Raw genomic sequence first — 202,799 nt, forward strand, 5'->3', positions numbered from 1 at the left:
ACCTGAGGTCCTAGATAGGTAGTCGTCACATCGTTAGGAGGTGATTCTGATTGAGGACCAAGGGTAGTAGTCGTCACACCAGTGAACATGACGGCCAAAGAAAGTTGTCTGTTTGATGTCTTTAGATATCTTTAAATATAAGCATTAGGTATGTTACATTCATGTATGATACGACGCGCGGCAGTTGTGACTCCGTTTATTTTCCAAAATCAGAAAACAGAAATATCACGAAAGTAATAGTATTATAATGGATCATCCAGTGTTGCACCTTGTCTCTCAGTAAGTCGGCTAGTTGCAATTCTGTGATGCGTGACAACATATGTGTGAACAGGTGTGGCTTCAGAGGCAGAGAATATCCGCGATTTCCGATACTCAGTTGTATATCTGCGTAACACCATATGCATATTAAAGATTGATGCCTTTGGACTTATTGTAATGTAACGATGTATGAGTATTCAGGTTGAGTCATATGTACACTTACGAAATGTGTTTTGAATTGTTGGTTGGTTGGGCTGTTCTTTATCACCGCACTCGCCAATATTCCAGTTATATGGCGGCGGTCAGAACCAAACAAACCAGTGATCAACAGCATGGGCATCCATCTTCGTAATTAGAATACCGATGACATGTGTCAACCAATAAAGCAATGCTGACCACCCGATCCACCGATAGTCGCCTCTTACGACAAGCATAGTCGCCTTTTGTGGCAAGCATGGGTTCCGGGAGACCAATATTCTAACCTGGATCTTAACGGATCATATAATAACTTGAAACGTGACATGAACTACAAAAAATGGATACGAGAGATACCGTCTCACATTTGGGTCTCTAGTCAAGACACCCTCCAAAATACTGACAAGAGATGTAACTTCAGTTTTAAAATAGTCAGCGTCCTTGCCATATTATTCCAGCAATTCACGATGCTGATGTCCTATGTTTCGAGATTTCTTTAACAAGCCCCTTTTAACATAGAATACAGAAAGCACCATATGACTCAGAATGTGTTCGGTCAAGACTACAACATTCAATTTCAAGGCTTCGGTAATGCTTTCAGGAAGTTTTATGGTGGACATATGGTAGACATCAGTGACAGGAATGATGCCCAAAACAATTGTCTAATTTCAATTGTACCATAACAGGAGTTGACTAGCCTTTGCATGCGTTTGTAACGAGAGTCACTTGTGGGGCAGGATACCGTCATCTTGCGCTATAACCTGTTGTCGTCACTATTTGATCTGATACAGGAACCTTTTATCACCACTGTTTGATCTGACAGAGGAACACATGTTTGTGCTATATTCCGAATAGCACGATCGATTCTGGTTGTAGGACAGATTCCACAGGGTTGTGTTTACTGTAAATGTGTAAAGCAAGGCAAGTTGTGAAAGGAGTGCATCATGCATTTTACAAATTTACTGAATATTGGGCAGAATATTTTAGACATTGGGTGAAACATTTTAGCAGATCAAAAAGGATATTTCAAGGCAGCAGGGAGATTGAAAATAAAGATGTCAGAAGTTTGATGCTTTAAGTGATTTGGGGAGAGACGATCGAAGTTCAATGTAATTATTAAACCTGACTTCAGAAGAATGAAACCAACTGTAATATTTTTGATGTTGGCATATAAATATCATTCCCAGTTGAACTCTCAGTTTGAAGGCGAGATGGCTGACGCAATGGACGTTACCTTTATCATTGAGACTAAGGCAACCTGTCATCAAATCTGTATTGATGACAAAACGAGCATTTGCCTTTTTGGCTGAAGTAAAGGTTTCACCTGAAGATGAAAGTAGGTCAATGACAATAGGAAGCTCATTCGTAAGAGGTGTACAGGTGATGAAAAGTTTGTCGACTGCACACATGTGGAGGTGATGTTAACATAAAGTCTGAGTATGTTTCAACGGGTCATCGTGACATGCAATGACATAAACACTCAGTGTGCTTATATTACTCATAACTTCATTATCTCTCTAAATCTGGCGATTATGTTCCCGTTTCCACGGTATTAAGACGCTAAACTGTGTTGTGTCAGTGAAACAGTCACATCTAGACTTGCACAAGTCTCTAAGGTAAAAGTGATAATTACTATAGGACGTAAGTATTCCTCAGTACTGCTCGCTTATCAACTCTTGCCTCTTCTTCGGATAGAATTTCTATACATCCATGGGCTCAGCTTTCAGTAGAGCCTTGGAGCAAAGCTAGGTCACACCCTGTCGTATGAGTAGCACTATGTATAATATTGATGTAGGTTATAGAGCACAATGGACCGTCACTGCAGATTTACGACATCAGAATTATACAGTCGACTTTGAAGGTAATTAGTATTTCCCTGCGTTCCTTTTCAAGTTGTTTTCCGATTATACATAAGGCTATTGAAATGCTGCAAGTATGGCTGGCTTGACGGGTTGTTCATGATCAATGTATATGATTATGTGACACAACACCCGACCCCACCAGACGAGGATGCATCAGTGTCTGCCTGAGAGGTTCGGGCTCAGTGTGACAGCCTATTGCCTTCTTTACTTTGTCTGCTGTCGGATAATTTACACAACAACAGTTATTTTTAGTGATATGACGTTTTGCCCTTTTCGTAGTGTTTAGGTGTGTTGAGAAGATTGATGGCAGGATAGGTTCGCGAAGTCGATGAGCAGATGTTGTGGATTTGGATGACGGAAGGGAGGTCGATGTGGATGTGGTGATGTTGGGGATACAGATTGGTTGATAGATAGGAGGACGGTGTGGATGTGCTGATTTCGGGGAAATATGGACAGTGGCTAGATCGTGGAGGTCGATGTGGATGTGCAGATATTGGGGAAATATGAACAGGTGGATAGAAAGGAGGGCGATGTGGATGCACAGATGTTGGGAGATGTATGGATGGGTGGATAGATAGGAAGTCGATGTGTATGTACCGGTTTGGGGGGAAATATGGTTGTGTGGATAGATAGGAGGTCGTTGTGGACGTGTGATTGTTGGGAAAACATGGTTGGGTGGATAGATAGGAGATCCACGAGAGTGTGCCAGTGTTGGGGCTATAGAATGATGGATGCTGGACAGGTGGTTGGTGTGGATGTGCAGATATTGATAATGTGATAGTTGAATGAATGATGGATTTATGGATAGAGGAATGGATACATATAGGAGCATATTGGTGAATAGATTGGGATATGGTTTTTTAAAGCATGGGTGACTGGATAGATATGGACGTTGATCTGTAAATAACTAGCGGTATGCATGGGTGGATAGATGTAGATGGATAGGGATATGGATGAGTGGGCAGATGTGGACTTGGGTGAGTGGATAGATGAATAGGCGGCTGTGGTGGAAGTGAATATACATGTAGATGTATGGATTGGCATTGTTTGGATAGGTATGTTGAAGTAACTGCAGGGGTGGGGATGGAATGGAGTGGTGGATAAGTGAATAGATAGATAGATGCGTAGATTCAGGACAGGTGGTCATAGTTGAGGATATGGAGGGTTTGGTACATGTGTTGATAATAGATACTAGAGTTGCGATGATATATCGTAGTATCGATAATCGTGATACTTTATCAGACGTGAATATATAGAGATACTTTTTTTGTATCGTGATAAGTATGGTTGACCTTAAAATTGTTAACCTCCATTACAAATTGACGGTTATGTGAAACTTTACACAATTACTTGATATAAAAATATACGTTTTTTAAAAACTATAACTAAAATAACATATCGAGAAGTGCATCGAATCGAATCGTATCGTGGCAAGATATCGCGATACGTATCGTATTGTAAATTTTCTGTATCGTCACACCTCTAACAGATACTAGGAGGACATGGATGTGACTATGGGTGTTACTGTAGATGGTGAGATAATAGATGCTTGGATGAGGGTATTGATGTTTAGATAGATGGATAGATAATAGGTAATTTGAGGATAACAATGGATAGCTGAATAGTTAGTAGATTTTTTTAGAATACCAGTGTGGGACTACAAGAATAGTTAGTACATATATTGAGGAAAAGGGTGAGTGGATAGATGGATAATTAATAGATACTTTGAGGATATTAACTGATGATGGATAGTTTAAGTACATACTTGTAGGAAACCGATGTGTACATACATGGATAGGTAATACTTATTTGGAGGATAAAGAGTGGATGGGTGAATAGTTAACTGATACCTGAAATATATCGATGCAGGATAGATGGATGATTAGTAAGTGATTGGAGGATATGCTGAGTGGATAGTGAAATGTAGAAAGCTGTGCTCTTGGTTGTTGAAAGGTGTTGCAGACAGAGATCTGTGGTTGGAAGTGGGTGAATAGAGGGCCATGGAGTCGAACCAAGAAGAAGGAATATTGGTGTTCATTAAGATGCATTTAATTTAGCTTATCATTCCCACCCTCACACTCACACCCGCACCCACACCCACACCCACACCCACACCCACACCCACATACCACACCCACACCCACATACCACATACCACATACCACATACCACATACCACACCCACACCCACACCCACACCCACACCCACACCCACACCCACACCAATAACCACAACCACAACCACAACCACACCCACATCCTCTACCATAGCTTCCTCCCCTCAACCTTACCCACACCCTCACCCTCACCCTCAATTTAACAGTACTCCTTCCCTCACCTCTCACCTTCACTCACACCCTTAACCCCACCCTCAACCTCGACGTCACCCTCACTCTCACCCTCACCCTCATTCCTTCTTCCTTTCACCCTATCACGAATGTTGCCACTCCTGATTGAATCATACGTCTATAGCACTGTGAACAATAATGGTGTTAATAAATGGACTGTCACGTGTATACAGTAACAATGGCACCACTTGCATACGTTTGGATCATGGGGTTGTGTGGGGTCCACTATGTAAAGCCTGTCCTCCATAATAATTCACAGTGATTCCGAGGCCCACGAGGGTGAAGGTAGCAGAGGACCGGTGATACGAGTATAGTTAAACCCGACTAATCTAAGACATGCTATCAAGACAAACCCCTTGTACTATGTCTATGTAATGGTGATCCTCTTTGAAATCCGATAAATTTTATTATCCAGACAATTTCAAATCGGAACAACTGAGCCCTGCCGAAAGTTTTGTTTTGATTATGCATATTACAGACAAATAACTGATTGACAATTTCAACTACGAGAAGTCAATTTGCTTTTATGGTATGCATCTCGGCATGTCATTGAACTTTTCCCTGTCCATATTATCAGTTTAAAGACATGTATAAAATACCGAAAACCAGCTAGTTACTGAAAACAAGTTCTCTGCAGTTGTCACGTATTACACTTATGTGCGTGTTCTTGTAATTATTTAGTACCGTTTGAGGAAAATGAGAAAACATTAACATTTTTTCGGCAAAAGAATTCACAAACCACAATATATGATATGTGTGTGTATAATTCTCTCTCTCTATCTCTCTCTCTCTCTCCCTCTCTCTCTCTCTCTCTCTCTCTCTCTCTCTCATATTCCCTACAACATCTCACGATCAATGATCACACACCAAGGTGACAAAGGAGTGATTTATACACCATCGAAGTCTTTAACGAACGGACAGTTGTATCCAAATGAATTGAGATGATATAGCCTGATGACAAATATTGGATATTCATTCTTTACCATCTCTTGATGGGAAGCGTTAATGATCTACTCATAAATGAGTGTAATTTAAGCCTCGGGGTTGAAATGACAAAGCGTTGTTATCTATCTCAGTATTTAAGTCATAAAACTAACATAGGGGGTAGGCCATGTACTGCCCAAATGTATGGTTAATAGCGACCAAAATATATCCACTTTACACAATGTCTCCATATGCCATGAGAGCATGCATATCAGTATTAAAGGACACCTCCAAGACCAAAATGTTTTATATTCCCTGTATATTTCAGCCTGTTGTTTACCAAGGAATGCAAGATAATTGTGTGTCCGATCAGTATCAAAGCAGTATTAATAACTCTGCCGTAGCCTTTCAATTGAAGCAAATCCATCAATAACGTTCCTATTATTTCCTGTAACAGACTACAGTGCCCGGTCGCTTGTAAATCAGTGGACAAATCTATTCAGATTCATATATGGCTCAGCGAGATTAGCAGATATCTGATTTCATAGATACCAATCTGCTGTTTGTGAATGAACAATATCAGAAAAGACGCCACACGAGGCTCAGTCGTATGTGACATGTATTTTAATAACTTGTCTAAATTTAGATGAAAAGAATTTAGACTGTCAAACGAACTCTGGATGTGAGTGTGAGTTTTCGAGCATTCAGTATTTGAATATTTCATAACGTTGCTGTTGTGGACGGCTTTGGCCTCAAATTTAGAGTTTTCCTTGAGAAAACCCGCTATACACATGAATCAAGTTCGATGTCTTGAGAATGATCATGAGTGAGTTTAGGTTTACACCGACTCAGCCATAATCCAGCTATATGGCGGCGGTCTGTAAATAATCGAGTCTGGACCAACAGCATGAGCATCGATCTGTGCAATCGGGAACAGATAACGTGTGTCAACTAAGTCAACGAACCTGACCACCCGACCCCGTTAGTCGCCTCTTACGACAAGCATAGTCGCCTTTTATGGCAAACATTGGTTGATGTCTGACGTGGAAGGTGGGGTAACCTAGTGGTTAAAGTGTTCGCTCGTCACGCCGAAGACCCAGGTTCGATTCCCCACATGGGTACATTGTGTGAAGCCCATTTTCTGGTGTCCCCCGCCATGATATTGCTGGAATATTGCTAAAAAGCGGCGTAAAACTAAACTCACTCAACTCAGAACCAGGACCAGGACCAGGACTCAATTCTCCACATTGGTACAATATGTGAAGCCTATTTCTTGTATCTCCTGCCGTGATATTGCTGGAATATCGCTAAAACAGGCGTAAAACCATACTCACAACATGTATCACAGTACTCCATTCTGCCAAATGCACTTATTTCATTTCAGTATTTGGCTTGTATAGCTATATGGGTGGCTACTTCATGATGATTGAAAACGTTTATGCAATCTTAATACGTCGGCGATTATGTGTGTGATGCTGAAGATAAAGGACCCTGCGTCATAAAACTAAACTCACTCGAAATCTCAGAGTAATTTGTGACTAAATGAACAGGTTTTCAATTATTATTAAATTTTTTCTTGTGTTGTTGCTCACCTACATCTTAGTCCTCTCAGTCTAGTGATGAATATAAGCATCAAGGAATGTGTATCTTGATATGCACCTCGAACCTACATTATACCTACATCGACTTACCACATCATGTTAAAGACTTACCTACTTTCAGTTGACTCTTACACACACATGCTTCTACATATTTGTATACATCAATTTTGCACTCCTTTGAGTGGATGCATGAACCGTGGTTATTTCATTGATCTTCACGCTGGTCTGTATGCAGGGAACGTTTATTGCCTTCAACTCTTCCTCCTGTATCTGAGACCAGGTTCTATACCATTTGTACATTAAAGAATGCTACTTTTGACCGTCACATTGAGGACATAAATATACAAGCAAAAATATGGTATTTTAGTGTCCATCGTGGGCTGTGTATCTACTTCCTTGTTGGAGGCTGGTGACATGTCAGTAACCATTTAAATGCTTCTAAAATTACGACATGAATACGATCTATTGCTTTCTACATGTGCATCAATAACAGGGCTTTGAAGTGAGACGCAAAAATCTCCTGAAGCGCTGGGTTACACTGATCAGGGAAGTAAATATGTGTTGGTGGGATTAGGTGAATTAAAGAGTGTGGACTGAATATCACAGGGTCTAAATGCGCATCTATCTGACTCTGAAAGTAAACGTTGTATCACGTTTGGTTTGGTTTAAGCTACTATCGTTGTCATGGTTGATTTTTAAAGAATGAATCTTACTTTTTATGACTGTTGACTAGTGAGTGAACCGGTTGTTCGGCTGTTGAGTGAGTGAGTGACTAGACCAGCGTGAGTGAGTGTGTCGGTTGTTTATTGAGTTACTAGAACGGTGCCATAGCCCAGTGGACCTGAGCTTGAGTGAGTGAATGAGTGAGTTAGAGGATTGGAATGCTACCTGACTGGACCTGGTGTGACAACCCAGTGGACCAGAGAGTAAGTGAACCGGTTGTTGACTGCGTGAGTGAGTGTGTGAGACGGTAACTGGTTTGGTTGTTAAGTGAGGGAGTAACCACCCGGTGTGACAGCCCACTGGACCCTAGAGAGTGTGAGTGAATGGACCAGTTGTCGAATGAGTGGGTGACTGGACCTGTGCCACATCCCAGTAGCGAAGAGTATGCTTGAGTGAGTGAACCGTGATGGTAAATGAGTGAATAAGGGGTTGTGTGAGTGGACCGATGGTTGAGTGAGTGAGTTATAACGAGAGAAGACCTGCCATGTGTATTAACAACTTATATATGATGTTATACTGGAGACACGAAAACAGTCTAATGAATTGCAACCTAGAACAATGATGCTACGAAATTATCATGTTTACCGCGAAACGAAGCTCAGAAGTCGTGTCAAGACATAAAGATATTATTGTAACATTATGACATGTCCACGTGCATGTTCACGACACACAGGGCACTGTGACATGGTCACAGCCTACATGCCATTGTGTCACGCGCATTCATAACTACAGTCAATACATTTACAATATCATTACAATCAGGTTATCGTCCTTGCACATGTTCCTGAACCTATTTACATCTGGCACATCAGGCAAGTTATTGTGATCCGTTCACAGTTCGTATGACTTCGTAAACAAGTTTATGACAGTCGGTCTCCCTGACAAAGGAGCATAAATTTAAATCAACACATGAGTCAAGTTAGAAAATGATCGACGCAATTCTACGCTCTATCCCTTTACATATATCTCTAACTTGTGGAGAAATATTTTTAAATAAGGAACTTTTATTTCGGGAACCATATGTAAGAGTGTGTGAGTATTGATTTCACCGCTTTTAGCATTACTCCAGCAATATAACAGCGATGGACACCAGAAATGGGCAGATGTTACGGCATGTTGACGGTACACACGCCATTACTGCATGTTTGTATCCCACGCTAAAATGCGTTCACAGCATTGATGTATAAAGATATATACGTTATGACTATCAACCTGTGTGTCACCGAGTGCAGTATAATTGCTGCCCGCATTCGATTGTGATGCGCCCAGAAACTATTACATTGAGGTCGACAAGCTAGTGTCCCGACAACGATATTTCCCTCATTGTCTCAACACTAGCCAGTCATGGGAAAAAACACAGTGTGTGCACTGTGTACGAGCTGGTCTGTAGCCAGTCAATCCTTCGGGTCAATCGCGGGTACCCCTTTCGCCACACTGCCCAGTTTCTCATAGAGTGCTTACTGACACATGGGTCTCCCTTACTAGAAGTTATCTTCCCACATGAGTGCATCCACGGCGTCTTTCCCGCGAATCTGTTGGAATGTAATTTCCCATCAATGGGTGATAGCTTCATTCACTGCAATATTCAACACATACGCATGCCCTAGCTGTCTCCGCGGTGAACTAAATGACCCCTATAAGGTCCCCTCGTAGCTGTAACCATCACGGACACTCAGTATATGCTGTGTATACCCCAGACAACTGACACGTCCCGCGCAGACGATATATCTGTTGCAGCAGACGACAACTGCTCTGTGAAGCGCGCGGCACATGAGGACTGACTGAGGATATGGGTACAGACTTCACTAAGGCTCAGCGCATGTGACAGTCGTCTTCCCTTCCTCGTGGTGTGTTTGTGGGTCAATTCATGTTCTCGATTTCGGGATCAGCGTGGCTTAGCGTCGGATTATACTAGTTTCTTAAAATCAAGTAAGTTTTAATTTCGTTATTTGCATCATTACACATGACATACATCGTTAACCCCAATCCTTCCACTGCGGGCGATCGACAAGTGGTACTTATGTTCAGTCGTTTTGAGAAGGGTTTGAATGTAGGCTGTGTAAAACGTGTAATATTCAAATATGACAACATCAACAAAGGCATGAAAATATTATGATTCAAAGTCATAAATCATTCTCGTTGTAACGATGTCACTAATATCTAGGGTGTCACAGTGACTTAAGAGGTTATCCATAAACCTATCATGTCCACAGAAAACCATCACATCATTCACCACCAATCGTATATATCATCTTAAAATACAAATGCAAGGTCAGTTAGCTGTGAGCTACACTACTGTAATACAATACCGGGGTACAACCGAGGATGGGAGTTCGCCACGTTGACATATCTTCTATTGCCTAAACTCAACATATATTACTCTATCGAGGTCCTTAAAAACGAAGACATTGTCTATCCGTCTCTGACAACGATGCACAGCTGTCATCTTTCAGAGGTTATGATAACAATAATATCAAACAATGGTATTGCGGAGGACATGGATGGGTGATGTCTGCTTTGACATAGTATTGGGGGAAGCGTATGTGGGTTGTGGGGGTAGAGGGGGCGGGATGCTGGGATTGAGGGGTGATGTTTACTGTTCTAATCGAGGCTAAATTGAAACTACATGCTAGCAGTTATTTGCAACATCCTTGTATCGCTGTACGCTGTGACACAGTTTATGAGCAGTGTCGTTGCGGTCGAAGAAATAAGTTACTTTGAAACGCAGTAGGACAGTATATATGGGAAACACGCTTTTCAGTATCTCTGACTGACGTATAAGGCATGTCGATGATTAAAATACAATGTAATTGCAATTAACATATAATGTTTTATCATGCAATTGTTTTGAGTATTAGAAATATGTAGATATTGTTGATATGAATTATAATAACAATTGCAGTGTTTACGCTCACAAGTTTCCTTTGAAGCGTTAGATGGTTAATAGTATACATGCCTTATCCCATCGGGTACCCGTTTTCTGCTGGGTGAACAGAGGCAAGTTTGAACAAACGTATTTGCCTAAGGTGTTTGATAAATATGTGATTGTGAAAAACATAGCAGGGATGATATTTTTGGATTGTACCTTTTCCATTCACTCATTCACTCACTTACCCACTCATACCATTAATTAGCTATCTCTGAACACGATTATTCTCTCTTGAACAGAACCTACAATGTTTTTGATAAACAATTAGCTTTGGTTGAAAATGTAACAATCATATAAAAATGCGTTTCACTATATTGAACTATTGTGTAGGGCGGTTTAGAGGGGTACGGACATAAAAAGGAATACACATCAGTGCTGTATAAATAGGTATTTACTGTTATCTGTATCAAACCTGACAAAGAAATAGTTTGTATTTCCCAAAACATTACGATGAAAGTAACACTTTATCGAACGTATTGCCATATTTCACTGTGAAACCACTTTCAATCATGAAAGGTGCTGGCTAATAAAAACAAAATAAATCATTTTATTTTTGTCACATCTGGTCAGTGGTACACTGAACCGAGAAATTAAAGTGGCTTAGTCACTCAGTGACGAAAAAGATCGAGAAACCTACCTAAGCCTCGCAGACATTGATACAATACAGCACCCACCTCGACATTTAGAGAGCATTGCTGTTATTAATAATGCATAGCGGAAACGAACTACTTACCAAATTCAATTCCAACGGTACTGTTACAAAATAACGATTCAGTGATAAGTGACCTCTTACAGTACTCAAATCAGGATAAGAAACAACCCCATTTTCATAACAAGAGTTAAGCTGTTTGCGACATTTTCTACTCGAAAGAAGTGACGGAAAACATGTAGTTTACACCATATGTGAGTGAATTTATTTTACGCCGCATTTGTCAATATTCAGCAATACTGTCGACTGTCTGTAAATTATCGAGTCTGGACTAGACAATCCAGCGATGAACAGATATTAACACCGTAGTTGTGAGTGAATTTATTTTACGCCGCATTTATCAATACTCCGGTTATATTGTCGACTGTCTGTAAATTGTCGAGTCTGGATCAGACAGTTCTGCTCTGAACCGATATTTTATATGCTAGAGGTTCAGAAATGTTAAGAAGTGTTAAGGTGATATGCAGTCGATAGTTTTAGTTATCAGAGGAGGAAAATGTTACTTGAGTTCTTTCAAACTTACCAGTGCAGCAAATTGGCCCAAGCATTTTCCTTATTAGCCAAAACATTGTACACGACTGGTGGTGTGTATTAATTTATCAAATGAACTCTTGCTTCATTAAGTTAGTTGTATTCATATTGTATTCGTTGTAAATGCTGTATTGTACACTCGTGGAACTTGTCTGTTGAAGATGCTTTAATGAAAGACCAAGCGTACAGCAGCTGCATAAAGAACGATGTCAGTCTAGTGTGTTTGTTTTCACCAATTTTGCAACGATATATTGAGGAAGTGATATCTCGAAAGCTTAGTGTATTATTATTCCTAACGTCCATTATCTTGACACAAATGCTCTCTCATTCCAAACCCCTTTCAACAGAAAATACCAGGTAACATGTTTCTGAATAATGTATTGATAACCGCACCGATCCAGAATAGAGCTTTGTATATTGTCAATGGTATCTTTAAATACCCCTCTAAATATTCCATCAATAGACGCTTTTGTATGTTTCATTTGATTTCCGTGTTGGTGTTGTTGTGATTCGGGTGCACTCGACTCATTTCGTTAAGTACATAAGGCTAATATAAAAAAAACGTTATAGAATATATATATTTATTACCTTAATCATTACACTGTATCGTTTTGTATCGTAACCTCTTTTGCGGCGTTGTCTGCAACTCGAACTTCGAACGCTAAGACATGCATTCACGACTTTCATGGCCAACTCGTGTTATCACGGGACAAGTCGAATATCATCATGTTACGGAAAAAGGCAAGTGATGACGGATAGGATCCAAGGCTGCAGGAATCACGACAAGCTTCAGCTTCGAACCCTTTACACTTAAATCACGCATGTGAAAAAATGGAATCCACTGAAAAAAACGAGCTGATGTTCTTTTAAAAAATACCTATACTATATAGTGCATAATTAAATAGCCAGTCTGAGTTTAATTAAGCAATTGAGGGTGAGAGAGTGCTTGCCATAAAATCTAATATCACGTCGGCAATATTTCAAACATTTTGTGACGATCAAGTTTATACTACTTTTCAACATATATTAATTTTTAATAAGTATAATACCGAAGATGAAAATGGGGAGGTATTTTTATTGATGTATGTGTGAAGTGCCAAACGACTGATCCATCATCACGTATTCCCAAATATGACGCTCGATACTGAGTAGAAACTGCAGTATAATGTGATATCGACCAATGTGCTTATGCGGTAACGGCTTTGACTTGCTGCAGAGTGTGTCGTCAAATGTCATAGTGACGTGAGTTAGTGACTCCTCTGCCGAAATGGATTTCTCCCGGCGAGATGACACATGGTGTGCCGAATGACTTCTCCGTAAGACATTATGTTAGGGTTTACACAAATGGTCTAACCTGAACCATCTTCAGTGCCAAACTGCCGGTCTAACATAGTATGCCTCGGAGAACTTGCCAGTTTGAAACACGTGTGGGTTGAAAAGTTGCATGCGGTTGCTGTATTTCTGAGATGGGACAAGTGCTTGGCGACATGATAACGCATAACCCTGTACACACTGCGTAAACATCGTTTTGTGGAATAAAGAAGGCGAGAGCGGTTCAGTCGTGTAAAACGCAGAAATGGTTGACAAACTCTGAATGGCCTTTCTGCCCAATAAATCGATTGGAAAGGTTGGCCCAGTACATGTATATGTTATAAACTGTTCCCTTCTTGGAAATGTCATTTCTCATAATAATCATGCATTGTCCGTTTCATTTAGGATCTGACAAAGGGGCGGTAGGGTAGATTAGTTCCTAAAGCATTCGCTCGTCATTTGAGACCTGGGTTCGACTCGCCACTTGAGAACAATATGTGAAACCCATTTCTGGTATCCCCCGCTGTGCTATTGCTGGAATATTGCTAAAAGCGGTGTAAAACTATACTCACTAGTTACAATTTGACTTAGACTAATCCAAGGTCTGGGGGGCAGTGGGGTAGCCTAGTGGTTAAATCGTTCGCGAAGACCCAGGTTCGATTTCCCACGTGAGTGCTATGTGTGAAGGTTACATCGGGTGTCGCCGCCATTAAGTTACTGGAATATTAATTAAATAAGCATCACAGTGTACCACACTGTTTATGATGGGGCCCCACGCGTCCACGTACTTTAATTCAGTTCATTTTTTGGCGCGTATGTCTGTTATGGATGGTATATTCCTCGTGATTCAGATCTCTTACACAGATGCGTATACAACTTGTATTTTATATGAGATCATTTGTGTGGTGCTTTAAGATAAAGGACGAGCGTGGATCCGGTCGAAGGAGCAGGGGATCAAAGTACCAACAGGTCCAACACTGTAAAAGACTAAGTCTTTTAACCATGACTATACTCACTTCAGTACAAATAACTTTAACCAAAGATATATATTCTGAACAGCTAAAGAAATGTAATTTTCGAAAAAAGTTAAATCTCATGAAAATATGTGGTGATGTTTATGTCTTCTATTTAAAAACTTGACAAAAAGCCAGTTGCGTTTCTCTTACTGTCAGTATGTGTTTGACTCAACTTCTTGTGATTCTTCAAAGGCATTTAGAAGTTGGCGTAGTAATACAGGACAAATTTTATATATTATGAGCAGAGTTAACAGTTAAGCCTTACTGTTCAGTTCAGCTCAACCTGATGAGGGGGCTAGGATAAGCCCCGAAATGTCGTGAAAATAAACTCAAGAAGTTGCTATCCATAAAATTTGTCCAGCATCTTCTTGTTATTGCAATCATGATGAAAATTAACCTCCATGAGGGATCAAGCAGTAAATACACTGCTCTTCAAAAGCAAACGTCAAAACTCGCTCTGTGACTTCTTTCGAGGCAAGGTGTTTGGAGAGAAGATTGATATTATAATCATCAGTTGTGAGAAGGTACGAGGCGGGTGATGTCGAAATCCAGCCACGATAGCGTCAATATATCAATTAATACACCTTATTAAAAGTTGGTAAATCACCAGTGGAAAACATGTCATTGAATACATCTCAGGGTCCCAGACGAAACTTTCTTTTCACACATCTGGCAACTCAACAAAATGAAAAAGAGCAGAAGTATTTTCACTATTAACATAATAATAATAAATAATGGATTTATATACCGCCTGGTGTCCAAGCCAGACCTGCTCAACGGCGGTTAGTAGGAGTTTTTGAGTTTTTGTAAAGAGATAGGTTTCAGCTGCAGCAGTCTCGGGAAGGATGCTGCATAAGCAGCTGCTTGAATTTGAGACTGTTTTGCTCTCTCCTGCCGAGTGTAGAAGAAGAAAAAGAAGAAAGGAAAACAATCTTTGTAATTATTCTTAAATGACAGGATAAAATGTTATGGAAAGTTTATTGTTGATGACTTACGCACTGAATGTTAGAGTAAAGGTTAATATATCAATAAATGTTTTCTGCTCTAGAAACGTAAAGAACACCTTAGATTTTACAAATCTTTATTGGCTAAAGCAGTGACAGAATATCTGTTTAGAACCTGATGTTTTGAGACATCTTTACAAGATTCTTGAGACACATGACATTAGGGCCACTTGAGAAATCAAAATACCTTTTTTTCTATATGTTTCAGACATGAAGTGTTAAAACAACAAATATATAAACTTAAATTATCCTTGGGGTCAAGTTTTGATAATTTTTAAAATCCATCCCAGAAATAAAAAAATGAAGTATTACCTTAACTGAGGACCCCTAGAGGGCCTCAGTTGAATAATGAAAAGAATAAGGTAAGTAATATTGGGCACAATGTTGAGTAACATATGTTTAGACACAGATACAGGCAGTTTTATTCATGTATTCAAAGCCATGGCCTGTATTACAGTATTCATTTACAAGTGTGGTGATGCTGGTCTTACAATAAAGGCACTGTATCAGTATTGTCACATGGTAAATCTACGAGGTTCTTGTAAAATTACAATTGAGATATTACACCGAATTATCAGCATTTCAGCTCATATGCTGATCATAAATTGAATTATTTCCTATCTCAAGACCTTTTCATAAAAACTCGACATGATTCTATTAAATGAAAACATTCTATTCTTACATCTTCATAGCGTTGACAAATCATCAAGACATATATTCTACAAGGAGTGTATTTTTTACTCTGACAATGAAAACAAAGCTACGCTCTAGCAATTCCATTACAATGCCTTCCTGTTTCATTTGCTAAAGTAAATTGTTATGCCTGAATTTATAAAAGTTCCAAGATACAAAAGAATGTCGGCTGAAAGTGAAGATTCAACAAGTAACATGGTTTTTAGTTGACAATAAGTTTGATACTTGCTCACCTAAGTAATCAAATAATCGTTTTCAAAAACGTTTTCAGATGTATCATGATTTATATAGAGAGTATATTAAAGAGTCCCAATAACATCGGTTGTACTGCAGCAACTGAGCAGCGACTGAGCAGCAGCTGAATACATTTATGATATTTTATCATACAGTGGGTAGTTTTCTCGGTAGGATAAAGCAAATGGATATTTTCGGTATACGTTGGGGTCATATACCCGAGTTCATATGCAAATTGTGACGTCATAGGTATGCGGGCATGCCTCAGGAAGTTTAGTTTCACCACCTGTGGCAAATGAAATCACATTTTTTTTATAAAATTTAAAGTAAGAATAGCAAGGCTCGCTAAATACAATGTTTATCCCCAATGCAGGACATTATTCATCCCAAAACACACCCGCGTGATAACCAATATTTATCATCCAAAACTGTGTTCCACAGGAGATTTGTGAGATCAGTCGATATCTCCTAGAAGATATCGTTTTGGCAGCAGACTTTGTACAATGCTATTACGTCATGAAGGTGGTGACGTCACAATGTTATGACATCGCTACACTGCAGATCTAATGGCAGTACTGTGTTCAGAGATGTACATTTTCCACTGAAAACTAATGAAAAATGATTTTTGGATGATAAACAGAATCTCACCCTCATGTCTCTGATATCAATTGATAAAGGTAAACATATGTTACTTTATCAGCTCGTGTTGATATATTTGATATCAGTAGACACTTGGGTGAGATTCTCTATATATCCAATGACATCTTTAGACGACTGAATAAGTCAGTCAATGTATAGGTTTACGTGGAGTTGGATCAACACAACGGTGCAAACACACTGGTATCAGCTAAAGTATGATCAGCAGGGCATAGAATCTATACCAAACGTTTGGATCAGCTTGACAGCGACATACAGTTGGTCGATGGCGCTCCGTCAGACAACGGGAAGACATGTTTTATCCTGATTGTACAAAACGTCATCACTTGATGAGTGCAATTACAATAAAACAAACTAGGCTCCCGGACACCTGTGTCGTAAAGGTCTCTGCGAAGACCATGTGTAATTGTCTTCGTGAGGACAGCCTCAGGTCGCTGAGTGCATGTTTACGCATTCGAATGACCCAGTATTTTGCACATATACCCAAGTGAACGTAGAATAGAATTTCAGGATGTCAGGATAGCCCAGCATGACCGCAACGAAAATGGCTCAACCACGGTTTGGGAGGTATCCAAGACCTGGAGGAACCGATCTCCATGTAGTAAATTAAAGGACGCTGTAAGGGATGCCATTCAAAATGAGACAACGTGACCGCTTTTGGCAATATTCCAACAATATCACAGCGGTGGACACCATAACTGGACATCAAACACTGCACCCATGTCGGAATCGAACGCGGACGCTTTAACCACTATAGCTAGGCTACATAGGCTTTCCCACCGCCCCTTGTGTTTTTCGATCTCTTGGAGCTATACTCATATCCTGGGGTTTCACCAAAGTTCTGAATGTATCTCCCACATTAAGCTGAACCGCTGTTCTATAATTATAGAAATTATTACAAGCGGTTTTAAACCCAACGTACTCACTCACCTTTTATATGGATGACAAGTCAAGGTAGAAATTGTTTTACTCTTAGAGTTTGTCTGAAACGTTAAACGCCGACAGTTACACTGTGCTCGGGGAGACTGTCATGTTGACATGTGATAGACGCTATGTGATATAAATACCACCCCGCGAATCCCATCAAGGAAGCAAGGACGCTTGCATTTCATATAAACAACTCGTCACATACTCCGAAAATACATGGTCACCTCACATTGAAAGGGTTTGCTTTCACAGATCCATGACCTTTCAGAAAGTCTATGTAATGTTTAAACAAATTTTGTATTTTCAGTATGCTTAGCTATTTGTGTATTTAGATAGTGTTACGCAAACACTCTTGGTTTCGCTGTATAAATGTTGAATGGCACGGTTTGATGAATACTACACTGATTTTAATTTAAAAAACGGCGACAGAGCTATGTTGCTTTTAAATAACATGTGTAGGGTTATCCCGAGTATGTCTAATGTCGCAGCATTCATATGGCATTGGGTTAAAATAAAGTATGGGAAAAGTGCTATCATATAACATGGTTTTATAGAAATCATAACGCAGAGGAAACGGTCATTCGTTTACTCTGATGCTGAGGCTTTCTTTCACAGGCATTCCATTCTTGTCAGGCAGTGAATTCGATGTGCAGAGTTCTCTCCCTTGGGTGTGACGGAAAAGCTCCCAATTGCCCTCGTTATGATTGTAGTTTGTCTGTAAAATGGTAAAATGTTGAGTTTTTTTGTGAGATCCATTTAGGCAGCCGTCGATGACTTGGTTAACGTCTGGCATCCATCAAATGTGTGATACAATTGAAATGAGGTTCAAAGCTGATTTAAAGCTAAATAACTTATGATTACACTACTTGGGCCTTCGGTCTAGGAAATGAATCCGAAATTACGGTTACTGTGATAGGTACATCGTAGTATTTTACCAGTCCAAATCGCTTCATGGAGATGAAGCCGTCCCCACAAACACTGAGTGAGTGGGTTTTGTTTTACGCCGCACTCAGCAATATTCCAGCTAAATGGCGCCGGTACTTACGACAAGCATAGTCGCCTATTGCGGTAAGCCGAGGCTGCTGAAGGCTTATTTTATCCGGGACCTTCACGGGTCAAATAATGAACCTGTTCCAATGATCCAATGTTTTATTACACGATAGACACTGCATGCTATCAAGGGACGGACAGCCGGGTTAATGTACGTATTCTCAGCCACGCCAAGTCGTGGTCATCCCCTGTGATACGTATGACAATTAAACTACTTCTGTATGTACTCGGAGTATGGAATTGTCGGTCAGGTGTGCCTAACAGTTACTTAATGAGCGATAGCCATTATTTATGTACAAGAAGTTTCGTGTTCTTGAATATTCACTTACGATGATGTGTTAGAATACCAGGGACACCGGCTTGTCTCATTCCCCGCGGTTATCCTGATATATGGCTCAATCTGTTATCTTTTATGGATAGCCTTTGTTATAAGTTAAAGCCCGGTAGTCTGGCCACCGTGAATACCGGACGCATTCTGCTTATACGCTTCCGTACTGTCCAGCTGTAGATCTCCAAGTTTGAAGGAGCGGAAGACTCACTCACAGTAATCCGGACATTTGTTAATCCGGAAGATGAGGTTGAATAGTAACAGATTTTGGTGCAGAATAGCGAAAATAAGTATACGCTTACTTGGACCACCATTACCCGTTACGAATTCAGTAATGCACAAAGGCAGTATTGAGTAATCCAGTTTACCAAGACAGCCGTGGGATTGATAGCTCAAGATTATCCCAGGATCCTAAGGGTATCGGCGCGCTAGTGTTTGATGGACGTGTAGAGGTTAACCACTTTGGTGAAAGCCAGGAACACGGGTACAGTGCCGTAAAAAAAGAAATCGCAGTCAGAGCAGATTCGAACCTAGGCATAGCAAGCCTAACGTGATCCTCCCAGATATCCACAGTAAATTCCAGCTCCTGAGAAAACTTGGCACAATGTCTCCCGATAGTAAATATCGATCGGCAAGGTGTTTCCTTGATGATGAATGTTGCGTCAATTACGCCATGCTACCTTCCTAAGATTGATTGTTTCGTCTTAAGCTTTTCAAATTAGAAAAACAAAACAAAAAACACAACAACAACAACAAGAGATCGTTAACAAGGGGATATATGTAAACCGAAGAGCAGTGCAGCTGTACCTCTCAAGTTGATGCTACTTGTTCATACACAGTGTATCATAAATTGGTGGTGGGGTAGACTAGCGAGCAGTTTGTTTTCTCGTCACGCCGAAGACCCAGGTTCGATTTCCTACTTGGGTGAAACCCATTTCTGGTGTCCCCGCCGTGATATTGTTGGAGCATTGCTAAAAGCGGCTTTAAACCACACCCTCTTCGAGATAATACAGTCTATAAAATTAAGTATAAAAGTTTTACACATCTGCTTATTGGTGCATTGAACATTTTAACTTTGAAAATATATAACCATCATTTTTTTCGGCAGACATTTCCACCATCTGAAACGCCGTAATGTGTATTTGTAGCAAACGCATTTTCCCGTCTTCGTTAAACTGGTTTACTTTTATAAACAATTACCCAACCATTTCCAAAACTGCTGCCTGATTGGGTAATAACATAGGCATAATTCAAAAAGAGTTCATTCAATTTCAATCGACATAAAAATAAAATAAAAAAAACTAAGAAAAACCGGTATACTCATTTTTGTCCCTTGCCATAATTATTCCAGTGGTATTGTAAACAACAATTCTCAACTATTCATCGAAGCGCCAAATTAGATTTATTTGCGTCCAAGAAAGATTTTCAATGTAAGTAAATGAAGCTACTTACCGCAAACTGCTAAACGCTGTACACATGCAGTAGCAGGTCGATTACGGCTTGAACACTTCTCTCTACCAAAATGCATCTCAGCTGTGGCAGACATGATGAATCACTAGAGTCTAACACGCGTACGCGGGTAGGAGTTGGGAGTTGGTGGGGGGTGCGGGGTGGGGGGTGGGGGTGTTAATTATTGAGGAATTGCATTGTTGAAGGCGATAGCAATGCTTCACGTGAGTCTATGTTCGATGTGTGTACTTCAGAATAACATGATTCTAAACAGACAACAAATCGAGCCCAAGAGGATGCAGTTTTAAGAACTCAAACCACATCCGTTTGGGATGAAATGTACTTAGTCTAACACATGACTGATGCCGTAAGTAGTGGTAGCTTATAACTGTCAGTTCGATTGAGTGAGTGAGTTTAGTTTGACCCCGGTTTTACAAATATTCAAGCAATACACGACGGGGGACACCAAAACTGTGCGTCACGCATTGTACCTGTTCCGGGAATCGAACCCGGTTCTCTCGGTGATGAGCGAATGCTTTAACATCTAGGCTACCCCGCCGCCCCAGGTCGTTTCAACACGTGTTCGTTATAAACAAAATTTATACTGCATTCGAACTGTGTTGATATTTTGCCACATACCGAATATCAATTTGACAATATTATATTTTGTTTATTATACCACATTAGAGTAACCAGCTAAAGCGAATTCAGTCGTGTGTCAGTTTCTGTGTGACAAAGACCATGACCATATGAAACTAATGATTTCTACGGCGTTTCATATTCATCTATCGAAAACGAATAACTTAATTACTTCACAGTGCGCTTTCCTTCAAGATCCAAATAACATGAAGCTCTTTGAATACGCGATGTCATTTCGAATGTAGTTAACACATCTAGAGCTAATATTTGGAATTACAATTTCTCAGAAAAGCACAGATAATAGTAAAATTGTTGAGTCCCATTCGGTACTCGAAAAAGACACTCTAGAAGTCTGGACCGTAATGAGGAAGTCACATTGGCTGAGTGGTTTACTGGACATAACACCAGTGCTACAATCTTTACTTAAGTGAGGAAGTATAATCCCAAATATAACGTGTTTCGTCATTCTATTTGTATCTTTGTTTTCAACATAATGAAAGTCTCTGAAACCGTCACACGAGAATCACAAATGATGGGAGCTTTTAAAGTTCCAGATTTAATTTTAATTTTAATTTTAATTTTAATTTTAAATTTTCAGTACATAGATTAGTTCATCAAAACACAAATAAACGGAAGTTCCCCTTAGTAGTTGAATGTACCTTTAATTTATATATAACTCGATCGCCTGTATGTATAAGTAAAGGGAGATTCTCTAATTTCATAAGAAGGATAATTTTTATCATAAGTGGACTCCAGGCAAATTCAAGGCGGAGTTCTTTACTTTCTGAATATAGATGAAGTTCGTTCCTTTCACGATAGCGCTATCTCCTTCGCGTAAAGAAACCGAAAATCGGGGTTTCTTTCTATTTTTTTTATCTTGATTACAAGATCTTGACACGGGTGCGTGAGGAACTCCTGCAACACAAAGAAGGTCAATGTGACTTAATGGTTTCGTGTTTTTAAGTGCAGCATATCAAAGAATCTTTAATTTGGCGATAACCTCAGCTCAATTAACTTCTACCTGTGGGGGATCTCTTCACAATTTGAAAAAATCTTAAAACACCGATTGCGTGTTACACAACTGTATGAAGTTCATTTAACACATTCAGCCTCGGGGAAAATATTTTACTCGAAACGAAATAGCTGAAATGCCAGTCTTCAATGCGACCTTTGACCCCTTTGTTGTTTTAACTTCGCACCCGGCGATATTGCAGTGATTGACGTCATGGGCATTTATTTTGGAGTCTTTGGAACTGATGATATGCTGAAAAACATTGTCGGCTACCTGACCAGTCGATCCTGACCTACGACAAATCTATGTAGATTGTTGGAAGTATACCAGTGAGGAAGGTTAGAATTGTTCTTCAGTAACCCACGCTTGTCGTAAAAGACGACTAACGGGATCGGGTGGTCAGAATCGCTGCCATGACTGACACGTCATTGTATCCCAGTGGCTAGATCGATGCTCATGTCTTTGATCACTAGAATTTCTGGTCCAGGCTCAATTATTTACGGTCACCGCAATATAGCTGTAACATTGCTGATTGCGACTTATACCTAAACTCACTCACTCACTCACTTACTCTGCGGCATTAAACAACAACAAGCAAAGCAAACCCTTCCTACGATAAATATAGGTTGTTGGGGACACCTGCTAACCCGGATATTTACAAGGGGTTGAATCTGTGTCCAGGGCCTGACTGTTCTCGACCTACAGTTGCTAAAATCGCATGTCATGCATGCAGCGTTAAGCAATATTCATTCAATTGAAAATCGTCCAAACAATTATAATCGGCATTAAATAAAACTTTAGGAAAGCAGTAAGAGAAACACGTAACTCCACAAAACAGCTAGGATAGCTGTGTCAAAAACATGATCATCGAAAAACGGTATCTCTCTTTTCTCAATGCTGTCTCAAGCATGGCTGTATAGTAGTTCTCTTGTCCGGCAGTTTGGGGACCGGTCATTTTGTGCAAGTGTGGATAGATGGTAGGTTTCATATACCTTTTACAAATGCACTCTCATTTTTAAAGATCGCCCAAATACGGACATTCTTTGTTTGTGAACCCAAGAGTGTCTCAAATAAATTTATGTTGGTCACCGTCCTCTACTCCCCCACTGAGCCACACCCTTTAAACAACACGACCGTTGCCTCACCTCGACTCAGTCCCACAACCTGAGGCATTTCCTGCCCACGTGTCCAGCACGTGGGTATTATTTTTAATTGCCCTTGACTATTAAATTTGAACCTCTAGACTTAATGAATAGCCAAATAAATAATACTCTTTGCATCACTCCGATATTTTCCTTGCGGCCCGAAAACCAACTCTCCCCAACCTCAAGTATTTTCCCATACAATTCTAGCACAATCAATGTATCATGTTGCTTCCGCAGATGTTCAAAAGCAATTCAAATGTATTAATAGCACCAACATAAATGTGCGTCGGCAGTATGTGCAATGTAATGATCCTACAAAGAGCATAGACAGACAATTGGAACTGAAATACACATAAATACGTCTATGTTTATTTTATTTCCAAATCCGTTTTGCCCCTCTGAAGGACTGGGCAAAGGTTATGCAATTTTACACCTTATTAATGTTAAAATGTCGGGCTGCATGATAAATGGTAAGAGAGAGGAGAACGTGTTTTATACGTAGATAACCTTTCACTGGCTAGTGACAAATGCCACATGGTCACCGAGTGCCAGTGGGTGTGAATTCGGCTACTTATGTAAAATGCATTTGGACTGAGGGAGGGCAGAACCTTACCCTTATGCTTCACAAATGAATAGGAAATAACACGGTGGTGGGAGGCTGTACCCTCGGGACGTACCGCGTCACCCCCGGGGTGTCCTTGACCAGGAATAAACTGCACATGACATGGTATATGACACAGCATGTCAAGATACGGTGTTACTTTGTGGATCCGTGGGTTTGTTTTGGCAGGAATTGTTAAGCCGACAGGCACCTTTGCACACATATACACGTAAACATGCACGCACGCACTCACGCACGTACGTCGTAAATTCGTATTTGCATGATTGGATAATTCAAATCGGCAGGGACAAACCGTTGAAACAAACAAGCGCTTTAAGCACATACACACACGCACGCACGCACGCACGCACGCACGCACGCGCATGTACACACCCACACATGCGTGTACTCCGGCATACGCGCGCACTCACACATAAACTCACTCACGCGTATTATAACTATCATTCCTCATTTCAAAATGGCCGTCACGAAAGACATATTACAAATGAAAGTGTGTCACCATTACTGAACCAGTGCTTGAGTAATATTTGGAAGCAATTTTTTCTCAACATTCAGTTTGAGGCCGTTAAAATAGTTTCCTATCTTTGCGTCAACCCACATTCAAATATAACACTGTAAACTATCAGTGAAGACATGAAACATGTTAACCGAATAACCTTGTGATGAAGCTGGAAAAGATACGTGACCGAATCCATGCACATGTAATATTAATAACACCCGCGTTTGATCTAATGTTTGAAGTTGAACGATCCGCTGGCAATAAAGCTTTCTTTCTCTTCTTTCTAAACGAGCATCTCAATGTCTCCATTTATTGCAATTTTTAAATATGAAAGACTTTAATATTAAATCGATGCATACTTCTCGTCAGAGAAGGTGTAGCTCACCTACATCACTGACATTTATTTATGATTATCTAGGACTGCACGGTATTACCGGTAAATATGCTTTTTTAAACGTATTGCAAGGTACGAAATTTTAACGATATAGCAACCGTCGACTTCTACATTCGTGATACATTATTTAGCATATGTTAGACACATTTCCCTGCAATGAGGGTTAGACTTCATCTTCAGCAACCCAAGCTTGCCGTAAGAAGCAACTACTAGGATCGGGTAGGCCGGCTCGATGATGTGGTTGACAAATGTTATCGTATCCAATTGCGTAGATAGATGCTGATGCTGTTGACCACTGGATTGTCTGGTCCAGACTCGATTATTTACGGACTTCCGTCATATAGATGGAATATTGCTGAGTTTGGCGTTAAACACCAAACCAACCCACATGGACATATATAAAGTGTGAAAGCGAACTTTGCGGAATGCAACAAAAATATAAAAAATATGACTCACTCAATTAAACGATGTGTCGATAAAGAACTGAAAGTCTAACTGATGAAATACCGACATTGTAGTTGCTGTTGCTGTTGCTCTCTCACCTAAAATTGGAGCCAAATGAAGGCCAAAGGTGATGTCGACCATTCATTCTTATGTCATCATGATCCCCCAAAACCTAACAAGGTATCAATGACCCGGTTTACCCTTCTCCGTCGAGACTACTCAATAAGACACAGTCGCCATACGAGTCAAAATATTATCGTCATACGCACCCAGCTGTGCCTGTTGCCATGATAAATTCTTTTCCATAATAACCACATGTTACCGACATATAATATCACTATGCTTAAAGCGACCTCTGACCTTAACCGAATTGAAGACCATCTGATTTGTCGCTGTATAATCCCCACCACATAATCCGACAGCAGGGTGCCGATTTGATGTGGCTTCCTACGTTCGACCTTTGCACGAAATTTGATGTTCATGGTGGAATACTGAGTAATACCAAAAGCCGATAAGTCCCAGGCTGACCGATAGATGGCGCTGCTTACGTCACGTGACCACGTCAGGAGCACGTTTGGTGTCGTGTACACTTTGCACCTGACTGATAAAAGGTATGTTTTATGGATTGAATTATGTCATATTTGACAGATGGCATCTGTAGCTTGTCAATATCACTTTCCGTTTCATATGATTGATTAGTTAACTTAAACCCTTTACCTTAAACCCTTTAACTAACTGGCAACATGACAATGAACAAGTAAATCACTGCGATGAAGGACTGAGCTGTTTACATGTATAACAAGTCTTAAAGTAGACAGATTTGACAAACGAGCATCTTATGAGGTCTGAATAATAACATCGTTTAGCGCTGGATTACAAAGCCATGAGTTCCGACCGGCTGCATGTCTGATACTATGATCCGTTGACGGGATCGGTTTCATAAACTGATCTTAGCGCAAAGACTGTCGCAAATGTGTGTTTCATTAGAGCTACGATCGTCTTTAAGAACGCTGGATGTTGGCCTACCCCTTGTCTGGTATACCAATGTACTAGTACCGCAACGACTATCCAAACTATCGATGGATTGTAATATTCCTATTGTTGAGTCTCCGATAGCAATATATCGATGGTAGATGCGAAGAATTATCGACGAATCGGTAGTCTGTGTGAATGTCGATAGTTTAGTAATTCACTTCTGTCGATAATGCGCAGCGCAAAACAAGAAGTACCATATTCGTTCACTTTGATTTAGGGTTATTCACCCCTGTTACGTCATACAATGTGAATAACAATATAATAAATGTATGTTTTGACTGTTTCCCTGATCACGTATCTTCAAATATATATCTTCTGAGTTCTTAAAAGAGACCGAAACTACAAATTCTTCAACATGTTGATATTTCAACTCCATAGTCATTTGGGCAATGACTGCAAATGAGACAACAGAGGGAGAGAAAAAACTATTGTAAAAACTATGGACTAGAATCGATTATTTACAGACCGATGACATATCTGAGTTCGACCTTTAACAAACATAAAGAAGAAAATCATAAACCTACAAACATACTTGAAGGTACTGCAAAGTGAACGCGCATTTCAACACACGAGGAACGTCAGACCGTGCAATACAATACTGAAATATGAATAGATGTAAGATAGCGTCAAAGACCCGGAGCGGACAGATAAGCATTTGCATTGGCCTGTTATAAACAAGACACGTACTACACTGAACCATGCCATAAGCTCTCACTTCTCTGATGCTTGCCGACCTCCGACCGCTCACCTACCGAAATCCCACTTCTTGGAATCGATAGCACATCTCATTCACCGAAGCGAAACTAAACTGAGATCTTGACCCGAAACAGAATTAAGCTTATGTTTGCACGAACGCACCGCAATAAAATCCAAGATTCATTGTATACGAAATGTACTTCAACAGTCGTGGCTTTTGTACCAGTTCTGTAAATCCTAATGAGTTGAAGTGGAGGATATGATAGTATTCATTGCGGTATGGCTGCCCGAGAGCAAACGTCGCTCCACTTTACACAGATAATGGAAGATTTGATCGACTTTACACAGCGAAGAAAGTTATCGGATTATATCCAAACATAAATTTGATTTTCAGCATTTATTGTCATTCGGAAGCATTGAAGTGCATTCATACAGAATACCAATAACATTAGTTTTATTGGAAGTATGATTTATGACGGGGAAACAGATACTGGCTGGTACGAGAAAATGGACTCTTCCTCAGCACGCCAAGCATGTTATGCACGCGCAGTCCGTGCGTTCGTAACGCGTTTAAAGCCAGCAGCCATTTGGGTACATGGACATAGTTTGGGGAATGTTGAGGAATGTGGAATGACTGCAGCTCTATAGCGAGCTCACTAATTGGAAATGCTAGCGCTTTTCAAAACTAATAATGGTTCGTTTGAAATGCTTTCATGTAGTTCTATGATTTATAAGATGTACTCGTGTATTTCTGTGTTTGTGGATTCATGGTTAATCGATTGGGGAAGTGTGGTATTTGTTTGTTTTTTTTACGATTGATGTCTAACAATGTAATTTTGTGATAATTATGTTAGTGTTATACGTTTTTCATCCATGTATGTTGTTGTCGAATATATGACGTCCTTTTCTACCCCACTATCATTAAAACAGATCTTCAATATATTTGTTCTAATAAATTGTCTCTTTTTCCTTTTTACTACCAATAGAACGATCTTTGATAAACGAACATCCAGAAACAAACGGATGAGTAGTTTTATTGAGCATATGATTTCTGGAAACATTCCTAGCAATAACTTGGCCTCAAATCGTGCATGCTTACATATTAAACCAAATCGGTGATGTCAAATACACATAACGGATCATGTTTTTTGTGACATTTTCGCATGGCAAGTGAATGAACATGACATGACAATACATCTGCGATGTATTCAACTGAACTCAGATTAACGCAAGCATAACATCAATAGTCTCCCTGGTTTAAGTGTTAGAGGTAAGAACGATGCATTCCCGGTTCCTGTTTCCGAGACTGGTCACGCGGGATCTACGCGATGCCGGTAACGTAGGCGCTCAGGTAGATGTTGATGTTTTTACAAACCAGCTGGGACGTTAATGATTAATACAGCATAGGAAACAATTGAGGCTTTGGCACGGAGGGTCAGTCCGCACATATTGAGAGACGAGAGGAAACGGGCAACTGTCAGGGGACCTGAGAAACGGGAAAAACAGGAAATCGAAGAGGGAAATTAAAAGTAAATGTTAACAAGCTTGATTTATTGATTGAACCGTCCATAAGGTATAATCATTGTCATGTTTAAAAATATTTAATATTTTTATTGGTATTTTTTCTGTTTTGAACAGCAATATTAGAGATATAGATTTTGAGTCTCTTTTTATGGAGACGATTGTCCATAAATAAATAGCCCATGAGTGAGTCTTAATCTTTTCCAGACACATAGATTCTTCTTTTTTGTAAGACATAGCTCGCCTCGCTGGCCGAAGCAAGTGTCTTAGCATGTTATCGACCGCTAATATCGGTGGAGATGGTCCCTGAGAAATATCAACCTTTTCCATTACCATCACAAGCAAGACTTAAACCTTTGCTTACAAGCCCTTGTGCCCATAAATGCGTCCTGATTGGATGTCCGTCTGAATACAATGTAATTGATTGGCTATATTTTCTCTGTTTTAGCGCTAGTGGTCAACGCTCGTGAAGGAGAAGTGCTCTCGCTGTCGGCCACGTGACCATACTACGTTGCCGTGCGCTGCCACCAATTAGAGCGGGATACTGCTCGCTCTCAGTAGTCGCGCATTCGTCACGTAATCGAAAGTAGAGTCACAAGTCTCTGGTGCCAAGTTCCAGGTGTGTTGGCCCGCTTGGCAGTGTGGCTCGTCGGCGTGATGCATTGTGGGCCCGGCTTAGACAGGGGCCCCGAGGATGTGTTATTTCGCGACTGCATGTTTGGGAATAGTGCTGTTCACCTGTGTCTTCAAAGTACCGTCGGTAGCAGCGCTGACGAACATTACAATTGGATACCTTACAACTTCCAAAGCGGACACATTTATCCGTAATATGCAGGGTCGGCTTATATCTGGTGCCATTACGTATGCCATCAAAAAGATCAATGAGGAAGAGCTGGTGCCTGGGTACCGGTTCAAACTCGTATGGAACGATACCCATGCTGATACCCTGGTATCCCTGCACAGCCTGGCCGAGCAGTGGCGGGCTGGAGCGGTTGCCTTCTTTGGACCAGAGGATAGTTGTACAGTGGAGGCCCGACTCGCCGCCGCCTTCAATCTCCCCATCATATCTTATGTGAGTATTTCAATATTTCTCACAAATTTCGCTTATTTTTATTCCAGTTTTGATATATCACTTTTGTACGTAACATGGAGACATTCAATGAATATCAAAAGAAAAGTATATGAATTAAGGTTCAAGCATTTGTTAAAGTATATCAAATGCGTACACGATTCGTGCAAATGTGGCACATCATAGTCCAAATGTATATCTAAGTTATATTTCAAACACCTCAACCAAACCTTTGATTTGGTCGAACTGTCATGACAATAATACTAATCATACAATCATACCACAGACATATAACTGAATCATGCGGTTAACATGTCAGTCGTGCCACAGACTTGATGTGTTATTCACAGGTGAATCATGTCACGGACTTGTAAATGAATTATGTTATGTACATGTAAACTATGCCACAAGTAAATCCAATATCTTGTGTAGTAATGATTGTCATACCACGGACGTGCAACTAAAATATGTCATAATAAGTCATTTTGTCATACCTCAGACATATACGTTATGTTATTCAAATTTACATTATACCATAGATATACAAATGAATTGCGTTGTTAACATTTGAATCATACTACGGACGTGTAACTGAATTATTTTATTAAAATGTGAGGTGTAAATTATTTTTTTCATTAACATGAATCGTACCACAGAACATGTGAATTATGATAATACCACGTGAAACATGCCACACGTAGCGGCGAATTATGTTAGAGACAGAGAGGTTATTTATATTATTTACACGTGAATCATATACCACAGGCGTAGAACTGGAATATGTTATCAACATGTGAAGCATATCACAGACGTAGAGCTGAATTATGGTATTAATATGTGAATCATACCACAGGCGTAGAACTGGATTATGTTATTAACATGTGAATCATACCACAGGCGTAGAACTGGATTATGTTATTAACATGTGAATCATACCACAGGCGTAGAACTGGATTATGTTATTAACATGTGAATCATACCACAGGCGTAGAACTGGATTATGTTATTAACATGTGAATCATACCACAGGCGTAGAACTGGATTATGTTATTAACATGTGAATCATACCACAGGCGTAGAACTGGATTATGTTATTAACATGTGAATCATACCACAGGCGTAGAACTGGATTATGTTATTAACATGTGAATCATACCACAGGCGTAGAACTGGATTATGTTATCAACATGTGAATCATACCACAGACACACAGAGTAAGAACGTACCTTACCAAGACCGAATAATTCCTTGATTCTTTTACCATGAAAACTAAAATTGTCCATATGGCTGCACATGAACGTTCAACATATATATATATATCTTGCAGCATGTGTATATCAACGCACCTATCTACTTTTTTCAGCGCGTTTTAAGCACAGAATACGATATATGCTTATATTATATTTCTGAATTGGCTATATCAGGAGGTAACGTCGCTCAGTGCATTCTGCTGGAAGGTTGTGTCGCATCATAACATTGTGGGTCAGATATGCAAGAGAGACTATACATAACTCTCCTATCTCCATCCGTCTCAGCAGTATGCGACTGATTAAAGACATATGGGCCCTATTGGGCCATATTTTAACATGAGTTTTTCATCGTCGTTGAACTGAGGTCGCTCGTCGAACGGGATCCTGGTATAGAAAATATTCATTTGCTGACCCAACTTATAATGAATAAATACACTACTATTCAAAACAAACTCCCATCGATCGCCACAGCCGCGCGAGTAATTCGCGTCCAGGTTCTGATCGATGAGACATTTGTGTCCTGTTGTCTCCCCCTCATCAAATAGTGAATGAGATTAGAGTCATCCGGAAAGTATTATGCATGCGTACTTACAAATCGAATCGAATTACCTGCTTACTATGAAAACAATAACTAATTAACATGCTGCTGTTCAAAACCAGTCCCATCGATCTCGACCGAGACTCGAGTACTTCGCGTTGCCGTTGTAATCAATCATACCTTTGTATCTTGTCTTCATCCCACTCTTGAAAAAGTGACTAAGATTAGAAGCATCTAGCAAATATTTACATGTATGTTTACGAATCGAATTACCGCAATGCTATAAAAAATAATACCTAATAAAACATACCGTTTTCAGAACAAGTCTCAAGAGTCGAGACCGAAAATCGAGTACTTCGCGTTCGGGGTGTGACCAATGATATCTTTGTATGTTGTCTCCATGCTTCTTCTCAAACAGTGACTAAGTTTAGATGCATCTAGCAGATACAATACACGCGTGTTTACAATCGAATTATCGGAATGCTATGAAAATAATAACTATTACACATACCGTTCAAAACAAATTTCCATCGATCGAGAACGAGAAGCGAATATCTCGCCCAGTAGCGATCGATGAGACATAGCCTGTGATCCTCCTCCTGGCTACATAGTGAACAGGTTTAGAGACATCTATGAAATATTATATACACGAACTGACGAATCGAATGGAATTACTAGAGTGCTATCAAAAGAAATGCAACTACTATATGCGCCACTGTTCAAAACAATTCGCGTTCGAGTCGCAATATTTTGTGCACAGTTTTGGCAATACGTTAATTTACCAGCTGACCATCGGGGCATACTGCCGTCTACAGGCTCTACTGCCGTCTGAAGGCCCGGAATGAAATCTGCAGGCCCATTTTGTTGAAGTCAAAACCAATAAGAACAGTACACCGTACACAGTTTCACTCACTTTCTACAAAATCAGTTAGCAAACCTTATGGCGCAGACGTTTCTATTTGTTAAAGAGTGTTGTTGATATTAATACACGCAAAGCGCTGTAATAAATAATAAATAACGTTAATAAAGGGAAAAACAAGGGAAAGATTCGAGTTGTGAAAAAGACAGATAATTTACTGAAGGTCATAAGGGCCCGCAGATATTTGAAATTGCTAGTCCAATGCAGTAACAACAAGCATGTCACATTAAAACTCCACTTGACATAAAGGTTGCAAACGTTATCAAAACGTTAGCAGGCTGGAAAAACTCATCGAAACGGGGCATTCTTTAGGCCCATAATACAGCCATTATGCTCCCATGATATCGTGCGATGTCACTAAACTAAACACCCGGAAATGTATTTGTGTTAACTGCCTGAATATATTAACTAGGGTCAATCTTGGTACTACCGCTGCCATAGTCATGAAGACTAACGATTCGTCTTTAAGCCGTTATTTTTACAGACGACTACGTTATGTTACAGCTATTGAGTTGATATTTATTATGACACTCTTCGTGGATGTAATAAGACGTAGAAATGCGATATGCCAAGTTGTGCCCCTTATATGTTTCAGGATACTGATCGTGCTCCCAATAATCGTATTGATAATGAGCCTCATTTGTCAATATTTCAGAAGGTTTACGTCCGTGGCTTGTGGTATTTGGAGTTACTCCTTATCTTACTAGTTATCCATCGTTTATCCAAAGCAAAAGTGGCGCTGCTCTTACACGTTTTCCGTTTACACGAGAATTGGGATTGGAACCCGCACCCTACAGCAATGGGAGACCCATGCCCCAAAGTACCCGCAGACGTCTGAACTATTTCATGATCAGAGTAGTGGTGGTGGTGGTGTGTGTCCGGAGCATAAAACTCTGACCACAAATCAGTTGACGTTGAGCAACGTTGGGCGCGGGGAGTCCTTGGGTGGGTTGTGGTCCTACCCCCACAACGAAGCACATGGGTACCCGATGGGATAGGTCATGTAACTGTAATCTTTCAGCGTCTCACAGACAGCTTGGGTTATCCAGGGTAATAATGAACTGTCTGCCCTATGAACATGCTGTCGATGTGGATATAGTGCAATATAAATGGACTAGTTACATAAGTTAGAGAGCGAGACTGTGCGTAAACAGCACTTATACCTCGAAAAACTTATACTGAAAAACAAAAGAAACGCAAGTTTCGAAAAAATGAAATCTCATAAAAGTAAGCTTTTGTTATGTTTATGTCTATGTCGTCTATTAAAAAACGTGACAAAAAGCCAGGGTTGGGTTTGTTTTGCTGTTAAGTATATTTTCCGTTAGTTCTGTTGAAGTGCTTTTAATGGGTACTGTACTGCCCTGACTTGCAAGTGAACTCTTCTCCAATTACACACACGCGTGTCTATGCTCTATACGCGTTGTTGTAATACGATATCGACGTCAGTATTTTGGTGATATTTTAATAAAAATGTCTGTCACTATTATGACATCTGGACCACAATGTTTTTTCGAAAGACGACATGTACATTATATATATAAATATATAGAGAGACACACACATTTGTTGTGATATTCAAGCATACAATATCAACTCTAAAAATAGTTTACGTAAACTGTCGTGTCTCGTCGTTGTTGAAAATATATTAGATGCAACATATGGCTCACAGAGATTTTGGTGGGTTTTTTTTGTTTTTTTTAGTACGAAAGTTCATGAATATTGATATTGTAACGGAACGGCCAAAGACTAGTCAAAATACTAGTAGACAAACTACACAAATATAATGGATGCTGCCACCAGTCACAAAATGTGACAAAATAAATACCAGAGTTCGGAGACGAAGTTCAGTGAAAATATATCACAAGGACCTAAGATGAAAAGAATGAAGAAACTGGCGATATGCAGAAGGATCACACAACAAGTAGATAAAGTTCCAATAACGATTTTATTTAATGAGCACTAAACTGAAAATACACGATCTCGAAACTGTCACCTTGTCAGTCGTCAGGACTGGATATCTTGCTTGTCAACCCGTGTCTTCGTGGTTGCAGAAATCTTGCCTTGCTGTATGGCAGTCTTGACTGAGACTCTTGGCTGTTAAATGAATTAAACTGTATAATAAACTTTGAAACTGGAAAGTGAATGAACTTGCGGCAACCGGAACTGGATCCAGATAATGTAAACAACGTATTCCGGAAGTCACGTGATCCGGAATGAATGACAAGGAGGCCACACCTCCAACAGCTGTCAAAATGTGATACGAGTATGAATAAGGCTAAATCCCACTTATAACTTGCATTAAAAAAAACCCGTATGTCTCGGCTGTAGACGATTCCAATAATCCCCTGTGTAAGAAACCCTTAGCAGAGACTGTAACTTGATAAGGTCAACATAGCATGTCGGAATGACCTTGGACCCCCCGCATCGCGACGACAATCAGCGACTGTCAACACTAAATTAAACTGTAATATTTCCTACAGGCGATAAACCATGCTTGACTTGCAATAGGTAACTGTGACTGTGACTGTGAGTGTATCTGTATCTGTAATCTGTACACTTGATTCCCATAAGCCAAGGATAATCCGTCGGAATGAATCCGTCGGAATGAATCCGTCGGAATGGATCTGCCGGAATGATTCCGGATCTCCACAAGGTTGAAAAGAAAACCACAATAATCACCTAACTACAAGTAGATACTTAGAGAGCAGACCAAGTGTTAACAATATCCTAGTTAATTAAAAGTTGTACAATAAAGATGTCCCATAATGCGAAAATGAGAATTAAGCTGTGACGTAACCCTGGAACCCTACCTTGCTTGAGAAGTCAAATTTGCCGCCCCGACTTTAACCTTGACAGCTCTATTTATAGGTGACATAAGGTCACATGACACGCAAACGTGACGTCAGGGAATTCAAGATGGCGACTGTAAACATGACTGACGTTACTTGTGCCGTAATTTACTGTTATACCTGATACTGTAGCTTGGAAGCTGACTGCACAAAAGGTAGGTCATCTTAATTAGATACAGCATAAGGCTGATATCTTGGCTGGAATCACTGTGATGGCTGAGAAATTGATTATCTCGGTACTTGAAGCCATGAATAGACATGAATTTTTGTTACACTGCCCCCTCCCTAGCCTTAATCCTCCTGGTAAGGCAAAAATACAAATGTACAAAAATATAAGTCTAGAAAATTATTCCAGTTCTAGATAATTTATTAACACTAATAATAAGTTTCCTCCCGATGTATGCTCAGCAGCCGCCCATCTCGGTGGAAGGTCTTGGTGATGACTATGGTTTTAATAGGCCCATGGGACACCTCTTCATCACTTATATCCTCCACCTCTTGTAGTCTTATAGCCTTTCCTCTAGGCTGGGGTGGCTGTGCTTCCTCATCGCTGGAGGAGGAGGAGGAACACATGGCTGTGGGCATGTATGTCCCCTTCTCCATCTTCTCCGCGTCCGCTATTCCTTCTAGGAGGATGTCTTCTACATCTTCCCAGTCACTGTCATGCTGTGTTTCCGGTAAGGCTGCCGCTCCGACTGCTGTGTCTGGGGAGGGAACTAAAGGTGGAGACTGGCTAGCAGTATGTACAGCGACTGGAACTTGGGCTGAAACTTGAGCCTGTGTCTTGGCTGGAGCTTGGACTGTAACTTGGGCTTCGACTTGGGCTTGGGCAGGAACTTGTGCTTGGACCTCGGCTGCTGCTTGGACCTGACTGGTGGGTACCAGCTGGTAGATGTACCCTGGTGGTATAACAATAGGAGCTTTTACTGGGGAACTCGACCTGTGACGATGACGCAACCTTCGATGATTCAGCATGTCTTCCTTTCTGCCGTAATCCCTGTTACAGTCCGGGCAACTATATCGCTCTCTCTTCCTGTGTTTCTCTCTAACATGTCGAGAAAGGTTGCTGGAAGAGCTAAAAATCTGTCGACACTGGTGACACGTATAAGGACGAGGCATCTGAAAGGATAATAATCACATAACTACCCCTAGCTAACTATACCAAACACTGTATACTCTGTTAAGCTTTGGACATACTTGGTCTGCTCTCGTATATCTTTATACTTTCAGGTGTGGAAATGGTGGTCATCCCTACAGTAACTACTCTGCAGAGTCAAGATATGGTTTGAGCAAGTCAAAATGAACAACGCGAGGTTTGCCCTTGGACCCTAACTGTATTCTGTAAATAACATCAGAGATTTTTCCAACAATGGAAAATGGCCCTGACCACTTCATCTGTAACTTGGGAGAAAGTCCTTTGGAGCGTCTGTTACAGAGGCACCACACTTTGTCCCCTACTTTAAAGGATTTGCTGTGTAAATTTCTGTCATAATTCTTCTTTTGTCTGTGACCAGCATCTTTCAAGATGATCCTAGCCTTATCCCATACGTCTGAAAGGTATTCTTTCACTCTCATGGGATAGTCTTCAACTTGAACTTTGTCCACAGACGGATTCTGTATCATCACATCAACAGGCATAGACAACTCTCTCCCGAACATCATCTTGTTTGGGGTCTGTTTTGTAGATTCCTGGGCGGCGCTGCGGTAAGCCATTAGTGCAAATGGTAGTTTCTGGTCCCAGTCTTTCTGTTGACATAGGGGATCCAGATACTTGGCTAAGATGTCCACCACTGTCTTGTTAAATCTTTCGACCATGCCATCAGACTTTGGGTTGAATGGGGTGGTTCTTGTCTTGTGGATGTCAAAAATCCGGCAAATCTCAGAAAAGAGCTCTGATTCAAAATTTCGCCCTTGATCTGTATGAATTTCCTGTGGTACTCCAAATCTGCAAATAAATTGTTCAACTAATGCACGAGCAACTGTCTTTGCCTCTTGGTTAGGAAGTGCATAAGCTTCCACCCATTTTGTGTAGTAGTCACCAACCACACATATGACTCTATTTCCACTTTCTGTTACAGGAAATGGTCCTAAGATGTCCATTGCCAATCTCTCCAGGGGTGCTCCGACACTGTACTGCTGTAAAGGTGCTTTAGATTTTCTAGTAGGCTTGCGTCGAGCTGCGCAAGTCTTACAGGTAGAGCAAAGAGACCTTACCTGATCAGACATGCCATGCCAGTAAAATCTCTTTCTAACCTTGGACAGAGTTTTCATATAGGCAAAGTGTCCACCTGCCTTTCCTGAATGAGCCTCATACAAGATCTGTTTCTGTAAGGAGCGTGGAACTACTGTCAATAAGGACTTCTGATTACCAAATGAATCTGCCCACTTGCGGCAAAGTACCCCTTGAACAATCTCCAAAGAATCCCATAGACCCCAGTAGACTTTGGTTGTAGCTGACTCCCTGGACAATTCTTCCCACTTAGGTTTGGCAGCATGGGACTCTACCAAGATGAAAATGGGCTTCAAATCTGGGTCTGACATCTGTTCTGTACGGATTTCAGATAAAGACCACTGTGGCTCTATAATGAGTTGTGCTAACATTCCTGTTGCTGTGTCTTCCATTCCACACTGTTTGCAGGGCTTCCTTGACATACCGTCAGCATTGCCGTGCTTCTTGCCAGGGCGATGCTCAATCCTAAAATCATACTCACTCAAAACCCCCAGCCATCTTGCCAACTGTCCTTCTGGATCCTTGAAATTTAGGAGCCAGCGTAGGGAGACATGATCTGTGCGGATCAAAAATTCCCGCCCATAGAGATAATGGCGAAAATACTTGATGAAAGTGACAACAGCAAGCAACTCTCGTCTTGTGACGCAGTAGTTTCTTTCTTGTTTAGAAAGGGTCTTGCTAGCGTACGCAATAACTTTTTCACTGCCATCTTGGACCTGAGATAATACCGCACCCATGGCAAAGTTGCTTGCATCTGTGTCTAAAATAAACAGCTCTGTGTGACTTGGATAGGCAAGAATAGGGGCTGAAATCAACTCTTCCTTCAGCAGGATGAAAGCCTCATCACACACTGTATTCCACATGAAGTTAGAATTCTTCTCTGTCAGACTATGGAGGGGTCTGGCAATATTGGCAAAATCTTTAATGAAGCGTCTGTAGTATGACGCAAGTCCCAAAAAGCTTCGAACCTCACTCACATTCTTGGGTATGGGCCAATCTCTCACACTGTCTACCTTTTGAGGATCTGTACTCACTCCTTCCGCTGATACAGTGTGCCCAAGATAAGACACCTGTCTCTTAAAGAAATGACACTTGGAGGGTTTCAACTTCAGGCCGGCCTCTCGAAATCTGTCAAACACTGTTCTCAGTCTTGACAGCACCTGTTTGAAGTCCTTGCCAAAAACAATAACATCATCCAAATATACCAACAACATCTCCCAGTGCAAACCTTTCAGCACTTGTTCCATTAAGCGGGAGAAGGTAGATGGGGCGTTGCAAAGTCCAAATGGCATTACCCGCCACTGAAACAGACCACTCCTTGTACAAAATGCAGATTTTTGCTTCGCCTCCTCGTCTAGCTCTACTTGCCAAAATCCGCTAGCAATGTCCATAGTTGCATAAAACTGAGAACCATGCAGCGCATCCAGCGTATCATCTATTCTCGGAATCGGATGGGCGTCTTTAATGGTCCGATCATTCAAACGGCGATAATCACAGCAGAACCTCCATTCGTCTGAGCCCTTCCTTGCTAAAACAATTGGTGAAGCCCAGGGACTAGATGATGGCTCGATAACTTGTCGCTCCAACATGTCTTGAATCATAGAATCTGCAGCTTCTTGCTGTACTATTGGCAAGCGGCGATAATGCTGTCTTACTGGTGAGGCATCCCCTGTGTTGATACTGTGTCTTACAATATTTGTCTTTCCAAGTTCCTTGGAGTCAGCTGCAAAGACATCTCTGTACTGTTTGAGAAGAACTGCCACATCCTTGCTCTGTGATTCTGTCAGTTCAGTACAACTTCTCCTCCACAAGTCTCTCAAAGATTCAGGAACCCTTGCATCACTCTCAAAACTGTGCTCAGAGTTGAGTGTCTGTGCTTGTGACTTATCTAAAATCCTAATAATGCCTGTTGTAAATCCCCCTTTCATCACAACAGGATCTGGATGAGGATTGAAAACTCTGATTGGTACAATCTGTTTCTTTATGTCAACAATCGCCCTTGCGATCATTAACCCTTTGTTCAGTAATCCTAACTGCAAGTCAGGTTCAATTAACCCTTCTCCTGCAGTTGCGTGTCCAGCCCGTGGTTTCACTGCACACGGTATGAACGCTTCTCCACAACTGGGAATAGTAACCTCTTGTTGTGTTGATAGTCTCCAACACAACTTCTCGCTACTCTGGGAGGAGGGGCCCCTCTCCATCCCCAGACGTAGTTCTTGACGTTCCAAGTCTAGCTTTGCTTGGCAACGTCCAAGGAAGTCTAGTCCCAATATAGCTGACCCTCTGATGTCTGCTACTAGGAAATCAACTTGTTTTCTGACAGTCTTGACCTGAATCGTCACCCTGATCCTGCCATACAACTTGAGACTACTTCCATTTGCCTGCTTTACTTCGTCGGAAGTTGGCAATAACTTGGGACACCTCTGACCCTCTGTAAGTGTAAGATACTGTTCATGAGACATCACATTCTCTGTAGAACCAGTATCCAACAACAGTTCGACAGATTTCCCTTCAATGTTAACAGCTATATACAAACCATTCCCTGACTTCTTGAGAGGAATTACCTCCCCTTGGTCAAGGGAACTGGCTGGATTTGAGTGTTGATTCAAGGGATGGCGGCTGGTCCCTTGATCTCTTCTCTCTCTCTGGGTCTTTTGTTTATAAGATGTCTGCTCACGACCCTTTGAACAGACAAATTCTAGTTTTCCTGGTGATTTCGCTTGTTTGGATTTTGTTGAGGATATCTGGGTGGATACCGACAATCTCTGTAACAATGTGATGGATCACCACAATTGTAGCATACCTTCCTTGATCCTGACTGTGCAACTCTGTCCTCTGACACTGGCAGAGATTCAAGCTTCTTTTCAAACTTGTTTATTGTCTCCATGAGCCTTGACAATTGTTCAACTTGATCATTTTGTCGTTCTGGTTTCGCTGCTAAAATACGGAGTTGCCTTGATCTGGCCTTGTCCGCTGGACGCAACCTTTCGCATTCCAGGTAAGTCTCCATTTCAAATGCTGCTTGAATGGCCTCTTCCAAGGTACGGGGGCGAGACTGGACAACACTTAATCGTACTTGACGATCACGAATTGCCTCAGTGAAGTGACTGCGTGCCAACCGATCTTTACAATCTTGGGTTGCATCAGGATATGCAAGGTTAGTTAGGCGTTGTATGGCTTGCCCAAGATCCTGTATCGACTCACCCTCTTTCTGTTGCCGGTTCCGAATTTCAATCATGTAGAGCTCGACTTTATCATTTCCGCCAAAGTGACGTCCCAGTAATCTTGTGATATCTGGGTATGTCATTGGGCCATGCTGTTCTCCATAAATCTGTAGAGCTCTTCCCCGTAAACTAGCTGCTAGATAATTTGCCTTTTGACTCTCATTCCAACCATTCACAGTGGCACATGATCCAAAATGAGCCATATAATTCTGCCAAGGCATGCTCCCATCAAAAGTCTCCGGTGTCAGCAAAATTCCCCTTCTGTAAGGATAAGCTTGTTCAGAGAAAAGGGGGTGCTGCTGTCCAACAAGTGAGTGTTGTTGAACCTCAGCGGGAAATCTTGATCTCGGTGAGTCGACAATGCAATTCTGCATAGGAGCATTACTCCATACTGGAATCCTAGGTTGTCTCTCGTGTGTGACATAATCTTGAGTTCTCGGCTCAACTGCTGGCATATCCTTGTAACGAATAATAGGCACTTGGACTCTAGTGACATTGGGGAAATCTCCACCTGCCTTTTCTGTGTTTTCCTTGCTGGAAGGTCTGTGCTGTTCCTGCTCATCATCTGAAGTGATCTTGTCTGCAACCATGTTAGGTGGCCTCACTTCAAGAGAATTCCTAACATGTGAAAAAGGAGATTCCATACTGTGAACACCTTCCTGATCCCGGTGAGAAGTAGACAAGGCAGAATTATATTCTGCAGGTACAAATTCTTGTTGACTGTGGGGGGAACTGTGTCTTGGGTGAAAGGTAATCAGTCCACTATTATCTGTGTCTTCCTGCACCCTTGATATGGTGACTAGGTCAGATTCCACTAATGACATGGTTATAAAAGAAATAATAACAAATGATAGCTATTGTGGGAGAGAGAGAGAGAAAGATTAACAACTGCACTCTGACCTCGGTACGACTCCGTATAAGTTCCCGTCAGTCCTATGGAAGAATGTATAACGGTTTACTTGATTACTGTAAAAGTTGAATAGCTAGGGCTGTAAAGACTCTAACTGGTCATCATGTCTGTAAGAACACTTGGCTCTCAGGTTGAAGTCATACTTGAACACAGATGTACTTGATCAGGGTAAATCTGGAACAATGACAATGCTACTGGCTTTAATAAATAACAAAAGTCTCTGAACTGTTTGCTTGAACTGGATCTCAAAATGTAAACATCACCAGCTCGCCTGTTTTCTGTATCTTTTGTGCTTGAATAATCTTTGTCTCTGTAATACAAAGTAATTTGAACACAACTCTAAGACTTGTCCATGGTTATCATCCAAGAGTTCTGTCAATACGGCTTGCAGTTAATGAGATCAGCTACCCTTGACCTGTGCAGATAAAATCAAGAGCTTTTATTATAGATCCTTGGGTCGTCACCACAAGTATCTCTGAAGGTAATGAATCCTGAGCTGCAACGGTCGTTCTTCAGGATTCTGAATTTAGAAGAACTGGTGAAGGCTAGGGCTCCAAGGCACTGTCACAGCAAACTGAAAATTCACATTGCTACCTTAAATATTTCTATAAAATTTACAAATTCATCTTCCTACAGCATCGCCAGTCTCCAACACACAAAATATCCAATAATCCAAATAATCCCACCGCTGCCACCAAATGTAACGGAACGGCCAAAGACTAGTCAAAATACTAGTAGACAAACTACACAAATATAATGGATGCTGCCACCAGTCACAAAATGTGACAAAATAAATACCAGAGTTCGGAGACGAAGTTCAGTGAAAATATATCACAAGGACCTAAGATGAAAAGAATGAAGAAACTGGCGATATGCAGAAGGATCACACAACAAGTAGATAAAGTTCCAATAACGATTTTATTTAATGAGCACTAAACTGAAAATACACGATCTCGAAACTGTCACCTTGTCAGTCGTCAGGACTGGATATCTTGCTTGTCAACCCGTGTCTTCGTGGTTGCAGAAATCTTGCCTTGCTGTATGGCAGTCTTGACTGAGACTCTTGGCTGTTAAATGAATTAAACTGTATAATAAACTTTGAAACTGGAAAGTGAATGAACTTGCGGCAACCGGAACTGGATCCAGATAATGTAAACAACGTATTCCGGAAGTCACGTGATCCGGAATGAATGACAAGGAGGCCACACCTCCAACAGCTGTCAAAATGTGATACGAGTATGAATAAGGCTAAATCCCACTTATAACTTGCATTAAAAAAAACCCGTATGTCTCGGCTGTAGACGATTCCAATAATCCCCTGTGTAAGAAACCCTTAGCAGAGACTGTAACTTGATAAGGTCAACATAGCATGTCGGAATGACCTTGGACCCCCCGCATCGCGACGACAATCAGCGACTGTCAACACTAAATTAAACTGTAATATTTCCTACAGGCGATAAACCATGCTTGACTTGCAATAGGTAACTGTGACTGTGACTGTGAGTGTATCTGTATCTGTAATCTGTACACTTGATTCCCATAAGCCAAGGATAATCCGTCGGAATGAATCCGTCGGAATGAATCCGTCGGAATGGATCTGCCGGAATGATTCCGGATCTCCACAAGGTTGAAAAGAAAACCACAATAATCACCTAACTACAAGTAGATACTTAGAGAGCAGACCAAGTGTTAACAATATCCTAGTTAATTAAAAGTTGTACAATAAAGATGTCCCATAATGCGAAAATGAGAATTAAGCTGTGACGTAACCCTGGAACCCTACCTTGCTTGAGAAGTCAAATTTGCCGCCCCGACTTTAACCTTGACAGCTCTATTTATAGGTGACATAAGGTCACATGACACGCAAACGTGACGTCAGGGAATTCAAGATGGCGACTGTAAACATGACTGACGTTACTTGTGCCGTAATTTACTGTTATACCTGATACTGTAGCTTGGAAGCTGACTGCACAAAAGGTAGGTCATCTTAATTAGATACAGCATAAGGCTGATATCTTGGCTGGAATCACTGTGATGGCTGAGAAATTGATTATCTCGGTACTTGAAGCCATGAATAGACATGAATTTTTGTTACAATATTAATATTCCGCACGATCAATATCCTCTAAAGAGTCAGCAACACTCTGAGAACAAGATTATTCGTAAATCGAATTCCAGCAAGATATCACGGCGGAACACTAGAAATAGACCTCACTCATGTGGGGAAGGCCAGAACGTTTCATTGGTTTTTCTGTACCAAACCGTGTTGATGCTATTCACCAAAGAGCTAAAGGCCAGATCTGCTGTCACTTCTTCCACAAAATGTAAGTGAAGTGGGCTTAGCGCTGCTTGTAACGGCTTCAGCTTCGTCTCAGACCATTACGGGCGCTGGGGTAGCCTAGTAGTAAAAGCGTTTGGTCGTTCCGCCGAAAACTCCGGTTCTATTTTCCACCTGGGTACTATGTGTGAAGCCCATTTCCCATTTCTGGTGTCCCCCGGCGCGATATTGATGGAATATTGCTGAAAGCGGCGTAAAAAGTGTCTCACTCACTCACTCAAACCATTGGATCATTGGATTTAAGCTGTCATCTCGTCACATAACTGAAATACTTTAAGCTATTCACGCAGGACGCAACACAACTGCATCACTCGCCACCTCGAATTTGTATGAGTGTGTGATTTTCATTTTACACCACTTTTAGCAATATTCCAGAAATAGCACGACAGGGGACACCAGAAATGGACTTCACACGTTGTACCCATGTGGGGAATCGAACCGGAGTCTTCGGCGGGACCACCGAACACTTGAACCTGGTCCTAACAATTGTGTAAGGAAAATACGTGCGTACTCTTACCCTATCACAATGCGCATGAATTTATTTAGCGGCTGGAAAAAACAGGAAAGGGTTTTATTTTGTGCACGTACTGGTTCGTATTCTAAGATATATCAGTCTGTCCACTCGCAGTTAACCACTTGGTGATTCTAGTATTGAACTGGATCATCACAAACAACCTTGCTGGTCGCATGAGGTGACCAACTGGATGGTGTGTCAGACTGAGACTTGCGGGACCGCGTGTGAAGGTATACCGACATGTATATATTACTCAGCATCCGAAAGCCATGGGATGCTAAATGTGTCATACCATTGCATGCGTAGGCCTACCTATGCATATCACTGAGAAATAGTTTTCTGTATTATTGAGTACGTTTGATGGCTCAGTGGAAAAGGTACTGGTTCGTGACACCACAACAAACTGTCTGTGTTCTACATCCCTTCACGTATTTATTTTCTCTGTGTGTGTATGTATGTGTATGTGTGTGTGAGAGAGAGGCAGACAGACAGACGCACTGGGGTATTCGTACGGTCAAGTAGAGAGTTCAGCCGTTAGTGGAGGACAAAAGATTTGAGAGTATCATTTTGTGCTGCTTCTCGCAGTTTCACCAGAAATAGACTTCTCACATCGTACCATGTGGGGATTCGAACCCGAGTTTTCGATTGACGGACGAACACCCCCTCCCGTTGTTATAGTCCAGTCGAGGTATTAAAGAAAATTATACCCGTTCTGCAAAGCTGTAGTAGCGTTCACGTGATCGTAGCTCCCATACCTTAAACATAAGCTTACGACAATCGTTTTTTGGGAACGTGGACTTGTACAATAGTACAAGAACTAAGAACATATGATTTCATGATTCCACATGAAATACCAATTGGCATTTATGAAAAAAATGGATAATCCATTTTGTGGCGAAACGTGTATGTTTTTGTTCACCGATCGACATATGTACTCTGACATACCACACCATCGATTAATTAATTACATATTAAGTGGCTATCTCTGTGACCGACGACTCTGGTTCATTGCACCACGTGGTGCAACAAAGCATATAAGTCCTCTTATCCTATTTTTGTCTGCAGGAGTATCTTAGGCATTTATCACAGTGAGGTCCTAATCATAGGTAAATATTTTGAAAGGTCACAATATTAACAAATACCGTAGCAACCTTCATTTACATTCACAGTGACGATCCGCAGTAGGATTGAGCCTCAGTAATCCACGCTTGCCGTAAAAGGCGACGAAAGCCCAGGCTCGCTGACTTTGTCATCGCATCCTGTTTTCGTAGATCGATGTTTACGCTGTTGATCACTGGATTGTGATTACTCCAGACTCGTTTATTTACAGACCGCCCCCATACAGATGGAATATTGTTGAGTGCGGCGTAAAACAAACTAATTTTCAAAACCCTATTCCAATTGGGTAATATACGTTTGAGTCATCACAGTGTGTTTTGAACAATCTCCCCTTCATCTCGAAATGGAATGGTGTATGTATGGGTTGTATAAACACGATCTGTACTTATTGTCTGGACAGACATCGGTTTTGTGTTGAGTTCGTAATTTTCCTTAATACCACCTGTAACCACGGCTCCTTCAGGCCGCCACTGTCTGTCTGGCCGCTAAATATGAAACAGGTTCTGTTTTGTTGGCTTCGCTGGATAACAGACAACCGCCTCCTATTGTGATCGTCTCAAGTTGACTGTGAACTGAGTCGGTGACACAGACTACAGATTATCAAAACATGGCTATATATGTTTCTATTCACATTGATAAACCATAAGTTAAATAAACATGGTCCTAGGTGACTTCATTGCCATATTGGTCAATGTTAACGTATCGATTGAGTTGCTATATAGTGTGGTGAATTGATGTTTCAGCACAAATGGAGAATAATGATTATGCTCTAAGGATGAATTCACGAGATCAAAGTAGTTCATCATCAGTACCCACAAAGACGCCTCTCGTCGATAAGTATTCGGTTGGGTGTACATATGGATGTGAGGTTATAGTTAATGTTTTCCATCGGAGTATCTGGCGTGAAGAAACATGTTGTTAGCTTTTGACAGCCCAAGATTATAATAATTCATCCGAAGTGTTAAAGTATTTATGTTTGAAATCATGTACGTATTTTGAGATATAGCAACAATAACATAACGTAAATAGATGTAATATTTATGATTAATGATGACAGAAACCGAACAATTATTTAAGCCAGCTTCGGGAAAACAGGTGATTATTATGCTTTGATATCACTTTGTGATTGGATGTATATGTTTGTTCCCAACGATTAACAAGTCACACTCATGGGAATTATTGGTGAATTATGGACCCCCAGCAACCTAATCTTGTAATGAATTCAGAGGTCAAACTTGGTAACAAAGTTGTGTGGCAACGTGTATAGATGTTCTTGATGTTAACCATTGGTTTATCGGGTCCAGACCTAGTTAGCTACAAAAACACCGTCATATATAATGTAGTTACTGAGGCCCTAAACAGCAAATATACAAACATTCACGACCCAACCAAAACACTGGCGGGTTTTGTACTGATCTGTTTACACGTTCTGACCGAGCAGTTTACACCACACTATCAACCAAGCTATCAAAACTTTAAAACAATCTATTTACATGTTCTTACCAAACAATTTGCACTCCATTCTGAAGTTTATAGTTTAATACGAATCCCATTTTGAATGTTCATACCAAACTACTTGCATGCCATACAAAGCTATTCATGTGGATTCACAGTATTTACATGGATTTATCAAACATTTACATGGACTCATCACACTATTTACATGGACTTGTCAAACATTTACATGGACTCACCAAACATTTACATGGACTCATCACACTATTTACATGGACTTGTCAAACATTTACATGGACTCATCAAACATTTACACGGACTCATCACACTATTTACATGGACTTGTCAAACATTTACATGGACTTATCACAGTATTCACATGCTCTTGCGAAACCATTTACACAGACTTCTCAAACATTTACATGGACTCATCAAACATTTACACGGACTCATCACACTATTTACATGGACTTATCAAACATTTACATGGACTTATCACAGTATTCACATGCACTTGCTAAACTATTGGCATGGACTTATCAAACATTTACATGGACTCATCACAGTATTTTCACTTGCCAACACTATTTACGTGGACTCACAAAGTTATTTACATGGAGTTGCCAAACTATTTATAAGGACTTACCAAACAATTTACACTCCATTCCAACGTTTGTACATTCGATAAAAAAAGGTTTACATGTTCATTCCAAACCATGTGCACGCTACATCAATGTATTTGTGGTCTTACCAAACGATTTACACTGTAAAGCGGTAAAGCTATTTACACGACCTAAACAAAATACTTACACTCCATACTAAACCATATACGGGTTCTTGCTCAGCTACAGAGTCCCCAGAACAAACTTTATGCGTGACCTTGTTCAGCTATTTAAACCACACTGTTATGTAATCGGTGAATCCAAATTATATGATTTTGCTCTATATTTTCAGCAAATAGATCGTTTCATGTATAGAGTATTGTCCCTTTGTATTGCTGTGGTGTTGAAGCCAATTATCTTCAGCCCTAAACAAGTATGACTCTGACAGTAATCTTCTGTAACGTACCCACCGACTACTGGATCCTCTAGACGTGTGTAGTGGCCAGATACAGCTCTCTGTTTAATGTTCCAGACTAGTAAACCACCGATAAACGCCACAACAGAGAGTCATCAGCTCGGATAACCACATTAGTGATGCAAGTATTTCGCATTGGTACTTTAGTCTCGTTATAAAAAGCCCCCACATACTCTACGTGGGATCAGACTGACAACTCTCACAGTCTTTGAAAGGAGTTTTCCTGTCCGTTTTGGCCTTTACGTGCTTATTATATTCGGAGCGCTGACACTAACGTCCTTGTGGCTCGCCTGTTTGGCAGCAACGACAAAGTAAGGAACAATCGCTGACAAAATGTGTTCCAGAATATTCTGCAGTAAACTGTTTTGGTTTTTTAGGTTTACCAAAGAAAAACCTCTCGCGTTGGGTAACGTAGGTTGTGCAGAGAAACATGGTCTGATGCATGAGTACCTTACACTTGTCATGCTAGAAAACATTCCATCTCCTAACTAAATGAATAGAATCTAAACCTAAACACGTTTTGTTTGTTTGAGCAAGACTATCCACACATGGCATGTGACATTTTGTACCTACCGATAAGGAATAGTCCTTTAATTAATTTTCATACACATTTGTACATGTGCATGCCGTTGGATGTATGACTCCACGATATCAAGGATAAGGCGATACACAGTTGCCATGATCGCGATGCACTATCATCCTATCACTGACCACGGCCCATCTTCTCTCAGACTGCCCGTATCATTATGCTTCAAGATTCCATGCAATGCCCCTGCCTGTCTTTGAGGTCATATAGTTCCGGTTAAAATAATATGTCCCTCTGTGCTTTCGGAACGGATCAATCTGCTAGATAGCAGTTTTTATGACGAGGTGTGTTGAAGAGCCACTGCAAGATTCGATAAAATATTCCTGACTGTCTTTGGGGTCGTAAAGTACCAGTTAAACTATGTCCCTCTGTGCTTTCAGTATGGACCAATCTGCTAGACAGCAGTTATTATGGCGGTATGTCCTGAAGAACCATCGTAAGATTCCATAGAATATTCCTGACTGTCTTTGAAGTTGTTTTGTTCCGGTTTCAGTAGGTGTCTCTTTGTGTTCGGAACGGGCCGATCTGCCAGACAGTGGTTATTATGTGTAAAATACATTTGAAAATAGTTCCTAGACATTTCGGCTACGAGTCATTCGCTTTTCTCCCCCTATGAATCTCCTGGAGCGCTCCGAACTTTTAGCATCTGATATCATAATAGGCATTACTGTTGTCTTTCTGTCTGTGCTGATCTTTACAAACATACTGCATCTGATGAATGAGTTCTTTTTTTTCAGTATGTCCACGTAGGTGTGGGTTGTGTTTGCAAATATTGCTGTTGGTTCCTCTGTCACAAATGATTGGTGATATATCTTTAACCCCTACAATCATCACCTTGTACACACGTGTGAAAACCTAATCATGAGCTGTTTGTATACGCTTTTGCTCGTTATTTGCAGGTCTGTGTATGGATGTTTCCAGTGTAGGTTTCCGTAATTGCTTCTTTGATCTTGTCGACGTGGTTTGACTGCGATGTACGTCACTGACTGACTTGCGGCTGGTGTGCGCAACAGATGTTCATGTCAGCATTCCTCTAATACTACCTTGCACATGACTCATCGTATGCCATGTTGTCTTATCATTCCCATACTATATGGGTTGTTCTTCTTCAACGCATGGTATCTTTTTGGTACGATTTATCATGAATGATATCCTCGTTCCACGTGTACATATAACATGCATGGTATCGTGTGTTTAATATAAAGAAGGCACGTGTTCCAGCCATCCTCGTGATTCGTGAATTATTACCCTGACTTACCGATGCACATATATCATGAATACCTTTCCTCTGTATCAAAGGTGCATGTACCATGTAGGATATGCCGTATTAGCTTGCAGGAAACGTGGACCACCCAGATTATCCAGATTTTCCCCATAGACCACCTACGTTATCCAGCTTTTCCCCGTGGACCATGGCCACCCACATTTCCCAGCTTTTCCAATAGACACGTTATCCAGCTTTTCACATGGGCGACCCACTTTATTCAGTTCTTCCCATGGCCCATGGATATTTCCCATCATTTCCTTGTTTTCCCTATGTACCGCACATGTGGTCCCTCTTTTCCCATAAACCATGCGAATTATCCGGAGTTTCCCGTTAATCATGTGATTGTTGTGCCATGTAATTTCATTTTCCATCACTCTTTATCCCGTCTTCTTCATGATGTAAATTATTGTATTAGGTGAGATTAGATCGGTTTATATTCAGTTCAGTCCTCAATTTCGTGAACCCCACACTCGTCTCTGTAATGAAACTTTATAATGTCCATACACAGTATGCGGTCCATGTGATTAATGTACATGTAATTAGCTTCGGATTCAGAGGTCGTATGTCTTCAATGGCTGCCGGGAGTGGAGAGTTATTTGATGTGCTTTGAGCAAACTAACATCAAGGACAAGATCATCTCAGGTTCATAGACTTTGTATATTGGTTATTATTTTAACCCAATGTTAGGAGATGTTCTTCACAATACCACCAACAGGCGTGGTCACTGTGGGCTGGTTGGTTGGTTTGTTGTTTAACGCCGCAGTCGGCAATGTTAATAATCGAATCTAGACCAGACAATCCATTGAGTACATGAATACCTATATCCGATTACGTGTGTCAACCAAGTCAGGGAGTGTGAGCACTTGATTACGTTAGTCGACGCTTACGGCAAACATAGGTTGGTGAAGACCAGTTTTAACCAAGACCTTCACAGTGTTGGCAGCAACATTATTCGCTGGTTAAACCATTCACTGGGCAAGCTGAAGACACTGATTTGGTTCTTCATATGGGAAGCCCTTTAACTTAAGCTTGCGTCGCAACGCTAAGATCCCTTAAGGACCCGGGCCCATGGCCGAAGCTCTACATAAAACCCCAAGCTCACCTTGCTGTTAGATCTGGGAACCCATTCACAAATATAGCTTACCCTTTAGCGATGATCTCAATTACCGAAGTAAGGCAGTCGTCTTAAACATCTATTGTGGTCGTTACTGTCGTCATCGTTTCTACGCCCACTTTCCTCTCCACTTAAGGGACAACTGTCATTTCCCGGTGTGCCGAGTGGTGTTTAGGAGACACGTACAAACGAAATGACGACTTCAATAAGCATGCTTGCCAGCGACACATTTTTGAGTGTCTTTAGACTGAGTGGGTGATCATGCTTCAGTGAAAAAGCATTGCAGGTGAAATAGAGGTCTCTGATACAAGAACATTCGTCTTCATCCTTTGTAATGGTTAACTCGAAGTGAATACGTCTGAACTTTACGTACGCTGTTGTAACCTTCACATTGATGGAGTTGCAATCTCGAATAAAACAACTCTTAGAGGTTATCTCGAAGTGATAATAATTTCGACTAATGGTTATCACAAAGTACTGGTTATCTCGAAGTTATGTTTATCTGAAAGTGGTGGTTACCCCGAAAACATGGTTATCTGGTGATAAACATTATCCATCGTGTTTGTCATCTTGAGTTGAGCTCTTGAGATGTGAAGGCCTTGGTTATGCCAGAGTAAATCCATTACTCACACTGCTGCTGTGTTAAGATAATCCATGATCTCATTCTTTGGTTTAGATACACCAGGAGTCCATTACGATATTAGCATTGAAAATCTAAGTCTTCACAAGTCGAGAAATCCGATCAACACTTATTGTTTGGCGTTGGAACAAATGATCGGTATTTTATTGTGTAACATGTACATGTACTAATTTTGCACCGCCATTAACCCCCTTGTATCCGAGTACCAGTATATATACTAATCAAAATTGAAGTTCAAATGTCTTTAAGTGATAAATGTCAATCTTTGTCTGCATGTAGATCTGGAGAAATCCACAACAGTTGCAACTGAATATAAACATAACAAGACAAGTAATATGTAAAACCAGGCCTTGCCATTTAGAGATGGTAATCGTTGACACCCTAACGTTGCTCTTGACCTTCTGTGTGGATACAGCGTTCAAGTAGGAAGCAACGAATTACATCAGGTCACAGCAGCTCAAGTGCGATTCGTGACCAACGACTACGTCCTTGGTCGCCGTTGCGATCGTTGTTGGAGTCGATGGAGTGTCTCTGACAAGAGGCTCTTCATTCGACACCGCTCACGTCTCATTACCGTCGCAAGTACTGTCATATGTGTCAGAAAAAGGAGGTCGACAGACCCCAAACCATCGACCAACACCTCGTTTGATCTCCGAACATATCCAGCAACCTGCCAGGTGTAATAAAGCAAGGGGGTTCCTTCTGACATGAGCCCTCTTTGGCGTCGGAATAATAAACTCCCGACCTTGGATTCTGGTTAAAGGGCTGATTCATTGTAGTTATGATTCAACAGGAAATAGACAAGAAGTTACCCGTTGACGCTGGTTTCCTGCCATTTTTTTCTTGAAGGCACCAGGAGTCTAATTGAGCTTTCTGCCAGAGGAACATTTTGGCTTCATGGCCAATGGGTCTGATTATAGGAATGTCTACAACTGCTGTGCAAATGATATATGAGTTGATGATGTAACATATGACCCCTTGATCTTGATTTGAGGGGATGCAAGTGTGCTTACCTGAAGGAAACAATTATACGTGGATGGTATCATTATGTGTACGTGTGTGTCCCTATTATAGGGAACGAGTTGTATGTGAAGTGTCTACTTGTCAGGTATTATACGAATGGCCACAATGTCAATGCAGCGTTGCCACAACGTTAGTGAACCATTCACGGTGTCTTCTCGTTGTATTTGGACCGTGTTTATTTGTAATGTGCATATGTAACTCAGGAAGGGTTTACCAATATGAAGTCTTTACGTCATCTTCGGTGGCATGTCAAAATATTGAGCATCAAGAATTATACGATTTAAAATAGAAATCTGCAACTGCAGTGAGTATTTTACACAGAAGTCATTACTTGCCTACTCAATAATTCCTGAATACGTTAATATGTATACGCTTCAGCACTTTTATTGCATTCTCATTCGATGAAAAACATCAGTCCGTATTGTGCATGCTTCCAAATGCGATATTTATGTGTAGCAAGAAACAAATTCATAAAGTAAAACCTCAAGATTCCACACTTCGGCCATCATCAATCTGAATGTGAAATTGGAATTGAATTATTTCAGACGGTCTGTTGGGTGATGTTGAATGCATGCTCCGGATGTCTATTTCAGTTATTTCAGGTAGTCACGAGGGTGGTGGGGTGGTCTTGTGGTTCAAACTTTCGCTCATCACTCTGGAGACTAGCTATTCTAAAAACGTTCGTAACCCTACGAACTTCTTAAGGCCATTCTTAACACATAGACTACGATCAAAGTTAAGAATTCTTAGGGCTACGAACGTTTCGAGAATAAGGGCACTGGTTTTGATTCCCCACATAGGTACAATGAATGAAGCCATTTCTTTCGTCGCCTTTTACAACTTGCTGAAAACCAATTCTAGTCCGGGTGTAACGTCCCCGCGATTAACATGCAAGATATATCTGGCTCGTTTGCGTACTTTGTACGAAGGGAATATCGTATTATCGATCATAAACTTGTCATATAGTTACTGTATTCCCAATACAGTGGTTTACGTTGGGAGGCTTTCGGGGGAATGTAAAGTAAATTATCTCAGAAGCTTTGCAATGACCTAAAGACCCTTTTCAATGATGTATAGGTCGTATAACTGAAAGGACATCTTCTTTTCGAAATATTTCCGGGGCGGTGGGGTAGCCAAATGGTTAAAGCGTTCGTTCGTCACGTCGAAGACACAGGTTCGATTCCCCCCCCCCCCATGAGAACTATGTGTGAAGCAAAATTTCTGGTGTCCCCCGCCGTGATATTGCTAGAATATTGCTAACAGCGGCGTAAAACTAAACTCGCTCATTCGCAACACTTCCAGGCCAAGCTATTTTTATCCCGGTATAAATCCACTATTCCTCAATACGGTTGTAATTAAACTGGACATTTGCATCGAGAACAGGGTTTTACTTTTTGATGAGAGTTAGACGATGTGTCAACGCAAGTAAAACAACGTTAACGTTGTGACTGTAATCACGGAATGTGATAACAATTGAAATAAATAATAAATAACAAAATTACAAACAATTATCAGACCCTAGCTGAGTAAGCCAACCTCCTATCTACTACTAGTCAATAAAGGCTGACTGAGTCTCGATGGCCTAGAATTCTGTTAACCTTAGTATGTATTTCATATCAAATGGCACCCAAGATATTTGGATTTCTATATCTCCTAAACATTCTGCAAGCGAAAAAGTTACACGTCTTGATACAATAACTGTTCAATAACGCCAAAAGGAACCCCTTTAACTGAAAAGAGAGAGACCTATACATCGCACGTAACCGTAGGTTTAAGCGGACCGTTAAACCAATGAGCTGTTATTGGTAGCTCTTCCTCTTTCACCACAGAATATCAAGTCCCTATACCCTTGAGATTTATAACAATATTTTTATCTAGAACAGCTACAGTTTCATGTGATAACATTTAACAAGTGTAAATTCCACAAGAGAAAACATCCTTTGCACGTTTTGGAAATCTTATCGGGTTGTTTTTCCCACCGATGAAGCCATGGAATCAGGATATTTGTGAGCTTGAGGATCAGTTTATTCAAGAAAAGTGATTATTGGGGCAACTGACATGGCATACATCCATTGGTCAAAGAAAGACAAATCCACCTTCTGGCGTTACCCATCGGTGTCCATTCATTTCAGAGGAGTGTGGCACTCTTATTGATTGCCTCAGACACCTCCCTGTAAATTACGGGAAACTGCGAGCCGAAGTGGGTGGAAAAAATACTTGTTAACAGATTTTGCTTAGCCCAATGATACTCAGTTGTCATTTTGCCCAAAACGGTTTGTACAAAAATGCTTCAGACCAAAAAACATGCCTTTTACTTCATCGGATCAGAAAATCATTTACCAAGTTGATTGCGTTATATTTAGGCGTCGCTGGCTACTCTAGACTGATTTTTCATGAGACATTTTAAATATTGGGTTTTATTTTTTAACATGTCTTGTTGATTCTTTGATCAGGTGTGTTGTAACGAATTAATTACGTAGTACTTAAACAAAAACACTCGCGGACATGCTTGACACATGTCATCGTATCCCAAATGCGTAGATCGATCCTTATGGCATCGATCATTGGATTGTTGGGTCCACGCTCGCTCATTTACAGAGTGATTGAATATAGCTTGCATATTGCTGTGTGCATCGTTGAACAAAAGACAAAGAAAAATAAATCTGAGCCATGTAGATTCGGACTAGACCTGCTGTACACCACCCCATGCTTGTCGGGATCAGGGTCTCCGACTCGATCGCATCCAATCTGAACAATCACTAGATTGTTTGGCCAAGGCTATAATGTTTATATACCGCCGTCATATCGCCGGAATATTGTGTGGCGTTATACAATAAACAAAGCACCGATTGTAATGTGATTTACAATCTTCGCGTTATTCACAAACTGTTTACATACTGGACTCGAACTCAATTTATGTCAAGACGAGTCAGTCTGATTTCAACATTTTGTGATATCAAACGAGGACAAAGTAGAAACATGGACGAGGAAGTGTAAAAAGAGTTGTAAATCTCGGATGGATAGAATCTAACAATCTTCCCCAAGGCCACCCGGTCTCCCCTCCATTACACCACAGACTCCAGCAACGGCGACTGTTGCATCGCATAACTCATCTTCACCGACATGAACGTCGCCGCATGCTAATCCATGCTAAAGAATATCGATTATCTGCCATGATTTTAATTCCTCCAGGCAAATTGTTAGACTTTGGTTTTAATGTAACGTGACAGATTGCTTATAAAGACGACCGCTAGTTAGGCCAATTACAGCATAGATATAAAATCTATCCCGACTTGATGTAAGGGTGACTGTTCTACTTGAACAGCTTTCTTGCACAAGTTTGCGAAACCTTTCCTTGAATCTTAAACAGCAAATTACGGACTCTTCCCACGGGAGATCGACAATGAGGTATCTCTTGTGGATGCTCTGCCTGCCGAAGACACGTTAGTATTCATTCATTCATTCAGTATTAAACGTAGCGGAATCGGTGATAGTAGTAGTAGTAGTAGTAGTAGTAGTAGTAGTAGTAGTAGTAGTAGTAGTAGTAGTAGTAGTAGTAGTAGCAGTAGCATGAAACCTAGTCTGCCTCATTCCCCGAACCACACTGTTTCCCTACTGCCAATTCCTCCCTTCAATGCTAAAGCCCTAAAAGAAGCAAGTCCAGATTTCCTCAGAATCTCCAAACACACCCGGGCATGTTTTTGTGTAATGGGTTTATTCGTTACTATCAAAATTACATATATATTCAGGGCCTAAGCGATAGTCTACATAAAGGCATCCTCCCATCGACTGCTTCTTTAGGCCGGCTCTAGTAGCTTGAGTTGCTTGGCTCGAGACTTCGGTTCATCATGTGTCATTCTATCCTCACGGCGTCCGGCGTCGGCCTGTCACTTCTATTACCGAGACTCGATTTCTTCTCATTGATATGACTGGGATATTGCTGCCTGCGGCGTAAAACATCAATGAAACAAATCAATACTCGCGATCATATATCAAACGCCGGGTCAAACCAAATCTGAAGAAAGTTTGAATACGCACTCCGGTGCAAGCTGAATTAAGTGGGAATACGTGTATAGTAGTCTGTTTCCGTCTTCACAACAGAACGGGGTTGTGTACGTTTCATTGTGAGGGATGAACTCGGTAGATGTTATTAAGCCGTATTTACGATTCTGTAGTTACAGTTCAGATGTAGTCTATGTGTAGGTTATCCTAGCTTTAAAGCTCCCTGATATACTCACCGACCCGTGAAAAGATAGGCCAGGTTTGTAATAAGTCATTGAAATTTCCATAACTGCAAGCGTCCATGAGAGTACGTACATCGCATAATAATTGCAAAAATCTACATGGTGAATGCTATGAAAATAGAAAAAAAAATGTTTTCAATCAAAACGTTTTATACATGCTCACAATTCTAAAGTCAATTGGAAAAACGACTCGATGGTGGCCGTGTTACATGAACGTCTTAGATATGTATAGATCTGTGGATGATTAATAACTGCTTATTAAGAATCACTTCCGCATTCATGTTCCACTGTCGTAACGTTGCTGGAATCTTGCTAAAAGAGGCATTGAACCAAAATTAAATGGGCATCGTGCTAAAACGTGGATCTGTGATTCATCAAGACTTGCTCAATAGTTGGTATTCTGCTCGACGTCTGAAGCACTTGTCAGAATTCCCGAATTGGAACAAATTTATTGTCAAGGTATGTAATTACAGACTGCGTGATAGCTAGTTGTAGTTTTTATTTGTGAGGTGTTGGGTGTTGTGGAGAGGTGACTTGCACTTTAATGAAGGCAGGCCCAATAAACAACATGAGGCTTAAGGCATTATTGGATTCAGTGATATACTGAAAGTTCAATTTCGAACACAATTATGTCCACCAAGGACATTAAGTTTGGAGTCTAATATAATGCATCTGTCTGAAGCATCTTGTAACAATTTCCGAAACAACCGGGTGTAGTGAAAGACCTTGATCAGGTTTACGCCTAAATGGGCAGGGTTTAAAACTGGTACACGAGCAGTATCGGTGACACCTCAAAACTGTCACACCCTTAACCCAGTGTTATCTATGACACCAGATGGTCTCGACACACTCATTATCCTGTCCGTGCGCTGATTTTTTATCCTTAGCCTGTGTAGTATCGAAGTTAAGTACTTTCCATTAAAGCACTAAGCGTCTGAATCATGCTTCACTGTTTTACGTCTGCGTCCAGCGTCAACGGTCTACTTACGCCCTGTTTCATTTGGTAACGTTTACGCCATAGATCACTGCGTTACGCCCCACCCTGTGTAGCTGCATGACTGTGTCTCTTCCTGCGTCACGTCTATGCCACGGGTCGTTATATCACGTCCACGCCCTACATCACTGCGTTACGCCCATGCCCTATGCGCACATACACTCATAGGACGCTCTCTCGCGCACGTGCGCACCTACGCACGCACGCACATTTTCTCGCACCTACGCTCTCACACATTCTCATGGGACGCTGTCTCTCATGCACGCACACTTGAATACTCTCTTACGCACCTACGCACACATACACACACAAACACACACACTCACGCGCATACGTGCACATACATAGTCACAGGCGTGCGCGCACACACACGAACAAAGTTAACAAATATTGATGACCTTAAGGACCTGAAATCCTCAACTAGATGTTCTCTGAGAGAGACAGAGAGAGAGAGGCAGAGGCAAAGGCAAAGGCAGAGAGAGAGGCAGAGAGAGAGACAGAGAGAGGGAGACTAACTTCTATACGTCTCACGCCAGCGTTGCCAGAGTCTTCCGCGCTGTCTTCTAATGATCAGTCTATATATGGTGGCATTGTGTGTAAGTGATTTTATTGAACTGCCCCAGGCATCCGATGCGTTCGAACTAAATAATGAATCATTTCCTCTGAACGATATTTGCCAAAATAAATTGAAATAATATCGAACTGATTTCCTTCAGGCGTCTGTTGAGACCAGCAATGAAAAATATTCAAAGATAAGAATTAGAGAGCTCCAAATAGTTAAATGTCCATTTTACTGTGTGTTTGTTATGCGTTCAGTTATTGTTTTAATGCAATGTGAATATAACATGTTGGTGATGCCCCAATACTTACTGATTTGATAAGTAACATGGACAGAATGCAACTGGATTAAATCTCGGGTAAGGACTCTATGGATGAACTTCTTTATTCAAATGAAGCGACGTTTCGCTACAGATTCTTCTGTCGTTGTCAAACAATGCTCCTGCGATACTCATCCTTGGTTGATAACGATACAAGAATCTGTATCTTCACCTGGATAGAGAAGCTGATCATCCATCAAGTTTGTATACATCTGATTCACCAACTTCTAATCATGCCACACAAAGAAGTGAATTGCACCTACGAAACGAAACTATGTCGATGACTATCCCAGGGATATGTCCAAATTAGAATGGGAATAATATACCCTTGATAATCGAGGGTGATGTAAAAACATTGTTGTTATTTTTCAGAATCTGCCGAATGGTCACTATATTCAAGTGTTTGTGATAAGAGCAAAACTGCAGAATGGTCACCATATTCAAGTGTTTGTGATAAGAGCAAAACTGCAGAATGGTCACCATATTCAAGTGTTTGTGATAAGAGTAAAACTGCCGAATGGTCACCATATTCAAGTGTTTGTGATAAGAGCAAAACTGCCGAATGGTCACTATATTCAAGTGTTTGTGATAAGAGCAAAACTGCTATTTAATGCACTAGTGCCTACGTCTAAATGCCGCACTCATAGCAATGATAAAGTTGACTCTCAATTGAACTTGGTATTCCTTACCGTCGTACTAGGAACTGTCATTTTTCTATATGAAATAATCTGATTTATTATACTGATGTCAAATGAATTAGCATAGCCAGTGCTTTAGTTTTTAGCCCAGACACTAATAACCGTATATATAAGACTCATTTGTGTTATTTAACGTTGCAGAACAAGTCCTTCACGATTTAAGGCATTCCAGCAGAACACTCATCAGTTTTGTACTCTTTCTATCTCATCTTAACTTGCCAAGACAAACTAATATAGATTTCATCTTCCCATCGATGCACACGTATATATGTTGAGGGCAAACTGATGCAAACATTATTCCCGTTGTCAAGCTCGCGACCACTTTCAAGAAGTTTGATCACGAAGACCAAAGGACAATGATTAGTTCTTTGGTTGTGGGAAGACATTGTCTCCTTGAGGACCAGCCACTTAGGCGCTGTAATACTCTGTACTCTGCTAGATCCTTGTGTCAGAACCCAATAGATCGTGGGTTCCAATGCTGGTCAGTGATGATATATTATTATGCTTGTCATCACGACGTGCTCGTTGGCTCTAACAAAGAGGTTCCAAGTGGTGTGGTCTTGTGCATAGAACTCAGGTCACAACTCAGAGCCCTTGGCACTTTGACTCCGGCGACTTGCAAGGACTTCGGTCATGCCCCACAGCGAAGCACATGTCATACATGTGGTCTCACCTGAAAGTTGGCTCAAAATTGCCTCTGTTCACCCAGCAGAAATTGGTACCTGGTGGGAAAAGTTATGTGTATACAACTTTCACAGGCAGCTTGGTTTATCCGGGATAATAAAGTGATGTGCAAGCCGTTGGAACAGACACTTTGTGTCTGGAGTATTTAGCTCATTAGTACACTCATTATCATTGAATTTTATTTTATTATTATTACGGCTTGTGTTACTTCGGACCTCCTCACACGCGCAACTGACAATGTTTCTATAACTGAAATAAGTAGTCAGAGCAAATACTAGAGTCTGCTGATTATGAAATGGACAAACAGTCAAACATTTCGCAAATTCTTCGAGTTATTCGAGGTTCGACACAGCTAGAAACCTATGAGCATTGGAACCAAACCTTTACTTTGAGACAAAATAAAGGTCACCTCAACAAAGCCTGACAAAAGTGTTTAACTGTAATAGTTTTATACGCATCTCAGAACGATATGACGATGTCTGGATCTTCTAGCTGGAGGTGCATCACTGATTTAAAAAAAAAAAAAATGGTGAAACCATCAACTCCTCAAAACGCCATCATCTCTTAAGGCGTCCCTTCCAAAGCCACGGCTGCAGAGAGAACTATGAGCCACTGTCCTGAGACTTCGTTAATCAGTCTCCGACAATATTTGTTCTCGATGCTTTCAGCCAGTACCGGTATTAATCCGAAGCTATAAGTCTTCATCAGTTGGTAAGCACATACGTTGCAGCGTGGATATGATGTGTCACGGGTGATGAATAGTGGAATATTGTGACAAGATATGGCGATGGAGTTGACTGGAGTTCAATTAAGCCGTACACAATGCAATATGTCAACATAGGGGTCCGCGTATTCTTCAGATGATCAGCCTTGCTTGCAAAGTAGTTAGAGCGTCGACCTTTCTGATGACATGTTTGTTAGTCGTTCTGTGGGAATTCTGGACAATGTGGGCCCCCTTAACATGTTTGTTGAGAGTCGACTGAAGTAAGGAGTAGCATACAGCCATGTGCAACATGACTGGCTGTGTTAGTGAACCACTGTACCGTTTAAGAATACCTTATCTGTAATGTGTCATTGTATCGATGAGAGAGAGAGAGAGCGAGAGAGAGAGAGAATGAATACCATGCCTGTGAGAAGCCTCCTGGACATAGATAGGTCCATGTCTGTGAGAAGCCTCCTGGACATAGATAGGTCCATGTCTGTGAGAAGCCTCCTGGACATAGATAGGTCCATGTCTGTGAGAAGCCTCCTGGACATATATAGATAGGTCCATGTCTGTGAGAAGCCTCCTGGACATATATAGATAGGTCCATGTCTGTGAGAAGCCTCCTGGACATAGATAGGTCCTATACTATTCGCAGTGTAGAGATTAAAGTTTAACGCTGCAGGTCACAATATTCCATCTATACCAACACTGCCTGTAATTTATCGAGTTTGGATCTTTTACCCCAAGATTTTTTACTGTATCTCTTATCAAGGTATTATTAAAAAAGCAAAAAGCTGCTCTGTGATGGCAAATATAACTGTAACACAGTATTTTAATGAAATTCGCTATAGATATTTTGGATAAGGGTATTAGTTCCGCTACAGTGGGTTCACCAGATGTTACATTTGGGATTACACTGAGCTGTAATGTATGCTATTTTTGACAACATTCTAAATTGTTTTGTGTGTTCATGCATTGAGTTTGTATTGTATTGTGTTAGATATGTCTAACCCAATCAAAAACCATGCTGTATTTAGGTCTTGGTATATTTTGCAAGTTTTATTCCTACAGACGTTTACATCAACGTTTAGTAGTCCGTTGTACCGTACTTACTTCTGCAAAACTGCGCGTCGCCCATTAGTCATCCATTTTCCAATCCTAGTTTCGTCGCCTGTAAACCAGTCAGTTCTAAGTCCACTTTTGACAAAATTAGAGTTAATATGCTCGGGGTAGGTTTTAGAGGTTTTAGGAACATTTTCAGCGTTTTCTTGCTTTGAAAGTGTTTTTTCAAGCGCAAACTTTGTTCAGTCTCCATGCAAAATGACGTAGTCAGTCTGCGAGTGTTCTAAGCTGTCAACTGACCAATGAGCAAGCACCATTTGATCACGTGACCTTGACCTTGGATCACGTCACCTTTTCGTTCAAACCTTTACATCACCTTTTACTAGTGTGTTGTACTGTCCTTATTCCTGCAAACCGTATCATCAAACAGTAATGCTTCGCGATCCCGTAGTTATTTCTGCAAACCTTTACATCACCATTTAGTATTTTCATTATCCAATCCTTATTCCTACAAACCTTCATATGGTGCTGTAATGGTTTCTCTAGCTTCTTTATTTCTCTGAACCTTTTCATCTTACTTTAGTGATTCGTAGTGACGTCTTTATTCCTACAATCCTTTGCATCAAAGGTTCGTTTCTTTGAAAGACAAAGGAAAACCAAATTCTACGGATGGTCAACTTTTTTATAGCAACGAGTGAGACATTTCGGTGTAGGTACTAACACCATTATCAAAAGAAAGTGATCGCACTCGTTGACTATCCATAGAGCTAAGTTTTTCGTTTGCTAAGTTTGTCCATTTCGCAAGTGAACTGGGATCACGCCTTATGAAATAACGATTTCCCGAACTATCAGGTTGTCGCGATACTGTATAACGATGCACAACGGAAACGTCTGTAGCTTCTTAAATGATCTTGAGTTATATCGACATGTCAGTGATCCCGTAGGATTAACTACTGATAAGCTTATTCAACAATAAGAAGTCCCACTTAACTGTGTATACACCAATTATTCAGCTGATCAAAGCCGTTGATTTGGCATAAAAACGGACATTGCAACCAAGGAATTGGAAATGTGTACAGAAAAAGACTTTGCGGTGGTGTAATAGCGAGATATCCAGGGAAATGGGTTGAAATCATTTCTAAAAAAATATTTACGCTCTTTTGTCCAAGAGTGCTCAAACAACGGTGATAAATAAGTTGCTGTCGCATATGTTGTGCATCTATTTCAGCTTGGCTGCCATTAATTTCATTGGAGTATTAAAATGTTTGCTATAAAGACAGGACTCGTGTTTTCATGTCGACTTGCACAAGTGTCTGAGGTAATGATTAATAGTTTAAATCATAATTTCTAAAACTACATAAATAACAGACTGGGGTCCAGTTATCTAGACTTGCATCTTTAAAGTATAGGATTACTGTACGCGAATGGGCTAAGCACTCAGTAAGCCTTGAAGCAGCTCTAGTTTCATGCATCAAAATATGAAACGAATAGAATCTTGGTGTCGAGATGTATCGAACTGTAAAGCACAGACCCACGAGGGTCAAAAGGTCATCCGGGCCTGTAAAGTCGTTAAATCCAATCTACCTAATGCGTCTTCCAATGTCTATTTATATCCCCTATATTGATTGTTCAATACTAGTGAATACAATCTATATGCATAAATATCTTCCAATCTATTTCCGTCGGTATAACAGCAGGTGTGACACAATGGCTTGAGTTGGATACTGTCTATGTATATAGCCTTTGTTCCTGAACGTAAACACATTCGGTTAAATGATAATGGGCAGTGTTGCGGGAATGGTGGTTTGTTTAAAATACCATCATCACCGTTGATGGTTTATAGAAGCTTTGACACTACCGGCTTTGTTTTAGTGGTTAAAGCGTCTGCTAGTTACACCACATACGCGAGATTGATTCCCCACATGGGTAGGTTGCGTTAAACCCTTGTCTGGTTTCCCTTGTCGTGATATCAATGGAATATTGGTATATACAGCGGAATAAGAGTGTAACCACCCACTCACTCTTACCTGTAGTCCACCATTGAAATCCAAAAGATAAACAGCTGTTGATTTGATATTATAACCTCCTTTGATCATTTTGAAATTAAGTGTCTATTTCCTTTGCAAGTGCTGATCGCGTTAGTCTCCATAAATACACAGGGATGGGGATGAATTCAAGGCAAACACGTTGTGAAGTTACGGAACGATGAGACACGTTTTTGTTCTTTGCCTGTGATTCGGGACAAACATTAAACAGGAAACAATGGGTGGAATAAATCGCATCATGAGATATTCATGTTCAGTGATTTTAACAACACAATTTCGCCAATATGAATTATAATGAAATCGCCCAGGTATCTGGACCAGTTTGTTCTGAGATCGTTTTATTTGATAATGTGATATATAGCAGCATTCACTGATATAATCATACATTTGTAGAGCGCCTAATATACATCTCAAAGATGCTCGGTAGTGCTGCCTTCCGTGATCAGCTTTGCTTACCTTGAACTGAATTGTCACCTTGACTCTATGTACAAAACTGCACACCATCACGAAGGGCAATACAGCAGTGAACAGTATGAATGGATAACTGAAAATCAGTTAGGACACCAGGTGTTCGCGAAAAAATGAAACTCCGGAGTCCTGGCTACTTATTCTCGGAACGTTCGTATTCCGTAAACTTCTTAAGGCCATTCCCAACACATGAAAGTTACAATTTGTTAGGGCTACGAACATGTTGCGGACAAGGGCTCTTATCCACAAAGCGTTCGTAGAGCTACGACATGCGACATTCGTAGGCTTATGATAAACTGTAGTGTTACGACAGGTTGTAACGTTACGAACGCTTTCAGCTTCGGGGTCCTGCAACTTTCGGTGAGTGAGTTTAGTTTTACGCCGTTTGTAGCAATATTCCAGCAAAATCACGGCCGGGGGAACCAAAATGGACATCGTACGTTGTACCCACGTAGGGTGGGTATCGAACGAGCGAACGATTTAACCTCTAAGCTACCCCATCGCCCCTGTACCTGTGATAACACCCGCCTTTCACACAATTTACATACAGGAACGGTGGGGTAGCCAAGTGGTTAAAGCGTTGGCTTGTCACGCCGAAGATCCAGGTTCGATTGCTCACATGGGTACACTGTATGTGGCCCATTTCTGGTGTGTGAAGCCTTGATATTGCTGGAATATCGCTAAGTGCGGCTTAGAACTGTACTCTTTCACTTGTATAAAATGTTTGTTGCCTAAAAATGTACCGGGTGGCTTTCATTGTGTAATGATCATGAACCCATGAAACTTATTCGCACTTGCGGAACCTTGGCAATTCACTTTTTGCTGAGACGTATTTCTTTACGAAATGGATATGCATTTTCGGATAACAAGACCCGGGCGCGGTTTGTATTCATGACAGCGGCCCGTTGACCTGCCAGCTGTAATATCTATTTCTCCGGCAAGATGCTCTGCGTCTTGTACTTCTTATGAATATCCCACTCGTGTCCTTGGTAGACAGACATGGCGTCGTTGACAGAACTGCCACGCGATGGTACCGATCTCTGCTCTACTAGGTTAATGCTTTGTCCAGCCGACACGCAAACATTCTCCATGCATAATGCATGATAATGCAGTCACACAACTAGCCTTTAGTCTGCCGGGTAGAGCATTCCGGCAGTGATCTTGTTCGTGGATTCTTCATTTGCAATGTGTCTGTCTAATGCCAAATGCCTCGTGGGTCTCGGGGTTGGAATAAGTTCCCAGCAACATATGCCTGTCACATGAAGCGAAGTAATGGATCCGATTTTTAGACTCGGGGGCTGGTTTGACGGCAGTTGCCGGGGTAGCCTAATGGTAAAAGCGTTTGCTCCTTGTGCCGAAGACCCGGTTCCATTCCCCACATTGGTGCAATTTGTGAAACTCATTTCTGGTGTCCCCCGCCGTGATATTGCTGGAACATTGCTCAGTGCGGTGAGAAAGCCAACTCACTCAATCACTCACTTGCTTAACAACATGTCAGCATACTTCTATGAGTGGTGAGTAAGTAGGATTTTACACCGCCTATAGCGATATTTAATTGTCAGCACTATAACGAACAGAAAAGAGCCTCACACATTGTATCCATGCGGGGAATCGAATCCGGACCTTTTCCGTGACTCGGGAACGCAGTAACCTCTGGGCTAACCACCCGCTCCAAACGCTGTGAATCATATCTCATGATACCCCTGATTTTTCTGGGCCAAACGTGATCATTTTCCACTCCCACTTGAAAGCGCCGCCACAAACAACACTCAGTAAATCAGACATAATACGACTCAAGGGCCAGGGTGTCGAGGTTGTTTCAGTTGTCAAACATTTTCAAGGCGACTCGGTGTCAGTGTCACAAAACGCAATTGTCAAAAATCCTTTTAGCTTGTGATTTTCTCATGCTGGCACCATGCAGAGATTAATCTGTTCCTCATGTCCCCCTGTAATGGCTGTTACATATTCCGTGTAACGAGACCTAGCTAGGACGTGCCTTCAACAGGACATAGTCTTCAACATTTAACGCTAAGAAAAATATTATGTTTATGTTATTCCTTGGTTTGAGGATTGAAAACAAGCTTTTAGCTGTTCCACTAAGGGAAAAAGGGTGGGCAAATCGTCCAAGGAGACGAATTTCACTCAGCAAACTTGCGTCCCTTGGGACTGTAAGGAACCTATGACGATTGCCCATGTTTGTGGGATTTTTTCATCATAAACCAATGGCGATGGTGTCAAAGACATATATGCCTTTGGACTTTCCTACTGACATTAAGGTCACGCGCACTGAAATAGAACAAAACTTGTTCAAATTGTCGTTTAGGTCAAAACACATTGAGAAAGATCCGCCAGAAAGGCCTTGGGCATTTACAGATTGATATATAATTGTTATTGCTTGGACGGAGAAGGTTACGGATCAGACATGCTCTTTACTGAGAACATGGGCGTATTTATTTCTAGTAGATTGGGATGCGGTGTAAGTGTTGGCCTGCAACTGCCACGGATTAGACAGCTCTGTGTTGTTCCAGACAACGGAACACAGAACGTTTCATTTCAATAATTGTTACTGCTTGCCCTTGGAAGAATAGAAACGTTCTGCTTATTACTATAGCAGGGACTTCTGACATAAGAAGGTGTGACTAAGCATTGTGTCGCCTTTGAGTTGGAAATAAAACTCGCTATTGTTGCTGTGCGTGAACTGCTTACATAATTGCCATTGGAGGAGCAGGAAAGTATTACTTGGTACTATTGTAGCGTCTTCCGCCATGCGTTAAGTGGGTGATTCATTATTGTCATCGCTTGGCCTCGGAAGAGCATCAATAATCGAATGCAAATTCCCCAGGTCAAACAATACTGATGCCAATTCGCAGAATATATGGAGGAAAAACGAAGTATGTAAACAAGTATGTAAACAAGTGTAAACAAGTGTAAACAAGTAAACTGTTCTACCCGTTGCGTTCATATGATATTGCAGTGGAGACAGGCGTGTTCCTGAATGCATGATTTTCAGCATTTAAACGCCATGCTACATCACCTTTATTTCCCGGCAGTGACCGTCGTGGGTTAAGTACGGTTTTCTGCACATGATAACAAAGCTGAATTATTAATGTTAATATTCTGTCATGATGTACTACAAATCGAACATGACGTTTTGATTGGTTTTGCCACAAAAACGTGCACTTCCTATTCTAGTTGAGAAGCATGGCTGTATATCATAACACCTCAATTGGTAAGATGCGCATTGTGATAAGGATACTGGGAACTAGATAAATGAAGTCAAGATAAATACAGCATCTATTAACAAATACCAATCATCCAATCAATCAGGCAAGATGGACACTGCTTCTGTTGCTATACACGCACCCGTTCGGTACTTCAGTTAGCGTTCAAACTCTTTGTCTTAACTAAGGGGCTTAAACTGGTTAAAGTGGTTGGTTAAAGTGTTCGCTCGGCATGCCGAAATCTCGGTAGGATTACCATTTTAGACGCATCGGCTAGAACCTATTTCTGTTCCATTGACATAGCTGAAAACGGCGTATAGCCAAACGTGCTTTCTTCAACGTGTGAAGATTTAAATCGTTTGGCCTTGCCAGGATCCGGTCGTCACAAGTTGGAATCCCTCCGAATGTTACCCATGGTCTTTCAGCATCTGATATTTGGTTTCACCAAAGAGGCAAATTCTGCGAAGCTGCCTATATTCAGTGTTTCTCGCACAGTAATGTATTGTAGAACTGGTATACTGCTGAAAGAGACATTAAATGCCAATCACGTATTCCGTCTGATACCAAATGCAAGAGAACGGGAATTTCCACCCTCCCTACACCGTCGTATTCATGCCGTTTAACTATACAATTACTGGTTATGGTCAGTCGGCACAGACAAGCCGCCTCAATTACCTGTATAGGCATAGACAAGATAGAAACCTGTGATCATCTCCGAATCCCAGTCCGCCCCGATTATCGCTCTGTGCATGTTAGCACCATGCCAGACTTCGTGTCACGTGTAGTGTCCCGGTTCAGCTCCATGGCATTACAAATACATCAACTCTGCAAAACCAAAGTTACAAGAGAGATTAACAAGTCGGTTGGAATGTTGTTTAACGCCGCACTCGGCGGTCTGTAAATAGTAGACTCTGGAGCAGAAAATCCTTTTTATCAACAGCATGAGCATCAGTCTAGGCTGTTTGGGTGCGATGGCATGTGTCAAGCAAGCCAGCGACCATGCCGGATCTTCACGTATGGTTTTTAGATGCATGCTTTATGTATGCTATAAATGCTCAGCAGATTGTAGAAATTGTTTAAATTTGACTAAATCATTATGACTGCCCGAGGTTCAGATAGCAATCATGACAGAATCGAATGTGAAGGTAAAGGTTATTTCCTATATGGTCCCTATGAGAGTATACAGTCACATAAAAAATAACCCCACCTGTATTCAAGTTGTTTGTTCCAGTGCCTTGCAACCAAACTGCATTGTGTGTGATCACGTGTTAACTGGTTTCCAATAGCATTTAGTTTTATCATCTGCATCAGTATGGATGAATATGCGATGTATTTCTCGCGATTACTGAACTTGATGACAATAATCCACTAGAAAGGTGCAAGCCTTCATACGCAATGTGTCTCGAAGCACTGCAATGTTATTTTTCCAGTCAGATCATTTTCAACTCCCTTGGGGACATACACACCTCGCTTCCCGTGACGCTATAGAATGATAACAGACACTTTACCATCTCATCCTACCTGGTACCCACCCACTGCCGGGTCAACATAAGCAAATTCCGATAAAAGTCCCTTACACGAAGAGAAGGCTGTACATTGGTTTTATGTAGGAAGGATTGAAGCCGTGGGCTCTGGAGGCCCCTATGCACCAAACTGTCCAACACGGTCACCCAAACAAATTCAAATTCGCATCTGATCGATATTATTGTTATAGACGGCAGTAAAACTTCAAAACAGCCTATCCAATTGTAGTTAATTGGCACTCAGTGCTGTGAAAAAAAGCCGCACAAAACGTATCCAACTGAAGTATTCCTTTCGCCTGTTGTGCGGACCGGATGAGCGCACATCATTTTCCGATTTGATGAGTTAAGACGACATATTTTGCAGTCGCATGTGCTTATCATCATTTTCCTCCTCCTAATTTGAAACAATTTGTAACCCTATCTAACAAGATTATCGTCAATATGTCAACATCGTTTTTCCCATTTTCTCAGAGTGATTATGATTTATGAGTGCTACTTGTTTTTAAATCTCTTTCCTCATTTGTTTTTACACCTTTTTCGCAATGTGTTCAAAAGCATTCTGCTCCTTTCTTTTGGCGAAGTGAACATCGTTTGGTTAATAATGTTTAAAATCATTTTCATCTGTGTATTTTACACCATTTCGACGATTAAGCGTAGGACGTATTAACACTATAATACTGGATTGTTTAACCGTCATTTTCGTGAACGTGTGTAAACACTGTTCTGTTCAATAAACGTGAGGTCGGACAGGTACATCCTGGGCCTTGGCTCATGCAGCCCATGCAAGTGTTGCAGAGGCAGGTCATATGACTGCTCTCTATAAAAGCTACATGTGTCAGGGGTCCAGCACACACCATGTCAGGCAGCAACTATAGCATATTGTTGTGGTCCACAGGTATGTTGTGAATTTTGAATGATTGTGGCAATTATGCAAAAGGTATTTATGTTTCTTGTATGACTTTTATTCAACATAATATCAAACCATGTTTGGGAGAATTGCAAATGTTAATTTTAATTGTATAAAGTACAATTAATCCCACCAAATTATTTTGAATATTTGACAGTTATTTAACCTTAATACTGTCTATGACCCGTGAAGGTCCCGGGGTAGAATAGGCCTTCAGCAACCCATGCTTGCCATAAAAGGTGACTAGGCTTGTCGTAAGAGGCGACTAACGGGATCGGGTGGTCAGACTAGCTGACTTGGTTGACACATGTCATCGGTTCCCCATTGCGCAGATCGATGCTCATGTTGTTGATCACTGGATTGTCTGGTTCAGACTCGATTATTTACAGACCGTCGCCATATAGCTGGAATATTGCTAAGTGCGACGTAAAACTAAACTCACTCACTCACTCACTAATACTGTCTATGGACACTCCATGTCAGAAAACAAGTATAGCATGTTGTTGTGGGCCACAGGTTAATCATTCTTCAAATAAAACCCATCAGCCAGAATCGACTGTCTGTAGTTCTGCGACACATTTTTGCGTTTCATAATTTTCTGCGCACAGTATGTAACGTTTTCCTTGGAGACTTTAACATGCTTGGCATGACATGCATTAACTCAATTCCTCAACGGGAGTAAACGTCTTAACTCCAAACTGTTGACATCACGTCTGGACATGTTGCTAATCAAAGAACCAAACAATGGCGACAATCAGAAACAGTATCCCACAGGAACCGATATCTTATGTGGCTCTTAATCCAACACTTGATATAAAATGTTCATCAAATGCTAACCGTCGATTGTCAAACACTAACGTTACCACCTTAGAAGCATGTTAATGCTTCAGCACGAATTTCATAATAACAAGTCAATGATAAACGACCTGGTCGTAAAATACAGTGTCACTTGAGCTAATCACAAACTGCAGAAACCTCTTCTCCTCCAGCTGGAGTGAAGTGCTTTCCTACAACTGCTAATAACAGCCATAGCTCCTAAACGGTGCCATATTCCACGCGACTGCTTTTACTAGTTCTTAAAGTAGTTGGTCGAGAAGCGTTAGAAAGAGAAAAACAAGTATTTGAGGAATAACTTGTTTGAATCCTGATCTGTCATATTCAGTGTTTGGGCTATAAATACCCCATAACGTTATTTCGTATCGATCTCTCTTGTACGGTTTTATCGGCAAGACCGGAAATGAAGGTAATTGGAGAGATGGCACGCCCACAAACATTGGGTTTACTTCAGCAGGCTTTGTTGGCGTTCTGTAATCACACAATTTTCGTCATGGCAACGAGCTCAGACTTTTCAGCATGCCGATATATTTATGTATGTGCAGTTAATGCGTCAGTGACTTCATTTCTTAATGTTTTGATTTGAACATTGTACTATGAGATATTGATGGATCGGTCTGGTGACACAAGATATATCAGAGTGACACAAGAACGCCCTCAAGCTGTGCGGTCGAAAGACGTGCTAAGTCTGCGACTCCAGGAGCCTTGGAGGTGGATGAGTAGCCTAGTGGTTAAAGCCTTCGTTCGTCACACCGAATGCCCGGGTTCGATTTCCCTCATAGGTACAAATTTCTGGTGTCCCCCACCATGATTTTGTAGGATAATTGCTAAACGTGGTGTGAAACCAAACTCGCCCACTCAGGAGCCTGTAGTTGGAGCGGCATTAAAACAATTGAAATTTAATGCTAATGTCAACGCAACTTCCTAGGAAAACTTCGTTGAAATATCTCATTAATTCTTATTATTCAAAATGGAGAAATAGCAGGATGACATAATTGAATCTTCATGTGAAAACCTTGCACAATAAGTACAAATAATGTATTTAAACGATGTTTTTACTGATTTTGTTTAAACAGTGAATCATATAATACTTTATTTTAACTGTTCCTTAAAACTAGGATGTACCAGACTGGAAATATGAAACAAGCTATTTAACGCTCAGTAAAGTCAAAGTTAAAACTTTTTTTAATTACCATAGCAACTGTCATGATTATAATAAACCTTATTTATGAAACGATAATAATTGATTCATTTCTGACACATAGTGTCTTCACAAAGACCTGTTTAGAAATATTGTTGACTTGTGTCCTTTTCTCTGTGATAAATTGCTTCTGTCTTAACTGCACACATACTGTTTGGTTGAAAACAGTACAACAGACCTGGTTGCCATGTTTATAGCCACCACTACCGTCAACTTTTGTTTACTGTGGGGGAGTTGATGTCGCCTAGTGGTTGAAACATCCAAGCAATGATATAAAATAACTCTCAAGAATCTGATTCCTTTTTGTAGTTCTGTCGCCAATGACCGACATAGAGTACGTTCATGTGGCAATAGTATCGTAAAGACTCCTGAATAAGCAAAGTTGTTTTTTTTGTTGTTGTTGTTTTTTTGTTTGTTTGTTTGTTTGGGTTTTTTGTTCGTTTTCTGTTGTTCAAGATAAACAAATTTCAGTATATAGGAACTACGTTTTTTCGTGGATACATATTTGTGTTCTTGGCTCAGTAAATAAATGTAAAACGTGTTGAATCAAAACTTCCGTCATATGGTCTTGTATATTGCTCCACAACGACTATAGTAAGTCTAAGTAAGGTATGGGAGTTACGACACCTTAACTATGGTGCGCTACTAGACGTTGATGGTTTTAATAACGCAGTCTATTCAGGCTTATTGTATGATAGATGAGGTTCTTGAAGATCGCGATCTTCAGTCGTTAACCTTGTCGTTCAGATACTGATCTTTTGGTACTTTGAAACATCCACTAATTGGAATGGCGGTGCCTGGGGGAATTAATACGCGGATCTGTGTCAGAGGAAAAGAAACTAATCAATCCAGGGCACTGGAAGAAATGTTCTAATTATGACTAAAATGAGGTCTCCGCGACATGAATGCTTTCGATGGAAGTCATTCTGTGACGATGGCACCTTTGATGAGAGAACGTGACGACACAGTTCATCGTGAGATGATATGTTGAATGTTGCAGTTGCTATAGCAGACTGTAGTAGCAGTAGATGGTATGTTTGTAGAGTTTTCTCCCTTTAGAGGTCAAGGATTGGTCTCGGATTCAAATTTCTAAATTTCCCCGCTTCGCTCTGTCACCACTGTCTTAGAAAGTCGAAGGTATGACGAAGGTATGAGTCTAGTTCATATAATGACACAATACTTATTTATACCACGTTTCTTCACCTGCGTAAGATGTACACATTGACAGCTTCTCTTTAAACGTTTTATTGAACTATTTCAAAAGGAATGGGGAATGTAGATTTGCTTTCCCGAGATGATGTTGAAGGACCTACAACTTACTTAACTAAAGACAATCAACCACAGATCCTGGACGATGCTGTATATTGGCCTATAAAATGACATCTAACACAATCAAGCTTCAACACTCTTGAGACTTGTACGTCTGAAAGCTGTCAGCGTGGACATCATGGCTTATCAGAATCGCCTGGCTATAGAAACGGACACAGCACTGTCCATCATCACAAACGCACACGACATATCAATCTCAGAACACAGGAAAGATTTTGCCAAAGTGATCTCTTTCTTATTGAAATTAAGCCGGCTTTGACAATTGTAGATCCCCAATCGTGGCATTAACACAGTTCCTCTGGAAGGAAGTGACATTTTGTCATCTGAATCCGGTTTGCCATCAAGGTGCGGTCTTCAATAAACCCGTGTGGCAGTGCCAAACTAATAATGGTTCATGTCCCGCTCAAAATTATCACCCATCCTTTAAGGAATATACATCCCTGGGCTTCAATCACAAGATGCTTGGTTCTACTGTTGACGGTCTTGGAAACGTCACTTTAGAGGTAGTCGTCAATGGTACAACGCCATCTCGCACGACTTTATAAGGCTTTGATCTCTTGCGACTCTGCTCAAAGTGACATTTTTCTATGCAACCGACTCTTTCATGTCACCAACAAGCAAATACAATTACTTGAAAACTTCATTTACAAAATTCAAAAACTCTAGACGTGTAAAATCTGACAGCTCTTGTCTGACTTCAATCCGATGAAAACTGTAAGAAAGAAGCGTTAATGACTTGGTTGAATAAAACAAAAAGAATATTCGTCTGATCTATATTTAATTGCATTAACAAAACCAAACTATTCTTTTCATCCTTTGGACGAAATGGCATCATTCGGATTTAAGTGTCAATAGGAACGTTTAGGAAGACAGAGACACCATGTTACTCTCCATCGGGACAATTTTGATGGCTAGTTCTCAGGCAGTAGAGCACCAACACAGGGATTTAGGGGCATGTATGTCCAAAATCACAAGGAACAGATGATACGTGTCCCTTAGCTACTGACGTCAACTGATCAGGGTAGAATTTCTCTACTTATCATCTACTGCGTTTTTGGTAGAATCACGTCTTTACACCAATACTTTATCATAAATAGTATGACAGATCGGTCTATAGGTACATCATTACCTTAATTACACCGAGAAAATGGTTCAATTACAACGTCTAGACTTCGACTAGAAATAGGTACTGGAGAGTGTGACATATTCTCCCTCACAGCATGCTGGCTCGCCTTGACATAAGTAAACTGCTCTTTAACATTGCGTTGAAGATATCAAATTGATTCTTATCCATTTGCCTTTGTATGAACTATGTTTTGCCACGCCGGATCTCATAATGCTTCTGCTACCTGGATATTCAGCGGCTAAAGAGGGAAGAGCTGTGTAATGGTGGCAGATGATGTATAGAAGAATAGGTCTGAAGTACGCTACAGCCTCGGCGGAATCGCCAAGTTCCCAAAGCGAACATTTTGACGCGATTGTTAACATCGGGCGCGAACGTAACTCGAAGACCACGCGAGGCTTCTTTACGTTGTATCAACACCATCGTGCGATCAAAGGGCTTAGGTCAAGAGGAGCTTTGATCTCGAACTGGAAACGTCAAAGCTTTATTATTTCATAGAATCATATCTCATCCAAAAAAGATCATTTTCGAATGAGTTCAATGAAACCATTTTACAGGTATTTGTGTATTGTTATTTAAACCTTTCCGATATTCAGAAACAATAGAAAATAACGATACCCCGATAAAGTTGGCGTCAGACCGAAAATGTTCATCGAACGATATTGCTTTTATCTTTTCCAGAAATGTTCCGATTACGAGGTATCCGAGAAGGCACTATACCCGACATTCGCCAGAACATTTCCTCCAGCGACTCAGGTGACGAAATCCATAATCTCCCTCCTGCTTCACTTCAACTGGCACCGCTACACGCTTGTCGTAGGATCGTCGCACCAGGATCAAACAATTGCCGAAAAACTGTCGGAGTTGTCGAAACTTTATAACATCACCATCAACAAGCGGATGAAGTATAAAGAACCCCACATCCCAGTCCTCACGGGAAACCCTTTCCCTGGCATCGTGGATGAAACCTTTGTCGGAACTAGAGGTAGGACTGCATCTCACAATGTTGTGTTGTTTTCTGGAGTTATGACCTTCGAGAAATTCTCATCTGATTCAATGTGTGAAAAATCCAGTCGGGCTAGTTAATCTCTGCTGTTACTGACCCGACTGGCAAATGAATTTCCTATAATTGTATTTCTATGAACTGAACAGACGGCTTCTATCGTGACGACGTCTTCAGAGCCGTTGTATGTTAATTTCGCCTATAGAATTAATATTTATTTACATTATTTGTGCTTATACCACGGACGAAACTGCCGTGGGTTTGCCCACAATCTTTACAACCTACTTCGGCACTGTTACTGAAGGTAGTCCTTCCGTGTGTATGTGGTATAAAAGATGAGTCCAGATATTTCTTCTTGCCATAAGTCCTTCATACATGTATCACACAAGACCTTTCAACGGCTCCTTAGGTGTACAGTGAAAACTAAATGTCGTCATAGGCGACGCATAACGGTAATAGCTGACGTTACAGTTAGTTATTGTGACGTAGGTTTGGAGAAGTTTGCAGCAGTTACTGGATATTGGTAATAGCTAAATAGTAATGTTTACAACATATCCTGTATCAACTACCTGATAAACAAATTAGTTATTGTGCACTTGGGAACATACACATACCGCAATGCACAAAAAAGGCGATCCAAATCGATCAGCTAATGGCAGCATCGTAACGGTTTCCTAACAACAACTGACAATCCTTTTAATTGCATCCTATGTCTGTTTACGTATTTGATGTGACCCAGTGCATGCCACCATGTCATGTATTAGTAGAAGTATATCCCCTGGTTTCGATTGTATCATTGTCTCTGGGTGCATCAACATTCATGATCATCATCTGCCAACAGTTACAAATAGCAGTGGAAGTGCAGGATATATGTAAACAAAATTTAAAAGCGATGCTTGACTCATTCCGATGGAAGTCCATTAGGATTGTTTGTTTTAAAAAGACACTCTCGATACTAATAACGTGTAGAAATTTCATTATGGTGTATTCTTGAATTAAAATATGTTTCAATGTAGAATTTTAAGATACAATATAGAATTCCAATGTACTGTCGAATTCAGTACTAGTATATTGTGTTGACTTTTAAGGTACAGTGTTGAAAGTTCTTGACTAAACTAAATTGACATATATATGAATGTTAATGCATATAATTATATTACCTTGGATTTTACATCTGAAAAGTATTCACGTAGTATCCTTAAGTTGCAACATGGTATCTTGAGCGACCAAGAAAGAAAACAAATATTTGATCCTGATCTGTTCCCCTATCGTGTATCTGTATTCACTAAAGAGAAAACCCAAAGTCACCTTTTTACTTTCAGGCGCATTTACTAGATACTTTAGCGGATCTCGTACACGACATAAGTTGTCCACTGGTCACGAGGGGGGCATGGGTTGAAGTACCTTCGATGTTTGTTTATGAACATAACCATTGAACATAAACAAACGCCGAGAGTACATCAACCATGGTCCCCGTGGGACCAGTGAACACCGTATATATCTTACCGAAAACCTCAATGTTAATTTTGAACTGTTGGAAGCAATCGGATCGTGCAATTCAGTCAGCCTGTGTAAAACGAATCAAATCTTGCATCGTACTGTTCGTGGACTGGAGGTATTGTCTTGGTAAATTCGCCTTCTTAATATTGTCAGGGACTACATTTGAACGTTTTGTCAAAATTTATTTATTGCGAGGCAAATATTCTCGTAACCATCGCTAGAATTTGCAGACGACACAAGAAAATAGTTTGTGTTATCTCCCTTCCATCGATTTGCATTCGGTAATCTCCGATGGCTTACAAATGAAAAAATGAAGTGTGACTTTGATACATCTGAAATGGCCCTTCTACCGACCAACTGAGCCCATTAGAATTGGTCATCAGCAATCCATGCTTGATGTAAGGTGGTCAGGTTCGCTGACTTGGTCGACACATGTCATCATATGATAGATCGATGCTCAGGTTGTTGATCACTGGAATGTGTGGTCGGCTTTAAACAACATACAACAAACAAATGAAATTGAACAATTGCTAAAGGGACATTATAGTTTCAAGAACACAGGTCGGCAAGTCCCACACCCAACTATAACATGGGACCATATTCTGTATAACCCCCAAGTTGTTGAAAGGTTTCTATTACAGTCTATCAATAAATTTGCATAGCGAAGTGAAACCATGTTTAAAATTTCCCTGTAGTCAGCAAAGCTGCTACGTTTTTGCCTCGATTTACAAACATGATCCTCGTAAGTGTCTTTAAGGTTTGCACAAACCACTCCAATCTACATTTTATTATGGATTAAAACGTAATAACGACAAGCGTTATGATCTTTAATATAATGACATCATATATCAAACGGCATTTTTGCAAGAGCACTTTCAATGAGAAAGGTTTTAATTTGATTCAAACATCTTTGATTTTCCTTAGTTCTATTTTTGTGAAAGGGCCTGTAGAAAATGCTGCCAAAGCCTCATCTGCATATATATTAGCTTTTTAAAAATAGGCAGTTTCCAGACATTCTTTGATTGCGTTGTCTTAGTAACGTTCCCAAAATATATGGGTCAAAGATCCATTGACAAGACAGGCATTATGTTTCAAGAACCACATTTATCTCAATCAGCTACGCCTTAGGAATGAATGAGAAATTAAAGGAACTGGTGTCATCGTTGTACAATTTGTTGGATACCTTAATAGTCACTTTGCATTGATCATTTACTTAGATTAAGATTGGAATCTCTTTGACTGTGAGAGGGAAGGCATGACATGACCCCGAAATAATGAAGTCATACCACTACATCATGAGTGTAGGGCGGTGGGGTAGCCTAGTGGTTAAAACGATCGACCGTCACGTTCGAAGACACACACACACCCACACACCCACGTCCTTACAGGGTGTGCATAGAAAATATACCATCCATCTAGTAGCTTTTCATGTGGAAACGTCCTTACAGAGCGTCCATAGAAAATATACAATCGATCTAATAGCCTTACATATGGACTCATCCTTACAGGGTGTGCATAGAAAATATACCATCCATCTATTAGCCTTGCGAGGTGTCCATGGAAAAGATACCACCCATCTAATAGCCTTACAGGGTGTCCATAGAAAATATACCATCCATCTCACAGCGGTACATGTGGAAACATCCTGACAAGGGTTTCCATAGAAAATGTACCATCCATCTAATATCCTTACATGTGGAAACGTCCTTACAGGGTGTCCATAGACCATATCGATCTAATAGCCTTACATGTGGACTCGTCCTTACAGGGGGTAAGTAGAAATAATACTATCCATTTAATAGCCTTACCTGTGGAAATGTCCTTACAGCATGTGCAGAGAAAATTCGCTTGATTCGATTGGCGTGTGCAACAAAGCCATATGGGTGTAATTACTAAATATATAATCAAGTAACTCCCAACCTCCGAGTTTTGAGACAGTCTACTGTTTCCGGCGTCTTAAAGACAGCGTAGTCATTGTCACAAGAAAACAGAGTCCAAATGTTTCCATTGATTTGGAAGGTTGTTGCCCTTCCTTTCAGGGACCATTGGGACTGCACAAAGAAATAACAAGACTATACTGTGTGTCCTTGAAAGAAATTAACGGAACCCAGCAGCTTTTGCTGATTGATGGGTCTACAGTAGTTCGTGATATTGTTTTGAAACGTTCGGGCGAAACAGAAACAGACTTCACTAAATCAGAAAAGAACCACACGTTCCTGATTTCGAAATTTAGAAGCGAGGGAATTGATTCTGTAAACTTAAGAAACAATTTCAGGCAAAGACATGTTTCCCTGAAATTCAAACAGGCAGCACTATTTTATTTTTCTACACAGGAACCAATTCATTTTATGTGAGCAGTTATAGGAACGTGAAACAGAATTAGCGTCTCATGATGTAATTTCGACTGCTTAGGTTTCAGTTATCATTCGGCTTCTGACACAAAGGTCATGTAATCACGTATGGCATCTTTTCTAATGACGATAATCAGCTTCGTCAGTTATTAAAATATGGCACAATATGTCGACTGCAGCGTAGGATCACCACTTTGACATCATTACGGATGCTGTGCAGGCGCATGCCTGAACGTGGGCCAGTAGAAGAGAGGGTGAACCGATGGAATAAAAGTCTTTCAGTATGGGTTTTCTCAGCAGACGATAGGAAAACAGAAGTGGAACTCAACCACACTGCCCTAACCTAAGCCTGCTATCCTCCAATGTCTGACAGTCAACCAAGTTGGTGAGCTTACGGAACTGGGTGGCCAGGTTCGCTGACATATAATCTTGAACAACTACAGTCTAAGTAAACTTAGTCTCAGTGTATTTCGTTACACTCCACCACCGAGTCTAACAAAACCTAGTAGAAGGTCGCGTCAGGAAACCTTTGAGCGACCCATGACGGTCCAAACAAACGCGAGACGCTTAAATAGATGTAACCAATCAGACAACGGCAACTATTTAGGGATCGGAGGGACTTTCAAAATATTTAGGTCACTGACACAGATCTCTCCACAAACAAAACGCTGCATATTACTCAATCATTTAACCTGCAGTATATACGCTTTGGGGTTTCTGTTGACATGGTTTTCCATTAGCTAATATTTCCGCAAGATGACATCCTTGAATATTGCCAAAAACACCATTTTCAGCAACTGTTTACTCACCGTTGTCATGGTTGTGCGTACGCCGTGTGCATCACCCGTAAGCGAGCTTGCGCTAAATAGCATTCGGAATCGTTATTATAGGAACCTTTTCGGGATAAAAAGTTCAAGAGGTATGTGCGAATGTCCACTTTCGCGATTTGGTAAGCTGTGTTCTGATTGGTCAGTCTCAAAGGTTACCTGACGCGACCTCCCATAAGGTTTTCTTAGACTCAGTGGTGGAGTGTAACGAAAAGTACTGAGCATAAGTTTACTTAGACTGGAACAACTAGAACCGTTAAGGTAAGGATTATAGTTGGTCTTCAGTAACCCATGCTACTCGCTCGCTGACTTGGTTGACACGTATTAATTGTCCCAATTACGGCAGCCACACGATAAGGGGATGTGGAGTAGCCTAGTAGTCCGTGTGAAGCCCATTTCTGATATCCCCAGCCGCGTGCTTAACCCGGCGTAAAACCTTACTCACTCAATCGTCGGACGCGGATTGTTTGTTCAAACCATAGGCCTTTATCAGGTTTGAATCCTGAGATTCGAGCTTTATTCCAACGATGCTCATGCTGTTGATCACCCGATTGTCGATATTTAGAAACCACCGCTAAGATAGCTGAAATATTGGAATGCGGCGTTAACCAGAAGCAGCTATGCTCATCAGGTACTTCAAAAGACCAGTCCTGTTGGACACACAAGGCAAACCCAGAAACACCACATGAATGCCTTTACGATCCAGAATTGCCAGAGCCAATTCATCCTGGAAATTCGACACTCGACGTCACTCAGTTTATGCAATAGGTCGAAGTGTCGATTAAATACTTTTTGTTTATTGTCAGCAAGGCGCGGTTAGGGTTAAAAGGGTGGAGAAGGCTGTCATTAACATCCCCGATTTTACATGAGATTCATTTAATTAATCATACGACTGTGATTTGAGTGTCTGTTATTTCTCTGCCTCTCCTTTGGCATTTAAAATCAACGCATTTACATTGAAATCACATTCCAAACAGGGAATTGGAATCAGAATTGGATTAGATTCCTATTTTATGTTGCTTGTAATTATTAATCGAACGTAAACCTGAAACAAAAATATTTCGTTTTTTAATATATCTTTTTAAAAAAATCTCCGTTGGAGCAAAGTCTGATATTAGAACGTGAGGGAACCTTCATTCATGTGTGTTTCTCAAGTAGTCGCCAGAAACATATAACGAGATACAGAGAAGCACAGGATACAGATAAAGCTGGGTCACCTTACCATTTAACATTTATGAAACGTGTTTCTCAAGTAGTCGCCAGAAACATGTAACGAGATACAGAGAAGCACAGGATACAGGTGAAGCTGTGGTCAATTTGCCAAGTAGCATTTACGAAACGTGGCACAAGACACTGTGTTTCATGTAGTTCAGAACGAGTGTCCTTTTGAAACAAGGGCAAAGAGCTTTCCGTCAGAGATGAATTTATTTCCAGTAGCGAGATAGTCATATTGGTGTTCATTGTTTTATACATACTGCTAACAAAATCGGTCAATTCTGTTCTTCCATATGTCTCTAGTCAACCTAAGCCTACATGTATCTCTAGTTGATCATTCAACCTAATCCTACATATATCTGTAGTTGGTCAGTCAACCCATTCTTTCATATTATTTCAATTGTTCTGTGAAACAGTTCTTTGAAATTACAGCAGTTGATCAGTGAAACCGTTCTTCATATTACGAATTTGATCAATGAAACCATTCTTCATATTACTATACCTAATCTGTCATGATATGGCAGTTTTCCTGTAATTATTTTGAAAAAAAACCTAGATGGTGCACAATCAGTTTTAAAGTAGCAAAGTATGTAGATTGTTTGATTAAAAGCAGCTGCATTCGACAATAGCAAGGCATGGTATTTTCGTGTGTTCTGTTATGGAAATCACGATGAGATAATGGTACTATCAGTGGTTCCTGTATGTCTAATTAAATTATCATTTCTGGAATCGATTAAACAGGTGTTACTATAATTATTTATCAAGGATAAGACAATTGCGACAGGCGGCCTCCATGCGCCTTACATTGATTAAAAGCTATCGAACCATTCAAGACGTTTAGCGCACATAAAACTGTTTCAATGTGTTGTCGCACACTATTTATGTGTGTGCATAAAACGATGTGATGCAAAAACTTCAAAATATGACCATGTATGTCGCGCATGTGTGGATTTATCATATTTGTAATTGTGAACACAAATTCCATTTTCTTTACAAGAAAACCTCATTGCCAACGCGAGCCATTTCTGTGTTGAAATGGACCATTTTTTTATCCGAGGAGAATTTACTCAATTTGAGTCACAGATGAAAGGCTGAATAATATACATTCAGGTTATGAGAGTTTAGAACATAGAGTTCGAAAATCCGATTAGACCTGATCTTCAGCAACCCATGCTTGTCATAACACGTGGCTAAAAGGGTCGGGAGGTCAGATGTCCCAATGGCGTAGATCGATGTGCATATTGTTGATCACTGCATTGTCTAGGTCAGGCTATATTAGTTACAGATCGTCACCATATAACCGAAATATTGCTGAATGCGGCGTAAAACTAAACTCGCTCACTCATAGGAAAATACAGTTAAGCGTCTCATTTGGGAAATGTTGTACAGGGACAGCTGTCTTGAACCTCGGTCATGAATGCTGTCTCAGCGACTTGACAACCGTAAGTCTATGACAAAGTAGAGGAATTATGATCAACTTTGCGCCTGGATCGCTTTCTGTACAGTCATCTTATTACTTCCTGGTCAGTTATGTTTTGTCCTTGCCGCTCATAAATCATCATCATTTTTCTCGAATAACACATGATTTATGTGAAGAAATTGTTTGAAAACCCGCACAAATAAAATCATTAGACATTGTATCGAGTTGGTTTACCATTTGGGACAATATCAATTGTTAGCAATGAATATAACTATTTAAACTCCCATTGAATTTGACCACGCATGTCAACCATTTTCCAGCAGATGCTGATTTCAAGATGTTTGTTACTGAAAAGGCTGAACTAGATCCCACGTGATTTCGGGTAACTCGAAACTTAGTGACGTCATTGTTCTTTTTAATCCGATATATACAGTCGGTCCTGTTCCTGGTAAATGCACTCGGAGTGGGTACCAAGATTTGGTGATGTCGACTTAGTCTGTCTCACGGTCCTTGAACCACAGATTGCCTACTGCCAAACCATCCCTGCAATGCTAAAGCCCTAAATGAAGCAAGTCTAGATTGCCCCGGGTTCAGGATCTCTGTTCTCCCTGGGGCTCCTTTTCAATTGTATATTACTATAAAAATTATAAAAACGTACATATTCAGAGACTAGGCATTAGTCTAATGTCTGCTTTGTAAGCTATATGGGACCCCCACCGTCACCGCTTTTCAGTTATGTAACCGCGGTCTGTAAAAAATACAGTCTGGACCAAACAACAGGCTGATCAGCATGATGATATTGTTGGACTTTACGTACAACCGCTAACATACATTTCTAACCGAGTCTGTCTCTTTACAGACTTACACATTTTCACTCGTATTTGCGAAAAAATAAAGGTCTCATATTTCAGGATCACTACTATCTCCATTGATTTCATAAACGCCACAACGTTATCAGTGTTTGTACAAAATGTTTTCAAGGACCTTGAAAGGTCATTACAATTAGCAAATTGAAATTGTCAGAAATATTTGTGTAAAAACAGCAAAATCGATGTAATCGATAAACAGTCGATGTATTTCATTTGTAGACGACATGTCACATTAGGATGTTCGTGTCTGGTGTTGACATTTGCTTCCGTTGAGGGATATATTACTCTGCAGTCGCTCGACTGGATGCTTTGATGGTTGAAGCGACATGCTGTGGTATATCATTGTGTCACGGGTCACTGATTACCATTTCCGGTCAAAGTCTGACCCACGCCCTATAGGAAGGCGACGGTCGCCGTCAATAGGCGCCGATTCGGTGATATTTTTAAATACCTAATGATAAACCGAAATCCGAATTGTTCTTTCTTGAAACTCTGCCACCTGTGCTTTTGGAAGAATGGTAATGAGTTTTTTATTCTTTCTGAAGACCGTATTTAGACGCTGCTGTGCGATCTCCTGGGTGCATTTGTCATAAGGTGAAACACAGTAATACGCATATTATGGTATTGTTGGATCAAGGGTTATGGGGTGATGTTGCCCGTCAGAAATGTTCTATGGTAGGGTGTCATACTTTTGTTGGCTGTTTATCTACTCTCTGGCACACAAACATGGTGTCCTCTATTCTGTGACACTCACAACCACGATGTCCTCAATTCTGACACATTCAAATGCGGTGTCCTCTATCCTGTGACACACTCAAATGCATTGTTCTGTAATCTGTGACACACGCAACCATGGTGTCCTCTATTCTGTGACATACACAACCATGGTGTCCTCTATTTGAACGGCGAGTGGAACGTCAATATTCATCCCATAAAAGTTTCTAATTACAGACACCCACTCACCTTCTCCAATTATCTGATCTGGACCAGTTATTATCAGCACATGCATGCGATTCGTTAATTTCGAAACCATAATGGCTAAAATCTGTAATTCATAAGGAGGGACATAGTTCTTACAATACTTGCATGAGTATTATCGACTAGATTAATAGCTCCACAAATGATGTGTTCCTGACGACTAATTGCCCGGAAAAATGAGTCCTTCTGTTGAAACTTCTTAATGGTCATCGGAGGAAGTAGTTTCCACCGAACTTTCTGCTGGTGAGAGCATGTGAACATTGAAGTGTGTATTGACTCCAAAGTTGAGATGACATTTGGCTGTATTCAAGGATGGTGTGGGAAACGCGAGTGAAAATATAAATAGGCAATTAGCATTATGTTATTGTTGGATGACATACTTCTTACCTGGACAGGATTCGTTGTACACGTTCAAAAGTTTTGAAATTGAACAACAATTTTTGTTTAGTCCTTCAAATAACAGGTGTGAATCCTTTTGATACTTCTCAAATATTGCTACCTAAAATTGACTATGTCGCTTGTTGATATGCTTTCACATTTTGTTTCAGACCTCACTTCATGCAAATCCACAGCACCTACACATTGACTTCACCTTAACACTCACTTCACCCACAGAATGACTTGACCAACAAGGCGACGTCAGCTAACTTCACCCACACTCTCACCCCACCTTCACACTCACTTCACCTTCACTCACTTCACCCACACCCACACTTCACCTTCACTCACTTCACCCACACCACGCTTCACCTTCACACTCACTTCACCCACATGATACTTCATGATATAACCTGTGTTTTTGTAAAATTCATATCTGAAAAATGATCGAAGATAAAACGTGAATGAATCGAATTCGGACAAATATGTTTCTTTTTCAAAAAGAGTAATACATCCGGCTCAGGAAACGACTTGACAGCCCGCAACATTAACTACAACTTTGTAACGTCACGGGTTGTTGACGTGAACACGTCACACGCAATGCCATCCTAGCAATATAACGCCCGTCCAATGCTTGTTACCATGAAACGTCTGTACCTCCTGATTTCCATCTTACAACTCGGATACATCAAAGCAACCTTGCCGCTTCATCGAATAAAATTAACGCTATGCGTGCGAACCTGTCATAAATCGAAAACTGTGAAACAGCACCTCGTGAAATATAAAACGAGTCATCTTGGATGTGACGTCAAATGGCATAAATTCCAATTCGGGCTTAGATGTTAATCTGATATGAGAGAGCAAGGCATTAAATTCCTGTCACAAACTCGCGTTGATTTTTTTTTCAGTGATTACTTAATGTAAAACGCGATCTCTCCACCTGTTGGCTGAAAGAACATGCTCGCCGAGATACCACGTGGTGCTTTGTAGCCGAACCGGCGCTGAGAGATGAATCCGCACAACTAATACGCTCTTGGAACAATGGCGAATAATCTGCCTACTTCCATTGCTAAGCGATCGCTTTGATTACGGTGTTTAACCGCTTGTAGTTAAAGCTGTAATTGTTTGCTAAAGTAGTCCGTCAATATCAGAGGAGTTTTTCAGGCGCAAAGGAAATACTGATCGCATTAACAGTCGGATCCTTTCAAGAACGTCTTTGATTAGTTCATTTCCGTGATTGAATTCCGATCGACTACATCTTGTCCAGCAATTTCCAAACTCGGGAATGAAAAACGAAGTCTGCTTAAAATGCCGACATTTTATCTGCCGTACCAAGATCCTCCGATGGTGAATTCGAATTCCATATACGACCATTTGGTAATTCTTCGTTTCTCAGCATTTAACGTCATTTTCAGACTTTGGTACTATTAATTCGAATTCATATACGATCATTTGGTAATTCTAAGCGTCACTTTCGGCCTGTAGCTTCGATTAGTCCATGGCATTACCGGTGTTCGCAGTAAACAACACAGTAACATGTGAGGGTTCGAAAATAATACGTCATCATTCTACACTGGCCTTGACTGGCCTTGACCTTTGAGCGCTACACCCAATGAGTGAACATTTCGTTCACGTTGTGATGTCTGAGGTGACAAAACACCGTAATACAGACATTTACCACGTTTTGCTGTGTTGCTGTATCAAGCTATTGGCAATGCGATGCATTTTTTATAGTCTAGTAAGATCATTTCACAAAACATCAGCAGACACATCTCTGCAGGAACCTATGACTTTAAAAAAACTCTTCAAGACATTGATGACAATCGCATTTGGAACCAGAATTGTATTCGTCTTTGACACTGGGCAACAGTGTTATAACGAAACAAAGGGAATGGTCTTTATTTCACACCACAGCATAGATGGTATCTTTATAGTGTTTGTTTGTAGTGTGTAAGGGGAGCATATACCAACATGAACACCTGCGTTCACAATGTTTGTACACATGTAAATCTAAGATCTAAGGATTGGAAAACATCTTGACGTGTGTCAACAAAGTCAGCGAGCCTGACCACCCGATCCCGTTGGTCGCTTATTACGACAAGCATGGTTTACTGAAGACCATTTTTCCCTGATCTTTACGGTATTCAAGGTTGTAATGAATGGTGAGCTCATGGTAATTCTGTGTATGGTGATTCTATCCTTTAAACGGGCAAGTCTAGAGAAGCGGACAGTAATGACGCTAGTCTGGTAGCGGGATATTTAGATTTTTTAGAAACTATCATTTAAACTATTAACAACCATAGACAACCTGAGAAGTAAAGATGTCATCCTATCCCACATTGGCAACCAAACAAAAAACATAATTGCACAATCATTGTTTGTTCGCAACCAGTTCAAAAACTACACCAAATTTAATTCCATCTGCATTGTTCTTGTATCCCAGTAATACATCCATGCTGATAAATGCAGTATCACAACGCTATCCTCCCAATCATATGTCAAAACCAATTCACTTCCGTCAACGCTAAGGTATCTCTGCCCAAGATGCCTAGGGCAAAGTTGAAATAGGAAATATTACAACAGCATACCGATTCCATAACGATTTGCCCCGGATTCCGTGCCACAAAGAAGTGTGGTTAAGGATCGGGAAATGTTTTCAATTCGGAAAGATAGAAATGATTTTCATCTTCCGCCGTGTCCCCTGGCCATCAAGGCACGTCGCATAACCCAAGGAGACAGTTTTCGATCGAGGCGACACCAGATCAGGTCTCTCGATCCACGTGGCAGCTTGTCTCTCTAACGACCTGAAATTAAGCTCAGGGTTAGGCTATATAATCCGTCTGCGATTTGTGCCAGATTCTAGAGAACGTGCTACCACAGAAGCCCGAGAACGAGAGCGCGTAGTGTAAGATCCTTGAGGCATTCCGAAAATACCGCTGTCAATTTTGAGAAAGTAGGTGGCAATCATAGCTTCAATGGAGAACCCTTCACTCCACGGAGACACCAACTGTCCTAGATCATTGCAACCATATTTTATTTGGGGAATTTACTCCAACACCTACCATAGAGTCTTCCTTCTTAAAGTACATTGCAGTTTAATCGGCTAGACTCTACATTAATTTCTTAGATCCCCGAACTCGGACCAAAAACTCATGTCGACACAGTTGGACCTCATATATCATCTCAGGTTGAAGTACTATTTTCTTGTTAACGTTTACATAAGGAAATCAAGTGTGGGTGGTAACAAAATTTTGTTTATAATTTATTTTAAAGGAGATGTTTGCATGTTGATGGGTAGACTGGAACGAGGGTTTCTGGTTTGTTAGGTTGAACGTTTTCTGATTAGCTGCGTTTAAGACTGTTCACTGTTCGCGGCGACATTCACATGTTGACCTTGGCTAAGACTGGGACGGGTAACCAGGACAACCGGGACGTAATTAGTTGCCCCGGGTACCCGTCTCAATACCCGGACCCGTTCTAATCATGCGACAAATTGATTAAATAAAGCAGTATGTTATTCTTTCATGATTAATAGATTGTATTGTCTTGGACGACTTAGACATAATTGTGCAGTCGCTGTTTTGATTATATTGCAAGCGTCCTAGCTCTACTATAATGCTCATAAATCAGAAAGTTGATACATGTTTATAGAATGCATTTTGGGGGTAAATATGGAGTCTTTCCATCCCACTGGCATTCATACGGCTGTGATGTCTTACGACAATTCCATGATACACAGATCACAGCACATGATCCATAGTCAACTGCACCGTCAGTTTCTCGGAGCATAAATGACTATATATGCGTGCATGCGTGTGTGCGAGTTGTTAAATAACATCAGTATGAAGTATCACTGCCAACGAAGTAAGTTCAGGTCCTCAGGCCGACAGGGTGTCACTGTAACCCACTGTAACTGGCGGTGTTGGCAGATGTGACTGGTTTTCCCAAAGTTGATGAGGTTACGATGGCGTCGTCCATTATGCAGAAGATTATTCCTGACTGAAGATGAAGTTATGATGGTAAAATGAGCGGTACGAAGGATTTTGTTTGTTTAGTTTATTAACGCCGCACCTATTAATACACCAGTCTTACGAGCCGCGATCTTTACGATGGCCTGCATCAATCCAGTTAGTCGCCACCTACGACAAGCATGGGTTTTGGAAAGACTAAGTTTTACCCGTACCTTCTCGTGTACCGTGAATGTGGTAATCGCTAGCTATAGACCGGACTAATTATTACCACACCAGATGTTCGCGAAGGTAAGTACACTTTATAATGAAATTCTGGTGTTGACCCCAGGTGTGTCAGGCATTAAGATCTTTATCATCACCAATTATTGAGTAACGCTGGCATCTCTTTCTATTGTCTCTCATCATGGCGCCCGTGCTCTCTGATCAAGACGCTGATCATGCACGTCATGGCTGCCTCGCATCTGAAGCTGTTCAGCTGTTTTTGCCTATATGCCATCTGATACAACCAACGACATGATTGGCGGTTTTCGCGTGGGAAGTATCGATTATCTGGGTTGTTTTTCTTAAATCAAAAGCCATTGTGACAATAATCCCCCGTTTCAGGTCAATTTGGTATTCGTGGATCGATTCTATCTATAAACACAACATGGAGTCGGGGTGAAAACAAATCAGAAACAAGAATTGACGAGAAACGTTGCATTGAAGTAGGTTACTAGAAAAAGAAATCTTTTGTGGAACCATAAAAAACATGGTATTTTCTGTTACTTGTCGAAACTCCTTTCCAATATTCGACATACCTATATCAATATATATTTACACGCACGCACGCACGCACGCACGCACCCTTTTCTCTCACGCACACACACACACACACACACACACATACATACACACATACATACACACACACACATACACACACACACACACACACACACACACACACACACACATACATACAATTCAGTTATTTGAATCTGCACGTTAATGATTCTTGTAAATGTTGCCATTCCAGGAAGTCACTTAAACGTTCTCCTTGTAAGTTCTTTAAGAAGCCTTGTGCAAATTAGCTGATAACTGACAGTTTTTTCAATTGATTCCCACATTTTATCGTACTAAACGCTGGATCGTTTGTTGTTCAAAGCCGTACACAATTATATATACCAGCTCTATGGCGGTGATCTGTATATACTCCAGTCTGGACCAGACAGTCCAGTGATCAACAGCATGAGCACCGAACTAAACGAGATCGGTAGCTTATAACACAAGGGCGGAAAGGATTTCCGTATCTGTCCTAGCATAATGCAAGTGGAATATGTTCATTGTGGTCATTACTAAAATACAAAAAAGTTCTTTTTGTGTCTTCGATCTCGGCATAAACACTGACTCCATTTCCTATAAGCTTTTCCGTGACCTGTTCCCATTTAGGTCGTGATCAAGATAATGACTAGACTAGATTGTGAGATTGTCATAAAATAGACAAATGATTTGCCATTGTGTGTGTCAGTGACCAGTTGAAAAGAATGTTCTTGTCAACACCTGACATTGTCACTAACTGATCATGATTTATACACACTGGCTTTTGTTAATCTATCAAAGATGGACGGAGATGGCTGGTTCATTCCTCAGAATGGTCCTTAACTATCGGGGAGCAGTGAGGTAGCCAAGTGGTTAAAGTTTTCGCTCGTCACACCGAAAACGTTCGATTCTCCACATGGGCACAATGTGTAAAGTCCATTTTCTGGTGTCACCCGCCATGATATTGCTGGAATATTGCTAAAAGCTGCGTAAAAATAAACTCAGTCAGTCAGTCTTAAGTATCTGATAAGAGATGTCCACTGTATCTGTAGTGTCAATGGTGATATATAATCAGATCATTTTTAATCAACATTATTTTCTGTTGTGTTTTTCTGATCTTGCATTAGCTTAGTGGTTTCATCCGGGCCCGGTTTCTCAAAACAAACTTTTTTACTCAAATTTCAAACTGAGTTTCACAATTTGAAACAGCTGAAATATTAACTCAAATTAAAATAAAAATGCCCATACAACTTTAGCAATATATTCACAAACGCAAACTATCTACTATTTTAAAGTTTAATATCAATTTGAGCACTTTCTGGGAAATGCTTTTTCTCAAATTTGAGTTAAATCTCTAACTTAAGTCAAAACTAAGACTTAGGTTTGTTGAAAAATTGGGGCCGTTCGTCCCATCGGGTTCAGTTCCCCACATCGGTATATGTTTTGTGAAGCTGCTTCCTTGTATCACACGGTATAATAACTATGAACTATTAAAGTCTCACTCGTCCGCGCACTCACTCTCTCAGTGAGTCGCAGCTCTTAAGAGTGTTAACTTAAGGTCACATGCAACACAAAACTCAAACATAATCAAAACACAATTACCACTTATTCGTAATACATAAAAATACATGATGCACTGCTGATTAAGAAAAAACAAATAAAAAATTATAAGAGTATAATCGCAAATCAAAAGTGCAATATTTTGTACTTGGGATTACGTCCCTCGAAACGAAGCAGCCGCGATACCGAACCCAGTCAGAGATGTGGGGTGTGCACTTAAGTGTAACGAAGCCTCTTCATTGCCCACTGGTTCATTTGCCGGCTCTATGTTTATGGTTTTATGGCTTATAATGTCAAATTGCTCGTGGTCAGTGATAGTTGTGCATTGCATATTATCATTAGAAGACAGGCAGAGAGACATATAGGTGTCAACAAACCAGGCATTGCACATTATCATTAGAAGACAGGCAGACAGACGTGTAAACATAGGAGGCATTGAGTTTTCTCCGGCTTATCATAATCAACATGTTCTTTATGTAACGAGTAGATTATTTACTTGTCTGTGTACACAAGCAAGATTAGACTACTGCTCACCACATACTCAGGGCAGGCATAGTTTCATGCTCCGTGAACCTACTCACTGCGCATGCGTTATGAGCGCAACGCAGCATAGCTGTTGAAACCACTTTTTCCCAGCGCTGGAGGAAAATTAGTGAATCGTTTGAACTACGATTTCTCGTTTTATTATTCATCATTGTTTTTTTTCAACTTTATAGGTTGAATTGTCATTTTTTATTATTTGCATACCGAAAGGTATCAGAATCTGCAAAGTTGTGTTTTACGTTCCATGTGGCCTTTAAAGGAGACTTCCCCCTTGAGTGGACACCATCTTCGTATGCAAGAGTCCTGTCAGTTCGCAGCACATGTCCAATTACTTCCTTTTCCATCAACAGAGACAACCTAGTCTCCCGATGTCATTCCAATTATAATGGTTGGTTGTGTATCTGCTTCCATCGGAGCGTGTGTGATACAGCCATGTCTTAATGCCGGATATTCCTCCCACACAATAACACTGCAACAATGACAATGTTAAAAGCGGCTGTCATAGCGACTAATTCAGAACAGCCATTGTCCGAATAATTCCAAAGACTAAGAACAATGTCACCATGAAGTGTTTAGCTAAACTGCAATTATTTATATGACACTGTTCTCCTTATGAATCTTCATCACCGCTGCGTTGTAGATTATTTTGCCATCCAATCCGACCACAGCTGTAATTTAGATTATCACATTTATAAGATTAATCGTTTATCCCCCGACCTTGTCCGTGATCATACCAACAAGTTCAAGGCAACGACACTGTCTCGACGTCCATTCACTGTTTCAACTATATATGTGTGTACGTCTCTACTGTTAGGCATTACCGTTGCGCAAAGACAAGTAGACGGATAATTATTTCAGCTTCACCTCATATATGTACTTGTGAAAGGACCCGAGAAGATCCGGGCTAAGATTCATGAAGATCAGTATGTTTCACAGCTACTCATGCTTGGCGTAACAGGCGACTAACAGGATCGGGTGTTTAGGCTAGATTTCTTGCTTCACAATCGCCATATCCCAGTTGCGACGATCGATGCTCATGCTATTGATGACTGGATTGTCTGGTCCAGACTCCATGATTATCCCAGAGCCGCAGTTGCAGTATATTTTCTAGATACAGTAGGAGAATATCGCACCATAGCCAATCCTTTTGGAATACACAAGTCCAGTGTCCGCTGCATTGTGCATGGGGTGTTTAATGCCTTTTACACATACATATTTCCGGCTGTGGTCAAGTTTCCTGAAGGCGAAGACCTTAAAAGGGTTATTTCAGGATTCCAAAAGAAATGGAACTTTCCAAATTGTGGAGGTGCCATTGATGCAACGAACATTCCAATTGTGACCCCTCAGCAACTCTACTCTGATTATGTGAATAGAAAAGGGTTCTACTCAATCATGCAATCTGTTTGTGATGATAAGTACGGGTTCACTGATGTCTGCATGGGGTGGCCAGGTCGAGTTCACGATGCAAGAGTGTTCTCAAACTCTAAGCCGAGGGCTTTGGTAGATGGTAGTGAGATATTACCGCAGACAGCAGAGATGCTGGTCAGTGTAGGTCCTACTGATCAGAAAGTGGATATGCAGGGGTGTTACATTTTTGTCATTTGCCCCCTGTAAAACTATATGAAACACGTTTGCCCCCGAGGCAAATTTTGCCTCAATAACCCCCCATCTAGTGAAAGGACATTAAAAAAGGTTTAGCAGTCCGTCGGATCAGCTCATACTCCGATCATTGCTGTAGTTTAAATTTGTGAAATTGTATAACCAGCCAAACGTATTCTTTGTTTCAAGTCTAAGCTAGTTTCTCTATCGCCGTATATAGCACTGGTGTACAGCCAGTCCTAAATAACGTGAGGTGCGAGCTTGTTGCGTTAATTCACATTTTCAGTTTCTCTTAAGGCTGACATTGAATAGCAACCGGATCGTCCTAAAATAACATATATATGACGGTGGATTAAATCGGCTCACGTATAAAGCCTTGTTCCATTGGACGTGGTTGTTGGTGTGCTGTCGTGATGTTGCTAAAACCACCCCAATTCACATTCACGGCATGTCCATTCTAATGAATCCTGATCCATACAACAGGAATCACCAATAATCAACTCCGGTGTCATTTGCAGACAGCTGACGTCTTGTACTCTTGCACCTTTGACCGTGCTGATTCCTTCACAGCCTTTACAATCTCAGCTTCAGATCGCATGCTTCATAATACAAATCACAGTGATCATTATCTTGAAGAATGAATGAGTGAATATTTCTTAACCACGTACCAGGAATTGTGCAGCTGTGCGTGTCTAAATTATCCTCAGGTGCTTTAGATGTCAAACATCAGCAAGAATACTGAATGACATTTCGTTATATTGCTTCCAGAACGTATCTGTCTGGACCTATTTTATGGTCTCTGATCGGATGAGATGTTAATTATTATTCTTTAACGCAGCTTTAGTTATTTTCCCTCTCCATGTAGTGACCTACACGTTTATCGTACACGTTGATGGAGAAATTCATATTCCATTTATTGGCAAGGGAAAGAGAAATTAAATTTGAAATTTTAATTTAATCTACCAGTTTTAAAGTGCCCAATGGGGACGAATAAACATGTTCGGCGTGTTCCTAATATCGAGAGAAAAAGTGAAGAAAATTGTGTGCAAATATCTCCTGTGGTTTCTATCACCAGAAATCACGATGACCTCGTTCTGACAGGAAATGAATTGGGAGCATTGGAGGGAGAAAAACCACTCTTAATTTGTTTCTAATTCTGTTATGTCCTGTTGTGTTTTGCATGTTAGCAAATGGGAATCACTAGTAGAGACACGGTTTAATCATTTATGAAGTTCCATGCGATCGAGTAGGGTTTTATTTAAATGATCTTTTTCTAATTATGTTAAAGATCGGAAGCCAGAAACTAAAATCAAACTTTAAAAATCTGGGTTGTTGGAATTGCTTGAACAATAACACATTATTTTAGAAAAATCAGTAAATGCGTTATCGTGCCACTGTGTTGTCTGGTCCACTGATCACTTGATTATCAGGTTTGTTATTAATCTTACGCACTGCAAGAGTACCTTTATGCGTCGTCAGACAACAAACCCTGGGCTTGCTTATCAATGCAACATTTTAGTCAGGCCGAACACCCGCTGTCAGATTTTCACGGGGTCCTCTGTACGAGGACACATACGAGAAGGGGTGATCAGGCCCGTTGACTTAGTTCACACGTGTCGTCATATTCCTGTTGAACTTCTGTTCATGGTGAAAATCCCTGGATTGTCTGTCCGAGACACGGATATTGCCAGACCATCGTGTAGAATATTGCTGAATGAGCATGCTGAACAACAAGCAATCGCTATCAAATTGCCGTTGCAATTTTGCAATGGAATCTCTTTTGGTGGATAATCCAAACTGGTTAATCTCGGACGTTGACATCATATATTTTTCCGTTCAACTCCCATTCTCACCGTCATATTCATTGGTTTCCCCAATGTGGATCACGTCCACAACAAGTGGTCATTGACGACTCCACCGCAGTGTTCCTACATGCAGATACGTCACAATGACCTTCCAGTTCTTTAAAAGACAAGTGTTAAAACCGTACTAGAATCAGCTGTAGAGTAAATCGCACCCTGGTCTGTGGACTAATCAGCGTGTAATGGTTTAATGACTTCATTTAAATTCCTTATCATTGACGACATCACAAATTCTAGGAACGTATTTGCCTTGTGTTGGGAGTAAGAGGGTTGTGGGATAGCCAAGTGGTCGAAGCGCTTGCTCGTCACGACGAAGACTCGGGTTTGATTCCCACATAGGTACAATGTGTGAGGCCAGTCTGGTGTCCTCCATCGTGTTATTGCTTATATATTGCTAAAATCGGAGTAAACCTGTCAGCGCATCCTTGTCAATAGAGTGCAGGCTGTGAGTGTTCGTGGACTACCTATAAACCCTAAATGTTATCGACCCGCTGGAATATTGCTGACTGCGGCGTAAAACTAAACTCACTCATGTTATCTAGTCGTTCAATTCACTATTTGCTATGAATATTGTCTTAACTTCAACCTTGCTTCATGGAACCTTACATTTCTGTACACGTTATTATATTGAGAAAAACCAAGGAGATACGTTTCGAAGAATATGAGCATTCGATCTGTTCTGAAATATCAGACTGGACAGGTATTTTCGGAATCAAAAATGTTCGTAACTTCGTGGTAGAATATTCAATACATAAATGCATACCTATTATGAATGAGTTAAATTTTACGCCACACACAGCAATATTCCAAGTATATGGCGGCGGTCTGTAAATATTCGAGTCTGGACCAGACAATCCAGTTATCAAGAACATGAGCATCGATCTGCGCTATTGGGAACCGAAGACATGTCAATCAAGTCAGCGAGCCTGTCACAGATTGTACCCACGAGGGGAATCGAACCCGGGTCTTCAGCGTGACGATCGAACACTATAACTCGGCTACTCCACCGCCCCCTTGTTTCCCTATATATCAGCGTATTCACTAGCTCAACAAATTACAAGGCTATAATGTGAAACTGGTTGTGTTTTTCAGTATACGTATTCCTTGGCGAGGTGAATGGAGTGGTGGATCTGATGACCAACTTGTATGACCGTGGGCTGCTGGACACTGGCGACTACATCGTCATCTACGTCGACCACAACACCTTCGACAGCAAGAACCCCCTCAAATACTTCAGGCGTAAGTCGATCAGTATTGACACCTTATATCGTCCCTTTCTGCAAACAATGGCACGTTGATTAAACGGGTCATCGATTTTCACCCCCCGACAAACACGGTCTGGAGCATAGATTTACAGTAGCGGATTCAGTGTACTAGTACTCATATTTCAGGCAGTATGTCAAATGTATGGAATAATAGAACGGACGTTTTCTCATCGTTGTGCTGTCCCACAATATATTTATATACATATACATACATGTGAACGCATGATGAAGGTGACGCCAATCTGTATTCGTCTTGCGTCGGTTTTGTCTGCCCCCATCAACAGGCCATATTGTAACTGGTATGCTATATGAAGCGGAAATAAACCAGTTCACCCACCTTATTATTGTGATTATAACTTAAGTAATTTTTCAGAAAATAGCCATTTTCTACCTCCACCAACCCCAAGCTACAAACACGGAACCGTGAAGATACGGGATAGAATTGGTTCTCAGCTACCAATGCATGTTCTAAGATGCGACTAACGGGATCAGGTGGTTTGGCTTACTGGCTGTTGGGGCATGTCAACGTATCCCAGTGTTCATGATGTCAGTCACGGGATTGTCAGGTCCAGACTCAATTATTTAGAGATCGTTATAAGAAATCTAGAATATTTTGAGTGTGCAATTGAAAAACAAGCAAATATACTATGAAATCCAAGATGCTCTGTTTCTAAGAGAATTCTTCACCACACGCTACCACGTGAACTGTATGTCATGGCGTGAATCTTGTGTTTGAGAGGCTACGGGTTCTGCTACGCTGTGACCTGCCCCGCGAACCAGCTGACATGTGAATAATACAATAACTCCCTATAAATAATCATTATCCCCATCCTGAAAATTACCAGACCGTACATAATATCTATTTTGAGCTGACTGTTTTCAGTAATCTGATAATCTTCATCAAGCGCACAGACTGACTATATTTTGTCCATTAAGCACATCAAGCAACAGGGTCAGACAAGGATAGTCACCTGGCACGTAGATCTGAATTTATATCAAGACTACTCCGCCTCTCGTTGTGTTACTGTAAAACACTCGTGATGATGTATTTTCTGTAGATATTGATTTGATTTCTTAACAACATTACGAAAGGATGTTTAGTGTGTTATTTTTGTCTAACATTGGAAGCCGTGGTGTATCTGTGAAATATTGATTAATTTTTTTATTTTATAACAACTTTGAGTACTTTTTACAGGCTATTTTGTCGAACGTTAGGAAGCAATTGATATTTTTATTTCTTGTTTCTAAGCGTCAAAATATGTTTTCAACATTCTTTTTCATGAAACGGCGAATTATAGAGCGTACGAGACCGGGGCCATATATGACAATGCATTCGTCCATAAACATTTAAAGACTGCAATAGATGCTCATGAAGTTTTTATTGGGAGGCTTATGTCCACTTTCGTAATTTAGTTTGGGTTAGGAAGCGAACCAGGGTCTTCACCATCGGAATATTAAAAAGTAGTGCTGAAAATACGAACCATACAAACATCTATTTCAATATACCAATATACCTTGACAGGTCACCGTTAATCTTTATTTAGTGAACTAATCCTTTTCCAGGAAAATGTAAATAAACATGTATCGAGGTTACACGCTTTTCGCATCTAATTACCAGAAATCTGAAATGGTGAAATCTTCTGGATATCTTAAGAATGGAACCCTCTTAAAACCATTGCCAGACGGATCCATTTAGAACGAAGAACCATTAAGGACCAAGGCCGTCAGCCTTTCGAGAAAGACAAAGTCTACATTTTTAAGTGTCATGTATGCATTCCTCCTAAAACCCAAACGAACCCTATGGTACATTTGCGTCATATAAGTCGTTGCCATCGCATGTCCTGCCTCCATTCTTCCTACCTAAAAGTAGTTAATCTGCTAATGGGGAACCCACGGAAAGCTTGTCAAACGTTGATGGTACTAACCGCAGGCTGAAAGGGGATTATCCCTTGGATTTCGTCTAGTTATATGCCACTACTTCATGTTTCGTGCAGTCTCACACCAGCTGATGTCGTGTTGGTATCGGTCTAGCTCCTGGCCAGAACATCAGTATACGTTGTCCACCATGAGATGAAGATGTTTGTTGTTTAACATAATCAGCAATATTCCAACTATATGGCGGCGGTCTTTACATAATTCAGCCTTAACCAAACCAATGATCAACAAGATAAACATCCATCCACGTAATTATTATGACACCTGTTAAAAAGGTCAGCGACCCTGACCACCAGATGCTGTTATTCTTCTCTTACGACAACCATGGGCCGTTGAAGACCAGATGGGCAAGAGGTGCACTCAAGTCTCCTCCGTCAACAGCGTCTTTAAACTACTGGCATGTGCTTTCTTTATACTACATATTTTCATGAACTTTAAGTCAGCCTCCAGACACAATCTGCATCGTGTTTTCTCTTTCATTTTTCTGATTTCGTTTCATTAAAAAAATGTCGCTATTACAGTGTTCATACAAAATACATATTTTCATTACATCTTTGATGTTGGGAACCTTATTGAAGCACAGAAGTTATTACGTGGTCCTGGCGTAAAACAGCGTTGCTAATATTGATGTGAAGGTAAACACACGCGTACCAGGTTTTCTTCAACCCCAGTTTAATAGCGAGAAGAGTGAGTGAGTACGTTGGGTTTTAACGCCTCATTGAAAAGGTTCCCAGGTATAACTGCATGTCAGTTTTTGCACGCGGAAAGAACACATGGTGCATGTCTCAGATGCCTTCAGTTCCTATTCTAGTATGGCGCTGACAAACAGTGAGTGAGTTTAGTTTTACGCCGCTTTTAGCATTATTTAAGCAATATTACGGTAGAGGACACCAAAATGGGTTTCCCACATTATATCTCTACAGTATTGCATTGAAATATCGCTAAAAGAAAGTATTCAGAGATCCGTGAAGATCATATCCTGGATATCTCCAGGATATACGTTCCGATAAATCTCCGCTATACCCTGGATACATCTACGGCTTATTACCTCCCTTGACTGGCTCTTCGTCCATTCAGGTGTCTACGCTGGAAGGTTGAGCGTACCAATCACAATTCACATTCACTCATCTAACCCATTAAACTTGGCGACATAAATGATACACAGGTACTCTGAAAAGGGTAGAAGGTGTTCGAGCATATTTTGTTTCGGACCTGTCAGTTTGCCTGTATGATTCCCCGAAAATCGGAGTCGCACTGCGAACAAACCGCTATCTTCGTTGACACTGGCAAGTTCGGTTGTAAACGGTGGCTTAGCTGATTGGGTGCTGTGGTAATGCGGAGCCAGGCAAGGGAGGTAATAAAATTATCGGGCCGAGCCGAAGATCCATCCCGTGTATACTCTGGATAGTGGAGATTTATCGGAACGTATACCCTGGAGATATCGAGGATGTGAAGTCGCAAGATGGAACGAACATGATCGGGTCGTCAGGCTCGCTGACGTAGTTGACTCACCTCATCGTACCCCAATTACGTCGATCGATGCTCATGCTGTTTATCACTGGATTCTCTGGTCAAAACTTGTGTATTTACAGACCGTATAGCCGGAATATTGCTGACTTTGGTGTTAAACAACAAAACACCAACCAACAGGTAGTATCAAGACACTTTGACATACTGAGAATTAAACACTGTATTAACCAGTATGTATGATCTAAGGCATGTTTATTCTAACACGAATAATACAGTGATAAATGTTTGTAAAGTGACAGAAACATATCAGCATGGATAACTGATTAAAAACATAAATAAAGTCCTCTCCCTTTCTAAATGCCCCATCTACACTCAGCACTTGCGTTTTGAGACACGGCGGTCTAACGTCCTTTAACGCTCGAGTCAACTTGTTGGTGTCTGTATTAAACCATATTTAGCAGTAACGGCTGATTTCGTGAACAGAAATCGTTCGAACAGGGGCCAGTATGATCAGCGGTTAACTCATGTTAGTGTCCGTGTTAATAATTATAGGTCTGTTCCGGATACTGTCCGTTGCACGCATTGTAGCTGACAGGCCATAGGATTGTACATTACACAGGGGTCACTGACATGTGGACCTCCTATTGACGTATTGACGTATTCTGACATTCCGGCTCTCCGTTGGAATAAATACTGCCTGCATATTCCATTCACTTAAGTGAGGTGTTTTATTGATCCTATTTAATCAAGCACAATTTGTCGCGAGCGTGAGTGTGTTTCTTTGGTGGTGTTTGTCTTTCTTTTTCTTTTTTTTTTCTTGTTTTAATAATTATTTCATATGTATTTCGCTTCTATATTTATTTTACCTTTGGGGAGGCTGAGTGGAGGATGGTGTTGACGAGAGAGGGGAGAGAATCAACTTTAACAAAAGGTTTTGATAATTCTTCTCAATTTGTGTCTTTTAGTTTATTTAATTATGTCATATTGTTTTGAGAATGTTATGAAATAAAATCTGTTCCGTCTTAAAGGTTTCCTACATATAAACGGATATTAGTTTTAAGAGACGTGGTTCAGCGATATCTCGTTAATCCCTTTGAAATCATCCACATTAGTATACATGTCGAAATTAACAATAATTAATAATTCGCTGGAACAGATTAAATGAACAGTACATTGGAACAGAGTAATGACTCGTGCGTTTAAATAGACGTTCCCGACTATATCTATCCGAAACGGGAGTTTTCTGGATACACATGTGCCTTCACTGTTCATGCATAAGAGCATGTTTGAAATTTGTGAAAGTTCTCAATAATCAAGATTTACATATGATAGTAAAACATGTTTTAATAATTCATAATCAGTACACAGTTTTACATTCACATGGCCAAACCTACGAAGAACTCGTCAGAACTGGTGTTCAGAAATCCATTGTCGTATAAGACTGGATTTGACTTATGCATGTCATCGTACCCTAATTCCGTGCATCGATGCTCATGATGTCAGCCATCTGGTTGCCTAGTCTGGACTCGAGTATTTCATATAGCTGAAATATTGCCGAGTCCGAGGTTAAACCTGAAACAAAGAAAGAAACATCACTTCACCAAATCATTACCTTGCCAACGTCATCCCTCTCCATCTCTACAGCAACGTCTTCGACTTCTGTCGGTCATGGCAAGTCATGGCAAATATGCCTCGTTATGGTATAAGCCGAGTGACATTTAAAAAGATAACGAGTATCGATTACCAGATTTTCCAACATGATATTGAAACCATAACGTTTTCAATTTTTTTCATATTTCAAAGACGAGCAACAGTTTAATATGGCTGTGCATTACAAGAAACACAACATGGAGACATAGGCAGGGTTTGACGCTTGAAGGCCAGGATAGGACGTAGATGTTATTAGATGTTATCATTTAGAGAGGATTCTGGTCAAACATGCCATAAAATGTTATTCGTACGTATATCAGATAATGTGAATCGGCAGAGACATAATAATGAATATCTCCAATCTTGTCATTTTCAGTTACATTATATGGATTACTTGTATCGATGGAAAACATTAAATATGAAGCTAAGTGCACACATTGTCCTTGTATTAATATACAATGTTGTGTGTGGAAGATATATCGCAAAATATTTGTACGTAATTTGGACAAGTGCCAGTACAAGGAACCGCTTTAGCATACATGTGCTACATGAGGCCAGTAAGTGCCATTTATGATCATTGATAGCTATTTCACACATTGAGTATAGCTAATGAAAGGTGCATTGAGCATCTTTGCATCTTAATATGGATTTGTTGAGCTAACGTTTATTCAGCATGCATTTGAAGTTTGCTAAGTAGCATATCATACACATACATATATATGTAGCACACCCACGCACACACAATTTTCTTAATTGACGCCAGACACAATTCATGGTACATGGCTGCAGCCTCTTCAATTCTGGGCCAGACAAGCCGGTGACTTATAGATGTTACATATGTCTGTCAAGTAGTCACTGGCATAGATCAACTAATCGTCGATGTTGTTTCTCTGTAGTATGAATGTATGAATTGTTGTAGTTGCGATATGGCTGAAATACTACCGATACGACTTAAAATCGTAACTCACTCACGCACTCGAATCGAACATAGGTCTTCGGCGTAACGAGCGAGTGCTTTGACCAGTAGCCTACCCCACAGCTCCTACTTTGTATGAACCCTGCAAAACATAGGGACCTACCTATTCTTTTATGTGTCCCCAGGAACCATGGATATCTTCAACGACACCCGGAACATGGAGGCGTCAAGGTCACTGCTGGTGATTACGTACAGCCCCCCGTCTGACGCTGCCTATACTGAATTCCAGACACAGGTCAACCGTTACAACGAGATGCCGCCATTTAACTTTCCTGACCCGTTCAAATCTAAAAAGGTACAGTCAAGAACATGTTTTTGTCCAATTTGTTTTAAAAAAACTGAAGTCCCTAAACTTGTGTGTGTGATTTCACGCGACCTGTGGTGTTGTTGACAAGACTCCACCGTCCTAGCACTGGAAATATGTTTTCCGTTTTCGGCGATGTCGGCAATGACGGCAACCTGGACGTCTTCGTTCGACGTCTTCGTTCGACGTGTACACATCTCCTTAAAAAGCACCGGTCCAATGAAGATGAAGGTTATATAGCCCACCGTTTTCGATTTTCAATATGGGCACCACTGTGGGCATTATAAAAAAACTATTGCAATAAAATGCCTCTATAAGCCAATATGTTTCCAACTTACTTAAAACGTAAGATCTTGCCTGATAATGCATATCACTAATACAACTTCCTTTCATTTCAAGAAAAATATTATTCCATGATAACGTACGTCAGGTACATGATACAAAGAGTTCCATTTTAAGTTCAGTAGTCTAATGTAGCATGACGCTGTTACCGCTCCCTAGCCCGAAGTCTGCCATATTACATCTGATTTCCAAACATTCATTTGTAACTGGAACCAGTGACCTGCTTTTCATTCACCCGTCTTAATCTCACGAAGGTAATATAATATAAAAGGAAATATTACTCGCCGCAAGCCTTTCTGCCATTTTTTGTGTGTCTGAATATCTGTGGTAATGGACATATAACAGTTTATGGATACATTCGTTGATCAACAATACTTGTGTTGCATCAATGGATGGTTAAGAAACTGAATACACATGCGAATGATAACCATTACTTCTAAATTCTTATCGCCAGTTTGATCCAATTCCATGTTCGGCTTTAGATTCCGTCTTTGATCGAACATATGAAACCGGTGAAAGTCGCGACGCCGACGTTTGAAGGCAAGTGTTTACAAAGATCAAATCACGGCTGTATCCGCTAATACTTGTATCCCACAGAATGGTTTGTTTCTTTGACCTCATGAAATCAATTCAAACTTTGAAAGAGTTTCCAGGAGATATGGTTCTTCTGAAGGATACCAAAGAGATCCCTCGTCGATTTCAGAAAGACCAACATGAAACTGTTTGATTGTACTGGGTCTAAATACGGCTGCCATTTGCTCCTTCTCGTGACGTCAATACGGCAAACGTAGTCATCATATTCGCAAACTATATGTCAGGATGCCTTTGAGTTCAGTTTAGTGGGAAGTAAATTGATAATTTAAGGCTTGACATGAAAGTCGTTTTCGAACACTTAATACAAATAGTAGGCTTCTCGGGAAGATATCATGATCTCCTATCAGTATCAGTATCGATCCAGATGTCTGGACAATTTCGTCTTGATGTAGTTGTTCAGCAGTAAACTGAATGTTCGAAACCGAGAATTTACGTTTAAAAAAATTAATTTTTAAAAGCCGCAACTCCACATCCCGACGAATATCAAATGATCGACCGCAGGTCTCTGGAAATATAACCATGTTGAAAAATGTTGAATTATATACTGACACATTTTGAAAACGAATCATCATGTTTCAGTCATTACATAAGGATCGATTTGCACTGAGCAATCTCAGTTATGCATTCATACAAATGTCCTACTTGCAAAAACCGATCTCTGTCTAATTGGAAGACGGCAGGGATTTGAGTTCGCGATCTTACCTATGATCGAACTCTTTAACGTCGGATGAGTGTCTTCAACTGGACTACTGTCTACAGTTGTCTAGTAGAAATGCGCAAATCAGTGGTGGTTAACGTATACAAGTTGGAAGCTTATGTTTCCAGAAAATGCGGGAGAAATCAGGCTTCGGCTGAAAAGCAAGTGCAAATATCGCAAATATGAGCAACTGCGTTTTGGTGTAAAGTAGTGTGCAGAAATAGATATGTATATTGAACTCATTACAAAAATCTTTTCAGCGATACGAATTTCTTTTAGCATACATTAGTTCTTGTATAAAGAGTAGATTTAATTAGTATGGAATATTTTGTAAAATATAGCCTAAAACAGTAAGAGGCTATATTTACACTAGTGAGTCACGAGCTTTTCATGGGAAGTATATTTTGTGGAAAGAAATTGGTTCAGCTCTTCCTTTCAAAGGAAAAAACTATATTTTCAGATCATTATGTCCCGAATGCCTGTAGGCAAGTGTGGAGAGTTTACTCGAAGACAAATCGCAGGCCCCTAAGGGAAAATATATGACGTTGATGCGATGTGGGATCGGGTGGTCAGGCTGGCTTATTTGGTTGACACATGTCATCGGTTCCCAATTGCGCAGATCGATGCTCATGCTGTTCATTATTGGATTGATTCGATTCGATTGTTTACAGTCCTCGCCATATAGCTGGAATACTGCTGTGCACAATAAATTAAGAACGGTCCCTTACTGAAAATATATAATGCTGATCTGATTTATTTATCTTTTACATATATTTCTTTTTATCAGATCACCGTGTTCGCCGCCTACCTGTACGATGCTGTCATGTTGTATGCTGACGCCTTGAAACAAGTACTTCAGAATAACGGCAGCCACACCAACGGCACCGCCATCATCAACCGCATCCGGGATCGTTCCTTTACAAGTCAGTACATGATATATGCATCTTTGCTCATGACGTTCATCTTAAACTGATTCATCACGATAAGGGGGTCTGGGGTAGTCTAGCAGTATATGTGAAGCCCATTTTGGGTTCACCCCCATCCAGGCTATCGCTTGAACATTGCTGAAAGCGGCGTAAAACGTTGCTCACTCAGTCGTCAAAAGCGTTTTCTCGCTGTGTAGAATTGGGTTCTTTGGTCAAACCATAACCTTTGATCATGGACGCGTAGTATGGTCATATTAATATTTTTAGTCTTAAATCCTACGTAGGAGATGGTAGACTCTAATGGTAAATGTAACACATGACTGTAGAATCTAAAAGTGAATGAAACACTATGACTGTTTGTGTGTCTGGGAATTTAAGTTTCAGATTAATGCATGTTAACATATATCGATCATCTCTTGCGTAGGAGATAATGAGAATTTTAAAAATTCACCGTGGCCCTACTACGCTTTCGTAGTATGCTGTTTTTCTGGGTTAATCCCAGTTGCGTAGAACGATGCTCTTGCAGTTGATTACTCGATTGTCTGGTGGAAATTCGATCATTTACAGACCGTCACCATATAGATGGAATATTGCTTAGCGCTGCGTAAAACGTAACTCACTCACTCATTCTAGGCTTATCTTCGGCATCCCCCAGCTCGTATGCTTCAATAAGGCGTTAAACGTCTGAAACCTGCGCCAGTATCTGACGCCGAAGTTGTCAGTTATGAAATGTTCCCGGGTAAGATGTGACGTATTCATGCTAAAATGTGACATGTTATCCTTTAAGCAGACTATAAGACAGACATAACTAACCACACATGCAAATGTACGTTGGACGTGATTTCCGACCATCGACTGCCGGTAAACCAGATTTTCGTACAGGCAATTTCTTTCATAAAGTCCACAATTACAAGATAAGGCACCAGTGAATTTCGTTACTTTTCGAGATTAATGCAGTGTGCAAATCTTATTTCGCCGCATCTACCCACGCGCTTGTCCAAATATGCATGCATGTTTGAAGCCCCTCTTTTAAAGCTCTAAACATTAGGCCTTTCTGTATTGAAACACTGAGAAGTTAGCCTTTACAACTCCTGAAGGCTAGCTTATTGCCTCGCTGATTTATGGAGGCAGATATTTGCTGTTTATACCTCCCCTGTGAAATATTCCATTCTTTAGCAACTGCCATTGATTAAGCTTCCGTTGCATTTAGGATTTAACTGTTTAGCTATTCCACATGGGACTTCTATATTCTATCACACTCATTAGCTGTTGTGTCCAAGGTTACCAGAAGGTAGCACCTCATGATTGTCCCATCTGTCCAAGTGTTCGTGTCTGGCTTGGAATGGTTAACACGCCAAATTGGCAACCACTCAATTGAGCAAAGATTGCATGGAACTTACTTCGGGCATTCCCTTGGGGGTATCGCACGTCCGAACGAGATGACCGGTCAGAGCTGGACAGTACTGGGTCATCTTCTTTAGAAACCTGAGAACGTTCAAGAATGAAACATGACAACCTTCCTAATTTGTTGATGTGCGTCAAGAAAGCAACGTCAACGACATCTTGATGATGATAGTTTGTGCACTTTTAGACCCTTGCTTGTGGGTGGTGTCGAGTTAAAACATTAACCGAGGGCAGCTGTTAAGCAGAGTGTTCTCACATGGTGATTTGTAAATTGTATTGCCCTCCTTTGAAGTGTCAGAGGTATCGACTTTTGTGTATAGTCCTGACTGAACTCTAAAATAGTGGGTAAAATGTTCTGTCGATCCATGTTTAATTTTCGTGTTCTGGTGCAGTGTGTGATTTCTTGTCATATATCGTCATGGTGTAGCTAACATACCGAGTAAAGCGCAAGACCTTGATTTGTCTTTACAACTACGTATGACTGGGGACATCGATGGAGTAGTACTCGCCCATTCATTATATAAATCACATCATCAATGATTCAATGATTCATAGGCATATGCCTGAGTAAGAAGTAATCGGAATCTCACATGGGATTCTATCTTTAGATCAGATTTATCGGGATGGTAAAAAATATCGAAACATTTCTGTCCGCTTTTGATAATTCCAGTATGCTGCTGGCAACGTTTTAATCAGACTGGACTTAATTACTCTGACTGGAATCTATCTGAAATCTAATATCACTCCAGGGACGGTGAGGTAGCCTAGTGGTTAAGACGTTCGCTTGTCACGCCGAAGACTCGGGTTCTGTTTCCCACATGAGTTCAATGTTTGAAGCTCATTCTGTTGTCCCTCACCGTGATATTGGTGAATATTGCTAAAAGCGGCGCAAAACCCAACTCGCTCACTAATATAGTCCACACAGTGAGTGAGTTGAGTTTAAACCCTTCTTGAACTGTAGCGTCTGAAGTGAAAAATATCTTAAGTGTTCCCCGCCTTGGTGAAAAACACGATACTGGTATAGGTAACTTAGAAATCATAATTCGAAGGGTTGAAATATTGAACAGACAATTTGGTCGGCTGTCGAGCCAATATGGCACAGTTTCAGTATTGTCAATAATTTCACATTTCTGATAATCTGCAGAAAAAAAAACAGCTCGTAACTTTTAAAATATCACTTCATCCCATAAACCCTGATTCCTTAACAGTAAATTATTCTATGAGGAAACACATCAGCTGTTAACCCATGTCTGAAATGGTATTTATTTCCGTCAATGCTTTGCCTTGACACTGAATGACCTATAAACACACTTCCATTTTCAGGAATTCTCATAAAAACAAACTAAAAGACACGATTTAGCATCAGTCTGAAACTTCTTAACACCTGTCAAAAACTAACGAGAAAAGAAAAAAAGCCTCTACATATCTCAAGTGTAACAAATTAACATTCACCAACTCTCTCAGTAGGTGGTCGAAAGAAAAACACAGGTGCTAAGAGCGTTCTTGAAATTTGTACCGTGAAATAAACCCATATTACTGCCACCCCCAAGACAAATCGATGTCAGTCTGAAGGCCACTTTATCGGCCCCGGACTGCTCTGCTTTACTGTCTTCATTCTTCTGCTGCAAATGGTGTGCAGATGTATGTCCGATCCTGAACCGATAACATCCGATGCTCTGTCCGGCCAATGCGATGGAAGGACATCTGGAATCGTCATGGGCTCGCCATTAACAATAATAGCTGCATTTTCAATCTCCTGCGTATCTCGAGGCAAGAGTATTCGCTGGACCAATTAGAATTTTCCCGTGGTGTCTTCTAAAACGTGAACCTGTTTGAGTAGCGGAAAGGGAATGCGTGGTTGTGAGTGTTGTGTCCGTTTCCAACTAAGTTATGTCTTTCACACAGCATGATTGCCCGCAGGTTCTATGGTTAACCATCTACATGGAGACAACGAGGCAGGCAAAACCCTGTAAGAATGTGGAATTGGTAAATTGGGCAAAACTTTCTTGTTTGGTGCCATGGAAATGGCATTTGGAATTTTCTTGATATGCACAAGAGAACCATTATTTCAAAATGCTGTGAGTTGTGATTTAGCTGGAATTGATTGAGCTGTATGTAGTCTGATTGCTGAATTTCGTATTGGGTCATGTAAAATGCAGGTTAGTCATCAACAATACATTCACCATCATCATCAACATAAGCAGCAGCAGCAGTAGTAGTAGTAATAGTAGTAGTAGTAGTAGTAGTAGTGGTGGTGGTGGTGGTAGTAGTAGAAGCTGTTGTTGAAGTATCACAATCATCTCATTGTCAGTGGTGGGGGTGCTGCTGCTGCTGGTGATGATGATGATGATGATGATGATGATGATGATGATGCTGATGAAGACGCATGTACAAATAGTACCATGGTGAACGGATCAGTTGCTATGCAATGTCTCAGCATCCCAACTCCCTGAGGGGTATAAAAATCGCCCCGAAGAGATCTTGCCGAAAAACACCAAATATCAATCTCATGTGAAGTATGTGGTATGTTTCTTTGAAATTTAACCGAAATAACCTAAGCACTACTTTGCTCCAGATAAGATGGCGTCCACTAATCCTATAACCCTTCTGTGACGCAGGTGTCCAGGGATACCTATCACACATCGACGCCAACGGGGACGCCGAGGGCAACTACACCGTCCTGGCCAGAGCCCGTTACAAGAGCTACTACTCCGAGTTCTCGATGAGACCCGTGGGGCACTTCCATATCGAGGGGTCAAGACTTATACCGGTACGTCGGAATATATGCAGCCCTCCAGGGTCTCTTGACTCTCTTGGCCTCTGGGGTGCCCGTTCATAAAAGGGTTAAGTCACGTACCTAGAGGCGGAGTCCTTATTGTGTATTTGAAGTGACCAGGGTTTTGTGCCATCGGGGCTCTGTATATGGGGTGGAAAATAAGGTTAGCTATATTGGTCAACTGTCCCTATTTTACTTCCAAAGAAAGATTGAAATGGAATATTGTCTCTTTTAAAACTATTCATTCGTTTGAGTAAACAATTTCAGTTTCCATCACTGAAAGTTCAGGGCAATGATGGATAAGAAATAAATTAGTATATATATTTTATAACATGCATCCTTTTCATGCCTCCTCATAATGTGGAGTTAAACAAGTGCCAGCTACTTCATCGTTCTTTTTATTTCCAAAAAGCCACTACAATATATCAGATGGAGATATACTGCCCCGTAACTCAATGCATTTGAAATGTTAATGAGGCAAGAATTCATCTTGAAAATTGATTTACTGAAATAATGACACTATGATATTTGTTACCCTTCTAGCCGATCACATATAATGTCTTATTGTGGTGATTACTTGCAACGTCCTTCATAATTGGGCATCAATGGATAAACACGGTTTCGATTCATTCATGAAATCCTCTCGCTATTTACACTCGTTGTGCAGTGTGGAATCATTGGTTTTATCTGTTGAAGTGGAGACCGCATTGTCGGGTTTTATGCTTGAATTGCTGTATTATTTTCAATCGCCTACGGGGCTGTATTTGGCTGTCAAGCATTGCTGCGCGGTGCCGGATCGTGAGTTTGGTTCGAATCCACGATTCTCTACTTTGGCAGGATTCTTGGGTTTGTCAGCACCATATCTCTGATTGTGGCTTTAATAATGATGATAATGATTAAGAATATTTATAACGCGCCTTTCCAGACTTCATTTCCTACTCATATTGCACAATCTGATTAGTAATTAGACGCTAGAAGGTTAATGGTCACATGACGTATCCCACTAGGTACCCACTCTTTGCTGGGTGATCAAAAGCAGTTTTGAACAATCTTTTTAACTAAGGTGACCACATCTATCACGTGTTTCGTTATGGAGCAGGGCTGTCAAAGTCCTAGAACCCTACACGGTCTCTCATCCAAGATTCTCCACACCCGGCGTTGCTTAATTTCAACTGATTTGCATCCTGAACTCAATGCACAGGACCACACATCACCATTAATTGCAGACGTGACACCGTAGTAAAGTGTACGGACTCAAGCGCTGTTCCACTTACGCATTTACTATTATTCATACAGAATTTCCGACTATTCGAGGGCAAGGAAATCGACTGGATCCTTGGCCACCCTCCACGTGACGAACCCGAGTGTGGATACCTAGCAGAGAGGTGTATACCACCAAAACGTAAGTGTACTTTGTTGGTGTGTGGGGTTTTGTTTTATTTTGTTTGATTGGGTGTATTTGTTTTTATTTTTTGGTTATTTTTGCTTTTCGTTTTGTTTTTATTTTATTTTTTTTTTGTCTTTTCCTTTGTCTTTTCCTTTGGTGGGGGGGGGGGGGGGAGTATTGATTTTGCAGGTCCATCTCTTGACGTGTTTTCACCATACGTGTTTTGACGGGTTTACGAACAGTTTGAATTACAGGGTTTTGTGTCCGAGCGGTGATGTGTAAACTGCAAAATGATTCTTGTGTATTTTGTCGTTTCAGATTACACCATAGAGATCGTGTTCGGTGTTCTTGGTGGTATCTTGTTCATAGTTATCATCATTCTGCTCATTATCTACAGGTAAGTGTTCAGATCACCGTTATGTGTTTATACTGATCTTCGAATGTTCATAGTCATCTGCAGGAATATGTCACCAAGCACCTGCAGATAACCATGGACACTTGCAGGTGCTTGTATTGATCTCCCGGAAGTGTTCTTAGTTATCTGAAGGTGCTTGTATTTATCTGCAGGTGCTTGTATTTATATGCAGGTGCTCATGTTTATCTGTTACCGAACAGAGTCTCTGCTTTCTGATCATCGTGTATTCGACATTCAGCGGCATCATTCCAAATGTCGTCAATAAATGTTTTGCTTTTTTTGTTTCCATGCCCGAAGATCGGCATTAATCGGATAAAACAAAGACTGAGTGCCTGAGTGGAAACTTCATGTCAAACTGCTGCTTTTCGTGTCATCGCGGTAGTACTATAAGTTCGGACGAGGCTATAGAAGGACATTCTCACACTCGCAAAAAGAAGCAACACGCTCCAATATTAACCAAAATACCATAATGTCCCTTCTATGAATTTGTAGGACGCCGTATAGCCACAATATTCTCAGTGACCCACAGCTGTTCATATTGACCTTTTCTTTTGAAAAGGGACATATTTTGTTCGATTGTTATCTACACTGTCGACAAAAATTGTGTCTTCCAAACACCGCCATCTATCACGTTGCGAGAGTTTCGCCAGAAGTGACGTCAGCACTTTTTTTATCGCTAAGCATCCATCTTCATTGTCCCTTGTGAATACTCACGTAGTTATAATTTTGTTATCTAAATATAAGGTACTTATCATTCAATGTTTTATTCGAAAGTGTTGGCCTTCCAGCCCATATTTCACTCATGATGTACAGTGATACATGTATAGAAATTCACAACAATAGATAATTTAGATACAGAAATAATACGTTGTTATAGATCTGTATGTGCATTAAAACTGTCATATACACAATAACTATCAATATGTGAGTGTCTGTAAAGTCATCGGATTAGTTGGTTTGCTGTGATTTCCAGGTATTCTTTTACATCCGCCTTTACTCCTGCCTGCCTCCTCATCAAACAATCACTCAGTGATATTACTTAATTACTGTTCAAAGCGGTGTTCCACCAACCTCGATTACCTCACTGTACGTCCCTTCCATATGTCATCTCAGCACTTGAGATGGATGATCTTACGCTTTGATCTGGCAATCCCCACAGTGAACCGTCTCAATGATTCACGGGTCGATGGCGAGTCTGATGCGGTGTCTACAATGGAACCAGCGTTCCCCATAAGTCCAGTATGGCCTGGCGTCGATTGGCATCGGTTCATTCATCCTGCCACGGACGGTAGCGACGTGAAACTAAATTCAGGAACCAATTCCATGGAACATATGAACACCAGTCGGCACCTTCAACTCGTTTATTGTCCTTTCGTTTGGTCTCTGTTGGCCCGCAAGATTCTTACCGCGAAGCTAAATCATATGAGTGCTAATCTCATGTTCAAAGGCACCATATTGTATCTGTAGTAATCAGACAGATTTGTGTTCGGTTGGTTGGATTACGGAATCATTTGAGGGACATTTTCCCCATAATGTCCATTGTGGTATTCCATAGTGAGTACATGTTAAAGACGTGATACGCTCAACAGCCGATACCATCAAGTCATAAAACTCTGTCTGTAAATCTGATTTATTACCAAAAATCAGATCCGGGGTTGCTCAAAGATGTAACGAGCCATGTGAAGCGGTAGCGAGCAGTACAATTTCCACGAGATTTGTACAATGAAACTTACTGAGTCCAGACCTCCTTAAACCGAAAAACATATTACGGATAAGTACAGATTGGAAGGTTTATGTGTATATACAGTCATGACAAGAACATTGTTCAGATACCATTAAAACGTAATCTGGAATTTTGCTTATCCGGACAATTTCGGGCAGGAGGTTGCTGTCTTGATTGATGAGGTTTAACTATATATCAAATAGGCATTGCGGTAAATCCTTGATTATATAGAGTTTTCTGTTTCAAAGGGGTATATTTTCACGTAGCTACATGAGTTTACTGATGCAGACCGTTTGCCTCTATGGTGAAACCCATGGATATTGTGCTCACAACGCTGAAACCGGAATTCGAAACACAAATCTTAGATTTTGATTTGGATATGTTTGTTGTATGTTGTCTAACTCAGCAACATTCGAGCTAAATGGCTGCGGCCTGTAAATAATCGAATCTGGACCAAGCAACCCAGTGATCAACATCATGAGAATCGATGTTGTGTCAGCAAGCCTGACAACCCGATCCCATTATTCGCCTCGTTCGACAAGCATGGTTTGCTGAGCAAACTCAAACCAGGATCTTCACGGGTCTTATATTTTAGAACAGTGGCATTGTTTCCCAATCCAGTGATCAACAGAATGAGCATCGATCTGCACAATAAGGATACAATGACATGGAAACAGATCCCGTTAGTCGGCTCCTATGACGAGCATGGATTGCTGAACATCAATTCTTACCGGGATCTTCACTTGTCCATTATTTACGAGGCTGCAAGCTAGATAATGGCCACCAAAATTGACCTTCCAGTTTGAAACTGAACCAGGATAGTCAAGCGGTTACATGTCTGTGTTGATTCCCCGACTTGCGACATTGTAAAAAGAGCCGTTGCGATATTCAGATATTTTTCTGTGACAAGTAGACATCTCTATCAATAATAATCAGAACAAGGGGTCGCTGCAAGAGAAATTTATAACCAGTCAATCAGTGTTTAGGTTCCTAAATTCTCGTTACACAACAGCGAAACATTCAGATAATCGTAACCGAACTCTGCATCTCGAAAACAAAATTAACGGTCAGTTCCGAATGCATGTGATATTTTAGAATATGTCATTAGTAGTACTGTATACCCCTAGACGTTTCGCAGTAAGCGCCATGACATATTAGGCCCAAACAAGACCAGTGCCATAGTTTGTAGTAAAACTTCTTCCCCTAGCGTCTCCGTCTATGTGACGTGTCGAATTCGAGCAAAAGATTTGCTATGAATTAAGTTGGCTCTGAATCTACGTAAACTTCGTAATTCACCACAGTGAATATGAATGACAATTCTACAAAGACATATAAGAACGTTTGTAAGTCTAATACAGTTCCCTCTATGACACATGAAAGATGAAGCACGATCCCCCGAGTCTCACATAAAAATAGTCATGATGTAATATGTATGCTTAATATACAATACTCTTAACAACGACGATGTAATGCAGTTAGTAAACACAGGGCACGGTGATCTGCGAGTATAATGCTCGACCCTGTATATTGACGAAAGTCAGGATTGCATGTATAACGACTAATAACGACTGTGTTATACGGTTGAATGATGTGTATGTACAGATATCTATATATACATATGTATGTACCGTTATGTGTCCTTTCTCTGTCGGCGGCTGGCAGTGGTGGTACGTCTCCCGCGATTTATGTGACGCAATAACATTCGATGACTATCGGAACCATAGCTTTCTCTGACATGGATCGTTCTCTCTGGGCACATATGTATGTATCCCTCTATATTAGAAGTGATTTGTAGATTCCTTGTGTCCCTTATGATGTCCCGAGGGTCAGTTAAACTTAAACGTATGAATAATATTCAACGCTTTCGTCTGATATAGCATATTTCAAAGTAAAGCATTTGGCTAAGGTTGAAAGCTATGTCTGTGGAGACTTGCTTGCTGAGAACGAGGATTCAAATTTCACCTTTTATGTGATCATAATGTTTGGTCTTCCGTCACCATAAATGTGCTCTGGTTTTGTCGAAGTTGTAAAGGTTTTGTTTAAAAAATCTTTAAAACTTCATTCCTTCTATACTGTTTTGATGTGGAGCTGTGTAACTGGAAAAATATGCACAGTAGCGTTACAGCCGACTACAAACCTGAACTACCAACTTCAAAGCTCTGGCAGTTACCAACACGTGTGCCAAAGGAGAGATGTATGTCTTAACCGAGATTTAGCAAGACGTAATTTTATTACCTCCCTTCCTTAAACAGAACTCGAGATTTAGATGTAATTGAGTTATTTCCCTTTTTGGAACAGGAACTGGCGCTACGAGCAGGAGATTGCTGGTCTGCTGTGGAAAATTGACATCAGTGAGCTGAAGACTGGCCACAACCTCCATCAGTCCGTGGACAGGGCCAAGCATGGGAGCCGGGTAGGATTACCAACAGACCGCTGTTCACTTATACACTGCTGTGATTCACTCTTTAGCACTCATGCTGGTATATGTCGAGCGAGACTCCTACGCCGTGCTGACAAGTAGCATTTATTTATTATTAGTATTTATATACCACAAATAATCAAGCAACAAATACATACTACAGGTGCTTGACTGTTCACTTATACACTGCTGTGATTCACTCTTTAGCACTCATGCTGGTATATGTCGAGCGAGACTCCTACGCCGTGCTGACAAGTAGCATTTATTTATTATTAGTATTTATATACCACAAATAATCAAGCAACAAATACATACTACAGGTGCTTGACTGTTCACTTATACACTGCTGTGATTCACTCTTTAGCACTCATGCTGGTATATGTCGAGCGAGACTCCTACGCCGTGCTGACAAGTAGCATTTATTTATTATTAGTATTTATATACCACAAATAATCAAGCAACAAATACATACTACAGGTGCTTGACTGTTCACTTATACACTGCTGTGATTCACTCTTTAGGACTCATGCTAGTATATGTCGAGCGAGACTCCGTGCTGACAAGTAGCATTATTATAGGGCATTTATATACCACAAATAATCAAGCAACAAATACATACTACAGGTGCTTGACTGTTCACTTATACACTGCTGTGATTCACTCTTTAGCACTCATGCTGGTATATGTCGAGCGAGACTCCTACGCCGTGCTGACAAGTAGCATTATTATAGGGCATTTATATACCACAAATAATCAAGCAACAAATACATACTACAGGTGCTTGACTGTTCACTTATACACTGCTGTGATTCACTCTTTAGCACTCATGCTGGTATATGTCGAGCGAGACTCCTACGCCGTGCTGACAAGTAGCATTTATTTATTATTAGTATTTATATACCACAAATAATCAAGCAACAAATACATACTACAGGTGCTTGACTGTTCACTTATACACTGCTGTGATTCACTCTTTAGCACTCATGCTGGTATATGTCGAGCGAGACTCCTACGCCGTGCTGACAAGTAGCATTTATTTATTATTAGTATTTATATACCACAAATAATCAAGCAACAAATACATACTACAGGTGCTTGACTGTTCACTTATACACTGCTGTGATTCACTCTTTAGCACTCATGCTGGTATATGTCGAGCGAGACTCCTACGCCGTGCTGACAAGTAGCATTATTATAGGGCATTTATATACCACAAATAATCAAGCAACAAATACATACTACAGGTGCTTGACTGTTCACTTATACACTGCTGTGATTCACTCTTTAGCACTCATGCTGGTATATGTCGAGCGAGACTCCTACGCCGTGCTGACAAGTAGCATTTATTTATTATTAGTATTTATATACCACAAATAATCAAGCAACAAATACATACTACAGGTGCTTGACTGTTCACTTATACACTGCTGTGATTCACTCTTTAGCACTCATGCTAGTATATGTCGAGCGAGACTCCTACGCCGTGCTGACAAGTAGCATTTATTTATTATTAGTATTTATATACCACAAATAATCAAGCAACAAATACATACTACAGGTGCTTGACTGTTCACTTATACACTGCTGTGATTCACTCTTTAGCACTCATGCTGGTATATGTCGAGCGAGACTCCTACGCCGTGCTGACAAGTAGCATTTATTTATTATTAGTATTTATATACCACAAATAATCAAGCAACAAATACATACTACAGGTGCTTGACTGTTCACTTATACACTGCTGTGATTCACTCTTTAGGACTCATGCTAGTATATGTCGAGCGAGACTCCGTGCTGACAAGTAGCATTATTATAGGGCATTTATATACCACAAATAATCAAGCAACAAATACATACTACAGGTGCTTGACTGTTCACTTATACACTGCTGTGATTCACTCTTTAGGACTCATGCTAGTATATGTCGAGCGAGACTCCGTGCTGACAAGTAGCATTATTATAGGGCATTTATATACCACAAATAATCAAGCAACAAATACATACTACAGGTGCTTGACTGTTCACTTATACACTGCTGTGATTCACTCTTTAGGACTCATGCTAGTATATGTCGAGCGAGACTCCGTGCTGACAAGTAGCATTATTATAGGGCATTTATATACCACAAATAATCAAGCAACAAATACATACTACAGGTGCTTGACTGTTCACTTGATCAACGGGTGTCTTATTTCTGGCAACCTACTCCACTCCCTGGGGAGTATTCAACTCATGCTGCTTGTTAGGCGCAGCAAGTTGTCACACAGCCTTAGGGACACTTAGTCACGATATTTTGTCCAATGATTCTGCGCGTGAGTACTAAACTGGCAACTAGGTGTCTGCACGTGTTCGTGTGTCCAGCGTCTGGTCACCTACCATCAGATGAGCGGGTTCTTTTAAGTGCACGGTCTTGTGACTGAATACTAGAGGGTGTGATAACACTAAAAGAGCTAAGTAATGTTAGCTCAACGGTTTCTACACCCGCTCACAAGTAACAGTTAAGGCAATACTGATGAGCCAGTTCAACGTTTTGCTTCACAGTAGACTTAAATATAACATCACCGAGGGTGACTGGGAAGCCTGGAGAATAAAGCTTTCGCTCGTCACCCCGAAGACCTGGGTTCGATTCCCCACATGGGTACTATGTGTGAAGCTCATTTCTGGTACCCTCGCCGTGATATTGCTGGAATACGGCTAAAAGCGGCCTAAAATAATACTCACTCATATCTCTACAATGTAATGACCGGAATGTTGGAACGAACCCATAGAGACCTTTCTGAAATATCAGGACCTAGTCATTATCTAAGAATGGGCGGAAATGGGAGCAAGAGCTAAGTGGAGAAGGCAGTTTTACGATCTCAAAAAATAAATCCAACGTGAACTATTAATTGCATTTCCAAACATACTCCACTTGTTCAGTGACAGTTTGCATGATACTGTGCATCTAATCATCTTCTTCGTTCAGATTCAAATATTAAGACTCGTTGATATATTCCAATCTCATGCCTGATCCTCGTATGTTTGTTGTGAATCGCAACCTTTGAGACAATTCCTTTGAAAAAAAGCATTTAAACACCGTGGAGTGTACTTAGCCTGCTTTGATGTTCGCTGCTATCAATTATCCCAATGAAAGTCGATATCATCACAGTATGGGATACCTGAAATGCTTTACTGTTATTGCGTATATGGTGATTCCAGTCATGTGATCATAGTAACATCTTCCTAGAATACTGATTTTAGGAGAAATCTGTTCGACTTTCATCTAACCAAATGGAAGGATCGTTATATATTCTGGAGGATAGGTAGGAGTCGTAATCATTTAGAGAAACATTGACTAATTTTCGATCACTGTTCGAAGAGGTTGTTCCGAATTTCATATTTCCTCAAAAAAATCTTTTCTGAATTCAGTAGATATTAGCTCTTTTATTCTTCTATTCAAAACTTCCTACATTTCGAGGTTTAGTTTGGCGCCGCTTTGAGTAATATGCCAGAAAATATCACGGAGAGGGACACAGGAAATAACACATTATAGCTAGGAATGGAATCGAACCCGTGTCTTCAGGGTGACTGTAGGCCACTACCACTAGGCTACCCCACCGCCCAACATTCAGTGGTCTATATATCAAAGTTAGCTGGTTTGGTGGGTGGTTGGGTTGGTAGGTAGGTAAAGTAGAGCTTTCCTCATCATTGACGCAATGTAGCGGTGCACCAATATAAGTTCACCGACCTAGACCTGATTTCTTCGATCCCTATAAATCACCCCCATGCATATTGAGGACGAGTGTTGTCGCCACATGATAAATGTAGACATTTGGTGTACCATTTACCCTTCTTCGTTAATCAGATAACATTCACCGTTGAACTATCTTTGGCGAGAACGCCTTGCTGTTGACATGGTGCTCATATCGTACTCGTTGTATTTGTTTCTTTAAGTCACTTGGTGAGGAGGCACTTTCTTATCTTTGCTTACAAAGTGTTTATTTTATTTCGTGAGGATTAATCAGAAGACGTATTGTTATTTATCTGTGGGAGCTAACGGTGTTAGGTCATGATAGGCACCTCCTTTGCTGAAATTAGATTGGGCGAGGAATCTAGGCTCGTTGTTGCATGGGTTATAAGGTGTTGCTCTGTCACACTTATAAGTATAAATTAGGTTATCTTCATAACCAGAAACTCTACATTCGTCATTTGGTAATGTTATCATTCCAGTACACAAATATATTATAAACAGTTGTGTGTTTTTGTGCATGCTGAATGTATTCGTGTCAATTCCCTGTACGTGGTTTGTGATTAATCAGAACACTTGCCCTCTTCATGAAGTGTTAGTGATGGTTATGTTTATACCTCATGAAACCTGACCTACTTCTGTGAATGTGAGCTGGGCGAGTGGGAGAAATGGCGTGCGAGAGTATGATTTAGTCAAACAGATCAAGAAAGCGAGACATGATAACATAAACATGATTACACGGTGGAAGTCATGGTGGCTGAGCGGGTTAAGGGGTTCCAGATGGGACCCCAAAGTACAAGAATCTGTACTTTACTAAGAAAGTGATATCCGAAATATAACACATGTTACAGGTAACATAACCGCATTGATGAGGATGGTGATGGTGATGGTGGTGGTGATGGTGGTGATTACGATGAAGATTATGACAGGCTATTATGCAAGAACTATACGTTATGAAAGGAACGTCACTGAACTGCTAGGTAGAAGGATTAATTGATCAAACAGTGTTGTCATATCACTAACAGAATCTACAGAAACCGCATATTTCTCCACTATCCAGTCCCACTATGTGGACTCGACTAGCAAACTTCATTACGGACCCCACCTACGTCAGGTCTCTCTAGATCATTCAGTGCGCATGTCTGTTTCAGATGACCCTCTGCAGCCAGCAGTCCTTCGACTCAAAGCTGTCTCTCAATCAGCTGTTCGCGCAGACCGGAAGTTACAAGGGGCAGGTGGTCGCCCTGAAGATCTATGAGCTGAAGAACTTTGATGTCAACCGGAAGATGAAGAAAGATATGAAACTCGTAAGTTTCACCCAGACAGTGGATACCTTTTCCATGACATGATGTTAGATGTTGGCCACAATGGAAATTAGGCAAAGTTACTGCATCATCACATCCAGCACCGAAGATATGATGTTTAGTGTGTCTTGTGTTAGTTTGTGATATATCGTCTTGCATTACGAGAAATGGCCATACAAAGCAATACACACGTTTACATATTATACATGACGACACATTGCTATTCATGGTCGGTCATATCAATACATGAGTGTACAGAAAGATTTTATGTGCTGCCCAGCAGTTGCCCTGTATATAGGATGTCCAGACTAACGAGGTGTTACTATTATGAAACTTGTCTAAGAGTTCAGACCCAAGGATCCAAGGAGATGTTGTGGTTGTTATTGTTGTTGCTGCTGCTGCTACGGCCTACCCAAATGTTATCTGTCGTCTCTAATACGACCAGCAGGTGCTCCTGGGACCAATGATAGTACCAGTTTTCCCGATGTCTGGAATTCAGATGCAGTCTTGTAATCATCAAACTTCGGTCTCCATGGCAACATAACCACTATATTCAGTCGTAGTATAAATTATAAACATGCTTCTTTGTCACCATTTATTGTATGACTGATGAACGAGGAAATAGTTGGTCGCCTAATCGATAGAAAAAAAACACGCCAGTGTCTGGTACACAATCGTGGCTTTAAGTGGTTATTAAATGCCACAAGAGGTTCAGACTGTGTGTGTCTTGTTGTTCCAGATGAGAGACCTGAGACATGACAAGGTGAATGCCTTCATCGGCGCCTGCATCGACCCTCCCTGCTTCATCATCATAACAGAGTACTGCAGCAAAGGAAGTCTTCAGGTAAACGGCGTTACTAAGACAACGACTTCTATTATGATGATGATCATCGTCATCATTAAAATCATATCATTGTTGCGTTGCCGGGGATATTAAAATGCACCCCGTCCGTGCACATTTATCTTTTTCGGAGCAGAATTTTAAAACCGTTCAATATTTCTTCACCACACTTGACACATAGATTGGTTTAGTGGTGTAGTGGTGCCTTTTGATAGTTTTGGAATTCTAAATAAAATATTTTGGGCGTTTAGATAGCAACATGTGTGGAATTGGAGGTGATGCGGGGGATATTGATGGGTGTGTCTTCTTGTTAGGATTAGGAGCGTACTGCAGCGGGAATTTTTGAAACACGTTGTTTTATGGAGCTATGTCCCAACATTTTTCTTACTTTATACAGCATATGAATATTGTTTTCTTCATTCCAGATTTGGAGAACGTGTTATTCGTCTTAATTCTAGTACCAAATCAATTACTCCAATTTAGTCTTTATTACATTAAGGCAGCATCGATATCACATGAATCATCTGACGTCATATTGCATTCCAACGTGACATAAGAGCAAGGACTTGACGTAGGCAGAAGGAAAGGTCAGATGTTGCTGATTACGTTTGTATTGCATATTGCGTATAAACATTTGTCATTTGTGGGCATTTAAGTTGGAGGCACGAATGGTCAAATGCAAGCAGAATGACCACCTGCGTTTCTGAAGTATATAAAACATACCGTTAGATGTCTATTCTTTTGCATCGTGGGATGTCCAATTAAAGTACTGTCGGAAATAAAGAGAAATAACTAAAAGTAACAGAAGTGCAGTTAAGATATGTCGAAATAACTCACTTTGGCCTAATTGGGATACGAAAGAGATTATCCAGAAAAGCATGTTTACTCGTAAAATCCGACAAAACTGGCGTGAAATGCATGCGCTGCCTACTGGCACATGGGGCCATCTCAAAGATATTGCTTTGCTTTTTCATGTGTGTTGAATATGTCTCAACTATTGATAAACTCCTATGTGTCTTTCTTTCTTAAAGTGTATGTTGAGATGTGTAAAAAGAGTATTATACCCGATATCCACAGAAAAGCATCGTATTAAATGTCTCAAAATATATAGTTAGCATGACCATCCGAAGATCGACAGGACTGAATGTTATTTGTAAATTGCTATGACATGCCGTGTACTTCATCAGTTAATTCCCCTAAGGGATTAGCATGTATTAGTTGATATCTTTATCCCCAAGCCCGACCCCAACCATCATCTCCTTTAACCGTCCTGGTGTTGCTTTTGAGACGACCCCTCCTACCTGTTTCTTTCTATAGTGATAGTGAGACTACATGGTAGCTACATCCTTAATAGCTTCAGCATGAAAGTTATTATTTTTACGTCAGCAATCATTCATAATGAAGCTAAGTCAAATTTTGAAATGGGCATTTCAAAAGTGTCATTTGCAATAAAATATCATCGCGTCCTTGGCAATACAATATCATCGCACACTAATTTGCATAACGCCAGGGTCTGTTCCATGTAAGACGCTTTGGACTTTCAAAAAATTCTCATTGCTAATATCTGCACTAATCTCTCCTCAGTAAAGTCCTTTTCTACGTTTCCTATCTCCCTACCACTGGAACTGTAGTTAGGTCGAACTTAGTTTGACAGATGTTTCACACTTCCACATATCAACTACACAAATTGTAGCGATAAATGTGAGAAAAACAGTTTTTTTCCTATTTCCAACAGCACATTAATAGAAAAGATTCTAACCAACGTCGACTTAACTGTGAGGGAATTATTCGTCATCGGTCTCGCACAGAAAGCGATCACGTTTTCGTGTCACTAAAGTGACGTGTAAAATGAGTGAGTGTTGTGTAAATTCGTATTAAACCGTATTCAGTAATATGACGGTGAATGAATTGGATGCTGAGCCCAAAGCAAAGCAGGTCGAAGATGTTATCACTTAGATGACAGCCACGGACTAGAGACTGAGAAACAAAGGGAGATAATTTTGACGTTTTGGCAATCGTAAGCCTGGAAAGCTAATTGCCATGCCTTCGTCAACCGGGCAAATATTGTCTCCTTTGACTTTGAAGATAAACGATATACCGGCACTTATTTCACTGTTTTACTTTTTACAATTCATTTACTCGCCGACGTCAAACATTATCATTACGTTTGGTGCAGTATGCTACGCCGCTGCCGTTGACTCAGTAGAATCCTCTGATCGAGGTTTGAATCCCATATTGGTGTTGTTTCTTTTTCTGTTTTTTTTTTCTTTTTAAATATCACGTCTAAGACAACAAACGCCTTCACTGAACACCAACATCGTAATAAGTGAGTAGAACTGTTTCACAATGTGTTATTAGTTGTGTTTGGTGCTAATCATGGTATCTAAACAGATTTCCCCTTAATAAGAATAAGTCAAAACAGCCCAAGCTTCCCCTCAAACATAGTATATGCGCCTAAGATTACAGATCCCCAGTACAGAATAATATAATTCATAGATTTTACGAGTCAATGTGACTTAATTGCGCGATTTAACCGAATTCTCTGTACGAATGTAAAGCAATCCTTTTTTCGGTCTGATAGTACTGTCTTAGAGGACATTATAATTGGAAATTGTACATAAAGAATTTCACCAGAGCTTCCTCCTATTTCGTATGATGGAGCGTGTGGACTATATGAATTTATTAAGGGTTAGCGTGATGCAATATTTTGTTATCGCACAGTCTGAAGAACGCCAAGTCCGCAGCCATTCATCAGTAAGACAATGCCACTGAAAAAGCTGGGAATAAATGCCACGGAGGACACTAGACGAAAAAGTTGCTTTTGCAGCTTTAAAATAGCACTGAAAATTTCTTCGTAGAAGGTACTTTGCAGTGACGGAACCAAAATTTGATGAAAACGGTCGGAATGTGTTGTTTGGTTTGAATGAGTAAGTAGGGTTTTTGCGCATTTACCAATATTCTTGTATTAGCACGGCGCATGGGCTTCACACTTTCATACCAATGTGAGGAGTCGAACCGGGCCGACGAGAGAACAATTAAACCACTAGGCTACCCCCACCGCCCCGGTTTGAATGAACATCTAGGGATTGCAACACTAATTTGGGAGAACTGTGCTTGTAGTATATTCTTTCCCTGATACACGCGACGCATAAGTAATACACATAGCTTGTTATTAACGCAGTGTGTAGGACGCCGTTCTTTTGAATTTTGCAACTGGTAAATGTATGATCGCCTTAACTGTTTCTAAAATCAAACTGGAGAAAATGTCAGGTGCGTATCGGTATGTTATTTAATTTAGGGGATAAATGCACCTTTCAGATTTGCGGGATTCGGTACACTACTATTTGCAATATTATGAAGCCACAATGTAAGAGAATAGACGAAACAGGTTTATTTCTGATCATCAACCTGTGAGCATCCGGGTAGAATTGATCTTCTGCAACCCATGTTTGTCGTAAGAGGCTCTGACTTGATTGGACCCGTGAAGGTCCCGGGGTAGAATAGGCCTTCAGCAACCCATGCTTGCCATAAAAGGCGATTCAGCTTGTCGTAAGAGGCGACTAACGGGATCGGGTGGTCAGGCTCGCTTACTTGGTTGACACATGTCATCGGTTCCCCATTGCGCAGGTCGATGCTCATGTTGTTGGTCACTGGATTGTCTGGTCCAGACTCGATTACTTACAGACCGCCACCACATAGCTGGAATATTGCTGAGTGCGGCGTAAAACTAAACTCACTCACTCTGACTAGATTGACACGTGTCATCATATCCCACGTGCGTAGATCGATGCTCATGCTGTTGATCTCTGAATTAGCTGGTCCAGATTGGATTATTTAACATATATGTATTGCTGAGTACAGCGTTAAATAACAAACAACCCAATTCATTTTCTTAAGAAAGAAACATTTAACGCCTAGCATTTCATCTGAAGCAGAACTCTTCGATTTCAGAGCAATTATTCCCAAGCCTCTGCTAGAGCTTTTCGGACTCAATTGAACAAGAATGTTTAATTCAGATTGAATTCATTGTTTTGAATTTCTTTAGCAAAGCCTTCATGTTTCAAACACTCTATTTCAAACATCTGTCATGTTCCTATCCCTGTTCTGTGGAACACCAGTATGAAGAAATAATCGTAACGTGCATGCGAATCCATTGGGCCACCATATATCAGAATAAACGTCACGATCATTTCCGAACAAATTATTTCTTCCTCCCGCATGTGTCTAGGTCACATCTCAATGCTTTAAATTTTCCCAGTCCAGGAGATTTGTGTTAGTAGAGGTGATTCAACTGCAACTGACGTCAACAGCTTAAAGATTCAACGCTCATCGTTTTTGCTTTAATGAACAGACAACGTAGCATTATGATCGAAGTACGATAACCCTGCTTCATCTCTAACCATTAACCTTCGTGATATACTTTAATAACTGGCTTTGGGCTACATCTGCCCATCAGCATCCATCACGTGACACCCATCCATTCCCTGGTGCAGGTTGAGAAACTCAAACGTGTGTAAGATCGGAGTTTATTTTTACTTCGCATAAAAAGCATGTAACAGTTATTAATCAACTGAAACTAGAGTTGAGGCTGTTTTGGTATGTGTTTATTGCCTTTATCTGGACTATTGACTGGCGCCTGGGTCTCAAAGATACATGCGATTCCTATTGGACGGTTATGAAAAAAGGTTGAATATACCCTCAAGATTTATGGGGCCGCAGATAAGTCTGATAGATGGGACACGCCAGGCGATGGGCAAGCGTGCTATGTATTTTTAATTTCATTAACATTTTTCAGGCATTAAAACCTTCCCGTTCCCATTTGCATTCCAAAGGTTATGTCCTCATTTCGCATTTAAGTGAGTATTATTTTACGGCCTTTTAGCAATTCCATATATACATTGACTTCAGAATTCAGAAATTGATTGTATAAATAGTACCAAATTGTTTTAGAAAATTAAACGAATTCAGCAAGTACTGGCACGGCTGACCCCGTGGACTTTCCACTCTGAAGTCCGTTCGGAATACACACTTAAATGACTTCTAGTTACATCCTTCAGTATGCCAGTAGCTTGACGTTACCAGCGCCACGGGGGGTGGGGGGTGGGGGGCGAGCGTCCGTGAAACCTGGTACTTGGAGAGAAAGAGTATATTGGCTTACTTTGTTTTGAGAAAATACAAACGTTTGTATATGTTATTTCCAGGCGTTAGATTAGCAAGCGTTCGTGTATATCTTAGACAGACCTAAAGTTGTCGGAAAATTAGTTTATGTATCTCAAAAATTTTATTTTGAGTTTTAGGGTCATTGGAATTTAAGTCGACAATATGTAGAAGTCCATGGTACCAGAGTGCCATAAGAATGTCACTTTTGTGTTAATCATTACTATACCAGGCGTTCGGTGAAACGTGATACACAAACACTTGCAAAGGCAACGCAATCGTCTTTTGAGCAAGGGTATGGAGTTGCATAAACATCATTTTGTGACTGACGCTTCACGTTTTGAAATATGTACTAGACCTTAAATATTATGCACTGGTGAAATATCCAAGAGAACGAGTCTTCAGATGCTCCTTGAAATTTTAGTAATTCTGTACCTCTACTGAACCTCAGAAGTCGTAAAATGTTGACGCCAAATTCTCCACCTGCTGGGATATACATCGACACAAACAGATAACTTAGAGATAACTAAGATAAGTTATTCTTCTTGTCAACAGTTCGATATTACCACGTTGATTTTTAGAAGATTCTCGACACAAGAAACAGATGGGACGTAGATATGTGATATATTTCAATTCTTAGTATTCTCAGTATTTATGTACTTGAAGATTAAGAAAACTTCTTGAACAAAGTGTCATGTCTTAAGTACGTCAGAAATTTTCGATTTATTTCCATGAAGAACAGTTCCAGCAAGTGACTGAAAGAATATTGCTTCACGCCGCATCCGCAATGTTGCAGTTTTATATTCGCGGCGAAGCTTCATCAGGAATTTCTACTTGTTGACTTAATATCATGTATCGAAATGAGTGAGCGAGTTTAGTTTTACGTCACTTTTATCAGCTGTTCCAGCAACATCGCGACAAGGGACACCAGGAATGGGCTTCACACACTGTATCCATTTGGGGAATCGAACCCGGATCTTCAGCGTGTTGAGCGAACGCTTTAACCGCTAGACTACCGTACCGCCTCATTTTCTTAATATTACGTAAAGTTACCTATGCGACAACCCAGAATGTCAAATATTGTTTACTCCGAGAAAAAATGTTTTTGGCAAATTGACATCACCCTTTAGAGATGGTGTTGTCACTCTGTTGACTAAGGAATGGCGATGTCCAAAATTGGAAAATAACATTGTCAGAACTACCAAGTTTTAGTTTTGCACATTTGACAAATTGTTTCTCAGAAAGAGGCACAACGTTGTCGGGTTTTGCCCATCCATATTGCAAAATATGAAACGAAACAGCATCCTCTTTCCCCCAACAGTCCACGATGGCATATATTTATGTATAACTGGCTATATGTATGGAATTGGTAGAGAAAGAACAGGGACTGGGTTTCTTGGAAGTGTACCACCAGAAGCTGCAGCATTACAGTTTCCATAATGAATGACATCCTTAATCACCCTCCTGTCCACAATGACACTCAAGTACATAAAACTACACATAACTTTATTCTAAACGAGACATTGAAATAATATGTGCACAGATGCCGACGTTCCAAAGCATAGAACATACCTTGTCATTCCCGACGCCTATTAGACGACTGATTCCGGCCACTGCTTTCTCATTACTGACGATGGCGACTAAAACAAGATCTTAGTTTCTCTAACAACCACCTCGAGGGATCTTAGTTTCTCCAACAGCCACCTCGAAGGATATCAGTTTCTCCAACAGCCGCCTCGAGGGATCTTTGTTTCTCCAGCAACCACTTCGAGGGATCTTAGTTTCTCCAACAGCCACATCGAAGATCTTCGTTTCTCCAACCACCACTTCGAGGGATCTTAGTTTCTCCAACAACCACTTCGAGGGATCTCATGGCATGCTCGCCTTAAGAAGACTGTCGTCAATACAAATACAAACGTCTTCGAGCTCATCCGTTTCCTGACACGTGAACAAACCGTCAACGCATCCCTCCCAAGTACAGGTACGTCCAGAGAAAATTCGGCAACTTGAAAGACGGGCTGCGGAGGGGAGACACTTGGCTGATGTTCCAGTTATGTCCATTGAATCCACTGCTGAATTGTATATTTTTATGTTGTCTGCTTTCTTAACAATAAATGACCATTAACAAATATCTTATTTGGTTTGTTTCTTGTACAACCCCCCTGTCAATTGTTTTGTATAATTGGCTGCTGTTTTCAGGGTTTGTTTTAGGAGTCGTCGTCCTGCGAATGAACCTCCATGATCACACCCTAAGCCTCTGTATTTGAATATCTCTTCATTCAGTTTACCTACATAGCGTATATGAAGACTCATCCTGTGCTATATGCATCATTCGTCACATTCAAATCAGGGTGATTATCTGATTCTCTTGTTCCTTGCAGGACATCCTGGAGAATGAAGACTTAAAGCTGGACGACATGTTCCTGGCCTCTCTCATCAAAGACCTTCTACAGGTAACATTATAGCATGGGGAGCTGCAGGCACCACACCCATTTGCCAGTTTATCGTTCATTATCATTTGTCACAACCAAGGTGCAGTTTTCGTTTCCGATGTGAAATCCTTATTCAGTTATATTTCAGCGTTACAAATAGTCGTTTTTGGTTTAATGTGATAAACTAAAAAGGATGATACATTTCGACTGCGCAGACAAAGAGAGAACTATATGGAGAAATTAGTTTGAAACGGTAAGTTTTTCATGAACAGTTACGTACTAATGTACTTTGAGAAAGGGAGAAAGAAAGGAAGACTGAGTGAGTATGCTTTTAAGCCGCCTTTAGGAATATTCCAGCAATTCCGCTCGGGGTACACCAGAAATTGACCTCACACTTTGTACCAGTGTAGGGAATCGAACCCGGTTCTTCGTCGTGACGAGCAAAGGGAGGGGGTTAAACTGGTTTGCATGCAACAAAATATACGTTTCAGCGTGCGTACATTTCCAGTCTATTAATAACGTGTTCTAATCATTGAATTTTTAAAAACTTGTTCTTATGGGAAGTCCATTTTGCAGAGGTAAGACGTCTTAACACTTAAGGCATTGAGTTTTAATCCAGTTTAGCGCTTCAACAATTACATCATGTTGTGGTAATCTCCAGCCTGCAGCAATTGGCCATATGAACGTCCTTGACATCTCCAGTTTCACTTTTGCTATTGTATCCGTCTAATGGCTGTGACTATTTTAGTGCGTTCATAATTATTTCACATACCTGATACATACACGTGTATGGGTGGGTGTTTGGTCTAGTGCAGACTAAAACCAGTTTTATAGTACTTGCCTATTGATATTTTCTGTTCCAAATTTAAATGGACACCATATTCTGACACATTTGTATTGATAATGAATTTCCTTTCCGTGTTGCATCATCTTATTACCTGACGCCAGATTCGGTGGAGATTACCGTCTGTAAATGTAAATTCTTATGGCGCGTTCAGCACATTGAACCACTAAACGCTCGCTCTTACGGAAGCTGTCAGGGTATAGACCCGCCGACCCTCCGTTCTCCAGGCTGACGCTCTATCCTCTCCACCACGGAAGCAGTCAGGGTATAAACCTCCGACCTTCAGTTCTTCAGGCTGACACTCTATCCTCTCCACCATGGAAGCAGTCAGGGTGTAGAACCTCTGACATTCCGTTCTCCAGGTTGATGTTCTATCCACTTCGCCACGGAAGCAGACAGGGTATGGAACCAAAGGTATTCCACTCTCTGGGTTTACGTCTCATCCACACCTCCATGGAAGCAAACTATATGAGATAACCACTGTAATAACTCAACAACTCAACATAGTATATACCCTGACAAGGGTACTTGGTGCAGACTGATGTGTCTCTAAGAACCTGTCAGTATCTGGCTCCCCGGTGTCTGGCTCCTTTCGGGAGTGGCTCCATCGGGACTGGGTATATCGGAGCTGGGTCCATCACGCCTGGTGAACCATGACATTGATTTAAACCACTTTCACTACGAAATGAGTTTTTGGAACGTTCAGTTAGGACTCGGGGCTATGTCTACTATTCACGTCTTTGTTTCCAAAACACCGACAGAGCTTAGTCGTTTATCCTTCCGATAAAGGTAAACAACCCGTTTCAATCAGTACGTGACAGTCGCCTCTAGTAACCCATCGACGTAAATGTTTTTACTTTAGGTTTGATACACCGCCTTATAAAACAGGATTAACTGGAATTCGCTGAGTTAGAATAACTTTTTGATAGAAATTTGTTATGACAGCAAGTTCTGTTGTTTACTTAACATTCTGGGCGAAGCGGGGAATATAGTATTAGGCTCCGTCCGTGGGGACGTACGAATTTGAATATCTGGAGAACCGTCGAAAAGATTCTTTTCATATTTGGTACAGTACAGTTTGGTACAGAATAAGAAAGTTCCTTCATTTCAAGGACTTAAACGTTTTACCCTTGTCAGCGAGATATCTCAAGGGACTTTAAAGTTTTCCCTTGTCGGCGAGATATCAAGAACCGTGCACAGGATTTCCTTCATATTCAACCCCAAACTTTGTCAAAGGAAGGCACAGGGCCAAGTCCATTTTGGTGATCTTCACTTAATTTCCAAGGTCATGGTGACACTTTAAACATTTCAGTTTGTTAAGCTTCATGTTAAAATTTTCAGCGAGATACCCCAAGAAGCGTTCACTGGATTGTCGTAAGCTTCTTATCAAGCTTTATCTAGGGAAAACGCAGAGCCCTGTAGATTATGGTGAGCTTCACGTGATTTTCAAGGTCATGGCAGCACTTTCAAGATTTCAGGATGTTAACCGGCATGTAAAGATTATGAGTGCCGTATCTCAAGACCCATTCATTGGACTTCCATCATATTTGACACCAAGCTTCGTCTGAGGAACGCGCGGGGTCCAGTCAATTTTGGTGGCACCTTAAAGATTTGAACATGTAAAATTGAGTAGTATAGAAGTCTCCAAACAACTCGGCTCCCACAACCACAAAAATGTAGAGATTTCAAGAAGGCAAAATGTGGTATCGCAAATTTTGCTGGTGGAAGAGCACTCCATGTCAGTATTGTCGGCAAGATATCTCGAGAACATTACACTGGATTTTAGACTTTCCCTTTCATGTTTTTCAATACGACATTTCTTTATTACTATTTTTGCATATTTCGTACAGTATGACATTCATGTCAAGGTGAAACCGAGTCCTGAAAATATTTTTGCGTTCGAACTATTATAGAGCAAAATAGCGAGTTGAGTCAAGAGCGGTTGACTGGTCATGTTTTTGTTGACATTTAACTTCATCTTAAATTACGGCCTTTACTTGCATTCCTTTTTAACTTTGATTTGATAATTCGCGGCGGGGGATTATGTCACCTTGGTGACAATGCTTGTTATTACTTGTTTCTATTGCTGAAATTTGAGAGTTGAATATAACGATGAATACAGAAACGACGGTGTGAGTTTGATAACCTTCCTTAAACGAAAATTCAAATTGATTGTACTGTTTGTTTCTATTACTATTTTCATTCTGAAAAGAGGGCGGTTTTCTGTACCCCGGGTCTGGTTCACTGGTTCACTGAGGACAGGTGTTGCCGAGACCTTTAAGGACCCGTGATGATCCGGGTTGGTCTTTAAAAGCAACCAATGTTTGTCCCGCTTGACAGGATTAGGTGGTCAGGCTCGTTGACGTTCATGGTTGACCCATGTCATCGTATCCCAAATGAGCAGAACGATGCTCTGACAAGGGTACTTGTTGATCACTGGATTGTCTGGTCCGTACACCTTTACTTACGGACCGCCGCTACATTGCTGGGTACGACATTAACATTAAACCAACCACACCAAACAAGCGCCACAATTCGGTTGGAGAGACGCGAGGTTTATCCACCCTTCACGTCCAGGGCTCCATTCATTCATAATTTAACATAGACGTATGACAGTCTTTGCTCTGCGATCGCTTTGAGGAAGGGGCACCTGGGTTCGAATTGAATTAAGTGACTGCACGTGTTTCGCCCAGATCCTAAACGTCTAAGTCATTCACTATAGTCTGGTATGAAGCTGCCTTAGATTCAATCAATGTGTCGAATCTCCAAGGCAATAGCATATTTACAATAGACATATTTCGAATGCGGGATGCTAGGTTTACAACAAACACGCTTATGACGAACAGACGGATACATGAACTATCCTTTGTTATGGCCACATGCTGTGTGCTTGAGTCAAAATGCGCAAAACGAGCCACGGCTGTGGCGAACTAAAACCAACGACCCATTATGTTTGTTATTGTCGTAGTTCACTGTACATAATCTCACAGGTCCTATTGGCTTCCCCCTTGACAGATCTTGGTGGATCCCGACCAAGAGTAGATCTGTTATTCAAAAATATGGACTAGAACGGATACCGGTTGTATGTAGCCCTGGTCAATCGCATTAAAATAAAATGTTTGTGCCCGCTACTTCTATATAAAGACACCGTGTATTATGATGACGTGATGACGGGACGTACAATACGTTTAAACCCATGCTTCTTTGATGTGACGTTTCTCTTCAAGAATACGCAATCAAGCTAACCGCATTTCGCATTCAACTCGCCCATCATCATATTCACACAGCCCTCCCAAACAGAATTATGGGCAGCTTTCTGCGATTGTTTATATTTCTGCATGCAAGACATTCCCAGTTCCCTCCCCTGATTAGACTGAGCTCCGTCTAACAAAGCCACGTTGTGACTGGCTGACACTGATGTTTAAATCCAATCAACTAGTCCAGTCGGCGTGATTTGTCTCCAGCATACCTCATTTCGCTTTTCCCATCAGGGTTTTTTCGCGACAGAAATGCCTGACTGTAAAACACATTGTGGGACATCCCCGCTTTGTTTGGCAACTATACTTCATTAAAGACCGAGAGTATAACGCAGGCGTGCTATCTTTAGAATTTAATCACATATGCTCCACGCGAAAGCAATTAAGATGTCAAAAGGGCGACTGTATCTAAATGTTCTAAACTTCAAATTAGCCTTGTCTCGTGTCATTACCCAATCGCTTCTCTTCGATACAGTTGTCTGTTTTCTGAACACGTATCTGGACAAAATAACGTTAATATACATGTCAAAACCCTAGAGATTGCTTAGGCGCCGATCGTATTTTCTGGCTCAAAAAAGCCACCATGAGACGATCATGCCTTCATCTACATATGTGTTGGAAAGACCGCCGTTCAGGACATCGAGCGCGGCGTGTTGGTCCTCCCAGTCTGGATGCGATAGCGTTCTTCGTTCAATTCCGTTCATTCACTCCGTCTCATAAGTCACCACGGCTTGCTGTAAGAGGAAGCCGTGCTGGAAATAGACATCTCCTCGTGATTTCGACACACATTTCAACGTTTGGGTTTTTTTTCCAAATCAAAGCAAATTCAGGGATCCGGATAATTTAATCTCATGTTTACAATAATAGGTATTTACATTTTAGGGGGGACACTCCTTGGGTCTAGTCTTTATAGACATTTATAGAAATTGTTCTACTTCTATGCTATTTTGGGTAACGTCCACTTGGCATGTATTCATATTCTGCCCTAGTGAATCATATGTGGTGTAACTTCACAAAGTGATCACTTCACACCTACATTCTGAACATTAATCACTGCAGGTATGTTCATCGATACGTCATGCCTGCATTCAGGCAAGATCTGTAGGGTCATCCGTGAGTCAAGCTGGAGAAGCTGCATTGGATAATACCGACATTGTTGTGAACCAAAATATTGTTACTATATTTCTGCATGTGTGTACGTAGTGTAAACCTCAAAATTAACAGGGATATTGTTATTTATTTTGTGCACTTGGAATATACGATCAAAGTGAATATGTTTAATTGATTGTCTATGTGCGTGCGTACGTGGGTGCATGTTGGGAACGTGCAATAGTTCATCTTGTCAGTGCATCAGAAAACTTCAACGAATGCACTTTTCTCAGACATCTTCACGTGTTGCCGTCATTCACATTCGGGTATTTACATTTTAAGGGGTCACAGCCAGGACTGTTTTAAATCATCGAGTGAACCTTGAAAAATTAGATCTAATCATAAGCTATTCCGTGTAACGTATTATTATGTGCCACACAAGTAGTATAATACATGTTTACCGTACCTATGTCTCCAGGGAATGATCTTCCTCCACGACAGCGAACTGGTTTACCATGGCAACCTGAAGAGTTCCAACTGCGTGGTCAGTAGCTGGTGGACTCTACAAGTGGCCGACTTCGGCCTGCTGGAGGTCAGGGCTGCGACATACCGGAAAGAGGACGAGCATGCGTACTACAGGAGTAAGTAGTATAATTTTTATCTTCACCCGGGCATGCTTGGATTTCATTTGTAATCACTTGTGCGCTTTCGGGCAAAGCGTCTCGTGCCCCTTTCGTTGCCATTTGTCGGGCGCAAACAGGCAAAGCTGAAAGAACTGTTAACTCTTCCACTGACTCAAGAATATTTCCTAATATACGTTTCAGAAAATATTCCAGACACTCTGGACTGGGGCTGATTTACAGCATGACTAAATACACTCAACGGCATCTTGAATATTTTTGGGGACACATGATTATACATGTGCGTAAAATATCAAAATATTCTTGAAAAAAATCAAGAATGCACTAGACGTTTTTGTATTTGCGAACACTTAACTCCACTGAATTCCTTCGTTGTTAACATGACTTCCCCCAGGGAGCGTAGTTCGGGAAAGTCAGCTTTAACCACACACCACAGTGTAACTATCTGAAACACGCCTGTCATTTACAACAACTTGTTAATTGGTATTGTGCATTAATTTCAAACCAAATCTACAAATAAACAACAACAAAAAAACAGAACAAATGTTTTCTTCACAGTACCTAATATATTCATACGCGCATTCTGATAGCATTGATCGATATGGGTACGAGACTTCTCGCCGTTTTCCGTAACCAGGAAGAAGTTACGAATCGCTCGGGGTCGAAATCAAGCCAGTGTCCATTTTGTGATATGTTTTGTCGTGTAATAGGAGTTCACATGTTTGCCCCGGGTTACTATTACAGTGGTAGATGAGATTTGTGTCATGTAATAGCGTTATGGATCTTATGTTTATGATAATGCTTACGCTTGTCATGGTTCGTAGTTGTAGAAGTGTCCGTAAGGTGTTACTGCAGAGAGCATTGGATGTGATTACGGATCATCTCATATATCTCATTAGCTGGATTGCTTGCAGGGATTCCGGTGCCAGGGAGGGTCTGGCCATTTGATAATCTGGAGAGGACAAGACATTTTATTAAAGAAAATATATTGTCCTAGAAAATATGGGAGAGAACAGTTTGTTCACGTAGTAAAATACCTGTTTTTCGTAAAACAAATGTTCAGGATCATATTTTTACTTTCGAAAAATCTGGTTTTGCATATTAAGTGTAAAAAATATCAAGTCTACATTCTTCAGAATATAAAATGGTCAGCTCCAGAATATGCCTTTTACAGGCGTCTAACTTGAGCACTTGATTGGGTTCGGTGACTTTGTTAGCATGTCACCGTCACCAGATAGTAGCGTTGCTCTTAGTATCAATGAATCAGACATTTCCCAAGCTGAGACTCGATTGTTTACAATCAGGCGCAGGTTTAATATCGCAGACTGGGTCATTAAACAATAAACAGGTGGTAATTGTTTTACACACCTGGAGTGTCTGTTTGTGCTTTTCAGATTTAAGAGAATATGTTTACTTCGGTTTTATGCCCTGACACGCAGAATTGTAGCACTTGAGTTTTGTCACCGGTATTAAATGAAACTAAAAGTATTAATTAGAAAATTAAATAACTGAAATTGTTTTTGTGTCCTTTAAACACGTTTGTAGAATCCAATCTGAGTGAGTGAGTTGGGGTTCACATAGGCTGTCATAGAGACGATGAAGCAATTCCAGAATACGTGTCAAGTCTAAGTTTCCACGGTTAAAATGAAGAAACCCTATGGACTCCCTTTCACTGTGTTTTATTATACATTTATAATTTAGGAAAAGTCTGTCTGTCAAGATTGTTCATTTCAAAGATGTTAGTCCAGGTTTAGCACCGCTTTTAGCAGTATTCCTAATATATTTTAGCTTGTCGATATTATATGGGAAGTTATCCCAAAGGGATGATGTCACCGACGTACAGCACTATGGTCAACCCAACGAGCTGAAATATGATGCAAACAAATGAAAACACAGTACATGCAAACTGGGATTCGAACCCGCTGTCATAGGTTCCCGGCGTATCCAAGGAAGCCAGCTGGTGATTGAAAAGACTGAGTCATCCGTCCTGTGTATCAAAACATGAGAAACAGACGATATAATCTCTGTGATCCATAGAGAAACAGCGTGGCGTCTTTTTAGAAGCACTTCTGATCGTTTTAAAGAAATGCCTGAAGGATGATTTTGACCATTTATAGTTCTTATCGATAGTCAATCCATTGTTCATACTAGTTCAAGAAACACTCCAGACTACTCTCAGACAGATTTCATTCAAACAGTGCAACGCAGTCAGCATATAATGACAGTATAGACGCATTATTTCACCATGGCTACAGTGCACTTATCATGTGACCTGATAAGGATTAAGCGCCACCTGGTGGACAGATCGTTCAAGAGTTAAGTCGTTGACGTCACATCCCCTCAAGACATCGATAAAGACGTCACAGAGTGTCTAACATACTTAGGTATAGATTGGGGCCTCGGCCTGGGCGAAAAGGAAACAAGGTTCCCGCCTTCAGTGTCTGCGGGGTGGGAAAACTGTCCTTGGAGACTACAACAAAAACTGTATTTCCTGGGGCAGATTTTGTCTCATGTACAAGATTTTGTGCTACATTTTTTCAAATTAGTATTTTTTCAGTCTTATGTCAAACCCAAAGGATTTTACGTTTCCCACGAAAGATTTCCCAAGAAAACGAGGGCTAATTTTTCGTTTTGGTTGTTTTGTTTTTTCTTGTTTGCTTTTTTTGTTGTTGTTGTTGTTTTTGTTGTTGTTGGTGGTGGTGGGTTATTTTAGGGTTTTCTTCCTGGGGGGTGGGGGTGGTGCTTGCTTGCTTGCTTGCTTGCTTGCTTGCTTGCCTGCTTGCCTGCTTGCTTGCCTGCTTGCCTGCTTGCTTGCTTGCCTGCCTGCCTGCTTGCTTGCCTGCTTGCTTGCCTGCTTGCTTGCTTGCTTGCTTGCTTGCTTGCTTACTTACTTAGAGTTTGGGGCGTTTGGCACGGGATTGAGGTGTATGTTTTCGGACCCAGGGAATTTGAGGATTTTGTATTTACATTGCTCTGCATGTATCCATGGAACATTACCGATGTTGCTATGTTTATTATATATAACGTAAAGTCGCCGAACTAGCAATGTCCGTTATAAGTGCCACACTTTCGTTGTTTCAGACTTGTTATGGACGGCCCCCGAGTTGCTCCGGAAACAGACTCCGTCGGGGTCGCAGAAAGGCGACGTGTATGCGTTTGCCATCATTCTTCATGAGATCTTCGGTAGATCAGGGCCTTATGGCTTCTGTAACTTGGCTCCTAAGGGTAAATATGTCACTATGATGATCGCTTGTCTGTGTTTGGCTTAGCTTTGTTGGTTGTGTTTTGTTTACCGCCACACTGTGCAATATTCCAGCTATATGGCGGCGGTCTGTAATTAATCGAGTCTGAAAGAGACAATCCAGTGATCAACAGCATGACCATCGAACTGTGCAACCGGGAACCGATGACATTTGTCACGGGTATTCGGCTTTTTAACATATATTTGCCATCGGCATGTTCAGTTAGATATTGTTGCTGATGCTGTTTATTCAGGAGTATTCCGCCTCTATGATAATCTGTTAATAGTGGAGTACCGACGATATAATTCAGTAATTGTTGTTCATTGCCGAACTTAGAGGGGAGTAACGGGATTAGGTGGTCATGGCACAAGTAATCGTGTCCTAGTTGCGTAGATCAATGCTCATACTGTTGATCACTGGGTATAGCAAGAAAGTTGCTGTATGCGACGTTTAACTTCAAACAAACAAATGTTTCAGTACTATATACATACGCTGTAACTGTAAATTCATTTCCTTCCTGTGCGACACATGAGGGCGTTTTTCCTGCTATGACTTCGGCTCATAACGCCAATACAACTCAAGCGACGCACGGTGTGTTGTTAAAGATCTCTCTGTATACACGACAAAGCTACCAGTGAATACACAACATATAAGGAGACAGCTTTGAAGGACACCATCGAGCAACACCCAAAGGCTGGTGGACCTAATATATCACGTGTACTAATACCGCACGGTGTAATTCCTTTGACCAGTGGGCGGTTTTATAGATACTAGTTTGGACTTATGTGACGAAAAACAGTGGCGCTATGTAACACAATAATGTCAGTCGCATTCTTGACTAACAGCATTCGAGGACTATCTTCAACGTCTGTCTGTGCAGATTCAGGGAAACAACATACGTCAATTGTCCAAGCCTTATGTAAGGCTATCAGACAAGAGTTGCTGTCTGTGTACACGACGTAACTGTCCAGACACAATAATTAAATGCTCACACACGGGGATTTTGTAGCGAACATTTGCTCGTTAACTTTTCAGAACAACTGATACTCGTGCGAGTAGCTGACTATGTTTAATCTTTGTTGGATAATTAATTCCAAGATTTTCAGGAAGTCATTTTTTATTTGTCATACCATAAGTCAGCATGCTTAAAGTGATGTAAACTAATGGTTCAGCGTTCGCTCGTCAGGATGAAGACCCGAGTTCAATTCCCCACATGGGTACAATGTTTGAGGCCCATTTCTGGTGTCCCCCGGAGTGATGTTGCTGGAATACTACTTAAAGATATGTAAAACCATAATCACTCACTCACTCACTATCATGAATGATGACTCGGTTAAGCCTAACATCGTTTTGAAAACGTTTGTAAATGTATTATTTCCCACCCTCTCGTTGTTTGAAAGTTGAGGTCATTCACCCCTCGCATTCAGAATTGACGGCAAGATTCATTCCTGAATGATGCAGATTAAGTTCATCAAAGTGGGGCTGTCTCTGGCATCAGTAACTTGCCACATGAAGTGACGTCCAATGATTCAGTCGTGCCTCTCCATCGCGAACCTACCGTCAATCATACTCTGCCTTTGCCATAATGTTGAACTGATGTACACCACGCAATTCAAGTTTGAATTTCGCTAAATCAAAGTCAGCTCTGTGTTTTTCATTAATGTCAGACCACCGGTCCTTACTATCACATGGTCATGTATTTGATAGCATTGGTTTTATCAACTTTTAATGGAAAAGTCAAAAACTAAAACTAAACGGATTATCGTGTGTTATTCAAATAGTGTATGAAATTTGGGCGCTGTATACTAGGCTGGTGACTCATACGACCTTTGAAATTACCCGTTGGTTAAACACATACCGAGCGAATGTGGTTTCAGTGTTATCTGTTGTATTGGTAGACGTGTTTATGAAGTGTGTAGCCATCTAGGGAGGTGTGCGCATGTTCCTTCCATGACATTTGCATGCTGGGAGTTAGATTGGCAGTTGGTGTCGATCATGACTGTAGTGACGTCACTAGCCGTAGTGTGGGAGTATGGAAATGTCATGTAGGTGAGGCAATATACAGTACCTACACGATCGAGTTATCGATCATGTTTAAAAGCACCAGACACATACAAAATGTGAGAACTGTCAGAGATGGGGTGAGGGACTGGGAGTGGGGCGGTGTCATGAGAAACGAGACAGAAGCAGAGGGGGCGGTAAAATTTACTACGACTCTGTGAGGAATAAGGCGTAAAGCCTCAAAGAGCTGCACCTATGTATTACATGTGTATATGTATTATGACGTGAATATGGAAAAATGAAAAAGTGTTGTTGTTTAAGCTGACAAATGTTTTTGTCAATATGGCTTTGGATACCCTGCTCACTCACTCTGCCTTAAGGATTGACAAAGACGCCACAATACACACCACCTGTTTATTCCGGGTCAGAAAGAGTGAGTGATGTTTTACGCCGCTTTTAAAAATGTTTTTGCAATATCACGGCGGGGGACACTAGAAAGTGGCATCATACATCGAACCGGGCGATCGAACCCGGTCTTCGGAGTGACGAGCGGACGCCTGAACCACGAGACTACTCCATCGCCCTTTCTGTTGGGTGAAGGGCAAAGGTTAGCCACGTGTTTAAAGTGTCCGTTCGTCACACCGCGACATAAGTTCGATTCGTAAATTCATAATATTATATACAAAGAAATCAATTGAACGCAGTGTAAATCAACGGCACATTCAGACTGGTGGCAAACATTGTTGCAAGTCAGGCGTTAATTCAGATCGCTAATATTAACCTCCATTGGCCTTCGTTTCCTTGCTCACTCGTGTTTCTTTCATCATAGTGTCATCTTCTTCTGAAACCTCAGCAGTGGCAGCTTAATATACGCTACCAGATCTCCGTCCTGGAACCTGATATCGACAGCGAGACAATGCATTTCCTTATGATCACTGTTTATGCGATGACAAGCTCATCAAAATAGACAATAGACAGGAAACTGTAGGGGACACTCTCAGAAGATGCCTTGTCTTATCGCAAAGTAATCTCCTATCAACTTTATTGACAAGTATCATAGCTACGTGTCCACTTGTGACTATGTAAGCGTATCAGTGCCAGATGGTACTTACATTTAGTACACTTTGCGTCTTTGTAGGTGATACAATCATGTACACAGATGGTACTTACATCAACGCAGATGATGAAACATTTACGTTGATGTAAGTTTCTTCTTTAAATATTTATTATCCAAATGGTAAAACACAATCAGTGTCATGTTTATCACATGTGCACATATCACGTTTGCCTAGCAACCAATGTTTCTGCATTAGTCATCTGTGACGTCACTAAACAATTGAATCTGACACCAGTGAAGATAGCGTTACGTTGTTTACCGTGTTTTATTGCGCAAATGTACATGACTAAAATGAATAAAAAAGAAATTAATACACACGAACAAGCGTATCTTACGACCTTTACGAAACTCGTGTCAAATTATGCATCTCTCTCATCTCATTTAATCATCTAGGTACATGACTCTTACATCTCCGCAGGTCTACATCTACGTGCGAAACACTGACTTAGATGTAGATGTGAGCAGCTTCTGTGTAGATGTATCTTCTACCTTCTAGTGCCAGTCTAACACATGTAATCAGCTGGATGATGCTTACATGATATTACCATCTACATTGATGATGTCTTGCTTCTACGTAGGCGATACGTTTATGTACGTAGATCGTACTTACATCTTCGTAGATGCTGGTTTACTTCTACAGAGGTGATACTTTCATGGACATAGATGGTACATATGTCTACGTGGAAGCTAGTTCCATCTAGATTGATGATGATTACTTCTACGTAGGTGAAACTTTCATGTAGGTAAATGATACGTACCTCTTGGTAGAAGTTACTTACATCTACTGAGGTGATAAATTACAAACGTATATGTAAGTGTCTTCTGTGTAGATATATCTTCTACCAAGATGATAATTGTTTTAGACTGGCATCAATACGCTTTCATATATGCCTGAATACGCATGACGCCTTTCGGTTTAAAAAATGATAATTGTTGACAAAGATGTACGATGTCATCCCACTGTAACTCCTATCTGTCGTACTTTAATCAATTTGGGAGAGTGAGTCAGTTTAGTTTGACGCCGCTTTCAGCAATATTTCTCAATCTCACGGCGGGGGACACTAGAATCGAACCCGGGTTCTCATGACAAGCGAACGCTTCACCACGAGGCTACCGGTGTTCCCCATCGCCCGGTGAAATATTTGTGACAGCGATATTGGTACCTTGTATAGTGTTAAACCGATTTGTACCGTTACACATAAATATACAGTGATCAAATCTAACAAAGAAAATAACATGGTCGCGGCTGTCATTATTCGTAGGATTTACGACAAACGTTTGTAATCTGGTCCTACTTCTACAAGAGGTTCTGTTCGTAAAGAAACCTGTATATATGTCTTATCACGCCTTGCCGATGTCTCGCTGAGATTCCCCGTGATTTATACAGTAACCGATCGCCCAGTAACACTCCGACTGTGATATAAATTGATTGTGGTGCCAAATAAGAACAGGAATGGTAAATCATTGTCGCTGAAGAAAGTGAATGTAGGAAGCAGGAGTGACGAGTTGATCAATAGGACGTTACAAAACCCGTCAAACCGGAGCATGCCATGGCCTTCCCACATAAACCTGGGAACATGCGGGGGTATCTGATAACATGTCCAAGTCCCCGAATGAGTACAGATTCTTGCCAGTGAAAGGGTTATTATTCGAATATATCACATGTCGAATATGAAGATGTATTACGTTCTTCTTCAGAAATAGATCATGTTCGTGACAATGATACAGCTGAAAGTGACAATGATACAGCTGAAAGCGACAATGATACAGTCGAAAGTGACAATGATACAGCTGAAAGCGATAATGGTACAGCTGAAAGTGACAATGATACACCTGAAAGGGAAATCAGAGAAAGTAATAAAAAATGTTTTGTGTAAAGTATAAGTGGATAGCTTACTGATCGTAAATTGTTCTGTTTTCTCTTGAGACTTTCCACGTAAGAGTAAACTTATTCCGATATCCATCATGATACAACCGGGTTTTTTTACCGTTTTTATTTTTGACAAAGTATTAAGGTATTCGTCACGTTTGAAATAGACTGTCAGAGGAGGGTAATTTCTAAGACGTGAGAACGATATTAGTTTTCCTGCGTAGATAAAATGTCATACATAAAAATATATTGCGGTCGGAAAACCTATCTGCACATATACTTGTACTGGTGTTTCGTGCATTACTTTTTATTGCCTGGGAACCTGACGAAATCACGTGTTCGCATGTGTGCGCTCGTGTGTGTAAAAAATACGAAAGATGAAAAGATTGATAACATACCGAAGCTCAAGATGTACGTACATTGGGTATAACATTGGATCACATGGATATAACTTGCGTATATACATGTGCGTGTTATTGCTAAACAGGGGTATAGAAGAAAGTATTGTTTGTTTGTTTGTTTGTTTGTTTGTTGTTAAACGCCAACCTCAGAAATATCCCAGTTATATGACGGCGGTTTCTAAATAATCAAGCCTGAACCAGACAATCCAGTGATCAACAAAAAAAACCTAAGCGTGTTAAGTGATTGGGCTAAGAACTAGTTACTCAAATATAACCCTGATAAGACTGACGCTGTATTGTTCTCGACAATGGCAAGTGACAAGCTAGAACTTTTTACATTTTGACGGCTGTAACATTAAAACTGTACCTTTTCATAAACATCTTGGCGTAACATTATCTTCCAATGGAGGCTGGTCTCATCACATTATTGCTATTTTAAAGAAAACCTCCAAAATGATAAATTCCATGAGAAAGTTAAAGTTTGTTTTGTTAAAAAGAACAACGGCACGACTTCGATGTTCATATGTAAACAGCCTCCAGGGGCATGACTTGTGACACTCTTCTGCAGTGACAATCTGTTCCAAAAAACATATGCTATTGCCCCGACAACACCTCATACCTAAACGCATTCAACACGGGTGGTCAAAGATGTATAAGTATAACAATCTAATAGTAGGAACTAAAAACAAAACTCACTTCTTCCAACGATGCCATGTTTTGCTGCGTGAGTTTCCGCTCGCGACCGAAAAATCTCCGAGGATGACCGATATTGCTTCCGATAGGGACGATGTGTTTCTGTTATTATCGCTAAACTACCGATATCGCTGCAATTGTTTCGCGAGTGGACTGCGTTTGTTTACATTTGAGATGCAGTTCCTTCAAATTTGCTGTAATTCCTTCAGTTACTTAGCGGGGCCTGTATATATGTAGGCCAAAAATCATCTTACAACCTTCGCAACTCTTTAAACTTCTCCCTTCCATTTACGAGATTGAAACTTTCTTCATCATCGTGTTTTCCTTCTACAATACGAATGTTGAACAATATTACCATAGAAGTAAGACAAATAGATTCTTTAACAGGGTTTAAATTGAAAATTCAAAGTAAAATAACTGTAGACCCAACTTTCTGGTGCAGGGAAACCCCACACAAAACTAAGGTACAATACAAGTCCGCTAAATTACGATTTACTCAGAATTAATTTAAGATCAGATGTTTCTTGTACTTGTGGTTGTTCTTGTGAAAACTCATGGCATTACCTTCTAGAATGTTCTTTATATACAACGCAGCGTAAAGAATTGTTTGAAATTGTAAATACTGTTAAACATCGCATACTCCTTAATTTAGATCTATTGCTGTTTGGTCATGCTACTCTGTCACTTCATGAAAATGAATTATTGTTTGAACATGTGCATAGATATATTAAGCTAAATGAAAGATGATTGTACTTTATTCTTGTACATATTATTGCCACAAATCCCTGTTGTCAGTGTTTTCATATTGTAAATATGACATATGCAGCTTCTTGGAGAGGGCGGCCTGAAGTTAGATAACTTGTGCCTAATCCATTTCATTTCCGAATTTAATATATTTTAAAACATCAGCATGATCGACCCAGGCAATTGGGATACGAATATGTGTCAACCGAGACAGCGAGCCTAGCCACCCAGTGTTAGAAGAATAGGAAAACGTGCCCAAGATATCTAAAAGCTATGCTTACGTGCGTTAATATGTGAGGTTTTTCGACCCGTGAAAGTCCCGGGGTGGAATAGGCCTTCAGCAACCCATGCGTGCCATAAAAGGCGACTCATCTTGCCGTAAGAGGCGACTAAAGGGATCGGGTGGTCAGGCTCGCTGACTTGGTTGACACATGTCATCGGTTCCCAATTGCGCAGGTCGATGATCATGTTGTTGATCACTGGGTTGTCTGGTCCAGACTCGATTATTTACAGACAGCCGTCATATAGCTGGAATACTGCTGAGTGCGGCGTAAAACTCAACTCACTCACTGACTGTGAGGTTATTCTGATGTGTTTGTATTCCACAGAGGTGGTGGACTTAGTGAAGACCCCGATGACGAATCCTTTCCGCCCCGATACGTCGCCCCTGACATGCGAGAGTTACGCAGTACGTTGTATGACCGAGTGTTGGGGTGAGCAGCCTGAAGACAGACCCGACTTCAAAATAATTTGGAACAAACTCAAGTCAATGAGGACGGGAATGTAAGGATTCTTGCCATTATGAATCAGTGAATGGATGGATGGATGGATGGATTTGTGAATGAAATGATTGATGAATGGGTAGGTGAATGAATAGATTGATGAATGGATGGATGGATGAATGAAATATATGCCTCAGCACATGCTTTCAAAGAGAAGCATTCATCAACAACTCATGCAAAACTGACTATAATTTCATGTATTGTAAAGTACTTTACTGACGTAAATGAAGTCTGACCTCTTGGATCAGGCAGCAGTTATTAGATTTTAGAGATAGATTTTAGTCATTTGACAGTTATTTCAGACCGGTGTTGTATCGATAAAGAAAAAGCTATGTATTGTGTAGCAAGGACTTATTGTCGTTTCAATCAAGGTTTTACGGGTGAAGCATCTCCAGTGAACCGGTCTTCACGCTGAAAGGAAGTGTCATTGTCACCGATCTATATGAAGGGGCAGAGGAATTCAACAGGCTTTTTCGAAGGGGTTAAATGTTATTGAATTCATATTCTTGGAAAGGGCAGTGGGGATGCAACCGGTCTTTAAATAGACGATGAAGCTGACGGCTTCTTCTAAATATTACTGTTACTTTACTTTACAAAAGAGGCAAGTGTGGGGGTTTCAGGTCTTTACAAAAGGAACAAGTGTGGGGGTTTCAGGTCTTTACAAAAGAGGCAAGTGTGGGGGTTGCAGGTCTTTACAAAAGGAACAAGTGTGGGGGTTACAGGTCTTTACAGAAGAGGCAAGTGTGGGGGTTGCAGGTCTTTACAAAAGAGGCAAGTGTGGGGGTTGCAGGTCTTTACAAAAGAGGCAAGTGTGGGGGTTACAGGTCTTTACAAAAGAAGCAAGTGTGGGGGTTTCAGGGGGTTTCTTTACAAACGGCGTAAATGTATAAAATATTTGCTTGTGGTATTTACTCCGGGGTAGTTTTGTCTACATCTGGGTTTGAGCGATGGGATCAGTGTGATTTCAAAGACTTTACGAAGAGCATGTGCATGATTGCAGGAAGAGAAATATCTTCGACAACATGCTGGCTATGATGGAGAAGTACCAGGAAAACCTGGAGGAGTTGGTGGAGGAGAGGACGGAACAGCTCATCGAGGAGAAGAAGAAAACAGATGCCTTACTTCACAGAATGTTGCCCAAGTAAGTTGATGGACGACTGTGGAGAATGTTAACCAAATAGGTGAACAGACGCCTTACTTCACAGAATGTTACCCAAGTAGGTAAGCGGACGCCTAACTTCACAGAATGTTGCCCAAATACATATAGGGTCCTCTTACATCCCCGAATGTTACCCAAGTAGGTAAACGGGCACCTTTCTGTACAAGATGTTACACAAGTTAGTACTCCATACTTTACTCTATACTACACAGAATAGTGCTCACGTACTTAGTATAATGTCTTGATCATCCGTTCCTGCCTTGACCACTGTCTTTGTAAGTACAGGTATATTTTTTTCCAGGGTATTATTTATCATAGCAATACAAGCATCAATCTATTTGCAAAGAGAGAAGCACGTTTCACGTGGGAAGAGATGCTGATACTAAAATATAACAAACAATGAAACAATCTCCCCCGATATAGCCAGATACTTCTCTTGTCATAATATACAGGTTTTCATTAACAGCTATTGTCTGGTAAGTCGATATATGCAAAAGAAACTAGGAAAATGCCATTTCTAAAAATAGATCATTTTAGCTATCTCAGTAGGTGGTTTTTATTGAACCGCCAGTTTCATAAACCATTTCCTCAGATTTTCGTATCTAAAAATATTCCTGTATATATTAATGTGTAATCATTGTAGGCTGCGTCGTCATATTTTACTAAACAGTGTCTTGTTATAATCGATAATGTGTAATTTGACTTTGTTTTCTGATCTAGTCTGTATTTTTGTAAAGATGCCAATTGAGTCGGAGTAAGAGTACAATCCTATCATCCTAAGATGAATGTCACTGGAATATATAGAATTAATTATTTCTGAATGCATGTCATTTTGTTTAATCATTATGATTATATCATGGATGTTCGGATAACATTTTATGATGCCAAACTGGAAGCGAATGTTGTACCTTTTATGGTCATGACATTACAAAAATAGTTTGAGAAGGATCTCCATAAATGTCAGATCCATGAGGCTATAGGTGCTGTGGGGAACATTTATTCTTCTATCGCCCTTAGACAGAATCCAATAACTTATAAAGCAGCACTGAAGGGTGGGATGAGATTGGTATAATCCAACTGCGACAGAATGTCTTTTCAAATCAGATTCGATGTGATTCCAAGTATTTCATTGGTATGTATTTCTGAAACAGGTTAAAATAGTGATGACCACGAGTACTGAGCGCACGTGACATTGGTTACAATCACAGGTATATACAAGTGAATTGTAAAATGTAAATCCTGTAAACCAAAATACAAGGTAACATATGGTGAAACTCACATATACGGATTTTTATCGGACATGATTTTAGGAAATTAAAACTTCTTTGAAAATCATGTTGGCTGTCAATTTGGAATGGGTACGTGAACATCCGGGTTAGAATTCATCCTCAGCAACTCATGTCTGTCGTAAGGGGCGCCTAACGGGATCTGATGGTCAGACTCACTTGTTGGACACATGCTTGTATGTCATTTGCGCAGACCATTGCTCGTGCTGTTGATAACTGGATTGTCTGACCAGACTCGGTTATTTACAGACCGCCAGCTAGATGGAATATTGCTCAGTAGGGCGTGAAAGTAAACTCACTCACTCTGTAAGGCATTGCGTGAAGAAAGCTCTTAGTTATGTAAGTCGTAGACATGTTCCACAAAATTCATTGCATAATGTCGCACTTATATTGTAACACTGATGGCAACTTTAATGGCGGCATTATCAAAATCAGAACATTTGTTGACCACTGGGTTGGTATATACATGTATTCCACTTTGTCGAAATCTGTTGCAGTCAGAACCAAGAACATATCGGCGTTTCATTGAAACTACCAAGCGTAGTTTCTGGCACACTAGGGGACGCAACTCTCCACTGCGCATTTCGGCGGTGTAGACAACTAGGTAGCTGTAGAATATATATGGAAGCTGTTGTGAGCGAGTGTAGTTTTACGCCGCACTCAGCTGTATGGCGCCAGTCTGTAGATAATCATCATCATAAGCATCGATCTACACAGTTGGGTTACGATGACATGTGTCAACCAAGTCAGCGAGCCTGGCCACCCGATCCCGTTAGTCGCCCCTTACCACAAGCACGGGTTACTGAAGAACAATTCTAACCTGGATCTGGAGTGGTGGGGTGGGCGAAATTTGTATGTATGAATGATTGAACAATTTACGTATATTCCTTCACGAGATGTAACGACTGCTCAAACTTTAAGATCAACAAATATCTTTTCAACGACTGAAAAGGGAAATTGGATGAATTAATCTTTCCAACGACTGAATAGGGATTTGGTGAAGCACTGAAAGCATTCGAGAACCGGAATAGGTTTTTAAACTGGCGTAGAAAATGTCATTCTAGAAGTCTCATGTATATACCTCCTAACTGTTTTCCAGGTCAGTGTCTGAGCAGCTGAAGCGTGGTGAACCGGTCATCCCCGAGACGTACAGCTCCGTCACCATCTACTTCAGCGACATCTGCGGTTTCACCAAGTTGTCCGCAGAGAGTTCCCCTATGCAGGTCAGTTGTCTGAAGTTATCATCAGTAGGGTGACTGTTTCATCCACTACGTTTGCTACACGTCGAAGAAGCCAATTTTGTTTTCAAGAAATCTCTAATAATATTTGTTTGTGAACATTTGACCATTTCCTGCTCCACCATTTGCAACAGTGACAAACACATGCATAGGCAAGGCACTTGTTCACCTAACAAAACACGTTAATATATTGGGAAAGTCAAAAACGGGAATATATTGTCATGGTGCTTCAAATGTTTTCTTCATGCGTGATGTAATCTTGGTCAAAAGTTTGGGCAAGAGGAGTACAGCCAATATTCGTAGGAACAAAAGTGTGCTCGTTTGTACCTAAAAATCACAAACATGTACACGGAAAGGTCCTGAGAAACCAAGGATAATCTTGGATTCGAACACTCGAATGAAGGAAGAATTTAATATGATGTACGAGTTACTCAGAACCACTTGTTTTCAACCTCTAAGAACAGCTTTTCAAATATGGGAATATAGACGTAATAGTCAGTTACGTCACTTGCCGATGAAGTACAAAAATATAGAAGCTGAAAAATCTTCTGTAAACCCACTAACCCATCCACTCATATCAAGGCCCATTTACACACAGCGACCACAGTACTTCGACATATACTACACTTCGATATACATGGTACTTCGACATGCAGTCAGTATTATTACCACAGGTCGCTTGCTGTTTCAAATGTGATAAGGGTAGTCAAGTGGTTAAAGCGCTCGCTCGTCTCGCCGAAGACCCTGTTTTGATTCAACACATGGGTACGGTGTGTGAAGTCCCTCTGGTGTCCCTCTGGTGTCCCTCGCCGTGATATTGCCGGAATAGCTAAAAGCGGCATAAAACCATACTTGCCCACTCACTCAACTGTGATAGATGAGAAAGCGACAACCACGTTACCTATCTTTTCCACGAGTATTGTCAAATTCCAAATCTTATCGTATGGTATCTAATACACCCCAATCACCCCCTCCCCAGAAAGTGCCCTGGCATGTGACTAATACATGATGCGTGGGTATAGGTACCAATCAACAGTCATTTTTCATACTACAGAAGAACATGCATGATGACCGTTCATTAAGTGTGTGACAGATAGATTTGCTGTCTGTTTCGAAATGCGAATAATTCATGTACTTCTCTCTCATTCCGCCCTACTCTCATGGTCTATTTCCCGCAGGGGTCATACTAAAGGATGCCAGGAGCCACGATCGCGTGCAATGAAATTGTCATTTCGGAATACTGCACATCTTCATATTACAGCCCGTGTAGCTGTCCTCTGTATTTTTTGCCCTTGAGAAAGACTTCATCCGATACAAAGTCTCTGTTCATGCTGACTTCCAAGGTGCGCCGGTCAGTTTGTCGGACTGCGTCCTGCTTACTGCTGAATCACTTGATATATTCGTAGGTGTCCATGTGTCTGAAACCTATTATTCAGACAGAAAGGGCCTATTTTAATAAACCGTCTACGTCATTTTTTTAATAAGACGCATAGGAGGATCTCGTGTTTGTTCCTTTATTAAATGACCGTTGAAACTAACGTGAAAGTAATGGGAATAATTGAAAATGGAATTTGACTCCCCAGACACACAGCTTTTCCGAAAATGAACTATAAATGAATGCTAAGTTAACTCGTAGCTGTGGAATGCTAACTCATAGTTGCATTCAATAATACATCATCAGCAGATCTATTTTGGTAAGAAAGAAAATAGTTTAGAGGTAGATATTGAGCTGATTGAGCTAGTCTAACTTTGCTTTGATGTCAGGAACGAAAGTTTAATAATCAGCTACAGATATAGCAGTTCCGCACGGCACTTGTCGACCGCCATCCGCTTTGCACAATGCGAGTGATGATCGCCCAGGAACACGGTTACTTGTAAACGTGAAAGGTCAGAAAAGCCATTGGGCTTAAAGTGAAAAAATAACTATCAAAAGTACATTGACGGATGACTGATATCATTGAGTGAATGAATTTAGTCTTTCGTCGCTTTTAGCAATGTTCTAGCAATATCATGACATTGAACACCAGAGTGAGTGAGTTGGGTTTTACGCCGCATTTAACAATGTTCCAGCAATATCACTACAGGGGACACAAAAATGAGCTTCACGCGTTGTAACCATGTGTGGAATCGAACCCGGGTCTCCGGTGTGACGAGTGAATGTGCACTAGATTACTCCCGGGTAAACCGAAGAGATGGGCTTCACACACTGTACCCTTGTGGGGAAACGAACCAGGGTATTCACCATGACAAGCGAATTCCTTAACCACAAGGCTACCTAGTTGCCCTCTGATCATCAGTGATGTCACCAGATCGTCACGACCAGGGTCAAAAACGAATCGATGTCCTCTCTACAGCTAATTAAAAAGGGTACTTGTGTGGTTAATATTGACAATGCAGACATTATTCGTCTTGAGAACGATTCATTTAGAAATATACATACATTTATTCAAAGTTTCTCTATATCACTTCTTTTATTTTCTTGGGCGGTGGGGTAGTCTAGTGGCTAAAGCTTTGGCTCGTCACGCCGACCTTGGTTCGAATCTCCACTTTGGTACAATGTATAAAGCCCATATCTGATGTCCTCCGCCGTCATGTTGCTGCAATACTGGTAAAGGCGGCGTGAAACCAAATTCAGTCTTTCACTGTCAGTCATTAGATGTATTAATTGTCAATAAGCATCCATGTAAATCTATTGGTGAGGTCGTAAGATGTGATATGTGCCCACATCCATTTAATGAGAAACCCAATTGGAAACTCAGAGCTTAAGATCAAACAAAATATGAATACACCGAGAATACACATTGTGTATAAAAAGAACTTGACGATCACATGCAGAAATCTGAAATCCTGTTATCGCCCGGCTCAGTGAAGCAGAGAATTCTAAATACTTGGAACGATAATTCTTGATGCAGATCCGATTAACGTCTTTGAATACCCACGCGAAAGAAATATTGTGACCTTTATCGAATTAAACACCAACATTTGCATACGTAAACGTTGTTTATCAAATCCAATACTAAAGTCTCTATCAGGTCTCACAATTCAAATATTATTGACTACACGTTTTCCTATAAGTAGCAACTCTAAAGTTCAAAATACCTGTAATACAATACACAAAAGTGTCAGTAGCTTTATAAAACTGCTTAAACGTCGCCGGGGGCATTTATTTATTTAACGGAACGAAACGAGTGGAGTCGAATGAACCAGTACCCACAAGGCAACTCTCAAGTTACATCTTGTAATCCATTAATGTAGAGCAGGGAAGATTCGAACAATGATGGATGTTCATCTAGACATATGAGAGTTCCATCAGTTTGGACCTCCCCAGCATAGCGATGTTATTTGGTGTTGGGTTCAGTCCGATGGTAACAAGACACCAGATCGATTCAAATTAGCATCGTTAGTTGTCTGTGATTGTGGCCTGTCGTCCATATTGGAGGGTGGGGCTTGGTTGGAGTTCTACTCAATGCTGACTCATGCGTTTGTCGAATACACGAGAGAGATTACGCAAAACATACAGATATTGAATTATGAACATTTTAGACATGTATCAAGTCTTGTGGAATATGACGTATCTGTCATCGAGTGACGTGGAAGAAATGAGATTTCCACGAGCCATCAGTTTTCTATCACTGCGTATAAAGTATAATTTCATCCAATTCAGAAATGTCAGTCTTTTACACTTAATTACCAGTATTTAATAAATATCGCATTGCACATTATGTTCGTTTTGATAGACGTGTTTATGAATATCAAATGTCAATCGTTGTTTATGTGGAAGTTTGCCAGAGATAATATCGGTGTTTTAAGCTACGTTGAAGTGCAGTATTTAACTTAGAAAGTTGTATCTATATGGCTTGTTTTCCATCCATATCCTATCCCATCCACAGCTGACCATGAAACACACTTAAGTGTGTGGGTTTGTAATCTGACTGTTTTTCTTGTGTTTTCTGTTTCATTGATTATTAATGACGTTCATGGTATGTTACGTTATAGTTATGAATAATTTAGTCTGACAGACCGGTGATTGATATCATGAGCATTTTTCTTATGCGGCCGTATGGGGTATGTGACTAACATTTGACTTTTAGACGGGCGAGGCTTATAATATCAACCACTAAATCAAATACTTATCTACAAGTCATAACACTGATAGGACAACAGTCTCGTTTCATGCTGACTGAGTTCCGTCTTGTTGAGAAACTTAGTACACTAACCAGTTTAAACTGTTCAGACCAACACATTCAACTGGATATATAAATGTTAATCAGTTTTATTTTGCAAAACTACGCCCCTTCCAATCCTTGGTAACAGCGTGCTCTGACAAACGGAAATCAAAACGAGACTCGGCCGCTGGAAATGTTTGGCGGTTTGCTGTGGTCTTGATATTACACCAATGACATTGTACGTTGCGAAAATACACTTAATAAGCGCAAAGAACACATAACAGGTGTAACCAGAGAGTCAGATGAATTGTTAATCATTTTACTTCATCAAACAGAGGCAGCCTTGGTCGTCTTATTTAAAGTCGCCATAAAATGTACGATTGTTTAAGTTTATAATCAAAATCAATTTGTAGATACCATTTTCTAATGAAACAAGATTTTGGAATTTCCTGCAAACCACAGTTGTTTGTAGTGTGCCTTCACACTTTCACACAAGAATATTCGGATCAGCTGAAAAGGATGTCATTGTCTGAATTGCTCTATGAGACTCATGTTTCGGTATTCTTCAGCGTAAATGCCTTAAAATAGACGGTGGCCTCAATCTAGTAAGTTATTTAACATCTGCTCTCTGCTCTCCAGATTGTGGATCTCCTGAACGGCCTCTACACCTCATTCGACTCCATCATCGAGCACTACGACGTGTACAAGGTGGAGACTATCGGGGACGCATACATGGTGGTCAGTGGACTTCCTGTCAAAAATGGCGACAACCACGCAGGGGAGATCGCTTCCATGTCTCTTGACCTGTTGGCAGCCATCAAGAAGTTTGAGATTCCACATCGGGCAAATGATACCTTGAAGCTCAGGATTGGGATACATTCTGGTCAGTAATACTATAACTCAAATCCACCATCGATACCCTGATACCTCGTGTCTGGGGCACACTTCCACGATAATCAGGGTTTTACACGTTGCACAAATCGGCCTCCGGGAAGCACAAATGTATGTACTGAACAGCAAAAGAAACACAACTGTTTTTTTAATAGATGACATAAACATGAACGCTTACTTTTATGAGATTTCAGTCTTTGAAGCTTGCGTTTCCTTTGCTGTTCAGTGCATATTTCGTAGCAAGGCCCGCACTCCTCTGAACGTCGTAATCGACAAAAAATACTCATCTCATGCTCTTAGTGTATCCATTTAATCTTACAGTATAATCATAGTAAGGATGTCCTGCTATACCGTAGTACACTGACAACTTCATATAGTTTAGAAGACGCGTAGCATTCCAGTAAGGAGCCTTGAAATTTGGACCCCTGGTTTTGTAGGGCAAGGTAAAGTCAGGGTATTTTTTATGGAAAAGAAGTCTAACTGTAGTCCAGAAGTCCATCTGGAAGACTGGGAAGGTGAGGTTGTCTCTGCGCTATGTTAGCAATGTTCTGAGTTCCTTTTAGATGTATATTTTCAAGCAAAGGTATTCTTATTTCTAGACCTACCTGCCAGTCTAACGTTCCCCTATAACAAGTGAATGTAACGACTTTTGCGGCGTGGTACTTTTCTTATCCGTTAGCCTTGCACCTAGAGTTGAATGCTGAATGCTGAATGCTAAACCCATTCATATGTAGCAATTCCACACCTTAAAGAAGCAAACCCAGATAATCGGAGAGCTTTTTCTTGAAATTATCATTTAACTAATAATTATATCTTGCAGGTGTAGCAATTCTACATCTTAAAGAGACCCGTGAAGGTCCCGATGTAGAATGGGCCTTCAGCAACCCATGCTTGCCACAAAAGGCGACTATGCTTGTCGTAAGAGGCGACTGACGGGATCGGGTGGACAGGCTCGCTGACTTGGTTGGGACATGTCATCGGTTCCTAATGCTCAGATAGATGCCTATGTTGTTGGTCACTGGATTGTCTGGTCCAGACTCGATTATTTACAGACCGTCGCCATATAGCTGGAATATTGCTGAGTGCGGCATAAAACTAAACTCGCTCACATCTTGAAGAAGCAAGCCTAGATAATCTGAGAGTGTTTGAAATTATCATTTAACTAATAATTATATCTTCCATGTTTGGGCAATTTCGAATATTAAATCAGTTCGTCCATTGCTCGCTGAAGTCACATGATCGCAACTCCGTACATGAACTTAGCCTGATTGTTATTGAAGCAATGTGTAGAGCAGGTAATCACACGGTTCTGACACGTGTGAAATACCCCGTTTGTGATATATAGCCTGATCCTTTATTGCCCGTTTTTGCTGCGACGTCTCAGCCGTTATTGGTCTCTGCGATTTCCATGGATCAAAAACGTAGTTGAAAACAGCCAATACTAAGCAGCACGACCGAGTATTACCAGTTGTTGGGTGAATCCATTGTGTACAAATTCACCCATTAAGTAATGTATATGTTCAAGGGGGGATTTAGAACCTTAACCTGCTCCACGTTAACAGGATAGACCTAATCGCAGTGGCTCGTGCCTTGAATGAAGCTTAAGCAAGGTCTGTAATAAATATAATCACCATCTGCAAAACTGACATAATGAGTGTTGGTTAACACAGAGAACATCAGTCTTATAGAGTTCCTGGCCCTCGTAACCCATTAACCAGCCCATAGGAGTAATATTAGTGCGGAATACCTGGCGCTGCTTTCAAGAAGTAAATTTAACAACCACTTAAAGCTGACATTCCAAACGTTGTGCGGAGGCTTTTTTTAAATATGGAAATGCTATATACACTGATCATTGGGTTTAAAAACAGAAAATGCATTTTCTACAAATACATGTGGAATTCTTCTAAATTTGGTTGTATGTCCCCCAAATTGAAAGATCCTACACACGCCAAACCTATTATTCGGAGGACGTTTTATGTTCTGAAAAAGTGTGAAATATATTTTTTGGCCATCGCCGAAGAAAATTAGTTGCGTCTGTGAACGAAAGAAGTGTGTCTGAAAAAAGTCCGATTCCGCTATTGAACGAATCTTTGTTAAATGATGAACAAATTCTAGTTCCTCGACTAGTTGACAGTATCACTTTTTTCTGTCGCAGGTCCCTGTGTTTCGGGGGTTGTAGGGGTGACGATGCCTCGGTACACGTTGTTTGGGGACACCGTCAATACAGCATCCAGGATGGAGACAAACGGAGAGGGTGAGCCGCCATCTTGTTACGTAACTTCCGGTGTTTGAAATGTCTTAGATTAATGCATGCCACCCTCGTTAGACTTCCAGTCTCACGTACAAAGCCATAGTCCCTGTAGAGTTTACATCTTGATGATTAAAGCTGTGCGCATTTAATGGTAGACCATTTATTATGTAACTATTTGTTGTCAGTAATTTTACTCCCGGGCTCTGGGTTCTTACTACGATCATTGAATTTGTAATTTGTGAGGATATGTTATTTTAGAATGTGTACATATTTCACAGATGTTCCTGTTCGTTTTCTTTGGTTACTTCTGGTGAATGCCATAAGAAAATTTTTATTTTTCATAAGATTATAGTAATTTTAGTTCCTTTTGCGAAAATATGTTATCAAAAGAATAGGCTTACGATATTTCTGATGTCTTTCAGCCTTAATGATCCATTTGAGTGCCGAATGTAAGAAGACGTTAGATATCCTTGGAGGTTACACCGTCAAAGAGAGGGGACTGGTCAACATGAAGGTCAGTACACACACATCCTTTCCCAACTTAGACTTCTTTCCGATTCACAAAACATGGGGTCTTATCCGGAAAAATACTCTAGAAGACACTTCAGCTCATATCTGGACATGTGTCAGGGAACGAAACACTTAGCATTACAGTAACTGTTTTTCGCTATGGATCTACTACTATGTTTGTAAGGGATAAAACGCACTGTTCTCTTTGGTCCCGGCGAATAGCTGGATGTTTTGTAACCACGGTTACAACGAACTGAAGTTACTGGTCTTTAATAGCCTTGAGAGTAGAGTTGTTTGGAAGGAGATCTACTGACTGCTTTGGGAGAAATACATGTTAGTGTCTCCGGTCAAGTCTGAACTGTGTGGTTATGTTGCAGGGCAAGGGGGAAATGCTGACTTACTGGCTGCTTGGAGAGAATAAGGAAGTGCGGAAACTTCGCCTGGCTAAGTCGGCGCGCAACAACACATCGCGGACGGCTCCCGCTTCCGGTTCCGACTCTCTCCGACGACGGGTGCTGAGTGGTCCAAGGTCACGAACAGACATTCAGAAAAGTCCCGAGTTGTCGCCCAACGACGTCAACTCAACTGATGGCTACCTCTGGGACTTTCTCAAGACCACGGACAATAATCACGTGTGTGACGGGGAATCCCCTTCCCACCACTCATTCAGATCGAGATTAAACACGTTCAGGGATTCGGTTAAAAAGAAATATGCATCCTCCAAAGAGAGGCTTTCAAATGATTCCAAATCAAATTCAAGAGACCATTTACAGATTTCAGTGCCTGAAAAAAACAGTCCCAATTCTAGGCGTAGTCTAGTGAACGACGTCGACAGCGTTAGCCAGTACGACAACGCTCCGCCAGAGACTGAGTGTTTATTGTGTAACGCAAACACTGCAAATCCGTCCGAGATTATCTCCCTTGGAGCCAAGAGACGCAGCACCACTGGAGAGTTTGAACTTTTCGTAGTGGAGAAGAAAGTATGATACATGCAACATGTTCAGCTGACTTGACCACGCGATCAATACGTCACAGGTGTTGTATACATTGTGCTCTCCCTTCATCCGTTAATACATACCAAATTTTGTCAGTAGTACATACCCTGAAACATACCAAATATAGACATTGCAACTCTAGAATATGTGGTCAGTGAAGATTACCACAGATTCTGAGAATGAAGAAAGTCTCTGGGCTCCTTTTTGATATCTTTCAGTATTATAATTCAGAAAGTGGTTGGGTAGGCTCAAGTAAAATATACTGAACAGTAAAAGAAACGTATGTTTAAAAATTCTGAAATCTCAAAAGTAAGCGTTCATGTCTTCTTTTTAAAAAATGTTCAGTATATGTCCATCTCAGGGACTTGATGTTAGTCTAACGGCCGTTTTGTGGTGCCGAATGGATGAATGTCTGTGGTAAACTAGTTAATGTAATGGTACCGATAACGATTCCCTGACATTGCAGTGAACTTTCAGTTGAGCTGATTTGGTCGGTATTCCGGTTCTATGGGGGGGCGTAATGAGGGAGAAATTCCCGAAGTGATGCAGGTCTCGTTTACCACTTTTGGGAAACACAATGCTGAAAAAGCAAGGAACGGACGGGGAGCGAATTGAGATTCGAACCATCAACATACATAAGGCGCACATAAGGGCCGCAAGTCTGCAAAGCGACCGGCGTCCTGTTTGTGTGTAGACATATGACCACAGGTTTTACGTTGGACGCTCCAGAAATATTACCGTATGCATGATGTACACCAGCCATGGGCTTCACATATTTTACATATGTATGGAATTGAACCTGGATTTCAGCGTAACGAACGAATGCCTTAATCGTTCGGCTACCCTCCCGTCCCCCTCTAGGAAAGAACCTTCCGCAGCTCATTTTGTTGGTTACAAATGCTAAATTCTACAGACTGCATCAAAATTTCTTCATGTATTCACGGGTTGGGGGAAATGAAGTGTATACAATGCTACGTGGTATTGACGATGATCGTATCAGAAATCCCAGTACTCTGGAATCCAGTGCTAGATGATGATTTTTTACATGTGATTGTGCGTTAACCAGGATCAGTTTATGTACCATTTTCTGACGTAAACCGGTTATTGTTGTAGTGCCGTGCCGAGTATAACCGGTTGCAGTTTGTTGTCTCATAATAACCGGTTTCAGTTCATACTTGAGGTCTCCATTGTAAAATAGAAGCCCGCTGTGTAGGTTACAACACAGGAAGTTATTGCAGACAATTGATTGGAACTATACTTTGACTTCGTCAATTGCACCAGTGTTCTTCAAACAAGAGGTCAATCAAAGCACGATTCAAGCCCAGAACAGCAGGCATCAGTATAACAATTAGCTCTATAGACTATCATCGGTACTGCAGTACTTCCGGTGAATATGTTGAGGAATACGAAACAGCCATGTTTTCGGAATAGAACTTGTGACGACAGATTGGAGAAAGATGACGGAGTGCAAAGTACCGAGTCCCATTATGGGATCTTGTTTATAACTGTGTGGTATTTGCAGTTAATGGATGCACATCACCTAACGCCGCACATCGTCTAAAACACAGGCTGATATTAAAAAGCGCCAAGGAAGTGAATAATGTTTTTGTCACATTGACAATTCCAATCCCAGTCTGAAGCGCGATGAAAGTTTGTATCTTTGCAAAAGATGGAAAATAGTGTTGGACACCCATCACAAAGACATCGCATGAAAACAACAGCAGATCTGTTCAAATTGCTAGTATATTTGAGACCAACTATTATGCTCCGAAGAGAAAAACAAACGATGCTCCCAAAACTAAGTATTTGTTTTTAATGTTGGGCAAATTGTGATATTTCACGTCACAGCTGACTCCGCAGTCATATCTGACTGCTATGTTACCTTAGGTCCGTTGTGTAATCCGGACACACCAAGGTTATCGTTCTGCTTGGACTCAACTCATCTGTGTGATCTGTGCTGTTTTACCATGTTTATATTTTACACCATTTTGAGACAATGTTTACGTGATCACCATGGTTACCTTTGTGCTTGTGCTCTACCACTATGATGTGGAAACTGTTGACACTCATTAAAGTTTCATATTAGTGTTAATGTATTTCCGGGACTTTATGTCCGCAGGCTCTTGTTATAAGGATCCAGGATGTTTATGGTTTCACGACCTAGGTACAAGGAGAGACATCTTGGTGTAATAAGCTGCCCCCGTGCGTCAAACACGCAAGGAAGTTCTAACTATATTCCGAGTTCCTCTAATCCTTCTCCTTGGGGATGGTAAATCGTGATAAGCAGAGATTTCTTCTAGAAAATCCAGATTGTTAAAATACCAAATGTTGAGAATGCATACTGTTTACTTTTCCTGTTATGTTCAATCTCGAGTGCATTACGGTTTAGGACATGTCCCTTCGGACAGGTTTGTCGTGAGAAGTTACTTTATGGATTGATGGCCGTGTTCATCGACGTGGGTGATAGCGTGCAGGTGGTATCACAGGAATACGCCGTGAATATCACGAATAAATTATGTTTCATGGGACTGTCTAGACTCACGAAGAGACCGTAGGGTTACGACTATCGTAGTTCATTGTAGTTACGATCATCTTTGCTCTCCGATCGCTACATGGGACGTGGCCCAGGTGTTCCGTTTTTATTTATTTATTTATTTTTTTTTTTTTATATATATATATATTTTTTTTTTTTTTGGGGGGGGGGGCAACGCCACTCTTAGCAATGTAGCAATGTTCAAGCTATATGGCCCCCGTCGGTAAAAAACCATCCAGTGGCCAACAGCATGAACATGGAGCTATAAAAGTGGGACACGATGGCATGTGTCAACCAATTCACCGACCTATCCGATCACCCGATCTCAGTAGTCGTCTCTGACAGTGGTTGATGAAGATCGATTCTAAGCCAAATCATCACGGGTTGAAAGTGGAGCAAGTTTAACTGCTGGCTTCACATATCTTTTTTCCATTAATGAAGTTCACCTGTAGACAAAATACACCTTGAATCAATTTTCCCAAAGATTCCAAATTTTCCTGAGCTCACCTTCCAGACAAACTGGATCGGATGGTCAGTTGCTGACTTGGTTGACACGTCATCGTATTGCACTGCAAAGATCGATGCTCATGATGTTGATGTTGTCACAAGACTACCTGGTCGAGACTCGACTATTTACATTGTCCAATACTTCTAAATGCGGCGTTGAGCAACAAACTAACGCTGTTTCAGGTCCTGCTAAGGTCGGATTCACGAAATAGCTGGGCTCGTTTGAATTACACTCGTCCTAAATTCACTGACAAAAAGTCGATACACGGCACCACACAACATATCGACCCGCGTGTTAAGCACTGTATATAACCAGAGTATATACAACCCCGTAAAGAACTAGCGATAGTCGTTAACGTGTTCAAACTGCTATAGGAATGGTCTTTTCTTGTAATAGGCCCATTAAAACCCTTTCATCTTAACGTCCAATAGAACGCCCGGAGAACAGACTAATACACCCCTCCAGTAACAAGTTCATTACTATAAATCACAATAACCATGACATACAACGCACCAGGCTCCAATAAACTGCTATTAATTTCATCGAGGTGGGTTTCTTGGCTAGTTTAAGAAGACAGGTATATGAACCTGTACTGAAACATTGCCATTACTGTCACCACAGATTAGCTCGAACTATAAACTCCAATTAGTGAGCCACTGTCCACGACAGCCGTTGCTGGCTAACGCCGTGACGATTAATTCCTACAGATGAATAGTCAGTTGATTCCTGAAACTGGAGAAGAAGGGCTTTGACGTAACGAGGATGTTTCCAGTGATGAAGAATGAGAAACCGATGTTGGCAGACCCGATATTATGGGTCTTCATTTGGAATCTGGGGTCAGAAGAACTGGACAATTAGCAAGGAAACTCGAGCTGACCACAAAAACTGTGCACGTGGCACTACGAAAGCATCAATTAAGATGGGTTTCACGTCCTTGAGACTATTTGGAACCCTGCAGTGACGAAAATGGGGTAAACCAGAGACTCTGTGGGTAAACCTTGAGATTCATACCACTCGCCGTGAATTGCAGCTTAACCAACTTTTCATGTCGGTGATAAAGAAATGACGGAGCTGATTTTTGACGGAAAATTCTTTTCCGTGATTTTTTAACAAAAACGTTCAAAGGATTAGGCACCTGAGGTCCAAATACTCCAGAGGCCAACGTGAATAACACAGTATTATATAACATGCTTGCTTTGCGAACAGTGAGTTAAACAATATCATTAAAAGCTGTATTTAGCTGTGTGAACACCACTTGAGTCGACCCCTCATAATGCGCTCAATAACGTTATTTTTTCCCCATTTGGCGACGCATTACGAGCTACACGTTGATGGATCTGTATGTATACTACAAAAGAACCGCAATTTTTGACAAAATGAAATTTCCTAAAAGTTAGCGTTCATATTGTCTTCTGTTTAAAAACTTGACAAAAAACAGACGCGTTTCGTTTGCTCTTCCGTATAGTTCATATTCCAAAGACTCATTTGTTAATCACCCTAATAATTCTCATCCAAGTGAGCGGCCTATACAAAATTCATTCTGAAAATTAACTTCAGAATTCCTTTTACGTTACTGCAGCAGAAGAACGGATTCCCTGGTTTCCGTGGGTTCGAATCCAGCTGGTCAAACATCTTTTCAACTCATTGCTCTGTCATTAACACCAATAATAAAAAAACATAGTTCAAGAGGACTTTGGTTCATCAAATATTGTTACCCTGTTCAAAAAATTCCAATACCTGTGAAGTCGTTCGAACAGAACTTGATTAATCTGTTATGTTTAGTTTTATCATTTATTGCATCCAACATTACTTTAATTATTTACTTAGTTATAAAAAGAAACGCCACTTAACCACAAGACCAATATCACCGCTTCTTGACTGAGACTGGAACTGGTCGACAGAAGCCTTAGTTTTACTTTAACTTTCATAGATCATTGGGCATAGTGTGAGTCATTAGGTGTGAGTGTATCATTCACTCTGTCAAATAAAATGTTGAATATCTGTCATTTGATGTCCAGTCAAGTGTATTCTTTCCGTAGTTACTGAAATCTGACTGTCAGACATTGACATCACTAGTGTCGACAACTCTCAGTGGCTCGTAGGTTTAGTAGGCTTATAGAGTTCATTGTATTACGTTCGCTGTCCTTTGTTAGCGGTACGGCTCTCGGTTGGTAACTTCACATAACACTCTGAGATGTTAGCACATAACGGCATTATCAAGGACGTATATAGTATAAGGGGCAACGCCAGCACTGCTGACCGCATCGCGAACATTAAGTGAGCATGGTTCTATGCAATATTCCAAAATATATCACGCCAATGTGACTCTACACCTAATGGTAGACCATTAGTTTTTATGAGTACCAGACTGGCCAGACCTGTTGATAGAAAAAAGAAAATATTCATTAGTACCAAAGAGAAAGAAATGGCATGTCTGCAATGCTGAAAGTAAGTGTTAAAATACAAATGTCAAATTCCAATGATTACAATTAGAACCTTCTCCGAAAAGGCGCTCCTCGGTGTAACCAGGGAGAATAGAAGATGCTGTAGATTATCCCTGTTGTAATAGAAAAGTTGTCAACCTGTACGATCTATCTTTCGCAACGCTAACATAAGTGGGGCGGAGGGGTTAGTCAAGTGGCTACTCCGTTCGCTCGACGCGCCGAAAACCCGGTTTTGCTTGCGCTCATGGGGGCAATGAGAGAAGAAAGTTGTCCTCATCCGTGATATTGCTGGAAGGTTGCTAAAAGCAGAGTGAAGCTTAACTCACTAGACACAACGCCAACAATTCATGATATTACCAGTGTTGTCCAGATTTCTCGCTGTGAACGTCTATACGCCCCTCATACTATTCCCCCAGGCATTAGGTTGGAATCGGCACAAGTTAGCGAGCTGGGTACATATCCAAAGGGCGAGAATGTATCAGCATCTGAAGTTTACACATACGTGAAGCCCACAAGGAGAGTGCCATGTTTTTCTACTGTATAATTGAACAGGTCCCCACTTGTAGTTCACTTGTCAGGGGTCGGGCAGTTCCTTGTGGGGATACAGAACCAGAACGAGAGCATCTTGACCCGTTTTTCAGGAAACCCTTGTTCCACTAAATGCACGTTAGAGAATGTACACAGGACAACGACTGTCCCTACGCAGATGACCAACATCTGGACCTGTAAGTCACCCACACTGACATATGCATTTGAACTGTGATGCAACCACTGCTGAGGCTCGCCTGCACTTATGGCTCGGCTGGACGGCGCGTAATGCGAGTGAGTGAATATGGTTTTACGCCGATTTAACCAAATTCAAGCAATATCACGGAGGAGGCCACCAGAAATGGGCTTCACACATTGTGCCTATGCGAGGATTCGAGCCCGGTCTTCAGAGAGATGAGTGAACACTTTGACTACAAAGCTACCCACTGCCCCACATGTAATGTGAATGAATATTCATGAGCCATCCGGTTAAATGTCTTCTGAATTGGCCCCGTTTCGTTTGTTTACCAGTTTCCCACGATGTAAACAAAAACAAATACCATCCCCTGTCCCCATGATAAAACGGTCACTATATAAGCAACTTGAAGTCAGTATGTATCGTCCTTTATTATACGGTGGTTTAGTCAAGTGGTTAAAGCTCCTGCTTCTTGAAGAAACGCGTTTGCTTCTTCACGCTCATTTCTTTATCAAACGCTGTAGTGTTGAAGGGTACTAAAAAGGGTCTTAAATTATATAAATTATATTCATTCACTCACGTACTCACCAACACGCCCACGCAAAGGGACGAGCAGTCTACATCTCACGGACACCATCGTTTTGAAGGTTTCTTCTCAACCTAAAGCACCAATGCACTTTCTTGAATCGATCTGCAGAGTTTATTTCAAAAGTCGTTGTGATGAAATACCAACATATTAGACTGGAAAATATAGACTTGACCTTTATGTTCCGGGAACACAATTAGCCGACCCGGATTATAACATTGCATGTCTCCAAGGGACGTCTTTAAGTGGTCTTAGTCCGGTTCTTATGGCTTCCCCTGGAGCTTGTCGGTAAACTCTCGCCTCGAGGAAACTGGACCTGTGCAAGTACTTCTTTCTTTTTCTGGACACAGGTTTATTTTGCAGCAGAGTCTATAGACTTTATAGGTCATAATGGTCATAATGAAACTGCACAAGTAGGACTTTACGTAGTCAACATTAAGGTCAAGTCACTCCCGCCGGTAAATATGCTATCCAAAAAAATAAACGCATAGACGAAAAATCTGTTGCGAAAATTGTTGTATTTTCAAACATGTATAACTCGTCCACAAATACACTTTACTGCATGAAATTTTACATCAGGTTGGAAGAAGGTGACGTCAATACAACCAAATGGATACTTTTAGATAACGGAGATCTCGAGCACGATGGTGACGACGTGGCACGAGCCCGACGTCGGGTTTCCTGGCTCTCTGACCAATCTCTTTCAACCTGTCCCGACAGTTTGACCGGATATCGTCTGAAGTCAAGACACCCTGATTGCTGTGCTCTCACCCGTGGCAGTATGATCATCCAACTGTAGTACCCAGATGTACTGATCTTGGGCTGCAGTGGTAACGGTCATCTGTTATATCTGTTGCGATGAGCTGCAACCCATCATATCTTGCTCAGACTAAGGTCTAGACGCCTGGCAACAAGACTGGTAATCTCCAGCATGCATTCTGTCACTGGTGATGTTCCGTGTAGGCAAGTCCTGACGTGACGTAGAGATTTGACCTTGAAACTCGTTTCAAAACGAATTCTAATTTCTTGATTTTTGTTGCCAGACAGTGAATGTTCTTTGCTGTACAATTTCAGCCGGAAGGTGATTTCCAGCTGCTGTCTGGCGATGCCTTTCTAATCCTTGTAAGAAATCTCATCATAATCAACATTTTGAAGTAAAAATCAATATTTTTTTACATAATGTCACTATTGTTTGAACACAATGGGTAATGATTAGATTTTTAGAATCTAAAATCGTTTATGCGTTTCTTTGTTTTAGGGGATAGTATATTGGGTTCGGAGTAAGATAAGCTAGTGATTTTAACATCGTATCAGTCTCCTGATAAAATATTTGAAATGGATGTGATGGCACTGGCGATATGGTTTTAAAAACATATTGAGTAAATGTATTAATGCTAGGGTTGCACTTTGTTCACGGAGGCCGGTTTCCCCCAAACATAGTGCGCCGCTATTGTTTAGGCCAAGTCAAGTTTTGTTCGGCCCTGTTAAGTTTTCTCACGGTCTGCGACACGATCTATCACAGTATCCGTGACGGGCCTTTGGGAAAAACGGGTTTCCGAGTCCAGATTCGGTCCGAAGTTTCGTTTCCTCCCTGTCTGTCGTTCCCACAGGTTTTGCGCGTTCAGCAAAGACTGTCGACGACAGAAACATGGACGACGGCACGTGTGCCCACGATACAAAAATAAAGCCTTCCAAGCAATAGCAGTCATTGCATCGTCAGAGACAAGAACGTCATGAAACAGGGAAGGCCAGAGAACGGAAGGTTTCGTACTGTCACAAACCAAAAGTCGACAATATGGATGTTCGTTCAGCACATATCACTACCAATGAAAAATACAACCCTTCTTAGACTATATACATTTACTAGATTGTTACCTAACTGCATAAGCAGTTGGCTTAAAACATGACATTGTCCAACAAGGGAATAATTGTTATGTAAGTGTACATGGCAATGGTATGAAGAAACATGACATATGTCAAAAGAGATCAAATCACAGTGGAATGAATACACAAGTTCATTGGATGTCCATAAACACAGCCCACAATGGTAGTGGTTGTAATCCTGCATGTAATACATAACTGTTCTGTTTATTACCATCGTGTAGTACTGCCTAATGATCACGAAACTAAAAGTGGGAGCAATTTCCCCTAAGTCCCAAATAAATACCTAGTCGCTTGTCACGTGATGACAACCATAACATGTCGTGTCACCACATTTAACACAACTAAATTCTTAATATAAGACCAAAATTGATACCCAAAGTTTCTGCAAGAAACAATGTAAAAAGAACATAGACTGAGTATATATGAAAACGCACCACTTGAAAAAGTCAATATTTAAGTTCAAAATAACTTCAATATAATTTTATATAACACTACAGTGACGTCACCCGACATACCAGGTGGACGAAATGCGAGAATTTCATGCTAACTGTAACGCTACGCAATTTTTCGAGAAAACGCACAGCACGGGAAAAATTAATATAACTCTGAATTTCATGTGAATCCGAATAACATTTCACTTCTTCACTGACACTTGTGAAACGCCGACACCATGCCGCGACTTACAGCCTCTGAACGGGAACGTGCCATAGGCATGCTTCAAAATGGCTCCAGCACCAGGGAAATTGCCAGACGACTACATTCCGCACACACAACGATCGCAAGACTTCATCAAAGGTTTCTGCAAACGGGGAGCACTCGGGACCGTCCTCGGCCAGGTCAACAACGTGTGACAGGGCCGTCAGAGCGTACGGGATCATGTCCGTGACCGAACACTACTAGCGACAAGAACGGTTGCTCAAGTCCAAGGACGACATGGATTCATTCACTCCAACACCGTGCGGAACCGTCTGCGAGCTGCAGGCCTACGTGCACGACGTCCTTATTTCGGCCCCATATTGACGGATCGTCACCGAAACCAGCGCCTACGTGGGCAAACAGGCAAAAGAATTGGCGACTACGGCAATGGTTCACTTAAGGAACGCAGATGGCCGTATACGTGTTTGGTGGAGACGTGGTGAACGTTATAACGCCAATTGTGTCTTTCAGACGGACCGTTGGGGAGATGTAGTGTTATGGTGTGGGGTGGAATAAGCTACCGTCACAGAACCCCTCTCTACTATCTGCAGAGGAAGGGTGAACGCTGTCTACTACCTGGACCAGGTGCTGCAGAACCATGTCGTGCCGTTCAACATGACAACGCTAGGGCACACACTGCAAGGGTGTCAGTGCAGTACCTTGCACAGCAGAACATCCCGTGCTTCAGTGGCCAGTTCTGTCACCCGACCTCTCCCCCATCGAGCACTTATGGGATGAAATTGGACGACGTCTTTCACGTCGACGCCAGATGGACAACATCCGAGAACTTGAGGTTGCCCTTGTTCAGGAGTGGAATACTATCCCTTAGAACACTATCCAGAGACTGAGCAACTCCATGCGACGACGATGCACCGCATGTGTCAATGCAAATTCCTGTTTGACCCATACACCAGTTAAGCCTCTCTCGCGCATTAACAGTATCGTGAATGAAATTTAATGATGTTTACACGTCTTTTTAAATCATTCATTATCTCAAATGCATCATAAGTATATACTTCACATATCAATCGGTGGAGCTATTCCAGATTTCGTGAGTGGTGCGTTTTCATATGGACTGAGTATATTTTCTAATCTCCAACATGTGCGACAAATCTACTTATTTAACTTTGTTGAAACCATAAAGGTACTCACAAAGGCCTTTTCCTTAGCTCCACCTTGACAGTTCAACTGCGTTGAATTCAACTTAACAAGACTCTATGTAGCTAATTTTAGAACCAAATGCATGCTTTTCATGTGTTTAACTCGGTGTGTTTGGGAGCTATGTTCCCAAACTAAGGAGGTGTGTTTGGGAGATTTGCTCCCAGCTTAAGGCTCACACCCACACCCACACCCACACCCACACCCACACCCACACCCACACCCACACCCACACCCACACCCACCCCAGATAATCTTAAGAAAAGAGCAAGAAACGTGACACGTTCCTCGCCGGCTCTGTAGACGCCTGGATGCGTTGTGACAGAACGGGACGAATCGGTTACCATGCAACCAAGTTTGGTGGATAAAAATCGGGCATCAAGGGTGAAACAATCGTGACAAAACTCCGAACAAGCGTGGCAAAACACATGTGGGTGACGCAAAATGTCTACTTTCTACTTCGAAGAACACCCTGTCGATAATCGAGCCTGGACCAGACAATTCAGTTATTACCAGTTATTAGCTGTACATGCATCGATCTGTGTCAACCAAGTCAGCGAGCCCTGCCACCCGATCCCACTTACGACAAGCATGGGCTGGTGAAGACTAATTCTACCCCGGATGTTCACTAGATGAAAGCTATAAGCTAGGTGATATAGGAAGAAGGTTGATAATCTTGGATTCCGACCTACGATCTGCGGATCCGGGAGCAAATGAACCAAATCACTCAACACAATCGCAGTACTGTAATCACCCAAATTAAAAATGTAAGAATTCTTCAAATAACAGATGAGTTGAGATCCAGTGCTGGTAGACCAAGCATCATATTCAGGGGTATTCTAGGATTCAAACCAAATTCAGCATCGGATCCTGGCACCAGTATTCAAGGATGACGTAATTACAGCTATACTATTGATACAATACGTTGGTCATTGTTCATACTAGAAGGTCACACCTGTATTGATATTGACAGCAGTGTAAAACTGCACTCACTTACTGAAATCGTCAATATCATCCATTCTAGTTTGACAACTAAGTGAAAGTACATTCAGCCATTTTCACAAAAATGAGAAATAGTATACTTTTACTTTCCTTAAAGTTGATACTACTCTCTTACTTTGAACCGTGGTCTTGTACGTGAAAAACAAAAATTCCTCCACAAAACAGCAATAACCACACACACACACACGCACAAACACACACACACGCACAAACACACGCACAAACACACACGCACACGCACAAACACACACACACACCTCGTGAACGCAGGATAGAAATGGTGTCAATTAGGTATATTTTAAAAGGTTATTAAGGTACGAAACTTACTGAACATGTTGCACTTTAACTTAAACGGGTTCGCTAAAGTTCGGAAAGGGTTTCCCTAAAGCGCACTCCATACCGATTCCTACGAAGTAAATTACTCTGTTCTTGTAGCAAGATATGAAAATTTGATTGGATTGTCAGGTTCAGTGACATATTCAATAACGTGTCACGGGATATGCATGGCTCTGGTGGCCTCATTTCATTTCTTTAACCAAATGTCAGTATATCTGACGAACACAAATATGGCTATGAATCTACCATGTTAAAGAGAGCAGCTTTGTAATCACTGAAGGCACAGCAACGCCATGCAGACCGTTACGCTACTGGTTTATTTTAAGGGCCATCTTTTAGCGGCGGTAAACTGTTCATTAAAGGATTAATGTTAAATAACAACTGAACCATTGAACTACTGCTTTGCGTCTGCCAATCACTGAATGAGGAAACAATTAATTTTTCAAAGTGAATATTGATCAGTCATGTGCCATACAATCTGAAAATTATCCTGATATTGTCCCAAAATAATGAAACTTCAAACTATCCTTTTGTGCGATTTTGCATCTGGAATTCCTATATATATTGAGTAGGTGAAATTGGTCTATGATTGTGGACAAATGACACGTGCACGGGGAGAAGGCTACACAACTCAGAGTGTATTCTATTTTCTTACTAACCTTCAACCAATCGCCATCATATCTTCAAATCGGAAGTGACATCATTGGACAGTGCAGTGGGTAACTGGAACTCAGTGCTCAATTCGACTGAGGTTGACAGACGTTTTACAGGGGTGGATACAGAGAGAGAAGGGTGGGGTGCGCAATATTGAGAAAGGAGGGGTGGGAGGGTCAGTGGTTAGTGTGCGAGTTTCAAAGTTCATTTAATACAATTTCAGGACAAAGGAGGTGGTGGGTGCGCACCCCTGCCCACACACACACACACACGCACACACGCACGCACACACACACAGACACACTCACTGACTCACACTCACACTTATACTCACACACATTCACGCTCACACACGCACACCTCTGGGTTCGCCTATGAATTCCCCTAAAACTGAAAATCCTTTTTGTAGTGGTTGAGTTTTGACCTGCTTTGTTACACATTTCGATTTGCTCAAAATGAGCTCGTGGTCATGTAAATCCAGAGAACTGACCGGATTGTCATCCTTTGTTGAACCTTCATCCATGTTTTGTGGTTTTAATGATCAGTGTATCTGATCTCATCATTTGTTGAAAGACAATAACAACTTTACAAAAATAACCTTTATTGTGAAATGACAGAATGTTTTCCCTCAAATAAAACCCTATCAGTAACTTTGCATAGATTTTCTCGAGATATTGCCAGCCGTCGTGGCATTTACACAAACTTCAAAACAAATCTACAGTGCAATCGCACCTAGTTAGACTTAGATTTGGTCTTAGCAACCAAAGCTTGATGTATGACTCGCCGCAAAGTTGACACGTCATCGTATCCCAACGTTGTTGATATTGTTGATTACTGGATTGGCTGTTTGGTTTACATTTTGTGTATGTGTTGGACATTAGTAAATGGAAGCCATGTTGCTAAGGGGGTAAGACGTGTTGCGTAGGTGAGATTGCATGTCAGGGTCGTATTCAAGATTATTTCAGCCATGTTGAACTGAAGTGTAACAAACCAACAGAAGTGTAATATTTTATCGATTTGGACTACTTGTAAAAGGAAATCGAGAAACGTACGTATTAAGTCGAATGAATTATGGTTTAACAGAGGCACAAAAAACATCCCTTGATACTTTGGACGAATTATAAATGACACAAAACTATCGCTTTTCACCCGAAAGAACAATGCATTAAGTCTGATAAGAACGTTTCAATAATACGCCAGTAATACGCAAGTCATAACGCCTCTAGGAAGACGTAAGCTACTTCTTGGTGGCTAAGCGGTTTTACTCCTCCAGGAACTCAAGTTCCAGTTGCAGCTGTGGACTTGAAAGCTGTCCTATTACGTGTCGTCCAAAAGAACCCCAGTGGTGATCTCTGAGTTAAGGGTCGCGTGAGCGGGACGGTTGGGACAACAGGGTATGTTACAGGTGCTACGTTTCGAGGTGAGGTTTGTAGCAGCGATTAAAATTGTGAATTCATTTTGTTTTGGCAAAGATATTACATCGTCTTCACAATCCAGTTAGTGAGTGAATATGATTTTACGCCGCCTTTAGCAATATGCAAGCAATATCACGGCGGGGGTCACTAGAACAGAAATGACAGAACAGAACACACTTTTACCATGTCGGGAATCGACGTGACGGGCTAACGTTTTTACCACCGCTGACACAACCTTAGAGCTAAGGTCACTTTGTGAACCGGTCCCTTCATACGCGTGGGTGGCTGACGTCTCGAGATGAGTCATATTCTTCTGACACTTGATTAAATAGAATAGAGACAATGCAGTTTAATGTTTACAATTGTTATTCCGAACCTGATAATCTGTCTGATTTATTAACTCCCCCGGTTTCTAAATGTCAGGGGTGTCAATGATATAAAGTTCACAGAATTTGTGTAGCTAAGGAAAACATGGGTTCACGAAAGATTTGTTTGAGAAGGGTAAATTACTGACATTACGGGTAAACTAGTCCATTTGTCTGGAAATTCTATTGATACTGTGATTCCGAATACCCATCAACATTTGTAGAAAAGGTGTTGCCGTTGAAACTTAGGGTGTAACTTTGGTCTTAAATAACCGTTGATGTGATTAATTCCACGTCGTGGCTCTCCGTTTTAATGTTAAGAACCCGAAGCCTTATGGCATTATGAGAGTCGGTGAATCCTAGTGGTTAAAGTGTTAGCTTGCCACGTCAAAGGTCTGGGTTCGAGTGGTCACATGGCTACATTATGGGTAGTCTTTATCTGCTGTATCGTCGTGATGTTGTAATATTGCAAAAGGTGGAGTACAAGTTATAAATACACTCTGGAACTGATCATCTGAGTTTTCAGTTTTCTGTTTTAATGCAGCTTTGAACCGTCTTTAAGTGAGTGATTTCAGTTCCCTCAAAGATACGTTCGTGTTGACTTAATGTCACGTATCGAAGTGAGTGAGTTTAGTTTTACGCGCACGCCGCTTTTAGCAATATTCCAGCAATATTCCAACAATGTCGCAACTATGCTTGTCGTAAGAGGCGACTAACGGGATCGGGTGGTCAGACTCGCTGTCTTCGTTTACACATGTCATCGGTTCCCAGTTGTGCAGATCGATGCTCATGTTGTTGGTCACTGGATTGTCTGGTCCAGATTCGATTACTTACAGACCGCCGCCATATAGCTGGCAAATTGCTGAGTGTGGCGTAAAACTAAACTCAAACACTCACTCACTCACTCACTCACTCACTCCAACAATGTCACGATGGGGACACCAGTAATGGACTCCGGACATTGTACCCATATGGGGAATCGAACCCGGGTCTTTGGCATGACAAGCGAACACTTTATCCACTAAGCCAACGGGCGTAACACGCGGCAGTGCAGTAAGACAAAAACGCTGGTTCACATTCATATCTGGACGTGTACCATTAAGATCACAAAAGCAGAGTCATTTAGACCAAATACCGTATTGAATTTTTTTTAAAACTTGATTCTAGCCGTTCCAACATCTCAAAATGTGTCTGCAGCACTCAGCACAGCTGTACTGTCATTACACTATTTAACTCTCATATTAGATATCATCTCAGAGTCAAGCACTCAACGTTCGTACTGAAAAGAGGCGCCTGACGATGGAACAGGGTCTCCGCGAGTTTCACATGGCTATGTTAGGATTAGTTTGTATAGCCTCGAGTCAAATCAACTGAATCACTTCCAGTGCATCCATCCAGTCCCCTGTCAGTGGAATCATGTACTACCGATCGTTTTGTTGGTAGTGTTGGAGGTTTGGCTTTTAGTTGGGTTTAGTGGTTTTGTTACGTGTTTTTTTCTTATTTAAAAGGGTGTAACATTCGTTCTTTCCTTCCTTCATGTCCGTGATGTCATTTGGGTGGGTGGCGGAATTGTTTACTGACTTTACTGGGTTAGGTTGGGAATGTTTGTTTTTGTGTTTGGCTGAGTATGTATCACTATAAAAATGACTTGGCAATACGTAGGGGGATGTTCGTTATTGTTTACTTGTTTTAACATATGTTAACAAAGAATTAAAACCTGACAAACAGTTCTCTTTTAAAAAAGCACATTGTTGAAGAACCGCAGAGATTTCAGTTTTCTCGTTACATTTTGAATTTCACTGCTTTCGCCCTGTGAAGAGGTGCGGGCATGGACGCGGTATTTTACTAGTGCTTCTCTCACCTCTCACGCCGTGTCACCTCACGCCATAGTACAAACGGGCTTAAAAGAATATTTTTTAACCAAAGTCCTTGAGACAGTTAACATCGCTAATGTCAATAATGCAATATCCTATATATATATTTACACAAGATGATAGTTCAAACCTGATTTTCGAAATATTAACTGCCTTATATATAGCTCATTTGGTTAAAAGGGTAAAAAATTCACTGTCGTTTACACCTGTCGAAAAGACATTTTACACAAATATATTGGTCTTGAAATATTACAGCAACGACACAACTCCCTTGTGATACTACTGTACAGTTTTCTTTACACGAAAACATTTCCAATGTGAAAATCGAGGTGTGTTAAAACGACGTACAAAGGAAACACGGACATGAGAATTCACATATGATGAATGTGTGGAAATGTGGATATGTATACATGTATATGTATTTGGTAAAAGTTTTTAAAAATTGTAGGTAACAGACAGTAAAATGGGGCAAATATAAAATAAAAGGGTACTAAAATTAAGACTAGTATTTTATCATGGATATGGAATAAATGCAATGTGAAAGTAAACTTGGTTTCCCTAAGTATGTCAGAAAGTATGTTTTTCACCAACCACATTTACAGATGTCATCGTATCCCAATTGAAACAGATCGATGCTCCTGTTTTTGATCACTAAATTATCTGATCTAGACTCGCTTAAGTACATAAAACAAAACATTTGTGCAAAACTAAACGCTCCCATTCACTTCGACCAAATGTGATTTTACATCTGTTATATTTGAGAAAGTGGTCATATGCGGCTGAGTGGGTTAAATCGGTGACCTTGTGTGCTGTCACAAGGTGCCTGGCAAGCTATTCTCGAAACATCTGTTTCTTCAGCCCATTCTTGACACACTGGCTACGATCAAAGTCGCGAATTCTTAAGGCTACGAACGTTTCGAGAATAAGGGCACTGGTCCTTGTCCTCAAAACGTTCGTAGCGCCACATGCGTAGGACTACGATAAACTATTGAGTTACGACAGGTCGTAAAGTTATGAACGTTTTGTGGATCGGGACCCAGACTGAAAGTGCAGGTGTGACTCAACCCCTAAAAGTACACGAATCTTACTTCGCTGAGAGAGTATAATCCAAAAAATACCATGTTACCAATGACCACTATCTAAAGGAGATTGCGCACTCATAAATCTGACGTTACCTTCAACAATATTAACAACTGTTTTCAGCAACCATTGAGGCTGACATTCTGTTACTGATCTTACAATATGGGGACCCATGAAGGTCCGGGGTAGAACAGGCCTTCAGCAAACCAAGATTGCCATCAAATGCGACTCTGCTTGTCGTAAGAGGCGACTAACGGGATCGGGTGGTCAGGCTCGCTGACATTGTTGACATCATCGGTTCCCATTCGTGCAGATCGATGCTCATGCTGTTGATCACTAGATTGGCTGGTCCAGACTCCAGACTTATTTACAGACCGCCGCCATATAGCTGGAATATTGCTGAGTGCGGAGTAAACCTAAATTCACTTACTCACAAAATGGGCTGGGCTCACGCGTAAATACACTGATGAGCTTGTTACGCAACAAACTGATATCATGGTTTACGTTGGCAACACCAGGTCATTGCCTTATGTAATAGGAGTTAAAAACATTAGCGTACGTGCGTCTCCGTTTTATAACAATAGCCATCGTTCTAAAATGGCTGGCAAGGTAAATTCAGTACCTCCTTTGCTACTATCTTGGGATGCCAGTAAATTGGTCAGTCACTATTCCATCTATTCAGGTATTTCAAAAGAAGGAATCGAACAACAATCACCATTTTGTGCACTGCAACTCTAGACGACTTGGTATGGGAATGGGAGGAGAGGGTGCATTTGGAATCCTGACATCCAGAAGTACGTTGATACTCCTTTGCGTCTGGTCTGTCTTCTCCCTAATTACATTAGGTCTCAAATAGTCATGTCTGTTGATGTTGATTAAAATGAGAATGTGTTGAAACTCAACACAGATCGTCCAGTGATACATCGGATTACCTGGTCAAGATCAGGACATCTGGACATCTGGGTGACCAGTATGTCCTGAGCAGTCTTCAGTAACTCATGTTGTAGTCATTCCTCAATTTACTCACTCCTTATAAATAACAAAACAACCCGAGGCATCCATGAATCATGAATTATAATACGAGGAACTATATGATTCTTGTCAAATTCTTATTAAAATGAATGTTCTGTATCCACTGTATATTATATCTCACTGCAAGAGTGGAACAAGATTTGTGGAATAACCTGCTACACCAACTTAGCAAAACAATGCCCAGCACCTTCCCCCTTATCCTGCATTTTCTTTCTTCACTGTATAATCTGTGGGCAGTGAGTCCCCACTTTCATCCTCTGACACAATACATAAGACATCATAAGCCAACAGGCAGTGTTAGTTTCATTCACAGCAAACTGGTAATTTCTTATAACAAAAAACATGCAGCCAAAACTGCAACAAACACTGCTGTTTTAATAAGTTTTAATCTCGTAAACAATTTTGTATCATACAGTCTCGAAAATGCCATCAGCTTGTGAAGTCTGTGAAGGCTGACCTCGACATGACAGTCACACATGGAACATGGAAATATATCTTTATTGAGAGGACAGCAAGTCCTGATGATGAACAGACTATAGTACAGACATGTTGTCAAGAAACAGAGAGGATTTACAAGAATCTACAATAAATAGTCTTAGGAAGCAAATAAGAATTTACCATACATACAGCAATGTACACAAATAAAACAGATGTTAAAATCCTTTGATGTATCATGTCAATTAGTCGTAGATGGTACAGGGTAGAAAACTAGCTTGTGTTATTCCACTTTATGAATCGGATGGCTAACACAACCATTTCAAGATTTGATTCGTTCTTCTATCTCTTAAGCCTTCGATAAAGTCAGGTTAAACAGTGGTTTACAGAGTCTCAGACTGGCTCCTCCCAAATAGCACTACATCAAGTCCATGCTAGTTCTTCATGCTGAGAAACAGCACTTCACTGCATCGTGGAGGTTGTCGCATATGTCGACAAATCTGAATCTTGGACGCAGCAAGTGACTGTATTTGAATGTTACAATAGTAAGCAACGTTCCAGGCACTCCACTGTTGTTGGCATACACTCATATAATCCACCATTCAAAATGTATATGTACAGATGCAAATTTCAAAATAGGCTTATAAAATTCAGGAATCATTAGTCTGACATTGTCCAGGGCGCGATGGAACCCATCCCTAACGTGCCACATAATGAATATTGCCTAGAAATCACAAGTTTCAGTTGATGTACTGGGCCATCCACCGGAAGCCTTCGCCGTACCCTTGTCGCTTCAACACACTACACATAAACAATTCCATTGGCCGAGAGGGAAGGTCAGCTCTGGATACCTGGCCCTGAAAAAAACAATCAAAACTGCATGTCCAAGAAAGTCATTACTATAAATAATGGATAAGTAACTTTCAGCAAAATCATTTAAAGAAGTCTGGAAAAAGTTCAACATTTTTCATTGTCACTTGAGTTTGGGGACACATTTATGAATGGATTACGAACAAAGCCAGCATCATAGACATAATATAGAAACGGTGCATGTATTAAGAAGTTTGGGGACACATTTATGAATGGATTACGAACAAAGCCAGCATCATAGACATAATATAGAAACGGTGCATGTATTAAGAAGTAACTTTGTCTGTTAACTTTAACTTTACTTCCTCATAATTATTAATGGAAGATGTTATCAATAATGATTTTCGTCAATAATCACTAAAAACTCTTTCATTAACAAAAAATTTAACGTGCATAATAAATACACATGCACACATGCACATTTCAGATAATCTGATGTAACAGTCAGTTTTAACAATCTTTGTCCCAAGACTTGTTAAGTCTTGTGAAGCCAGGTAATGGGCATAACTGGACAACATCTGGATATCCCTGTACATACCCTTCCTGTGGTGTGTCCATGCAGCTCAAACACTGCCCTTATCTCATCCTCACTGGCAGCTCCTGGCTTGTCTATCTTGTTGCCCAGTATTAACACAGGAGCATGGGCCACCTGCTCATCGGACAGCAAACTCTGCGAGCAGAAAACATCAAATGTATACCAGCCTAACATACACTACATCTCACTAAATAAATAAAAACTCACTAACAAGAATGTGATCTATTACAAGGCCAAACAGTGAGAGAGTGAGTTTAGTTTTACTCCGTACTCAGCAATATTCTAGCTATATGACGGCGGTCTGTAAATAATCACATCTGGACCAGACAATCAAGTGACCAAGAACATGAGCATTGATCTGCGCAATTGGGAACCGACGACATGTCAAGAAAGTCAGGGAGCCTGAACACCCAATCCCATTAGTCTCCTCTTATGATGAGCATAGTCGCCTTTTATGGCAAGCACGAGTTGCTCAAGGCATATTCTACCATGGGACCTTCTTGGGTCTACAAGTGAGTGAGTGAGTGAGTTCAGTTTTATGTCGCACTTAGCAATATTCCAGCTATATGGCGACGGTCTGTAAATAATCGAGTCTGGACCAGACAATCCAGTGATCAACAACATGAGCATCAATCTGCGCAGTTGGGAACCGATGACATGTGTCAACCAAGTCAGCGAGCCTGACCACCCGATCCCGTTAGTCGCCTCTTACGACAAGCTGAGTCGCCTTTTATGGCAAGCATGGGTTGCTGAAGGCCTATTCTACCCCGGGACCTTCACGGGTCTTGGGTCTACAAAGCCAAACAGCCCTCAAGTAGGAAAGTCTGGACAACCAACTGGATTTTTGATACTGGTAACAGCAGTATTGTTAGGAGTCAGTTGAGATCTTGTCATTGGTCATTTGTGCATAGTCTTCCTTTGTCTGGCTCACACACAAACAGCTAAATCATGTCTTGGAGACCTGATCCAATCTCATTGCACCTTATAAGGGATCATTACAACAGTAGAACTGATACTATATCATGAACATTACCCTATAAATAATTCCTCTCTACAATCTGTCAAAACCAAAGTACGGTACTTCTCTAAATATGCCTATACTTTATGCTGCTTCATGATGGTTGACAGTGTGATGTTTCAGCAGAATGTAGCCTGCTTGTTTAAAGATTCTAGTGGTACATACATGAAGTTCGGACTTGGCCTCTGCAAATCTGTCTCTATCGAAGGCATCAATAAGGAACACAATTCCATCAACAGCAGGAAAGTAGTCCTTCCAAACTCTTCTGGCTGTAAACAGGGCGTACACACACAGTGAGAGTCATGTTCAAGCATGCTTCAGATATATCAGGCCATGTTAGATGTGGACAAAGCTCACAGTGACAAAGCGTTACACTTCAACCACTTGGGAAGCAATTGATATGTTGCAGAGTAGCAAAGAAACATAATTAGAAATAATTCAGGGTTCAAATCAACGATCATACTCTCCATGCCTTAGGGAAGAACTCTGAACTACTAACTTATGTGCCTTAAGGAACATATTTATAGACTGTGTTTGGGGATTTTTTTTACATGCCTTTTTGAATGCTATTAAGATATTATCACAAAGTCAACCTGAAGAGAAGAATAGCTATGTTCTAACAAAATATGAAACGCAAGGTCTTATGACCTTTATGAATACATCTGTACAGAAACTCAAACATATTCAACAGTAAATACTCTTAATAGTCAGTAAAGATATTTATGTCACGAACAAACCCACCTTGCTTATGTCCACCAAGATCAAAGGTCGTGAATTTCATACCACCCATGGAGAGTTCTTCAGATGCTGTTAAAAAGACACAATCATATTTGTAAAATAGCTTCCAGACTGCATCTTGACCATATACAGATAATGCACATCGTACATCCATAATCAAATATTTTTAGGACAGAAGTATTGCAAATCGACAAGCATTAACAAAAGTCTGAGACAAAGGTAAATACACGATTGTAATAGAGACAAAAATGTAATTTTTCTACACATCATATTTTACCATAGACGCCAACCCCAAAGTGTTGCAAATAGTAGTTTCAACGTTCAAAATTAGCAGTTTGACCATAACTAAACAAACAAAATCATGTTGGATTCTGAGAAACAAATTAATGATACTATGGTCACGTAGTTAAATTATTTCCACAAGGTATTGAAATCAGCTTCGCTAAAATCACATTTCTTACTTGCAATCATTCTGGTTCAAATATGTCATTAAATCTGATGAATGGAAGGTACATGAAGTCCAAAAACATATTTCATCATTGAAAACATATGTTTTCGTCTATATATCCCAATTTTAATGCATTCTATTCAAATTTCCTAGGTTTTCTAGAGGAATCATATTGGCATAGTTTGACGTTAAAATTCATTGTGAGTACGATAAAATGGTAGAGGTCGGCATCTGTGTTTTATACCCATTATTAGCTACCTATATTTAACATGTATGTCATGAACCATTTGCATGTCATGACGTTATTTCAGAGACTGTTACCACAACAAATATTTAATGAAATGAACATCTGGAGCCACTGGTGACAATTCATTAACAGTCAGTTAATTACTGTAACACAAGCCAACCTTGTTAATAGAGTTTACTCAGTTTATGAATTACAAACACATGCTGGCATTTTTACATCTTGCAGCCACATAAGTATTCTCTTTCTCTACTGAATACGAGACAACCATATTAGTCGTTCATGCATGGCTGCATTAATTAGTCAAACATGCAGAACACACATCTGTTCTAGTGCAACTAGGACGTAAAGGTAGTAGATTCCTGTGTCAGATTTCTTGTTGGACAAACAAAATAATTTCCCTACTTATAGAATTCTCCATAGCAATGAGGCAATATTTAAGTCTAGAAAAGAAAAATGGTCTTAAACTTGAACCAAATTCTCCATAAGCATCAAAGGATGTTCACTGAAATAGTGAGTTGGGTTTATTCCCTACAAACAATGTTTAGGTATATGATCACACCAAAGTGTTAGCGTAATGTTTGAAATCTAAAACATATCCCAAAATGTAAACATTTCTCAGTGTTGTCAATGACACAAGCATGGTAATAAAAATGACAGACCAAGCAAGATGACCTGGCCTTCCTAAGTGAAACCACTCTGTACAGCGAGTTTAATTTTATGCTGCACTCAGCAATATTTCAGCTATATGGCAGTATGGCAGCAGTCTGTATATAACACAGTATGGACCGGACAATCCAGTGATCAACAAAGTGAGCACTGATATAAGCAAATAGGATATGATGACATGCGTCAACCATGTGAGTTTGCCTGACCATCCTGTTAGTCACTTCTTACAACAAACATGGGTTACTGAAGATCAATTCTAACCTGGATCTTCACGGGTCAACCTGTACAGCCAAAGAACACTGTGCTATCCATGATCACAGTAAGTTATGAATGTTATATACAGATAGTGATTCAGGTGACTGGTTAAAAATTAGGAAGAGATATTTGGTTAGATTGTCAGTTGCACAAAACATGCACAGGTTATAACATCTGTCACATTCCCATCAACTTTTACCAAGTGTAACGTATGTGGTCAGAAAAACTGTGATGCAGCTAGAAGCTTGAATAATGTAACTGTGGTAACTGTGGTCTGAATGGCTTGTAGTCTTGGTAACTATATGCCGTATGTTGTAATACTAATAATATAGCCAAGTCACAAGGAGTAAATTGCATGTTTACAAGGTGTATTTAGATTTGATTATTGGTGGACCAAGGAACTTAAGTAAAAGACATTGCTGCCTAGCTATAGCTTACTAAACACTTGTAATATCTAGATGAAGACTAAATTCAATTCTGCATTTATGAAATCCTGATAATACTCTACTAATCATATTGTCAAATCATGCAGTTGCTCTCAAGACATAATTTTCTAAACTTCACAGCTGAACATCATGCACCCATTTAGAAAACTAACATCAAGTACTAAAATACATATACTATTCGCTGGAAATGAGAAGACAGCCAACATGACATTGTGCTTTTTCCTAGTGAACTTCATTGCAACTGTCATGATCCATACCCTGGACCTATCCACCATACTAGCTAGTTCACCAGCTTCAGCTCTCCCATTACTAGATTACAATTTCCACTGCAAATGAGTTTAATATCAATGCCTCTACATACAAGCACGGATATACAATCAAAATTAATATCCTATCAGAGCCAGCCGTTGATAAATTAAACGGTTATTTTTGCCTTAAAAGCACTAAATGAGAGAGTGTTTCTCCATTCTGTATCTAACAATAACACGACAGGTGCAACCAAAATGGGATTCACTCATGGGATACCCTCCTGGCAAATCAAACACAGGCATATAGTGTGATACACAAACTTTACCCACTTGGCTACAACTAACAGCCCCAAATGGATGGTATTTTCTTCAGAACAAAGCGAGGGCCAACATCCCTTAGCATGTTCATCCTGCAAGATGATCCCAGTGTATTGGAGACAGTATGCTGAAGTCCAGCAACCTCCTTCAACCATCAGACCACAGAACATTCACTGAACAATCATTTTGGCATTGCAATATGAAAATAAATTCAATACAAAGGTCTGGTGGCAAAAGGTTCCTTGCTATATTTATCTTATCGTACAGCGGCTACTCAAGGATGCTGTTTGTGATGTTAGGGTCTTACTTGGATGCAGGGTGGGAACATGCTGTGCCATTCTGTCATCTTTGAGCATGTGAAGCAGGGTAGTCTTGCCAGCATTGTCTAGACCCAGGAATACCAGTTTACCAGACTTTTTATATAAACCTACAACAAAAGAAACAGCATGCTAAACACTGGCAAAATGCACCCATGCTGCACTAATCTCCATCATACTTACCATGGGATGAAGATGATAGAAAACACAAATACACACACACATCCTCATGGTTCAGAAACACAGGTGCAGAGCCCAGCGTTCAATTTGAAATATGTACAGGAGGGTCAAGGGGTCCTTCAGGTTTGTACCAGTACCAGTTTGTATCAGTAAATCCTGAGTTCAATAAGAACCCCTCAAGTTCCTTCTCAATTTGGAACAATGCATTATAACAAAGCCAAGCATCATTCTGATGTCAATGTGGTCATGAATTACATGTCCTCGAGGCAAAAGGTGTGAAAATTCAGCAATGATTCAATGTATCACAAACACCTGTTTTGTCAGGACAAATGTTGAACAACATGAAACATGATAAGATCATGTATCAATCCAAAGTCATACAGTAATACTTAAGTAAAATGGCATGGCTATTATGAATTAAATACAAGTGTCATCATGTCAGTGTTAACCAGTATCATAATTAACTAAAATGTGTATTTCTGTGTAATTTGACGTTATTAATAATGGGCCTTCATTTAGAATAATTTGCTATCAACTGTCTACCCAAAAAACATTTGTCCTTGCAGTCATCAAAAATGATAGTCAAAATACAATCATACCATCAGTTATCACAGATAAAACTTAGCAGGTCCCATCAATGAGACCACCAGATATGAGAGCATGAGGTCATATCAATGAGTGAGTGAGTGAGTATAGTTTTACGCCACACTCAAGCAATATTCCAGCTATATGGGAGCTGTCTGTAAATAATCAAATCTGGACCAGACAATCCAGTGATCAACAGCATGAGCATCGATCTGCACAACTGGGAACAGATGACATGTGTCAACTAAGGCAGTGAGCCTTACCACCCAATCCCATTAGTCACCTCTCATGACAAGCATAGTTGCCTTTTATGGCAAACATGGGTTGCTGAAGGTCTTTTCTACCCCAGACCTTCACAGGTCCATATCAATGAGACCACCAGATATGACAGTATTAGGTCACATCAATGAGACCACCAGATATGACAGCTTCATGTCCCCTCATTGATATAAGAACATGAGGTCACATCAATGAAACCGTCAGATATGACAGTACTAGGTTACATCAATGGAAATATCAGATATGATAGCATGAACTTACATCAATGAGACCACCAGATATGACAGCTTCATGTCACCTCACGGAGACCAGCTGATATGAGAGCATCTCAACACAATGAGATCAACTATTATCACAGAATCACATCACCTTTGCTGTATGTCTACAAAAGCTGTGTCAGTGAAAATGAGCTAGTCTGAAAAAACTTCAGTCTCAAGACGAAACATCTATTTGTGCCTGTGTTAAACTTGTATTCCATGAAAACAAGCTAAAAGAAATTCTTGTCTTATATCAGTTTGTGTTCAATCTGTGTGAATGTTCCATCTGGCCCTAATGACAGCTTTATGGAAAAATGTTAGCATTCTGCTTCACATACACAGTAAGTATTTGCAACCCAAAGCCATAAATAACACTTCTGAAAAATCCACACAGAATCGAAACCATGAATAGATACATATAGTCAATGCACTGTCACTACTGATAGACATTCCCAAGGTAGTTGTGATTCATGACAACCCTGGTAGTCTGCTCAAATACGCATACTGCACAACCTATATTTAACATCAAATCCAAGCTCTACACATCTTTCCTCAACAGGCTTATATGTTCTAATTTTATTGATCTATAATTTCATAATTAATTGTTCTTATCACAATATGGCTGAAATATTGCCAATGTGACGATAAATATTAACTGACTTACTCCACACATCCCAAAGTGGTGTGACGATGGTTTAACAGGTACACACCATTTCATCACACCTAGTTACTGTAATTTAAAATCCTAGCTCATGTCACTAAGCTGAACACTAAAGTCTTGTTTATTTAGATGGAATAGTGGATACGTGTATATTCAAAATGCCACATCATGTTTTCATTCCCTAACTATCACTACTTTAGGTGATCCCAGCCGGAGATAGATACTGTAACGAGGATGAACAGGTCAGAATGTATACATGGAAAGAGAGTAACAGCTGTGTTTTGACACATGTGCCAAGGACACAGCGTTCACTTGCAGCTGAAGTAGTGAGCTAACAAGTTGACTTCATGCCAAAATAGACATGAATGCAAACATGACATTTCTTTAGTGGGTCAACCTCCATGATTCATACACATTAAACTGCAGGGTCTTTTCACCAAATACAAAATAACTTCTTTGTTGTTAATCTCTTTCTGTCAACATTACAGGAAATTATATCTACCTGTGGAAATCCCTGACTAGACCCTAACAATTAGTCATATTTTAGAAAAACAGAACCCAAAATGAGCATGAGATAAACAGCTAAAGAGTCGACTGAACCAGTGCACCTCCACTGTAAGCAGAAACACCCCAAAAAAGCTTTAGCCTGCAGAAAAGGGAGGCTTTCGGCATGTTGAGTGAACAAGAAATAGCTGTACCTAGATAATCATAATACACCATTCCCTTCTGGTATATCAAGAATGTCCAAGTCAGTAATACAGTCAATGTTACCATGACCCATGTATCAAATTTTAATCACATTGTCAAACCAAGACAAACCCTATATATCCTAAATACAAAGTAAGCGAAATCTTAGTTGGAGATCTTCACAAACATTCATAACCAAAACCTTCAATACTTCAATGGTCTGATTATTAAAAGAAGATGTCTTCAGCTAAAAATTACTCTCAAATATCCAATAGTTTTTCACTAAGTTCACCCTCCAGTATCAAATGGTTTTCGACTAAGTTCATCCCTTAGTAATTTGACTGTCCTATAAAAGATAGCCATGTTTATATCTTAACTGCTTATGATTGATTATAATCATACAAAGAAAAGCATATTTTAGAAAGGACACACGATAAACTCTTTCCTTTTCGACTATGACTTTGAATGCACATGATCACATAGAAATAAGCAGTCATGACTCCTTTTGACAAACTCAAGATCAAATCATCCAGTATCTATGCATGTGCGTTAGTTCTGCACATATTTCAGTTGGGTTTTAAGTCAGATATGGTACTCAAAATATCTAATCATGATTATGACAACAAGGACATACACTTTTCACACAAATCAATTAAAAGTGCTACAAACTCAAGCATAACGGCTTCTCACATGCTTACTTAGTAGGGAGGCCATATTAGCACATTTTGGTCATGGGTTTAGCAATTATCATGCAACATGACCATCTCTCCTAAAAAATTCTGTACTTACTAGGATGGAGTGTTGGGACAGGCTGGGTCAGGTGCCCCTCCTTCAACACGCTAAGCAACGTAGTCTTACCAGCATTGTCCAAACCAAGAAATATTAGTTTGCCTGATTTCTTGCCGAAGCCTGGATAGGTAGCAATGACATTCACTTGAAGCAATAGATGAAATACAATGCAGTGCGAGAAGAGAGAAAACAAGTACTCCTGATATAGGGGTTAAAACTGAATTAAAAGGAGAGTGACATAACCCTTGTCTGAAAGGTTCAAGGAGGACTGTGCACTAACTCCTTACAGCAGCAGATCTAAAGAACACTAAATTTAAAACATTGCTAAAGTGTTGTTACATATGTATAAGATGGAATACACACCTGTCAACTGTCTCTGAAGGATTATGCTTAGGATACTTAGTAGGACTCAAATCAACTGTGTCTTGAGTGAGAGAGTTTAGCTTTATGCCGCACTCAGTAATATATTCCTGCTATATACCGGTGGTCTGTTCATAATTGAGTCTGGACTAGACAAAATCCACTGATCAACAGCATGAACACTGATCTGCGCAGTTGGAAACGGATGACATGCGTCAACCAACTGAGTGAGTCTGACCACCCGATCCCATTTGTCGTCTCTTACGACCAGCGTAGTTGCCTTTTATGGCTGAAGGCTTATTCTACCCCCGACCTTCATGTTGTAGATCACACCCTTAGGCTAATATCATTTTGTGTGTACAAACACATGACCAAATTTCCTCAACACAAAATCAACTGGGACACTGTCAAAACACTTACAAACAGCAAGCATGATTACCCATGATTCTCACCTTTGTTATTGATATCTTTTCTTGTGTATATTTACTGGTGTACACCATCATTCCCCCATATGCTTGAAAACGGTATAAGAACCTATACCGAAACACTGCAATTCTTAAAATAAAGACGTTGATCATCCATAAAGTTGTGTCATCTCTACCATCTTGTAACAACACCTGGTAAGCCACAGCCAAGGGAATTGAACCTTGACTTTTCCCTCCCTGGATACTAACATGCCTGTGAAACTGATGGTGCGCCCCGTCTGTGGGATAGGCACTGTCTGTCAGTAGCAGGGGGGTGACCGGTTTTGTTCAAAATGTACTCAGACCCAAATCAGATCTCTCTTATCAGATCATCGCACAACTCAGAGGAGACCCTGAACTTGTCAGCACCATCCAAAAGAGGAGATCCCTCGAACTCAGGTGGATATTAAGACTCCATACATTCGCCCCGCAAGGCCCCGCCCCCCTAGTCTTCTTTTCTAATATGCCTGTCAGACAGAATGCCAGTCTAACCAAAGTACCATGGAAACAGAGGTTCAGCCCATGATTCTGAAGTGTAAATGTGCCCTAGGATATTATCTCAAGACACCTAATTTATTTGTTTAATTCCCAAAATAACCTTCCTTGCAAAACACTAATTATCACTGAAAGCAGGTACTTCCTGAAAAGGTACCAAATGTTTGTTAATACTTACCTAAATAATTTAATACACCTGACACCATATCCCATAAATAGGTGAACATCTTGAACTGTCTGAAAATGGAAATCAGAATGTCCAGTTATGACTAAACAGGGTGATGAACATGGATACTGACTGACAATCATCATGCATAATTATTCTCAATGTGCCCCATTGTTACAAGCAAAACATACTGCAACATAACATTCTACATAACAAAAGTGATTCAACATAAACAAAATTGCTGATATCTGGTTCAGTTAAAGCATAATGCATGATACATGCTTCAAGTTCTTAAACATGTTCTCATGCTGGGAATTGAACCTGTCTTTGGTGTGACAAGCTAATGCTTTAGCCACACAGTGACTCCACATGATGTACATACTAAGAATGAGTAAGATCATATATACTTTCAATTTGAGATGATAGAGACTAACCATCGAAACCACGCTAAGCATAATTTCAAGACTAAAAAAGTGAGTTCTAGAAATTTCTAGTGTTTTAAAATACTATAGCAGCTAACACAGAGGAACACCTCTTCATTTCAAGTTCAAAATTATGAAACTGACAGAAACAAACCACATATTCAAGTAATCTAACAATGACTAAATGTGTGTGATAAAAGAATCTAAACTAGGTCACTTGCCATCCAGCACAAAAATGCTGACATGTTTGATGCATAGAGGATACTAAACGACCTTCTGTGTGATACCATTTATATACAATGAGTTAATGATATGGTATCAAACCAGTGAAAGTGAGTTTGATACTAAATCTTTCACGAATTTAATAACATGGTATTTAAACACAAGCATGTTTAGTATTCTATTAATTTCTCGCCAACATAAATAGACAGAAAGTGTCTACAGGGTAAGGACTCTCAGAGTCAAGCTGGGTCTAGTTCTGTTGTGACAGCACCATTACCATTGTGACATCATAACTGTGAAGCGTTATGACATCATGCATCTAGCGGTATTACACAAGTGTCACATTGCCATGATAATGTTACACTGCTAGTATTTTCCATGGGCAAATAATAAATGCACTTGTCAGTCAGGTCGGTTGTTCTACCTGATACTTACATCAGAAAAAAAATGATTGTTTATTTAAAATATACAAGTTTATTGTCCATGATATTGAGCAGGCTCCAGATAAGGGACGTATATAAAACAAGCACAATACGGAAGGAAATAACTTAGAAAACGCAGCAGATACACATCACAGAAATGGTGAACAATCTCAGTCGTTTACAGATGTATTGAAAAAAGTATTGTTTTATTGTTTATTGACCTGTATACACAAGAGTAGCAATGTTGTGGTGCATATATGAAATGAAACACAAGATTACTGATGCACCATTAGATTCTATTCAGTACTCAAAATGTACTCTTACGTTTTTCCAGTAATCCTGTATTGAAAAAAATAAAGAGTACTACTGCTATTGTTGAAAAATTATCTGGTGCCCTGTATTGACATCTCAGACTTTGCATAGATCTAATTCTAATTGTCATGTTTAGAGACAAGATACCATTTTTGCCTAAATGGAATCTGTGTAAATAAGCAGCTGTCAAATATGGCAGGTTGTCAACAAGGGTATAAAATCGCAGTCCCATCAATGGCTAGTACATTTATCATCACTTTAAGGTTCTGTAACCTGGCAGCTGGTAATTACAGATCTCTGCATGAAATAAGCTGCCTGAGCATGTGGTTGTGAACAAACAAACCAAGAAGTCTGACGTTTTACAAATGTGTTGAAAATGTGTGAATAAAAGAGAATATGATCTAAAATCTTTGTTTTGTATATTGCATTTTCAATGGGTGAGAGTAATGTGATCCAACAATGTTCAAGTCTAGTTGTACATAACCTTGCAAGCTCTACAATTCAACTGCTGTCCAAACTAAAATCTACATGTATCTTCAGATGGATGCCAGTTTAGACAGCTTCCGCTGTACTAAAAAGTCAATGGTTTGGCAACTGTAGAATGACATGGAGTCTCACTGACAACTGTAGTACTTTGAAATATCAATTAAACTATGATTATGTTATATCCAACGAAATATATTTATTTGTAAACAATAACATTCACATTGACATGCAAAACATATCACGGACAGAACTTCTACAATTTCGTTCCAGTAGATATTTCCTCGATGCCCTCGTTGTTTTTCAATCATTTCAAGCAAAGTTTTCTAAACTAACACCAGGAATAATCAAGTTCAAACAAACTAACATATGTTCAATTGTTGGCACGTAGGTTAAACATCACTCATTGACACCATCATTTCATAAAAACGAACTCATGCGAATCCATGATGTTTGGTCTCAACAACAAACACCTCACTTCGTGTTGCATGATCTAATAACACGGAAAGTAAAAATAGCCAGAATCTACTCCACTTCTGAGAGATCAACGTGACAAAATAACACGCAGTAGGGTATCATATGGCATCGGCAACGTCCAGGCTACAGAACATGTACGACCTCAGTGGGAAAACACTAGGCCTAAAGTATACACTTTTAAGATTTTGTTCTTAACTTATATAAGTTGTTGATGGAAAGGTGAAGGTAACCTAAATCAAACGATGACAGGCAAAAAAGATGTTAAAAATTCATTTCAAAATCCACGTCGAAAATAGGACGCAAGGTGGTTGAAAGATGAAATGTAAATAACGGAAACTATACAAAATAAGATCCTGTACTTACTTGTCTCTCTGACCTGATATTAAAGAATATAGGACCTGAATGTAAGTGTATAAGAGGACTCGGATTTAAGCGTATTCTATCTTTCCGATAGCAAATACGTGACACAAAATGGCTGCATCTACGTGCTCATGACGTATTTCCTGCGCCAGTGAAACGAGCACAGCAATTGGTTGATTTGTTTCCACTATCCAGTGAAGAGTCAGTTTACATTTGGAAATGTTGTGAGTGCAGAAAATGATCGCAGAACTGACAGCATGGCCTCAGTGTTGTGTCAGGTGTGTTGTGGAAATGTTGTTAGACCAATAACAACACCTAACCCTCTTGCAGGCATACAAATTACAGTAACGGGATTTAGTGTAAATTTTATTGCGTGGCGAGCATAAGGGACATTAGCAATACGGTATCGCCTCTGAGGTGACCTTTTAGACAGACTGTCCGGTTTTCAACCAATAAATGTTTACAATTATTGATGCTGCTCATTCGACGCTATTAATTGAATTGAAGCTATATTATGGCGATTTGAATACTTCAGCTGCTCTTCTATTTCATATACGAATACAGTTTCATTTATTCCTAAAAAAAAAACGAGTGTGCAGAGGCATCTAATCAAAACTAACATAGCAACGACGGAGCACCTTTAGAATACAGCACCACAAAATTTAAAACGCATCCAGCAAGCGCACGACCAAAGGTCAATCGTATTTTGGTTAAAGCTCCAAAATGCAGCATGGTATTGTCTTTTTACGTTCTTACACTATTTTACAGTTGAACTCATAAGATGTAGTTGCTTTCCTTATTCGGACCTGAAAGGACTTGGCAATAGCTTAATTACCATCCATCCGTTTTATGTATTCACACTGCCCAAAGCAAGCAGAATTTTATGTTCTGGTGATTTCAACAATTGCATTGTTAGCGCTATCTCGAGAAAGTACATGCACGATCAGAATGCGCAAACAGTTTCATCGGTAGGGCGTATGCAAAGTTAATTCCTGTCGTGAGACGTTATATTGAAACATCATAATAAATCCGAAAGTTAAGTTGGAAAGGGTTCCTTCCATTCCCCCATATTTTTTCTTCAGCAGATTAACAGATGTAACACTAAGTAGTACAACCCTATATATTACACTTATTTGGGTTTTATTACTTCCTTTTGTGAGTCCTCTAGTAATTGTTATGTTAGGTTTTGTTAATAATTCTTGGATAAATCAATGAATAAATATTACTTGAGATGGGGGAATGGGATTTAACAGTTACTGTTAAATGGTGTAAAGAGCAAATAAACATCAATATTACTTAACCAAGATTGTTAATACCACTTCAGGTGCAAAATCAGTTGCCTGTATAACAAACTTGGCGAGCGAAATTCAGCAAGACTAGTCATTTGCTAGTGACAGGTTATGTATAAAAGAGGAACCCAAGTGATCAAAACACTCCTTCGCAGTGCAGAGGGAAAAGTATGGCTCATAGTCAAAAACACATTCGAAAGACCTGGATGTGGCATGCAGCTACAGATTTGCAGATATGATGTTATCAGCACTCCTTTTGCAGAAAATAATGATATTCTTGTGTGACATTGATGAATATATCTTTATCACTCAAGGTTAGCAAAATAAAAATTTTGAGTGATATTAAAGATAAAAGTTACGTTTTTTCTTACATTGTCAAAACTCCTGACACAAGGATATTATTATAACTACTATACTGGCCAGCAATTAGTTATCACAGCGTTCCAGTTATAGCCACTTCATTGTTACAGCACATGCAAAGATCATATCGTATCAAATTTGTTGTTTTTCCAAAAAATATGTCTTTTTTCTCTTAAATATTAATGTGTGTGTGTCACTTGATTGACATCGTGGGGATGTAACTTTCATAAAACATCTTTGAAAATTAGACCAATATGTAAACCTGTGTTTTTAATACCAAAGCAATATTTCTTTATGGTTTTGCATAAAATTTCACACAAAAGATAATTACAACACCATTTGAACTTTTCATTATATAGACAATGAGCTGTTTCCCCTCATTTCAAATAGAATGTTCTGGAGGGCGTTCCCATATATGCAAATTGGGGTCATTTGTCAGGTCATGACTCATCTAATACTTGTCAAGCTGTAATGAGACGCTAGAAAAAGGCGGTAACTGGTTTCTAGGCAGTAGTTTTACAAGCACAGTAGATTTGTTACTCTGTTCAAATGTCTCAGTGTATGAGACATTAGAATGCAGAGTAATTTAACCTCAGTATTGCTTCCACTTTTTCCTCCTATCTGAATGAAGGATGTGTTGGCTTTTTGGCTTCTTGAGCAGTTCAGCTTCTGTGTTATGACCATTTGATTCAGAAATTTCAATCGTACCAAAAGAAATCAACAAATATAAACTTTGCAGTAGACAAGGATTTAGGAGTTAATTCAAATGTGTAATAAATCCTTAATAATATGTAACAGAGCATGTATGTATCTGTGATTTCATTACTCTGTGTCATAGTTTGCATACTTATAGTTTTCAATAAAATATGGACCCGTGAAGGTCCCGGGGTAGAATAGGCCTTCCACAACCCATGCTTGCCATAAAAGGCGACTATGCTTGTCGTAAGAGGCCGACTAACGGGATCGGGTGGTCAGACTAGCTGATTTGGTTGACACATGTCATTGGTTCCCAATCATGCAGATCGATTCTCATGTTGTTGGTCATTGGATTGTCTGGTCCAGACTCGATTATTTGCAGACCGTCGCCATATAGCTGGATTCGTTTTCATAGAGATCCTCCTTGGGGTACTTATAAGCATTTAAATGTTCTTTAAATTCTTGCGACAGTTGTAACTATATTTTTTCAATAAAAATATGTACAAAACAAAAAACATCTCTTTTTCTTGTGAGACCACCCCTACAGGGCCCCTGGCCCCATGACAGCCAAGAGCAGGTAACTCTTCAGACTATAGTCTCCAGCAAAACACTTGCTTTTCTGTCGCCCGCCTGTGAAGACGTGCTACAGCGATTCAGAGATTCTTGCTTCTAAGAAACACAAGACAAGTACTAAGATGAGTAACTCAGAGACTCAAACTGTATGTATGGTTTCTTTAATATACGCATGGGCGCCTTAGGAATCATTTTTTACAGTTTACTTGTCAAAATGTTGTAACTTTTTTGCTGTCCCTGGTGGTAGCCACGTGGCTGGCATAATGGTGGAAGGCAAGCTTTTTTCCTGCCAAAACTTTAAAGTTTTTAGGGCGGTCTTTTTAAAGTAAGCATTTGTCAGCTATACTGTTTCATGTATTTTATTAATACTATTTCCATATTATTTCCATATTTACTACAATTTGTATAAATTGGTCGTAAATTATGGTGTAGTGGCACTTAGCTTTTACCTTAGCTACGTGGGTAGTTTTGTTTATTTAGCTTTGCGCCCATGCATGTTTTGTTACATTACACAACATTAGGGGTTATAGGTTGCTTTGCAGTTTAAATCCTGCTATCCCAGCCAAGGACATTCACAACGTATGTCTAAGGCGCCTGGTTGAATGTCACCATGATGACCAGTCATGTGATGTGTGCGCGGGATTTATCCCCCAGACAAGAAAGTCAAGACATACTGACTTTTTGTTTTACTCCAACCTGCTTAAGGCGGGGGGGTATATTTGGGCTCAGGACCCTCCGTCCAAGCATTCACACAAAAAGAAAGGCGCAGCTTCCTCTTCGGAGGGGTCAGCTAAGAAGGCCATGGTGTCTAGGGACCCTTCCCCTTCTCCTGCCACTGTATCCTCTGCACCAACCCCTACTTCTCAAACACCATTAATTTCTGTTGATTCCATTAATGCCTTGTTTCAGCAACAGATGTCCTCGGTCCAATCAATGATAGATTCGGCACTGTCGGGTTTCCGAAAGGAACTTGACGCCCAATCTTCATTGAGCGGCCATGGTGGTTCACTTGAGGGAGGCCGCGGCCCGGGCTTAGGCTTGGAGAACGCTCCTCCCTCTGGGCAGCCATCCTGCGCTTCGGGCTCTCAGTCAAATTTGCCTAGGGCAGTCGGCCCCAGCTTGTCCCGTGGGACAAGTGGGGCAACGACGCCCGGTGTCGGCGGCTCAACTGCGGTGAGCGCGCCTAGTGCCACAGTGGGCAGGCAGCCTAGTGCCTAGCCTAGTGAATCCTCTCCTTTCGGGTACCTGGTCATGCTTTGATCTCCCGGAGATTAGCCGCCGGTATCAGTTGGATGAGGATTCACTGTTCGGTGGTGGACGAGTGTGTGTACGCCTCGGTCACCCTAGGGGGGTCCTCCTCCTCTTTCTTGGCCTCGGCCAGGCAGGGCCAGCGGCTGCCGCCTTTCTCCACGGCCGCTCCAGAGCTGAGGTCCGCCTATCGTTCCTTCGAGGAATTGTGTAGGTACTCTCCAGGTACTCTCCCGCTACCCAGCAGGCACTCCTAGCTCTGCCTTACAGGTTGGGATCTTCCCTCTTCCCTGGGGCACTGCACAGGTTGTGCGGGAGGCCGCGGAGGCTGTTAGCACTTTCAAGGACTCTAAGCCCTTGTTAGAGCAACCCTCCTCATCTTGCCAACGGCCTCCCACTCTTGCTTTGGCTTACCCTTCGACGCTGGCGAAGGAAGGTGCTAAGTGGACTGCTCCACTGCAACACAAACGGAGCAAGAGGGCAAAGGCAAGGGGCCTGCGTTGCAGCAGTCACAGCAACAGCAGCCTTTTCAGGGCAAAGGGAAGCCTGCCCCGGCTTCCCGTTAAACATTTGTCCAGAGCCTTTGGTGTCCCCCGCACAAGCAGGCGGAGAACTACCGAATGTGGGGGTACATTGCCTTGCGCTAGAAGTCCCTGTAGGCGGCAGGCTGTCACTATTCCTTTCGGAATGGCAGGCAGCCACTTCAAATCCCTGGGTCCTGTCCACAGTCAGGGATGGCCATATGCCACAGTGGAAGCAAGACCCTCCACGCTTCTCAGGGATTCGGCACACGCCGGTGCCGTTCTCCCGGGAAAAAGCAGAGGTTCTCCGTGCCGAGATCCAGTCGTTACTGGACAAGGCAATCATCGAGGTGGTTCCGGAAGGTCAACAAGAAGACGGGTTATCAGTTTAGGGTACTGCCCTTCGGCATCTCCACAGAACCAAGGGTGTTCACCAAACTTATGATGATTCCGGCTCAGCTAGCCAGGTCTGATTGTTTCCCGAGCCCCAGACCGCATCGTCAAAGTTCAGAGAACGGTACTTCAGTTTCTCGAGTCCCCCAGGGCCACAGCAAGAACTTGGCTCATTTGCTGGGCACTATGGCGGCTACAGTGGACGTGGTCTGGCGTGCGAGGTTGAGGATGCGACCCATTCAACAGGCGTTAGCCCAGTTGTGGTCCCCTTCGGAGAGCTACAAGACTGTTCTCGAGACTCCCACTTGGTTGATTCCTCACCTGTGGTGGTGGACGGAAGTCGGAAATCTGTTCAGGGGGATCCGCTTAGAGATGCAGACACCTTCCCTCTCGATTCAAACGGACGCCTCCCTCACAGGCTAGGGGGCGTCCTGGGGAAACTATCAGTCTCGGGCTGTTGGGCCGAGGACGAAGTTACCCTACGCATCAATGTGTTGGAATTGAGAGCAGTCCGCCAGGTGTTCTAGAGCTTTGTGGAGTCAATGCGGGGTCAAGTGATTCGCCTAAAGACGGACAACCAGACCGCTATGACATATATCCTGAAGCAAGGCAGCACAGTGTCTCCGTCCCTCCTTCAGGAGGCGTGGCAGTTTCTGCTGTGGTGCGACCAGTTCGACATTCGGGTGCTCCCCGTATATCTCACGGGCATAGACAACGTCCGTGCGGATGCACTATTGAGACATATTTCCCAGTTGTTCGGGTCGTTCCAGGTAGATCTGTTTGCCTCTGGGGCGACGAATCAGATTCCTGTGTTTTGCTCTAGGATACCGGATCCGAAAGCGTTAGCCAACGACGCCTTTCTGCTCGATTGGACAGACAGAGTGCTGTGGGCGTTCCCACCAGTTCCTCTGATCTCATGAGTCCTCTCGCAGCTGACCACACAACCGGCTCGGCTACTTGTGCTTCTGGCACCGCTTTGGTCGGCTCAAAGCTGGTTTCCGGTATTTCTCAGGTTTCTGGCTCAGCCTCCTGTTTTATTACCCTTTCGAGCGGACTTACTATCCCAGAACGGAGCGCCACACCCAAATCCCAGGATTCAGTGGGTGGCTTGACCGCTGTCCGGAGTCGCATCCATGCGAAAGGAATTCCTGCACCAGTTGCAGACACAGTTCTGGCTTCGCGGAGGGATTCGATGAACGTTCAGTATGAGGATAGATGGGCCTGTTATGCGCGCTGGTGTGTCGACAGGGGGATTCTCGATCCCTTTCCTGCAGATCTAGTATCTGTGTGGAGTTTTTACAATCTAAACTGGTCTGGCCGCTTCTACAGTTAGAGGTTACTCCATGGCAATCTCTGCCCTCCACATTCCTGTCGATGGTGCATTATTGGGGCAGCACCCTCTAGTTCAGCGCTTCCTTGCAGGCGTGGACAGAATCCGTCCGTCTGTCCGGCGGATTAGTCCCCCGTGGGACTTGCCAGTTGTTCTTGATTGGCTGTCCAGTCCTCTTTTTCACAATCTGTCGGCTCTGTCCCTCCAGCTGTTGACATCGAAGACTGCTTTTCTTGTGGGGGTATTTTCTGGCAGGCAGGTAGGCGAGAAACACGCTATGTCCACCAACCCTGAATTAACGGTGTTTCACAAAGACAGAGTGAGCATTTGATTGAGAGATACTTATCGTCCTAAGAGAGAAAGCACGTTTCACGTAACGGCGCCTGTTGAGCTCCCTGCTTTCACGCAGCCTTCACCGCCCGGTACCTCTCTTTGACGTGCTCACGTCTTAGATGTCCGTAAGACCCTTATATCAAACTTATATCAAACGAACAGAAGACATTAGGATGAATGATGAATTGTTCTGCTGTTATGGTGGTGGCAAGGCTGGCCTTCCGACGAACAAGCAGACCATATCTAGGTGGCAAGGCTGGCCTTCCGGCGAAAAAGCAGACCATATCTAGGTGGCTTGTCTCTGCCATTTGTATGGGATACACCTCGAAAGGTCGTACGCCCCTTGAGGGTTTGAAAGCTCATTCGGTTAGGGCTGAGGCGACGTCTAAGGCAATTTTTTATAGGCACCCTACGGCTTTCTCATAGAATGGTAGGGTTAGACTGTGTACTAGCCTGGCCCTGGTCTGCACCCCTGCCGCAAGGCACAGAAAGGTCACGTGACCAGGTAAGTTTGATTCCTTGTTACTTTCAGTTTGTAATGAAGGTTATCATCTTCTGTCAGGTTTATGAGCAGACAGAATGCCTCTCCCTAAGATCAGTCTTTTGGAGTCTGTCTTATGCTTATAAGTACCCCAAGGAGGATCTCTATGAAAAAGAATCGAACAAACCTGTAGAGGTTGCAGATTCTTTGAATAGAGTCCTCCTTGGGGTACGGCCACCCACCACCCCACATTCTGTCTGTATTGCTTACAGATCGGAAGTGTTTTGCTGGAGGCTATAGTCTGAAGAGTTACCTGCTCTTGGCTGCCACAGGTCAGGGGCCCTGTAGGGGTGGTCTCACAAGACAAAAACGATGTTTTTTGTTCTGTACATATTTTTATTGAAAAAATATAGTTACAACTGTCGCAAGAATTTAAAGAACATTTAAATGTTTAAAAGTACCCCAAGGAGGACTCTATTCAAAGAATCTGCAACCTCTACAGGTTTGTTGGATGGCTCAGTGTTTTGTATCTTGTGAATAATGTCAGTTTTCAGCAGTGACATATTACACATGACTGTTTTTGAAAGGATGGGTTTTATTTCTGTATTACTCAATTTCCAGGTACGAAATCGGGTGCCCTGCCTCATCAAGCTTGCCGAGTTACAGATCAGGGGTGTAACCACAACAGCCTGTGTGTGTAAAAACATCCGGTCTGGTGTTCCAAAAATATCCATCAAGGGAGACAAACCTTTGACGTATGAAGAAGCCAATCCTCCTCAAATGATAGGTGTCCGCAAGTCATGGAACACATGGAACACAAGTAGGTGTCAAGGAGATTAATGGGGTTTGGGGAGGTTAGTGGGGTTTTGGATTATTGATATCCATGGTGCCATGTATGTCAGTTATGTCACCAGGATAGTGTCAGTCGTTTTCCTGGATCTTAATGGTGCAACGGAGGCTATTGGTTTCATGAAAATCTGTGGTTTCATGGAAATCAGTTGTTAATGTCCGATCAGTATTTAAAACTCTCAGTCCCAAGGAAATAAAATAAAATTTACTGGCCTCTCAAAAGCTTTGCCAGTCTGAAGTACATGCTTTAAGTTCCCATTTGGTTTTGACAATACCTCAATTATACCCCAGGAGTATAGAGAGTGCAGTGTGAATTTATGTAGTAGTAGTTTGTTTGTCCGTGAAGATCTGGGTTAGAATTGGTCTTTAGCAACCCATGCTTGTTGTAAGAGACAACTAACAGGTTGGTCAGGCTTGCTGACTTGGTTGAGTCATCATTGTATCACAATTGTGCAGTACCCGTGAAGGTCCCGGGGTAGAATAGGCCTTCAGCAACCCATGCTTGCCATAAAAGGTGACTATGCTTGTCGTAAGAGGCGACTAACGGGATCGGGTGGTCAGACTAGCTGACTTGGTTGACACATGTCATCGGTTCCCCATTGCGCAGATTGATGTTCATGTTGTTGATCACTGGATTGTCTGGTCCAGACTCGATTATTTACAGACCGTCGCCATATAGCTGGAATATTGCTAAGTGCGACGTAAAACTAAACTCACTCACTCACAATTGTGCAGATCGAATTTTATGCTGTTGAGCACTGGATTGTCTGGTCCAGACTCATTATCTACAGACAGCCACCATTTATCTGGAATATTACTGCCTCATTTAACAGCAGGCGTTTCAGTTTAAGCAACATACAGGAAGTTGTCATCCATCAAGTTGTATACTTTGCTAATGTTAAACCAACTTCACTCACTCACTATAAAAAGATAATTTTGAATACAAAGCAATCAACACACTTCATGTTTGTGGCATATGCATCATTTCAGGTAATTTGAAAGGTGAAGGTCGTAAATCAGAGACAACTGTGGAGGATATCTTCATTCGTCGATTCATCAAGGGCACATTTCCCACCCTGGTAGCCTCGGAAGTGATCATCAAGAGGAGACATAATATCATCACCATCACCACCATGATGTATCAAAACATCAACGCACAAAAGATGTACTTCTTGTGGGGGTACACTGAAGAGATTCTCTCCTACTTCCTCAAGTGTCCAGTCAAGCTAGAAATTCAGACTGTCACAAATAAGGATGACATTATTTTTAAACATATATGATGTGTGTGTGTGTGTGTATTTGTAAAGACATATAGAGACACAAACAAGTGCGTTTTGTGGTATGGGTCTGAGATCCTGGGAAATAGAGAAATAAAACTTCAGATAAAAACAACAGGATTTTTGTAGCTTTTCTGGAATTCTGATACATGTCATAATTTGCTTACAAGGCCAGAAAATAATATCCCCGAAAGTAACATGCATCATCACTGCATCTATGTTATGGTAAAAATATATCCGTGATACAATACTAAATGTCATCACAGATTGAAGCTTTTTGTGCAGAAAAGGATGAAAGACTAAATCAATGAACTTACTTAGTGATTTTTATTGGCTACATGCAGGTTCAATGCTGGGAGACCTCATAACAATGATGGTACTTGTCACTTGGTGTGGCATTCAGGGCACAGAACTACAAATGGTCAGATTGGAGACGGTGTAATGTATCTGAATGTGGTATCTCAGTGGCAAGCATTTAATAAACAGCATAAGAACAAATTAACATTAAACTGTTGTCAGGCAGCGTTCGAAATAGTCGCCGGATGGCCAGCTGGTAAATTAAACTATTGCAAACACTGTTCTCAGGTTATTTGTATATTACTCATTGTGATGACCCGTGAAGGGGTAGAATGAAACGTCATCGGTTCCCAATTGCGCGGATCAATGTTCATGATGTTGATCACTGGTTTGTCTGGTTCAGACTCAATTATTTAGAGACTTCGCTGGAATATTGCTGAGTGCTGTGTAAAACTGAACTTATTCATGCGCTCACTCACTTATTGTGACATACCTGGAGAACATTGTGAACATTACATATTGTACCCATGTAGGGACTTGAACCAGTGTTGCTGGCTTGACAAACCAACACTTTAACCACAACCCCGCCTATCCCACGGCCCCGGTCACATTAAGTAACTAGGGATGCTTTATGGTTTTGCTTGAATTTGAATGCTGCAGCCTCTGTAGATTCAGTGCTTGAACATCCCAGTGTCATCATATGTTATGTGTCTTCTTCATAGCTCTGGGAGACTTAGTAGTTAGAACATTCGACGGTCACACCAAAACCTGGGTCCAATTGTCCACACAGGTGCAATGTGTGAAGCCCATTTCTTGTGTTCCCATGATGTCGTTTGAATATTGCTAAAAGAAGTCTAAAACCATTCTCACTCACTAGTTTCTTTCACACATCAAGAGTAGCCTAGTGGTTAAAGCGTTCGCTTATCATGCCGTAGACCCGGGTTCGATTCCCCACATGGGTACAATGTGTGAAGCCCATTTTCTGATGTCCCCCGCAGTGATATTGCTGGAATATTGCTAAGAGCTGCATGAAACTAAACTCACCCGCTGACTCGCACATCAACAAGTTTTTGCCATATGCCATTGAACTTTGATATGTGTCATGCTTTGGAAGGGGTAGTGACCTGAAGACTGAAAAACATGTGAGTGTCTGCGCCACACTCAAGGACACAATTAAGGATTTTTAATATTTTCCCTTGAATCCCCTTTTCCACAGGCTTTATAGAAGTCTAATGCATGTGGTTATATTGTCTGAATACTTCAGTCTGAGTGGTCATGGGTGGTACCAAAGTGGTCAATATCCAATACACATCATTTTGGGCTTGACTCACAAAAATCTGAAATCCCAGGATACAACTGGATACTGGTCAGAGTATCAGGGTGTTAAACTCAGCTCACTCACTCGTATGTGGAATATCATGATGGTCTTGTGTCAGGGTAGGACACTGTGATCTATTTCCGATGTATAGGTTATGCAGACCATATCCTGAATGATACTGATTTCTGTCCCAAAGATTTACTGAAAACTAGTGATCTTCACTTCTTGGCAGCCTTTGGATGGGATACTAGAGTAAAGCCTAAGTGAGGGTATGTTTTCAGTTATGCCCTTGTCTACAGATTTGTTTTAACGTCTTATGTATAAAGCAGGGATGGCAGCACGAAAATCTATTTTCAGCTGAAAATCTTACTCGAATGTTGGATTCAGCATTTCTCAGAAGATTCATAGAATTGTTCAAATTTAAACAGAATAGGCAAAACTAAAAGAATTCAGAGGAAAATGCCATCTCGATTAAGAAATTGTCATTTGTATAGTTATGAAATGTGCCGCTGCTACTGTAGTTCATGTCCTGAGAAGGAATTAAAGGCATAGTAGAGGAAACCATTTGGGTTTCTCATGAAGACACGAAAACATGTCATTATTACCTCAGTAATCTTGAATGCAATGTTAATAAGCCCCATGCAGCTAAAGTCCCCTCTTGTATCACAAATGCATAGATCAATGGTCATAGTGTGGAACACTTTATTGTCTGGTTCAGATTCGATTATTTACAAAGTGGCGTTAAACAAACAAACAAATGTACCAAATGATGTACTGCATACTGAGTCAGA

The 202,799-nt window shown here is 40.8% G+C and overlaps 3 protein-coding genes across 4 annotated transcripts; 2 read left to right on the forward strand and 1 right to left on the reverse strand.

The window, feature by feature from the left end:
• The first annotated feature begins 9,698 nt into the window (after nt 1–9,698).
• On the forward strand, nt 9,699–160,682 carry LOC137284518 (receptor-type guanylate cyclase Gyc76C-like). Of its 2 annotated transcripts, XM_067816351.1 has the most exons (22): nt 9,699–9,840; nt 29,205–29,828; nt 75,477–75,780; nt 96,762–96,908; nt 103,091–103,260; nt 105,690–105,825; nt 109,851–110,002; nt 111,305–111,410; nt 111,714–111,792; nt 115,832–115,946; nt 120,831–120,986; nt 121,723–121,827; nt 129,363–129,434; nt 135,082–135,244; nt 138,326–138,469; nt 145,921–146,095; nt 147,095–147,235; nt 149,639–149,762; nt 154,583–154,826; nt 156,990–157,088; nt 157,508–157,599; nt 157,973–160,682. In XM_067816351.1, the coding sequence occupies exons 2-22, from the start codon at nt 29,451–29,453 to the stop codon at nt 158,579–158,581; spliced, it is 3,711 nt and encodes a 1,236-aa protein (XP_067672452.1). In that variant the 5' UTR covers nt 9,699–9,840; nt 29,205–29,450; the 3' UTR covers nt 158,582–160,682. The 2 variants fall into 2 exon arrangements, with proteins under 2 accessions (XP_067672452.1, XP_067672453.1); XM_067816352.1 differs by lacking the exon at nt 120,831–120,986.
• Nucleotides 160,683–177,365: 16,683 nt separating this feature from the next.
• On the reverse strand, nt 177,366–191,227 carry LOC137284525 (small COPII coat GTPase SAR1-like). Its single transcript, XM_067816358.1, has 7 exons — nt 191,047–191,227; nt 188,358–188,416; nt 183,413–183,532; nt 180,481–180,546; nt 179,905–180,008; nt 178,725–178,856; nt 177,366–178,173 (listed from the first exon to the last, which is right to left on the reverse strand). Exons 2-7 carry the CDS (start codon nt 188,404–188,406, stop codon nt 178,057–178,059), a joined length of 588 nt encoding a protein of 195 aa, XP_067672459.1. The 5' UTR covers nt 188,407–188,416; nt 191,047–191,227; the 3' UTR covers nt 177,366–178,056.
• Nucleotides 191,226–200,969, forward strand: LOC137284527 (small ribosomal subunit protein uS3m-like). The gene is made up of 3 exons (XM_067816361.1): nt 191,226–191,321; nt 198,889–199,087; nt 200,107–200,969. Exons 1-3 carry the CDS (start codon nt 191,301–191,303, stop codon nt 200,394–200,396), a joined length of 510 nt encoding a protein of 169 aa, XP_067672462.1. The 5' UTR covers nt 191,226–191,300; the 3' UTR covers nt 200,397–200,969.
• The last annotated feature ends 1,830 nt before the right edge of the window (nt 200,970–202,799 follow it).

This window comes from Haliotis asinina, chromosome 5, assembly GCF_037392515.1.
Source record: "Haliotis asinina isolate JCU_RB_2024 chromosome 5, JCU_Hal_asi_v2, whole genome shotgun sequence".
In the NCBI taxonomy this organism is placed as follows: Eukaryota; Metazoa; Mollusca; class Gastropoda; order Lepetellida; family Haliotidae; genus Haliotis; species Haliotis asinina.

Bases quoted from the DNA above. Each gene is read 5' to 3' on its own strand.
- LOC137284518 (XM_067816351.1), top strand. From the start codon at position 29,451: ATGTGTTATTTCGCGACTGCATGTTTGGGAATAGTGCTGTTCACCTGT. The intron at 29,829-75,476 runs GTGAGTATTTCA...TATCTTTTCCAG, and splicing joins ATCTCCCCATCATATCTTAT to AAATGTTCCGATTACGAGGT. The intron at 129,435-135,081 runs GTAACATTATAG...CTATGTCTCCAG, and splicing joins TCATCAAAGACCTTCTACAG to GGAATGATCTTCCTCCACGA.
- LOC137284525 (XM_067816358.1), bottom strand. From the start codon at position 188,406: ATGTTCACCTATTTATGGGATATGGTGTCAGGTGTATTAAATTATTTA. The intron at 183,533-188,357 runs GTAAGTATTAAC...CTTTTGTTGTAG, and splicing joins AGGTGTATTAAATTATTTAG to GTTTATATAAAAAGTCTGGT. The intron at 180,009-180,480 runs GTGGGTTTGTTC...CCCTGTTTACAG, and splicing joins TCTTGGTGGACATAAGCAAG to CCAGAAGAGTTTGGAAGGAC.
- LOC137284527 (XM_067816361.1), top strand. From the start codon at position 191,301: ATGGCCTCAGTGTTGTGTCAG. The intron at 191,322-198,888 runs GTGTGTTGTGGA...CTCAATTTCCAG, and splicing joins TGGCCTCAGTGTTGTGTCAG to GTACGAAATCGGGTGCCCTG. The intron at 199,088-200,106 runs GTAGGTGTCAAG...GCATCATTTCAG, and splicing joins ATGGAACACATGGAACACAA to GTAATTTGAAAGGTGAAGGT.